The 202,649-nt window shown below is 41.7% G+C and overlaps 8 protein-coding genes across 16 annotated transcripts; 3 read left to right on the top strand and 5 right to left on the bottom strand.

Annotated features, from left to right (window-relative positions):
- Positions 1-14,419: 14,419 nt before the first annotated feature.
- On the bottom strand, positions 14,420-19,438 carry yy1b (YY1 transcription factor b). Of its 2 annotated transcripts, none has more exons than XM_087851912.1 (5): positions 18,731-19,438; positions 17,389-17,551; positions 16,206-16,266; positions 15,612-15,770; positions 14,420-15,279 (listed from the first exon to the last, which is right to left on the bottom strand). In XM_087851912.1, exons 1-5 carry the CDS (start codon positions 19,266-19,268, stop codon positions 15,097-15,099), a joined length of 1,104 nt encoding a protein of 367 aa, XP_087708038.1. In that variant the 5' UTR covers positions 19,269-19,438; the 3' UTR covers positions 14,420-15,096. The 2 variants fall into 2 exon arrangements, with proteins under 2 accessions (XP_087708038.1, XP_087708039.1); XM_087851913.1 differs by having other exon boundaries at positions 17,389-17,539.
- A 1,359-nt stretch (positions 19,439-20,797) lies between these two features.
- On the bottom strand, positions 20,798-77,592 carry evlb (Enah/Vasp-like b). 3 transcript variants are annotated; one of them, XM_087851911.1, is made up of 13 exons: positions 77,166-77,592; positions 40,311-40,479; positions 37,395-37,572; positions 29,714-29,780; positions 26,258-26,328; positions 25,847-26,079; positions 25,586-25,683; positions 25,393-25,432; positions 24,978-25,029; positions 23,832-23,889; positions 23,686-23,746; positions 23,518-23,575; positions 20,798-21,885 (listed from the first exon to the last, which is right to left on the bottom strand). In XM_087851911.1, exons 1-13 carry the CDS (start codon positions 77,168-77,170, stop codon positions 21,848-21,850), a joined length of 1,128 nt encoding a protein of 375 aa, XP_087708037.1. In that variant the 5' UTR covers positions 77,171-77,592; the 3' UTR covers positions 20,798-21,847. The 3 variants fall into 3 exon arrangements, with proteins under 3 accessions (XP_087708037.1, XP_087708035.1, XP_087708036.1); XM_087851909.1 differs by lacking the exon at positions 77,166-77,592 and adding an exon at positions 61,302-62,057; XM_087851910.1 differs by lacking the exon at positions 77,166-77,592 and adding an exon at positions 61,302-62,057 and having other exon boundaries at positions 25,393-25,429.
- Positions 77,593-82,014: 4,422 nt separating this feature from the next.
- Positions 82,015-91,388, bottom strand: LOC102791707 (uncharacterized). 2 transcript variants are annotated; one of them, XM_087852062.1, is made up of 7 exons: positions 91,066-91,388; positions 85,178-85,372; positions 84,490-84,619; positions 83,642-83,743; positions 83,177-83,208; positions 83,050-83,076; positions 82,015-82,750 (listed from the first exon to the last, which is right to left on the bottom strand). In XM_087852062.1, exons 1-7 carry the CDS (start codon positions 91,223-91,225, stop codon positions 82,476-82,478), a joined length of 921 nt encoding a protein of 306 aa, XP_087708188.1. In that variant the 5' UTR covers positions 91,226-91,388; the 3' UTR covers positions 82,015-82,475. The 2 variants fall into 2 exon arrangements, with proteins under 2 accessions (XP_087708188.1, XP_035764613.2); XM_035908720.2 differs by lacking the exon at positions 91,066-91,388 and adding an exon at positions 85,748-86,139.
- Positions 91,389-95,870: 4,482 nt separating this feature from the next.
- LOC102799417 (bromo adjacent homology domain-containing 1 protein) lies at positions 95,871-125,242 on the bottom strand. 2 transcript variants are annotated; one of them, XM_087852380.1, is made up of 7 exons: positions 124,577-125,242; positions 104,001-105,794; positions 102,594-102,952; positions 102,161-102,320; positions 101,946-102,025; positions 99,788-99,879; positions 95,871-99,539 (listed from the first exon to the last, which is right to left on the bottom strand). In XM_087852380.1, exons 2-7 carry the CDS (start codon positions 105,772-105,774, stop codon positions 99,350-99,352), a joined length of 2,655 nt encoding a protein of 884 aa, XP_087708506.1. In that variant the 5' UTR covers positions 105,775-105,794; positions 124,577-125,242; the 3' UTR covers positions 95,871-99,349. The 2 variants fall into 2 exon arrangements, with proteins under 2 accessions (XP_087708506.1, XP_087708507.1); XM_087852381.1 differs by lacking the exon at positions 124,577-125,242 and adding an exon at positions 114,302-114,546.
- Positions 125,243-128,451: 3,209 nt separating this feature from the next.
- On the top strand, positions 128,452-129,378 carry ora6 (olfactory receptor class A related 6). Its single transcript, XM_006793019.2, has one exon. The coding sequence runs from the start codon at positions 128,452-128,454 to the stop codon at positions 129,376-129,378; it is 927 nt and encodes a 308-aa protein (XP_006793082.2).
- A 4,093-nt stretch (positions 129,379-133,471) lies between these two features.
- On the top strand, positions 133,472-162,450 carry mgab (MAX dimerization protein MGA b). 3 transcript variants are annotated; one of them, XM_087852090.1, is made up of 22 exons: positions 133,472-133,708; positions 135,597-136,798; positions 138,554-139,007; positions 139,162-139,267; positions 140,685-140,798; positions 140,912-141,028; positions 144,283-144,396; positions 144,573-144,978; positions 146,692-146,869; positions 147,061-147,289; positions 147,430-147,602; positions 147,797-147,992; positions 148,078-148,307; positions 150,033-150,275; positions 150,540-150,801; positions 153,864-154,483; positions 155,686-155,783; positions 155,872-155,917; positions 156,050-156,208; positions 159,123-159,234; positions 159,441-160,124; positions 160,220-162,450. In XM_087852090.1, exons 2-22 carry the CDS (start codon positions 135,633-135,635, stop codon positions 161,086-161,088), a joined length of 6,576 nt encoding a protein of 2,191 aa, XP_087708216.1. In that variant the 5' UTR covers positions 133,472-133,708; positions 135,597-135,632; the 3' UTR covers positions 161,089-162,450. The 3 variants fall into 3 exon arrangements, with proteins under 3 accessions (XP_087708216.1, XP_087708217.1, XP_087708218.1); XM_087852091.1 differs by having other exon boundaries at positions 133,472-133,745; XM_087852092.1 differs by lacking the exon at positions 140,912-141,028.
- Positions 162,451-165,327: 2,877 nt separating this feature from the next.
- LOC102798538 (mitogen-activated protein kinase-binding protein 1-like) lies at positions 165,328-189,993 on the top strand. Its single transcript, XM_087852147.1, has 33 exons — positions 165,328-165,447; positions 166,710-166,801; positions 169,078-169,140; positions 169,228-169,285; positions 170,558-170,728; positions 171,004-171,141; positions 171,377-171,577; positions 172,964-173,124; positions 173,312-173,501; positions 173,849-173,986; positions 174,079-174,269; positions 174,347-174,438; positions 174,550-174,675; positions 178,474-178,544; positions 179,608-179,729; positions 179,824-179,899; positions 180,033-180,144; positions 180,236-180,299; positions 180,450-180,560; positions 180,720-180,877; positions 181,109-181,146; positions 181,380-181,580; positions 181,667-181,800; positions 181,961-182,082; positions 183,234-183,428; positions 183,734-183,800; positions 184,290-184,445; positions 184,703-184,866; positions 185,195-185,797; positions 185,901-185,976; positions 186,179-186,261; positions 187,195-187,280; positions 188,776-189,993. The coding sequence occupies exons 1-33, from the start codon at positions 165,352-165,354 to the stop codon at positions 189,007-189,009; spliced, it is 4,590 nt and encodes a 1,529-aa protein (XP_087708273.1). The 5' UTR covers positions 165,328-165,351; the 3' UTR covers positions 189,010-189,993.
- On the bottom strand, positions 189,990-194,824 carry LOC102796561 (galectin-9). Of its 2 annotated transcripts, none has more exons than XM_087852145.1 (5): positions 194,782-194,824; positions 194,029-194,514; positions 193,861-193,949; positions 193,575-193,746; positions 189,990-190,650 (listed from the first exon to the last, which is right to left on the bottom strand). In XM_087852145.1, exons 1-5 carry the CDS (start codon positions 194,821-194,823, stop codon positions 190,492-190,494), a joined length of 948 nt encoding a protein of 315 aa, XP_087708271.1. In that variant the 5' UTR covers position 194,824; the 3' UTR covers positions 189,990-190,491. The 2 variants fall into 2 exon arrangements, with proteins under 2 accessions (XP_087708271.1, XP_087708270.1); XM_087852144.1 differs by having other exon boundaries at positions 194,029-194,565; positions 194,782-194,823.
- Between the last annotated feature and the right edge of the window lie 7,825 nt (positions 194,825-202,649).

Raw genomic sequence — 202,649 nt, 5'->3', positions numbered from 1 at the left:
TCTATTGTGGACTGCAAACTATTTGCCAATATAAGCAAATATATTAGACATAACAACACACAGAAACATCTGAAATTAGTGCTGTTAACTGCTAAATGGGCTTTTCATTCCTCTGCATGAGCACTTAAACCTCTGATGCCACAGTTGCGCGCGTTTAATGAAGATCATGTGGTGGGCAAGAAGGGAAAAAATGACACTGGGACACTGGTGTGTGCAGCTCGAGGTCAAATGTCTCATTTAAAGAGATTGTCGTGTGTGTTTTAACAAAATGAAGAGCCTGTTGGCGTCGCAGTTCGAGTAATAAGGAAAACTGAGGTCTTTGAACAGGTGTGTTGGCGTCCTTCGCTCTCCGGGCTGCAGCCCGGCGTTTCATTATCTCCGCTCTGCAGGCAGTGTTTTAGTCAAAGTCGCACATCAGACAATTTCTCCCGATGAGCGAGCATCATTCATGGTTGAGCATGTAAAGAGGAGCCCCGGGGGTCAGACAGCGCGCGCAACCAGGACACCGCAGGTATCCGTCTGATGTGGCAAGGTGTAAAATGTGCACACGCAGTTCCGGAGAGTATGCATTACTGAGAGGAGTGGATGGGTCCAGAATGAACATCATGGCTCATTAATAGTGAATGTGATTACTGTTTCTGGGAAAACAGCAGTCTGGGTGGCTGGTGGCGGTGGTGTTGGGTGGTGGGGGGTAATTGAAGTGGTCGAATCTAAAGACTTATTTGTTTACTCAGCACCAACTGCTACTGTCAAGTCAGAACTCGTGAAATAAAAAGTTTAGAGCTAATGCTGCCGAGCTTGTCGCCCTGGAAAGGCTCTCCTCTCCTCTCGCTCTCTGTGGGAATTGGGGGGGGGGGGGGGGGGGGGGGGTGTAGAGAAGGGTCGGAGTCATTCATTTTTAATTATCTCAGCTTTGACTCAACTATACCTCAATTACCAACAGGATTTTAACAAAGCCAGGAGAGAGAATGAGAGTTTTTTCTTCTGTTTTTTTTTTTTTTTTTGAAAGCCTATTAGAAAGCAAGGTGGAGCCCGAGTGAAGGTCACACACCGCGGGGGGGTGTACGGTGCACATTCAATGACTTTCAGCTGCTTGACACACAGACTTAGCCACTGACACGGCATCATCCGCACAGGCGCCAGATTCGGTTTGACGTGAACCCGGATTACCGTGTCACCCCCTGAGGGGTTCCCACGCTGAACGAGCAGATGCTTCCCTCTTCTCCTCTTCCTGCCTCCTCCCTACTTTCGGTTACATATGCTCCGGGGTGATGGACGACAAAGAGTCTGGCTGCAGTTTACACCAGACATACCAGGCACCATTAGGAACCATTTTCTGCCCATTTGCCTGATAGCTGCTATCACTTATAGAAGTGATTTGCTCTCCTTCCCTGCACCCTGCGTCCCTTCAAGTGATGGATCTCCCATTGATTTGCCAGCGCTGAAGATCTCTAAGAGAACAGACCAAGCAGATGTGCCAGTCAGCTCTCAACTATCTATCAACCGCTGGTGAAAGGGGACAGTTAAAGCCTTCTTAAGCATCCTATTCACAGTGACTTACAAAAAGTGCTTATGCTAATCTCGTTATCGCTCCTGGCCTCGTGGTAACAGATGATGGGAAGCTGCTGGGAGGTCAGGGGTAACATTATTTTTTACCAAACAGGTCCCAAATATTTACACGTTCCTCCATCTGCTTCTTTCTTTTCACTTTGGGTATTGTTGAGTCATTTCTCCATCCTACACGGAGATCTGCGTGGCTCTAGGGCTCTCCTAACCAGCTCACACCAGGATTATGAATTGACTGTGTTTCTGCGCGCTAATCTTATTTATTGCCCAGAGCGCGCTTGTTAAGTTGAGATATCAAAAGCGGGGTGTCGCATTAGGCAGGATTTTCACGCTAACTGGCCTCGTAAAGTATAAATGCAGGCATAGGTGGCGATGGACAGTGCAATGGCCTCCACAGCTGTTGTTTGATCAGCCGTCATCCAGTGCAGCTGACAGGCCAGAGCCACAGCTGGTGAAATTGAATATGTCAGGTAGCGCTTCATAAACAAGTCTTTAAAGGGCTTTTGATCTGCTCTGCAAGGACTTTGCAGGCTGATCAGATCTGCAGGGCAGATACAGTCAGTGATCTGAAATGTAGATGCGACGGCTACGCTCTTTTTGAATGAGTCACCCTCAGTGACCCGGCGATGGGAGGACGTGATGAGGGTGCTGAAATGAATGACGTAGATACATAAAGGTCGATTTGTAATTGACGTGATGGGAGAGACTGGGGGCAAAAACCACAGTGTGTAATGATTTTCTTTTTCTGCAGGTCTGCAGCACAACATTTCAAGTGAAAGCTGATCGTACCAAGAACCCACCACCCCCTAAAAAGTGTGTGCGTGCATCTCGTTATGATGCTGCAAACAACACAGGGGAACAAGAGGCAGAGAGACAGCAACACTTCCTTTTTGATCCTTCTAGCTGAGCTTAGCTGGATCAAGCCCATCACTGGTGGGGAAACCCACAAAGGTTTAGACAGTTTTAAAAATGTCAAAACAAAAATATTACTGATGCACCACTGCACCGCCAGAATTTTACTATTAACAGATTGAAGTGGACTTGTTTTAAAAAAGACTTAAAGACTTTAGTCCAGTGTTTCTAGCCATAAGGGGTTGCAGAGATGATTAATGAGGTTCTGCTACACAGATTTATTGTGGTTTTGTGTCTCTTTTTTAAATTTGCTGTGAAATATTGATGCATGTACATCTTTGGGCTTCAATCGGTTATTTAAATTAAACCACTGGAGACTTTCAGTGAGGAAATGTTTGGTTTGTGGCTCTGGCAACAACTCAGAAACATCAGAAATTTCACCTCAATTAGACAGTCTTTCTGCTGTAATACTGGTTTTTAAATAATAATCGTGCGTCTTTGAAAGCCTCAGTCTGAAAACTAAGCAGTAACTTAATTACTTATTTAATTTAATTACTTATTTAATAAAGACTCTACAATAATAGAGAATAAAAACAATCCGACCATTCCCTATGGTGACAGAAGAAGAACTCCCTTCAGTAGGAAGAAAGACTTCAATTAGAGACTTGGAGCTGGACCAGGCTCAAGAAGGAACAGCCAGTTGGTTGGGGGTGGGGGGGAACCAATGCACTCCGCCACACTGCTAAAACTGCTCTGGAATTGTTTAAATGAGACAAAAGGTCAAAGGCATCACGATGATCTCAAAACTCCCCAGAGCCTGACGCGATCAAGCATGGATTGCACACCTCACAACAAACCAGATCCATGGATCCTCCACCCAGGATTTGCTGCCAGTCCAGCTGCCTGACAGTACAGCACACAAACAGGTGTTGGGTCCATACCCAGTCATTTTTTAAATGTTTTGAATGTGGCTCTAATGTAGCGGCTGATAGTTGCGTTTGATTTTAGGCTATTTGTTTTATCTGTTAGGTGTGAGGGAATAGCCACCATCTGTTTAATTAGATCGTTTCGTTCATTCAGATGAAACCCCACAGATGCTAACATTACTAATACAGAACTGTGCAAAAGTCTTGTGCTGCACCTCATTCCTTTATATGTTGCAAGGAAAATGTTATTCAAGCATACATGGCAGCTTTTTGTCATTTCTTTAAGTAGTCTTTAGGAATAGTTCTGAAGGGTGCGTGGAGGACATTCAAAGCTCTTCTCTTGGCTGTTGGATGCCTTTTGTTCTGTTTTGTCAAAATGATTCCACACTGCTTCAATAATGTTTAAATGTCAACTTTGATTCATCACTTCATCAGACCTGCTGTCCAGTTATTCATATGTCAGCTTCTTTTGCCCGTTTCCCTTCCTTATCTCTGTGGAGCCTGAACCATGAAGTAATTGTCAGAAAATTCAATTATTTTTAAACTGGAGTGTTTATTAAATCTTCTGACAATTAAAAAAGAGAAGGAAAAATTGAATATCAATTTGCATATATGAGTTTTAGTTTGTATCGTCTTTATCCCTCACAGCAGCACTACATGTTTCTGATAATATGCATCAGTAAGAATAAAAATTCTTACTAATAATGTAGCGTAGGTCTCAAAAACTCAAAGTTCAAAAAATCTGGTTTTACTGGTATAAGAAAAGCTTCTTGAAGACACCCTTCCAGTTAGACCATCTCTGTGGAGGCTTCAGTGACCAGTACATGGATCAGCTGGTTTAAGGTCTCTTGCGTCCTGTGTCAGGTCGCTGCTGTGTTTTTCCTCTTTCTCAAGGGAATAACTTTCAGATACTGTTCATCAGCTGTACGTACTACACATCCTAACTTTATTTGTCCTCCACTTGTCCATCTCTTCAGTTAGGTGCCTTTTTACAGTGGCTTGAAAAAGTATTCGGCCCCCTTGAACTTTTCCACATTTTGTCACTTCCAATTTTATTGGAATTCCATGTGAAAGACCAACACAAAGTGGTGTACACGTGAGAAGTGGAATGAAATCATACATGATTCCAAACATTTTTTACAAATAAATAACTACAAAGTGGGGTGTGCGTAATTATTCAGCCCCCTGCGTCAATACTTTGTAGAACCACCTTTTGCTGCAATTACAGCTGCCAGTCTTTTAGGGTTTGTCTCTACCAGCTTTGCACATCTAGAGACTGAAATCTTTGCCCATTCTTCTTTGCAAAACAGCTCCAGCTCAGTCAGATTAGATGGACAGCATTTGTGAACAGCAGTTTTCAGATCTTGCCACAGATTCTTGATTGGATTTAGATCTGGACTTTGACTGGGCCATTCTAACACATGGGTATGTTTTGGTTTAAACCACTCCATTGTTGCTCTGGCTTTATGTTCAGGGTCGTTGTCCTGCTGGAAGGTGAACCTCCGCCCCAGTCTCAAGTCTTTTGCAGACTCCAAGAGGTTTTCTTCCAAGATTGCCCTGTATTTGGCTCCATCCATCTTCCCATCAACTCTGACCAGCTTCCCTGTCCCTGCTGAAGAGAAGCACCCCCAGAGCATGATGCTGCCACCACCATATTTGACAGTGGGGATGGTGTGTTCAGAGTGATGTGCAGTGCTAGTTTTCCGCCACACACAGCGTTTTGCATTTTGGTCTCATCTGACCAGAGCACCTTCTTCCACATGTTTGCTGTGTCCCCCACATGGCTTGTGGCAAACTGCAAACAGGACTTCTTATGGTTTTCTGTTTACAATGGCTTTCTTCTTGCCACTCTTCCATAAAGGCCAACTTTGTGAAGTGCACGACTAATAGATTCCCCCACCTGTAGATCTCTGCAGCTCGTCCAGAGTCACCATGGGCCTCTTGGCTGCATTTCTGATCAGCGCTCTCCTTGTTCTGCCTGTGAGTTTAGGTGGACGGCCTTGTCTTGGTAGGTTTACAGTTGTGCCATACTCTTCCATTTCTGAATGATCGCTTGAACAGCGCTCCGTGGGATGTTCAAGGCTTGGGAAATCTTTTTGTAGCCTAAGCCTGCTTTAAATTTCTCAATAACTTTATCCCTGACCTGTCTGGTGTGTTCTTTGGACTTCATGGTGTTGTTGCTTCCAATATTCTCTTAGACAACCTCTGAGGCCGTCACAAAGCAGCTGTATCTGTACTAGAGATGGACCGATCCGATATTACGTATCGGTATCGGTCCGATACTGACGTAAATTACTGGATCGGATATCGGAGAGAAATAAAAAATGTAATCCGATCCATTAAATTTCAAAAAAGCACCTCACAAAACTTGCAACACGGCGTAACTCGGCTCATAACCGTAGCATGTTGTGGCAGTGTGGTCACGTAATAGAGCGACTGTGTGTATTTGTAGCCTCGCTACCAAACCAGCATGTCATCTCCGAGGAAGTTTTCCCAGAGAGAAGTAAAGCAAGTGTGTGAGTTCATCTCTGAATGTTTGTAAAGCATTCCCACCTTAAGCTTAACAACCGATATAAGGAGCGACTGCCTCTCTCTTTCCCTCTCCTGCTGCTACTTCAATGTGAAACTGATCAATGATCAGCTGATCGGCTTTTCTGTCGCGAGTCCGTCTCTCTTCTTTGTTTTTGGCCCACTTCTCACCAGAAAGAGGAAACCAGCGGCTGAACAACAGCAGCACGTTTAACCTTGATAAGCTGTTGTTAGAATTTATTTAATATTACTTTCTACACCAGGATCTTTTTCTACGCAGCTGACGGCTGGTAACTGTGCAGGGGCGGATCTAGCAAAGTTTAGCCAGGGGGGCCGATAGGGCATGAACAGGGAAAAGGGGGCACAAAGACAAAATTTAAAATGTCTAGCTTTTAATAAATAATTATCTGAATCTTACACCCAAAGTTTTAATCTGATGTAAAATGTATAGAAGTACATTACTGTATATAGTAACTATTAAGTCTAATATACCCTAGTAAGCTAGTACTTTTTCCATCTGTGCAGTCTGCAATTCTGTTGAAGAAAGATGTTGAATCTATTTAAATATTGTAGAAAAATAATTTGATGCTGTGGATTTTTTTTTTCACACTGCATCAAATTAAAGTTGATTATGTCGATTAAGCATTATGAGGTGGAGGTTGGGGGGTGGTTTATTAGATTGATCAGTGTTGCTGAACTATGAAATATTTTGGGTGTAGTGTATTTTTTACATACAGGTATAACAGAATAGCTTTAGTGTTGTTGTTTATTTATACTTGAGTATAAACTTATACAAAATGCAGCAAGATATTAAAACATTTATTGATTAAAAAACACACTATATCGGATTCATATCGGTATCGGCAGATATCCAAATTTATGATATCGGTATCGGACATAAAAAAGTGGTATCGTGCCATCTCTAATCTGTACTGACATTAGATTACACACAGGTGCACTCTGTTTAGTCATTAGCACTCATCAGGCAATGTCTATGGGCAACTGACTGCACTCAGACCAAAGGGGGCTGAATAATTACGCACACCCCACTTTGCAGTTATTTATTTGTAAAAAATGTTTGGAATCATGTATGATTTTCGTTCCACTTCTCATGTGTACACCACCTTGTGTTGGTCTTTCACGTGGAATTCCAATAAAATTGATTCATGTTTGTGGCTGTAATGTGACAAAATGTGCGAAAGTTCAAGGGGGCCGAATACTTTTGCAAGCCACTGTATGTGTGAATGATTCATAGGTCACCGTTAACAAAGAAAGCATTTCTTTGAAAACGACTGGACTGAAAGTAAGTGAAAAAGCAGCCAATGTCCAAATAAAAGCCTGGAATTATGGACCACTTAAAAAAACAAAACAAAAAAACTAAAGCTAAATATAAAAAGCCACCCTGCATATAAAAAAATGCAGGGTGGCTCAAGATTTTTGCACAACACTATATATAAAGAATAAAAAAATAGAAATAAATATTCTTGCTCGAGAACTAGAAACCAGCATATTTTAGTAAAACCTGCTTTTTATTAGTATTTTATCATTTTACTGTAGATGTTTTATATATAGAGAGTGCAGTGAAGTGCTGGGTTGCTGTCTCTCTCTTAAATTGGGACAGATTGCACTCCACATTATAAATTATAAACCTTGTACAGCCTGCTTTGGCAACAGTGTAGTGCAGTTAATTATGGTATCTGTGAAGTAAATTTGAGCTTGAAGGACACAGCGAGACGAGGGAGAGGAGACAGGTGTAAACAGACTGAGAGAGAGAGGTGGTGGGGAGCGAGGGAGGGAGCGAGCAGAGAAAAGATAGAAAGGCTGTCTATATATAGAGACAGACTTGGAAAGGAAGAGAAGTGACGAGAGATGAAGTGCCGAGGAAAACTGAAGGGTGAAATACAGCCAATGCGATTCTGTTACTTTGCGAGACTTCGGCAAATGAAGTGGGAAGTGAAAAGCGAGCTGTCTCGACATTTGAAAGCATTCAAAAACAGCCTTCATGTGCGTGCTGTATGCTGGGTTGTGAAGCTGCTGCACTGATGCTGGCAGGGGTGGGATGCTGTGCTCTACGTCTGCAGCAGCAGCAGCAGTCCTGGTATTCAGGGGCTACATCTCAGCCTTTTTCTCTCTCTCTCTCATGCACGCACACATACATGCTCCCTCTCCCTCTCCTCTGTTACCTTGGTAACATATTTTCTGCATGGAAATAGCATCTCTTGCTGTGCTCACCGCGAAAAAGAAAGAAGAAGAAAAAAATGCCACTTGAAGTGATTGAAACGTGTGCGTGTGTGTAACTGTGGATTTAAGTTGGGAGATTTGACCTACAGTTCAGATGAGATTGAGTTATTACTGTTCTGCATGTCTTACCACCAAATTGACTGTGTGATCGAGCAGTGGACCAGTTAAGCATAATAGTCGCTGACAGGCTTTCATTATAAGGATGTAGTGGAGGTGAAAGTGGAGCCCACATGAGAGCCCATTTGGATAGATTTGCAGTCACCTTTAATAGGTGGAAACACGCAAACGATGCATAAATATATCAAGCAAATCGCTAAATCGATGTTTGCTTATCTGAGCGTCTCTGCATGTTTGCGTCCAGCACATGACTGTGAAATTCTGCTCTTCGGTATGCAAGAGCAAGTGTTATTAAGAAATTGAAAATAAATAATAAACCACATGGGGCTGAGGGTTGATCTGCTCGGATTTCCTGATTTAGTCTCTGTTCACAGATGAAAGAGGGGGGGCTTCAGTGGTGCAGCAACTGGGGTGTGAGGGGTGTGTGGACCGTACAGCTGAGGCTGCCTGGTGTGCTTCAGTGTTGTAAGCCGTTTGCTTGCTTGCCTGTCAGAGGAGCACACGCACAGAGGGAGAGAGAGAGGAGAGGAACGGGTGAACTAATGGAAGAAAGATCGAGATACTAGGTGAGACCAGCTCAGCTGCAAATAAGCCGAGACTTGTCTGAGGCAGTGAGGGAGAGGGAGAGAGAAAGAGGATAAGATCCAGGTAAACATCCAGCACAGGATTAACAAAAAACAGAGAGAGAAAGAAAGAAAAAGAACACACAAACACACAAGTGTCTTGACTCCTGGGAGAGAGGAGCCATAATGAAATAAGCATCTGAAAGAGAGCAGGTGTTGGAGGCTTGACAGACTTCGGCTGCATAACAAGTAGTGCATTTACTCTCCCCTGCCTTTGTCAATCAAAACAACCAATCCAGTAAATAAATGCTCCTTTGAAAAAAGAGAAGAAGAAGAAGAGGAGGAGGACAGAGACACCTGAGTGCAGTCATGCTTGAATCGGCCTTTACATGCTGTGGCCGTCTCTTTAGCACATGTAGACACACAAAGATGGGCTTGCACATCAGTCAAAGCTGGTCTCAGGTAGAGATGGGGAAAAATGAGCCTGGTACTGAATTTAAAGCAGGTGTGTACGGAGGAATGAAACACCAGGAATGCACTCAAGTTAAATCAATGTATTTCCTCAACATTGAGAGAGCAGCTCGGGTTCCTTTTTGTTTTCCTTCTTTTGAATGATTTTACGTGACAGAGAGAGGACGGGAGTTTTTCACTGTAGGAAACTCAGAGAATTTCTTCCTCCTCGGAGGCTGCCGGGTGATGGAGCCTCTGCCTGGGGATCAGCACCACGGATAGCACTGCTGCCTGGGTGAGATCACTGAAGTGTGTTGCCTGCAGAGGGCGGCGGGAGCCGGTTTGGAGTCTGCAGCAGGATGACTAGGATCAGGGCAAAGAGCAGGATCTTAGCAGGATGCTGAGGTAGACAGTTGCGCTAATCCTGCTGGCTGAGCGGAAAGCGGAATTGGACTTATGTGTAAACTTGAAAATTGCAAGTGGATAGCCGACAAGGCAGGAAGGAAATCCCACTGAGCTTATGCAGCTTTTAGAAGGCCTGTTATCCTTGAATTTAATATGAATGGAGGTGGACACATGTTGCCTTTGTGGAGGATTAAATATTGTTTTCTTTGTATCTTTTAGGGGGAAAATGCACATATGCTTTGGAAATCCTGTAGTGTGTTTGCTAGCTGCAAGAAATGAGACTCAAGGGGTGATTTTTGAAAGGCTGAACGGGCCTTCAGGCATAAACCCTGCAGTCTTGGGTGGTGTGAGTCATATGACTACTAGCACTTGTTGATAACAAGAAATCAAAAGGACCTCTGCATAAAGTTTCAAGTAAAACTAGTCATGTTTAATGTAGTGGTCTCCGATACTGTAAATGGTGGTATTTTTTAAATACCAAATAAATACAGGGGCAGTATTGCTGCTACCAGTACTGATACTTTTAACCCATAAAGGCAGCTCGTGTAGGGCGATGTGTCACAACTTAATCATTAATAATCATTCATTTGCAACCACTAAATCACTGTAGTGATTTTGTCACGGCTGGGGACGGCAGTCGTGTGGAGGTGAGGATCCAAAAGGAGACAGTAGCGGAGGTGCAAGTGGGTTTTATTTACAGAACACAATAACCAAGGTGTGGGCAGAACTGAACATAAACCTAAACTGGAAAAGCGAATACAAAAGGAGGACATGGAGCGAGGAGCAGAGAGACGCGGAGAAACATGGAATAACATTAAATACACGGCAGATACCTAGAGAAACACAGATGACGCGACCAGGAGCACAGGCAGACACGCAGTATAAATACACACCAGGTAATTAGGAGATGAGCGACAGGAGGGCAACACACCTGGGAGAAATCAGAGCCGACGGGACGGGGGAAACGTAAACTGAACACACTCACATGAGAGGGCACCTTCAGAATAAGACAGGAAACTCAGACACAGAGAACTAGACGAGACACTGAACTTAGATTCACACGCAGACAGTGTGACGCCATAGACAGACAGAACACAGAAGTGGGACCAGGGCAGGCACAGAACAGAACCCTAACAAATGGCAAATAATAACAGAATACATACTCAGAATAACAAAAGCACAAAGAAACACAAAACACTGAGTCGGCAGACTTAGGACCATGACAGATTTTGACCTTCCACAATAATAAGTTAACACAATAAAACACAACTTTCAGCTTTTCATGTATTTTGAAACTTGAAGCTTACTCTGTTTAAATCTGTTGTTGGCTATAAATCAAATAGACGTGACAGCCAACAAGAAAAGGTTAAATACAGAGTATTGATCGATACTATCGTTATTTGAATCGATCTGCCCACCTCTAGTTTAATAACCACAGAATTATTATTAATAGACAGGTATCTGGTAGACTAGGTGGAGTCTGCAGTTATTTAAAAAACACAGCCACACTTTTTTTTATTTGAACAGAATTATTCTTCAAATGTCGGTGCTCCGTTTCACACAATATAAACGATCTTTTTAGGCTGAGCAGGCTGCTTGACAGCTCCTTTGGATCATTGTCTTATTGCAGAAGTCAGACTCGTTTCACGTTCCATTGTCATGACTGAATGCGTGACATTTTCCTCACCATTTGTGTTGAATCCATTCATCCCTCTATTTGTGCAATCTTTCCCATGCCACTGACTCCACTGCAGGATATTTCCACCTCCATGCTTAACTCAAAAATTTATTTTTTCCCCATCAAATGCTGCTCCATTTTTTTTCCTTCCAACGAATCTTTGATGATTGAGGCCACAAAAACCAGTATAAACTTCATGTGTCCATGGCGTGTTGCTTTAAGAATGACTCGAACCAGTGAGGTTGTATAACACTTCTACATGAAGCCTGCTTGTGCAAGTAAAACCACTTTCTGCATCGGCTAATCCTACCTGCAGCTCCTTAATGACATTTTGTGTTGATATCTTTTTATAGGTTTACCTACTTTGGAACTATCTGTTACACACCTTTCAGATTTTGAGTCATCTGCATAGATGATCATGTGGTTGCTAAATATTAAGAGTCACAAATCACTTAAAGCCCAGTAAGTCAAAGAGGTGCTTCAAGATTTTATTGATTTTTTCCCCCATATACTAATATTTTCCATCATTTTTCTTTCACTTATCCATGTCAGGGTCGTGGGAGGCTGGAACCTAACCCAGCTGTCATAGAGCGAGAGGTGGGGTGCACCTCTCGCTCTATGACAGTATGACAGCTCGCAATATGAGCATGACACACAGTCATGCTCATATTCGCAGGCCCACGCCCTCCATAACTGTGGCAGGAAACCAGAGTACCAGGAGAGGATCCACACAAATATGGGAAGGACCTTCTTGTGGTTCTATCCACCCCACTAATGTTTTATCCTATGTTTATATTAGTATTTATTCATTTTTTATGGTAGAATAAAAATGACATGTAGAGGCATGAAGCCAAACCACTGGTTTAACGGAGAGAAGTGGGGAAAGGTGGGTCATAAGACACTTTATTTTGTGCATTTTGGCAAGTGTATACATATGTGTCTGTTATGTTATCCTGAGTCAACACACAATCTTTAGACCTTGTCACGTGTTCTCTTTTTCTAAGATAAAGAGAGCTTCGGTCCAGTTCAAGTTAAACAGATTTATTGCCTCAACCAGTTCAAAGAATAATGTGGTTAGAAAACCACAATCTGCAACAGTTTTCTGTAGCCAACTCCCGGAAGAGACAACTTAGCCATACACATATTTATAAAAGAGAATGTGCATCTATCTGATTTGTCAAAAACCGTTGAGAAGGGCCGTGGTTTAGACCTTTAGCCCCCCTTATTGGTGGACAGGTTGTGCTCTTCTTCTCCTCCCTCGGTTGCAGCTTCACCTAGTGATGGACACACACACACACGCATGCAGCCTGACCTCTTACCTAGTTCCCTGCATCTGAGGCATCATCTATCTGTGAGGGCTATTGTTTCTTGACCTTGTTCTGGTTCAATCCTGCATTTCTGCACACAGCCTTCCACCAAGTCTGCACAAAGAACCCTGCATCATGTGACTCTAAAACTTTTCTACTTAATTTATTTTGAGTGCTCAGTAGTGCAATTAACTTTTTTTTTTGACTAGGGGAAAATAGAGGGGAGAAGAGATGTGAGAAAGGGGGGAAGAAAAAAAAGAAAAACAAACAAAACACCTGGATCACCTGTATGGAGATAATAAAAAAAAACAGAAGAGAAAACAAACAAAAAAGAGCAACATAATAAATACAACGCCATCACAATAAACTAGCTAACAGTAGATAACAGTAGATACTAAATATTACATGTTATTGTGCAGCACGCAAGATCAACAGCGCACAATGTGCTTTGAGGTAGCAGCTAAGAAAGGTGTAGTTTGTGTCTGTGAACACTCGTGTGCACACCTGTGTGGATCAGCACGCTTGTATTCAAAAAGTTTCTCCATGTAACGATCTGCTAGGGAATGTGGGGAGCCATAGCCCCGTCCCCCAGAGCATAAAGCAGGTACGGAGGAGATCCAGGCCCCAGACATCCAGAGGCCCCAGAGTACGAGGACCCAAGGAGGACCACCAAAGGGGCAACCGTGCCACCCTCCTGGGAAGAGCTGAGGAGAGCCCCAAAAGAGAGGTCACTCAGGCAATTAACTGTTAAAGAGATCTAAAATGATATTACAGTGCCCACACCATTTGCCAGCACAGGTCTTGTAAACCAATAAGACTGAATGTGAACCTCCCGTCCTGGTCGACTGGAACCTTTCTTTGTGCTTGATGCCTACACCTGTCCATCACCTGTCCCGGGCGTAACACACCTTCCACCTTTGAGAAAATTGATGATGGACAGTTTAAGACATAAGAATCAGAGCTGACATCAGGCTACTTTGTGGTCTTTTGTTTGGGGGAGTAAACTACATAAATTTCACTTAGAGCACTTTATACTACGCGTCTCATTCACCCATTAACTTTTTTCTATGCTTAAGTGCTTTCTGTCAAACATTTATGCACATTCATACTACTAGTACTGGGTTGGGCTCCCTTTTGCCTTCAGCACTGCCTTAACTTTCATTGCACAGACTAAACAAGGCCACCATGTCTATATACCTAAATGCAATGAGTGATGTGATTGGCTGATTAGGTAGTCACACAAAGGAGCAGTTGGAACCGTTTCAGATGAGCGTATCAGTATTTTAGGATTTAATCACAACTTGTTTTCCACACTTTTGGAGAAAAATCATTTATAACACCGTCTCCTTTTTCCTTCTGGCTCCCTCTTGGTTATTAACATGTCGCACGGTGCCAGAGGAGATGCTGTGCAGCAGCAGACTGACAGAAGACTGTCTTCAGTCTTCTGTCAGTCTGAAGGCTTCAGAAGACTACAGAAGACCCACTTCAGTAAAAACTAACTGTGAAGTTCAGAGTTGGAATGACCCATTTTATTGGTGGGCAGGTGAGATACATGTGTGTAAATATGAACAAAGGAAGTTCATGGTTGACGTCTGTACATTACATTCTAACAAAGAAGGTGATGGTCTCGCAGTCAATTCAAAGCACGCTTCAGGTAATTTGACTGTGACAGGCTCTGAGTGAGATCATATTACTTGTTCATCTGTGTAAAGACGGTTCTTAGAAAATATAAAGCAACTCATGACTAAAGTTTAATCGGTTAACACTTTAAATCACACCTCTATCTATGTCTACTGAATTTTAATACAGCCATACAATACAAGTATACAAGGTTATTCTGTGGTTAGAGAAAAATACAACCGAAGAAGGTGTGAAAATGCAAAGATACAGCTGTTTTGTTTTTTAAACTTTGTATACATGTGAAACAGGTCAAACAAGTCTTGAGGCCTCTTCTTTTGTATCATAGGTACGATCTCTTAATGCAGGAGAAAAAAACCCAAAACAAAACACAATTATACTAAACACAGCCTGAGTCAAGTGTACAATATGCACACTTGAGGGAAATAAAAGCAATGCGACGAAATAAAAATACTAATAGCCCGCTGCTTCTCTGATCACTCTGGTAAAAATAAGTCTCTGATGTTTGTCCATGGGTTCCATCTTCTGGCAGCTGAGTGCCACTGGAGAGACGAAGGGACTGTGCTGGCTGGGGCTTTAGGGAATAGTCACTGCGTTCCTCATCCAATATGACAGCAGAAGAAGAAGAAAGGGGGCTCAGGAAAAACCAGCTGAATTTCAGTGTTCTAAGTCTTTTAATCTGTCAGATTTTTAATATAAATCAATAAGTCTCAAGCTTCTCATTCCATCTTCAAACGAGGTCTCACGTGTGTCGCTAGAATGCTCTTTTTTTTTTCTCTGTCTTCTTTTTTCGTCTTCGTGACTCGACGCTGACGGATACGTTCTCATTGGTTATTTTTGGCTTTGGCGTGTGTGAGAATGTGAGACTTTAGGTTGGTTGACTGGGCGAATTTCTTATTGCAGCCGTCGAAAGGGCAGACGTAGGGCCGGTCTCCAGTGTGGATCCGCACGTGCGTGCGCAGATTGAAGTCCAGAGAAAACCTTTTCCCGCAGCCTTCGAAGGTGCACTGAGGGCAGATGAGAGGAGCAGAGGAATGATTGAACAGTGCGTCTTTAAAACCTTCCACAGCAATGGTCTCATTTCGATGAAAATTTGTCAGTGTTTATTCAGAATCACTTGTTAAAATCGCTCGAGCAGAAATTGTCTGAAAAGATTTTATCCAATTCCAGCCGGTGTCATTTACCCACCAAAGATAAACTTTTACTGACATTTGGTGGGTGAATCTCATCAGGGAGAAATTACTTAGCCCATTTTCCTTCACTTGAATTAAGCACCCTGCAGTGCTGAGTTTATAAGCTTTATATGGAAAGTCTGTGCGTGTGTGTGTGTGTGGACAACCTGGAAGGGTTTCTCCCCTGTGTGAACGAGTTGATGGCGCTTGAGCTTGGAGCTCTCAACAAAGGCCTTGCCGCACTCTGCGCAAACGTGCACACGGGGTCCGTGGGTGTGGAGATGCTTCCTCATGGCCGAGTTATCCCTGAACATCTTTGTGCAGCCCTGAAGGAGCGAAGAAGCAGTTAGTAAGGCGCTTTGCAGCAAGGTTCAGGTTTTCTCTGCAAATGCATGCTTAAAGGGAGCTCAGCATTTTCTGCAGTTTCTCTGACACATCTTTAAATTGTGAAAAACAGAGGGATAGAGTAAGAGTGCCCTTATTCTCTCCTGAAGTGATTATGTACTCTTAAAAGCCTCACACTGAAGTAGCAAGCAGCTCACGGAGCGAACAAAACCCATTTACATTAGCTAATTCAGATAAGGCCTGATTGTTCTAGTGCACACATAAAAATCAATACACTCAAGTGCTTTTAAATAACCTTCAGTGAAATTTCCAATTACACGGAAAGCAACAAAGTGCAAGACTTTTAAACCCATCAGGAGCTATGAGCTCCGTTCTGCCAGAACAGTGACAAGGAGGGACACCATCAATGAACTCACTTTGTGAGGGCAAGCTATCGTGCGGGGGGCATCGTCTTCTTTGACTTTCCTGGGTTTCATTCTGCAAATAAAAAAAATAAAGAAATAAGCTCCTGTGTTATCTTCACGTCCAGGTTACACCAGATTATACCAGATTATAGATTAACTTGACTCCTAAAGGACATTTAAACGCATTTAAAAGACCCACATAATAAAAACAGCAAGACCAATTACAGGTATACATCTATTTACAAATAAACACTGGTACGCTTAAAGTAAAATCCAACTAATGTAATATTTACAGGCCTTTTAAACACCTTGTCATGTTTTTTGAGACACAGAGTCAAAAAAACAACATCAAAAAACTCAACTAAAAGGGGCAACTGAAACATCAACAGAGATTAAAACAGACTGAGATCAACAGTTAAGTAAACGTCAGATCAACCGCGCACTGATTTCACAGCAACTAGTCTCACCATTATAAACTTCTTAGACCTGGTAAATAATATACCACAGCATTATTATTGTTCTTTGCAAATAAGTAACTAAACTAAACACAAAAAAGAAACAACTCCTTCATTGTTAACTGTCGCACTGTTTTGATAGAATAAGAAAATCAACTAGACATTGTTAGGCAATAACAAACAATTAATTTAAAAAAAGAAAAACCTCACAAAATGACCCACTGGACACTGAATGGTGCACCACGGGCTTTTGTGATCAACTAATCATCATTTTATAATAAAACATAATATAATAAGGGTAAACAAAGCCTCTCTTTGGTCTGATTTAGTAACAACATCCTAGCTTCTCCAGTAAACACTCAGTAAATACACATGGTCTAATCCACTTGTGCACAAACATTAAACAGAGAAAATCACAAGGCATGTTTGTGTAATACCTGACACAGTTTTTAAATCCGAATTACATTTTGTAACCAAACATTGACATTTTAATTCTTGGGAGGAAAACTAAGGGAAAAAAACCTCCAGAGTTTAGCAGAGTGCAGCTAAAATTTACCCTGTGTGTTTTTGACCTTTCAGACTCATGGCATTCGTGAGCAGCAGCGGTATTGTTGTGCATATTCATCAGAACTGTGTGGACAGTGTAAACAGGTCTGTTTACAGCTGGGAATGACTGACACAGGGGTCCTGGCACACACACACACACACACACACACACACACACACACACACACACTCACCTGGCAAACTCAGCCAGCTGTTTTGGGTCTGAAAGGTCGATCCCCGGGATACCACCAGGGGGCAGCTTCTTCCCCGTCATGTACTCGGAGTAATCCGGAGGAGAGTTCTCCCCAACAATCTGCTCCTCCACCACCGATTCATGGTCAATGTCTTTATTATCATCTAGAAACACATTACAGAGACTGAACCGATAACATATTGGTGTTACCCTGGCTACAAGCCTCAGGAGGCTGGAAACATGTGCCCCCTGGGTTTTTTTTAAATATATAATTACCCAGGAGAAATGAATATAAAAGCACATATTCGCATTAGGGTGTTTACCTGTTATTCACAATACGGCTACCTTTACTTTGCAAACTTTAACTTGTTAATTTTTTCTTAATTCAAATAAGTATCTTGTTTGCAATGGTTTTGTTTTCAAGAGATTGTGCAAACTGGAAATTAATTCCATGTTTGAAATATGTTAAACAAAAATAATTCAAATGAGATAAAACACACAAACACAAAGAGACACTAACACATAAACACATAACAAGATAAGCGTGCAAATAAGATGTGCATGTGTGTAAATGACTCCTACTCACTACCAACCAGCAGAGAGCACTAAAAATAGATGACTGCGGTGTCCACTCAGAAAACATATAGACAAGTATATTGCTAAAAGTTATTCTGATAAACAGTTCTTTATATAGTTTGTGTAATATAAATCACAGGCACAGATAATATGAGCTCTCGTTTGGCCCATAAAAGCCTTTTATGCGATTATAAATTCCCACCTGCTCAGTATCACTCTGCACCTAGCCTAATGGAGCTAGCCTTATGCAGGAGCAGAGCTGTCTGGTTAACTAGCAGCAACAGCAGCCAGAGCTAACTGCTAAACAGCTCCCGACTCATAATATAAGCGAATATCACACAGTAGACACCTAGGTACTGTATCAGTTGCTTTTGTGCATTTAAAGTGCCACAATTTCGCGCCCTAAAGAGAAGAAAAACCCCCGAAACCCAGCTGCTTCTCTCTCACTCCCCCGAGCACCGCCGCCATCTCTGCCTGGCCACGACTATCGCCATTTTTTCGGGGCCGCCGCCATACTTACTCGTCTCGGGGAATATGGCGGCGCCCAGCAACACCTAAAACATGGCCTCCCTTCAAAACAAAAACATTTCGATATACTACAGCGGGGGTTTGGATCGAAAAATTGTGTTACACGTCGCTTCTGACGGAGGTGCGACGGAGCACTCCAGGAACTAGTCTGGTGCAGCAGGACAACGCCCTGGTAATGAGGCCTCATGCAACGGCTAACAACGGAGCTGTTAAAACACAGCTAGGCTAAGGTTACTTACCCGATGCCCACATTGTAACAGAAAATTCCCCCTCCAGTGTCTTTATTTGCACCTGCTTCTGTTCCCATTTTCTTCCGCCGGCCTCAGCGCCGCTTAAATAGCTCTTTTTGCCCGCTTTCTTCCCACCAGTGCCGCCTCCTCGTTTCACCCGACCCACTGAGCTCTTCCCAGCCACAGTCACTAAAGTCTGCTCAATATACTCGTCCTCCACCCCAGGAGCCGGCACCGGGATGAGGATCTGGTCCTCGAACCCTCCACCGCCGTCTGTATGCAGGTCCGAGTCATCCCCACCGACCACCTCCTCCCGGGTCTGGACTAGGATAACCTCCTGGTGGTGGTGGATCGAGCTGGGGTCGTCCGTGACCAGTGGCTGGAGCGCGATCATGGGCTGCCCGTCGTCGTCGTCATCCCCGCCGACCACCGTGGTCTCGATAGTTTCCACCGGTATCGTCTCTACCTCTATCTCGTGGAGCTCCACAATCTCGGCCGGCATCTCCGAGCCGTCTGTCTCAATGTACAGCGTATCTCCGGATGCCATGTTGAAATTCGCCAGCTTGTCTCTCTCATTCACGCCGTGTTGTGCTCCTTTTAGGACCTCACAAACACACTCACACACCCCCTGCTCTGCTCCTGCCGCTGTCTCTTCTCCCTCTTCGATAACAACTCTCTTCACTCCGTCCCACGCCAGTTCTCGTCGCCACTATCCTCTGTCACAAGGAAACATCGCGAGACTTCACTGAACCCAGCGATAACAGTGCTACTAGCGATAGTGGGGGTTCCCAAAGTTCGTAAACATGAGGTTATACACAGTTTCTGGTTTAGTTGCACAAACAGGGTGACAATTTATTATCATTATTAATAATAATAATATTTTTTGTTGTTATTAATACTATGACAAATGCACAGTTTCACTTGTGCTAATATTACTGCAAATATCTCTGAACCTCACCTGATTTATGCAACATTAATCAAATGATAATTGCTTCTAAAATACAGCAAATCACTGGGTAGAGCGAGGACATCCCAAATGTACTTAAAAAGGGCAACAAACAAAATAGTCAACTTAAAAAAAACGTGTTTTTGATGGGCATAGGTGATATTTATATTTTTTCCTGGTTTAACTTTATCAACTATACATCACAAATGAATTTTGTTTGTTTGTTTTTTTAAGTATAAAAAATAACCCAACAAAATAAAATATAAAAATATAAGATATATTGAGATTTCTAGCTCTGTAACCTGTGACCTCAAGCATACATCCAGTCTTCTATTGAGCCTTTGCAAACTGTAGTCTAAGTTTCCTGTTTGTATCTGACTAGTGACACCAGGTGTAGTCTTATGCTACTCTGGCCCATCTTCTTCAAGGCTCGATGCATTGTGTGTTCAGAGATGCTCTTTTGTGCATCGTGGCTGTAACAAGCGGGTGAGTGTATATGTTTGAGCGATGAGAACAAAGTGGTCCTTCACACCTGCTGGCCTCACTAATCAGAACGTGTCGAGTACAGCGGCTTGGACAGCCGTGGTGTAGCAGCTGGTGCGGTGTTTGCACTCAGAAGTTATATGAAGTTAGTGAACAACAACCCTGCAGTTCATGTTGTGTCTTGATGGGCTTTTTATGTGGGTTGATTCATTCTTTTGAAAACAGCAATATAAACAAAGATGTGAAAATAACTACACAGCTCACTACGAAAGGTTTTAAAAAGCAATCTTCATATAATGATAGTAATAATATTTAGTGAATACTGTATTTTGTAAATGTGGTCTTTAAGGAACACGTCACACTCCAGTGGTTGAATTGTGAATGGTCTCATCACCAAATCATATGTAAAAGCTGTATCACATAACTGATCGTTGACTGAATATCTCTGCAGGGACATTCATTACACGAACAGGCTACACAAATGTGCACTTTAAAAACACACTGAGACTGCGCAAAAGCGCTCACGTGTGTTTCAGCAGCAGTAATTTATGGCACCTGTTTCAATGACAGCAGATTTCTGTGTTGCGGAGACAAAAACTGCAAAGAACCAAAACGAACACACAAAAGGAAAGAGACCACCTCATTTATCCAAGACGTGTTTTACAGTTTATTTCGATTCATTTTAAACTTCTGTTATATTTTTTTGCTTTTTGTCGTTGTTCTCAAACCAGGAAGCACTTTGTCGTAAAAGGAGAGAATAAAATGAACAATACTTCACCATATCCTTGCAGCCAATAAACATTTTATTAACAACATGGTCACAAATACTCGGGTGTATTTAATTATTTTTATTATTTTCTCTTTTTTTAGTGTTTATTTTTTTGGATTTCATAAGATTGCAATATCCAAAATTTGTGTTTACTCCAACATCGGTTTCAGTTCAAGGTCTGTTTTTTATGTTTTGTCTTGTTTTTTTTCTGCCATGGTTCCACACATAACTGTGAAAAGGATAAAAAATCTTTAAAAAATATTTTATATCAGGTGAAGAGAAAAAAGAGAGGATGATCTTGCAAATGCATCTAAAAAAAACAAAGAAAACAACAAAATGAAAACAACCGATATAAAATTTAAAACACTGACATAAAGTGATGTGCAATATTATATCCACATTATCATTACTATCATATTCTCATTATTATTTCCTCATTGTTACCATTGCCCCTACTACCCTACTACTATTACTCATCACTGACATCACGCTGACAATCATAAGAATGATAGTAATAATAATGAAAGTGACAGTAGCGACGATTTAAAAAACAAATCTGTGAAAAAGTAAAGCAATTCAAATCATAGCATCAAATATCCTTTGGACCAAAGACAGAGGGGAGAACTGGGCAAACAAACAGACAAAGAAATGAGAGCAACCGGTGCGAGAGTGCGCCCCATTCACGTATTCCTCTCAGAAACAAACAAATCAAATGTTACACAGACACGTCTGAGGTGTTACAGCAACGTTTGCACCAGTGCTTCAACACCGCAGCTGAACGGGATGAGTAGATGTCACAGTTTGGGCCTCCCTTCCTGACTCCGCCTCCTCCTCCTCTTCTTCTTTAGGGCCCCGGCAGCTGCTGCAGGAGCAATGGTTTGAAAAAAAGGTGGCTCACGTCTGGGAGGGGGGGGGTCGCTCTGAAAGATTATGTTGTGCTAACTCGACTGAGTTCATGTCTAATGGCTGTAAGGAGAGAGAAAAAAGTGTGTCATATTTGAGAGCTGTACATCATCAGTGTGGTTTATTTTTGCTTCCTGACAAAGCTGATGTACACTGTCAGACACATGCAGTGCTACTGTGAGCAATAACCTGCACAAAAATAGCAAAACTGATACAATTCAAAACTCATATGTGCATTAATTTAATTTCTACCTTTTTTAATTAGTTTTTTAATTTGTTAAGCTTAAAATATTAGTACAGGTTACATTTCACAACATATCTTCACCACTGGATACACATCTTTGAGTAAATCTGATCATTTTCTGCTCATCCTGTGTTGTTGCTCTTGCACAGCTACACTACAGACTTTAACACTTTAACATTGCCAAACAAAGTAAAACACATAAAAAGTTACTTAGTGATTTTACTTACATCAATATATTTGTTGAATGTAATTATTCTGTGGGATATTTCACCATTCTTATTATTGTGAATACTTTGGCCTATTTGTGTACTGAATGCCATATGTAGTGGATTTTTAGATAGTTAAACTAATAGAAGAAGCTGCTCTCAGCTGCTCTTTTATTCCTAAAAACACAGAAGCCAGTGTTTATTCAATTACCATTATTATGTTGTATTTTTGCTAGTTTTTATTACAATGCTTTATATGATATACAATGATATGGTACTTGTATAGAATTGTTTTTGGTATGTTTATTAATGTATTTATTGATAATCTGCTTATTAGTTTTAGTCTTATTTTTGTTTGTAATTCATGAGAAAAATGAAGAAGTTAATTAAGAAATTGCAGAATAGATTCTGCCATACAGACACAAGAAGTTTTTTTCTTTTTTGTTTACCACAGAAAAAAAATTGCCACAAAGTATCCTGATTTTGATTTTGGAGGATTTTATTTTTCCTCTGTATCTTATTTTATTTTGTAAGTACAGTAGTTCATAAGTAGTTTTGTAAGTACAGAATACAATTTCAGCTAATTTTTTCCCACTTAACTAAAATTAATTTTCTTTGCTTCCAGTTTAATTTTTCACTTAATCTTAGTATACTATAATAATCTTATAGCCAACATGCCTTCAATCTGTCATGCATATGTGTTCTTACATTGTACTTAGAAAACCTTTTAGTTAATCAACACTGTTATTTTCTACTGAGACTTTTATTATAACATTCTCTAGATATTATTTAATAAACGTGCTGATGTCACTAAATGTCAAATGTTAAATATTATGCATGTAGGCTATTTAAGAGTTGAACAATGTGCAATTTAGCAATGTATATCCTCTTGGTGAGCAATGGTAAACTTATTGGGATAATATTAAACAGATTAGCACATAACGACAACAAAAATAATATTAATAGTTATTATTATTATTATAATAATGTCTTAAAGGGATTCATCTTTTTCTTGTGCAAGTAACAAATTCAAATATTCAAGATACTGCTTTTGTAGAGTTTGATGTTTTAAATCCATTTGTACTTTTCTGTGAATCTAGTGCAACCTAGTGGTTATACATGTGTATAACTATCAAACTCCCACAATTCTGCTGGATAGGCTTCCTTTTAAATATTCATTAACATGAATTAGGAGAGAGAAAATGATCCTCCTCAGGTTTTCAAGAGAAGATTAAACCAACCTACCATCGATGATTTCGTCCTTCACTTTGTGCAATTCACGAAACACCTCTTCCAATATTTCCTGTTGAAGCACAAACGGGTAACTGTTTGCAATTGATTGCTTTACCGTGGACACGAGCTCATACTTTTAACGAAATAGCAAAACATTTTGCTGGGTAATGCTTTCTTTACCTGTTTCATTCTATCGAGGTCTAACGAGTCTGTGTCGCCACCACTCCCCGCAGGTCGTGCTCTGCGTAACACAAAATAATTCTCTGTCACACTAGCTGTTACTGTATTGCTTCACAGTGACAAGCAGTGGGGATTCCCTTTCTCACCTCGAAGCCATTGCCCTGTCTGCAGAGTTTGCTCGGTCCCAGGGCTTCTTTGCTCCGTCTAGACGACAAAGGAAAAAGATCAGATACAAAAAAACGAGAGAGAAAAAAAGTCATACATGCATTTCTGGATTTATCATTGCTCTGAAATCCCATTTGCTATCAGGATTTTTAAAAACTTGTAATAGTTCTACTATCATGAGAAATGGTGATACCACACCTAAATAAAACCAAAATAGCTCCGTGACAATAAAGTGATGTTAAACATGCTGTAATGATTTGTTAGTATCATGTCGATATCAGCACCTTCAGTTCTGAAGGCAAAAGGAGATCAAAGCCAGTACTGGTGTAACTAATGAAGTGGTGAGTGTCTATTTTTAAAAAAAAAAACTTAACTCCAAACTTCTGTACATGTTAAAAGTTATTTTTTTCTTTCTCTTAGAAATGTTTGTGGATCTGCTTCTAATATTTTTACTTTTCCGTCCCACACCTTTTTCATGTGTTTCAAACGTGGTTTGTAACTGCTTTTAGTCAAAGGAGCTTGCAAAGAAAAGCGTCTGGACTTCTTTAAGTTGCTTGAAGACGTTTCACCTCTCATCCGAGAAGCTTCTTCACCTAGGCTCAGGCGATTAGAGCAGCGGTCCACAACCCCCGGGCCTCGGACCGGTACCGGTCCGTGAGTCGTTTGGTACCGGGCCGCGAGAGTTGAGGCTCAGGTGTGAAATGTATAGTTTTCAAGGTTTTTATCGTTTTTTATCGTTTACTCGGTTTTCCTTGGTCTTTTCACGTGTGTTATGAATAAATTTTCTTTTTTTCGGTACCGGTACTAGTTTTATTTTGTGGTATACACCTTAAAGGCCGGTCCATAAAAATATTGTCGGGCCGTGGCGCAAAAAAGGTTGGGGACCGCTGGATTAGAGGATCATCAGGGGGTGCTTTTGTCCCTCTGTGGGGGGACACTCCCACTAGGTTTAAATCTGGGACTCTCCACCATTTGACCTTAGAACTGAAGAAGCTTCTCGGATGAGAGGTGGAACGTCTTCAAGCAACTTAAAGAAGTCCAGACGCTTTTCTTTGCAAGCTCCTTTGACTACGATGACCTGGATGACTGAGAACCTTCACAGACGTAACTGCGTTTAGTTTTCTCACCCGTTGCGTTCTGTCCACTCCGAGTGCTGGGCGACGGAGAATTTGGGTCATCCTAGAGAAGCACAATGAAATCGGTAAGCATCACTCCCAATACCACAAATGCTATTATCCTCGTTAGCGAGCCAGCAGTTTGATGCAGAATATTCTGCAAATATCAGTCTCACCTGTGTGAAACCAGGCTTCTTTAATCTGATTTCCTTGTGATTAATGATTAGCACTGAGCTTTTATCATCATTTCTCGATGTTTCCATCACAACACAAATGATAACAATAATCATTATCACGCTTATATAATCAGCATCAACATTATCCTGATCCCTGCCTAAACCGTTACCCTAATTATCACCGTAAATCACAGAGCGAGCAGTGATCAGCTTCATGAATTGCAAACCATCTCCGTTTCGCACGCACTTACATTTTGGCTGTCCTCGGGCTTCTCTGAAGCTGCTTTCCTTCTGGAGGAAAGAAGAAGCCTCAAGTGAGAAAAAGGAATTTCACTGAAATTCCAGAATGAACTAAACAAAAAACTAAAGATTTCTGTGACCAGTTGTATCTAATATAGCAACAGTATGTGAGTGAAAAAGACCTTTGGCCTGTATGGATCTGACCTTCGTGCCAACAGAGCATTCATCTCCTCCATCAGTCCTCCACTCCCCCCACTTGTTCGGTTAGCTTCATTTTTGGCACCTGAAGAGCTGTCATCAGGCTGAAGAAAGTAGAGGGAAAAAACGACAACTGTGCGTTACTCCCTGCTATGTGCAAATCATGAACATTTTGAAGTATGTCAGTCAAATCTGAAGGGGATAATCCAGCTATATCCCGCACGGTTTACAGAAATTTCATCCAAACATCATAAAGTGTCGCCTCACTCTTTGAACACGGCGTAGTTTGGCTCCAGCAATCATAGCCGCAAGACCTGTCGGCGCAGAGGTCTCATCCCCGTGGCTTCCTAAGGGCAGTGGAGGAGGGAGAGGAGGTTGCGGCGCCCCTGCTGATGGTGGCGGCGGGCCTGGCGGTGGTGGAGGAGGAGGTGGGCCGCCCATGTTCACCGGTGGAGGTGGGGCAACTGAGAGCACAGCAGGATGGCCTTGGAAAGGAGAACCTAGAAGAAAAGTGCAGCGAGTGATTGAAACGCAGTCGCGTTGTGCAATATTTATCCGCACTTACACCTGTGTGGGTTCAGATGCACTTAGGCGAAGACGCGGAGCATTTTTAGATTGAATGAAAGAACTATTTTTACCAGCTGAACTTTAGCTGACCCGTGCACTTCGTGTGAGTACCTGAGTTGGAGGACCGTCGCTCCCGCTCCATGTGCGCCTGCATCTGCTGCTGCTGTTGCTCCATCATTTGCCTGCAGAGACAGGAAGGATCACAGCTGCTCACTTAATATCAAAAATGTCAAATCTTGTCCTAAAATCTGACAGTTTACCCACCTACAGAAAAAGTTCAGAAAACCATCACACAGTAATAGACAGAGAAATGTCCACTTGCCTCAAAGATGCGCTAGGATCGCCATTAGGTTTTGATTTCAAATGTTCCAACTGCTTGATCCAATATTTATCAGATATTAAAGCTCTTTTGGGTTATTTCTTCTTAAGTCATAATCATCGTTTGTGTCAGGTAGTTTCTGTCACAGCCCCTGGGTTTGGAGTTTGGTATTCTTCTATAACATTTAGATTATGGGATGGATTCTACTATAGTTTCTTTTTTTAAATTTATTTATAGTTGAGTTTCATGTTTGTTTCATTATCATTCCAGGATTTTGAGTTCCTATTAAGTTTTGGATTCTCATCTACATAATACACGTTTTCTTGTTGGTTTCTATATGATGATGTTTAGTTTTTAAGGATACTTGGTGTTTAGCTATCGTTAAACTGGAAAGGTAGTTTCTGTTAGCGTTTAGAGTTTGTTGCTTATATCTGATTTCCTGTATTTTGGTTTATTTCTCCCGCCACCCCCAGTATTGCTGTGTGTGTGTGTATGAGTTAGTTAGTGGCTCAGTATTTAGTTAGTTTCTTCCTGGTTTACTTTGTTAGTTTGTGTCTCTTTTACTTCTTGTGTGCAATTACCTTGATTGGTTCCAGCCGTGTCTCATTAACCTGATGTGTCCGCTTCCTATGATTACATAATGTGTGTATAAATAGTCCTTCCCTGCCATTGAGTCTTTGCCAGTGTCTGTCTGTTTTCATTTGGTAACTCTGGGCGTAGGAAAACGGTGCGTGGCCCAGGTGAGCTCTTTGGAATCACATCGGAAATGAGGCAAAACAACACAAAAAACAGTATAATTATTTGAAACATGTTTTTCTTTGGAGTTTTAACTAAAAGTCACTACCTCAATTGCTGTTGTTTAGTATAAAGTCTAATGAGATCACTGTACAAACTGCACTCAAGCTCTAGCAGATGGTGAGTTTTTCTCACACGCTGTCACCGTGAGTCAGAGATTTGAAATCACATCCCAACATGGTAACACTTAACAAAGATGGACACAAAAACCTGCTTGCTTACTAAAAAAATCGACTCAGAAATACCTGATTTTACAAATAACTTAATTGCTCTGCACTTTCCAGAGGAACAAATGAATTACTACTAAGCTTTCACTTTACTTGAGGTAATGGCGAGGTAATGAGGAACCACTGAGATCTGCTTAATAAGACACATGAATGGCTTTGTATTAGTTATTAATTAACGACTCATAAAGAAAGTGAAGAGCTATATTATATTGACAGACAATTATTAAATAATTATTACCCAATGAGCCAGAATTATCTTCCAGCTGGGTCTTTAATAAATAATCATCTACTGTACAGCCCTTGATTAGGGCTAATTATGAAGGTGCTGATGATTCCTGATTTGTTCTTCACCTGTTCTTTAGTAAGTAAACAAGTTTTTGTGTCTTATATCATACAGTGTGCCCTTCTCCTGCTCCTCATTCATCCAAGCCAACATCCCTTTTCTCCTCGATCTTTATCCCTCCTATCTCATTACATCTCTGTCTTTGATTTGAGGAGATATGCGATGTGACATCTGAGGCAGCAACCTGTCTGATGTGACAGCAGCGTACGCACAGCAGGAGCAGAGGTGCTTAGTAAACAACGGTTCTCTGAAATTAATTTGCTTCCGCTGACCAGCACGCAAACGCACTCAATCTCCCCTCGCAATCGCAGACATAATCCTTTGTGGCAGAGGAACAGTTCATCCGACATGGGGATCAGACAGAGCCATAATTCCCTTCATATTTGTTCTCTTAAGTACTGGCATTCGGCATTTAGATGAATCAGCAGGCGGAGCTGAAATAAGTTTAAAAACAGCAACAAAGACCTCGTTGTGTCCGAGTCCGTCTCTGAAGTGGAGAGAGGAACAGCAGGCGCAGTGGAAGAAATGCAAGCCACAGTGTAAACCGTGGAAATGGCCTTAAGGGTCATTTTGAATACTGCTTATCCACTACTTTGTATATTTTAATCTGCCACTATGATTTAGAAAACGGGGACTACTTGTGTTTTAGCCATTACTGTAAAACTTTCAGTCTTTATCACTGGAAGGTAGGAAGGATACAGAGGACAGTAAGAGGAGGGGAGGGATGAGTTTTGCTTCAGTTCACAAGAGACTGTGATCCTTCACTAAAAATCTTCTTCTCATGGATGACAAGATACTAATTTTCTCCCACTTTTTTGGCACCACAGTTCATTCAGAACATTTTTCTGATTGCAAAAGCTGCCAGACAAGGTGGGCTTAAAAATAAACAAATAAATAATCTGCTAACAGGGGTTCATGTTACATAGACTGCCTTGCAAAGAAGGAGAAAACGTCTTTTTTAACCCTTTAAGACCTACCATAGAACCAAGTCCGCCAGAGCTGATATTATATTTTTACATGCTGTGGAGCCATTTTTGGGAGCATTTCAAGTTGCTATACATCAATACAACCATTACAGCCTAAATTTGAATAATATGTATGCATTAAGTGCATAGTAATTACATAAATCGCAAAACAATGCAATAAACTACAAAAAAATTGAAAATCGTTTTTGTTTTTTAACATATATTTCTAGTTAGAGAAATTTAAGAGGCTTATCCCTCAAAACTGTAAATACAAAAAAGTTGCACAAAATAGTTTCCCACCACAGGACATTTATTTTGAGTGTCTTCATATTTTTATTTTTGAAATACACCAATTTTTATATACTGCAGGAAAAACGAAAATAAATATTATAATGCAAATTTGCAAAAAAAACAGCATATGCATCAAAATAAATTATTTCCAGCAGTGCAATATGAGTCCTAAGCATCCCAGAAACGACACAGAAAGTCATAAAGTCAAACATAACTTTTAAAAACACCAGTATAGGCTCATGAGGCCCTGATGGTAAAAAACTACATTTCCGCAAAATGACGTCACTTCCAGTGTCGGGCAGGTCATGGCGGACATGCAAAAGTTCGCGCTGATGGACGTAGGAAGTGTTACGAACAGCTGATCGGATCGGCAAAGCGTGTTTCTGGAATATTATGTTTTTATTGCTGCAAGTGCTTTTTATGCAGTTTTTGCAAAGCTATATGTGGAAGGAAACTGTGACCGAGGACAAGCTGATGGCATAAGATGTAAGTACAACTCCTCCAGTTTCATATGCAAAAAAAAATTATTGCGCTAGCTCACGTGGTTGCAGAGCTACTGGGATTTAAAAATAGTTACGCAAAACAGAGCGTGCCCGCTCCGACTGGTTTTAAAGGGTTAAATGATACCTTGCTCTCTGAGCTTCTATCTCATCTGACGTCGGTCCATTCTGGACGTGGCGCTGGAGAGCTGGACCTAAAGATGCAAATGAAAACAGAAAGAAAGGAAAAGACACAGATAGAGTGAAGTTGACCTTAATGTTTCATTATCAGCACTATTATGTCAGTTAAAATTAGTGCCAGTCAAGATAATTAACTCTGAAATCACAAGGAACGTAACAGCGGCTGATCATTATGTTGTCTCATTTCCATAATAAGTAATGTGCAGTGAAAAGCATGATAATCCCCAACTTCATGCAAATGAGCTTAAACTCATTCATGCACTTTTACTGTTGGAGGGGAGCAGAAGATGTCCTGCTGCAACGCCGTCCTTCTGTTTACTCCTGCGCTCTTTTAAAGACAAGTCATTTGATTCGTAATGCTGCAGTGAGGCGACATCTGAGAGCGGCCTTCTCTTAAATTTTTAAATTCACACAAATGTCAATATGAGCACAAACACATGCGAGCGCACAAACAAATGTCAGCCAGAGCCCCGCGAGTACTTCTGGGGTGAAATACAACTTGCCGACGGGTTTATGCATCACCAAAACTAGAAACAGAGCGGCTGAGCTGCTCTTTCTAAACAGATGAACCTAATTGAGAACAGAGGAAATTCTGTCAGCTGTGGTTACAAACTCAGTATAACCATTGTGGCATCTCCTTTGGTGGATGAGGCTCAAAATCAAATATACTGTATGCGAGAGTCATTATTGTCTGAGCTACAAGGCTTTTGGTATCTAATCCTTTTACTACCATAAGTGAGATCTGCAGATAGAGCAAGAAAGGAAATGCAATTAATTGAACACACGATAAGACTTCAACTTGGGGTTTACAATTAAATCAGATGTCAATGTCAAGGATGTTCCCATGACTGAATTCCTCTGGATTAAGGATGTAAGTAAGGAGGAATCTTGTGGTGTTTTTTTGGTTACTTTTTGGTTGATTTATGATCACTTCCCTTTAAACCTAATCAAGAGTTGTAAAAGTGTTTGAAATAGGCATAAAACTCTATAGACCATGTTCCCTTTTGTCTACGTAAAGATGTCCCTTACATAACAGTTTTATGGCTCTACATAGTCAGCTTGTTTTCAGGGTCACTGCTCACTGACGATTCTCTCCACTGCTCACATCTCTAATGGAATAGACTCTGGCTGATGGTGCTAATGGCTGCTATTGATCAAGTAACAGAAACCCAAAAATACAACGATGGCAAAAGCCCTGAGTCATGCCTGCTATCAGACACCGTCCTACACACATGCATGGTGTTTGATCTTAGATCCAGGTTTTGTCCAAAACAGGTTTAGACCCAACAAAATTGAATTTACTAATAAATGCCCGTGCATGCTTGGCCTGTTTGTGGTGTTGCATGTGAAATTAAAATGCATTTTTATCACGTGTCATATAAACAAACAATGTAAACAATTTTAGCCCAATGCTAAGTGGCTGATGGGCAACCTGACGGCATCATAATATATACCTGAAGTTTTAAAGCTATAAGTGAGATGTTACTGTAATGATATAAAAATCATATGGTGCTTCTATAAGGTGTTACAGGTTCATAAATACTAAAAACAGGTTATTTTAGCCGACTGCTATGTAGTTGCTAGGCAACATGAAGACATCAAAATATCTGATGTAGATAAGAACCTTCAGGGAAGGAGCTGGCAGACAACCAAACCAACACACAGACAGAGCTTTTTGTGCATTATAGTGACCTGCTGAACTCCTTTCCCTGTCTCTAAAGGAGAGGCCAGCTGCCCTTCAGACACAGTTCATTTCCGCAATCTCGTTCTTTTGGTCACTACCCAGAGTTCATGACCATAGGTAAGGGTAGGGACGTAGATCAATATGTAAATCGAGAGCTTTGGACCTGTACAGCATTGAATTGAACTGAACTGAACCTCAAACCAGCAGTTTTTAGTTGACAAATTAATGACTTAAGCAACAAAACTGGTGTTGACTGCTGGTTAGACTCCAGCAAGAGACCCAAATCCGCTTTGGGGTTGCTTCAGGAAGGCGTACAACTCTGCCAAATCAAACACGAGGAGCTACCTCGTAGCTCCAGCTACGCTGTGGGGACCTTTTGTAAAAAGCAAGCGGCTGAAAGGAACTTCTTCATAAATTGGTGTATTACAGTACAAGTGCACAATAACGTGCACAATTTAACATCTTTTTGTTTTAACTTATGTGTCACGGCGGGGTGAATATTTTACAAAGGACCCAAGAGCAGATAGGAGACGGAACACAAACCAAAAGCGAGCCTTTAACGTTAAGGTAAAAACAGAAACGACTATTAAACTGATAACAGGATATGACAACTATGAAACTGTAACAAAACTGTGAACCCTATGACGAGACTAGGGTGTGGCATAATAGATGACCTGACAATAAGTGAACAGAAACACACAGACTAAATACACACAACGGGTAATCAGGGGGAGTGGAAACACACGAGGAAACAGCTGGCACAAATGAACCTAATGACGTCACAGGGAAAGCGAACCTAAACACAATGACAAAGACACACCAGACTCTTTCAAAATAAAGCAGGAAACACTGAGAACATACAATAATCCAAGAATAAAACTAAAATACATAAAAAACTGGGTCGCAGGCCCAGTGCCGTGACACTATCACTGCAAAAGTAAAATGTTGATTTCAGAATGTATTGAAGAGAAAAACGACCCCATCGACTGATAGAGGATAAAGGACTCAAAAGAGATGTTTAGTTGGATTTATTTCTACTAGATGAGTGAGTAACAGAGCCTGCCAAGTTCAATTCAATTCAATTTTATTTATATAGCAGCAAATCACAACAACAGTTGCCTTAATGTGCTTTATATTGTAACGCAAAGACCCTACATACAGAAAAAAACCAACAATCAGACAACACCCTATGAGCAAGCACTTGGTGACAGTGGGAAGGAAAACCCCCTTTTAACAGGAAGAAACCTCCAGCAGAACCAGGTTTAGGGAGGGGTTACTAACACAAAAGCTATTCTACATGTTTGAAAAAGGCCACTCACTACAACAGAGTATTGCACTGCTTTAACTGGTTTAAATATTCCAATATATGTTCCATTTGAGTTTGTTTACCTTATTCAGCTAATGATTCCTGACTGACTCTGCCATTTACTGGATTATAATAACACAATAAAAGCCATTAACACACAAAAACTACACACACAAACTCAAAATCAGAATTGTCACGCAGATGTTTGCACACACAGAGTTTTTTTTTACCTACACGACATGCTGAAGAAGAGAAACCGGCTGCAGCAAACACAGAGGCACTGACAGACCCACTCCCTCCTAACCATCTCTTGCCTTCAGCTCCTCTTCCTCTCCCTCCTTCTTTTCTTCTCCATTCATCATCTCCCTCACTATCTCTCTCTCTCACACACACCTCACCTGCCTGCCTCTCCCTCCTCCTCCCATCCTACCTCACCAACAGTATCATCTGTCATCTTCTTGAAACTAACACCAGGAGCGGCAGCAGCACAGCGAGAATATCCGCTTAATGTTTCAAAAGGTCGACTTTGTCTCTAGGCTACACGGCCTAGTGCTGCTTAGCCACGCAAATATTACAGCGAGATGATCCACGTGCACTCCAGGTTTACATCAAGGCTCAAACATGTGGGGGGCGGGGATAAAAAGTTACTAAGTAACAAAAGTGTTTTTTTGTCACATAAGTAACAAAAGCTTATTCTTTAGTTGGTGTTTGGGTGTCATGTGACAAGATAGCAAATGGCCGGTGCTCTAATAAGCTCCAGAACAACAACAGTGTCAAGCAGTTGTGTCCCCACATGCCACCAGAACATCGTCAGCACTTCCCAGCATTGATTTGCTAAGTCTCTGAAGGTCTAGTGGATGAGTGCAAAACCATCCTCCAGTGATTCCCTTTAATCAATAGTTGATCAATCAATAGTTTCATATCATACAAGGATTTCTCTGGTGGGCCTGAGTTCAGTTGGGTGGCTGGATGCTGACCACAGCATATGACTCGCATCCTTTTCTGTATGTCTTCCTGGAATAGACGACTCCGATCATAAATGGATCATACAGTGATCCATTTATGGTATAATAATTTATAGGGATTTGAGAGTTTAAATATTCCCTTTATCTTGGCACCTGTCAGGTCTTACATGTAGGTCTTAAAAATGCCTTATTTTGGCTAATACCATTTTATGAAATGTTAAACAATCATATTTTTGTTTTATTCCATTAATGACTTATCTTACTTCCAAAATATGAGTTCATTTGGCACTTTTGGTTATCACTTTTACACAGTGATCACTTTTTACAAGTGACTGGTTACATCTTTCTGTAAAACCCAGAGAAAATAGGCCTGGAAAGCAATAAGAATAAACAGTGCTCGGCTGTTTCATATGTTCCTTTTTGACCCCCTCCTCAGTTTTATATCCTACATCGTGTAATATTTCCTCTCGAAAAGTGAAAACAATTTTAAGGACAAAAGGTCAGGTTTTGACTTCCTTACCACTAGAGGGTGTTAGGCACAAGCAAGGAACACCCATGTTCTGGTTTCAGCTTTAAGTGTGAATGTGTCTTGTGTAATCAGCTGGAGAGCATGGATATGCAAAAATCAGGTCCTGTGCCATGCTGAGAAATAAAAATAGGAAACAACATACCCACACTCCCCCTTGATCACGCACTTGTGCGTAAATATAAAAGTTGATCTGTGCGTGTTATGATTTGACCTTTGTGAGCGCTGTATCATGGCAGGCTGGTAGCACTGAGATGCTATCAGTCTCTCTATCTGTCAGATGTGCGCATCCTTCCCCAGCGTGTTTGTGCACTTGTGTTTGGCTGCTGTCACTCGAGCCTCTTTGTTCCCCATCCCATGTTATTAGGCAGATGAAAAGATCTGCTCTCTAGAACGGGGCCCGAGGGAGATCTTCTCAATGACTCACTCTAATTAAGAGGCTGGAGGGGACTGCAGGGGGAAACACGCCGCCGCCGCTGCTGCTGCTGCTGCTGGAGTAATAACTGGCAAGCTGTGACAGTCACTCTGCCTCTCAGTCGCTCCTCAGTTTACATTTGTCTGTCTCTCTTTCTCACACACATATACACAGAACTCTGGAGGATTGAGGTTGCCTGTCTTGTATGTATACTCGCTGCTGAAGCCTTTAAATAGAACCTTTTGCAGACGTTTTGGCTTACAGCAGGAAAAACACAGATGGAACCAATAACACTGACGACAGCTCTGTTTCCACTGATGTGTCCCAGCAAGCCCTGGTGGGGATCACCATGAAATGCAGCTTATATTAATTAAATAATTACATTTGTGTCTGTCTGCATGTTAGATAGCTCTATCTTTGATCTATAATAGATTAAAGAATTAATCTTATTGCTAAGCCCCCAGTGAAGTGATGTCATGACAGATTGATGTGATGATGTCAGAGTCTCTATTGCCCCTTGAAAAACACTGAGAAAGTTTTCAGTGTGACAAATATTTTATCAATCCTCCAAGTGACTAATTTAGGCTCAGCCCCAACCTTATAAACAGTGCAGCTGCATTCCAACCAAAACTATCAATGAGCCACGGGGTCAGCTTCATGATCGCTAATATGCAAACTGTCGTTTCTCCTGCTGAAGACTCTGCATCCAGTTGAACAGAGTCAACCTTCTGTGATATCCAGACAACTTCAAGTATGGCTACTATTTTTAGATCACTTTCCGCAGGAAACCTTTCCTACCTCTTCTGTAATTTTAGTCTCAGACCTGCACATCTTTTATTTCAGCTTGACTGAACACTCCGTTGCTGAGTCTACGGTTGTTAGGTCTGTCCTATATCGCATCCTCTGCAATGATACAGGTGGAAATTTCTATGTGAAATCAAAATATACTGCAATATCCGAAGTGCCGAAGTGTATCTGAGAGCTCGGATGACAATTTATTACATAAAAGGGAGCTACTTCAACAACTTCCAATGAATCGCAGTGCTCTGCAAAATATTTCAGGGAAATCTGTTAAAGATGGAAATGGAACGAGTGTTTCAGCACATGAGGCAAAAACACCCTGAATGCAAGAAGGGTACAAAGGAGGAGATAACAGGAACAGCTGATGATATGTGACCAAGTGAATACAGGGTCAGTGTTGCCAATACCGATACCAATACTTTCAACCTATAAAGGCAGCTTATATAAGAGGAAAGCGGCTTCTCATTTAATGACCACTAAATCAGTGTGACTTTTAATTTCAAAAATAATTAGCTAACACAACAAAACAACCTTTGAACTTTTAATGTATTTTGAAACTGAGTCTGTAGGAGACCTGGAATCACTTCGGGCTAGTTTCTGTTGTTTAAATGTGCTTTAAATAAATAAAATAGATGTGACAGTGAATACAAAAAGGGGCATGTTTGAGGTATATTTCTTAAATTTCATGAAAAAACAAATTATTTAACACAGTTGAGTGGGCTACATACTGAACTTAGAGGATAGATACAAAGTATCAATCCTGCGATGCTGGTATCGATCTGATACCAGCATTAGTATCGATACTATCGATATTTGGATTGATCCGTCCACCTCTAGTGGGACCCAAATGTAAGCAAATGATCCCATCAAGCAAAGCTGAAGGCCTTACTAGCTGAACTCCAAACAACAGGAGGAGCAAACAATGGGTGGAATACGTGATAGAAAAGCAAGGCGTGGCAGTAAAGACCACACTTCAATTCTTTTCAGCATGCTTCTTTCTTTATTCTCAGTTGCTTGTTTATTACGGTTCCCGGCTGCAGCTTCTCAGTTTGCAGCCACATGTAATGGAAAAACATTCATTCAGGACCCATTTCACTCTTATATGCAGGGGAGGCGTGACGAGCTGATGCACCTCAGGTGTGTCAGCCTTCTCCACAGCCGCGCCACAAACCACACCCGCCAAACAAGGCTTTAAGCAGCTGATTAAAAAGCCCAACCCAATCATACAGGCTCCTGAAGAGTTACATGGTTAACTTTAGTTATTATTATTGTTAAAGTGTTAAGCAGTCATTTTACACTTTTACTTTGAAATTTCAAAGGTAAACACAACCTAGGCTACTTTTGTGTTCACATTTCAATAGATTCACACTTAAAATAAGGAAATGTGCAGCAACTTAGTGAAAAAGTTGCTCTTTTTAAAATTACTACAAACATCAATAAAGCATTCAGTATTTTTTTTCCTATATCTTCTGAAATGTCACACATTTTCTTGAAATATTGTGATATGATTTTGCCACTATATCGCCCACTCTTATGGGCTATGATCCAGCAGCTTTCAGCAGTTAAGCAGCCCACTGTTCAGAGCTATACTCTGAATTTTGCTCTACACTAATTTGCACCACACTATCACTCTACACGTGTACATCAACAATGTAAGGGGGTGGTTATCATCTCTGCGGGTTCATGGAAAGTTCAGGGAGAGCTAATCTCACATACCCATGATGACATGACATTTGAACCCATTTTAACCATTTTGCCCGCCGTGTTAAGTCACACATGTTCAGCCCAGTTTTGTGAATTAAAAGTGCCGAGTGTTTATCTGAGAGAAATAAAGTGGAGCTAACTCTCGAGTAATAAAATGAAATAAGAAGACATCCTCCATTTCTCAAGTGTGTGTGCATGTGTGCGTCTTGTACTGTGGGAAAACGCACCTCCATCCTGAGCACTGAGGACGTTGAGGGCAAAGAGCATAGCATTGGAGAAGGTGGTGGCCTCCTCCTTGCTGGCGAAGTTGAGGCCATAGACCTGCCTGGCGTCCCTCCACTGGTGGAAGGTTGGTGTGGCCTGGTTGTACTTGAGACCCTTCACTATTGAGTAGTTGATGACCACCTTTGAAGGACAAGAGGAGAATGCAGGAAAAGCAGTCGTCAGTTAGGAAAAAACTGGAAAGTATTTCGCTTTTATCTGAGAGTTTTTATTTTTCAAGGTTATTTCTCTTTTTCTTTTTTTTTATCTGAAAAATGATTTAAATCCACAGATGGCAGCGCGCCCATAGACATACAACACGGTCATAACTTGCATTGTTTGGAAGGATTTGTGGATTCTGAGTGAGCTGTGTTTTGTGCCACTATAAAGATAAAACATTTTTGTGTCTGAGAGCAGCACAGCTTGTAATTGTCATTGTGTTTCTCATTTTTATGTTGCTTACATCACGAGCTGTAACTTAGAAGAAACACAGCTGTGAAAAAATGCTGTTGTTTATATCTTGTTTTTCCACAGCTACCTACTTAACTCAATTCTTTTGAGTTTAATTCCAAAATTCACAATAACGTCTGAAGAGAAGACATCTGTATCGTGTTCTCTTTAATACTTAGTCCCTGCTGTGTGATTTTATATCCAACTGAGTGAGTTTATTCGATTAAGTTTTATTTCTATAGCGCCAAATCACAACGACAACTGCCTGAAGGCACTTTATATTGTAAGGTCTCGACCCTAAAAAAATACAAAGAAAATAAAGAAAACTCCAACTATCATATGACCCCCAATGAGCACGTGCTTTGGCAACAGTGGAAAAGAAAAACTCCCTTTTAACAGGAAGAAACCTCCAGCAGAACCAGGCTCAGGGAGGGGCAGCCGGTTGGGAGTATGGGGAAGAATACAGCACAAAGACGTGCTGTGGAAGAGAGCCAGAGATTAATAATAACTAATAATTAAATGCAGAGAGGTGTATAAACACACAGTGAGGGGAAAAGGTGTGTTGTTTGTCGTGTTATTTCCTGTTTTATTTTGTAGGTTATTTCCTCAGGTGTTTTTATTTCCTTCCTATCTTAATTTGCTTCATTCAGCTCAAAACAGTGACCACTCTGGTCTGACCTGCAGCATCAGCAACACATTTTCATCCAGAGAACCGCCATCTTTTTTTCCTCTTTCCTCTTCCTGATCATTCACTGTGAACTAGAGATAATTGTGTGGGAAAGTCAGAGTAAATCAGCCGTTTCTGAAATACACAAACCAGCCCATCTGGCACCAATCCGGTCGTTAAGTGATGACGGGACGAATGCTGCTTCCGGGCCTAAAGTAGTCTGCGTTTAATATGGCTTTTGTGTTGTTAACATGTTTAATGTTTTGTATTTTCTTCTATTTAATCTCAAAAAGCTCCTAAAACAGTCAGTGATCACTGTTGACCTCCCTCGGCTTTTATTACCGCTAATCATTTATTTAAGCTCAGTTTTTAAAACCTTAGGATGTAACTACAGCCCAGCCCATGCAGCAGTATATGAATGACTAACCTCCCATTGTGGATGGATTATCTCAGTTGTTCTCCTGGCTGAAGTTTGGCCCTTTTACAGCATCCTGCCATGCGATTACATTTGTTCCTGACCACCGAGAACACTCACGTTAACTTTTATCGAGTGGAAAAAAAAGTTAGCTTGTTTATATTATGCTAACATAGCTGTGTCGCTAGCGGTCACGTAGCACATCATTATATACCAGCTAGCCAAACTTCAGTAACCCTACAAACGTCACTGCTGTTTAGTTTTCTGTCTTCATTTATGTTGGAAGTGATAACAGAGCTGTACGTTTTAATTTGTTTCCAAAACCCCGCAGTCAGGACATGCTATATTGTATTTAAATAGAAGCTAGCGAGCTAACTTCCTGCTAACTTCTAACTCCGTTAAATGTCATAAATTCCGTTTTCATGGATGCCTGGATGTTAAACTCAATTGTTACACCTGGTAGAGCAGAATGCTGATCATTTTATTAAAGATGAAAGACAGTTTTTAACTCTCAGTAATGCCATAGTGATCGTTTGATATATGGACCTGCAGCTGAGTTTAGGCCCAGACACTGCTAGTGACGTCAGACTTAACGACCGGATAGCCATGTCATGTTCAGAATCACTTAAATCACCTTTCTTCACCATTATGTTGCACACTGATTCAGTTTGAACTTCAGCAGTCAAAGTCTTAGTGTCTTAATGCAATCAGCTGTCTGACGTAGGTTCTGTTAGTTAACCTTTTTTTTTTAATGAGTTGTTTAATATTTAACTTTTGAAATGATACTTGATAGCCCTGCAAAAGCCTGACAACCTGTCCAGGGTATTCCCCAGCCTCTCGTCCTATGGCAGCTGATTTAGGCTCCGATCCTCCAGATTCCCCCACCCCCAAAAAAAGAAAAAAAAGAAAAAGTTATCCCGTTGGCTATTTTATCTCCATTTTCATTTTCTGAATCTTTGTAGGTTTTCTGCCACTTTCAGACATCTTTGTAGTTGTCAGTTTTTGATTACTGCTGTGCTTGATAACCCCGCTGTTTACATGTGTTTCGCGTCTTATCGCCAAACACGTCTACGGCGGTGCAAAAGAGCTGAGTGCTAATGAGCTGTTGCCGTTGGAGAGGCTGACAGACGGTGAAGAAGATTTCACTCAAGTCACAGCGGAGGCGGGTGAGCTTTAAGATTTCACGAGGTTTTGAAGCACGCACACACACAGACGTTGACTGAAGAAATTTTTAAGACTTCATTGGTTCTCCGCTGTTCTCACTCTCCTTCAGTATAGTCAAGTCACAATCCAGACTATTTGCAATCCTCCCACAGCAACAAGTTTACCTCCAGCATCTGCACTTCTTACCTGCTGGTCCTGCAGTTTGACTCCCACCACTCTGAAGGTATTGTTGGCAGTGTTGTGGTAGATGTTGATGCGGCTGAATCCCTGCTGGCCAGGCTTGATGGGCACCCACTTCTTGCTGGTGTCATCGTAGACCATGACAGAGGCCCGCGCCTGGCAGATACTCTGCTCACTGGAGGAGACATTAAAACAAAGAAGAGAGAAACAGGGCGAGTTGGTCATATGTGGGGAACAGAGAGTTTATCAGTTCCAGAGTTAATCCCAAAGCAGCTTCGCCCCTCTTTCTCTTCTTTCTAGTTTGTGGATTCATTGCTTTACCTTGTGACTGGACGTAGACATTTCCCTTCTTAACCCCTCTAGTCTAGATATCAGAAACCACTAAAAATCAGAGCAAAAACATCTATCATAAACTGCCACCATCAACCAGAGACGTTATAAAACAATAACTAGAAGTATTTAATGTGTGCAACATCCTCAATCACATCCAAAAACCGGCAATAAATATTATGGATACACCCATAAAATAATTAATTCTGTAATAAACGTGTAATAAAAACACTCTTGCCTTTTTTCTGGACATATTTTTCACATTATGTGATTACTTGTTTAGATGTGCAACATAATAAGTTTCTCCAGTAAGAAACTCGATGATGACCCTGTAACAAGTAATGTGTCCACATCACATGTTTAGGCTTCAGCTCTATAGTCGACAAAGGAGCATTGCACACGAGCACATTGAAAAATATTTCCGCGTTAATGATATGAATGAAATCCATTATATGGATGGATTTGTCCTGAGGAAATAAATTCAAGAGGCTTTATGTTTCATTAGTCACAAGTAAAAAAAATGAACCACTGGTTTAGACAGCTGCTGAGTCTTTATCATGTAAAACACTCAGTGGGTCAGGAGGGTGAAAATATTGTCAGCGCAGGAAGAAGAAAGTCATTTTCAAGCAATTTGGACGTCTAATGTCAAATTTTCCTTTAACTGTAAAATCGGAGGATTTAAGTGAGATAATTATGGTGAACAACACAACAACTCTGACTTCTAATCCTGCATTTCACTAATGGTCTAATCCAAATGTAATTAAGCACTAGTCCGGCATCTGCCCATGTTCTTAATGAGGCAGGACTGTAATACGTGTGTGTGTGTGTGTGTGTGTGTGTGTTAGGTTGGGTTTGCCTGCTCTCCTATCTGATCGTGTTATCACAGCCCCCTAGGTCGTCCTTCTTTCCCTCTTTTCCTCAAACACACACACACACACACGCACACTGTAAATAGCACTGAGCGTGATGATGCACTGTTTACGATCATTTCCACGTCACGTGCTCTGTATCTGCACAATATCAATCAAGGTGCCGGTAAAAGGCGATAAATGGAAAAACACAGGAGAGAAACAGAAACAATTTAGACTTGCAAATGAGATTAACAAGAAGAGTCCCATCTGTGTCTTTGCCTCCTCGCCAAGCTAAAATTAGTGGATCAGGCCTTGAGGCCTTGTGAAAGAGCTGCGTCAGAAAAGAGGAGCAGTGGAGAAAAGAGGGAAAAGTCTTGGCTTTTAGAGTGTGTGAGTGGAGGCAGCATATGGTGCAGATAAGAGTGTATCATACATGATGGTGGGGGAAACGCTGATGGGATATTATATGAAGGAATAGGCTGACATGTGGCTTATTTGCCCTGTTGATAATAGATGAGACGATAGATTATCTCAAGTCTAAGTGCAGCGTTGCAGCCTGGAGGTTATTATAACAGCTTAGCATAAAGACAGATATTAAACAGTTTAGAAAAAAATTACAATTACATTATGGCTATAGCAAAAATTCAGTGGGAGTTTTCAGTGGGAGAAATGTTTTGTCACTCATTCAAATGGCTTTTTCAGACAATGACCAGATCTCATACCACAGGGGAAGCTACACCAAGTCTGTATGGTTTACCGAAGATACATAAACAGGGTGTACCTTTAAGACCATTTGTCTCTATGATCAACTCAGCTACCTATAACACCTCAAAGTTTCTGGCTTCGATCCTCAACCTGTTGGTAGGCAGCTCTGTACACCACATCCACAACACTTTGGATTTTGTTGAGAAGATGAGAGATGCAATGATGGAGGAAACAATGGTCTCATATTATGTTACATCTATCTTTACTTGTGTTCCAGTCACTGAAGCAGTGAAGGTCGTTCATAAGAGATTACAGGACGAACCCAACCTCAACAATAGACCAATCTCACTGACAACACTGACCAAGTGTGTTTGATCTTGAAGCTGTGTGTGTCTTTATTTGACTTATTTCACATAAAAGTGCGAGTACTACAGGTAGAAACATGTTTGCCATGTGTTTATAGGATTGGGGAAACCTACAGTCAGCTGAGACTGAAGTAGTCACTTGGATGAGCGACAAAACATTTCTCCCACTAAAAACGCTACATCCTCCCTTAGTTATGCTGCAATAGACGTAAGCTGCCGGGGTATTCCCATGATGCATTGAGTTTTTCCTTTCCAGTCACCTTTCTCACTCACTATGTATTAACAGTCCTCTCTGCATTGAATCATATCTGTTATTAACCTCTGTCTCTCTTCCACAGCATGTCTTTTATCCTGTCTTCCTTCTCTCACCCCAACCGGTCGCAGCAGATGGCCCCGCCCCTCCCTGAGCCTGGTTCTGCCGGAGGTTTCTTCCTGTTAAAAGGGAGTTTTTCCTTCCCACTGTCGCCAAAGTGCTTGCTCATAGGGGGTCATATGATTGTTGGGTTTTTCTCTGTATCTATGAAGCGACTTTTGTTGTGATTTGGTGCAATATAAATAAAATTGAATTGAATTGAATACATCCAGATGATCAGAATCAACTTTTGGGAATGTACTGCATAACTTTTAAGAAAAGTGTTCTGTGTAATACGTGCAATAATTGCTTTTTTGTGTAATGACCCCGTCACTAATCACAACAAAGAGAGGAAACCAACAAAATTCACAAACATTTGAACACTCAGCATGTAATTAATTTGCATGAATGTAACGTCTTTGATAAGCTGCTTAGAAATGGTGGTGACTCTTAAAGTGGAGCCAATGAGAATCGATAATGGAATCAGAATCGTTAAATCCTTATCAATTCCCACCCTAGTGGCCACGCTTTCAATGATCAGGATGTGCATATCCTGGAATGGGAGGAACGCTGGTTTGGAGTCAGGGAAAAATTTAAAAGGGAAAGACCATCTCTGAATCAAGGCTACATCTTTCACCATCTTACAATGCTGTGATTGCAGCCATTCCCCAACTCTCTGAATGGTACTCATCGCCATTGATCAATAATCATGAAAATTTGCATATTAATGATAAAGAAACTGAACTCACAGCCCGTTGTTAGTAGTGCTGGTTTCAGTCATTATGCAGATGTACTGTTTATAAGATTGGGGAAACCTGCAGTCAGCTATGACTGAAGAAGTCTCCTTGATGAGGGACAAACTGTTCCACTGAAAATACTGTGTCCAGAAGAAAGGAATCCGTTTTGGGGGATTTCCTTAACTGGATGATTGCGCGTGCATCAAGATATTACGGCTATAGCTTTAAATCTTATCTTAATGACCTTGTAGTACCATATCACCCTATTAGAGCACTTCGCTCTCGCTCTGCAGGCCTACTTGTTGTTCCTAGAGTATTTAAAAGTAGAATGGGAGGGAGAGCCTTCAGTTTTCAGGCCCCTCTTCTGTGGAACCAGCTTCCAGTTTGGATTCGGGAGACAGACACTATCTCTACTTTTAAGATTAGGCTTCAAACTTTCCTTTTTGCTAAAGCATATAGTTAGGGCTGGACCAGGTGACCCTGAATCCTCCCTTAGTTATGCTGCAATAGATGTAGGCTGCCGGGGGATTCCCATGATGCATTGAGCTTTTCCTTTCCAGTCACCTTTCTCACTCACTATGTATTAACAGACCTCTCTGTATTGAATCATATCTGTTATTAATCTCTGTCTCTCTTCCACAGCATGTCTTTTATCCTGTCTTCCTTCTCTCACCCCAACCGGTCGCAGCAGATGGCCCCGCCCCTCCCTGAGCCTGGTTCTGCCGGAGGTTTCTTCCTGTTAAAAGGGAGTTTTTCCTTCCCACTGTCGCCAAAGTGCTTACTCATAGGGGGTCATATGATTGTTGGGTTTTTCTCTGTATCTATGAAGCGCCTTGAGGTGACTTTTGTTGTGATTTGGCGCTATATAAATAAAATTGAATTGAATTGAATTGAATTGAATTGAAATAATGAACACAATATGTGCAAATAATTCCTGTTAGCCAAAGGTTTAGTCATAAGAGTGCTCCTGAACACTGTTTCAGACAGTTCTTTATCCCCAATATGGTCATCTCTGTCAGAAAACCTCTGGCTGGGAGTACAGCAACCTCCTACCACTTCCTTAAGCCTTCCTTTCAAGGGGGGCAGCCAATCAGAGAAGAAGATGGCTTAAAGTGGCTTGTTTCAAATATGAGTGTCGTAGGTGGTTTTTGAAGAATTTGTTGCCTGTGTTTCCTACATAAAGGTTACCTGGGCAGGGACTAACATGACCACAGTCTGATGGGCTAAACAGACAATTTTCCAAATAATCGATAATAACAGTAGCAGCATGTATGAACTGTAAATTGGCAATTCTTGATTTGTGTTGATATTTTACTGTCCAGGCTTTTTCTTAACAAATCCAATGAACACAGCCTGCTACTCCCCTTCCTTACTGAAGCTAACTGAAGACGATATCCCCACACGTAAATTACCAGATGCTGCATCACCTGTCTGTTGACTGACAGCCTGCCAGCAGCACACTCTGCAAACACGAGGTTCCCCGCCATCCACAGTCTTTAATTCTTTTTTGAGCAGAACAAAACATTGATAAGTCATCAAATAGTGTCAAACAGCAAGTTTTTTTTTTGTTGTTTTGGGGGTTTTGTGAGTCACCAGTCACCGCCGTAGCATCCCTCACTTAAACCCTCGGGATAAGGGATGCTCGTTGCGAGACAATGTGCCTGACTCGAACAAAAAACAGCATCAAAGAGCAAACACTTTGATCCAGTAAAGAGAAAAGTATCTGTGAAAATAAAAGCAGCAGGATAACACTGAAATAACGGAAACAATACCAACTCTTCTTCTTACTTCAAAGTGACAGAGCGAGGCAGTGGGAAGAAACTAAAAACTTGCAGGACTAGAATCTATTCAAACAAGATGACAAAGACCATTCACACCCTGCTCTGCTGCCCGTGTTTTAATGACGTTCTCTCAGGTTAAAACTTGTTATCCACACCAATGCTGTCTTGCGTTTTGGTGCACGCTTGAATTGCACCGGACCCAGCAGGACAATGACGTGTTTAATTTATTTCAGTTAACTCGACTGACTTCTGTTAATTTTTAAAAAGGCATGCTCGGCTGCCAGCTGAAAATGGCATCAAGGGCCCAGAAGCATGAATAAATGAGGCTCTTGAGCTAAAGGAGGCTTGAGCAGAAAAGCGGACGGGGAGAAGAGGATGGAGTGGGTGACATGAAAACAAGTTTTTCCTGACTGACACACACACACTTGCACACATTCCACCTGCGCATGCGCACAACTGCAGGAATGTCATGAATAAATAAGATGCTTCTGAATTTACCTTGACAGCACACGCTCACGCACACGCGTGCACTCGAAATGCCATCGTCCTCGGTCTGAATGCACCCAGCCAGAGCTACGGCAAATTCAAGCTGACAGGGACAGACAGAGAAATCTCGGAGAGCTGCTCGGGAATCCCGTCCTTCTGTCGCTTCCACAGAAATGGTGCAATTTGCAGAGCACAGTGATTGGTGTATGGGGATTATATACAAGTGCAAAGGGCGCTCACTCATTTCAGCCTTGCCTCTGCGTACAAAGATGATTTTCTTTAGCGTTATAACAGCTCTGAAGCTGAATCTGTAAACAGGCCAAGGTCAGAAATGCTTTCACCCCTCAGTGACTTTGAGTAATGTAACCTTGACAATGATGACTGCACCCATAGGCGACAGGATGCAACATAAACACTGACAGCGACCGGCTCTGGTGCATTATTGCTGCATCTTTTCTCCCAGAATCCTCTGATGCTGAACTCAAACGAGGCATGCAGCAGAAAGAGTCCCGATCTTTACGGACAGCAGAAAGCTGAATGATGTAACCCTCATAGTCTAAATGACTTTAACATAAAATTGCATCACAGAAACTATAAAGTTAGCTTTTTTGGGATCAAGTTAATAAGTCATCTTGAGTGTCTAAGGTCAGATTAATGAGTGTGTAATGATAAACACATGAATTATTCATTCATGCTGCTGAATGTTTGCAGGACTGAAGACTAATTATGCCCCAGAAACACCCATGTATGCCTCCTATTCATTTTCTTCTCTTAAAAGTACAGAGAATGTGCCCATTAGGCGCTTTTCCTCTGGGTCTCAGGTCAGCTAAGGGTTAATAAGATGCTTGTCCAACTCAAAGTCTTTCACTTTGGCCTTTGGCTTTTCTCACCTCGCCTCTCTCCCACACAGATTTCTCTGTTTCTTGAAGATCTGCTCAGCGTGTGAGCCAGTGATTGCTGTTCATAAGCGTTTCGCAGCGATCCTTCAATTAACTGGCACCTGGCTCCGTCACATTTGTGCACCCTAACCTGCAAAGTCAAAGCGTTACGTTCCAAGTGCCAAGCTTCCTGTGTGCTCGCGCTAGATTTACTCTTCTGGTGTGACTCGTCTGATCTGACATGAACAGCAGAACAGCAAAGCTGTCAGACGAGAGGAAACACGGGTATTTTAAAAAAACACACATGCAGAGGAGAGGGAAGTATTTTAGATGTGATACACATTGAAAATAAATAAATAAAGCTGAGGCATGAAACATAATTAGCACTTTGATCCTCTCTTTTGCTGATAAATTGGCAAACCAGAGGGAGGTGGAATTTAAATTTAGCACAATAACTGCTCGGTAATGGCATTTTGCATAAGAGCAGAGATTGAATCACTGCTGTGCGAGCTGGTTTTTCTTTCTGAGATGAATAAAATATGCATTTAGGATTTCATCAGACCTTTTTTACCACTGGAATGAATTTTCCATGCTATGAGTCAGCAACCCAAGAAGGGAAACAACATCTCTTATAGCTATAGCTAACAATATAGTATATCTGCAGTGTTACTGTCAGTCCACTCTGTCTTTAACCTTTGTGCCACTCTCCCTGTGTGAACTGCCGTCGACACGTTTAGCTCTGAGCATTTGCAGTGTGTCAGTTCAGGTTTTGTCCTCAGCAGTAATCTGTGCTGTTGGAAAGTCTTATACACACACACACACACACACACACACACATATGTGTCCCTGTCTCTCTCAGTATACAGGCTGCAGCTCTTACAGTACAACACCCTGCAGACATCACAACATCAAAGCTATTGTGCTGCTCCACTTTCTGGGGCCTTGCTGCTCAAGGCAGCGGTGCGCTAACAACAAAGAAGAATCTGCCTAAAATAGCTGTAGCTGTATGCAAATTTGTGTGTGCGCACAGTACAGATTCCTATCTAAACCCCTCTATGGCTGTATGAAGACTGCAGTGAAGTTAAATATTCAAAGTGGCTCAAACACTGGCCGCAGCCCTGCAACTTTTCAGTTCCTTTCATATTGTGCAAAGATGATTAGATCCACTTCCTCATTCAGGTCATAGGCCTTTGCACAGAGGACTGATGACACAGAACAAACAGTTAAAGTAATGTTTGATGTTTACTGTGAAAGCAATAATCATGTCGTACTTTGGGCAAATTTGAGTTGATAGTGATCAAATCTGACAAATAGTGAAAACTAATCTTCAACGTGATGACTCATTCACACTGGAGTAATAAACTAACTAATTCAATGGCTCTGATGTTTCCTTTTTTCTGTCTCATCACTGAGAAGTGTGCATGATCCAGATGTCAATACATCTGTGTTCGCAGTACTTGACTATCTATCTAGCCTTGGAGATGAAGAGGAAGCATAAACAGAAACTTTTTTTCTTTTTACAAGTGACAGTTAATTTGAAATTCAGCCTTTCAAATGGCTGGACAAATGTGACACGACCGTTTTTGTGCTAGCTTTCCCAGGGAAGAATAAATGTGATCAGGAAGATGTAAGAAAGAGAGGACAGGAGAGGAAGATGAGAGTTTCTTTTCCAAGTTTAGGACTGCCAGTGGAATCTGATGAACTTGAAATGTAAACTCTTGGATGCAACGATGAGAGATGAGATGAGAGAATTCTGCAACAGAGAGTTTAATGATGGAAGTATAACTTCCAGAGTAACAGGACCTGCTTGGAGAAGATGGCTCATGTTGGGGTACGTGTTGTAGAATGTAGTTTGGTGAATTCACAAAGAGAGGAAACCTCAGCTGACTGTACACAACAGAAAAATCGACAACAAAAAGTGTAGTTTGACTTTTTTCCAAGTCATTTCCCCACACTGCTCTGCTAGACAAGAACTTAGAGCTCCCCAAACCCACAATATCCCTCTTTAAACCTCGCTTTCAACGACTCCGAGTCATTGCAGACCTGTTCGCTGTCTTCCAAGCCAGCATTCAGAGGCAAAAAGATCACAAGTTTACTGCAATTACTTGCAATAATTTTGGTTGTGCCACAATCTCCAAGTACTGCATGCCCTAGTATGATTAAAGTTGTGCTCACTCGTCTAGCAAAATCTAAATTTTAACTTTGCATTGATTGTGAGAAATGAGAAATCGCACACTAACTGGACAAAACAGAACAGCTGTTTTGTAAACTGCATTAGAGATCTCAATGTTGGAAAAATTATTGACTGACTTTTAATTATTGGCATATTCACCCATAAACTTCTAATTTAAACGAGTTTCATATACAGATTATAAGGAGATAAATTAGATTCGATGAAACTTTATTAATCCCTCGGGTGGGTTCCTCTGAGAAATTCAGTTTCCAGTAGCACAGCACCGACAGAAGTTGCATGTTACAGATACAATAAAGGGGAATGAGAGTAAGGATATAAGCATAAATATACCATATATACACATATATAAATACAGAATATATAATATGGATAAATAGGAATACCAGGATGGTATAAGGAGATAAATGGAGGCAAACAAGGGGAAAATGCTACTTAATTATGATATATTGTAATAAAATAAAGTATTTCTTCAGCTTCAAACAAACCGTATAATAGCTAAGACAACAGCATTTTCCAAACTTTGAAATTCATAATATATAAGTAAAATATCTGACTTTACGTGGAAGATAGAATTAAAAATTGGTCACTTTCATGGCTTAGGCGCCTATGTGAAGACGGTCAAAAGATCCAAAGATATTTAAAGTTTTTTGAGTGTCTATGTATGATACAAAAAAATTGTAATAACACATTTGTCTAATTTTCTTCTGTGCATTCAAACTTTTGATGAATGCGCTCTCTCTTTGTCTTCTGCACGTAACAGCAGTTAATCCCATCAAAACCGTAAATTCTTTTCACTCCTCTTGCTCGCTGAGGATTTTCTGCACTCTTTTCCTTGCAATTCACCGAGTTTTGAAAACGATAGCTACAGAACACAATCAAACAAACTGGACGACACTATAGTCCATGAATGGAAACGTGCTGTCCGGCAGCAGTGACTGTCATTCGGGGATCAAAATGTTCTAAACTGATTTGATGGATTAGCTTGTCCAGTGATGCTGCTGAAACGGACCAAGAGGTCAATACACGCATAATAAACATCCTGATAACACGCCACCGCTGACACAGACTCAGTGCTGTTTTCCAGTAAACAGGCCACTCAAAACACTGCACAACATACACTATTGATGCAATCTTTTTTAAGTGCAGTAAAAAGGTACATACACATACTGTAATTGACTGTGCTTAGTCATCACAGAGGATGGCTTTAGTATCAAATATCAGTGTGTATCTGTGTGTTCAGGTGAGGTGAGGGTTGCAGTACATCACGGTGTAGAAATTGGCTCAAACACACAATCTTAGGCGTTTAAAAGCAAATATTGCTTCTCCAATTTGCTGTGCTGCTCCTTATATCCAAAAACAGCAGTCGTGTTCACGTAGCCCCCGAACACGCTGCAGATGCAACCTTGAGGAAAACACAGCCAGGCAAGCAGCTCCATTATTTCCAGACTAAGGTTTAAATCCCTCCAACATTCCTGGCTAATATTACTGTCTGCTGCTCTGGTGACTCTTCCCCATTTCTCCCACTGCCTTACTGGTTTTTAAGATTTATTATACTCGATTACTGGATAAATTAAGGTACTAAAGTTTTTGTTTTCTTTCTATTTGTGGTTAAGTAGAAGAGGAGAAAGGCAGCTTTCAGAAAGCGTCTTTTTGTCCCGCAGGCAGCTGCTTAGGGGGAACAGCCAAATCCCGAGAGTTAGCTGGCAGAACAATCGCCACCACAAATTGTTTGTCTTTTTTTTTTTGGTCTAACTCCTTTACAAAATGCTCTCTGTTCTCCTAGACAGGAGAATGATGCAGAATCCTCTGCCTGCGAAGTGGCCAAAAATGGTGCACAATGGAAGTTCTTGTAGAGCGCAAACAAGTATGCGCGTGTATTTCTGCACATGTGAGCGCCCGCTGCATGAAACATCAAAGCTGCATAAGGCAGAGAGAAGAACAGCTGACAGCTTAAAGATTTATAAGCGTGTCAGAGCAAAGCGAGCCTGAACTAAAGCTCAGCTTTCATAGAAAATAGGATAAACTGTGTTCTACTGCAATCCAACCACTGGGGCCAGTTGGCACGATGAGGAGCCACTTTGGTTAAGTGTTCTGCACCTATCCCAGCGTCTCGGCAAGCACCCATTTACACGGCGAATATGCACAGTCAGTGGCTCGAGGAGTTTCTCCCAGTTGCTTCTGCAGTTTTAGTGAAGCTAGAGTCTGCTGTGGATGCCAGAACATGTCTGCACTTCTCCTAAAACGTTTTTCTTTTAATAAAAAAGCTTTGACATGCATTATTCTCTGTGTTTGAAAACAAATCTGCTAAAGGACCTCAACACTCAAGGGCAACTTTTTAATAGGAGTAAGCCATATTCTAAAATGCTGAACTAGAAAAAATGAAATGTCATTTAGATTATATTAAAGTTACAATAACAAAACGATTCCCTTTTCTTTGGCTGTTTTTCTGATAGCAATCAGCTAATAAGCCAACTAATATAGAGTACAGTGCAAAACTCGCTGCCTTTTGTTCAGTTCTCTGTCAAGGTGATCTCGCACTGCTTCAATACAATTCAGTTTTGAATTAAAATCTAATTTGGCATACCTTTTCTACCCATTTCACTTCCATCTATTGATATCATTTCTGATAAAGCTTCAGTGAATCACAAATGGATCTCTCAGGTCCTGTTTTAGATGATTTTTTCCCTATTTTTAAAGGAACAGGACAGATAGTGTTCATGAAATGTAGATAGTTTTTTAGGTCTGACATGCCTTCTTTACTCTATTAAGAGCAATTCTCAAAAATGACAAAAGTAAGCAAAATTTCAAGAAATGAGAGGTAACTCAAGACTTTTGCATGGTACTGTGAAAGAAATCAGTAAGACAGAGTTAGCTTGCCATTGTTTTTTTTAAATAAAAACCATTATATGATTAGTAAAGTTACGTTTATGTGATTGTGTGTTGAAGGATTAGTCGTATCACGTTTGGCAGGTTTGAAAACACATCTGAAATAAAAATGAATTGTTATTTATGCCTGTGCGTACTTGATATGACGTCAGGAAATGAAATGGTGAAGATCTGCGATACACGTCCTTTAGCTTCAAGGTATCGGAGAATTCAATTTTATTCTGGCTCTTTTCTAAATTCTAAAAGAATACCTCTCTTGTTTTCTGTGAGCGTGTGTGTGCATGTGAGTGTGTCTACCGCCCCATGGTATAAATCACTTCATGTTTATCCATTGAAGCGTGCTTTTGTATATATCTGTCAAAAATGGGCTCGAGAAAAGTAAACTCTCAGCCCGGTATGCAGGCCGCTTACATAAGCAGCTCGCTTGCCTGCGTATTTGAGGTTTTGGTGGTGCTGTGGTGGTGGGGGCTGGCCGAAAAGTGAAGCAGTGAGAGTAAAACAGAAGACTCAGAAGAGAGAAACATGGGCCTGAGCAGACAGCAGACTGTCAAACAGCCTGCCGCTCTAATACAAACAGCAATAAAACAAACCAAAGTGCTCAACTTGCAAAGGAAAAGCCTAAAAATAACCCCTGACTGACGTGGGTTACAAGTTTCATGTGTAAAATTCAGGCTTTGTAAATGTCATGGTTAACATCTTATGACTCTTTACAAACAGACTGGCTATTAAGCTGGGTTTCAAGAAAAAAACTGCTGTATGTGACTCAGTAATAGCTATTATTGTTGGATATGACACGGCATATTAGAACCAAAATAGAGCAGCGGATTGTAAAGTTCATCTCTGAGGAGACAGAGTTTTAAATTATCTCTCTTTCTGGCCCGATTTCTGCAGGCGACTGTGAATCGTAGTCTAGCAAACCCTTCCCTGTTTAGACCACTGACACACATACAAGGAGATTTCCATTAAGCAACATTTAAAGAAAAATAGTCATGAGAAAGAACATGGCAGTGTGTGCCACATGTGTTCCAAAAATTATATCCATGTTTAAAATGCCCAAAATCACATCAGATTTTAAAAAGTTTGTAGTTTGGTACCCAGAAAGTCTTGATCTGGATATTGTTTTGATTGTAATAAACTTTAAACCTTTTCCTTATGTTTTGGGTGAGGTGCGTATCGATGCACTGTGGTATAAAGGTGGATTATATAGCGTCATAATATTTTAAGCAAACTTGTAATAATATTTATGACTATATAGAGAAAATATTTTACTGTAGCTTGCAGACAGCAGTCACCAATAGTACAAACAAAACGAAGGGTATTTTCCATCCTTCTTTTCTAATGAGCTGTTGAGGCTACCTAATTCAAAGTGTGAATCTACTGCCACAAAGTGCCAGCAGCATCATATTGCAACAGTAGTAACAAAGCATAAGACAAACATAAGGACAAAAAAGTTCAAGTATAACATAACTGCTTAACAAATAAGGTCTCCCTGGGATGTTGTATCTTGGCAAGAGCTTGCTTAAAGACCTCCTTTTCCACTTGTTTGTGTTGTGTTTTCATCATATTTTTGGCCATAAAACACATAACTGCATAACTAATTTCCATCCACTGTTTTCTCCAGTGATGTATAATCATTGTTTGTTTCTTTTTTAACTTTTGGGTCACATATAACCAGCTGCTAGTATCTCCTCCTCACGTGCCTGCATACCCAGGTTGTCTCAATAGTGTGTTTTTGTCTCAAATGGTGAAACCAGTTTGTTGTTTCCACGTTTAGTGGGAACAGTTTTCTTGCAAGTACTTTTAAAGATCTGACTACTTGTAGCCAGACCACTTCCATACTATTGAAGTAGCATGTTAGTAAATCCTTTCTTAAAGAAGGTGACATGTTGCTCTTGCCCTCAGACATGTCTGGGCTACTATCATTGTTGTCTGTGCTAGGGAATATAAATATGTGGCATTGTTATGTTATATCATTGATCATTAGTATTATCATGAATGGTAGAATAATTCAATTCAATATTATTTATATACCACCAAATCACAACGCCAGTCACATCAAGGCGCTTTATATTGTAAGGCAGAGACCCAACAATAACACCAAGAAAAACCCCAACAATCAAACGACCCCCTATGAGTAAGCATTTGGCAAAAGTGGGGAGAAAAAACTCCCTTATAACAAGAAGAAACCTCCAGCAGAACCAGGCCTAAGGAGCTTGGAAAGAAAAGCGTCTGGACTTCTTTAAGTTGCTTGAAGACATTTCACCTCTCATGAGAGAAGCTTCTTCCGTTCTAAGGTCAAATGGTGGGGAGTCCCAGATTTAAGCCCTATGGGAGTGTCCCCCCAAGAGGGACAATGGACCCACTAAGGATCCTCTACCTAATCACACGAGCCAAGGTGTGAAAACCGAAACCTTTTTCACACCTTGGCTCATCTGGGACTCTCCACCATTTGACCTTAGAAGTGAAGAAGCTATTCGGATAAGAGGTGAAACGTCTTCAAGCAACTTAAAGAAGTCCAGACGCTTTTCTTTCCAAGTTTCTTAAACTACAATGACCTGGATGACTGAGAACCTTCAAAGACATAACTAAGGGAGGTTTCAGGGTGACCTGAGCCAACCACAACTATGCTTCTTCAAAAAGGAAAGTTTTAAGACTAGTCTTAAAAGTCAAAGGAGCTTGCAAAGAAAAGCATCTGGACTTCTTTAAGTTACTTGAAGATGTTTCACCTCTCATCCGAGAAGCTTCTTCAGTTCTAAGGTCAAATGGTGGAGAGTCCCAGATTTAAACCTAGTGGAGCAAAAGGACCCCCTGATGATCCTCTAATCGCCTGAGCCAAGGTGTGAAACTGGGTGTGGGTCCCAATCAGCCAGGGTTTCGGGTGAGTTCATTGTGAAACCTGGCCCCACCTTATCATGCGAATTCCTGAGGTCAGATGGCCCAGGATGTGAGTGGGCGTTAAGGCGTCTGGGAAGGGATCTCAAAACTGGATTATAGATGGCAGACAGTTGGTGTCGTAAACCACCGCCTCTGTTCAAAGATGGTCGCTCACAGTGGACATAGATGGCTTCTTTCACTCCTCTTTCAAACCATCTGTCCACCATTTGACCTTAGAACTGAAGAAGCTTCTCGGATGAGAGGTGAAACGTCTTCAAGTAACTTAAAGAAGTCCAGACGCTTTTCTTTGCAAGCTCCTTTGACTACGATGACCTGGATGACTGAGAACCTTCACAGACACTAGTCTTAAAAGTAAGAGGGTGTCTGTGTCCCAAATCCAAACTGGGAGCTGGTTCCACAGAAAAGCCTGAAAGCTAACATGGCATAGCCTAGCAGGCTAGGACTTCAGCTCTGCTAATTCAAATTAGTGATCTGTTTTATAGAGTTAGTCCAGGCTTACAAATGTGCGTTGCTGTGTGCTTAACTGTACTAACAGAACATATTTGGTCCTCGTTTTATTTGTATTTTACTTTGCATTAATTAACAGATATTTGTTATGAATTCACAATGCTCGCCAAGCTAATTAGATAGAGTAGTACTTTTAAAAACTGTGCCGTGCAAAAAAATAAACAAAAATTTTTTTAGATGGCAACAGGCACAATATTTAATAGAGGTCCACAAACCACAAGGTAACATTGTGGTGCTTTGTGTCTATATAGTCTGTGCTTTTAGCCCAAATATTAACTGTTCCATTTCTCCAAGACAAGAGGTGACGCTGGTATGCTCAGGAAAATGAGTTTAAATAACTACATGACGTGTGATAGACTAGATAATGAAAAGCTTTTTATTCAAACACTGTGTGAACACACAGTTGATTATATTCAGCTCGTGTGTATCTGAATGCATGTCAGAGCCGGCAACCCCACAAAGAAGATGCATACAAACACACACACACACTCAGAAGATCACGTGCACACACATGCACTCCTAGAGTCTACTGCTGAGACCACGCAAGAGCACGCTAATCTGTTGGCATGACAACTGGAGTGGAATCTTCGCTTGGCCTAGAAAATATGGCTGGGAAGAAAAGATGAATGAGCAGTGAGAGATGAATTAAAAAACAGCAACATAAGCCCACAGACAGCGTACTCTGTAATTACAGTGCGCACAATGCCCCGTCTCATCAAATGACTGTCTCTCAGTGCTGCAACTGTGCATCTGAGGGTGCATCCATTTGAGTAAGTGGAACTTTGTGTATGTGCCGCTGTGAAATATTGTACAAGTTCTAATCTCTGTCCCTAAAAGACAGTAAATGCAGACCTATAAACTATAACTACATCCAACTACGTGTTGTGCCTAGTGTTCATGATTCATTGCTGTGAAGGTTTTGTTGTTCGCTTTCCCGACACCAAATAATGCCTTGAACGCCTCCGGCAGTCCGCAGAGGTCAGCTGGGACAGCCGAAAGAAATAACACGACGATGTGGTGCCAAGAAAGAGGTCTGAATTTATGGTTTAATACCAGCTGAAAGCCTGCGAAGAGAGCACAAGGTTTCTTTTACGGCTGTGCCGCATGATTGCATAAAGCATTTAAGAGTTTCCTTACCCCTGAGAGCTAATGCTGAGTCTCTGAAAAGGCAGTGGGAAATCATGCTGGGCAGGGCAGGAGGTTTAATTTAAGATTAGGTGCTCTCAACTTTCATGTTTGGCCAACACCTGCATGCATTTTTCAGCATAGCGGATGAGAAACTCTTGCCTTGATATTAACAGTGGTTTTCACTCCCGTCTGTAGCTGGAAGGACTTCTAGTCAGCAAAACCGCTGCCTTTACACCATCCTGCACACTTCTGACTTAGCTTCCCATCAGAGAGACGAGACACCAGGTGGAACAACGGAATTAAACTGAGGATTGTCTCCGTCTGACCCTGCTTGGATTACATTATAGTGACAGAAGAAAGTTGAAAAATAATCTCAGCGACAGAGGATTTAAGACTTCGGATGGTCCTTTATGTCTCTGCAAGGCACAAATGGTAAATGGTCTGTATTTGTATAGCGCTTTACTAGTCCCTAAGGACCCCAAAGCGCTTTACACATTCAGTCATCCACCCATTCATACACTGGTGATGGCAGCTACATTGTAGCCACAGCCACACTGGGGCGCACTGACAGAAGTGAGGCTGCCGGACACTGGTGCCACCGGGCCCTCTGACCACCACCAGTAGGCAACGGGTGAAGTGTCTTGCCCAAGGACACAACGGCCGAGACTGTCCAAGCCGGGGATCAAACCGGCAACCGTTCGATTGCTAAATCCTCTGACATAACAGCACTGACAGAGACAACACACAGTCAGCAGATCCCGAATGAGTGGATGGCAGCCCGAAACAAACAATGGGATTTGAGATTAGATACATTAAGATGAAATGTGAGACCTGCAGGGACACTTTAGGGAAACATATTTGCTTGTATGGAGAACTTTATAGCTATGACATGTCAGTACCTTTAAAGCTAAAGATATGACATTTCCCATGCTATGCAGAGTGCTGGCTGTGGATCTATTTATTCTTTATTCGTGCAAGAGTGCTATCAATTTTCAATTAAGCAAATAAGCATATTTCCCAAATGCTAAAGCCCATCTTTGAAAAGCATTTCATCTTTATTGCAGGTGTGGATTTAAAGGCTGCAGGAAGAAGCCAGACTTTCCTGTCTAGCTAGTTGTTCGTGGGAACCTTGATTTCACTCTAATGAGCATTTGCTGGAATCTTTAATACTCAGCAAAGAGCCCGAGGCTGCCCTTGTCTCTATCCAAGTGAAGCTGTGCACTGCTGTAAACATATTGGAGGAGCAAAACTTGGTCGTCTGCCACTGGTAAGCGCGTGCATGCATTTAGGGAGGTCAGTCAAGCTGCAGATCAGCCCAGGGGCTCAAATGGATGGACAGAGGCAATATGACCTCATGCTGAGAGGAGGAAGAGGAGGACAAAGGCAAGAATATGAAGAAAAAATGAAGGGAAGAGAAAAGAGGAGGACCGCAGAAGAGAATCAGAAATTAAGATGGAAACAAAAAAGATAAATCGAGGAGGCAGAGAGATACGGAAGACAGGAAATAGAGCGAGAAGTGGGAGCAGCTTTAAAAAATGCATGCGTCTCCATTTGACGTAGGCAAAAAAATTTCCCAACAGGGAGGAGGTTGAAGGTGAGAGCATAGCTGGAGCATAAAGACTGGCAACGTCTAAAATATGTACCTTCCCATCCCTCAAAGGAAAAAAAGGAAGCTGTAGCTGTGCCCAGAGGCTGTGCTCCTTCTCACCCATGATGCCATTTAACTGCCTACTGTGCACCCACCCACCCCCACCCCCGACACAGAAAGACTACACCCAGCGCAGACATGTTTACATATGATCCCTTTTATAGTTGAGCATTAGCTAAAGGCCATTAGGTTAAGTGCTCTCCATGGAAAATCCTAACAGTCTGCATAAAACATACTCGCAAGTGTCTGTAATTGGGCGACTCAATCCTGCGAACAAGCCGTAGCATCCTTCATGTTTGCGTCAAAGATCATCAGTCACCAGAGTCACTGACCTAGAATATTTCACAGATTTCCACTGGAGCTTTCTTATGTTTGACATGCATGTGTGGTAGACTCCATCACTAATCTGTCAGGCCACGGTGCGGAACAACGCAGACATTTAGTCTCCTCGGAGAATCCTGAAAAACAGAAAGCCTCTTCCCTCATCCCATGACTTAATCCTCAAGCAATAACTTACATTACAGCAGCTCTTGGATTTAAGTCTGAGGCTTTCAAGGTGAACGAAGGGAGAGAGCTGAAGGGGAGAGTTGGCCATCAAGGCCCATTTCTATCAAGAGCGAGGCCAAAACAGGAAAAATCACAGTTTTATCAGACGTTTTAAACTGAAGGGAAAGTCAGCCAAGTTTATCCTTTAATGTGTATTTAATATATATTTTACTCAAACCTTGATTTTTCTTTTAAACATAGCCAAAAAGCTTTTAATGATTTTAATGACTTTTGTTGGTTTTTGTCTTCCTCACATTGAAAATTAGCGCTAAAGGGCATCAACACTAACATTAGAAACATTACATTATAAAAAGACAAGAAGGAGCTTCTGGGGTCAGCCCGGGGTCAGCTGAGAGTCAGAACTGGTTGCAGTGGAAGACAGACAAACAATTTACATGTGGACGTTGCTTAAAATATACAGATTTGGCATACTGACTATACTAAGAGGGCGATCCAAAACTGAAACTATGATTTATTATTCTTTAATAAATATCAGTGCACTGGGTCTGCACAATAAATAAGAAGGGTTTTTGTAGTTGCAGGAGGCACAGAAACCGAAGCTCTCTTGCTCTTCGTATGCATAGCCTGTGTGCATTGCTATGTATACATGCACTGTATACGTATCTGTGCTCTCATGAATTGGTTGTCATGGTTATCTGGCTATACTCTAGTTACCCAGCTTGGCCACTATGAAGCTGGTGCTAATATCCCAGCATCCATTGCACATGTTTTTCTTTCAGGGTGTATGCCACATCAAAGTCTATGTTCAAACAGCCACATATTTACTCCTTCACACTGGTTTCTCCTTTCTCCTCTAATTTCACCTCCATCCATCTGCCTCACGCTTCCACTCTCTCTTCCTTCTGCTTACCAGTGCTCCCCCCTTCCACCCCCCGCTGGTCTAATATTTTCTCTCCCTCTCTTTTCTCTCTGCTCCTCTTGGTTTCATTATCGCTTAAGCCCACCCTTTTAGGAATATAGTTAGAGATGCTGCTTTGTAAAGCTGCCCATTACTGATTTTATTGTTTGCGGGGTTCAACGTGGAGACTACCAGAAAATGAGTGAAAGTGATTAGTGTTCACAGGAACAGATACGGCAGTGTCTTAGTATGAATGTGCATCAAATCCACGCTCAGCTTTTCTAAGCGAGTATTCATTGCATAAAATCTGATTTGTGAAACATTAATATTGCTTATGGGCTTGAATTGGTTTTGTGAAAACACATTACACTTTTAAACCTCGTTAATCTCTGCAAATGCACACAGGGTGTGTGTGCGTGTGCGCGCGTCCCTCGTGTAATAGAGATGTGAGGCACAGCCAGAAATGTGTGAGACTACTTTTTTTTTCATTAAGGCTACAGTCTGCATAAAAACGCTGATATTTACTGACATTTCCTGGGGTTTGCTGATGTGGACATTTCACAGGGGCGGGAACGCTGTCGATGAAATCTCTTTAACTGTCTGTTGGGCTTAAAATAACATTAATAATAACAATCAAACTACAAACACTAACCTGGGTAAATGCAGCAGATATGAAATGTGAGCCAATATGTTAGAGTCGAAAATCTAATAATGACATCATGCCCAACGACAGCTCGAGTAAAGTGGATGAAGCAGAGCTATTCCTTTTCTGTCTTTCAGAAACAGATGCTCTCACTTTGCACTTTTCTGTCCTCTCCCTCCTCGCGCTGATGCTACCGAGCTGCGAATGACCTCAGACTCCCGTGGCGCCATCAGGGAGCACGGCCAGGCTGTGACAGTGACACGCTCCAGCCCAATAAAGCTGCTGGTCCACCAGCCTGGACCAGGCCAAGGTCAAAGCTGCTTAGTGGGTCAAAACTCTGGCTCTGAGTCCCATAAAGCTGCACTGATCAGAGCTGTTAGCAGAGGAATTGTCAAATGTATCACACGCGAGATTACAGCGACATCTCAAGCTGTGCATGCAAAGATTGATGATGGATGAGAGAGGCAAAGATCACAAGGCGAGCTTGAAGATTATTTTCTATTTCTTTTCATGTATGTCACAAAGCATCGGGTCTCAGATCTCGCACGCCCGAGTGCAATAGCTCCGTCCGAGCACGATTACATCTCAACAAGACAAAGAGGAGGAAAGCTGTTGCACGTCTGAGCATGCGTCTGTGAGCGCGGCGGCAGGCGTCGACTGTGGATGTGCAACAAGCCACCCTGAGCACTTTCAGCTGCGATTGGAGAGGAGAGAGTAGCAAAAAAGAAAAAGAGAGCAGCGCAAAGGAAGAGAACAAAAGAAGCCACAGAGGCGCCCGATAAGAAGGCGATAGATTCCTGGACGGCAAATGCAGCACAACTGTGGCACTGTCGGTCCCTCTGTCCAAACTTGGCAAGCTCCTTCATAGGCTGTCAATGCCCTCTGCTTCTCCAAGGTGCCTGACACTTTTCTGCACAGCTAGCAAACACATTAGCATGCAGCCCCATCCCCCTGCAAGGGCAATGAGCCACTTGCAGCAGCACTCATCATACACAGAAAGCGTTTCATATGCAGCAGCAGCAGCAGCAGCAGCTGGGGGTCTGGTGAAAGATGCAATCATGATGCTGTAAGTAAAATTTGCGTGGAAAAAGCAATTAGAGGCATCAGCCTCGGATGACTCCACCGTTTACCAGTGAGTGATGGATCTGATCTACTGATGGATGCCATCCTAAACACCGCCCGCACCACCGTGCATTGGATGCCTACCTGACTTTGAACTCAGTGAGCTGTGGCTGTGCCCCCGGTTCAGCACAGTAGATCTGAGGGAAGTAAAATCGGTGAGACTGAAGGTTGATATCCATGGCGTCCGCGGACAGCAGGTGCACACAGGTCAACCCTGTTCAGTGACTCCAGAAACTGAAAACAAATGTCTGTCTGTTGCCTCAGTTGCTTTTTTCCCCTCCTTTGTCTCTGAAATCCCGTCGCTGATACTTCCGCTAGAGGTTGGAGTTCAACGGGAGCATTCTAGTCACCTTCTCCCCGAATGGTCGCAGAGCTACAGAAGGCTACCACCAGGAAGGCATCTCCCTCCTCTTTACCTCCTCTGGCGGACTGAACGTTCAATCAGCTCTCCTGCCCAGCACCAGATAGGCACACTAACCTATTTCCCCACTGCCAGTGTACAGTCAGCAACTGTGAGCTCTAGAACAAAGATGACTCCTGTAAAAGATGCAGGCTCCCGGCAGGTCAACAGAAAAAAATGTCACTTTTGGTCATCAAATCATCCTTTGGCAGCAGGTAAAGAAGTAAAAATCGGTCAAAATAAAGGTGAAATTGAAGCATTTGGTGGGAAAAAAAGGTGTTTTCAATATGAGGGCACTCCTCAGCGTACAGAGAAGACTGAATGGGAGATGAGAGTCCTTTGGTTTTTTACGCTTCAGACACAGAGGAAAGGCGGGGTGGGGGGGTGAGCAAGATGGAGATAGAGAGAGATTCCCGGTGCTGTGAGGCGTCGCCCTCACACTGCCTCTCCTCTCTGTGTCTCATTGGATTACCTCCTCCCTCTCCATACTCCCTCCCCACACCCCACCTTCCCTCCTCCTCTTCTCTCCATCACTCCCCTTCTCCCCTCCCAGCTGTGAGAAGAGCAGCGGGCTGCCAGCCCCGGAGGCTGCTGGTCCTGCCCCTCCTCCTCCTCCTCCTCACCATGCAGCTCTCCTCCGCCAGCCGCCGGATTGGCCGAGACGAGGATGCGTAAGTCCGCATGGAGGGAGAGAACGAGAACCAGGGGGGAAAAAGAGGAGGAGCAACAGATTTTAATTCATCTGATGGCTCCCATCTTTTCTCGCAGATGATCTGAGGTGGAGTGCCAGGCTTGGGTGGGGCTTCGGATACAACAACATACGAAGTGTGCACACACAAATTCGAGCATGCGAGGCCCAATGTTTGCCTCTTTAATGTCCCGTGCTCCATTTATCTCAGCACATATAGATTACAAGCAAAGTACAGTAAGCGGCGTGCAGCCACAAACTAATCTCCTGGCTGGGTGGGTGAGTTCAACATCAATAAATCCCTGCCACATTTACTGTGCATCCTCTGACATGCCACAAAAATAGACACACCCGTGGTCTCTTTCTAGTACAGTTCAACCTGCACACACCGCCCACATCTGTCCTGCTGTGTTTTGCCAGCAGGCAATTTCATTGATTGAACTGGCTGTAGAACTGCTGGATGACACGGTTTACTCTGTAATTGGTGCAGACGGCACCGGAAATCACAGTTTAGGGCCTGCTGAAAGAGCCATTTGGCTAGAAATCGTCATGCCAATGAAATTTCAGCCATGTCCTTTTATCAGTTGTTTGATAATAATTTCATATTTGTTAGTTTATGAGAAAAAAATATTACCTTAAGTTAGATGCAAATGTCTGCTTGCAGTGAGTTGCATCAGACAGCCTTATTCAAACTTCTATTGCCTCTATGAAATCATGAGTTTTGGTGTTTGTAATACATTATCATTTGGTTAAAATGTACAGGAATTTGTTTCTTTTACTGTTGCACCGGTGTGAAAGGTGGGGGTAAGGTGTATTTTGAGTGGAGTGGTCGTCAAAGGAAGCGGGCAGGCAACAAAAAGGCAAAAAAACCTGAAAGGGGTGATTTTTTTCTATTATAACTCAATAAATTAAATGACATTGACCCTTTAAGTTATGCACTACTTTAGCGTGGATTTAGAGGAAGGTGATGTTCACTCTTGTTCAACGCTGGCATTTATTTAAAGATTTCTTTTTTAAGTTGCTCAGTTTCTCTGTTAGTAACCTTTTCTTTAAGCTGCATTTTTGCTAATAAACATCAGCATACCATTTAATCTTGCAACAAGTAATAAATGCAACTTGTTAACCAAGCTAGCTGTCTGAGTCTTGGGTTAGCTGACAGCTACCTAAACCTAGTTCAGATATGGTCACTAAATTTGAGGCTTTAAAATTATGTTCCAATACGTTCGTTACCTGTGTCTTTTATATTTAGTCTGTATTTGGCTTTGAAGCCTTTGTAAGGAGGAGGGTGGGGTGTATTAATGGGTCATGAAATTAACTGACTTTTACGTGTTAGTTTCTCCTTTCAAACCAAAAGTCAATCTTTTTAATCATGACTATTACACAAACCCATAAGACTGTTTTTACACATTTTTAATTTTAACCCTTTATTTCTAACCCAAGCTTACCCCGAAGTCTTTCTCATGCAGAAACTGAATGGAAGAGTTGAATATGTACATGAACCTCTTAACTTTCAATAGATCCCTATATGGAATAATCAGTGTTGGGAAGGTTACTTTTAAAATGTATTCCATTACAGAATACAGAATACATGCCTCAAAATGTATTCTGTAACATATTCCATTACGTTACTCAATGAGAGTAACGTATTCTGAATACTTTGGATTACTTAATATATTATCATGCTGTTTACAACTACATGAATGTACTATTGCTGTGATTTATTACTGTTACTGAAGGTCCGCGGCTCCGAACCGTAGTAAAGGGACCTCTGGCTAATACGGTGGGTTCTGTGTCGGCTCGTAGCTGAAAACTAGCTTTACTTTGTTGTCTGGGTCAACTTTGCTAGCGAGAGACAGAGAGAGGCGTTGAAAGGCTGCTCCAACTGAACTTATTGTTTTTGGAGGAAAACACGAACACGGTGTACAGTCGAGTCTTAATAGCTTACTTACAACTGGGCTCGTCAGGCACTCTTCTTGGCTGCAGTGGTTATTATTATATTTACATGCTTCCAGCTCCTGTTTGTGCTCGATGACAGCTCGTACTTTTCCTTTTTCTCCCTCCCTCGCTCACAGACACATAACGGGTATGGCAGTCCATTCTCCCTGCAGCACGGACTACTCTGCCTATGATGCTACATTCTTTAGAGCTATACCGGTAGCATTCTGCCTTTTAGCTTAGCACAACAACAACAAAAAGGCCTCTCTCACCCAGGAAACACGCAGAGAGAGAGCGTCATCCTGTAACCATGGCAACCGTAACGCTGCAGCCTGGAACAACAGAACGTAGCTGTCAAACAAAACCCAAACAGTCCTGACCCGCCACGATATGAAACAGGGAAGTACTGCCGTGTAATCCATTTATTTCAACAAAGTAACTGTATTCTAAATACCACCTTTTTAAACGGTAACTGTAACGGAATACAGTTACTCATATTTTGTATTTTAAATACGTAACGGCGGTACATGTATTCCGTTACTCCCCAACACTGGGAATAATGCACCACAGTACTGGGTCCAGAAATTGTGTTTCTGTTTAAAGTTGTTAGAAGCTAAAATAAAAGTGGATTCGTGTTTTTTCATTTAAATTCGCTTTTTACACAATTTCCTCAAGTGCATCTGCTTTTCATTGTCGCTTGCATTATACCACACGTAAAATCTCTGTCTCGTTCCCGTTTCTTTCATTTAAGGAATATTTCTAAACTGCGACATATGGTCTCCTTAGCTGAACTGGGAAAAATTGTCCATGCATTTGTGTCATCGCGTTTAGATTATTGTCATTCCCTGTTTACCAGCTTGGATAAATCATCTCTTTCTCGCCTCCAAGCTATACAAAACGCAGCAGCCAGGCTACTAACTCGCTCTAGCAAGCGAGCTCACATCACTCCTATTTTATGTTCTTTACATTGGCTCCCAATAGATTTTAGAATTCGTTTAAAAATTATTGTTTTAACATACAGAGCACTAAATGGCCAAGCCCCATTTATCCAAGCTTCTCACAAAATACACTACTGCTCGCCGTCTCCGCTCACAGACTCAGAGTTTGTCGGTTGCTGACAGAACACTCTGAAGACGAAAGGGGGCGGAGCTTTTCAGTCTGTGGCACCAAGGCTGTGGAAAGTCTAACTCTACAACTACGTTTGGTTGACTCTGTGGAATCCTTTAAAAAACAGTTAAAAACTTTACTGTTTAAACAAGCTTTCTGTTGACCAACGCTTTTTACATTTTTATATTTTTAACTTACATTTAAACTCTATATTGTGTATACTATGCATTTTGCTATTTATCGTACTGTTTATTTTAATCTCTGTGTGCAGCGCTTTGTGACTACCTGTCTATGAAAAGCGCTTAATAAATAAACTTTACTTACTTACTTACTACTACTACTACTTACCAGCAATAATCCCCAAAAACGAATTAAAACAAGAGAAAAGCCCATCCTGGGTTTTTTCTTTTCAACACAATGGCAGCATTATTTTCTGAAAGAGACTCCCAGTAGCTGAATATGAGACTAACTCACTACAGTGGCTAGTGTCAAATCAATAAAGGACATTATATCGCAATTGAGTCGCAGCACGCCATCTGCACCATCATTTTTATCTTAAAATCTTACTGTGACTCACTGAGAGCACAGGCAGAGGAAGAGACTGAAGCAAACAGACTCTCTCTTGTTGGCATTTGTGTGAATCTTTTTCTTTTCTTTGAAATGGCAGCAGTAGATGGCTGAATAGTGACTCCAGTTGAAGTCATTCATTGTTTTCTTTTCTTTGTAAAGCAATCATAGTCTGCTTATCAAACATACAGGAGGAGGTTGGGTAAAAAAAACAAACAATTTGGTGGAGAGCAAAGAGGAGGAGACAGACGGAGAGAGGGAGCGAGAGAGTCAAATGCCTGGGTGAAAGGGAGGGAGGGAGAGCCAGGATAGCAAGGGTGAAAGGACAACCAGTCAGCACTTACACTGTACAGTCTTGTCATACACCCCCCACCAAACCCCACCCTCATCCTGTTAGGTGGGTGAATGAGTGAGTGAGTGTGTGAGCAAGTGAGTGAGACAGCGAACGATAGAGTGCGATAAAGCCAAGTGTAAGTCCTGGCAACCTGATTTTTAGCATCCAGCAGGAGGGTTGGCCTTCAGTGTGACACATAGCATGACTGTGTGTGTGTGTGTGGCACAGTGAGAGAGGGGGAGGGAGGGAGGATGGAGAGAGTGTAATTGAGCTTTGCGGTAAAACTGATGACCTAAAGCAAAGCAATGCTGGAGAAAGAACAAAAGGATAAAGAACATACTTTGTTCCACTGTAAATGATCAGTAACCCAAGTGGAATGATAATGATGACGTATAAACATGTTTCAAATCAAACACTGCAATATGTTTGTTATTAAACTATTCAAGCTTAATAATATCTTTGCTGTGGCACTCCAACTTGTGGTCAGTTGAAATTGTGCTATATCCTGTTTCCTGTTTTACTTTGTTGGTGCTTGAAACACGTCCGCAACATTATCGTGTCCACCTGGCAAAATGACTCACTGGGCATAATTTAAAAAAAGCAGAAACCTTTGTACTCAGCTCACAGGTTACACTTTAGATCAGGACATCAACAGAAATAAAATAAAAAGAGAGAGAAACCATGAAATCTCATTAGACCTTTACAAATGGGTTTTTAAAGCATAGATCAATGCAAAAGATTAGAGTATTCCCAGACTGTATGTAAGAGATATCCAACTATTATGGCGGTTCGATATAATACTCCTTGTAGCATGATGGTGCATTGTCTTGCATGAAGATGGTTTTGTTGCAGAAGGCACAGTTCTGTTCTTTCTACCATGGATGAAAGTGGTCAGTCAGAAACTCCACATACTTTGCAGAGGTCACTGTCACACCTTCAGGGACCCTAAAGGGGCCGATCAGCTGTCTCCCCGTGATTCCTGCTCAAAACATGACTCCACCACCTCCTTGCTGACGTTGCAGCCCTGTTGAGACATGGTGGCCGACCACCAACCATCCACCACTGCATCCATCTGGACCATCCAGGGTTGCAATGCACTCATCAGCAAACAGGACTGCTTGAAAATTAGTCCTCTTGTAGTTCTGGGCTTGTGAGCATTGGTTAGGGGTGGCCAAATATAAGGTTTATGCACAACTGCACGTCTCTAGAGAATCCTACACCTTGAGGTTCGCAGGGCTCCAGAGGCAGCAGCTTCCAATATCTGTTTGCTGCTTTGTAATGGCCTTTTAGCAGCTGCTCTCTTAATCTGATGTATTTGTCTGGCAGAAACCTTCCTCATTGTGCCTTTACCTGCACGAACCCATGTGTGCTCCGACTCAGCCATAAATCTCTTACATTATGGTGATCACGCTTAAGTTTTCATGAAATATCTAAGGTTTTCATTACGTGTCCAATGCACTCAACTATTTCATGCTTTTCAGCAACAGAGATCATTTTTCCTTCCTATATTGCTTGAAAGTGGTGGTCAGCTTAATAATGTGGAACATCCTTCTTCAGTAGTTTTTCCTTTAATTGGGCTCATCTGGCAAACTAATGATCACAGGTGTCCGAGATTGATTTCAATCATCCAAAAAGCCCTGAGACACAATTCCATCCATGGGTTTAATTGAAAAACAACTTATTTAATCTTTATGACACTTAAACACAATTTGCATAATAATTTGGAGCACGGTGTAAGTGTAAATCAAATGTAAATGAATGATGCAATGTGACTTTGAATGCAAATTTAAAGTATTTTTGTATTTTATTCTCATATCATGTAATGTAAAATGGAAAGATTCAGCAAACATGCACACTTTTTTACAGCGTGCATGTTTTTTTCCCCATCCAGTCACATTATATCCTGTATAATCCAATCTAATTTCTTGCTTCCGTCATCCCATCAGCACCCACCTGTGTGCAGTCACGCTACTCGCCCCGCAGCAAGGTGGAGAAAGAAAAGGGATTAAACGAGTGTGAGCGGTGTGACAGAGACGACGTTAAACGGCTCTTTGACGTTTCCTGTGCTCTCAGCCGATCTCATCCTCTCAGGCCTGGAGATTGAATCTTTTTTTTTAAGCTGCAAACAAATACTCACACGTGCACCAGCAGCGTGCTGACTCACATGAGCTGCACATTTTAATTTCAATTACACCGCACTCCAATGGGAGATGGCAGAGGAGACACGGAGGGCGGGCGGGGAGTGATTTCCCTCTCATTCACAAAGATCCCACTCTCAAACACACACGCCCGTCTGTGCAGATCAGCCTTCCCACTCTGCCTCTTGACGCCTCCGTGTGCATCATTGTGACTCATAAACAGCACTACTGTCACCTAAAATTAAAATGTTATTATTCACACTCAGACACATGACCACACACCTGACTCTGGAGGCATCGTAATGTGCAACATCATTCTGCATTTTCAGCTGCGCGTGTCAGACTGCATTTAGACAAACGTGGTTATTACAGCAGCATTCAGCACAGACATCATTACACAACCTGTTAGCACCAGCATCTCCAACATATGAAGATATACAAGCCACTAAGAGTTCATCCATTTACCCTAACCAAGGAGGCAAAGAAAGCACAACAGCAGCTGAGCTGTGACTAAATGGTGCACTGATAGCAAGCAATAAAAGCATCGTCGCTCGCAGCTTTTAGTAGGAAGTTAACTCTTAATTTACATGCTACCAAATTACATTGCCTTTGTTAGTTTAAAATAACTGATGCCTGAATTGTGGTCTGTGGCCTTTTTCCAGTCCTTAAAGTAAAACATTCTTGTATTGCAGAGAGGTGCGTGACACAAAGAACAGAACAAAACTAAATGTGGGTCCCACAGTTTGCATACCAAGACTTGCACCAACATTAAACCAAAGCTACAATCTTTTCCTGTGCCATGCAATCATTAAAAAGTGGATCATGTTGCATGCAAACATTGCACAGTGAAAAGAAAGTACAAGACACATCCCCCTCAGCCTCCTAGTACAGGGACCTATGGTATAAACTTTGACCTTGAGGTCAAGGTCACTGAGATTCGAAATTGTCGAAGATTTTCAGTCGATGCTCCCATGCTGTGAATTCCAAAATCCTACGTCGCTTTGTTCTCGAGTTATCGCACTCACAAACTTGAGTGTCCACACCGCCTGCCCACCCTGCTGCGTAACAGCAATACCCCATCAGCCTTTTACAGCTCTGCAGATATGCATCCAAGGATTGCGTAACCCTTAAAATGCTATAATATTAAGTATTAAACTTTATATTAGTATTGGAAAAAAAATCAATCCACTGACACAATCCAAAAGCAGTTGATTATATGATTTTTCCCAACCAGCTTTAGGTTTTGCAATGACTTGTGCAAAAATAATGCAGGATTGAATTCAATTCCGTTTTATTTATATAGCAACAATTCACAGTAAAAGTTACATCAAGACTAAAAGTATGTATGTATGTAGGCTCCAAATAAGACTAACGCACAACCATGCACAATGCAGTGTGGAAAACCTTGAGTCCTCACATGGATCTCCCCCACTGCAGATCAAAAACTGCTCAGCAGTGCCTCAAGGAACACAGTAAAGAACTGAACATATCGAGTTGGTCTCCAAACTCCAATCTGCTTGATTCCATTCAAATCAATTCAATTTTATTTGCACAGCGCCAAATCGCAACAACAGTCACCTCAGGGGGCTTTATATTGCAAGGTAGACCCTACAATTTTAATGCATCCAATAGCACACAGAGTCCAAAAGATCCATTGCTAATGTCTCAGTGCCACTATATTCAAATTTATATATATATGATGATGGTTTTTAGACATTATTTTTAGCCATTTTCCACCATGAACTGCAGCCTTGAACTTTTGTCGACATTACCCGACAGAGGTGCGCATGAGAAGGCAAATGTCCAGTACAGGCTTGGACAGTCATCGAAGCTGACAGGACCCTAGTACGAAGCCCACGTGATGCTCCAGTGTGAGAACAGCACAGGTAACAAGGGAATTCACAACCAGCAGTTTGCACATCACGTGTTCTGCCTCCAGCACGCAGCTAGACCAAACGGAGCATTTCAGGCTGTGAGGGTGCAAATGATGGGAACTGTCTGCTGCTGTATGCTACATGTGACAACACCTCTGGACAAACTGATTCTTCTGATGTTCTGCTGAGCTCATGCACGAAGAAGGCTTTTACCTTTCTGCTGTTTGGAGTTCAGCACAGCAGCAGCAGTGCTTTCTGCTCATGAGTTTGATGCGAGCTGTGCAACTGAACCAAATGACATCATTTCCAAATGCTGAGGGAAACTGGTTGATAATTATCTATGACCGCTCCAAAGAGTGACCCCTCACATACGCACTGCTTCTTGACCCATGGCTCATATGAAAATATTATTTAAGCAGCTTTAACTAATCAGCGCTTTGTCTTTAATGATTCACACAAGATTATTTTTAAGGGAGCACATGTGTGTTCCTACCGAAGTGTGGGAACATAAGATGACTAAACTTTCAACATGTCTGGAACAAAAGGGGAAAATGCCGCAGTTTTAACACTGGACCAACAATAAATGTGTCATCAAGAACGCACACCTGTAACAGCTTCAAAGCACACAGCTGTGAGATCTGGGAACAATGGACCGAGGGGGAAATTTGACCTCCACTGGTGTGTATCACTGCCTGGAACAGCGGGGCATAAACCATGACATTTCCATGATTTATTTTAGCTCAGACACTCGCTGCACCGACTGTGGGTGTAGAATGGAAATGTGCTTTGTTTTCTCCCAAAAGTAGCTTCTCATTAGGGGTGGGGGGAAAAATTGATACTGTGTAGTATCGTAATATTTTGTTTGCTAATAATGTATCGATACAGGGACAGCAGAAATCGATATTTTGTTACAAAAAAGGTTTTTGTGCTCTGACTTCAGAGCATGTTGATCCTTTTTCTGAGCAAGAATCCTGACATTCCTTCACTGTCCAAATGTGTTTAACTTTTTTTTGGCAGCAATAAACATGACAGTTTACTTATTTTAATTTAAGACATGTTTTATTTTAATTAAGTTTAAAACTTTTTTATTTAATGTAAAATTATATTTTGTTTTAATTTACTTTCAAATTCTTCCGTTGCTGAAGGGGCTGCATAGTTTTCATAAACTGCATAGTTCAGAATAGCTATAATTGTACCAGATGGTTGCGTTCAGTTAAGTTGGACTAGACTGTAATACAAACCGTTCAGTTTGTCAACAATAAAACTGAAATGAGAGAAAGACTGAGTGTGAGACTTTGATATTAGATAAAATGAATATTGATAAAGTTTACCTCGCAATAATATCGTATCGTGCGTTAAGTATTGTGATAATATCGTATCGTGGGATATATGGTGATTCCCACCTCTACCTCTCATATGTTACATTTGCATTACCTTGACATAGGGTTATACTGAGTTCCTCTCTCTGTTTGCCCTTGTCATGCATCAATTCTGCTCACTATTAATGCAAGTATTCATATGGGTCACACGCATACCACCAACTGATCCTGTCAATACACATCAGGCCACGAATCAGATTGATAGGGTCTACACTTCACTTTCAGACCATCATGAAAAACCATCCACTCAAACGGAGGCAGTGGTGATGACGACAGGCTGCGATGGGCAGGCTCAGGTCACAGGCTAGACCGCGCATCAACAGTTTAGTTACCGTATGTGCTCTTTAACGTAGTTAACGGGCACACAAAGCTTACTGGAGACCTTTTTAAAAGGTAATAATAGCTCTGAGTAATGTGCAGTAACATGAAGTGAAGCAAAACAAAAACAGGTCCTTAAAGCTTCTCAGTTACTGAGGCTCGAATGATTAAGACTAGAAAAATAACGGTGATCAGTATAGTCAAATGACCGATTATTGGACTTTTCTTTTCTTACAGTATCTCTGAGGCGCCAGCAGAGGGCTTCACATACCTTATCTTTGAAAGAATAACAGTGAAAATCCTAAACTATTCATAGCATTCAGCTGCAGAAAACAAAGCGAAGCAGCAAATCATGCTGAAAAACCTCTGAGCAACGCAGTCAAGCGTAGTCCCGTTTTAAAGGTTCACAATACGAGTGTTCAGAAAGGAAAGGAAGTGATTTAATACAAGAAAAAACAGGTTGCTGCATTTGTGAGGGATAGCAAATGAATCAAAAAGATGGATGGGAGGGTGAAGAAGAAAAAAGAAGAGAAATAACCGACTTCCAGAAGGGGAAACAAGCCAGGAATCAACACTTTAGCCCATAATTCCAGAAAACAAGTGCCAAGCAAGGCTTTACTGTCTCCTCCAGAGATCAACACCTTCCACCTTTCTCCAGCTGGAGACAACTAAAACTAGTGTGGCTAATCATAACAAATGAAGAGCAAATACAGTGGTAAAAGCATTGGATTCCTTCAGTAATCTCTTGTGTTCATAGCCAGGGTTCTCGATGTGCAGGCCGAATTGTGCCAATAGAGCACAGAGGGAGACCAGGGGACCTTTGCCATTTGGTTGTATCTCTTGTGTTCTCACCATCATGCCTTACAGCCAGTGTCGAGAAATCTCACCATTAAAAATGACAGTTACCAACAAAAATATTCTAAACATAACTACTACAACCACTATTAAAATATGCCTGATGTGTGCATGGGCCAGCTCCTTAAAACCTGGCTTAAAAAATAGGCGGATGCGGGGACTATAATACAAATTCTCCAAAATACTGCAACTATAGAAAAATACTGGATGAAAAACTGCAGCCCACAGCAGCTCACTGAGATCAATGCTCATTAGATCACAGCACAAAACAACTGTGGGTGTCCTACTGACATTTGCAGCGCAGCAGCACAGAGAAGACACAAACGCGAGCGACTCGGACCTCTCGGTCATGATGAGCAGAAACAACATGCCCGCTCCATCGCGCTTGCAGATTTAAAGCCACGCAGGCATTTAAAGAGAAAGATAAATGAAGTCCACGCAGTGATCAGGCGGGACGCAGGAACCACAGCAAACTCTGCTGAAGCAGAGGCTTGTGAACCATAGTCTGTGTTGCCACCTACAGAGCACCTCCACAAAGCACACAATCTGTCCTCCTAAATCACAGCTGTATGTTTAAGTGACAGCAGAGTGTTGGGTAAAGCAACATTAAGTTTGGATAATGTGATCACAGTGTGCACAGCTTTTTTTTGTGTGAAAAATGATAAAAAAGTAAGTTTGCCTAGTGTACAATGCAAACTTTCACAGGAAGCGGTTGATACGTATGTGTTAACAAAATAAAAGCTGTTTTATTGTCACGACAGAACAGGAATAATTTATTTACAGCCTCACATTGACCTTGGATCACATGCACACACAGACACACACAGCAATACCTTTATCAGGACACTACACTGAGTTACATTTCATTTCATTGCCTGGAGAGTTACTGACAGCTACTACTGCTTAACACTAATCCTACCCCCTAAACCTGGGTTTAAGTGTGCCATTTCTGCCATATATACACTGGTCCCCAGACTGTGGAACTCTCTCCCTTTGAGCTTGAGATCTGTGGACTCGGTGGTCTCTTTTAAAAAAACAGCTAAAAACTTATCTTTTTAAACTTGCTTTTGGTTCATTTTTGTTTTTATGTTTTAGCTTCTGTGAAGCACTTTGTGATTTTTATCTTGAAAGGCGCTATACACATAAATGTTACTTACTTACAACGGTGGATGTTCACATGACACAAGCACGCAGTTTCAAAAAGGAAGGTCAGAGTATGTGCAAGTGATTCCTGAGCTAATCAGAGGAAAGCTGGTTCAAAGCAGGGATGTTATACTCATTTTACATCATAGGACACATGATGTTGGAGTCTTAGCCAGGCTCCTTCTGTTCCCCATTCCTTATATTTGACATTCCTGGCTTAAAGGGAGGTTGCCCTAAATGCTCCCTGTATCTCTCATGAAATGGACTGAGGGGCCTCACTAGAGTGAAATAAGTATGGATTATTTTAAACCGGAATCAAGAAAAGCCAGACTAGTAGAGCCCAAGAATATGAATGTCGAGCTGTAAATGAGCAACAACAGGACCCCTTTATTGGTTTATACTATGGGGAGGTTTGCAGGGAATAGGTTCCATGCGAGAAGTGCTAGCATCCCTCTACATATCAGTTATTTTTCATCCTCTGATTGTCTCACAAGACATACCCTGAAAAAGCCGCTTGCTGTGCTGGAATTAGAGCCTGGGACTAACTACGAGGAACACATGAGTGTATAATTTGGGAGTAGGTCTGGAAGTTGAGGCATCCCAGAGCTCATATTTCGCTTCACAACGAAATACCCCATATATACAGTGGGGCAAAAAAGTATTTAGTCAGCCACCGATTGTGCAAGTTCCCCCACTTAAAATGATGACAGAGGTCAGTAATTTGCACCAGAGGTACACTTCAACTGTGAGAGACAGAATGTGGAAAAAAAATCCATGAATTCACATGGTAGGATTTGTAAAGAATTTATTCGTAAATCAGGGTGGAAAATAAGTATTTGGTCACCTCAAACAAGGAAAATCCCTGGCTCTCACAGACCTGTAACGTCTTCTGTAAGAAGCTTTTCTGTCCCCCACTCGTTACCTGTATGAATGGCACCTGTTTGACCTCATCATCTGTATAAAAGACACCTGTCCACAGCCTCAACCAGTCAGACTCCAAACTCCGCCATGGCCAAGACCAAAGAGCTTTCGAAGGACACCAGGAAAAGAATTGTAGACCTGCACCAGACTGGGAAGAGTGAATCTACAATAGGCAAGCAGCTTGGTGTGAAAAAATCAACTGTGGGAGCAATCATCAGAAAATGGAAGACATACAAGACCACTGATAATCTCCCTCGATCTGGGGCTCCACGCAAGATCTCATCCCATGGGGTCAAAATGATCATGAGAACGGTGAGCAAAGATCCCAGAACCACACGGGGGGACCTGGTGAATGACCTGCAGAGAGCTGGGACCAAAGTAACAAAGGTCACCATCAGTAACACACTACAACGGCAGGGAATCAAATCCCGCAGTGCCAGACGTGTTCCGCTGCTGAAGCCAGTGCATGTCCAGGCCCGTCTGAAGTTTGCCAGAGAGCACATGGATGATACAGCAGAGGATTGGGAGAATGTCATGTGGTCAGATGAAACCAAAGTAGAACTTTTTGGTATAAACTCAACTCGTCGTGTTTGGAGGAAGAAGAATACTGAGTTGCATCCCAAGAACACCATACCTACTGTGAAGCATGGGGGTGGAAACATCATGCTATGGGGCTGTTTTTCTGCCAAGGGGACAGGACGACTGATCCGTGTTAAGGACAGAATGAATGGGGCCAAGTATCGTGAGATTTTGAGCCAAAACCTCCTTCCATCAGTGAGAACTTTGAAGATGAAACGAGGCTGGGTCTTCCAACATGACAATGATCCAAAACACACCGCCCGGGCAACAAAGGAGTGGCTCCGTAAGAAGCATTTGAAAGTCCTGGAGTGGCCTAGCCAGTCTCCAGACCTCAACCCCATAGAAAATCTGTGGCGGGAGTTGAAAGTCCGTGTTGCTCGGTGACAGCCCCAAAACATCACTGCTCTTGAGAAGATCTGCATGGAGGAATGGGCCAAAATACCAGCTACTGTGTGTGCAAACCTGGTAAAGACCTATAGTAAACGTTTGACCTCTGTTATTGCCAACAAAGGTTATGTTACAAAGTATTGAGTTGTATTTTTGTTATTGACCCAATACTTATTTTCCACCCTGATTTACGAATAAATTCTTTACAAATCCTACCATGTGAATTCATGGATTTTTTTTTTTTTTTTTTTTTTTCCACATTCTGTCTCTCACAGTTGAAGTGTACCTCTGGTGCAAATTACTGACCTCTGTCATCATTTTAAGTGGGGGAACTTGCACAATCGGTGGCTGACTAAATACTTTTTTGCCCCACTGTATATTCATGCAGTGTAACCTCTGGACGTCTTGCATTTATCAAAGCACACAGGATCAAAAACCAACAACAAGCCACATTTTTTGTGTCCCTAGCAGCGAGGCAGACCGTCACACACCATGAGTAACACCACACTAGCACGCACACTCCGTCACCCACTCTACTTTCGAAGCCAACAGCAATTAGACTCAGCTGATTTTTCCTCCTGTTCATGGTGAACCTGTGCCAAACGCTGCTGCTTCTGCTGCCTCACCCACTTCTGTGAAGCGGCAGCCTCGCAGCTGATTGGAGGGAGGCTGTGACGACAAACCCGGGCCTGCCAGTAACGTTTTACCTGATAGGCACTCACACCGGACCAGTCAACCCAGCGCCCTCATCTCCGAGCCGCGTCTGGATCGCTGTATCGAATGCTCACAGCTGATTGGTTCGCGTGCGGAGAGGTGTGTGCGAGCGTGCACGCTGCGCAGGTTTCACCTTTTTTTCAGGTGATGTTTAAAAACTGAAACCGCAGCAAGTGTTGTTAATTAAGTGCACCGTAACGCCACACTACTGCACGTGTAGTCTGGTTCCCATGACAAGACCTTTTTCCCGCCTGTGCAGAGTACCTCCACGTGAAACATCACCGAGCGAACTGGAGTCGGCTATTTTTGTTTTTATTCTTATTATTTTAAATCAAAGGCTGGCCTCAGTGTGCTTCTCTTAAAGGTTCATATTCTGTCGGCCAACAGGTGACCTACCGGTCAATAAAAGCGCGTGCTGCCGTGAATCCCGGGCTGTGATACACCTACTGTGGCCTCTAAATTCAGCTGCATCCCATAAATTGTCCAGATTCCCTGTGAATCAGCCCCACATCCCCTTAATGTCCCTAAAAAGGAAAACCCACCACCACAACCAGTGCAGAAGTCTGCGCTTTTATGTGCAGGGAAAGACCAACGCATGCTTCTCCTTACCTCATCGTCCTTCTGAATGAAATCAGTGATGCTCCCTGTGAGCTCAGTCCTTCGTCCTCAAGTTCGGCTCTAATAGAAACGATCCAGGTCCAGCAATAGCAGCAGATCTGTATGGTTTTGATAGGAAGAAGAAGAAAACAACTGCGAAGCCTGCAGCGGGTTGGACGTGCAGATGCTGAGGGTGGAAAAGGCGAGAGGGTGTGGAAAAATGCTACACGGATGCCCACAGTTTTCGGGTCTGTCTTAAAAAAAATAATATTAATAGAAAATGATAATAATTAAAAAAAGATCCTCCTCCGTTGTGTTTCAGGCGGCTGCTGGTTCGGTCGGGGCCACTTCAGAGGGCAGCACGCCGCTTTCCTAAGGACGAGAAGCCGGGCGGAGTGGCTGACAGCGGCTTTTGAGGTGCCATCTTTTCCTGCCTCCAACCACTGGGAGGCTGGATGGATGGAGAGGCAAAGAGGAGGGGGTACAGGGAGAGAGAGAGAGAGCAGGCTGCTGGAATATTCAAGTGTGGCTGGTTTTGCTGCACGGCAGCGCCCTCATCCCGGCGAGGTTGCAACTGTGCAGCTGATGAGGACAGGTAGGTAAACTAAACTGTGTTTTTCTGAGCACATAAAGTTGGACCACATGAATTGTGCGCAATCCTTTTAGAGAGAAATATATTATCAGAGTCGTTTTATTACGCAGTAGACCTGGAAATAGTTTTTACAGTGATTGGAGAGAAACCCACGATTACCACAAATACTTTAAGCCTTTAAGACCCTGGAGAAATAGGCTAGTATTATATTACTGTATGATGTCGATGACTGTGTGTGTGTGTGTGTGTGTGTGTGTGTGTGTGTGTGTGTGTGTGTGTGTGTGTGTGTGTGTGTGTGTGTGTGTGTGCATCTTATTTCAAATTTGTAACATCTGTCTCCTCACACGGAGGACAGTCAGACTCGATCAAGGCTCCAGAACTGTGGCTCTGCTTTTCAGGAAAATGGGATCGTTGGGTTGTATGGTGCGATTTATGTTCACACTGGTATGCTGTTGATTGTACATGAAAGTCAATAAAGGTCTGATCTGGGTTTTTTTTGTTTTTGTTTTTTTCCTGGATACTTTGCTCATAAATCTAATGGCTCTGATGAAAGCTAGTATGAGACAAAACCACTGCCAATTTCTATAATGAATAAAATTCACATTTTATCATATATGTGGGTTTTGTTACAAAGTTATTATTATCAATTAAAACTAGAGTAAAATCTTGGTGTCCAGAAATAACAGTTAAATGTACTTTATCAAACTGTAACTAAAACGATCAACACCTGGGGGCGCTGTTTTACTGAAGGTGTGCTAAAACCAGTGACTGTTGGGCAAAGGAGCTTGCAAAGAAAAGCGTCTGGACTTCTTTAAGTTACTTGAAGACAGTGACTGTTGAGTTTTTTTCTGGGGGGGTTGTTTGTTTGTTTGTTTTGTTTTTTTTACTTTATTTTAAGTCCTACCAACTTCCTGCAGAGGCTTTGGATACTTGCCGTTTTTGTTATTTAGTTTTTTTTAGTGACTGAATAAAGGTCACATTGACTCCTTGCACCATCTTGTGGTACAAATTGGTATTACATGAAAAATACAGACGTTTTAACTTCAACTGAATCTTGGATCTCTTCAACACAACGCGAGCAATATTTTGGACAACTGCTTGACATAAAGTCACTGCAGCCTTTTTCTTCACATTCTCTTGGTAACCTTAATTAACTTTGGAGGGCGCGAATAGCTTTGATTGGTCCGACCGTCCACAACAGTCCCAGTTTCTTATGTGGCCCTCTGAGAAATTTTTCACCTCTGCTCTAAACCATTTTTAAGCACGTGAATTTTTTTAAAGTGCCCTGAAATGAATTAAAAATAAAAACTACATCCTAGAAAAATTAAACAATCTGAAACTTTTTTTGGGAACTTAAAAGTTAATAAAAAAATAAGGAAAAAGCCAAAAAAAATATTTTATTGTAAAACTTTTCAGCACAGAAAAAATGAGGAGCCTTTGGGGTCATGTGTGTATGTTATGACTGGGACGCCCTGTGAAAATTACAGCCATTCTATATTTTAAAATCTTGTCAATAATAAATACCCCCACACTGAAATAAAAAACAGGGGTGTGTGTGTGTGTGGGGGGGGGGGGGGGGGGGGTAGTGCTGTAAGCAGCATAAATTGAACTAAAACATTTTAAAGAATCGAAATAAAACCTGACAAATGTTTCCATCATTTTAAAATCCCAATCAAACCTTTAGTAGTTCTCCTTTTCAACAGCAGAGGTCCTATTAACTCCCAAAGAGCACGTGGAGGATGCACTTTGAGGTCACACATTTCCTGCACTGCTTTTTCTGTGTTAAATCTTTTTTGGATGCAGATTTTTCTGTTGAAACACTGAAACTATGTGTGTCAGATGCTGCACACATTCTAAATGTGCTGTAACTTACGACGTTAGAATATGTGATATTTGAAACATTTGAGGCAGTGTCCCCAGAACATGAAGGAGGTCCAGCTAGCATGCTGGGAAATATATTACTTATACATCCTTTCCTTGCTCTCTGTGATTTGTGGATAATGTGTGCAAACCTGTCGATGTCAGCTAATGCAAGAGCTAGGCTGTTTTTGGCAAGTGTTTTATTAATAAAAGAGAAAAGACTTCCATGTCTTTGGAGTTAGGCAGTGACTTTGCAAAGCGCAAGCCCCAAATGAAGATCTGATGGGTGATTTACCAAGGTTATTATAGTCAGCTAAAATATTAATATAAGATATTAAAAAACACATTTGTTGACTAAAATTAAATATATATATATAAATATATTAAAAAAAATTTTTTAAAAGATACTCGCAGCCCTTCATTCTCTTCATTTTTATATCCCAGGTGATTATTAAAGAAGTTGACCTCTGACCTTAAGCTCAAGGTCACCAGCATTCAACCTTTGCTTGTTTTCGTCTTGTTTTTTGTTGTTGTTGTTTGTAATTAACTTGCTCGATGAGGTTTTTCGATGCATGAGACTTTTCTTCTCTACATCACTGTGAGTTAGCTGATTTCAAAAAGTTCAGTGTTTTAACACCTATAACACCTGTACTGATTTCCCTAAATTGTGCCTCTAACATATGCCCTCCATTCAATATATATATATATATATATATATATATATATATATATATATATATATATATATATATATATATATATATATATATATATATATATATATATATATATATAAAATACTAAAACTGACACAGAAATGAGTGAAAACTAAACTAAAACGAAAGATTTTCAAACCAAAAAACTAACCTAAAAAAAAGCAACTGACTTTTGAAACTCTGGAATTAATTGAAACTAAACTGAATTACAAAAAAAAATTCAAAATGAAAGAAGAACATTAAAAAAGAACTAAATAAAAAAATAAATGGTGAGTAGCCACAGGATAACAACTACCACAGCTAGCTGCAATCTAATGCTTCCAATACAGACATGTACATTTTGCTTTTGATTTAACCATCAGTCTAGTTATCATTTGGGAAGTGAGTGCCATCGAGGGAGGGTGTCCTATCACAAACATAATCTGACAAAATGCAAAATATTTATGTCCAAAAACCACCTTTTGCTTCCATTTCAAGTCCAACACATTTGATTTCTAAATACTAGAAGAAAAATGTGCTCACTCTCTGTATCGAAGGCCTCAAATGCCAAAATGAATTAATTAAATACATCATTAAATAATTAATTAAATGTGTCATTAATACATTAAAACTGGAAGTAACTGATTTAATATATAAGTTACTTCAAATTAAAATTCAGTTTATTTATTTAAATATACAAGAAATGCATTGATTGATTGATTTCCAATTTTAACTGATTAATGACACATTTATTTATTTATTTTTTTAATTGTACATGTATTTAATTCATTTTGGCACCCTGGCCATCCAAAGTTCATGACCTCTGATCTTGCTAACACCACGGTGGGCAGCATTTCAGCAGAAAGCTTTAGTTTGACTGATCTCGAGGTTAGACTGAAACATTTTGGTTTGTCACTTACTCTAAAAGTTCAATGTGATAAAGTCGTGGGAACATTGCAGACGAATCACAGGACACCTGAACAATTGTGACGCACCTGCTCATAGACACATTCACTGCACACCTAGACTTTTCAAGGCTTTGCCAAAGGGAAATGCGTGTGAGTTAAAGAGCCTGTAACCTTCCAGCTCTCTATTACAAAGTCTATTTGCTGTCCAGTTACACAGCTTTGGGCCAGTGTGAGTAATAGCTGAAGTTAACAGGCCAGCTAATGTTTGGCTGTGTGTGCTTACTCCATGAGGCTCCTCATCCTCAGCTTTCTTCTGAGAAAGGATAATTCCAAGATCTTTCACAGTTCATATGCGTGGAACAATCAAATCTGTGAAAGCTAATACTGGAGCGTTCAGAGCTCCAGTATTACAGGCTGTGGAAACTGTAGAACCGGAAACTGTTGCTCTTGTAATTCTCTTAAATCTCCACTTGAATGCAAAAAAAAAAAAATGTCACAGTATGTGATTTTCAACAATTTCCTGCTCATCAAAGTGTTCAGCAGCCATTAGTTCCTTTTAGCTACCTCATAAAAGCCTGTTGCTGTCATCATATTAAAGTGGCCCCATATTTGTTGCTATGTGAGCAGCTGATAGCTGGAGCACAGCTGTAAACCACCTCTTTCTTTTATTATGGTACCAGCCACCACCACATGCGCACACTCACACACATTAAACTGAACCACAACAAGTGTTTTCACAGTGTTTGTTTTTATTGTTTCTCCTGATTTAAAATGAGACTTTCTGGGTACACACTGTAAATAATCTAAGGTGGGACATCAGCTACGAAACCGAAAACATCACAGCAAACAGACTCGCTGGCACACATTGAGTTACAACAACAACAACAAACAAAAAAAAAAACCCAGCCTCTCTCTTACATCGCACATTCGGTGCCCACGCACTCACGCAGCGTGATGGAGACAAACATTAGCGGTGAACACAGGCCTTCGGTGAAGCGCTGTGCAGGTACCAGCGTGCGACAAATGGAGCTATTGCTATGCTGTGCGGTGTGGCTACGAATGCATCAAAGCTTTCACTCTATCCTCAGAAATAAGTCCCAATTGCTGAATTGCAACAAAACCTGTATTTGTAGGTTTAAAGTGGTTCGTTGAGGCTTTCATTTGTTTTGGGGTTTTAGTACGCTCAGTAGCAGGGATTGAAAAATAAATTGTCCACACTTTTCCCTATTTGTGCATTAAAAGTGAAGAAGAAGAGTGCAGCGCTTTGTCAGTAACAAATCTGAAAGTACTGGCTGGGTGATTTGATGGGGCTCTTGTAGCTCGACGTGTCATGCGGTGCGCTCTGGCCGCTTGAGGTCTTCTGGAAGTTTAAGGTGAAGGATGGGGTTGCTTTCCTCGCCTCTGGCTTGCCGCCCCCCTTCGCCTGAGGGCGATTAGGAGCGGGCGCGGGCCCGCTGTGGGCGGGCACAGCAGAAGCGGACTCGGCAGCTTCAGAAGACCCAGTCTTTCTTGTGAGGGGGCTCAGATAGATCTGCATAGTCACTAAGTGAAGCGGTGAAGTGAGGTGAGGACGGAGAGAGAAGGAGGCAAGAGTGGAGGAGTGACAGGAAAGGAGAGCGATGAAGAGAGCGTGAAGGGCGGGTTGTGGGCGTGGATGGGATGAAAGAAAGACAAAAAAAATAAGGGTGGAAGGGGCGAGGGAAGGCACACAAGTCATGGTGAGATGTGGAAATATGAAAAGGTGAAGATAAAACAGGAGCTCAAGCACGATTCGCTTCATTATAAATGTAAACAGTGGCTGTTTTGCGTTACTGGGGGTGTCAGACAGGGACGAAGCCTACCTTTGCAGTGTGTCACACGCCTGATTCCTGCAGCAAAGCAACACACATGCAATTCAGAGTTAAACAACGCCGGGTTTCTTTAACAGTCCTGTTCTGAATGCTGCCGGCGGGGAACCAGTCAACTCACCTACATTCACTGCAGCCTCTCTGGGTTTGCCGCTGTTATGTTGACGGAGAGAGAGAAACATGATACAGAGATGCCAGAGGACACGAGTGGGAGAGAGAAACAAAGAGATGCAGGGACAGAAAGAGAGAGTTAGCAGATCTGAAGGGAGATTTCATCCGACTATAAAAGGCTGAAATCTTGACACATCAGTTTCCGGTTGAGTAGGCCTAATTAAAGGTTTCCTGTGCTCGTGCCCCGCGTTTGCTCTTGAAACAGGATGTCTGGGGCTGAGATCACTTTGATTTAAATTTAGAAACAAAATCACCTCGAAATCAGCAGAGATCCACACATGATCTGGTTTGTGAGAAGTGTGTACGTGGGCAAAGAAATCTGAAACACTGTTACACAACTGTGCTGTGAATTTGACAGACGCCTAAGTTTGTTGTGTGTGTGTGTAAATTTAGAAATTCAATAACAGCTTCTCACCTGTCCTGAACTTTCTTGCTGCTCGAGGCTGCAGAGGCGGGTCGTGTTCTAGCGGTCTTACACGGGCTGTCTTTCACGCTACCAGGTGGGCTCTTCACACCGCTGGAAAGACGAAAAGAGCGAGTGGGGTCAGGAAAAAAAAACGAAGAAGAAGAAATGGACCGCACAGAAGAGAAAGAGGAAATAGCCAGAAGGTAAGGAGAGATTAATTAGAAAGGTGAAATAAGAGTGGAAAGAAATGAACCCGCTTTAATAAAGATGAGCGCGATGATGAGGGTGATTCTCCGTCTTGCTTTTTCCTCATACTGAGCGGCCGGTTTTAAGTGAATGGAGATTTACCACTCTCTGTGCAATTATATCAGAGTAGCCCAGATGTAGCACCAGCACATTAAGGTGCCACAGACATAGCTTATCGCGCTCTCTAACTAATGCTATCTAATAGCTGTATCATTTGAAATGTAATTGAGAGGAAGAGATGTGCAGAAAATGGAGCGGCGCTTTATTGCTTTGAAAAGAAGAGGCTGGTGTTGGGGATCGTTACGCAGCATCCGTGTGCAGTTTCTTAGATACCGGAGGCTGTCTTTCTGATTGCCTTTGCATGTTAAATAATGAGAAGCGAAGCTCGCTAATGAAGACTGAAGCTGCTTGATTAGCACACGCTTCTCTTCTGGGTGAGGTGGGGTGAGAAGGTCTGCTGTGTGAGATCATTCCACAGTGAGCAGTAAAGAAATTTAATGCCTCGTTTAACGGCAGACGTTTAAGTCGGCTCGGAAAATACACAACGTGATCTCCTGCACATATTCAAAAAGTGAAAATAATCTCCAGCTCCCTCCCAGAGGACTGGGTACCTTCGGGGTGGTGTTGGGCTGTAGTTCCTGGTTGTGGTGGTGGAGGGCAGCGTGGTGCTCTTCTTCAGAGAAGCTGTGCTGGGGGTCACCATGGGGGCTCTGGAGGGCAGAGCCAGAGACACTGGCCTGGCTGTGGGAGCAAACACACACACACGCACATTCTGTGAACTGTGTTTGTTGTGAATGCTCTTTTTGTTGCCTGCACAAACAAAGTCCCTTTTGAGAAAAAGCCATGACTGAATTTTTATTGGCATTTCTGTCGTTAAACACTGAGCACATAACTGGGTTTGCACCACTCTGGGATTAAGCGAAACAAAAATGATTTGATTCAGCTTCTCAAAGTGATACTTTACTCTGCTTTGTGAGATTTATCTCTAAAATTTGAGCACACATGCTTTGATAAACTGTGATATTCGATTTACTCTGTGACTACATATAGACCTAATCAACAAAACAAAACCCGTCTCTTTAAATCATCTTTTATTTTCTCCACTATGCGCATTTTTAATAATATAGTCCCATTCTAGCAAATGCACCTGAGGAAGATGACTGAGCACATCATGTACAATCTATAAAAAAGTCGATGTCTTCTCGTGTACAGCAGGCTGAGGGATTAAAGCGCTTTATGTATCGACACACCTGAAATCCTTCCTCTGGCTTGTAGATATGTCAGTAGATCTTTGCTCACCTTTGGCCCCCGGTGCTCTCCTGCCAGCAGCAGCAGAAGCAGCTGCTTGGTGCTCCTCAGAAATGTTGAGTCTCTTCAGGACGTCAGCCAGAGCCATCTTCAGAAGCTGGATTTCATCTTCTTGCATCTGCATCCTCTGCTCGAGATATGTCAGCCGATCGGCCACATCCAGGCCGCTGGCCGAGCTGCGGTCGTCTGCAGATATGAGGACAGATAGCATGACATGTTTTGCATTATCATTAGAAAACTTCCTTTAAACAACAGCCAGCCTGAAATAGATGCAAGCAGCTGACTTGACATCAAGATCTATAGAAGGTGTAATCAGAGAGGGGGCGAGCTCTTTAGCGTTCCCTTTTTCATGGCTGCACTGTAGAAATCTAATGAGGTCATCACACAGCTGGACATAGATCATCCTCGCAGACACCATGCAGCAGCGTGTAAACAATGGCGTTAAAGCGCACATCCAAAACACTTCTGTCACCATCATTTCTCTTCAAGTGATTTCTGCTTCATCTTTAACTGCAGGCAATCTGTAATCCAACACAGTCACAATGGGTCAAAGGTGGCTACCATGAGAGATGCTGGAAGCTGAGGAGCAGTCACGGTGCTTCAGCAGGCCAGCAGGGCCTTCCTCCACCCCTCCAGACTTCTTCCTCCTCTTCCTCTCCTCTCGCGAGCATACTTTTTCAGTGCTCGTTCCTCCTCTTGCTCCCATCAGACGGGCCTGCTCTCCCTCCATCTAATTTTGATCCGCTGGCGTTGACGTCCACTAAGATTTCATCTCTTTTGCTCCACTTATGTCGCACACAGACACACACACACAAGATCAGCCTTTCTGGTATTTTAGCCGCCTTTTGTTTGTTTTTTTAGAGCATCCAAATGGTGTTACAGCATCTGCAGCAGGAGATGAGGGTCTTGGTGTTTAGATCCTCTCACGTTTCCTTGGTGGTCGCCGGGTACAATCTGTGATGTGCAGTTGTGTATGACAGAGCTTAAAGCCCTTTGCTCAGGATGAGAGTGTATGAAGGTGGGGGCGGGGCTGATAATGCTTAAAAACTCTGCAGTCGTCCAATCCAGCCTAAATTGTGTGTACGTGTAAGTGTACTTGCATGTGTGTCTCTGTGTGTATATGTGTGTGTGCAGACTATAATGTTAATCCCACAGCCTGAGCCTCTTTGACCCCGCCCCCACACGTAAGCCCCCTGTCACTAACAGCGCTGGAGACACAGAGAGGAAGCAGCAGAGATAAACCTGAGACACTGCTTGTTCTTGTGCCGTGAAGCTGTAAACATCTTGCACATCCACAGAGTTACAGTTTACAGTGGATGTCACTCTGAGCAACGGGGAGGATGAGGCAGAGACAAATAAAAACGAATGCATCCTTGTGGTTGCACAGGATTTAAGAAAAAAAACCCAGTGAAACAGGAGTCGGCTGAACGGCATCATTTCCCAGTCGTGCTCAGCCAGAATATACAAGAAGGAGCAGGGATCAGTTGCATAATCTGCTTCCTTAAGTCAACAAAAACTCTGATTCCCAACCAGGGGTGCTTTTACCCGAGGGGGTACTTATCCAGTTTGCCAGGGGCTGGGAGGATAAATCGCGAAGAAGCTCAACTAATTTGATTAAGTAAGCATTTTGGTTTGATTAAAAAGTACATCAGCATAATGAGTTAGCTGCCCAAACCATAATACCACTGTTGCATGAAAACGTGTTAGCCTCAGTAGATTTATTTTGTAACAATTGTTGCACCTTGTACTTTATTGTGATAAAAGAGTGGAGAGAAGAAAGCTGAGATAGCTCAGCTAAGGGGAAAATACACAGTAAACCACAGCCTCGGCTTTAAACTTACAGCATATGGGTTGCTTGCTAGATCCATTTAGCTAAACAGGCTCTCGGGCTTAATTAATTAAACTGAATATACAAATAATGGTAATAGGTAAGAGTAATCGATACAGATATAAATATAAATAGTAATAGAAATAGAAAAGTAACAAAAAATGGTTAAGTGACTAAAAGTGCAAAAAATGCATAAATATCTGGAATTTTAACCGAACTACAGTATAAAATAGCTAAAGAGTAGCTACGAATAGCTTAAAAAAAGGGTTAAAAGTATAAAATGACTAAAGAATAGCTTAAAAGGGGGCAAGAATATAACAAACAGTAGTTAAGAATACCTCAAACGGACAAAAGGCAGAAAAACTAAAGTTGCTACAACGTTTTAAAAAGTTAGCGATAAGAACTGGTGAATGAAAAGGTGACAAGTAACACATAAACAAATAGCTTAGGGCTAAATGTTGTACTCATGAATGTAAAAGCTGCCATTTGTATATAAAATATGAATAATAACCACTGTGATGTCTCCTACTTTTTTCTTGATGACTCAAGTTGGACTTTTTGACCATAATCTTAATCTTTTAAAACCACGTGTAAAGAGCCAAAAGGGAATGTAAACAGTAACCCGAGAACACTGATATCATTGTGACTTGTCAGTCATGAGCAGCGGCGTTCAAGACAAGCAAGGCAACATTGCTCAGCTTGTGAAATATAAAAATAACCATAAATTAAAGTATAATGATCTCTCTCCTTTAGTCTCAGACTGAGTTGTCATAAGGCTTCATATAGGAACACAGCTTGGATTAGCAAGTAAATGAGCTTCAGTGATTTAGCATCATACCAGATGAGTTCCCTCTTGCCAACCACCCACGGTCAACATGTGTGACGTAGAGAAGATTGAGTTTGAAAAAGCTGTTAATAACTCATTCAGTGCACTCAAGAAAAGCGCTGACAATGATGGAGAGAGGACAGCAGCTGTGACCATGTCCGATCGAATAAAACAGCCAAGTTAAGCAGGTGCAGACTCACAGCACTTTCAGATTAGCATTTATGAGAATATCTCAGTGTACCACGTTTAATCAGCTGTTTTGCCAACACTTCACCTTGATTTTTCATTTGAATCCCTCCCTGTGGGTATTGACAGTTAACCATTAACCAACACACCGCTCAAGCCTTTTAATTCAGCTGATTTTTCTTCATTATTTTATTTTTAAATACTTTCTGAAAAATCAAGATGTAGATTCTGAGCTCATGAACAATTGATTTTTTTTTTCATAGATATGTGGCACTCACAGGACAGCGATTTATAGAATACGATGCTGAACATAAAGTTTTAAAATGAGCCCAGTCTTAAAGCAGCAGTAATATTACACTATTTCATACTGATGGGGGATTTTTACTTTGAACATTTTACAATTTTCCAGATTCAGTAAGAGGACTAAATGTTACAATCCCTGATAATGCATTGCTTTAAATGAATACACTCGTCACCTTAGCCACATGTTTTTTCTGTGTCCTGAGCTACAAAGTTTCTGGACAGGGTATTTTGCTATTATGTCAACTGTTCTTGGGGTAACTCTTCATCCTTGTCCTCTGATTGCTGTATTTGGGATTCCTGTTCGCTCACTTACACTTGATTCCACACAAAAGGATATTATAGCCTTCACATCCCTATTAGCGAGACGTCTAATATTGTTGCATTGGAAGTCTGTTAAGTATCCTACTATTTCCAGGTGGCTTAAAGATGTCATGTATTTTTTTAAAACTTGAAAAAATTAAATATACGTTGAGAGGTTGCACAGCCAAATTTTTTCACAAGTGGCAACCCTTTATCTCTTATTTTGCTAGTCTAGAGGTATTGCCTGTTTAAATGTACCTCTGTTACTGTTATATTCCTCTAATGTGTTTGATGGTTGTGTTGATCTGTGTGGGACTGGGGGTGGGGGTGGGGGGTGTCTTTGTTTTAGAATGCATTGGGGTTTTTTTTTTCATATATGTATATATAAGTTTATTTACTTAGGAAAATGAAGAAAAGTTGATTGTATTTCGGTAACTGCAAGTACTGTTGTTTTCTTTTTTCAATAAAAATATTTTCCAAAAAAAAAAAAAAATGAATACACTCATACCAAACGATGAATCAGATGGAAATAATAACAATAATAATAATAATCTCAACTGCATTGACCACTATTATATAATATGCAGTTTAAACTCAAACAAGTGGACAGGTTTGGAACTTACACTGTTGTTTGAATGCTTTCAATGTTTTCAGAATGTAGTACGTCTGTGAAGTGCATAAAGTGCACGTTCAAACTATTTTTGACTCTCACTTGTTGTTGTAGTTCCTTTGAGAATCGAGTCTAAGCGCTGACCTGTCCAGGATGACGATTTCCAGTGTAATTATTCAGGCAGTAATCCGCCTCTCATGGAGAGTTGTGATTTTTGTGTAGGCATGTGATCTTCTGTTTCTCCTCCTGTCCTGACCATGACATCATCCTCGTGCTACCTCCACGCAGCCCATATGGGACTGAGATTAGAATAGCACATAATCCCAGTGCTGTAAAATGGAATTAGCAGCCCAGAGCTCAGTCTCTGCACTAACTCGGCCCCACAAAGAACAGGCAGGCCCCACAAATGTAAACACACATGCAGCCCTGTGCATTAAGTATATCTGCTGTTTCTCAAACACAGTCACACGCACGCACTGCCAAGTTATCGCAGCGAAGGCTTCCAGACTTCACAAACTTATATACATTTAAGCAAAATGCAAATACGTTGAGCTATAACTGCAGCACGGAGAGCCAATGGAGCGTTTTAATCTCGGTTTGCAGCTGGCGCCTCTTGAATGGAGGAACGGCATCTGTCTGCTCGTATCAGCAGTCAGCAGCCTGACACACACACAGGCCACGTGTGCGCACGCAGTCCTTCACATGTTAGTCCACTGATGCTAATATCCCAGCAGGGACAGGGCATTTCCCCAAATCTTCTCAGATAAGACACATCCCACAACACCACAGCTTGACTATGACTATGTCACATGTGAGAAGTAAGAGAGATGTTTAGGATTAGTGTTTGGCTTTATCTTGTTTGACAACCAATAGGGTCCAGCAACAGCAATCTAGCAGCCTGGGAAGATCTTTTTTTATTGGTTTTGTTGTTTTTTTAAGCCAGTGTATTTATGAGAATGTGAAAGAAACAGAACAAAAACAAAATGTGTCATTAAAAGCAATCGTAACAACAATAATTTATGCCTGAAAAGAGAGCGATCAGGTTCTTAAAAGGTTCTGTCAGACACACCTGTTGAGTCACATTCTTCTTCAAACAAAGTTTCCAGCTCAGATTTGTTTTCGTTTTGTTTTCTGGACACGAATCGCAAACTGATTTGAATAAATCTGTCATACTGGAAATCATAAATGCATGAGTTTTCTTTTTCTTCATTGTAAGATTTATTCATACGCCACACAGACCCTTTACCTTAGAACCACCTGCGAAATTCTGTGCAATGCAAAACAACAGTTGTGCATGAGCTCTGCATCAAAAAGCTAACTGTTCTTTTATCTTTAATGTTGATTTAGCTTTGAGTTTTTAAGGAGTAAAATGTTTAAAAAGTCAAACTTGTCAAAAGATTTCACAGCTGTAAGTAGTAAAGTGGCCTGTGTAGTGAGAACTGTGTGTATTGCATTACGTGTTGCATCCAACACACATCTCTGCCACTGTATATGAGGAATGCACATACTTTTATACATCTAGGGTTACAAGCTATCATCACCTCCACGCTCTTAGTTATAGAACACTATAGATACATAGTATCTACAATTGTTTCTATTTTCAATCTTTTAATTTTCTGTAGCTATCACATAAAAATCTTTATGATGACTTTTTACGATCATGACCGCTGTGACGAGAAAGACCAATCACGCTACATGCTTAAAGGCTCCAGCTCATCTACTTTGGGCTTAGCGTCCTCCTCCATGCATCTGTGTGCAAGCAGATGTCAGACCAAAACTACATGGAAGTGATGTACGTGAGAGAACGAGCTGCTGTGGCCGTATACCTGTCATGAAGTCAGTGTCTGGTGCCAGCAGGGAGTCGCTGTGGTAGCTCTCCTTCAATGAGGGCCTCCTCAGGAGGCCGTGGGCTGTCTCCTCCATGCCTAGACCGTGATCCAGCAGCTCCTCCATGTGACTGTCTCCCTCCGCTGTGCTTTCTGCCATAGCCCAGACAAAGTGTGCAGGATCCCACCTTACTCTTACTTACTCTCCAAAGCTTTGCTGCTGAGCTAATACACCTTTCCTAACAGACCAGTGGACACCACCTAATGCTTTCCCTCCCTCCCTCTCGCCTGCTGTCCTGTAAGAAATAAGTGGAGCGTGCTGGCAGAGGGTGATGTCACTCATAGGACAGATTAAGGACCTGGTAAGCCAGCTGAAGCTCAAGAGAGGACAAGGCTGTGACAGTAGGAGTCTCTCTCTCTCTCTCTCTCTCTCTCTCTCTAGACAGGAGCCAAGGAGGCCTCGGTTAGGGAGAACACTTTGATGCTAAATAAACCTTGTTGGAAGATAAATAGCTCAACTCCTGTCTGCAAACATCCACCTTCTGCTCTAAGGAGGAGGAGAAGATGAGTAACAATTACTGACCTGTATGCAGAGGATAAACACTGCCAACAGAAAAAGAACGAAAAGAAAACAAACAGCAGGGTGGGACCATGCAATTTGCTGTTGCATGCAAAGTTGCAGACACGCACACAATTGCACTCCCCAAAACAGCTTACATCAGGATACCATCCGGAGTGGCCGGCTCTGGTGTACTGTAAGGATGATGAGATTCAGAGATTAGGCAGCAGAACTTGATTAATTACAGTCATCAGGAGGACAATAAGCCGGACGTGGTAATTAGACCAACAGAGAAAGAAAGAAGAGCAGATGAAAAGCTAGTTAGGCAATTGTGTCGGGGTCTCCCCCGGTGTAAGCTGGCTTTTTGTCTATTTTGCATTTGCTGGATTGATTCTTTCTCTAGCAGATGCTTCCATTTGCTGATCTGTCAAAGCAGCTTTCTGGCTTCATACATAAAGGACAACCTTGAGTCTGCAGAATGTTTTATTTTTAATATTTGGTTATCTAATGTCTTGAGTTAATTCTTAAAGCCATTTTTTGTGCCCTATGCTTGCTGCTGCTGAAATAATTGAAATGAAAATCATGAAACAGTTTGACTGTGATCAAGCGTAAATGGGGAATGCAGTATGTGAATGTTAATACATGGAAAAATATTTTGCTTCTTGCCCATCAGACTTGCTGCCATGGCGAGGTGCATCTCTGGTGGATCGATGCTGTTGTAGCCGAACTACATACTTACATAGGAAATCAAAAAATATTTGTTTTTCTCTACACATTCTATCACATCACATTATTGTCTTATTTTTACCCATGTATTATGTGATTCACCCGTATTTTAATATTGTACCTGCTTGATTAATCATTAAGCACATAATGTTTTGTACTTCAGTACAGTATTCGAGAGGCTGGTTTTAGTATAAATGTATTAAACAAAGAAATATAGAGGACAACAGGCTGTGACTTCATGTTTCTGTATGAATTAACTTGCGCGTCAATTATCAGAACTCTGAGACTGTTATGAAGGATGGGAGCTTTCTAATGATGACAAAACCATTACAGAAAACAAGGGGGAAAAGTAAATAAAACATAAGAGACAAAGAAACTCATATTTGAAGTATTATTCAAAAGTATAAATAAAGTTTGGTTACTTTTGGTTATAATTACTATTATCAATTAAATGGATTTCTGTAGTTTATCTGTATATAAAACCTATAAATATATTTCGGTATGTGACATACCCATCTGAATATTGTAAATTCATTTCAATTGACCAGTGATCACCTGCTACATTATCAGTAGAGTTCTGGTGAAGATTTACACGCCTGACTTCTTTGCAATAATGCTATAATTTCCCATTGGGATAAAAACAATATTTAGTACAGACCAGTGATGCAAAACTGTATATATTCTAATTAACTAATATATACTAACCTCTGGCTCTCTTCCACAGCATGTCTTTATCCTGTCTTCCTTCACCCACCCCAATCGGTCGCAGCAGATGGCCCCGCCCCTCCCTGAGCCTGGTTCTGTTGGAGGTTTCTTCCTGTTAAAAGGGAGTTTTTCCTTCCCACTGTCGCCAAAGTGCTTGCTCATAGGGGGTCATATGATTGTTGGGTTTTTCTCTGTATGTATTATTGTAGGGTCTACCTTACAATATAAAGCGCCTTGAGGCGACTGTTGTTGTCATTTGGTGCTGTATAAATAAAATGAATTGAAATTAATTATATAATAGTATGGAATGTGTATTTTTTTAACTAAAAAAATGCAAAAGGTAGCCTTTAAAAGATGGATACATTTGATAAATAGTGCATCCTGTAAAAAAAAAAAAAAAGTTTCATTACTTAAAATGTTGTAAGCTAATTTTTGATTTGGAAAAGGCAGACAGCACCATTTCCTTTTAAACTTGGAACTGGCCTATCTGACTGCAGATGTGTTTTAGAAATAAAAATAAATAAGATTAGCCTACAAGAATTTATTGTTTTACATTCTTTTGTTTTGTTATTTTTCCAAGAAGAAATATAAACAATGAAATGACCTCGATCCCTCACATTTTTCTTTGTTTGTTTAAGGCATCACAATTTCAATACGCTGACATCAGTTCCATTTATTCCACCCTAAACTGCTTTCCGCTGCTCCCTTATTCACAAGAGGTCACCATTTATTCCACCCACAGTGAGTTTTTAATATACTCTCTCGGCTCCATTACCACGCAGCCACTAGTCTTTAAGCAGGCTGGTGCACTTGAGAGGCCTCTCAGGTCAAAGTGTGCTGCTAGTTATGTTATTATGACACACTAATCGTCCTGTGGTCTGGCTGCTGTTATCCCCGCGTAACAGACACTAAGGCCCTGCAGTGTGGTGTGTGTGTGCTGAACGCTCCTAATGCCCTGAGGCCTGAACGGGGATGAAGGCCAAAGGCAGATAATGACTTTGTTGACAGAGGACATGAAGGGAGGGAAATCGGAGACGTGGAAAACGGGCAGGGGAAGTTTGAAACCTTTCGCCTGTTGTTTTCAAACTAACAGATGACCACGTATTGTCTAATCAGTGCCCTTATTAATACTTAAATGTAGAGGTCAGAGTAGGATTCGACCCAGTCTGACCTGAACACTGGTGTCACACCACTGACCTCCTGTGGACACTGTTCATCACTACGGCTCATTGGTGGAGGAATTTTGATCAACTCGGTATTGATCGCATACAGTGAACTAATCTCTAACGTCCTCTAAGGTTTGCACACAGGCAAAATTAGATAACCTTGAAGAGAAACACATAATCCTGTAATGGTAGGCATCTAACCCAAATAAACTTTCAACATGACCTCTACACCTGTCAGGTGACCGCAATTAACCTGCTTTACAAATTAAAAGCTCTGAAATAAAAACACAAACACAGGATTTTCACAAAGGACTTAAAATTTATAAATATTCTCTGAATCGAACATTAAATCAGTCGGGATGTTATAGAATTCTTCAGAAAAACAAACAAACAAAAAAAAATTCCAAGAGATTTTTCAGAGAGCAAGACAAAGTGACAATAATCTGATACACACATTGCTTCTCTACTCCAAAAATATCTAGACCTTTCACTATAATTTGTAACCCCCCCCCCACCCAAAATATACGCCAACAATAAGCATCAATACAGACCACACAGAAAGCAGAATCTCAGGGGTCGCTCTGGGTACTTTTCTTTCTGTGGACGCGCTTCCTGTGAGGCATCAGCACAGGTTACTCAGTGTGTGACCCCGCCACTGTGGACGCCACGTACAAACTTCCTGCCCTGTCTTGTTGCCATGTTAAAGAAGGATGCGACTGTGCCTGTGGGATGCTTGGAGGAAATTCACTTGAGTAGATGGCTACACACAATCTGGCTGGAAAACGTGGGGCAGCCTCCTTGCTGAGCTTTCTTGATCTAATTTTCCAGGAAGTCTCTGCATCGCTTCTAGTACTCAAAAAAAAAAATGGGGGCAGGAAAAGAAGGAAAAGCTGCTGAAAGGGTTTAGGATGTGGCCTTGTGACTCCTCTACATGCTTCTCCAACACCTGATCCATGCCCTCTAGGGGCCAAATATGTAACAGCACATCTGGGAGAAGGGCAAGAGTGGTCATCTGATCAACAGTTCTCACTCCCAAACCGTAACATTTTAGGCTAGGTGACAAATCATCAACATATTACGTTTTCGGCTACCCACCACGTTCTTAAATGACGACCTCGGAAAAATGAGGAAATATGAGAACCGTATGGACTCAATCTACACATGTTCGCTCTTTTTCTTCAAATGCTTAGAAACACGCTATTTAACATCATTAAAGTCCTGGTTAAGATCAGGAAAAAGGTTATGGTTAGGGCTAGGGATAAGGTTAGGTTTAGGGCTGGAATACAGGGCTGGAACGTCTATTACCGCTGGAGCGTCATTGCACTGGATTTCCGCCATAACCCGCCGCGTACCATAAGAACGCCGAAGGTCTCCTTTTGCGTTCCTCAGGAACGCCGCGGGACGTGACAACACGTCGGCATGTTACGCCTCGGGAGTGAGAACGGCAACTGATGCAGGAGGGAGAAACTTCATTTAATCTACTCATTGATTATAATAAACCCCTGGCTGCCATCTGTGCCCATCACAAACCCTGATAGCTTACTTAAGTAAGGAACTGTGTGAAAATGATTAGTGTTAGCAGATGCTAAGACTCACTTTTAACATATATTTTATTAAAAATAATATCCTCTAAAGGCAATGGCAATAGGATCCCCTCACTACATCTAAACAGTAAACTGAGAGAACACAGACACCTTTTTAAGTAAAAAAGTTTGAGGGTTTGATCATGATTGTAAACATCTGTCCTGCCAAATACATGACTACTAATGCTAATGCTTCCCCTACCTAATAATTTTCACACAGTGCCTAATTCCTGATCCTCAGTGACTTTTGTTTCAGAGGATGAAAACTGTTCCCACTTCAGCATCCGAGGGGGATCTTCTCCTTGAAACCCAGGGGGCATTCTGTCCTGTCTCGGGTGTCCCATCAGTCTCTCCCCTAATAGGACCAATCAATAAAAGCTCAGGTGACCACGTTGCCACATTCTCCCACACGGCATGTGACCTGGAAGAGTTGCCCCCCCCCCACAATTCTTGAGGTCAGGTTGGACTTTTTTCTTTCCAGCATGTAAAGACGGGAATTCTGATAAAACACGAGCCCGTGTTTTCACGCGAGCGCTTTCTCTCCTGTCTGCTCGCGTGAGCTTCACTGTGGTCTCCACCCAATTAAAAATGATATAATTTAAAGAAAAAAGAAATCTAAATAATATTTATATTGTTACAAATGAAACAGAAATCTTTTCTATCCTGGAGCACAAAGAAAACAGGATATAGTTCATCAATTAGACACAGTATTTCCAAATAAGTTAAAATTAAATCTTAATATGTTTTACTAGATTTAAATATTTGTTTCTTACTTTAAATATAATCATTACAGATCTTGCAAAAAATACTACACTGTGCATTGGCTGTCTGTTTAAAGAGTGCCCGGTGCTTCCTGGATTCTAATATCTACACTTCATTAGAAGTTGGCTGGATGGGAGATTTCCATTGGCCTATTATCTCCAACCTCAGGTCATACATCAGTCCCCATTATTATTATTTTTTTCCCCATTTGGTCAAATTTCAATTAACATTTCATTGTTTTTGAAACTCACCTGAAAGAAACAGAAAAATAATGCATATCCTCTTGATTAGTTACGTTCATTTTCCAAAAATAGCAAGTCTAAAAATATACTGCATACACCATCTTAGGAAACTGACATAATAAAATATCCCTAATAAGGAGAAATCGTAAAGTAGGAGAATATATCTATTTATATTACCTCTTTGAAGAATCTGGGGATTAATAGAAATAATAACAACTTAAAAGCAAAAACCTCCCAATAATCAGGATTGGATTTTTGTCTTGGGTCACGACTCGTGTGGCTCAAATAGAGAAAAAAAGTTCAGGATGGCTTTAGCGTGTCAAAACTTTCGCAGGCTTTACCCAACGTTGAAGGACCGGGCGTCTGCTGCGTGGGAAAGCAGCTGGTTACTCTTGATGCCGTTAAAGGTACACGATCGCGCACTCCGCCACCACTCACAAGCCAAAAAAAAAAATGCTTGCGAGGTTAAGGCGATAGAAGAGTCTGGTCAGAAACCCGCCACAACAAAGTATCAAAATAGCCCACCTGCCCCTCCGAACCTCCACCCGAACGCCCTCCAGCTTGGTGCTACGTCTGCCCGCACAGTGGGTCGGGCCTCCATCCAGATGCCTATTTGAACTCTAATCACATTGACAGTGTGGATACATACATGTATATATATATACTGTATAATTATATAGGTACGTTAGAGCTGACTGACAAATCGGATGGAATGACTCGAGCGATATCCCATGATTCAACATGTCGAGCATCGGGTTATATGACAAACACGCTGGCTGGCTGACTGACTCCTCTACTGGTTAAGTAATAGAAATACACAGTTTGCACTGACAAAAGCAGCCACGACATCCTCACGGTTTCCTTCTACAAAGGTACAAAAAAGACACACACACACACACACACACACACACACAAAGAAATGATATACAGTGAGCCCCACCCCACCCGGCGTCAATATTAAGTAGCTGGAAGTTGAACGCATGTGTAGTAATTAAGGAATGGATTAGTGCAATAGAACAAGGAAGTGAGGACTAGAAGCGCTGACGGAGAGAAGTGAGGGTGGAGACGGGAATTCTGGCTTGCGTGAGACATCCTTTGGTTTATCTTGGCAGAGAGGGGGTATTGAGCTGTATCGGCGATCAGAAAAACAATCGGGAGCGAATGTCATCCGCCTTTCTTTAGGAGAGAGGGTGCACGAACGCTAAGCGCGTCACATCTAAGCTGACAAATTCATGCTTTTCTCTTTGCCGAGCGAACAGCCAACGTAACCTTTTGCTGTAAAAATGTACAAAAGATGTTTTCCACCATTTTCAGACCTTTTACTGTTTGTAAGAGAGCCGCGTAGACTGAACCGAACCCTACTTCCAAGGACTGCAGGTGCACCCTGTTCTACCGCTTCAGTGTTTGATGTGGCGAGACGTAGCTGCCTGAAGCTCTCCCTGCAAGTCATAAGGCAAGTCACAGGAGTGAATGTGAGAGTATACACGACACCACCAAAAAACCCCATAAGGGAGCCTCTTCTTCAAGTAGCTGAGATTACAGTTTTCTTCGACATCTTTCACCCACGTGTGTTTCTTTTTTTTTACTGGTTCGAATCGATCGCGAGACATTTTAGTGTCACTGGTCCGTACTAAACGAAGTTAAAAGAGCCCCGCTCTAGTTCGCTCGAGTCTAGTAGGGAAAGGACTGTCTCACGAACCCCGTTCAGGTGCAATCGTTTTAGTTTTAGCTCGTCACTTGAGATGAAAAGGTTTCGGTCAGTGTCAGGAGAAGAGAAGGAAGCTCCGCTTTCTCTAAAGCTGCTTGTTTTGGTTTTGATTGCCTGAAAGCTTCCTTAAAAAACAAAACAAAACAAAAACATCACACATGGCGACAGTTATCCATTCACCCCGGAGTCACACTCGCTCTCCATTCTCTCTGACACGCACGCGCAGACTCGCGCGGGTTCGAAATCGGGAGAAATGACACGACACTCTCTATTAGCTGCGCCTTCGCTCTCGCTGCTTGAGCACCGTTAACGCCGAGCGGACAGCGCGGGCCTGTGTTCCCCGGCAGCGCCTCTGTGCCGGACCATCCCTGAGCCACTGGCTTACAAATGGAACAAACATGATTGTTGTGCTAAGACGCTTGAGGGGAAACACAGTCCTGACAGCAGCCCGGCTCGGCCTGGCGTTCAGCAATTCTGGCAGGGAAGCGATTGGAGGCTGAAACCTCAGAGTGTGGTGGAAGCTTTTAAAAATTAAAAAATCTGATCTGAAGAATGAATTATCACTCCTTTCTCTTCCAAAACCAAAACTGGAAAACATTGGTGCTCTGTCTACCACATTCCAGCTAAAGGGATCTGTGCTTCTTATTGGCCCAATAGACGACCTCACCCCATCGCCACCCCCTTCCCTCTGATTGTGAGGTGCTCACTGGATAAAAACAAAACAAAACAAAACAAAAAAAGTCCCTCAGCCCCCTTCACTCCCTCTTCTTTGTGCGGGACGGGGCGGTGCTTCATTGACGATTAATTCAAAAGGTGCAACAGCCCTCCACCCTCTACTGCAGATTCTTCAAGATGCGACCGTAACGGAAATCGTAGACGTGCCGGCAGAGATACACCAACTCGGGGTCGACGTCTGTGGGCACACAGCGGTGGGAAGGAGGGGCAAAGTCGGGGCGGCAGGGCACCATGCTGGCACTGCCAGGCGGGGCACCTTCAGCACGCCGCTTCACCAAGGCACAAAATCTAGGAAGGGAGAGGAAAATTAATTAAAAGGCAACTTTCCTGCTTCTCCGCCTTCATTTCCTTCTTTTCGCAAAGGTTTTCACGGTAAGTGTTCATGTTCCTGCAAATTCATTAACAGTTGTAGTGTCACCAGTGTGTGATTTAAAAAAAAAAAGAACGTGTCGTCAAAGCTGAGCTGTTCCTTTCAAACTTCAAACCTTGTGAAAAGACTTTTTCTGCTAGCAACAATTACCGTGTTCGTTACTTACCTACAGTACTGGGCTAGTGGGAGAACGTAGCATCTGTCTTCTATGCAGGCCACGCTATTTTCATCCTGATGCCGAGAGGCGAAAATCTCATTCTGAAATCAACAGCAGGTGTGAAGAATCACATCTCTGTTAAGCGTTTCCTATTGTGCTCGGCGAATAATGACGAAATGACACTTTTGTACAAAGAGCACAGCGGGAACTATAATTGTTCACGAGCAACAGGATTTTGCCTTTTTGCTTCTTATGTACTGCCAAAGACACACACACAAAATCCTGCTCTGTTCGACACGCGCTATTGTAAAAAGAACATTTCTAGAAGTAAAATCGTTTATCTTTCCTGTTCTTGGCTTGTGCACGTCTGAGGTCGGAGAGATATCATTTTTGGGCTTTGTGGTCAGACTGAAGAGCAAACCGACTATCCACAGTTTCAGGGCAGAGCAGCGACAGGCCGTTTTGTTCGCCTCCTCGTTGCACATAGTTTTCTTACACATGTTGCACGAGGATACCTCATAATATCTCTGATGTAGCACAAACTGTTCCATCGATAACAACTGCATTATCTTTAAACAAAGTGATAACAACTAAATAAAGAATAAATTTCACAGCTGCAGTGGTGTGCAAAAGTCTTGGGTCACCCTTCAAGAAGAGACAGACTTTCTTATCATTTTTTTAAAGTGGTCTTGAGCAACAGTTCGAGGCTTTCTAAGGCTCTTTCAAAGTTTTTCTTTGCTTTTTCACTCACTTTCAGTCCAGTCCTTGTACCTGAACATTTTCAGTAAATGATTAAGGTTTTTTTGTTTGTTCACACTGACCTGTGAATGATTCAAGCATAAAAAAGACACATAACTCAAGGGATGAGCCTGTCTCGAGTCTGCACATAGCAGACAACTTAGACAAGCACCAATTTTACCATCAGACACCCTTTTACTAACAGCCTGCTGCAAAAACACATCATTTGTTTCGATTTCTTTAGCCGAATCAAAAGACGCCAAAGATAAGACAGCTGTAAAACTGTATTTTTGCACCAACAAGATTATTCCCAAAGAGCTATTAGCTGAACATGTGACACATGTCAGCATGGTGTGTAGTATGCCTTTAAAAGATTTGAGGAAACTGGAAATGAGGCGGACAAAAGTGGCAGACCTAAAACTATCTAAAGCAGATGAACAGTATCTGAAAGCCATGTCCTTAAAAACTGGAAAAAGACCAGACTCAGGACCCGAGAGATACATCTGGCCCTTCGGTTTTGGGGATCTTGTCATAAATGATGGAATTATGAACAGAAATCTACCATACAATACTATCTGGATTGGTAACTGTTTCTTTTTTCCATGAAATGATCCCAAACACGCTGCTAATGCAGTAAAACCATACACACTGGAACACTGTGAGTCATGGATTGGCCTCCCAACATTACTGAAGCAGTGTGGGATCACTGTGACAGAGTACAGAAAATAAAATCAGCCAACATCCAAAGAAGAGCTTTGAATGTCCTTCAAGAAACCTGAACTATTATCCCTGCAAATATTTCAATAAACTGCTGCACCAATTTCCCATTTTCTTAGCTTAATATATAGAAACGAATTGTGGCTCAAGACTTTTGCACAGTGCTATACTTTATATATTTTGACTTATAATAATAATAATAATGGATTGCATTTATATAGCGCTTTTCGGGACCCTCAAAGCACTTTACAATACCACTATTCATTCACTCTCACATTCATACACTGGTGAAGGCAAGCTACAGACTGACAGAGGCGAGGCTGCCATATCGCGGCATCAGCCCCTCTGGCCAACACCAGTAGGCGGTAGGTGAAGTGTCTTGCCCAAGGACACAACGACCGAGACTGTCCGAGCCGGGGCTCGAACCGGCAACCTTCCGATTACAAGACGAACACCCAACTCTTGAGCCACGATCGCCCCATAGACTTCATCTATTCTTACACACAACACATAAGCGCACACACACACTTCATGGTGTCATTTTTTTCCTTAGAGGATACTGATTACGTAATCCTTCGCTAATGGAGTAAATCAAATAAAGTGTTTTTATTGGATGAACGTTGATTGTACCTTCTCTTGTCTAACATACACACAGATCTGTGCTGTTACTGTTTGTCTGCACAAACATCTTGGCTCCAAATCTCTGCCTCACCTCACAGTGTGTGCTGGGATCTCTGCCTCCCTGTGTGTGCTCAGGTCGGTAGTACCAGAAAAGACTCATCATCAGCTCTCCTGAGGGATCACATTAAGACACACACACACACAGAGGTAAACAATCTTGGCCATATGTTCCTCCGGTCATCCATCAATACACATGCACTACTGTATCGCATCACAATCTCCCCCCTTCTCCTGGTCTTTTTTTACCTGTTTTGGGGTCCTCCCACAGCGCTGATATCTTGGCAACATATGGGAGGGATTTCTTCCTGGGGCCTGATCGTAGCAGCACAGAGTCTCTCACACGTATCACTTCGCCGTCCCTCTCGACTCCTTCGTAACATTGCCGCAGGGCCGTCTCATCCTCTCCCTGAGACACACACGAGCACGCAAACACAATAAGGAAAGATATAATTCTCATTATAAAGACAAAAGGAATCTGTCACACAAAGCTGTATGGTCAAAACACAATTATCCTTTCCCTCAAGAGACAATTTCTTTGTCCTTGTGGAAGGCAGTGGTGTTGATGCTAAGGTTTCCACTGGTCGGGTATTTGGAATAGAGAAGGTTTTCCTTCGTTCAACAAGCTCTCTAATATGCTGATCATCTTCATCGTACAGAGATGGACTCTCCAAAAACCTACCGCGATGAAGACCTCCCTCTCTGTGGGCATCCCAACAGGTAGCCAGCCATTAGTGGCGCGTCTGCGGCTGACCCTCTTTTGTTTGGTGCTGCTGAGGCTTGGCACAGATGGCGACTCCTTTGTCGATAGCTGTGCGCGGCCCACAGACAGAGAGTCACCGGAGGGCTTGGTGCTCTTTGGGCACTCCTTGGCTAGCCTTAGCCTAGCCTGGGGCTGGTCTCGTCCAGACAGGTGGTTCAGTAGGTGGGGTTTAGTCTGCGTGGAAGTGGGCACGCTGGACAGAGGGCAGCTGGACATGGGCATGGCGGGGGGAACCAGAAGGGAAGGGTTGTGATCACCCTGAGGGGAGGGGTAACCCTCTGAAACAAAAAGGTGACAGTAACAATAAGCAAAGGAACTTCTGAACCCCATCAAATAGTAGCTGACACAGCTGGCTACTTATCTTTAGCATAAGCCACATGAACCTTAAATTATATATACACACATATAATTTAAGGTTCATGTGGCTCATGCTAGATAGATAGATATATACAGTGGAACCCCGACTTACGAATACCCCGTTTCACGAAAGATTCAAGTTGCGAAGGCACTGAACGGCAATATTTCTGCCCGTGTTACGGCAAAATGCCCGAGTAACGAAATCCGCTGGCTCTGATTGGCTGAGCCTACAATGCCCACAATGCCTTCCGAATCATGTGACAACCCCTCGGCTTCGCTGTTTCACTTGAACGACGTATTGTTGTTCTAGTTAGCATTAGCCTATAGCCTATCGTTCAGCATCGCCACACTCAAAACGCGCAATGGGTGCTTCGACTTACGAAAATTTTCGACTTACGAAAGATCCTCAGGAACGAATTAATTTTGTAAGTCGGGGTTCCACTGTATATAGATATATATATATATAGATAGATTTTTTCTGCTTAAAAGTAACCTGCTTCTTTTATCAGTCTAGCTACGTACATGACACATTGTAACCGAAAACTTTACAATAAGCCTAAAGCTCCTTAGCCACACACGTCTAAAGCAGTTACCTCATTCTGCAGGCAATTTTAAACCTCATGGCAAAAGACAAAAAAGGACTACATAAAACAGAAAGGCTCCACTTGCTTGATTTCACAATTGGCTTGAGGCATATCATTTATCAACAAAGGACTCTTCAGAGTCTTTAAGTAACAGCTTTATGTCTAACTATTGGAATAAAGGTTTCTTTTATAATACTGGCAAAGAAGGCTAAAAAACAGCTAAATCAAAGAAGTGTTATCTCAAAAGAACTTGCCATCATTGTGAGCAAATCCTCAAGTGGCCTCAGAAAACCACTTAAGACGGTGATAATTAATAATCAGCAATTAATACTGAACATTTATGAAACAAGACCAAATCTTGGGGCATGGGGGTCAATCCACTCACCTGTTTTGATATTGTGCGTGCATCCACTGCATCCTGTGCTAAAAGAGCAACCCCTGCTGGTGACAGGAGCCATCGCTCTGTAGGTATACCCACTAATCCCGCAGGCGTCACCGTAACAGGGCGAAGCCACAGAATTGCAGTAGGCGGGGTGGGCTAGTCCCGATGGACGTGACACCTGCTGCCCCAGCAGCTTGGAGCCACTCATTCGGCTAGGGCACAAACTAGATGGGGGCAAGTTCAGAGGTCGCGGGGCCATGGTGGCTGAAGTTGTTCCAGTGTGTGTGGGGTGGGCGATGTGGACGTAATAGCTGGAGAAGCAATGGTCGGCGGTGCAGAGGCAGGGGTGAGGGCTCAGGGTGAGCGCCGTGTGTGGTAGGGAATGTGTCAGCGATGGTGAGGTTACTAGGCACTCGCGCTTCACAGGGCTCATGGCTGAGTTAAGTGGCTGATCGTCTGATTCTCCGTAGGGTTGCTGGCCTAAAAAGAAGGCCAAGCCGTGACAGTAGTCCATTGAGCGCTCTGCAGGAAAGCAGTAGTACGGGCTCAGCTCAGTCTCCAGCTGTTCCTCTTTCACTTTCTTCAGTGGGTATGCTAGCATACTGCGTGACTGGTAGCCCGGTTTTGTCAGTCGATGGGTGCAGCCACCCGTTTCCCACTCCACCTTTGGCTCAAAGCCTGCCTTCTTGCAAGCTGTGCAGCCACTGTGCAGGGGGGGGATCTTTTTCCCCTTCTGCTTTTGTGTGAGTCCCTTGTGCTGAAGTTTGGCCCTCGAGTGCGACTTTTGGGTCGGGCCCACGACGGGAGCCTTGCAGTCTGAAGTAACAGTAGCAGTGGGTGCAGCCTTTGCTCTTTGTTTACTGGTAGCAGAGGAGCTGGTTAGCTTCAGCAGGGCTGCGGCATTAAGTCCAGCCAACCGTCTGGGTGCAGGAGCGTCAAGGCACTCCTGACTCATCCCCAAACTTTCATCCCCTCGGCTAACTTTGGCCCTCTTGGCAGGCTTAGAGCTTTGGTGCGCTTCAAGTTCATGAGATGTGGAGCCTTTAGTGTTGGTCCCTCGCAAAGCCTTAAGACCTCCGCAGACACCACCTCTCGCTGGATCTGCATCCAGGAAAGCCCCTGCATTTATGGGTTCCTCCTGTCTCTTGGCCTGTTTGGCTGCTGGTTGGGGATCAGTGGCTCTTTCTAGTAGCAGGCTGTTTACCGCCTCAGCATTGAGAGAAGCCAGTCTCCGCTTGCGTGGCTGAAAGACTCCCAACCGAATACCTTTGCTATAACTTCCACTGCATGATTTTAATTTGTTTTTTGGTGACGACTTCTCCTCTTTTCCGTCACTGCTTTTCCTTTTTTTGGACTTGGATTTGTGAGATAATCGTCCGCGGCCATCCTTTCCTTTACTTTCCTTAGACCTCTGCTTTTCACGAATGTTTTCCTCCAGTCGGGTCAGGAGGACATGGCAGCTGAGTCCTTCACTTTCTGAATTCCCAGCCCTCCCTCGCAAAGGGTACATTTTCCTGTCCCGTTTCTTGACGTGCCTCCGGTCCACCTTTCTTTTCTGCTCTGATCTTTCTGTTCTTTCCCTCTTGTCATTCATCTTCTTGGCCATGTTTCTGTCTTTTTTGGTGACCTCGCTTATCTTCTTTGTCCTGCCAAATCGCAGTGTGCGCTCAGGCCAGGCGCCGCCCATGGCACCACCATGTGGCCAAAGGCAGCTGTTGTCCCACCACTCTGGACTTTGGTTGTGCCCAAGGGAACCCTTCTGCCTTGCGTGAGTCATCACATGCTTGTCTATGTGGCCTAGAGAGAAGAGATGAACAAGTGGTCAAAACTCCACTTTTGTGCTGATTTTCTACTCTTACACAACAGGTCTCAACCAATCCCTGGCCTTGACTCAGTAAGGGTTAGTCGTAGGGTGTCGTAGTATTTTAACCACTTTTTAAACAAGATTTAAAGTATTGTGCAAGTCTTAAGCCTTTCCTCTGTTATATTATGCAGGAGAATTGGAAATAGGTGAAACAATTTATACGAACATGAACAAATCTGGTACAAACACCTTTATTCTTCAACATAACCTAAACTCTCTTAGTCAAGCTTTCTTATGTTTTCTTCAGACTTCTTCTTGAAGGACATTCAAAACTCTCCTTTGGCATTTTGCATGTGCTTTTCAATCCAGGTATGCTTTAACTTCATTGGCATTGTCATGCTGAAAAAAAGCCATTTCCAATCAGATGCTTTCCAGATGGTGGCTTCAAATCTGATGATACTTCTTCTACATTCATAATTCCTTTTGAAAATTTTGACAAAATTCCCCAAACCACTGGCTGAAATTCAGCCCCAAACCATGACAGAGACTCCACTGTGTACTGATGGCTGTAGACACCAGAGTTATTATAGTTTGTATTTTCTAATTAGGTTTGATTTTTATTTAGTTTTGATTTTTGCTTTTAATTCAGTTTAGTTTCAGCTAGTTCCCAGAGTGAGTTTCCTCATTTGAGTTTAATTTCCGTTGTGTTACAATGTTTCGTTTTAGCTTAGTTTCTATTAGTTACAGAGTTAATTTGAGTGTTATTATTATTGTATTGAGGGTATATGGTAAAGGCAAGATTTAGGAAACTCAGAAACAGTATTATATTAAAAACATATTAAAAACAGAAATCCAAAGTTGCAATAAATACATCCATCAAAGCCTAATAAGGCAAGTTTTGATTAAAGCTTTACCAACCTAACAAATACCAAAACTAGGGATATTTCCTTTTTATTTTCCTTTTTTTTTAGTTACTTTTCACTAAATAAATTCAGTTTGTTTTAATTATTTTGAAATGTCTAGCTTTTATTTTTATTTTAGTTAGCAAATGTTTTTCACATCTGGTTTTAGTTAACTCACTGCTGTACCTCTCTCCTGAACTCCTCTGTACATATTGATTTGGGCCAAAAATTTTACATTTGGATTCCTCACTCTATAAGACCTGTTACCACTTGGATAACATGACACAAGAACTTTAGTCTTCTCTGTTTCCCTCCTTTAACCCTTTAAGACCTAGCATAGAACCAAGTCTGCCAGAGCTTATATTATATTTTTACATGTTGTGGAGCCATTTTTGGGAGCATTTCAAGTTGCTATACATCAATACAACCATTACAGCCTAAATTTTAATAATATGTATGCATTAAGTGCATAGTAATTACATACATTGCAAAAAAGTGCAATAAACTACATAAAAATTTAAAATCGTTTTTGTTTTTTTTAACATATATTTCTAGTTAGAGAAATTTAAGAGGCTTATCCCTCAAAACTGTAAATACAAAAAAGTTGCACAAAATAGTTTCCCACCACAGGAAATTTATTTTAAGTATCTTCGTAGTTTTATTTTTGAAATACACCAATTTTTATATACTGCAGGAAAAACGAAAATAAATATTATAGTGCAAATTTGCAAAAAAAAACAGCATATGCATCAAAATAAACTATTCCCAGCAGTGCAATATGAGTCCTAAGCATCCCAGAAACGACACAGAAAGTCATAAAGTCAAACATAACTTTTAAAAACACCAGTATAGGCTCATAAGGCCCTGATGGTAAAAAGCTACATTTCTGCAAAATGACGTCACTTCTGGTTTCGGGCAGGACATGGAGGACATGCGATAGTTCGAGCTGATGGACTAGGAAGTGTTACGAACAGCTGATCGGATCGGCAAAGCGTGTTTCTGGAATATTATGTTTTTGTTCCTGCAAGTGTTTTTTATGCAGCTTTTGCAAAGCTATATGTGGAAGAAAACTGTGACTTAGGACAAGCTGATGGCATAAGATGTAAGTACAACTCCTCTGGTTTCATATGCAAAAAAAATTATTGCGCTAGCTTACGTGGTTGCAGAGCTACCGGGATTTAAAAATAGTTAGGCAAAACAGAGCGTGCCCGCTCCGACCAGCTTTAAAGGGTTAAGAACAGCATCTTGACAGCCACCCTTGCACTGACATCATTTCTGATGAGACTTCAGTGAACGGTAGATGGAATAAACTGAAGGGCCACTGAAGCACCTCTCAGGTCCTGTGTCAGCTCTTTCTTTCCTGTTTCTTAAGGCCACGACCTCCATCTACTGTAGACACATTTGCCACTTTTTATTTTGCCCACCACTTGTCCAGTTTCCTCAAACACACTGCACTTTTTAGCCAATAGCTCTTTGGGAATCACCTTGTTGATTTGAAAATAAAATGTTATGCCTGTCAAACTGTGTTATCTTTGGCACTTCAGCTACTGGGAACAAATGATGCATTTCTGCAATAGGCGGCTAGTAACAAAGTGCCTAAAAGTACAATTTAAAATTGGCTCTTTGCCAAGTTGTTATGTGTAGACACAACACGGGTTAGGGTGTCTTTTTTAAGCTTGAATGATTCATAGGTCAGTGTTAAGAGGCTAACAAAACTTGTCTGAAAATGGTCAAGACTGGACTGAAAATGAGTGGTGAAACAGTCAATGTCCAAAAAAAAAAACTTGCGAAAGGCCAGGTTTAAAAAAAAATGACAAGGAAGTGTGGCTCTTCTTTAAGGGCCAGACTTCTCTACTTTTCCACAGTACTTTACATGCTTTTCCATTTCGGCAAAAAATCCATACAAAAGGGCGAGTGCTACCGTAACGCTACCTTTGCCCAACAATATATAGGTTACTAGTGACATGGTGGATATTGGGAGGTAGCTCACAATATAAAAATGACTTCCCTGTCAACAGTAATTCAAATCATTTACCAAAAAAAACTTTAACTGGATCCATAGAGATCTATTTCATCCCCTGAGTTCTGCCACATTGCGTGGTCAGACCAGGCAGTGTTATGCTGTGTAGCAGGGATGACACTGAGACCAAAGATTACTTCAAATGTTTTCAACAGTCATAACTTAAGACGAGACAAAGCTACAAAGGACATAAAAAAAAGAACCAAAAAACCCAGCAGAAGTCAACAAGCCACACACAAAACAAAGATACCGACCATCTCGCATAAGCCCTCAGCTTAGATTTAAATCCAACATCTGATTCAATACTTAAAGAAACTTAATGATGAATACATTCAGCTGAACGGTTTTGTAATCAGATCATATGGCGAGCTGCAGCTTTTGTGCGTGCGCCTGGGATCTTCTCATTATGACGGGTTTGTGTCGCACTGGAGAAACCGATGCACTGTGCCATTCATCCACTGTGCTCATTGCCTTATCGCCACATGTACACACAGCAGGCAAGCAGCAGCTTGTTAAGGCCAATTGTTTAGTCTGCAGTGTTTAGTCTGGCAGGAAAATGTCAAAAAAAATAATCTTTGACCACAATAAGTGCAAGTGAGAGAAAAATAAGGCGAATAAACTGAAGCCCATTTAAATGTGACACTTTTAGCTGTTTTAAATTGGATGGTTTCCGGATTCCCGTTACTTTTCTAAGCGCCCGTGTTATGTAAAGAAAGAGAATCTTTCCATCTGCAATACAACACAATATGTGATGATTCCCAAAGCCCACCATTTAGCAATTAAACCTAATTAGCATCAGCCAGAAAGTGTTTGCGCAAAACGCTCCCTGCGCTCAGCGTAAAACTACAACACAAACAAGCAGAGAGTGACTCACACACTGTATATGTTGGCGTTTTAAAATAATGCCCGTGCAGAGATCATTACTTTTCCTTTTTAGTGTTCGGGGAAAAGGTAAAGATGCGTGATCGTGTACCACCTAATGAGCCGGGTTAAACTTTTAAAGACCAATATCTCCATTTAATAACCCCGCAGACATTCTGCACCGCGAGGAAAAGAAACCAAGACACAATCAGACGTTTTCCATCATTGGGCGTTCTTTTTCGTTAATCAAATAAAGGTTTTCTTTTTCCCGACCCACAGGAGCTTCTTGTCCTACACCATATTTTCCATAATTAGTTATAATCGGATAATGAAATCCTCCTTAATGACGATTGATACGCATATTTACAGCTGCTGCTCGTCTCTCCGTTCTCCTCGCTTTAAAAGGTGCGAGGATACTGGCTTTAAAGTTTAAACATTTCCCCAAATGAGCTTTAGATCAGAATGATTCTATTGGTTACCCGCAGTATTATCGGAGTTAAGCTTTTTAATGTTTTCCCCAGTTTATTCTACATGGAGCCAAACAGGCATCTGTTCAGATGAGTGTGCGGCGAGAGGCCTGATGGTTGATGCAGATTTCTCTGCGGTGCGAAAACGTTCGAGGCCAGAAACTTCTATCCCAATAGATGACTCGCTAACAGTAGAAACCCGACAAGATTCTTCTAACATGTTGGATTTTGTCGGCCACAATATGACTGGGCTTGCGCAGCCTCAAGGCGGTCCAACGCTCCAGTGTGCAAGAGATCCTGGCAGTATCAAATCCGATTTTAGCTCAAGGGCTAATGGAAACTGAAGACAACTTTCTGACTCAGTGATTAACGTGACATTAGAGGAGTTTAAAACATTTCCATGTTACACTCCTCACAAAGAGCTTTTATGTCTTGATAAAATTTAAAAACCATGGGCGCGATAAGCTCAGATATGGCTTGTGTTTGCGCGTCTTCCCAGTCTTTGCTGTGCCAAAGGTTGCTTTACTTCAGGCTGAGCTTATCAGACAAGATGTAATCGGTTTAATGTTGTTACCTTGCTTCAAATCTAAAATTTGGAGGTGCTATTACTTCATACTTACTTCATATATTTGATTTGCTTTCAAGATTTTAAAAAAATTGTTAAGTGTCACTAAACCTGTTAGAATGAACGATCTGTCGGAGTCCAGATTAAAAGCAAAGCATTTATCCTGATTCTGCAATTTTTCCATCGGATGTGGGGTCACTGCTGAGAGTTGTAGGTGTGGAGACGCTGCAAGGAATAACCTGCTTCATATTATCTTGTGCAGCAGCCTTCTGGCAGAGCGGCAATTTGGTTCTTTAAACACAGTTAGGTCCGGTGATCCGCAGGAAGTAATTTCACATCTGCTGGGAGATCAATGACCCGGCACTCCATCTCTAATTGGTTAGAAACAGATCATAAGATCCTCTCAGCAATTATACAGAGAACACACCAGGATCTCTTTTTTTCTTCGTTTAATGATGAGACATGCATGATTTCTCAGGACTCTCGTGACTCTGGGTGTAAAAGAGCAAACCAGATGGCTTTTTTTTTTTTAATGATGATTAAACAGCATCAGGCTACACAACTGATATCGAGTCGACCGTTATTAATAAACGCAAAGCAGACAAAAGCCTAAACGACAAACAGCGAAGCGCGTTAACGCTGAGCATTAAAGTTCACTTCTCAATTTCCTGGTGCAACAAATGCGAAGCAGTGCAACTGACTTTGTTAATCCGAACACAAACCCAATCACAGGTGAAAAGCTGAGAGCAGCTTTCAGAATACGACGTGAAATCTGATAACTCGCCACAAGATCACACCAACCTGACTCAAGGTTAAAATCAAAGTGGATCTCAGTGTGATGAAAGACCAGAAAAAGGAGCTCATCTGTGGGAGCAACACATCTTTACCCTCAACGTAAACATAAACTATCAATGACTAAATAGTTAAATACTACTAAAACAATATGATGCAATTGTAAACAGATACAAGTGTCTGTTAGAATAAGCTCCTGTGATACATACAGCTGGGCATAAACAGTTAATAAATGTTTCAAGAGCAATAACAGTATAAGATCATTAATAAATAACTATTATAGGATATTTATATGTTGGATTATTGCTGCTTCACAGTTTGCTATAAAGTATTCATGAGCATGTTGAGCAGATTTCTGAGGAGTCTGATTGGCTGGGAACATTAACTTTTAGCAACCAGTTTAACTAAACACCTTCTTTTCTCTGTGTATATTATTTGACCTGTCAAATTCCTTAATAATGACTTAAATAATAATTACAGCTGTGAGGCCGGTAGCTCGAGTCTAAGGATCTGAGCTGTGGAGGGGTAAAAAAAGAGAGAGAGATAAGACCGCAGGCAGAGGAACTACAACCAAAGTTGAGAGTGTAAAAGTGAGGAAGTGAGAGAAGAAGAGAGAGACATCTCTTCTGTGAGGAGGGGGGCAGTCTGTATAAGTGTAAAAGGGACAGCAGAAAGCCTCGCTGTTCTGTTCTACAGACTGACAGCAATCTAAGAAAATCTCTTCATGAAAATCTTTAAACTTGTCAGGATTATAACAACTAGTCCAGCCTTACAAACCCCAGCCTGCGCGGCTTGATGTTGCCAAGCAACTCAGACAGGAATTCAGCAGCGCTGGGAGTAATTACAGTGTTTAAAATAGAAAATCCAAATTAGCTATACGTGTAAATAAATGAATAATATTTATAGCTGGATTACATGGCATTTTATGTGTTAGTGGCAATGCTAAAAGCCTCTGAAGTGTGCCTTTCAAGTGTACACTTGAGAGTAACTGTCATGCGCTATGAAAGCTAGCCAAAGCATCACTTTTTTTATCCCTAAGGGCCTGAGACAGAGGTGGGCAATTAATTTTCCCCAAGGGGCCACATGACAAACTGGGACTGTTGTGGAGGTCCACACCAAAAAGCTTGCAAAGGCATAAAATTAATATTGAGCTGAGCTCAGTTCGGCTTATTATTGGTGTGTGTGGAGGAAATGTATCCGTTACCTTGGCAAAAGCAAAAACAAAAAAACTAATGAAACCTTGAGTGACCATCTATTTAACTATTCTGCAATATCTTGAAAAATCTTTGTTTTTTCTGGCCGAGAAAAAGTGTGACTGACTCTTTTGCACTAAAGGCAGTTCACGCTGTGTTACACAAATCTATTTCCAGCCACTTGAAAATCTGCCCATTGCTAAAACTGTTAAAAAGTCATTTTATTTCAGTTCGACAATTTTTTCCCACCCTTAGCTGTAGCTAAACCTTCTTTGGGGGATGCCCTGAAATTTCTGCTGGAAAAAACACACCACAAACGTAACAGAGGAAATACAGCACTAAATAAAAAAGAAAGCTAAATAATCAAGCTTTTAAGACCAGTTAGTGATTAACTTTAGCACAATAATATTTTTGCAGCACAATAAATGAAAGAACCGGACTCTGGAAAGGAGAAAAGTTCAAGCACTCTTCCTTTCTTTCCCTGAAACTAAGTCTTGGATAAATTAAATTAAAAAAAATTACACTCCTCTTAAAACTCACACTCCAAACATTTCCAACAGTCCCCCTGTTTGCCACCTTTGCAATGAAATACTTAAAAATTCTCGCCTCTTCAAATTCAGGGGAAAGAAATCACCGTTTTGGTTGAGCAACTCGAAGCTCATGTCAAAACAAGGACACTAAAAAGGTCAAAGAAACATTGCACAGCCGCCCAATAAGGCAACACCAGATAGGACACACCTTGCAGATCACTTGGTTACCACAGTTGTGCTGGGCACCTTCATAAAGGGCTCATCAGCCTGCATCAAAACCTGTAATTACACCTCTCTCTTTTATTAAAAAAAAATGCTCTTGCCTTGAACTTTTAGGCAGAGCCACAAAACCCCACAGAGCACCCATCAAAAATAAATAACCAGCTGGGTAAGGTGGCTGCTCGGATCAGACTGAGAGCTTCTTATTTTACATTTTCCGCGTCGGGGCCGGTGGTGACGGGCAGGTTCAACACGAGGCGCTGACATGATGGGGTTTTTTTTTTTACGGGGGAGGGGGGGTTTGTTTCAAGAAGAGATAAAAGCCTGAGAGAATCTGAAACATTGCGTTACTATTTTGGCTTTCTTCCGAGACAGTCGGAGCTTTAACACCATTGGCAGGGATGTCGAGGGCGGATTGCTAGATATGCATGCCTGGATAGATTTGTAATAAGTGCGTTAATATATATATATATATATATATATAAATTTATATACAGTGGCCGTGGAATACAGTATGATGGGATACAGTACAGTCTGACGTAGCTGCCCATCTGAAGTAGCCAGCCAGGCTCTAAATACGGGTTGAGGAAGGGAGGGGAGTGGAGGGGGGGTTGCTACCAGAACACACAAACACACACACCAAGCAAAAATAAAGGGCAGTCACCCCTCCTGATCACATTTTCTGACCGGATTCCCGATCAGCGACGCGGTGGCTGTTCCCGATCCCAGTCCTAGCTGAGAGCTGTGAGGTTATGGCACGTAGCAGCAGCCCCGTGTGTCGCTTCTGGTGCACGAAGCGAAAAAAAAATAATTAAAAAAAAAAGGTTCTGCGCTCCTTCTCTGGACGGCTGGGCAGTCGGAACACAACTTCAAACATCCACAGCCAGATAGCACCCCCTCCCCAAAAAATACATGTGTGTTTGAAAAAAAAAGATCGAGGTGGTAACTTACGGCTCGCCGCCACGCTTCCTCCAGCAGAGCCGGGAACCGTCGAACAAATCTGCGGGGAAGGACGGACAAACGGACGGATAGTCGGGGAAGAGCGAGCGGGTGGGGGTGTGGGAGGGCTGGGGAGGGGAGGAGAGACGGAGTCGGACTGGTGCGATGGCAGAGCTCCGTAACTGGGAGAGCTGGGTAGGAGTGAAGCGGGGAGAAGAGAGAGGGGACGTTCGGTGGCGCTGCCTGTGCGATGTGTGCGTGCTCTTCCTGGTTGGGTTTCCACCGATTGGCAGAAAGTTAATCTGAACCAGTTCCCATACGGACCAGCCTCGCTCGCCGCCACCCCCCCTCTCTCCTCCTTCTTCTTCTCCCATGACGGACAAACATGCAGAAAACTAAATAACTGCAGTACGTGAGGTAACTTGGGTCCATTACATAAAACACACAATGAAAAGCGATGGACGTTAGGCTACTGCCGCCCCCCTCCTTCCTCCCCACTATACCACCGCGCGGAGCCTCACCCCTGTCATCTTATCGTGACCAAAACACGCCAGACTGTTAAAATACGTCCAGAGACATTTCTCATGAAGACTGAACAAGGACATGGCCATGAGTCAACAGTCTTCCATGTGGTGGATGTGAGATATGAGGTTTAACTGAGGTTCTTTAAGTTATGGAGATGTAAAGGGGATTAAACCCATCTAAAGCTCACTTTAAGTCCTGACTTTTTTGTATTAAAGCAGTTTTTATTAACATGCAGGCTTATAAGGTTAAAAGTTAACCTCTGCTTCGTCTACACAAAAATACATCTTTAAATTAAGCTCATGCAGGACCTTCATTTTTCTTTTAATTGTCCATAAAGAGCTGAGACCAGAGAAGCACCTTCTCCATAAGTTTGAAAACTTCAGAAAGTGAGGGGTGCCCTCTCTGCTTTTTTGCCCCATCTCTGTCCCTGCTGTCATGGGGGAAAAGGCAAAAACAGAGAAACAAACAACCAAGGCACCAAACACACACCTGAATCCTAACAACACAAATCTGGGTGATTGAGGATGTTTTTTAATCTGTTTTTCCACCTTTTTCAGCTACTTTTCTCCCTGGTTATCAAATTTGTTTTTTTAGTAGCAAACACATCTCTTCTGCGGTCCTTTGTGAAACTCAGCAGATGAAATGGTGGCACAAGGGTTAAATAATATAAAAGTACAACACCTGATCAGTCTGCATCTGGTGCACCGATATAGCCTCTTTACACTCACCCTGATGTGTATGTCTTTAAAACTGCAGAGGGAAAATCAGGCATGCTCCAAACGGGAGGTCCGAAGCTCAAACGGTGCTAACTGTTCCACCCACATGTTTCTTCACTTCTAGGAAAATTTAAGCAAACTCCACCATGCACACTTACGGATCCAACTATAAGCACAGATACTGTCATTTGCAGACAGATTATTGGAATACTCTAAAATCTATCTCACTAGACTCCTGCATTCAAAACTGAGACATTTATATTTTAACTGACTGATATGTTTATGTGTTACCAGTGTAAGCTAAACTGTTAGATCAAACCAAGGTCATCACACGAACACGTTAGCTAGTGCGTTTTTAAAAAGTGCAGCAGCAGGTTTTCACATAAAGCTAATCTCTAGTAGTGTAAATACTTATTTCATTATTATTTATGGAACCACTGCCCTTCCCCCCAAAAATAAAAATAAAAATAAATAAATTAATTAATTAATTAATTAGTTGCTATATTTAAAGTAAGCTTGTCTGCTGATGAGCTCATACTTTATGTGTAAATTTAAACTATAGCTGGGAATTAAACTACACAATTAAAAAGTTTTTTATTATTTTTCCTTTCATCACAGCCTCAAAAATTATATCTGCTGCTCCCTAGCCCCTTTCAGATATTTCAATTTTCACGACACACTTTTATTAAAAAAAAAAAACCAGACTCTTTATTTTTCTATTAATTTAACAGACGTTTGACTGCTTAAAAACATAGCTCATCTATTGTTATTTTATCTGTCTGTACAGAGTGTCTGCTGGTGTGTTTTTCTTTTTCCACTGAGGCTCCAGAAAGGTTAAAAAAAATGTGTTGAATTATTATTTTTTATTTTTTATTTTTGGTTATGCAATCTGAAAGAATCAGAACCTGACATAAGAGCACCTGTTTTGCTACTTATTACAAACAACATACTTATTTAATGGCGAGAAATGGTAATGAAAGGTTGAACGAGGCTGAATCACACACGCACACACACAGCAAGAGCTTAATACAAAGTTATTACTGCAATTGAAACCCTCTACAGGAAGCCTGTCACAGGCCAGGATTTCCATTGCTGTAGAAAAGTCGAGTCAAGTGGCCGTCACATTGTGCAACATCAGATAATCGATACCTCAACTTTTCAAGAGAGGCTTATCCAATCAGATGCATTGTTCTTTAAAAAACTAATCAGGTATCATTTGTCAGGAAGACAATTTGCATTTTCTAAAAGCCACTTGTGGAGAGTGAAGATTTGATTTGGAAATACCGCTCGGACACAGAAGTAAAACCTAAGAAGGTTGGTATTGATTGGTTCACTGGAGGGAAAAAACAGCACGATCATCCACTGGAGACTGTACTCAAACACTTTCTGTTTAAAAGTAAGTAAAGTAACTTTGAGTTATTTTTAAAGCACTTTTAGAGACAAGAAACAGTCACAAAGTGCTTTACAGGGGTAAATCGATTAAAGAAAGTAAACACAAAGAAGCAGAAAAGGTTAGTTATTGGTCTCCTTTTGGAAAATGGAAGCTGTGATCACCTCAGGTTTACTAAAAATCAACTAAATTCTAACTGGGTGGTTTTTTCAGCAAACAATAAAGCAGGAAAATGCCAAGAGAAACCTGCGGCTCCTTTACTGCATAATCATATCCACGGGAATTGGAAGCAGCGGATGGATTCAATACCCAAGGCCGGCATTCTGCAAGAACAGCGTGCAGGTATGTGTTCTAGTTGGGTGCCATTTAATTTCACCATTTTTATAGCAGTGAATCAAATGCATCCTCCAGAGCAGCAAATGAGAACGCACCATGAAGGATTTAACCACTAGCTAGAGCAATTGATAATATTAGCTGGACATGTCTTTAAGGGACTGTGGGAGAGCAGAGCTAAAAAGAAAAGTCAATACTGGACATCCAACAGGTGGCCAGATACATCTTACATTATGAATTAACCAAGTTGAAAAACTTTTTAAATCAGGCACCCAATTGAATCATAGAGGCAGACAGTTGCACACACTGATCCTTGTACCCATTATTACTTCAAAAAGAAAAGCTCACTCCAAATACATGACCCCAATTTGAGGATGCAGTTAAGAAAATTAATAGATGGACACAATATATTCAAAGAAGCCATTTAGGACTATTTATTAACAATGATGAACAAATGGACCAAATAACGATCGGATGCCGCTTTTACCACGGCGACAGCACTTCTCCAGATCAAATGTTAAAAATGTCTTAGATTTTAAGGATCAAATCAAGCAGAGTTCAAAGATGAAGAAGCTGAAAAGGCAGAATTTGTGAAGAGTGTCACTTCAAAGTTACAGTTTTGGTTTGCTCGCTCTCTCGTTCCTTTGAACATATAATATCTACCAGTCAGAGTGGCTTATGAAGACATAGCAAGCTGCACTACCGGCAGCTATTACAAATGTACCTGAAACTGTAAACAGACACATCCTTTTGTCAAAACACTTTGTGAAAAAAATAAAAATTCTAGTTTAAAACCATCAGACTTAATGTTTTATTATGCACACTGGTTCAACGTCAGTTACCCTTACAGCAGAGCGCAGAAAGCAGATTTAGTCGGTGCTCGGTGGTTCAGTAAACAGAATCAAAAGAGCTCGTTTGAGTCTGTTTCACTGCGATTCTTTTCATTGTATTGGTGAGCCTAAAGCACAGAGATGGAGGCCAATTATTGAGCCAACCCAGCAAACTACTTCATCTTTTTACTCTGACTGTAAGAACAGTGGGTGGCGATTTTTGTTCTGTTGGTTTTTTTTGTTTTGTTTTTTTCTCATGAAGAAAAGCAAAGCTGGTCAGACGCACGAGGAAACAAACCCCAGTCCTTACGGTCCAACGTGGATTTAAGTGTTAGCTACTCCAAAGGCCTGCACACAATTCAATTCAATTTGTTTTATGTAGCGCCAAATCACAACAGCAGTCCCCTCAAGGTGTTTTAGATCGTAAAAACACACAATGATACAGCGAAAACCCCAACAATCAGACAACCCTCTATGAGCAAGCACTTGGTGACAGTGGGAAGAAAAAACTCCCTTTAAACAGAAAGAAACTCCCAGGAAAACCAGGCACAGTGAGGGGCAGTGTTGCTGGTTTGGGGGTGAGGAATGGGAGACAGGAAAGACACAGATATTAGTAATACCTAATGATTAAATGCAGGCTGGTGTATAAACACCAAACATAAACAAACAAACAAACAAAGCAAAACAAAACACATGTACACGGGTATTTTTGAAAACGGAGATTTCCCGTTTTCGTTTTAAAAAATAATCCCGTCCACACGTAAAGGCAGAAATGAAGGAAAACGCTGCTAGGAACATGCCAAAGCAGCAGGTGGCGCTATATTCCTAACCGTGTAGAAATGTTGGCCAATCAGAAGTCTAGAAGCCTCGGTGGGAAAAAGTAAAGGCTGTTTCCCAATTCAGGGTCTGCAGCCTTAAAGTACGCAGCCTCAACGATCCTCAAGGGCCGCGTACTTAAAGAGGCCGGAAGTGCGAGGCTTGTGAAATGGGACGGTCTAGCCTCCGTCGCGCTGCCCAGGTTGCCTAGCAACCATGATACTAACAGCTGGAAACGTTTCATACAGCTTTGTTTGACAGAAATGAAGGAGAAACTCTTTTTGTTCATTTGTTTGTTTGTTTCTACATGAGCTTTGATCATTCTCTGTAAGATTAAGCTCAGCTATTGAACGGCGTATATTTTAAAGTAAAGGCTGTAAAACCAAGTTAGTACAAACGTCACTAATGTCATAACTTTGCTGACATGTGGCCAACAGTAATGTTTTAATGTTCTTTGTACATTTGCACATAAATAAGTGACATAATATTCAGTACTTACTTAAAGTTTACTCTTCGGGTGCCACTCATCCGCCGTTTTTTTTCGGCAAAATTATCCACACCCACTGCTGCGCTATGCATTCTGGGATATGTTGGGCCACGAAGTCTACACCGCCACGTCCTTAAAATTCAGGGAAATTAAGGACACATTTGGGGGCCGCATTTCGAGCAGCCTTCGAATTGGGACAGCCTTCGTCGCGTCGCGGTGACGTAATCGGCCTTAAAATGCGGCCTTTAAGGCTGCAGACCCTGAATTGGGATACAGCCAAACAAAGCTGGGGCATAGCAGCAGAACCGAGTGGTATGTGTGGAGGGACAGTAACTGTGTGTGTATATGTAAGCATTTAAACACTGCAGAGAGTACAATTAACAGTAACAGTATTGTAGAAATTCATTTCACCGAAACAATAACGTGGCGCACACTGTGACGTCAAACAAAGGCGCACATCTTTTACGCTGCGTTTTCTGCGTTTTCTCCGTTTTTCTCGTCCACATGTAAATGCAAAAACGGAGTTTTAGAAAATATCCACCCTGGCCGGAGGTTTTAGAAATCTCCGTTTTGAGTGACCGAAAACGCCGTTTACGTGTGGTCGAAAGGTGCAAACGCATAAAAAAATCTGCGTTTTCAAAAATACCCGGGTACGTGTGGACATAGTGCAGTGCATCATGGGAAGCCCCCAGCAGCCTAGGACTACTCCTTATAACCGAGGGAGGGTTCAGGGTCACCTGATCCCGTCCTAACTATAAAGTTTATAAAAGAGAAACAGTTTAAGCCTAATGATAAACACACACATACACAATTCACCTTGTTGGGTCATTAAAATTTCATACAGATAGCAGGCATAAAAGTGTCAGAATGACTGGACACAGAGAGTGGCGGGGCACTAAAAATTAATTCAACGATTAGGGCAGGGCTTCTGTCGTAAAAACGCCAACATGGGTTAATTATTAAATTAAGCACTAACCGTAAAAGGGTGGCGCCACGCATATTAACGCTTGCAATAATGGGCATTAATGGGGTAGAAAAGAGTCCAGCAGATGCGATTAATCTAACGCAGCATATAGGTAAAAGGGTTCCTTCAGGACAACGACAGCAAACGAGCATAAACAAGCCTCTCCCAATGAAACCGAGCAACCGTGACAGTAATCTGGCTTGTCATTGGAAGGCGCTCCTGTGTATAACTACTCAGATGGCAGCCAGTGTAAACACATATGGGCACACAAAGTATTTGACTGTCACACTCAAATGAAATTCAATTTACAGACATTAACAAAGGTCAGGACCAAAAAAACAAAAGAAAAGAGAAAAGATACACACAGGGATTTTTCAGAGACTGTTTGAGCCTTCTGTTTTTGCAGTATTACAGTTTACACTTTCTCAGTCGAGTCCAATCACACTTCAGTGCAAGTAAGAACTGGATATTGTAAACATATGACATAAAAAGCCTCTATAGAAAAAGTAAAAGGCACATAAGTAGCACATGCAAAGTAAAAGTACTCTGTCCCTGTGGCTATTATCACAGTTCTAGTTTTTCCAGTTATAGCCGGTCAAGGTGGAGCTACTGTTTTGCAGTTCTATACACAGGCAGGTATTTTTTATTATTATTAGTATTATTTATTTATTTTTACAGAATATCCTCCTTTGAAAGGGTTATAAGTGAAAAGAGTGATGAGTCATGACATGATTCATGGGAGAAGGTGTGTGTTCTGTGACGCAAATTTGATTTTGTTTCCCCCCCATAACCTTTGTTTACGTCTAAAATGTTTGATCGTTTTTCTTCTCTGGCCTCAAACAGTCATTTAAATAAAACCACCCGAGAGACTTTTGTTACCCACAGTCATCAGTTGTCAGACACTTTTCACAGGATGCGAGCGTTTGTGTTAAAGATGTTAAGATTACAAAATTGTTTTTCTTTTTACATAAACCTTTTTTAATTGTTTTAAACTGTATTTAGTTACTTTCTACCACAGTGTAATGTAACTAACTGGAACTATGCAAAGATTTGTGGATTCATGCTTTTTGATGTTGAACCAGTGCCACGTCTATGTGCACACATGCATAAATGCCCGAGGAGCACCATAACAGGCACATGATCATCAGTAACCATACTCACAATGGTCACTTGTTTTATTGCAGATAATGTCCAAATCACACTATTAGAAGCAATGGAGGATACATGCTTTGGCTCAAAATATAGACATAAATCAGCAGAAATGAATGTAGTGTAGTGATTAACACGCTTGCCTAACATCCAAAAGATCCCAGATTTGAGACTAGGTGGACACACAAATCCATGGGGGGGTTGTGTCAGACCTGCCTTTCGACCTCTTGTGAAAAAGGGAGCCGCTGAAAGAAGTTTTAAACTTCCTTATGTTTTGTGACTGCTCTGCTGCTACGATACACACACAGGCTTGTCTATAGGAGGTTATTACTGAGGCACACCGTTAATCCAATCCAGATTTCACTTCAGCTCCTTTAACTGGACCTGAAGTTGTTGCTTACAGGTGTTTGTAGGGTTCTGAGTTCATTAAATACCTGCAGCTCCACAGCAACAGGGTCGGTAAGTGCATCCACAGAGTGCGAGTTTCAACAGAGGAGACTTCACTGCAGTTATTAATTATTCCAGACGCAGAGATGGGATCGCTCAGGAACTAACACTAAGTCACAGCCTGTTCTTTTCACCACCTCACACAGCTGAGCCCTCACACCGGGGTCACAGTTTCACAGTTCAATCAGCTGTTACACACCGGCTGGCCTTCGAGCCTGAGCTCCATCACAGCTGTCTGAACATTTCTTATTCTACGTGTAAAGTCTGGTCGTTTCAGTAAAAACAGAAAGAAAATAATATTATTCTTGTCAAGCTTGATTTGATTTCTTTAACATTTTTATGCCTTTTTATCTGATAAAACGTATCAACAGGTAGCCTAGAAACAATGAAGCTTTTAGAGTATCACGAGTTGCAGTAATTGGATAAATTGTCATTACACATGGACAGAATCTTTAGTCTTTCTGAAATCAATAAATAAATAAATACACAACGGCTTGAGACAACTCTGTTGAACGGCGCAGGAAAATAAAAATAATGCCCAAAGTATTTGAAACGATTAGAACGACTGATTGATGACACACAGGGCTGGAATAAAAATCAATAGAAACAAGCACAGATGGTTTAATTATCCAAAAAATATAATATATAGTGCTACTCCAAAACGATTCCAACAGTGAGTATTTTATTGATAATTTAAGCAATAGATTTGTATGCTGGCAGAAATCCATTGCTAATTCACAGCGGATTGCCTTTATGGCTCAGTTATTAGTCCTGCATGGCTATTTAATGACAGGTCTAGGTGCGAGTCATTAAAAAGACTTCCTTATTAAATTTCATGACATTTATGATTGCTAAGTGAAGCGTGGGGCACTGTCAGCTGGATCAAAGGGAAAGAGTGGTAAAGTGATCCGGCAGGCTGAAGAGTGAGTGCTGAGGAAACTCCAATAGATTAATGATCAACTACAATAAACCAGTGTGGTCTGGCAGCACAGCACACTGCAGGACAGGCTCACAGACGAACCTGAAAAAAATTAGACCCGGCAGAAAACAGGATGCATTTATGATGGTGTGAACAAGAGAAAGAAACACTGAGGCTAAAGGTCACTCGTGGTGCACACCAAGCCCAAACGAGCAAGCAGTGGAGAAACTTCTCCATCGACTGATTCAATAAAACCTGCACTTCCTCTGACAAGCTAACGCGGTATTATTTAGATTAGTAAGTGACCAACACAGATAAAAAGTGATTACCTCAGCTAAACTTAGCTACACTCTTACTCCATAACGAGCTTGTAAAATATACTCACTTACTTGGTTTTGTGACTTATTTTGCTTATTTGTCTCAGCAGCTGCAGCAAAAGGCAATTCACCTTTAAACTTTTCAGATGATTTCATTTACACAGCTTTATTTTTTTTATTTCTTTTAAATAAGTTTAATTGCATTCATCTCAGTGGAGCCTTTGGTTGGTGAATGCACAAGCTGAATTTTTAAAGTAGCTCCACCTCACACAGCCACAGTATTAACTTGCAAACAGTAAACACTTCTGTATGTTTTTAATAGAAGTGGAAGCTTGAAAGCAATAAAGTTGTCTTTTTACATGTAGTTCTGGTGCTCACACCCCTCCTGCTCAGGTGACTCAAATGTGCTTAGTGAGCTGTATAATCAATACTGAGGAGGATTTGGAGTTCTAGTACATCATCATTACACACAGCAGTTTCTAGATTGTTTGGTTAAATACTAGAATTTGCTTAAACACAGTCATTCCGTGTTCTTTCTTATTCTTCTAATCCCAAACGGTCCCCAACACTGCTGGAGATCAATCACCGACAGCATGAGCCTCCGGAGGGTTTTTTTTTGTCTGTGACATAATTTATTATGAGCCCATTGCCCTAACTGGCAAACTGTGATGTGGGTTAATTGCCGGAGCAATTACGACCCCTCGTCATTAAAAAACGAAATTATTACTATTTTTTTATTTTTATTTTTCTCTTGATTTTGATTGCAGCTGATGAACTGTTTACTTCGAGAAGCTCGTTAAAAACAGGTCCAGCGTGAATCACGCGCACGCGAGAGCACGTCGCAATAAGAGAGAGCGAGATGGAAAAAAAAAAAAAAGCCTCGAGACTTAAAGTTTGCAAGCAGTCGTGCGCGCGCAGCCACACCGAGTGACGGCCAGGTGTGTCCGTCTGCGCATCCTTCCACATGATCACAATATTAGCGAGCTCGCGGGCCGCCGTGTCCCTCTCCCTGACCTTGTTTCAACGTGTTCACAACAGCACTATTACCAGTCGGTGTTACACTTTTGATGGGTGCTCCCCTTCCACCTCCGGCTACAGAGCTGGAGGTGGAAGGGGAGAAAAGGGGGAGAAAATTGGGAGTTGTGGGGGTTGGGGGGGGGCTACGCTAACACACATTATACACGGCCAGTACCGACCGAGTACCACTCCCTGTGAATATCTCCTCCATCATCATGGCCATTATCTACCTCTGCAACGTCCTCCAGACATGACTTTAAAAAACGGGGGACTCACAAAAAGAGCAAAGCTGTCCATGTAACCTCTACTCTGCCTGAATAAAAACACACACACACACAGAGAAAGAGAAACGATAGTATGGAGCAGCCGTCACTTACCGTAACCTAGGTCCTCTGTAGCAGGGACTACCTCGTCTAAAAACAAAATTTTAAAAAGATTCGCTGGTGTGAGGACCACTTCTTCTTCCTCTTTTTCTTTTTTCCCCCTAATCGCTAGGTAAGACAAGTCAGCCTCATCCGAGTGGCGAACCGATGCAGATCAAGTGGAGGAAATGAGCACGAATATCGCCGATGTTTCTCCACTCGAGGGAACTCCTTAAAAAAATACGGCGAGAAGAGAGAAAATAAGAGGGGAGAAACGAGGCAAACAACTCTCTTCTCGCAAGAAGAGACTGCACTCTTTTCCGAGAGACTAGCTGGCTTTGCTCTGGCTGTTTTTCTTATCCCATTCACTCTCCCGACGGCAGCACGGCAGCAAACCTCGAGAATTGGCGTTTCAACAGCCCGCACACACGTCGTCTGTGTCCGTCCCTTTGGCGTTAACAACGCGCACAGCCCGGACAACAACTAGCAGCACAAAACACAACACAACACCACACCACACGACTGACTGACTGACTGCAGCGCTGACAGACTGGGTGGGCTGCACCCCCCCTTCTCCGTCCTCTCCCCTCCCTCCGCGCAAATTGAAGAAATCCTCAGCAACAAAAAAAAAGTCTCCCCGCGTTCGTTTAAATCGTAAGTGACAAATATGGTTTACATAACGACCACAAGAACATCCTCATCCTACTTTCCGTGCCGAAGCATGTGATAGCAACATGCCTTTTAAAGGGGTATCCACGCGGCTGTCTCGCTGGATCCGCCCCTTAACTTTCTTGGAAGGATGCGCTGTGGGGTTAATTGGACGCGATGATGGGCGTCACAGTGAGCATGAAAGCACCTGCACACGAGCTACTGTGCTACAGAGTGGGGTTCAGGGCAGAAAACAGAGGCAAAAACGAAAAAAACAAAAGAAAAAACTTCCTGTTGCTTGCATTGGCTCCACGTGAACGGTTGCAAACATTCGGTCTAAGTGAAACTCCTGATGAACCTCAGCAAGTTTACTGTGAGCCAAACCGTTCAAACCGTGGACAGGTGAAGTGTTGATGCACTGTTCTTCTTGTTATGTGGTCTTGCACTAACATGCTCCTCCCACATAAACATTATTGGAGGGCAGACCCAAGCACACAGCCCTCATGGCAATGGGGACTCCCCACTTGCAGCCAGCAGTCTTCCCCACTCAGCAGGACAGTGTGCCACACACACACACACCAGACAACAAGAACTGTTCAGGAGTAGTTCATAGAACCTTGTCTTTGAACTCCCAGGATCCCAGTCCAATTGTGAACATGCACTTAAACAAGCCTTATCCAGGCCCACCCGCACCCCACTGAACCCAGATGATCTGCTGCCAATTCCCTGGTGGCACGGGCACCACAGGACAACTCCAGAGGGTGCCCATGAGGAGATGGTTAAACGAGTGAAGGCAGGTGGAGTACTTGCTGTACATTTGACAAGAAGAGCATTGATTCCTTAACAATTAAAAAAAAAGGCAAATAACTTCAAATTATTGTTGCATATTGACTGAACTACATGATAATAATCCAGTAGTAACCATTTATTTAAAAAATATGTTTTGTAACAATTACCCAATCTCCCATTCTACTTGAGGACCCCGAAGAAAGCCTGCAATCTGAGAGCAAAGTGCTCTGTTAGTATAAAATGATACTGTGGAGGTCTTTGAGTTATGATGGGGCCTGGTCATTCAAGACTTTTTATGGAAAATTACATTTTGGATTTAACAGGGATCCAATGAAAAGAAGCTAATTTAATTCCATTAACGGAACAGGGGCATATGCAGCATAAAAAAAAATAAATGTATTAATAAATAACAGAAGAGGCTGTTTGATTATTCCCCTGTAATTTTGCCTTTGGCCTGCGGAGGCACTGTGTACAAATCTTGCTTTGTTAAAAACTTTATATATCACCTATGTAAGCAAGTGAAAACGCAAAATGGAAGACTCCATGCTTTACCTCTTTGTTTTAATGTTCGTCTCTTCTATAAAGCTATTCCAAAACCTTAATTAACTTCACAGATAAGTGGGGCGGGAGGGGGGGTGTTTTTTGGCAGCTAAGAGTTCACCACAAGTGTCAAACACATCTTTTATTTTCACTAACTGGTAATTAGATGCGATTCCTCCAATGAACAGTTGCGTTTTGTACAGCACCTTAAAAAATGATTGGCAAGTAATGCATTTTGACCGCCACAGCCACTGCATATTAAGATTTGAATATATATAGTATGTTTTGTTTCTTTGATTAATTTCTAATTTGTTTTAAATGTACTTACCTAAGCAAATGTGGAAATTATGAAAAATGGTACGATGTCAAACATGTTAACTGCTCTCACTGTATGCTCTCATTATATGTCAGTGTGTGTGTGTGTGTGTGTGTGTGTGTGTGTGTGTGTGCCGGCATTGGTATTATGCAAAAATAATTGTTCTGCCTATGGGTACAGTTGTACAAGGACAAACTTTGTTCATGTGCTTAAGAGATTTTTGTTATATTAATGTCAAGTTTTCAAGAAAAAGTTTTTTTTATTAACATTGGGATCAATGCAAAAAAATGCTCAAGGCTTTACCTGCTTTCTGCTGTCATTGTATGTCAGTATATGTGTACCGGCACTGGTATTGCATTGCACTTACATTTTAAACAAAATACACAATTCAGTAAAGTACATTTTAATTTACATTCAACAAGTTCAAAGGCAGTCAAATGTCTGGTTTATTAGGATGAAATGATTCATGTAATTCCGTTTGATCAGGTCTCTAGTTGATAATTGCTCGATTGTGATAAAAGACTGCAGCTTCCTAAGCTGTCCAAGCTCATTACGGTACACTTAAGTTTACCAATTTACTTCCAGCGTAGGCCTTATCCTTAATTACACACACATACACACACTGTGGGATTCACAATTAAGCTGAATCAGGATGCAGGGCACGGTTAAATACAACGACTAACTAGAGAGAGAGTGAGAGCACTAAAGACAAAAAGAGACAAGCTGGAACATGAACCGATCCTGTGAAAACAGCAGGGTCCAGTAGCCCCTGCCCCATTATAGCTTAAAGTCAAGTGTCTTACTTATGAGAAACAAATTAGTTGGTAAAACATGTAGGGTTTTTATCCAAAATTCATCATATTGTTATGTCTGACTGACCACATTTGCAAGAATCTGCAGTTCTTCTCTCAAACCGTGTTCATGCACCGATTCTTTAACTCTGAAACAGGAAGTGTGCAGAAGTGCGTGTGTTTAGAGACTCAAATGTGAGATGACTGTTACACCCAGACATATAATCAGTAAGGTGCATATTATTAGCTATGAGGCAGTTGCTGTGTCGATCAGAGTAAAACTATTTATACTTCAACCTGTGGTCTGATATTATATCTACTGGTTTTCTTTAAGTGAAGAGCCCACTGAGATTATTTCTATGAAATGGTTATATCCTTCAGCATTTTCTAAATAATCCTCTTATTAAGATGTGATTAAGTTGGTGTACAGCGCGCCAGTTAAACAGCAGAATAAAACAACAAATGCAAAGTGGGAAAATGTGTTGTCAAAAGCTGTAAATGAACTCTTGTATCCGCAGTGGATGATGTCAGCCAGTGGAAACAAATAAAACGTCACATGCACACAGTATGCGGTCTCAAGATGAAGCTTTGAAAGGCTCAGAGGTAAAACTTTAATGACTCCCAGCCTTCATTGTTATCCAGGACCCCACCTTATTTTTTTCCCCGTACTGTGTAATGAGCGCAGCCAATCACCTTTCTAGATTCATACCATCTCTGAGAATGTAATGACACCTGGGTTTGGTCAGCGATGCAGCAAAGCAGAGACACTTTTACAACCATTCTGGAAAGTCTGATTTTTACCCACAATGGCTGAGCTTTCCATCAACCTCCTGGGCTTGAGACTGGTGTTTTCTTCCATCGGTCTTATGGGTAACACAATTCTCATCGCTTCCATCATTAAGATCAATTTCTTCCACATTAAATCTTTTGAGATATTTCTCTTCGGACTCGCTGCAGCCAACTTGTGGGAGATTGTCATCATAAATATCTATGACATAATCATCCTTCAGACTCCCTCCACCGCCACGGGCACTTGGTCGTGTTATTTACTGGAGTTTCTAACTGTTATTGGTGAAATTAACAGCATCTTCTTCACTGTCCTCATCTGTATCTTTCGCTACCAGAAGCTGAGAGATGTAAAGGCGAGGGTCAACTTCCCACTCTTCCTGGATAATATCAGATCAGCCTGGATGGTGAGCGGCATTTCTGTGATGCTCTCCGTGCTGCTCAGTGTTCCGATGTTTGTCATCAACCAGGAAAGCAAAGCGGAAAACGTCACAAGAAACAGCAGCATGTGCCCTCCAGACTTCTTTCACTGCACTCAAAATCATTGTCCAGTGTTCAACCGCACATACAAATACCTGTTCATCGTCTCGTGTCACCTGCTGCCTCTGATTATCGTCACAGTCACCAGCTGCCTCATCCTCACAGTGCTGCTGAGCCAAAGGAAGACAGTGACACCAGCGGTTAACGAGGCTGGGTCAAGTCAGTTCAGCAGGAAGAGTAAAGATACAAAGATCCAGCGGAGCACGATAGCTGTGCTGGGAGCCATGGGATTGTTCCAGGTGGACTGGACTACCTACCTGATTTTTCAGTTGGCTTTTAACCCGTATGAATTCCTTTTCTGGTCTGAAGCTCAGTTCTTTATCACAATATCTTATACATCCATCTCTCCATACATGTACATGATAGGGCATAACATGATCCCTCCCCACAGCTGTAAAAAAGGATAATTTAAAGATACAGTAAGTGATTTTGTTGAATTTATTTAATAGAAGAAAAAAATGTTGTACTCTTGAATATAGTACATTGATCCTGTGTAATTACTTCTTGTAAAAGTTTAAAGCCTTCTCATAAACGTAGAATTATGATGGACATCAGTATGTTTTATATATGTGGCTAGAGACTGGCCACATATATAGTATGCCATAGATACTTTTAGTTTATAGATTAAACTATATATGGACATTTAACATTTGTGTACATATATTTTTCATAATCTCTTCGTCATTATGTCTTTCTCCTTTTCCGCCACTGCTCTCTCTCTCCTCCTCCTTCCTCCTCACCTGAAGCCTTGTCTCCTAAACTGAAGTCAGGGCTCTAACAAAATGAAAATCCTTATTTATTCCTGATATTGTCACTTATTACTTATTGTCAGCAGATCAGACATGTGACCCTCCCATATCCACACGAGCCAGCTAAACAACAACAAAAGCTAACACTGTGCCAGCTAATGTTAGGCTCGAGTGTGCTAAAAATCACACTTTCCCTCTGATAAACAGTTTGAATCTAACAATATATGTATATTTGAATATTTGTCCTACTTTGGCCACCATAGTTAGGATTATGCACTTGAATTGGAAGGGGTAAGAAAACAGTACCCAACTGACTGCAATCTGCAGTCTACTGACATCTAGTGGTGGGATTTTACACGATTTACCTTTAAAGCTTTTCTTTACACTACACTTGTTTCTGACTTGTTGAAATTGAGGTCTTCTTTTTCTGTAAGAATGTTATAAGTGTAAGAATGTTATAAGTGTAAGAATGTTATAAATGTGACAATGTGACAATATTAGGCTAACAAACTTTGCAAGTTCACAGGAAGAAGAGGGTGATAATTTAGAAACTTGTATCACTGAATCCATAGAGCATTGTCTTAGAGTCTGCATTTACATCTAATATAAAAATGAAAGCATTCCTTTGTTATGTTTTGTCATTTCAGTGTGATGTAGATTAAAATAGTACTTATCTTTCTCAGTGATGCATACTTTGAATTGTCTTCACAGCAAATTTTTTTATGGTAAAAGTACAAAAGGACCATCATTCCTTGGAAAAATGCTAGCTGATAAACTGTCTTATTTTTCAGTGCAATTGAGCACATGGCAGCTGTGTTTGTATATAGCCATTAGTCTTGTGCTCAAAGCAGCATGGCCTGTATTTACAGTACAATAGGTTGAGTGAAAAAGCAATTCTGTGCCTCATACCAACTCGCACAAAGACAGCTGCAGTCAGCGCAACCTGTCATTTCATGTTTATAAACCGTAAATACTACACTATGAGCATAGCTTGATTTGTGATATCAGTTTTAAAAAAATAAAAATCAGTCTCCCAGTGAAAGTGAAAGTTGTTATAGGTCACATATTACTCATAGTGACCAATTTAACCTAGTTGTGAAATGACACTAATACTGTACTCTAATTTTATTATTATATAATAGGACTATACAACATATGTGACCTTTTACATTTTCCAACCCCCCACTTCAACCCCGTGACTTAATTTGGATCTTTAACGTAATCCTGACAAACTATGGATCACCAGGTCTGCAATTTTGATTTAGACGTAAATATTTTGCCGTTTCAAATTGAATTTAATGTGGGTTTGATAGTCGTGAAGGAACTGACAAAAGCCGTACGAATCTGTGCTCTGGTAATTGTCTGTGCTGCCACTGCTGATTACACGTCAGTGACATACATTGAAATTTGGAGGCTAACGGTGCTGATTTACTATTTTTTTTAAAAAGACCCACTTGATACTTGTTTTTCAGGTGTCACGAGGTTAGAGCAGCGTGGGCATTTTTATGCACAATGTGGAAAATACTTAACCGATAATTAAAATAAAAATATGAATGTCGCCCCCTTTAAACGTGCCCGATACGGAGGCATCTTTACACGTGCACTTATTATGAACCTTTGATTTGATTTCCCCCCGCTGATCAACCCCCTGCCTTACGTTTAACGTGTAATAAACTGTATATTTGCAGGGCACTTGTGGTTGGTGGCGAAGCACTTTGCAATGTTAAAGTCATTTCACGTGTCCGTGCACGACCTCGCGTGGGAGATTTCGCTCTAAGTTGTGTCTCCGTGTGGACTATTAGTGAATACAGTCTCATTTTTGCAAGTACCTGAAGTATCCATTTGTCGCACACAAAATAAGTGCACGTGATTTCGATTTGACGGGACACGCGGAACATCACCACGAGAGTTCCACGTGGAACACAAAAGATGGGTCGTCGCCTGTGAGCCGTTTTTCACCCACTTCCTTGTTTGACCGCCCCGTTCGCTCTATACTTCTCATACCATAAATCGTTGATTCTTCTCTTCTTCTTCTTTTAACCCACACGGGGTTTTAAATCACAAGATTGCGTGGCCGATGATCTGAATGAGAGTCGTTCTTTTGTTTTGTGTTGTTGTGCTATTAGGTTGTTGTGAAAAGCAGAGATCCTGCAGAGCCCGACTGAAAATGTGATTTAGTACTAATTTTATACTTAGCTATCCGCAGTGTCAACATCTGTAGAGCAGAGGTAAGTTTTGTATGGTTCATGTTTAATGAAACTTATGTAATATCAATTTAGAAAAATATCAGAATGAGGAAAAATGAACGGCTTTTTCCCCTCATTGTTATGTGCTATTATCTATTATATGTTTATACAAGTGTTATTACCGCAACGATAAGGCATAACAACGCAGAAATATACTGAACACTTTTATTTATTTATTCAGTCACATACATCACTAGATTTACTGGCTCTCACACCTTCTGCTGATAAAAAACTGTGGCAGGTATCAAATCACCTTTGCATATGTTTTTGTTTTCCCCTTTTGGTACTAAACAGAAGTACACAACTCACATATGCATTGTGTGCAAAATCAGTTGTCTTCATGTTGATTTTGTTGGGCTAAAGGGTTGCCTTTGGTTTCCCATGTCTACGTCTTTCTAAGGTAAGCTGGCTTAACAGCACTTAATTTAGGGCGTGCAATTTACACAAAATGCGCATATAGACAACATATGCAGAGCACAGTAGGCTAGGGTGTAGCCTATATAGCCCAGCTGCCTGAAGATAAAGTGGAGGAACTGTGGAGGTTTTTGAGATTTTCACGTGGCTAAAATTCAAACATTGAATGCCATCTCCCTATTATTATGGAGCTTTTTATTACATTTTTATTACTGGGGTTTCCGGATAAGCTAGGACTACACTTCCGGTATGGTAACATAGGCCTAATCTGTAAATTAGATTACTTTATGCTTAGATCAAGAGCGCTTGTTAAAAATATTAGCGACCCAATAGGGTCCAACGGTATTCTTCCAGCTTTTTTTTAATTATTTTTTACAATTCAATATGTGCAAATTCAATATGCTATTTTTTGTCCAAATATTTATTCTTAACTTCAACTCTTGGCCACCATCTTGTCCCGTAAACAAAGCCAATCAGCCTTGCTCTTTTTTGTAGACAAGGTCAATCAGTTAATAGTTTATGAGCCACTGATTTCAGTCGCACGTATTAATGTTGATACATAATACTACAAAGATACAAAATTACTTTCAGTGTTCATTTGTTTTTTTCGTACGTTTGCCACCGTGATGAAACAACTGGCCGGTCGTCCATTGGGAGCTTGCGCATTGGCTACTGGATCTCTACCACCATGGTGAACGTGTTACGTCACAGCTCGAGAGCACGGATGTGTGTGTGTGTGTGTGTGTGAGAGAGAGAGAGAGGGGGGGCAGAGAGGACAGTGTGTGTGTATGTGTAGCTGAGAGAGGGTGAGAATGGAAGTGTGATCGAAAAAGGTAGAAGAAGTCAAGGAAACAGACAGGAAGAGAGAGAAAGTGTCACGCCTTTGCTCTCAGTGCGCGAATCACACATCCTAAACATTTTCGCGCAAACTTGCAGAGAGTTGTCCCTACCGGCGCGCGGACCGCGCTCGAGGTGAGAACGAGCGAGAGAGAAAAGAAATATTTATGTATATCTCCTGGATGGCGGACTCCCGCTTCCCTCGAGCTGGCGGGCCGGGAATCACGCGCCATTGAAGAGGGGGGTGGTGGGTGGAGGTGGGGGTGATAGTGTGCATGCGCTTTGGCTCCGCTGCGTGCACACTCGGGTCGGTCGATGTGAGCACAGTGGCGTGGCTCTCGGCCTCCATTTGCCAGTTTGTGTTTATGTTCGAGGGATTCTCCGAGGCCCTTTTAACGGCGACGGCGACGTGCAACAGTTGGAGCTTCGCCGCTGAACGATACTGTTGCCTCGCTGCGGTCGGCCACGAGGTACCGAAGCGACGCTGAAAGGTGAGGCTTTAGTGAAACCTGCAACTTTTCCAACTTGGTGAGTGGTGGAGCGGGCGGCCTTCCTTCTCCGCGGTGTGTGAGGAAGAAAGAGCTGCTGGTTTAACAACTTAAATTCTTAACGCCGCTTCTTATTGCAGGGAGTGAAATAGTTATACGGGAGTGACGCTGGGAGTTTATATTGTAAACATGGAGGTGATAAGCCGTTTTAGGCTCTCGTTGTGGTGTTTAACACCTTTAGACTTGAAGCATCCGTGTGCCGGCGTGACAATGTGATTAGGAAATTAGAGGAGGGGGGTTAGGACAACAACAAGGGGTTACCTTTATAGTTTCTGGTGTGCCGTTGACCAAGATCATTTCTCTTGGCTTTCAAGGTACAAAACGGTGTTAGTGGTTCATCCTTGTTTAAAATGTATGGCTGTTTTTCCGTCCGCGTCCTGAGCTGGAAGCCCATTGGTCAGTCATACCGAAGTGGTCTCCAGCAAGGCAAAGTCCACTTTTCCCCACAGGGCCACGAGAAATTGTTCAAATGATCTGAGAGCGCCTTTTGATTGTTTATATTTGTAGTAGTCGTCTTGAATGGTGTGATGGTGGCTTCAGGAGTTCTTGCGTAAGAGCATTTAACATGTAGTTTAAAATAATCTTATTAGTCTGTTAAAAAATTTAGAAATATACGAGTTTTACTTCAGTTTTAGAGACAGAGCAGGTCTTTTAAATGTAGTTTTAAATTTTTAACCTAAATAAATAAATAAAAAAATACATAGAGATCATCAGACGAGCACACATAGCCCAAGGTTGTAAATAAATTATGTTCTCCCCCCCCCCATTAAGTTTCTAATTTATTTTTCAGGGTATTTGGGGACAGGATGTGCCTCTCTGAAAAACAAAAAAAAAACATCCCTTGATCAGTGATTTTGTTATTTTTACAGTACGGTCCTGCTTAACACAAAGGGACGTTTTTATGATTCGTCCAGATCAGATGTCTTGAAATTTGGTCTGGTTTGCTTACAAAACATTCAAACAGCCGGCAGTCACAGAAACTAGTGGCCGGAGATCATTTAATTTTGACACAATATCAAGTCTTTACACTTAAGATGAGCTACATTCATCTCGAGTCTTCATTTGATTTCACAGTACTTGTGTCAGTGCCTTGAATAATGCCTGTGTCTTTAAGCAGCCCAGTATATGCTGGACTTGTCATTTGTAACACTTACTGTTGCAACACCTTATAGCGATTAGCCAATTCTCAGTAGTGCTGAACAGAGATCTGCTGAGGTGAACATCAGTATATTTTGTTGTTGTTATTATTGTTTACTTCACCATCTTGTGCATGGTAAACAAACACATCTTCACAATAATAAAGTAGCTGAACAGTTTACGAGTCTTTTATCTCTCCATCAGGCCATCTTTGAACATTTGTAGGGACAAACTGATGAGGTGCAGCAGATAAACATCGGCAACCGCCATTGGTTAATGTCTTCTTTTTTCAAGTATCAGTAAGATATCAGTCAGCAAGAGCAAAAACCACTGCTCTTTAGATGCATCGGTGCATCCCTGTTTGCTTTCTTTAAGTAAACACACATTTTCAGCGGTCTCTGAGTTGATCGGCACATTTTGGTTGTAATCATTTCTGAATGCAAAGTCTTTACATTTCTGCGTGCAGCTTTCCAGGCTCCTGTTTCCTTCCTGCCACTGTTTGTTCTGCTTGGATGAGTTGTAATTGCATCCTCTCTGATCATTGTTTATATTATATTATATTTGTTCTTCATTTTGTCTTTCTGTCTTTAAAATTAAATTCTGCTGGTTAGATTGTATCAATGTAATGCATGTTGTACCTCTGAATGCTGTTATAGCGTACAAATAACGCTGTCTTTTTTTGTTTGTGTGTCAGGTGTCTCATGCAGTGTGATGATCAGAGCCACCGGTGATGTCCGCCTTAGACTCTGAGCTCCCACCCATGGAGGAAAATCAGGCAGTGGAAGGTGAGAAGGGCACCTTGCTTAATGCGCCCTTCTCCGCTCCTCCTGCTTCCATTGCTTCTTCAGCTCCTCCGTTCCCAACCTTGACAAGACCTAATTTCGCTAGTGATACAGTGATTGAGAGCAAAGCTGTCTCCATGGCGAGTAATGATTCCAGCGCTGCTGTTTCTTCACCTGCTGAAGCTAGCCCGGCTAAATCTGCAGTAACATCAGCTTCTACCTTAGAAGGAACTGTTGAAAAAAGCCCAGAAGCCTTGCATATAACATCCGCATCAGACTCCCTAACGTGCACGAAAACGAGCATCGTCAATATGCCTGAATCAACACCGTGGTCATCTGCGTTGCCCGCGACCACATTTGGCAACACGGACATGGAAAAAGACTTTCCTGCGGTGCTGACCTTCAAAGGTGTCAGTGTCGTTTTGGAAAACAACAGCGTGTGGAAGCAGTTCTACAAGTGTGGGACCGAGATGATTCTCACTAAGCAGGGCCGACGCATGTTCCCGTACTGCCGATACCGCTTGACTGGGCTGGATCCCAATCAGCAGTACAGTCTGGTCCTGTCCATAGTCCCATCGGGTCAGTACAGGTACCGCTGGAGTGCATCCAGATGGGAAGTCACCGGGCGGGCAGAACATCAAAACCAAGGTCTGATCCGAGCATTTTCACACCATTACTCACCCTGTCGCGGCTCAGATTGGATGAACAGCTTGGTGTCCTTCTACAAGCTCAAACTGACCAATAACTCCCAAGACCAGGATGGTCATATAATCTTACACTCCATGCATCGCTACATTCCTAGGCTGCACATAATACCTGTTCCAGATGGAGGCATGCCCACAGCTGACAAGCCTGTAGTTATGGGACATGAAAGCATGACCTTTACTTTTCCACAAACTGAATTTATGGCTGTGACAACGTATCAGAACTTTCGGATTACCCAGCTGAAAATTAATCACAACCCGTTCGCAAAGGGATTCAGGGAGGACGGGAACAACCCCCGTCTGAACAGAATCGCAAGAGAGGCTCAAGCTATTGTGAAGACGGAATACCAGCCCACAGTGATCGAACCTGCCGAACCCAGTGAAAACCAGGAGGAGGTACTGGATCTGAGGTGGGTTTTGTGTTGTTTCTTCCTTTGTTTTAACATTGGCAAATTGCTGCGTTGTCACAGCAAAAAAATCGAGAAATGCGTTTTGTGTATTGACACGCTGTTACTAACTATTATACTTTTATGTGAGTGCTATACTTTTGTGTTGTTGTGATGGAGTCTAGGTAATTATAAGTGCACGAGTAACTGAACATTTATATTCTATGCATTTAATTGACCTAAAAATCCTACATGATCAAACGGATCACTTAAAGACAACTAAACTGACCAACCACTTTGTTAGTTACACTTCGTCAGTACTGGGTTGGACTCCCTTTATCCTTCAGAACTGCTTTAATTCTTCATGGCAGCAAGGTGCTGGAAACATTCCTCAGAAATTTTGGTCTATATTGGCGTGATGGTATCACGTATAGCCCCTTTCTACTAGTACCTACTCTGGTCGGTTCGGCTTGGCACACCTCAACTTGTTTTTGGGGGTTTTTCATTAGGTGCTAGCATCTAGTACCAGGTATATTTTTTTTTTAGTACCTACTCTGCCGGGGATCCGAGCAGTCTTGGGTGATTAAAAATATGACGTCAACAGACTGCATGCAACCAACTGGCCCTTCTGTGACATCGTTCAGTGAGTCAAACCACAATTTTTTAAAACTTGACAATGAGGGAAATGGCTACACAAAAAACACCTTGTTTCCTAAGTCTGCCAAAAAGACATACACCAAACAGCGAGTATGCCATTGCTTCAACGTCCTCCTTTGTAGTGGCATTCGTGTCAAAAGTCCAATGACATTGTGGGACTTTTGGCCGCATTGCTGTAACGACCACATGCGCATTAGATGGTACTCAAATGTAATGGAAAACAACCAAAACAGAGTCGAGTCGAGCCTTGCGAAGCCTAGTAGGTGCTAGTGGAAAAGGGTTAATAGTTGCTGCAGATGTGTCTGCTGCACCTCCACCCAAATTTGCTCTGCTGGATTGTGATCTGGTCATTGCCATGTTCAAGAAACTAGTCTGAGATGATTTGTGAAATACGGCGGCCCTGGTCTGCTCAGAAAAAAAATCACCACCATCAGGAGCAGTGACAATTATCAGACCAGGTCATGTTTTTCCAGGCTTCTAGTGTCCAATTGGCAGTCAGTGTGTTGTGCTTCAAGGTTTGACATGTCGTGCATTCAGAGATGCTCTTCTGCATGTGGTTGGCTTCCTGTCAGCAGGAAATGCATTGAGTAGCTATCATGCGATTGGCTGTTTAGATGTTTGTTTCACTGAGCAAGTGAACAGGTTTCCCCAATGAAGTGGCCAATGAGTCTATAAACTCATAGTGTGTGTGTGTGTTACATAGAATACACCACAGTGGAACAGCACGCGGCGATTCGCTGCAAAAAACGTCTGCAGCGTATAAACTCAGAATATTTGCAAGTTCTGATTCATTTATTTTGCAAGTCTTCAAATTTAATTGAGGAAATACTTCATATAATAATACAAATATTGCAGTTGTCTGAATGCAATATAAAAGTATAATAATCAGAACATTTTTGCAAGCTGTTTGTATTGGATTGCATGCATTATTAATTTCTTACTTGACTGCCTCATTAGGTGTAGGAATTTGTGAAATTGCCAGTTAAACAGCTGGAAATAGCTTATTAAAATGCCACTGCCACATGCTGCTCCACCTCAAATGAAAGGATTTTGCACTGAGATCATGATTAAATCCACTTGTTTGGTATCAATAACCAATATTAACTTTTATGTGTCTTACAGTGCAAACAGTCAAAATGACTCTGCTTCTCTATCAAATGTGCAAGAGACCCGATTGGTACTGAAGCCCATAATGTCTAAACCTGCTAGAAAAGATGAACCATATGTGCCCTGCATAAGAGGCAAACATGCGCTTGGTGATCTTGTGCTTGTTGCGCCCAAGCAAGAAAGCGCTGCCACCAGCGTAGCCCCTGAGGTGCAGCAGGGCTTAAAAGTATGGATGTCGCCTAAAGCGAGATCTGTGACTGCTAATTCCTCAACGTCTACCCCTGGATCATCACCTCGATTCTGTAAGAGGAGGAAGAAGATGAACAGACGTTGGTCAAATTTCCGGGGAAGAGAGTGTAAAACTGCAGCAGCCTCCTCCACAGTCGTCCTCAGCCCATCACTGACAGGCGCTATGCAACCGGAGATGGATGATATAGAAGGCCTGCTGTTTGTGTCGTTCACCTCAAAGGTAAAACACTGAAAGTGATTGCATTGGATGCTCAGAGCACATCGGCATGTTTCCAGAGGGTGTAGTTTCATTTAATAAAGGAAGGGGTGGTTCCTTCAACATTCCACCTGATATCAAATAAATCTTTAAGCTTTAATGCTCTTTTATGTCACAGCAAGCGCTTGAGGTTCATGTCAGGAACAAGATGGTCAGTACCTCATCGTCAGCATCTCCGGCTTCCCTAACAACCCCAGCACCACCGACACAAACAAGCGACAAACGTGAGGATTTTCTTTCTTTCTTTCTTTCTTTCTTTCTTTCTTTCTTTCAGGGGTGGGCGATATAAACGATATACGATAGAAACGATATAAATTGGGCCAACGATAGAGATTTTGACTATACCGCTCTATCGCGATAGCGCATGTTGATGATGTCATCAAGCTGCGCCTGTTTTGGTCAAAAGCGGCTAAAATCATTATCATCTGCAAATTATGCCAGGCGACAGTCATAGCAAAGAGATGAAGCACTTTTGAAATAAGGGGAAAGCCAAAAACTGCGCTTCACTTCCGTAACGTTGATTCATTAATGTTGAATTCTCTCGCAGCTGTTCTGTTCCCATATTGTTGCAGTACATTAATAACTACCTTGGATATTGGATGAATAATCTCAGTTGTTATCCTGACTGAAGTTTTGCCCGTGTATAGCATCCTGCTATGCGATTGCATTTGTCCCTGACCACCCTCACGTTAACTTTTATCGAGTGGAAAAAGGTTAGCGTTCATCCTCCAGCTTCACTGTGCTAATGTTATGCTAACATAGCTGTGTCGCTAGCAATCACGTAGCACAACATTATATACCAGGTAGTCCAACTTCAGTAACCCTGCAAATGCCACTGCTGTTTAGTTTTCTGTCTTCATTTATGTCGGAAGTGGTGGCAAAGATGTACGTTTGAATTAGTTTCAAAACTCTCTCAGTCAGAACATGGTATTAAATGTTTAGGTGGAAAGCGAGCTAACTTCCTGTTAACTTCTAACTCCGTTAAATTTAATAACTTCTGTTTTCATGGATGCCTGGTTGTTAAACTTAATTGTTACACCTGGTAAAGCAACAACGCTGATGATTTAATTAAAGATGAAAGAATTTAGACTGTTTTTAACTCTCAGTGTTCGTTTGACTTTGGGACCTGAAGCTGACGGAGTTTTGGACCCAATTACTCCGTAAAGCTCCTCACTACGGTAGCCGTAATGCTCTGTCAATCCATCAAGCAGTGCGACTTACCAAAGTTGTACTAAAACATTTTTTAACAGATTTCTGCAGCCAAAATCGGTTCGAGGTCAGTAAGCACAACCAGAATTCATACATAAGGCACACTCTCGATTTTTTAAAAAATTAAAGGATTTTAAGTGTGCCTTATAGTGTGGAAAATACGTTATACAGAAGAAAATAATATATCGCGATATATATCGTTACCGCACATGCTTCAAATTATATCACGATATGGATTTCAGGCCATATCGCCCAGCCCTACTTTCTTTCTTTCTTTCTTTCTTTTTCTTCAGTCGATTAAACTATGGAATAAATATTTTTGTGCCTTTTTTATTAAAACCCTGTTTTTCTTTAAATATTATTGTGGAATCTTTGATATACATTTTTAATGTTGTTTGCCCGAATCTAAAATTGTATCTGTGGTGTTGACAGTGACCGTGAATCCAGAGACCGATGAGGAGAAGATGGCTCGTTTCGAGACTGCGCTGCTGAATGAGCTCAGAGTCCACAAACACAGACACGTTATCCATCCCGTCTTGCAGGAGGGTGAGCATACAACGGGCATAGTCTTTCAAGTTGTTACCTAAGTTTTATAAAATAAACTAAAGCACAAAAAAAACAACCCAAAACACTCTCACTGTTTTTACCGTTTCTCTCAGTGGGCTTGAAGTTGAGTTCCTTAGACCTCACTATGTCCATTGACCTGCAGTATTTGGGTGTTTCCCTCCCACTACCACCTCCAGAACACAGCAAGACCACCACTGTGTCTCCTGGTGGTAAGTTGGGCTGAATCTTTGACAGTTTGTGCATGTTTGATCGAGGTCCTTCGATTGCTTCTTTTGCACAATATCTTATGAGTAATTTGTCGTATGCTGTTGTCATAGTAAGAAAATAGGTGGACATACAATAGGTAAACTTTTGTTGAGTTTGACTTGTAGTCTAAGTATTGCAGAAAACTAATCAACGTGAGACTTGTCGGAAAAGTCCTTTAAATGGTACAGTGACCTATGCAGTAGGTGGAGATGTCAGTGGCAAATTAGAGCGAGTCACATTAGACTTCTTGAATATGGTAAATGGCCTGTATTTGTATAGCGCTTTACTAGTCCCGCTTTACAAGCGCATCCACACATTCACACACTGGTGATGGCAGCTACATTGTAGCCACAGCCACTGACAGAGGCGAGGCTGCCGGACACTGGCGCCACCGGGCCCTCTGACCACCACCAGTAGGCAACAGGTGAAGTGTCTTGCCCAAGGACACAACGACCGAGACTGTCCAAGCCAGGGCTCGAACCGGCAACCTTCCGATTACAAGGCGAACTCCCATCTCTTGAGCCACGATCGCCATAGTGATTGATAATACCTAAACAAGGAGGCACCTTTTGTAAAAGCTGTGATTTTGTGTGATTTATATAAAACAAGTTTTTCTGCGTTTTTTAACTACTGCTTGGTGCAGTCACAAAGCTACACAGCAAGTGGTCATATCTACATTTGACGCAGTTATAAGCCCACTAATAATATTTCATCTAAACTTCATGCTCAGCAGGTTTGTGCATGTTTGGTAAGGTGTCTCTGATAGTAATGTGACAAGTGCAGTTTCCTCCAGACACATTTTTTTTCCGTCCTCTGATATTGTAAAAGTTATACATTCCTTTGTTTCATCTTAACTGAACTACTGTAATTCACTGTATGCCGGACTTAGTCAATCATCTCTTGCCCATTTATAATTAGCCCAAAATGCTGCAGCCAGATTCTTGACTGGAAAAAGAGAGATGTTATTACTCCGGTGTTAGCAGTTTTGCACTGGCTCCCTCTGCAAGACAGAATCCAATCTTAGAAAGTCATAGAAATATTTAAAAGGTCTTTGAGGCCCGCCTCTCGATCACTCCTGCTCATCCCACAGTTGAAGCTTATTTCAAAGGGAGCTCATGGCTTTGCTGTTGTTGCACCAAAACTCTGGAATGACATCCCAGATGACCTCATCCGCTGTGACTGTTTTTAAGTCTTCTGTCAAAGTTTGGAAACTGCTGATTTCTGGAACTGTGATTGGACGATTAGTTGCTGTTGGGTTATTTCATGTAAAAACTCTGAATGTGTTTAGCAGGATGTTTTCAGGAACCCATTTATTGTATGTTATTTTAGTGTAAAGCAGGCTTTTAAAGGGGTTTTAAATTTCTAAATGTGCCGTCCCCCTCTCCTCACCCCTGATCTGGTTACGGCAGACAGCTGTCCCTCTCTGAGCCTAGTTCTGGGCGAGTTTCTTCCTGTTTAAAGGGAGTTTTTCCTTCCCACTCTCGCCAAGTGCTTGCTCATAAGACAACACCTAATTGTTCCAGGTTTCTCTCTTTTATTATAGAGTCTTTAGCTTCTAATATAAAGTATCTCGAGGTGACTGTTGTTGTGATTTGTGATTTGGCACGATAACTGCTATGAGCAGTGAATTAGTTATCACAAATTTTTAATTATTATTATTTTTTTTATATTTTTTTTTTATAAATTTTATTTTCAGTCACAGCAGCATGTTGATAACAAAACATTGAACATAAAGTAGTTTGTTGTTCAGTATTTACAATACCCCAAAAGATAACAGAAATAGAAAAGGAAAACAAACAAACCAAAGAAACCCCTACAAAACAACAAAAAACAAACAAACAACAACAAACAAATCTAAAAATAAAATGTATAAGGGACATTCAGTGTACAGTTAACTATGATAGTGATATAGAGATATGGCATCTGCTCATGATAAGGTGGTCATTTTAAACGTTTCCATGTACATCAGGAATGGCTGCCATGCCTTAAGAAATTTGGTGGTTGAACCTGCCAGTGTATATCTCAACAAATTTTTAATTTTTAAGGAAAGCTTGCACTAGCTTCAAAGCAGACTAACTCAGTTCATATTGACTAACTTGGGGAATTGGTGTGCCATGGATGGTTTATCCTTCGATTTAAAGCAAGTTTGATTCATGTGTCTGATTGCAATACACTGGTGAAGCGCTTAGTGCTGCTGGTCACTTATTAGGAGAATTTAGCAAAGTATTGAAAACCGAAGCATGGAAAGTCTCCCAGTCTTAACTAGAGATCTATTTTTAACCTCCTAGGTCCTGGCGTCCACATATGTGGACATCACATTTTGGGTTATTTAGACCAAAATACTCAATTTTGCTCTACGAGGGCCTGATATCCACTTACGAGGACATTATACTGCTACTGTTCTATCGAAATTTTAAACAAATATCCTCAAAAGTGGCTCTCATTTTTAACAAATGAGAACAACAAAAATTAGGTAAAAAAAAAAAAAATGTAATTCTTTGTTTTTACATTCATCAGGTCCCAATATCAAAGAGAAATTAAAAATGCATGCCGTGGAAGAGTTCAGGTCTTAGGAGGTTAAAGTACTGAGTGTGGCCCTAAGATTCGGTATGTTGAATTTAGCTGCTTTTAAGTAGTAAAGAACTTCAGACATGATCACATGCCGCGGCTTTGTAAGAAGATGTTTTAACAGCTTTATTGGGATGAATTAAACTCACAAAAGTACAAAAAGCACCATTTCCCTGGGTGCTTATCGGTACTCCTGTAATAAGGAGTCGGGTACTGACTGGAATTTTAAACATCCTCTGTACCCTTCACCAGCTTCAAACATTCAAGCCAAAGGGATGACAGCCATCACTGCTGACGTCGGCTGCTATGACGCAGAGACCGAAAAGCTAGTTGGAAATCTCAGAGTTGAGATTTGTTGTGTGGGTTTTCAAAGGGTGTGTGTCATATGAGGTTGCAGATCTTTCTTGTTTGTCAGTCATGCCACATTAAACCTTCGCATAGTGTCAAGACAGAAGTGATTAGGTGATGGCTCTTGGGCGATCAGATAAGAAAAGAACAGGAGTACAATTTTTCTCTTCAGCAAAGAGAATAAAATTGGCATCAAATTCTGATTAAAATTTGTGTTTCTGCTGCAGAACTCAGGCTGGCATTGTTAAAACATAATAGTGTGCTGTGACCTGTAACTAAAGGCATTATGTTTGCTGCACAGATGAGGCACTACCCTTCATCTCCAGAACGGGAAAGACAAGTGACATGACGAAAATAAAGGGGTGGAAAAACAAGTTCGTAAAAGCCAAGGAAACATCGTCTTCCAACGGTGAAGGTAAGGGCTGCTCGTCATGTTGTTGCTGCAATGTTCCTTTTATCGTGCCGTGGGATTAGTGTAGTCATTCTAATTACCAAAAGATTAACTGAGCTGAAACCAGCTGAACGTACTTGTGTCTGATTCATTATTCTTCCTCAATAAATTAAAGTCTCTTTCTTCTTTCTCTCAAAAAGGATTACAAAAGAACCTCTCTGCCTTCTGCAGCAACATGTTGGATGAGTACTTGGAAAGCGAAGCTCAGCAAATCAGCGAGCGCGCCGCTGCTTTCTCTACAAACCCAGAAGGCTCGGTGTCCTATCAGCTGCCCGCTAAAAGCTCCAGCTATGTAAAGACCCTGGACAGCGTTCTCAAGCATCGAAAGGCTCCTTCGAAATTCCCGGTGGGGGCCAACAGGCCTTGTCCCCTATCCCACAAACCACTGCTCTATTCTGCTCTGACGTCACCTGCTCCTCCGCTGGCCACGCCAGCAGCCCCCCATCAAGCAGGAGCTAAATTCACCTTCCAGGCTGCGTCCTCGCTGAGGCATCCAAGTGATGCTTGTGGTTCTAGTAATACCCAGAATCAGGGAGTTTCACAGAGGTAAGGATATATTTTAAATTTAGTCACATTTGATCACATGTTTTGTGTTCTGAATTTGATTGGCTACGGATGTGGCTACAGGTTATTTGAGTTGAGAATCGATACTTTGTTGCAATAGTAAGAATTTATAATTCCTCTAAGGTGACATTTCTCGTAAAATAGATACAACAAAACTAAAGATTTTTCATTTCAAAATGGAAAAAATGCCACAATGATCACTGATACTGACTTTTTGTATTTGTATTCATGAAAGCCCTCTAAATATACTGAATTATTGTAGTTACCTACATTGTTTTGTACGTAACTACAGTACAGGTTTAGTATTAGTTGATGCTTTTCAAAACCCAGCTGCAAGTTTTATGCAAGTTTTATCATATTTGTCTTGGTACCAGCTTAAAGTGAATTTCAACTCTCCACCTGCACTCTCAGGACTTTCTTTCTTTTGTGACTTTAATGCACTTTAAATTATTCTTCAATTTATCCACCAAAAGCTTTTTACCCCTCAGCTATAAAAGGCCGATGGGATATTGTCGTCACCCTGACGGCTGGGTGGGTGGTGTGGACACCCAAGTTTGAGATGAGATGAGATGAGATGAGATGAGATGAGATGAGATGAGATGAGATAGCCTTTATTTGTCAGTTGCAGTTTGTGAAAGGGATAACTCAAGAACTAGTCTACCTAGGATTTTAAAACCATACCATAGGTGAATCTACTAAAAGTCCCAGAGGAGTTTGAACCTCAGTTTGACCTTGGTCTGAAGGTCAAAGTTAGAGGTCATTTTTTCTATTTAAAAAAAAAAGAAGGAAGTCACGTAGGATTGGGACTTTTCCATTAGTACCTACTAAGATCGACTCGTCACAACTCGACTCGACAATCAAATACCACCTAATTTGTATGGTCAACACTCTCATGACTCATCGAGCGATGCCACTGACCAGGCAATCGGTGGCATGCAGTCTGACGATGTCACATTTTAGTACCTGCTTGGATCACTTGGAACTCCGGCCGAGCAGGTACTATTTTAGTACTTGGTACCAGGTGCTATGACCTAATGGAAAACCCTGAAAACCGTGGCGAACCGTGGTGAGTCGATCTGAGTAGGAACTAATGGAAAGGGGCTTATTAGGAGGGGTAGCAACAACAACAGAGAGGTAACACTGACAGCCATCAGTATTTTTTCCACTAGTTGTTTATGAGTTGTTTGAGTGTCATAAAACTACTGTGTTATAGTAGACTGTTTATGAACAATTTAGAATCCATATTATCTATTAAATTCATATTAAGATTGTATTTATAGAAATATAATTAATAAAATTAATAGAAAAGGGGGAAAAAACTAAATGTTACATTGTGAGTCATGAAATTATTTTTCACAATTTATCTTTTTCAGTCCATTCAAAATTAGTTTGTTTGGGTGGTTATACATCTTTATTTACTTTTTTACTCAAAGGTTATAATTCTCATCCATTTCCTTCTCACCCATGCTGTAGTTTTTGGTTATCCATATCCAGCCACATCCAGTGAAAATGACTGCAGTTATTGATCGTGTAATCCCCCTTTTCCCTGCTACATTGGCGGACATATACATAGGTTTCCTTGCTTTGTAAATAGTCCTGTAGCTGTTTTCCTACAGCTGTTTATAATGTAGTTTTGCTTCACATCGGTACATCTTTTCAACGAACATTTCTTCTCATTTCATGTTTCTTCCCCAGGTTGTCAGAGATGAGCTTTGGTCAGAACCAGGGGCCGATGTACAAACCTTCGGGGCTCACCAAATTCCAGCACAAGCTGCTGGAAATGGAGACGGCAGCTTTGAACCAGGGCCTCAGCAGAACACAGCTGACTACAGAGAGGCTGTCAGCTGCTCTGACTGTGTTACTGACAAAACAGGTATGTAGCATGTTTGTCCTCTGCAGGAAGTGTAGGAATGTCAGTGATGACTTCATTGTTTCATTCTGTAGTGATGTTTTTCAAAGTCACCCTGGCTTTTATAATATCAAATGTAAAGGAGGTACATTAAAGAAAAGCACACAAAGTGATTTTTTAACATTTTGATGACTCTCACTTCTCATTTTAATCAGACGCAGCCCAGCCAGATCTTGAAAGTACCCCCTTCTCCAAATAAAGTTGCTGGACCTGAATGTGGTCAAGAGTTCTGCAGACTCGGCTGTGTGTGTTCCAGTCTGCAGCACCTGAACAGAGGCCATCTCCACTGCAGGCGGCCTGAATGCATGTTTGGCTGTGCCTGCTTCAAACGCAAGATCACTAAGCAGACGTCCACAGGGGAGAGCCAAGAACATCCTGTTTACTGTAAGATCGAGTTCAAGTTATTTCAGTATCATTTGTGTGTTGTTAAAGATTTTTTTTCCCTGATTCTGACCGCAGTCTTTCAGTCTTTCTTTGCTCAGTTTGGTCACAAGTGTTAATGAGATACTTTTTGCCCTCCCCAGCGATGACTAATATGGAACACGTGGTCCAGCCTCGCCAAGGCTCACATACTAATAAACTGTGGAAGCGTAACGGCAGTGATGAGGATCCAGAAGCAGTTTTTATTCCAAAAATTGCGCCCCTCTTTGTGGTTACACCAAAGGTCCAAAAACGAATCAGTGTATTTCCACAACCGGTAAAATAAAATTGCTTTTCAACAGCTTTTTTTTTTTTTTAAATTAAATGCTGATGCTGAAAATTATTATTTTGCCATATTAATAATTGCTAAGTTTGTCAATTGCAAAAAACAAAACAAAGAAGTTTTTCTTTGTATTTGTTTACAATTTGTCCTGTAATCTCATTAAAAAGAGACTAAAATCTTCATTGCAGATACGTGAAGAAGATAAGGATCCAGTGTATAAATATTTGGAGAGCATGATGACATGTGCTCGTGTAAGAGAGTTCAATAGCAAGCCGCCTCCTCAAGTCACCATAGAGGCTAAGATCTTTGCACCAAACACCCCAACAAAACCACAAAAAACCACTGACAAGTACTACAGCACTTTACCAACTGTTAACAAAGCAGGTAAGAAAAATAGCTGCACTGTAGTGAAGTGGGATATTCAAGGTGTTTGTAGTTGTTTAAAAACATATTTCCCTGTAACCTCCAGGTGAAAACGCATCTCAGGACTCTGCATGTAGTGAAGTAGGAGCAAGGAAGCAAATACAGATCCAGTCAGTGTGTCGGTGGCAGAACGACCAGAGGATGATCCTGGAGGCTTTATGTCAGCGGATGAATCGTGATCAGCTTTCCCAACGTTTCTACATTGGTCCTTACCGCATCTGGCCAATCAGCAAGATCATTATGCGGAAGCCCAGCGGCTCCATCGTCACCTACCAGGTACTGAAGATTTGGGTATAGACTATATTAGAAAGAGTCGCCCACTGGATTGTGAAATCATGTTTTGATGCCTAAAGTCAGGAGCAGTTGTCTTTAGTTGTATTAGGCAGTACAAACAATATGTGCACCTACTGGTTACAGCAGGCTATGTGTGCTCACGCCTTACCATGCCTATAATAATTCTAATTTGAACCCTTAATGTTTTTACATGACCCAGAACAAAAATGTATTTATTTTTTGGGCCTTTTTACAGTTTTATTTGAAAGGGTACTAGGGCTGGGCAATATGGCCTAAAATTCATATTGTGATATAATTAGAAGCATGTGCTGTAACGATATATATCAAGATATATTCTTTTCTTCTGTATAACATATTTTCCACACTGTAAGGCACACTTAAAATCCTTTAATTTTCTCAAAAGTCGAGAGTGTGCCTTATGTATGAATTCTGGTTGTGCTTACTGACCTCGAACCGATTTTGGCTGCAGAAATCTGTTAAAAAATGTTTTAGTACAACTTTGGTAAGTCGCACTGCTTAATGGATTGACAGAGCATTACGGCTGCCGTAGTCAGGAGCTTCGCGGAGGGATCTGGGTCCAAAACTCCGTACGCTTCAGCTACCAAAGTCAAACGAATACTGAGAGTTAAAAACGGTCTAAATTCTTTCATCTTTAATTAAATCATCAGCGTTGTTGCTTTACCAGGTGTAACAATTAAGTTTAACGCCCATGCATCCATGAAAACAGAATTTATTACATTTAACGGAGTTAGAAGTTAACAGGAAGTTAGCTCGTTAGCTCGCTAGAGTCCACCTAAACATGTTGTGCTACGTGATTGCTAGCGACACAGCTATGTTAGCATAACATTAGCACAGTGAAGCTGGAGGATGAACGCCAACTTTTTTTCCACTCATTAAAAGTTAACATGAGGGATTCTGGTGGTCAGGGACAAATGCAATCACATAGCAGGATGCTATACACGGGCCAAACTTCAGTCAGGAGAACAACTGAGATTATTCATCCACAATACGAGGTTAGTTATTAATATACTGCAACAACATGGGAACAGAACAGCCGCGAGAGAATTCAACATTAATGAATCAATGTTACGGAAGTGGAGGAAGCGCAGTTTTTGGCTTTCCCCATATTTCAAAAGTGCTTCATCTCTTTGCTATGACTGTGGCCCGGCATGCAGATGATATTGGTTTTAGCCGCTGCGATGCTTTCGACCAAAACAGGCGCAGCTTGATGACATCATCAACATGCGCTATCGCGATAGAGCGAAATAGTCAAAATCTATCGTCGGCCAAATTTATATCGTTTCTATCGTATATCGTTTATATCGCCCACCCCTAAAGGGTACAGTGAAGAGTGACAGGAAAGCAGAAGGCGAGAGAGACGGGAAAACATGCAAAGGGCTGCATGTCGGATTCGAACCGGGTCGGTCGCTCTCAGCCATGCGGTATATTTTAACATCGGCATCTATGGAGTTTGACCAGCTTTGGAAGATAGCCTCAGATGGCCCTTGTGGGTACTACTATTTGGGCGCTTCCATGTTGCAGTGGCTTCCTCAGTGGCTGCTATCTGTTGGGTGTCTAATAATCCTTTGACTGTTGGAACATTTGTCCTCACTTTCTTTGCTTTGTTGCTTTTTCGTGTGATGACGTGATGTACGGCGTTCTCTACAGTTTCCAATATGACAAAGTTCTCTACTTTTTTTTCTGTAGGTGCAAATTAGCAAACCATCAAAAGCCAGTGATTGTGATGATGATGAAGAATGTGACAGTGATGAGGAAATGCATACCAGTAAAGGCCTTGATGAGAACACTGATGCAGAGGAGGAAGATGGCCAAATCGAAGAGCCGCAGATGTGGTTTGGAGTGACACCCTTTCTGAGTGGAGTGATGCCTGCTGGCACGCTGAGAGCCGAGAGAAAACCTGCTGGTTACCAAGCACCTGGACTTATACAGGTAAGGGCTTTGTAAAGTTGGATCAAATACATCCATGTGCCTGGGAATTTTTAAATTCTCCTTTACAGATTGTCACTGGAAAAAAATTGCACTGAGGTTTGGATGTTGAAGGGGGAAAAATTGAGATTTGCATTCAGTAATTGGATTTATTCTTTGGAAAAGATAACAGTGTGTGGCTATTTAAGGACTAACAAACACACAGCTACACCAGCTGAAATATACAGATACTTTCTAAAATATACATATGCATTCCTTCCACTGCAGGTAAATGGCAAATCCTACAATCAGGCCAGACTGCAGCTTGGAAAGATGGGATCTTTGCATCCAGCTAACCGCCTTGCTGCCTACGTCACAGGACGACTAAATACTTCAGTTGATGTTCCTCAGAAAAATTCTCAGAAATCAGACTCTACACTTAAAACCAGCACTCCAAAAACTGGCACCGTAAATGTTGCAAGCTCATTAGTCAGTCCAAGTATTGCTGCAAGGAAAACTACTGATCTGAAGACACTAACGCCGTCACCAGGTAAGGTTGTCTCTCTGTTGCTAGACCACAGCAGAGGCACTTTGTTTTACTTACCTGATCTGCTTTATTCAAAACTGCCACCTCCTAAATGTGCTGCCTGTTCTTCCTTTTTTCTGGCTTTCTAGTGAAAATCAAAATTCATTTAAAAATCACATGCAAAGCCTTAAATGGTTCAGGTCCTTTTTCTGCAGCAGTGCTAGAGCTGACTGTGCTTTTGAGGTTGTAGCGGCTAAATTTTGAAACTCACTTCCTCAGCCCATCACGTCGGTTAAATCAGTGGTTTGCCTTTTGACTGCTGAAAACTCATTTGAGCTTTTCCTTGGTTCATCACCCATTCCTGTAATTCACACCGAATACTTGCATGTAAGTGTGTGTGCATATAAACCAGTAGAGATACTATGCCCGATGTTTGTTTTTATTCAAACTGTGAAGCAATTTGTAACTGCGTGCTTAAGATATTCACTGTCTTTATCATCGTCTTAAAGGACATGATGCTGAAAAACAGGACAGTCTGTTTGGAAAGGCTCTTAGTAAATGTGGTTTTTCACGTGTTCTAGCTGAGCAGAACCTAAAACTGATTTTAGTATAGTCATGAGAAAAAAGTCCACCACTTTTATTTCTGAGATTTAGTGCATAATAAAACATTTGATTCTTACCAGGCTATAAAATTCTGAAATACCGCCTCACATGAATATAGGGCTGCACGATTTTGCATAAAATGAGAATCACGATTTTTTTGCTTAGAATTGAGATCACAATTCTCTCACGATTTTCTTTTCCAATATAAATATTTATTGCACTTATTAACTGCACATCAACTTCGTAACAGTTGAGACTGAAAATAAAAACAATAAATAAACATAAAAACAACAAATATCTCACATTTTGTCGTTGCAAAATGTTGTACTGCTTGAAATTGCGTCTCCACCGTTGCTCGACACTGCGTGTATAGAGCAGGTAGTGCAACGATAGAAAAATAGTTGCGGGACGGCACTGTGTAGCGTTTGTCTAGGGTGTTGATCATTTTCCTAAATCCCTCGTTTTGCACAGTGTTGATGGAGCCATATCTTTGGTCAGGTGATAAGTAATAGCCTCCGTAATTTCTTTGTGCCTGCGGGAGTTCGACGGGTATAGGGAAGCGCTGTATAAGGTTCCCGTTATTGATGTTTGGGTGGTTGACCAAAAACATGCAGCTCAATAGCGTGGAATCAACAGATTCAGCTTGCACCAACACGTTACCACTTATGACAGCGACAATACTCCGACACCAGACGTCCGTGACTCAGCTCCATAAAAGCACTCACTGATGACGTCCGATGCGCCGCAGGTGTGCCGGAATGCCATCAAGCCCCACCCCGCCTACCTATGCCAAAAAGGGAAACAAAACCCAAGAACAACAATACACCTACCCCACCACCTCCTAACAGGTATACAGAGAAGTTCAGGGTTGACTTAGTGACTCCAAAGCACTCAGGTCCTGTGTAGAGATGGGAATTGATAAGAAATCCAATTCCTTATTGATTCCCATTGGCTCCACTTTGAGTCACCACCATCTCTAAGCAGCGTATCAAAGACATTACATTTATGCAAATTAATCACATGCTGAGTGTTCAAATCTTGTGAATCTTGGAGATTTTTGTTGTGATCAGTGTTGGGGTCATTTATTTTTTTTAAAAAAAAGTAACTATTGCATATATGCAGAACACTTTTCTTAAAACTAATGCAGTACGTTAGTTAATTACACCCACAATAAAAACAGTCGTTATACTACTCGTAACGTTGCTTTCATGTTACTCTGTAAAGTGATCTGAAACACACTGTCTCTTAATTGGCATTTAAAAATATAAACATACAGGCGACAACCCCACACACCAACACAAATGCCGACGAGGACAAGTGTGATCTTTCTCTTAGTGTTTAGGTATGTACACAAAGCCGACAGCACAAGTCAAAGATGAAAACCAGTGCAGATTTTAAAGCGGTTGTCATGGTGATTCTATTGTAGAAACATGAGCCGGTGGAAACTCAGGTCATCAGTTTATTACCTGTTGAAGTTCAGCAGTGGCTTGTTTCTGTCCTAGAGCAGTCTCCACTTTACAGTCGCATTCTCAGCCTTTTGTGCAATAAAAATAAAATAATGTTCCACTATTTTCCAGTTCTCTACAAGAACCGATTCTCAATTCCAATTCCTGCAAAACAATACCAAATTACCACCCCTACACCACCATGCTTGACAGTTGGTATTTGGTTTAGGCTAAACATGGTGCTGTGATTTATGACAATCAGCATCTCCACTTTGATCTTTCCATTCCCATTGTTCCTTGTGGTTTGTTCAGATGCAACAGAAAATCCTTTTTCACCGCAACCCTCCCAAACAAGCCATGACAGTATTTATTGTACTGTCATGAACTACTTGGGTTATTTGCAGTTTCTCCAATCATTGCACAGCCTGAGCTTAGGGTGAATTTTCTGAGATATCTACTCCTGGAAAGATTGACAGCTGTCTTCTTTCTACTTGTAAATAATCATTCTTACTGTAGAATCATGGTCTTCTAAGCCATCAGAGACTGATGGGGAACAGTTGGTTCTCTAAGGTGATTGCTGATGTCTCTCCTCCTGGGAATTGTGAATGCGCTAGACCTGCAAACTACTAAACCTTCTGCTTTTATAGAGGTGCTCAACCTTACTGATGATCAGTTAATAAAGTGCTTTTGGTTATCAGCAAATGGCTTCTTCTCTCAGTTTCGATTGAAGCAGTAAAAGAGTACTTAGGCTTTTTTAGACTTAGTTGCTTTTCCTTCTTAGCTTAATTTTTGTTGAATAAATAATAGGACAGTGTAAGATGTCATCTGGGGTTGTATTTATATAACATTCAGTTGTGGTAAGGACCAGATGATTTGTTAAAGCGTTAGAATTGATAGAGGGTAGATGAACCTCAAGAAGTGACATCAACTTAATCAAATAGAATAGAAGTAAACATGTATCACTAAAAACACAGTTTTGTTAAAATAATGCAGATATTATCATCTCATCATGCTGAACTACTTTTTTCTTTTTTTCAGTTTCCTTATTCCATCCATGCCTTCAGAGCAAGGGACGCATCTCATTGGGGCAACAGTCACAGAAATCATCCAACATCAGCTCTGTCCAATCCCTTTCCTCAGGCCAGCACAACTCAGACTCTTCCTTCCAGAGCAGCTCCTCCTCCTCGCCTGTCTCGCTCACCGTCTCACAATCACTGAAAAGCCCCAGCTTTTTAGGACAGAGTGGAACCTATTCTTTCAGGATCTGCCCTCCGTCCAACCAGGGCACCGGAGGACAGAAGCTACCTGGTGTTTCCCTGCCCGGGGGCTTTACTCTCATTCAGCTCCCAGCGCCCGGAGCTGATGGAGCAGCACAACAGTCAGGACATCTAAAAGCATCAAACATGGCGAACAATGATGTCCTGTTACAAAAAGACGGTGCAGCTGGGTGTCCCGCTGTGGACACAGTGAACGCAGTCAAGAGCTCTTTAAGCAGCAAATTAGCAGAGCCCGGCTCCTCCCCTGAGCTGGTTTGTGATGGGAAGATCCCGTCAGACGAGGGCGATGAGGCCAATGGCAAGCAGGCGGAATCAAACCTAGACATCGCTTCAGACACAAGCTCCTACTCATCAGACAGCGAAGGAGAGGGAGACGAAGATGTAAGTTTGAGAATTATTTTTTATTTTCTTTGAGTGCTTAGTGATTTATTTTAATGGAAGGCCCTCTAAACTGTAAGTGGACAATGGTTTATTATAAATGTAAAGATAAAAAAAAATCAACTGTCAGCTCATAGAAACAAATCAGTCCAACTTTAACCCTTTAAAGCCGGTCGGAGCGTGCACGCTCTGTTTTGCGTAACTATTTTTAAATCCCGGTAGCTCTGCAACCACATAAGCTAGCGCAATAATTTTTTTTGCATATGAAACCGGAGGAGTTGTACTTACATCTTATGCCATCAGCTTGTCCTCGGTCACAGTTTCCTTCCACATATAGCTCTGCAAAAACTGCATAAAAAGCACTTGCAGCAACAAAAACATAATATTCCAGAAACACGCTTTGCCGATCCGATCAGCTGTTCATAACGCATCCTACGTTGGAATAGACATCAGCGTGACTTTCCCATGTCCGCCATTACCTGCCCGAAACCGGAAGTGACGTCATTTTCGCGGACATGTAGTTTTTTAACCATCAGGGCCTCATGAGCCTATACTGGTGTTTTTAAAAGTTATGTTTGACTTTATGACTTTCTGTGTCGTTTCTGGGATGCTTAGGACTCAAATTGCACTGCTGGAAATAGTTTATTTTGATGCAGATGCTGTTTTTTTGCAAATTTGCATTATAATATTTATTTTTGTTTTTCCTGCAGTATATAAAAATTGGTGTATTTCACAAATAAAACTAGGAAGACACTCAAAATAAATTTCCTGTGGTGGGAAACTATTTTGTGCAACTTTTTTGTATTTACAGTTTTGAGGGATAAGCCTCTTAAATTTCTCTAACTAGAAATATATGTTAAAAAAACAAAAACGATTTTCAATTTTTTTGTAGTTTATTGCACTTTTTTGCAATTTATGTAATCACTATGCACTTAATGCATATATATTATTAAAATTTAGGCTGTAATGGTTGTATTGATGTATAGCAACTTGAAATGCTCCCAAAAATGGCTCTACAGCATGTAAAAAATATAATATAAGCTCTGGCGTACTTGGTTCTATGGTAGGTCTTAAAGGGTTAAACACATGTAAAATTTAAACTGGGTGCAAAAATTCAAATTAGTTCATCTTTAGTTAGTACATCTTTAGTCGGCCTAATCCTGACCTTGTTTTAAAAAGCTCATCATGAATGATGTTGTCTTCAGGATGAGACGGTGGATGTTGAGACTGTAGAAGAAGTGAAACAACAGATGGCCATCGCTAAACTGAAGAAAGCTCTTCCCAAGGGAGTACTGCAATCACGGTAATAAAAAATGAACATCTGGATGTTGAAATTAAAGCATAAAATTGTTATTTACCGTCAAAGCTGACATTTGTTTATCATCATTTAGAGATTCCAGAGAAGATTTGGGATCATTTCTGGAACTCGACTCCCAGGTAAGACAAGCGCCAGCTTAGACTGCCATATTTAATTGCCCTCACTTTATATAGATATAGTAGGAACACAGTTCTTTGTATTATAAGGCAGTATGTATAGTGTGTTTTGAGTTTTCACTGCGTCTCCTCCAGGATCTCAATGATTGTGGTGAGACAAAAACCAAAAAGAGGCGCGAGAACCACACAGTGCTAGAACGGCTGAGAAGATCGGAACAGCGAAACCTCTTCGATAAACTCCAGGCTGTCCTACGGAGTGACCCAAGAGCTCCCAGGCTCCGCCTCCTGTCATTGGTTAGTTCTGCATGCTGCATTTTTCCTTCTGTTTAGCTAAAGTGGAAACTGCAAGACAACTAATGGGAAAATGTAATTCCACTAAAGGTTGTGTGGACTTTCTACTACTTTTTAATACTTTTTATCACAATAACAAGGTCATGTTCTCATTAAGGCTACGTCCACATGTACCCGGGTATTTTTGAAAACGCAGATTTTTCTATGCGTTTGCACCTTTCATCCACACGTAAACGGCGTTTTTGGTCACTGAAAACGGAGATTTTTAAAAACTCCGGCCAGGGTGGATATTTTTGAAAACTCAGTTTTTGCATTTACGTGTGGACGAGAAATACGGAGAAAACGCAGCGTCAAAGATGTGCACGTTATTGTTTCGGTGAAATGAATTTCTACAATACTGTTACTGTTAATTGTCTCTGCAGTGTTTAAATGCTTACATATACACACACAGTTACTGTCCCTCCACACATACCACTCGGTTCTGCTTCTATGCCCCAGCTTTGTTTACTTTTTCCCACCAAGGCTTCTAGACTTCTGATTGGCCAACATTTCTGCACGGTTAGGAATATAGCGCCACCTGTTGCTTTGGCATGTTCCTAGCAGCGTTTTCCTTCATTTCTGCCTTTACGTGTGGACGGGATTATTTTTCAAAACGAAAACGGAAAATCTCCGTTTTCAAAAATACCCGTGTACGTGTGGACGTAGCCTAAGTTGTCCAGAAAGTTGGCACAGATACTACCACAGTATTTGCATCAGACTACATACTTGAAAACTTTTAAAGATACATTTAAATTTGAGTTCCTGTCAATGGAAAAACATGTGGGTGTTTTCACACCTATAGTTTGTTTCCTCTAGTCCGAATCAGTTTGAGTTTGTAAACTGTTGCTAGCACGTACAGACATTTGCATATATATGTAGCACCTTCCTGCATCGAGACTACATCGAGAACCCCCCCCCCCCCCCGTTCCGTACACCTGGGTAGTTGGTTCAGAACGCGGTTGGATCCCGTTCACACCATAAACTGACTCCTCTGGGTTTAATTTTCAACAGTACTGTGATTACTGTCTTCACACCTGCACAGTCCAACCACAACAAGGAGGAAAACAAACCAGAGTTTGATTTAAACAGACTAAACACCATAGGTGTGAAAACACCATAAGATCAGATCTCAGGTTGTCCCCTTCATCTTATGCCACCAACAGGAGAAAACGAATCCCACAACTGTCACATTTAGATTCAGACACCACTGCACTGAAAGGAATACATGGGCCGCACATGTGGTCACAGAGCACAAATAAAAATAAGAGGAAAGGAAGCTTGCAGAGGAAAGATTATATGGTGATAGTTAATTAATTTTACTGGGTCAAATTCTCCTTAAATATGACACACTTGCGGTTTAGTTTTTACATTATTTAAACATTTTTAAAAAATCAGTTTTACAGTGAAGTCTTTTTAGTTTAGGGGAGGTTTTTTTGTTTTTTTGTTTGTTTTTTAGTGGCCCATATTCAGCAAAAAGAAAGTTCTCTTTTTTAATCTTTACTCAAACTTGTTTAAAAGGTCAAACATTTGTTTGGTCGCCCCCTTCCGGATTTTCTATGTTTTTGTATGTTTTTCACACTTAAATGTTTTAGATCACAAAAGAAATTTCAATATTAGACAAAGATAACACAAATAAACACAGGATGCCATTTCTAAATAAAGGTGTTTATTATTAAGGAGGGAAAAAATGTAAACCTACATGGCCCAAGAAATAACTGTGGTAATCACATCTTTGGAAGGCTGCGTTCAGTTTCTCTCGCTACACCGAGGCCTGATAACTGCCACAACTGTTCTTAATCAAGAAATGACTTAAATAGAGCCTGTGTGACAAAGCGGAGAAGATCAAAAGATCCTCAAAAGCCAGACATCATGTCATGATCCAAGGAAATTCAGGAACAAATGAGAAATGAGATCTCGCAGTCTGGAAAAGGTTAGAAAGCCATTTCTAAAGCTGCGGGACTCCAGCGAAGCACACAAATGGTAAACCTTCCCTGGAATTACCAATCAACCAAGATTACACAAGAGTCCAGGGACGACTCATCCAAGCTCTTGCTGAGCAAAAAGAACATAAAGGATCATCTTAGTTTTGCCTCTTTTGGAAAAAAAACAAACAAACTCTGGACTGATGAGACAACAGGTGAACTTTTTTGGAAGGTGTGTATCCAATTATATCTGGTGTCAAACTAACATGAAGGTGTTTTAAGAAAAGGAACATGCAAACAGTAAAATATGGTGGTGGTTGTGTAATGGTCTGGGGGTGTTTAGCTGCCTCGGCACCTGAAGACTTGCTGAAAGAGAATGTCCGAGCAGCTGTTTGTGACCTCAGGCTGAAGCACACATGGGTTCTGCAGTAGGACAATGATCCAAAACACAGCAGCAATACCACCTCTGATTGGCTTAAGAAAAACAAAATGAAGACTGTGGAGTGGCCGGGCTAAAGTCCTGAATCCGACTGAGATGCTGTGGCATGACCCTAAAAAGGCAACTCATGCTCAAAAACCCTCCAATGTGCTTGAATTACAACAATTCTGCAAAGATTAGTGGGCCAAAATTCCCCCACAGCGCTGTAAAAGACTCATTGCCAATTACTGCAAACGCTTGATTGTAGTTGTTGTGCTAAGGCTGGGCCAACCAGTTATCAGGTCTAGGGGGCAATCACTTTTTCACACCAGGTCATGCAGGTTTTGATTTTTTCCCCTTAATAATAAACACCTTCATTTAGAAAACTGCATTTTGTGTTTACTTGTGTTGTCTTTGTCAACTATTTAAGTTTGTTTGATGAAAACATAGGAAATCAGGGAGGGGGCAAACACTTTTTCACAGATCTGTAGGTGTGAGTTTTTGGCCTCACCGTCAACACTCGTTTTGTGTTTTTTAGGCCCTGAAAGAAATTCAGAGCCTGGTTAGGACCTCCAAACATCTAGAACAGACAAAGAAGATGCTGACGCAGATACAGTCGGGCTATGTAGAGACATTCTCCCGGTTGTCTGGTACGTACACTCTGTATTAATGCACCTTTTCTTGCCCTGTATTGGTTTTTGTACTGTTTGAATGCACTGAGTTTGCATGGAGAATAACTCGAAGCTTGCTATCCAGCACTTGTGTACGACATCCTGCTCTCGTGTCAACATAGAGACTTGATCGGCAGCAGATCTGCTCGTCACTAACTTTGTTTTTTCAAATATAACATTTTTAGGGAAGTCTCAAAATGTGATCAAGCACAAACTAAAGGAGGTGTGCGAAAAACAGAAAAGGAAAGAGAAGACTGTGAAGTGGACGCCTTTCTTTTCCCACCTGCTACAGTCCAGAGCCGCTTTACTACAAGCCACTGCTCCCAAGTCAAACCCCACGCCCTCATCTTCAGTACAGCCTGACGTCGGGGCTCCTTCTCAAGCCAACACAGCCTCAACGCCACACAATTTAAAAACGATGATAACCCTGCTCCAGCCTCTCATGCGAAAAGCTCCAACTGAATCCTGTCCAAAGACACCTGTATCTAAACTTCTGCCTCTGCTGGTACCCTCTCCAGCTCAGGTTGCGAACGCTGCACCCCGGTCCCAGGTGAAAATTGAGCAAGGTGACCATGTGGCCTCAGTCCAAGAGAAAAAGTCTCCATCAAACTTAGAAGTCAAACAGAAAGCTTCTGGAGAGCCAGACCAGGCTGCTGGTTCCCACATTTCCAGTTCCCAAACAGATCAGCAGTCTCAAGACCCGCCCGGTAAAGCTTCACCTCAGGCCCCCACAGCCAAAGAAGGAGCCTCACCTGTATCCCCAACAGCTAACTGCACCAGCACCAAAGTTCACACTCCAAAGCCTCTGGCTCTTCCTCTTATTCGCTCCAAGACTGGCAGGCTCATACTTCCCTCATGTCTGAAACCAAGTAAGCACTTTAATACACCAAATTTAAATTATCTTCCATTTAAATGTGTTACTATAATATTATTGCATATGTTTGTGTACTTTTTTATCTTACAGTTGGCCAAGGCTTCTATACACTCATGGTCATGAAACCCAGGAAGAATGAAGAGGAAGGTGATGCTAGCTCTTCAGCTAAGATGAAGCTGTTTGAGCCATTAGACGCTACCATATCTGCATCAGACCTGCCTTTGGATTCGGAAACTGGGCATAACCTGGAGAGCAAAATGGCATCTTCAGATTCCGATTCGAAGGTTTCGGTTGTAATTTCCCCCCAGGCTGAGCTTGCCACCCTTAACAAATCAATGTTTGTGCCTTCAGTGGATCTTAAAGCTACAGAAAACAACAGTGAGGGCAGCACAGGTGCAGGCATGAGCACAACTCTTCCAGCTGCACACTTGAGGTTTAATCGCGTGTGTTCTGTCAAGTCCGAGGCCAATCCAAGCCTTCCAGAAGCCCGTCGAGGCAGGGGCAGGCCTCGAAGGAACCCCGCAAGTACTGCTGTGGGTGAAAAGGAAACGTGTAGTGTGATAGAGGAGACCAATAAATGTGTCAGCAAAGGTGAAATATCTGTGCTGCTCGAAGAGAAACAAAGTAAAAAATTTACTTTGGAAGAGACCAAGAAGGAAGTTGAGGACCTCGCAGGCAATGTCGGTAAAGTAGCAGATAATCCTGTGCCAGTCAAACGACCCAGAGGAAGGCCTCCGAAAAGAAGGTCGGCACCAGTTAAGCGTCCTGCAAGTAGTCCCCTCAGATCCAGCTCTAAGAAACTTAAATGCAATCCCTCCGCTAAGGCAACTGAAAGCCCTACCACCAAGACGTCGAGGCCTTTAACACGCGGTGCTTTAGGAAAAGACTTCCCCAGCGCAAAGAAACGGTCCTGGATAGACGTAGAAAAAGAACTGGAACCTGACCTAGAATTTGCATAGTTGTAACAACAGCTTTCACTACAAAAACGAATCTACGCTCTGAGAGTCTCACACTGAAATCTCACTCATGACTAAAGATGTCTTCACATGTGAACTCTGGACTCCGAATCACATCGGAGCCTTTGTGAAAGTCGTCTCTTCTCACATGTGCAACACGGCAGGAGGCGGTTTGTTTCACACACCTTCTCATTGTTAGGTTTAAGTGAAGGCGCTGCCTGGGACCATGCAGGTAAGGGTGCATCCACCTGCCCTCTATGCTATTCTCACATGGGCACAGCTGATTAAAGCAGGAGTTTTTGTTCTGGGAAGCTGGATGTAAAAGACTAATTTGTGTGTAAATGAACTAAGGATGCAGCATCTTTTTCTAACATCATCTTCACAGTCTTACTTGAAGTTTCTCTGCTTTCTGCTGATATCGGAAGCTCGAGTCACGTGTGTCAAGGAAAGTGTCACCAAATGTGCCTGTCTGAAAAAGCCAAAGGATCAGGGCCACGGATAATAACTGCTGCTCTCTTCTGAACTCAGTGGACTTCTTTCATAATGTAGAGAAAGGCTGATTTTGTTTGTATAAATGATAAAACGGCATTAAGAGACCTGCTGAATGTATTCATGAAATGAATCAGTTTTGATATCAATATTTTCCAGCAATGAACGATCTTTAAATATGACCAACTTTTAGGTGGAGTATCGAGATGTATTTGAATTATGTTTAACTTGGAGCGATTCCTCACTGAACTCTCTTATGCAAAATAAAACTATACAGATATGTTCTGCGATCCAGCATTTTAAGCCTTACAATGTCAGCTGAGTGTCTGTTCCCAGCTGGGTGATGCACAGCTTTAACTCTATCACGTCTTAAAAGGTGTCATTTTTCAATGGGTGCTAGATAATGTGTAATAATCTGTTACTAATGCAGTAAAGCTCATCAGTAGTTGCACTTTAAATGTCTTTTTGGTAGAAATCACCCGTGTCGTCTCCTGTTTGCATTAACCTGTAACGTAACACATTAAATCAGCATTATAAAGTCATCTTTGAATAAGTCAGTACACATAAACCTGATGTTTTGGAAGCGATGCAAGACGTGTAGCTGTGGTAGACGTGTACCTAATGTAAATAGATTCTGTGAATATTGTCGTTTTTTTAATTGCATAACAGTTTGTCTTTGGATGATTTCGAAACACTGGTTATCTTGTCTCAGTCTGAGTGAATTCAATGCATTTATTGTCCCATCCTTCACTTAAAATACCACCATTTTTGCTTTGTTTGATGTCTTCAAGCCAAAATGTGGCTGATTTCATGTGAATGGCGATGTAACGGCGTCTCTTCTTGGTAATAAAACCATTTGTGCTCCTTGTTTTCAAACATCTGTCACAAATAACTTTTGTTGTTTTGGTGTTTTTTGGGGGGGGGGGCTGTATTTCATCTTGTCTTTACATATTATGAACTAATCCTGTCTGTACACCAACACCTTGGATTTCAATCAAATCAGATGTGATTGAAGTGCAGACTTTAAGCTTAAATTCAAGAGGATTAAAAAGTATTTTTTGAGCTCTTTATGAATAAACTTTCAAACAGTCAACAACCACCTGAGGTACAATCTGGAGATCACCAGGTACTGTTGTGGAGATGCCCTGTCAGCCCTTTATCGTAGCCACCTTCACTTATTGCTCATTTGTGGGTCTCTGCATTCAGTTTTTGTATCTAAGAACTGCAAACCTGCTCTGTTAGGTTGAGATCAGGTGACTGACTTGGCCATTGAAGAATATCTCATTTCTTTGCCTTGTGAAAGTCTGTCTGATCAGTTTTGCAGCATTTGTCTAAATCCGAAGAGAAATTGTTGCCCTGTACATCCTGCTGTTTCTATCAGCAGTCACATCCTCAATGAACACTGACTGAACTGCTCCACAGGCAGCCAAACAGGCCCATAACATCACCTCCACTGTGTTAGTGTGGTTTGTTTTTGCTCATGAGCTGTCCCTCTCCTCCGCGCTTTAATTAATTATTCCTGGTTCTGTCCAGGATCTTTCCTGTTTTCTGGCAAACTAATCGGGTATTCTTTTTCATGAGTGTGACCAATTTACATCTCAGTCATCCAGGTTATGGTAATCTAAGGAGCTTGGAAGGAAAAGCAACTGGACTTATATAAGTTTCTTGAAGACATTTCACTTCTCATCCAAGAAGCTTTTTCATTTCTAAGAGCAATCGGTGGATAGTCCCAGATTTGAGAGTGTCCCTAAGACTGTTTCGGGTGAACCCATTGTGAGACCTTGCCCCACCCCATCATGTGACTTATTCAGTTGATTTTACTCTGACTGTTGTGCACCAACCTGGGAGTATTCTTGACTTTGTGAGATGTCGTGAAATTGGTTTTTGTAACCATGGAAATAATTCTGTCATCATGCACTTCGGTCATCTTCTGTGGTCTTTGTGGCCTCTTGGTGCAGCCGAGCTGGCCGGTGCGTTCCTCTTTTTTAAGAACGTACCAGGCTGTTCATGTAGCCACTCCTAAAGTTTATATCGATGATTCAGTGTAAGAATAGTCTTCACTTGACTTAAAATCTCTTTGAACCTTGTGTTCAGAGTTAAACCACCTCCAGATATTTTACCTGCCTAATTTGCCATGAAGTAATAAGATACAGACCTCACCTGGACATGAAAGTGATTTATCAGCCAATTGTCCAATTACTTTTGACCTACAAACCATTTCAGTTACATCATCAGGATGGCATATTCAAGCAAACATTACATCTGTTGTCATAGATAACATTTAGGTCAATTGATGCATGTACTTTAAAACTGAGGTGGACTGAAGATTGATGATTTCATGATGATCCAATGTTGCGTTGAGTCTTGGCCTTCACTTGGGAGCTACTTTGATATGTATCACCCACCTAAGCATTGCTGCAGACTTTGCACACTCACTATGGCAACAGCACTCACCCAAAAGAACAATGCACCCTCCCACAAACCAGAAACAGTGCTTAAGCAGTTGTTGTCTTCAGACTTAACCAGAACTCTACAAATCTGCGCTGGTACAAACCACAAGACCCAGAGAATTCACTGCCACTGTCACAGTGCTGGACACCACAGCAAAGGGCCCAGGTACTCCTGCACAATATAATACAGGCAACATAAGGGGGGCTTTTCCACCAGCTTTGTATTTAAATTAAGCAATAACTAAGGTACACATTTCTGGTAACTATTATAAATATGGTATTTTACAATACTGTACGGTGCAGTTGGCTGTGTTTTATTGCCAGGTGAGTTTGTTGATATCAACCTTCAAGATATAATTTTAAACTAAGGTGAATTAGAACACTTAAATGGCCGATCATCCAATCATCAGTTGGAACAGCACATTTGTGGTGGTAGTTTGGTAGTAATCACAAAAGTTTGTTTGTTTTTGTTTGTGAAGCACTATTTTATACCAAAAGTCTTCAGATTCACTTAAGCTGTAACAGAATATAGCTCACTGTTAGTATTACTAGCTATTTGTTACCAAAAATAATAATTGACTATAAAGGTCTGCTGAGAAGACCTATAAATAAACCCAGTAGGTTGGCAAAAATAAGTGCAGTGTGCTCTGAAATTCATTTCAGAATTGAAATCTCATTCAAATGGAGGAGTTCCCTAACACGCACTAATTATCGCCTTCGTGCAAGACAACGTGAGTCAAAGTGTTCAAAAAAAAGACAATCAAAACCTAAATTGCTTTAACTTAAGCAAACAGTCCCGTTTACTACGAGTGAACTTCCAGATAAGTGAACCTCTGTCTGCTAATCAGCAGCCTAATAAATTCTTTGGTGGCTCCCCAAAACGTCCCCTGCACCGGTCTCTCTAATCCCATTAAATCAACAAAAGCTGATGTAATCACTGAATGGGACCAGTTCAGGTTCGGATTAAACCAGTGATGTCACACTGGCACAAGGGAACAAGCGAACAGCTGAGCGGCGACTCCGTCTCCTCCTGTCATTGCAAACGCAGCGCTCAGACGAGAACCTGCAGCGACAGAAGAAGAGAACAGCGAACTTACTTGAGAGATTAGCCTCCACATGTCCCACCGGCTGCTGCAGGAGCTCTGTCATACTTTGTAAAGCTCTGCAGCCGGAAGGTTTTAGTCCTGGGAGCAGGATCATTACGCGCTCCCCTTCGCTTCTTCTTCTCCAGCCCGTGTGCGCGCCACACTCCGTCAGTCCGTGGATTGCCACAGTGGATGTTCAGCAGCCCCCAGAGCCGTGCCTCCGGGCTGCCAAGCTAAGAAAAATGCCGGGCGATGGATTCACCATTAAAAGTCGCATTAGGAAGTTTCTGCGTTCTCCGTCCACCGGAAAGAACTGCAAAGAAAATCTCACCAGCAAGGTACGAAAACTTCTGATGTGTGAGTAGAACAGAAGAAGCGTCCCGCTGCAGACCTGTTAGTGCTGCAGGCTTACCTGGAGCTAGAAATCTGATCTGAGATACTTTACTGTAATTATTGGAAATCTAAGGTACAAACGTTTCACCTGCTTAACCCTGTAAAGCCTGAACCATGAAACAACTCCCATAAAATTCATGTTTATTGTATTCACCAAAAAAGAAATTAAACATCAGCCTCCATATATGAGCTGTTTTTACCGAATCCTGTATTTTTGTGCAATTTATTGATGCACAGGTCGTAACAAGTCAAGCGTTACAGGGTGGAAAACTGTGAGATAGGCGTTCATTTATTATTATTACAACAGTTATTGCGACCTGTTGGCAGAGTAGTGATAAATCATTATGAGAACAGCTGGCGTTGTTTATTAAAATGAAGTTATTGCAGTGGCTGGACTGGGAACACCTATGTTAAGCAAGCATTCACGATTTAATAGCTGATTTACTGCCAAATGTGATGTTTAAACAGTGGCAAAATTGACATTTTGATAACCTGGCAACCCAAAAGGTTTTCTTATTAATTGCTTATAAATGATCTAATAAGACTGGTCAGTTAAAAAAACCAAAAAACAAACTTAGAGTCTATTTACAGTTCTTAGAAAGCATTTGTTATGATTCTTTTTATTGTTTGCTGATGTTATTATTGCACTTTTCTTAGTAGGACACTGAGGCTCGGCTACATTCATATGTTCACTCAGACTAATCAATGATGCCAGCAGTTGGTTTCTAATTCCCAAGGCAGACACAGACAGACAGGCAGCCAAGCCAGCTGTCACATCCTCACTTTGTCTTTGAGATCTTTTTCTTTTTTCTTTTTTTTTTCACGCCTCAAACACCCAAAAGATAAAACGACGACAGTTTTCTGTCTCGAGCCAGTTGTTGGACACGTATCAATCAAAGACACGCTTGGTGCTGCACATCAGCAGCTCAGAGTCTGCTCGTTTATCACAGAGTTTGTGCAGGTGTGCAATAAAGACAATAACGGTGATCAATACTTTTCAGATTTGACAGCCTGAATCTTGAAACTGCCAGGAAAGGCTGCTTTTTAATACATAAGATGCCAGAATGTTGTACACAAACAGCACATTTACTTGTGTCTTTACTGACGTCTCTCTCTATTCTTCTGTCTGCCTCCACTATTTTATTTTTCTTTTCTAATTACGATGAATTCCTGAAAACCAAACCCGCCCTGTGTTGTCTCTCCACAGGTGACTCTAGAGAAAGTGTTGGGCATCACCTCTTCAGGAAACAGCGCTCTGGCCTGCGACCCTCGATCCGGACTTGTGGCCTATCCTGCAGGGTGAGACGAGAGAGACTGTTTATGTGCTGTTATCTTCCTAATCTGACCTTTGACTTATCGGCGCTCTGCTCGCTCCCAGCTGCCTTATCATATCTACCTCATGCGGATGTTTAGTGTGCAAATTTCTGCATGTGTGTGTGTTATCTCTGCATCATCTCTGGAGCTCTGTGTTTGTTTGTTTTTCTTTATCCCATCCTTGGGGAGGCTGTCTCTGGCACAGTGATAGCTTGTTGTGCAGTATTATTAATTCTCGCTGCTATAGCTTTAATCAGCATAGAATATAAAAATGAGAATGGTTATACTGGATGGTTTAGATCTGCAGTGGTGATAGTGGGGGGGTTGGCCTCAGAGTGGGTGAAAGCAGTGTTTAAAAACAAGCAGGGTCCTGCCAGGTCGCAACAAAATCTGTGCACTTGAGCTGATTTTGTTCTCAAACCTTCCAACAAAGCTGTATTAAAATTAAGAAGGCCAGCGGTCAAAGGGGGAAACGAGGAGAATTAGAGCAGTATTGCAACAACATGTCAAAGGAGTGTAAGGGTGTGTGTGTGTGTGTCAGTGTGAGGTATGCATGGGCACGTCTTTGCACAAATGGTACTGCTCATCGTTGTACTAAATGGTGCACAATCTGGCAACCCACCTGCTGTCTCAGTTTAAATCTGTGCAAGCTGCTCTGTACCAGGAATGCAGTTTCCTGGCACGGTGCAGTTCACCAGCAGGTCCAATGCTGATCTAAGTTCTGCTCACGAGCTAGGATGCAAAAAGGATTTTGAATTAATAGGTAGCAATATTATGCGTCCGTTATTTCAATATGGAAAAGTATATGATGAAATATATAGTATAGACCAGGGGTAGGCAACTCCAGGCCTCGAGTGCCGTTGTCCTGCAGGTTTTAGATGTCCTTGATCCAACACAGCTGATTTAAATGGCTAAATTACCTCCTCAACATGTCTCGAAGTTCTCCAGAGGCCTGGTAATGAACTTATCATTTGATTCAGGTGTGTTGACCCAGGGTGAGATCTAAAACCTGCAGGATACCGGCACTCAAGGCCTGGAGTTGCCTACCCCTGGTATAGACTAAAAATGACTCACGCTATGTCTAGTCGTGCTTTCATTTTTCATGTAACGTAGTGTAATCTTCTTTCTGAATGTTCCCTCTAAGGAAGTTATTCTGTATTTTGTAAACTAGACTAAGGACGGAAAATCTTGTGCACTTTCCCAACCCGAGGTTTAAAATGTGTGTGCGCGCTTGTGTTCCTATTCATTTCGTTTTTGCAGGAACACCCAGTCATCTCCAAGTTTCAGCCGTCTAGCTTTTGATTTATGGTGAAGTTGAAAATTTTGGAGGTAGTTCTCCTTCTTCATTAATATATCCAACTGGTGCAAAGTACAACTACAAAACGACCCCAGAGCATGATGCTACCACCGCCCTGCTTCACAGGAGGTGCATTGTGCTTAGGTTTGACCTTTACTCCTGAAAGGCATACCCCTTGTCATTGTTGCCAAATGGCTCAATTTCTGTCTCTTCTGACTGTAAAATATTACTCCAAGGCTTTTTGGCCTTGCATGTCGGCAGCTGCAAACTTCAGCCGAGCTTGAAGGTGTCGATTTTGCAGTAATGTAAAACTCGCTTCACTCTGCAAAGTGGTGACACATCGAAACAACAAAGAAATCATTAAAAGCCTAAAACCATCATTCGTTCACGCCCACGATGAGGGTGCGCAAGCTCCTGACTTCATCTGTATGTTTCGCACAAAAAGAAAATGATAAATCATGAATGTAGAGTTTTGACCGCAACACACACAGCTGATTTAAACCAGGAAATATTGATGATTTATTGGGGTTATTATTGTGTTGTGGTGTAAAATTAAATAAAAATAAAGAGGAATTAGAAACGAAAAGTGGTTGGAAGTTATCCAGCTGATCTTTTGGTCATTTGTAAGTTTCATAAATTCATTTCTGCACACGATTAGTTGTTTTTTCGCAATCACTACACATGTCAATTATTTAATGCTTTCCTAGAACATTAACAGCACCAATGTTTACAGTGTGTTTCTACTTCTCGCTGTTACAACCAAGGAAAAACTTCCAGATAAAATTCAGCCATTAGCATCAGGCTTTCTTTGGAGTTGCACAGTTTGAACATTTGCACCTATAAGCTCCGTCATCAATTTATTAACATAAAATGGCCATTTTCCTTAAGTGTGTGCATCGTTTCTCGACCTGTTCCATATCAGATATTAATATGCATTACTGCATTTCTTGGTTTCCTTTTGCAGGTGTGTGGTAGTCTTACTGAACCCCAAAAAGAACAGGCAGCACCACATTATCAACACTTCAAGGTGAGTCACCCACAAGTACAGTCTTCACTGAAGCAGAGCAGCACTGAACTAATCATGCTGTGATGTTATCCTCTGTCCCTCTCACAGGAAAACCATCACAGCTCTGTCTTTTTCCCCTGACGGCAAACACTTGGTGACAGGAGAGGTGAGTTTCATCACCCTCACTTTTCTCACTTTGTCTCTGCAGCTAAACTCAAACTTGCGTCTGTCCTCTCGTCGTCTGTTTAGCTTTCTTTGGTTTTTGCTGCGTCAAGCGAACATCACAGTAGGACTGGTGTTTGCAGAATTCAGAGAATTAGCTCGTTCCCGTCTTCAGTTATCCACAGTATAAGAAGGAGTTAGCGCGCTGTGCTGCGAACACCCCGGCAGGATGGATGCTTGCTGCGGAGCTCTGTGTTTGCAGCCTCTCCTCTTTAGAGGGCCTTGTTCTGTCGCGTCACAGCGTAATGTGTCTTTTCAGTCAAGCATCTTGAATCGGTTTTGTTGTAGTTACAACGCGGGCCTCGACACAACACGCTATCTTAATCCTCCCCGGCCAATCAAAGCCGATTAAAGACTTCTCTGCATAAGTGGATGGGCAGGCAGCAGTTGCTATGACGACAAAGACCAAAGTTCAAAAGACCAAATAGACTTGAGGATATTCTGTTCTCCTGGATTCTCCTGGAATTCAAAGGGAAGCATGTGCTAAATTCCCAACGTTAGAATACTTTGAGTAATTAAAACTGGTTAGAGATCGCAGTAGATGTGGTGGAGAAATATTAGAGCTGAGTGTTAGCATTTTGGTCAGCTAGCAGAGGTATTAAAGCCCTTTTTAACCCGCTGCGCTCGGTGATCAAAGCTGAGCGCATCACAGCTGTATTAGATGTTTTCCCACAGGCCCTTTAAAAGGAGGAGTAAAAGATATGCCCGAGTGAGTGATCTGATAAGAAATGTCCCTCACACACACACACACTCATTCATCAAACAGCAGCTCGTTTACATACAGGGGCAGGCTGACAGCGGATGCGCGGGCTGTTTCGTCCTCCTCTTCTTGTGTGTCTTTTGTATGCAGCTCTGTCTTCGGTTGAATGTCACACTATTTCTTTTGGACCTAATAACTCTGACCTTTGAAAGGTCCTTTTACCATATTATAATAGGAGACTACACAAATAGTCTGCTGAACTTTCGATCCCCAGGAGGGAATAATGCGAGCAGGTCAAGGGACAAGTAGACAATCAGAGGACAGAGAGAGGATGATCTTCTAGAGAGATGGACAGACAGGAAGGACAGGTGACTCCTGAGCGGAGCCTGTTTCAGTCGACGAAAACATTAAGACGCTTTGGTGTATGAATGGAGGAGTGTTCGCCATCTTACTAACAACCTAACATTGTTTTTAAACGTTGACTCCTTCCCCCCTTACCATTTTTGTTTTCATCAGAGCGGTCACCTACCGGCGGTGAGAGTATGGGACGTGGCAGAACGGAAGCAAGTGGCTGAGCTCCAGAAGCACAAGTACAGCGTCTCCTGCGTGGCTTTCTCCCCCAATGGCAAACACATAGTCAGTGTAGGAAATCAACATGACATGATGGTCAACGTCTGGGCGTGGAAGGTTTGTCTCCCTTGAAAGTTTCCAAAGGTCAAATCCTACCTGTGCTTTTACACCTTCTTCCGTTCTCCTGACTGCTTTAATCGGGACAATGATGGTTTAATGTCTGATGACTGGCAATTTTTAAGCTCAATTTTTTTCAAACTCTAAATAAAAAATAACTTTAAAGTAGTGAAAATGTCTAAAACCACGTAGTGAATGGGATGTAATACTGTTGAGCAGCGAGTCCTATTGTGTTGCAGTTGTGTGATCTCTTTCCAATGTGTTGTTCTTTGCAGAAAGATGTAATAGTGGCCGCTAACAAGGTGTCCAGTAAGGTGAAAGGTGTGTCTTTCTCCGAGGACAGCTCCTACTTTGTCACAGTGGGGAACAGGCATGTCAAGTTCTGGTATCTGGATCACTGCAAGGCCAACAAGGTATGAGAGGCTTTCCTATCTTTTATTACTGCCTGGAGTTATTTCCCTACCTTTTACTTCGGCTTTATTTTTGCATAATTGAATAACTTTAGTGCACTCTTACATTATGCAAATACATTTGTGAAACCCAGGGATTATTAATTTTCAGCAGCACACATGCAACATTTCAGGGAAGCACTTTAACTCCTTCAGTTGGAGCTTTATCGGCTAACCATCACCCCTCTGTGCTATGTAGGCCAGCGCTCCTGTGCCTCTGCTGGGCCGCTCCGGGCTGCTGGGACAGCTGAGGAACAATTTCTTCTGTGATGTTGCTTGTGGACGTGGCTCTAAATCGGACTCCACTTTCTGCATTACTTCCTCTGGTCTGCTGTGTGAGTTTAACAGCAAGAGGATGCTGGACAAGTGGGTGGACCTTCGGGTGAGTGAGAGGGGAGGGGCTGTCTGCAGGTGAAAGGTAGAGGCGGGACTAACCTGACACCCCACTATATGATCAATGTGATTTTTTTTTTTGTGACATATAAGAAAACAAAACAAAATGAATAAGATATTTATAAATCTCCAATTAAAATGTTGTCAGTATTTGTTTTATCTAATAAGATAAAGTAATCATACTTAAATTATTTGGATTTGTGTCATTTTTTGCTGCAAAATTATATTGTCAAGCAGCAACAACAAGCAAGTACCAACACTGTGACTAAAACCTGCCACAAGATGAATTGAACGGGGTCAAGTTGACAATTACACGCAATCAGCTTCTGATTAGCTGTGATAAATCACCGAATTCAAATCTGTTGAGTCGACTTCCCTCATGTTGTGTTTATTAGCAAAGACTCGTTCAGACTGATGCCAGCATGTTGGCAATCTGCAACCTGCATTTATAGATTAGACAGCAGTTACTCGCAAACCTCCGACAGCCTCTCTGAGAGTGGTTGCAGTCAGTCAGTGGTGTAGGACAGCGGTCCCCAACCCCCGGGCCTCCGTGAGTCGTTTGGTACCGGGCCGCGAGAGTTGAGGCTCAGGTGTGAAATGTATAGTTTTCAGGGTTTTTATCGGTTTTCAGCGTTATTTTGTTATCGTTTTTATCGTTTACTCGGTTTTCCTGGGTCTTTTCACGTGTGTTATGAATAAATCTTCTATTTTCGGTACCGGTACTAGTTTTATTTTGTTGTATTTATCCGCGACACCTTAAAGGCCGGTCCGTGAAAATATTGTCGGGCATAAACCGGTCCGTGGCGCAAAAAAGGTTGGGGACCGCTGGTGTAGGACATGAGCCCTCTTGTTCGAGTATTTTAACTTACTTAATAAAAATAATGATATTTGCGCTCCCTGAATCTTTACAGTATCGCCAAGCAAAAATACTGTGATACGATGCTCTACTCTTAACTGCCACTACTGTTCATTTTTATTAAATGGTAGCTGAATGTAACATATTTGTTCTTTATTCACTAGGTGTCACTTTTCTTTATGTGGTATTGGCCTCAGTCAGCACTAACATGTATGTTCATTTAGTTATTATTTGAGTAGAGTACAGGCACAAATGCCTTAGGTCAGTAACCATACGCGTTTATTGAATGGGTGAAGAGGATTTAGAAGCAAGGACAGGTACAGGATGTGTTTGGAAAAGCTCCAGCGGGCCCGCTTTTCTACTCCTCCGTAACCTTTGCAGAGGACTCAGCCAAAGCAATGATGTAATATTATCTGCAGGAGCAAAATCAGCTTAATTTTTCAGACTTGAATGAATATAAATGTTTACCATTTTCTCAGAAAGATTATGAAGCTATGACTTGTGAGCTGATTATCTGGCGCGTGTCCTTCCGTGCAGACCAGGCTGGCTCAGTCGCTCTCTCTGTCTGAAGATATGATCTTCTGCGGCTGTGCCGATGGAACGGTGCGAGCCTTCAGACCCGCTGACTTGCACTTCGTGTGCACGCTGCCGCGGCCGCACCCCCTCGGCTCTGACGTCTCCTCCATGACTGAGGCCAGGTGAGGAAGAGCTCAGGAGTGACTCGGCCTTTCTTTAGCACTGATCCGCTGCAGGATCAAGCGAGCTCTATTAATAGAGCTTTCTGTCTCAAGCCCGAGTCTCGTCTAAATGTTTCTTATTCTCGAGGGTGTCGGATTTTTACAAAGAAAACATCTATTCCTATTGTCCCAACCTTCATTCCCACAGTCATCTGTTCAACGCCGCAGCGGATGCCCGTTACCCAGACACCGTTGCCGTAACCTATGACCCCGTCAGCTGGCGGCTCAGCTGTGTATATAATGACCACAGCCTGTACGTGTGGGACGTGAGAGATGTGCAGCGGGTGGGGAAGGTGCACTCTGCCCTCTTTCATCCCGCCTGTGTCTGGGACCTGGAGGTAAATGCATGCAGGAGGAGGTGAATTTATATAACCTCTTTAAAAGCTGTGAGATGTTCAGTGTGTTTTCTCAAGCCTCCTGGCTCAATAGGATTACAGCAGTACAACAGATTGGATTCTACCTATTGATTCGGTTAGTAATTTGCGGCACATTGGGGATCATTACGCGAACAAAACTGGGAAACTTGGAGCTGTTGTGCTGAACATTGTGCATCAGAATTTGGCAGCTTGAAATTGGTGATAACAGCTGATATAAGACAATTCACAGCATAGTGAAACTGCATTTCTAGAAATCTAACTTACAGCATTAATTGTTTTTTAAAATCATGCTTGTCACTACTCCCCAGGTGTTTCCAGATGTTCCAGAAGAAGTGGCTTCTGGTTTGTCATCAGGCGCGTTCCTCACTAGTTCAGCTGATAACACCGTGAGAGTGTGGCGCATGGACGACTGGACACAAACTCATCCTCCAAACATCCTGAGCCAAGTGAGTTTGACTTCCAAGCTCCGTATTCTCTTCAGCTGTGTTTCGAGTACAGCTGTGAAGAGTTACTGTCTGTCTCCCTCGTTTCTATAAAGGATCTTTTGAATATAATCTACATCGACGGGAACGCCAGCACCTTGCTGGATTCAGAGTGTGTAACAAGTGCGAATTCAGAGGTCAAGTCGGGGGATGGACAGACAGCGGAAACCAGGACGGGCATCAGGACCATCTGTGTCAGCCCGGACGGCAAACACCTGGCATCTGGAGATCGCAACGGCATGCTGAGGTAGGACGGGAAGACTAAGGCTGAGGCTGATGACGGACTGACGTGACCTTTTGTCCTAAAACTGTGATATTCTGCAGGGTTCATGACCTCAGCAGCATGAAGGAGATTCTTAAGGTGGAAGCCCATGATGCTGAGATCCTCAGCCTCGAATACAGTAAACCAGAAACAGGTCAGTGTGTGTGTGAGACTGTGTTAGTTACTATAATGATGACACGCTTGGAGAATGTTTGCACATTGGCTGTGAATACAATAGGTGATTATGTGGTCTGATTTCTCTCAGGTCTGAAGCTGCTGGCCACAGCCAGCAGGGATCGTCTGATCCACGTCTTGGATGCAGAAGACGACTACAGTCTGGTGCAAACACTCGACGAACACTCTTCATCCATAACAGCCGTCCGCTTCGCCGGTGAGACACTTGAGAAGCTGTCAACATCTAACGGCTAATCTTTCCTTAATCCGACGCTTTCATCTCCCACACAAAGTCCCTCTTTTATTTCACACGCCGCACAACTTGTTTCAATAATAAATGACGGTTACGTGTGTATTCAGGTGGCGTTTCGGTTGCCCGAGCAAAGCCTTTCAGTTGCACTTTGCTTTCTCTTCTTCAGCTGGTATGAAATGTTTGCACCACTTACTGTCACGGTTTCAAATTTCGATTTTTGAAGAGGCACTAATCTACTGTCTCTGGACTTTTTCATGAACTGTAAAACTCTTTTACTGATAATAGTGGGTTAATATAAAATAGGCAGTTTGGGGCAAACTACTTTGAAAGCTTAGCTTTTAGGCTACCAATTACTTCATGCTGGAAGAAGCTGAACTGCAGAAATGCTGCCCTAGGGATGAGTCTAGCTGGGTTTGAGTTCCTCTGGTGTATTTCTGCACGGTGGTCATGTCTGCAAATGATGAGTCGGTGGGCAGAAAAAGGATAAGTATTTGGCCTACAGCTGTTTTCCATGTAGAGAAAGAAATGACGAGTTATGCACCGTATGGACAAAAAGTACTGGGCCACACCTCTTAATCTTTGAAATTCAAAGATTTTTTTTCAGTCCCATTAACCTGCTTTCAAAAACATTTATGAAAGAGCGGGTCATTTTAAACAGTTTTTATTCATTATCAAGAAAAGCATAAAACATAACAAGCAAACGAAAAAGAAAGAAAAGAAAAAAAACCCAAAGGGAATATATTAAAGTAGGGATGCAATGATACCAATTTTTTCAAACCGATACAATACCGATACTTGGATCTGAGTACTTGCCGATACCGATACTTCTACCACACACACACACACTGCCCGTGGATTTTCTCTTGACATTTTTCATCGCTTTTCCAAAACCTGAGTTAAAGTTGGCTGTTCCGGTCCACAGTGCTGACATTTTGTTTAGCCTAGCTACAGCAGCCTCCAGTTTCTCTTTTTTATCTGGAGCTGCCAGTCTCACTCGCCTAACCCTGTGCCTGTTTAGCGCGGGATGTCCCCCTAGTGGCCAATCTAAAAAACTTCAACAGAAATGACAAGCCACCCTCTGATTAATGAAATTAGTATCGGTTCGTGGTATCGGTTAACTTTTACGAGTATGAGTACACACACATTTTACAGTATCGGCCCCGATACCCGATACCAGTATCGGTATCGGTGCGTCCCTATATTAAAGTCAGTATACACCTGTACAAATACACATATGGGGTGAAGAGGAGAGAGGGGAAAAAACAAAAAACAAAACCACACAAAAAAACATATTTTCACTCAATTACCCACAGATTTAGAAAGAGAAAAAGATAAACTCCAAGAATGAATTGTTGTCCTTTACGCTTACTTCCTATTTAATTGCAACCACCCCCCCTCAACAGTTGGGACAAATCATTTGGCAAATAAAAAAGCAAAGGGGACCAAACATTGAGAAAGAGACCCTCATTTCCTCCTAAAATAGCAGCAGTTCTTTCGTGAGGAATAACTTTAAATAATTCTCTGTACCACAAAGTCACAGAGGGGGGGTTATCCTTAACCCAATTAACGAGAATACATTTCCTAGCTACCAGCAATAGTTTGTCACATAGAGCGGTCATTTTAAAGAGTCACTGGTGCTTTAATGGGATGCCACCACTGCAGCAAGTCAATAAATGTGTGTATTAGTGGCATTACTGCAAAGTGGTTTAGAAACCACAGCGGCTCTCACCCCTAAACACCACTTAAAGATACAGAGCGTTACCCAGCGTTCTGAAATCATGGAAAGTTAGGTAAGTTATGGGCATTTTCAACAGGCCATTATTTTGGAAGGCAAAATCAGAATGACTTGAAATTGATATGGTAACATCGGGAGGTTGCATACTGTTGATCTAAGGTGAAATTATCCTGTGGAAACAAGAATTTTTCTTTTTAGAGCATTTTGAAATCGTTAGCAGGTTAAGTCAAATATAGGCAATTTCAAATTTCTGTGGTTGGATAGTGCTGATATAAAATGCAACTAGTCTTTGTAAATATGACTTTTGCTTTTAAGAGCATTCTGAAGTCATTGAAAGAGTAGTTCAAAAATGAAAATTAACCGGGCTTTTACTTTGAAATCCAAAAGGAGATGGCTTTAATATTGACATGTTGCTACTAGAATACGGGTATTCTAGGGTATGTCATTTGTATCCAACATTAGAGTTTGCAAACAAGACTAATTGATATTTGTGAATGTGCTCTTAATTTACTGGGAGTTGGCTTTTATTTAGAAGTCATGCTTCAGGAGCTTTTATTTTGAAATCAGGTTTCCACATCTTTTGCCATAATACTTCGAATACACAGGGAACGTAAAACAAAGTGGAGGCTGGCTTGACTGCAATGCTGGAATTGGAGGCTGGCTTAACACCAGTCACATGTTACATAGAAGATGCCAGAACACGAAGCTAACTCAATAACTGCAGAGCTCCAAACCTCTTGTGGCATTAACATCAGCACAAGAACTGTGTGCTCCGAGCTTTATGACATGGGTCTCCATGGTGGAGCAGCTCCTGTGGGTGTAATGTTTAGGTGATTTTGTCCATATAGCTTAAATTTCCATCTCTAGTTCTGCACTATTTACGTGGAAGTGCAGGGATGTCAGCTTTAGCTTTGTATCCATTTTGCAACAGACAAGATTGCTCAGCTAACCAGCTAACTTCTTAAACAACATGCAAAACCTTATCTTGGTAACATAAAAGTAAGTTTCATACTAAAAAGGTCAAAGTGCAATTGTATAATAAGCTGCTGTATAATATTAGGGTGTCTCTGTGGTCAGGTTTCAGTTTTTTGAATGAAAAGATGACTAAATCCTGGAACGTTCATCTGGATGTCGCATTTTCAGTGGCAGAAACGTTGCATCGCTCGTGTGGCTTCTCAGTCTCAGCTGTCTGCAGGTTTCTCCAACCTCATAAACACTACATTTGCATAATGACTGACACCAGCACCACTGACTAACAATGGGCTGCGAGGTCAGTTTCATGATCATTAACATGCAAATTGTCACGACCATTGATCGATCTCCATGAGTGCTATTCACAGAGAGTTGGGGTATAGCTGTAATCACAGCACTGTAAAATAGTGGATGTACCCTTAGGCCCCCTCAGTTCACAGATGGTCGTTCCTTTTTCACGTAAATAGCCTCCTTGACTCCCCACTACTGTTCCTCCCTGTCCACTGACAGAGCGGCCACTGGCCTGTAGATGTAAATAGACTGTGGAGTCCTGGCCTGTGTTCTGCCAGAGGTTGTTTCCATTGACTTTCAAATGTTGTCCATTCCTGATAGGAATTTCACAGTCTAGGAAAGCTAACCTGTCATTTTTCACACCCTCCCTGGTGAACTCGATGTGTCTGTTCACTGAGTTAATGTGATCACTGAATTGTGGGACATCCTGAGATTTGATTTTCACCCAGGTGTTATCCACATATGTGAACCGATGACTCGGTGGTGTCCCAGGGTAGGATGATAGAGTCCTCTTTTCTACTTCCTCCATATACAAATTAGCCCCAGTGGGGAACCCACGGCGCCACCATGTTTCTGCCCTCAACACTGACACACTTGTGTTGAGGGCAGGGTAATCCTCTCACACTTTTCACACACAAATAATTTCTCCTACTGAAAACGTCCCGTCTAGATGAACAGAATCAACTTTCTGGGATTTCCTTGCCTGGATGATCGAACGTGCACGAAGACACGATGACTAAATGCTTTTGTTTTTTGTTCTTTAGCCAATGACAACAAGGTGAGAATGATCAGCTGTGGGGCAGACAAGAGCATCTATTTCCACACAGCGCACAAGGTAACGTCAGATGTTGGATATTACCCAACAAACACACGCAAAAGCACGAGCACTCAGAACGTCCTGCCAAACGCCAATGTTAAAGCTAATGTATATGCAGGCTGCTAAATGCTAACAAGGTAGGAAACAGCCACCTTATTGTAGACTGGAAACAGTGAACCAGCTATTCTGACTTCGTCAAAGTACAGCCTGCGATATTCTTCTGAATAACTAATTCTGGCCACAAAGAGCTTCATTGCATTTGCAATTTTTTTTCATTAATTCCTCTCATTTAGGTCACACTTATTGGCACAATGGTAACACAATCTGTTTAGCAATTCTAGAGCACAGACCACAAAAGGAGCTTTTGTGCTACAAGTTGTATAACTATGAAATGCAAAAAAAGAGAGAAAGAAAAGGAGGAATTGCTTCTGGGTTAGCAGGCCACTTACAACATTTTTCATAAACTTGAGACGGGATTTAGGCCACTGCAGTGACTCAGAACATGAAGTTGTTTTTTTTATTTTTGTTTTTTCCGGAGCGCAGTAAACAAGAGCTTGTTAGTCTAAAGTGAACCTTCTCTTTGGCGTACAGACATTTATGGAGTGCTCATTTTAGAAAGTTGTTGTGACAGGTTTGTGCTCCGGCAGAGCAGAAATGAGCTTCTTCTGTGCCGTTTTCAAGGATGAGCTGAGTCCCCTTTTCTGACTATGTCTATATGATGATGATGATGATGATGATGGTAGTGATGCACAAAAGCCGATTCTCTGTGGTCTAAACTTTGACCTTATTCTAACTGCCAAACATGTTCAGTCTATTTTCCCCCACTCCATTATTGTATGCAACAGCTAGCTGTATACCCACCTTTTAATATGCAGATATTGATCCCGAGTCAAGCTGATCTCTGCAGCGTTTGGAGACTTGGCTCAATGACTGTAAAGCTGCACATATTTCTCTTTGCAGGTTATATTGAGTTCAGCACGCTCAGAATAAAAGTCACATCATGCATTCTGCTAAAATACCCCTGATATTTTCTCCGCCCTCCTCCAGCGCAGGCCTGACGCTGTCTCGTTCTGTTTCACAGACCGACAGAGGAACAGAGTTCAGGCGTTCCCACCACATGGTGAGGAAGACCACGCTTTACGACATGGACGTAGACGCCACCTGCAAGTACGCCGCTGTTGGCTGTCAGGACCGCTGCATCCGGTAAGCGAGGGCACGCGGCTTCAAAGATACGCGAGCTTCGCTAGGAACGTGTTCTTTAAAGGCGCCGGGGCTTATCTCTTCCTTCTCTCTGCAGGATTTTCAACATCAGCAGCGGCAAACAGAAAAAACTCTACAAAGGATCTTTGAGTGAAGATGGAAGTCTGCTCAGGGTAACATTTTTCTCCACAGTTGAAACACCTTTTTTCTCTCTGTCTGTATATATATATATATATATATATATATATATATACACACATATATAGAGAGAGATACTAAAAGGCTCTTTTGCGTTGGGTGTGGCAGGTTCAGATCGATCCCTCTGGTCAATACGTGGCCACCAGCTGCTCCGATAAAACCATCAGCATCTTTGACTTCTACACCGGGGAGTGTGTGGCCACTATGTTTGGACATTCTGGTAACGCAGCTATCACAGAATAAATCTAACAACAATGACAGAGAACATAATGAGAGCTAACAAGCCTTTTTTTCTTGTTTATGTTTGGCAGAAATCGTCACTGGGATTAAGTTTACCAGCGATTGCCGGCATTTGATTTCTGTATCGGGAGATAGGTGAGAAACCGCCTCTCAGTGATGTCCTCGCACCCAGGCCGAAGCAATCTTCTGCCGCTGCAGCTGCAGGAAACGGCTGTGGAAATGTGTTTGCAGATGCTTCCGAGCTGAAATGAAATCTTGAATATTTAATGCTTTTATCTCCCCCAGCTGCATCTTTGTGTGGAGGCTGTCCCCGGAGCTGACGATCACCATGAGAGAGAGGCTGCACCAGCTCAGAGAAAACCCAAACACGCCACCCAGCAAAACCTCCAGTCTCAGGTGACGACACCAGCACACCTCCACCTGTTAATTGAGTACATTCTTTCCACGAACCCAGCGCCGATGATAAAGAGCCCACCTCGAGCCCCTTCGCGTATAATCACATGGCAACACAGATAGAATATTCATCTTGTTGACTCTTTCGCTGTGTTACCCCAGGCGTGAGGTGTACAGCGCTCCCGCTCTGGGGGGTCTGTCCTCTGACAGCGACCGTGAACACGAGGAGGACGACAGCGCGGCGAACGACGATGCCAATGACCCCGAAGACAACGGGACCCATTCTTCTTCCGCCAGCAGCCACGAAGAGGAGGACACAGGTACTGTGTGATAATTGATGACATGAATAAACATAGCGGTAACTGCTTTTGGGTTTTTTTACATCAATGAGGTCAAAAGGGTTTAGTAATAGGTCGACAATCCTCCATTGGTGCACTGCCCTGACATTCGGCTTCTTTGCAGAGTTCAGCAAATTCTGGAAAACAACCAAAATTGTTTTAAACTGACTTCCTCTATTAACTTTGTAATCATTGTGCTCCTTCCTGCAACAGGAGGCTCAGATGAAGGACAGGACTGGGAGCTGACAAAGGTAGATGTTTGTTATGACTTTAAATAAAAGAAATCATTTTGGACTATTCTAAGAAAGCACAACTTAAAGCATCCTAACATGCAGTATTTGCTTTTTGTTCCATTAAAGAAAACAAAAATGGATAAAAAACACATCCCTGTGTGTTAATGATGCCATACAGTTTCTTCCATAGCAACAAATGTGATGGAAAGGGTGAATAATTGTACTGTGCTGTGTATAATGTATATTCCCAGCATGGAGTCGTCAGCCAAGTCATCCCCGAGTCCTCAAAGCGTCCCCGGAGGCGTTGGTCTCATCGTATGGGCTCATTGGAAGTGATGGTTAAATCCATGCTGGACCTGAGGCAACTGGAAACCTTTGCTCCGAAGAAAAACCCCAGCTTCCCCCCACATGACAGAGAGAGGCAGAGCTCGCTCGGCCTCCGAGAGCCTGTGGTACGTTCTGTTTGTCTATAAGGGAGATATAGGAAGCCGCTCGTGCGGATCCGTGAGTGTATAATCGCACTGCTCGTTTTCTGCAGATGGGAGAGAGACCCAGGAGACATCGACCCTGGCCGGACGCCGACTGGCTGTCCTCGCACACTTCCAGGGACACCGAGGGGACAGATGTGCTCTATCCTGAGGAAAAGGAGGACGACACAAGTCCTCTGGGCAGGTAAACCCCTGCCTGCTACGCACCGTTTTGCCCGACTGATTGCAATGCCACTGCAAGACAACAAAAGTCCTTTTCTATTCTCAGTTTGCTGTTTCTCTCTTTCTGCACCCCCCCCTCCCCATTCCTCGTTGCTCCCACGTCGGTGATTCCGTTACATCAGCGATTACTGCAGGATGCAAGGACGAGGGATCCGTAGCGAGAGCCAGGACAGCCGCAGCCCAGATAGCGCTTGCTCTTTGGATTATGACAGCAGAGAGTCCAGCCCAGATCATATTTTGGATGGTGAGTTCTCACTCTGAATGCATGCAGCATTAAAAAAAAGAGTCTTTTGTGCAAAAGCTCGTGTAAAGCACAGTGTCCAAAGTTGCACTTTTTCAGCAAGTAGCACACGACAGGAGACTGTCTGCTTTAGATGCATTCATGCTTATGCCCTGGTGAGAACATACATACATTATTTACATACTTTCATCAGGATTTTGCAGTTTTTCAACACAAAAACTAACACAAAAAGTCTAAACACCTTAAAAATATGTTACAACCCCCAGTATGTCTATCTCCACGCTGTAAGAGATTCTACAGAACTGAAATAAGCCACACAGTTCCCACAAATTTTAATAAATAATTGGGAACAAGAAGCAAAAGAAAACTAGGAAAAGTCTAACCATAAACCATCAGCAACATTAAACTGCTGCCACTCTGACCAGCCTGGTGTACATCCCTGTTACAGCCCTCAAAAACAGTCCCAGCTTCTCATATTGCCCCCTCGGGGAGATTAATTCCCCACATCTGATCTAAGCTAATCCAACATCAAAACTAAATGTAACAAAACTAAAAAAGAGAAATGCATAACATGAGCGTAAGCCACTCAAACTGCTGCTGCAGTCACAGGAATGTGAAGGGAGAGAGAGAACGGGCTTCCTGACCGCCCTCATAATCGGCTTTCCGTCCTTTTCAGTCCATAAGGCCGGACCAGATACTGCAGCATAACTGAGAGGTCTTTGTATATTTATAATGCTAAAAAAATGTGAGCTTTCTTCACGTTGTGAGGTTTTTTCATGTTGCAGTACTCTCTCCCTGCCTGTGCTCAGTCTCAGGTTTTCTTTCTGAAGTGTGCCAAACGCAGGATTTCAAATCACGAGTTAAAATGTCCAGGAGAGCTTTAAAATATCTCTTCGATGTAGAGTGATGCTCATACCTGCAGAGAGGGATTTGGGCGTGCAGAGATGTGGATTTTATTTATTTATTTCATTTTATTTCGAGGCTCGATAAGAGAAATGTCAGATAAAACTACCAGGCTGGTTATTTCTTAAGGATTACAGAGTACCTGCTGCCCCCTCTCCCTGCGTGTAAGGGCTGTATCAAGGCCACTGAAAACTCTGTCTTCTCTGTCATACTTGTGTCTCTGCTGCGTCTAATTTTGCTTTCGCTTTCAGATCCTGCAGAGGCAGAGTATCTGAGTCAGGACAGCTCGGATGAGGAGAACGACGAGAAGGAGGAGGACGAGGAGCGAAGGGAAGGGGTGACGAGCATGGACGAGGCTCTCAGGACAATAACGGACGGCGGCGGATGCGATCGAGCGGATTTCCTCAAGCGGAACTTTGAGACGCTGTCGGATGGCTGCACTACAGGTAACACAGAACACACAGACAGGCGTGCTTTGAGCTTTAGGGAAATAACCTTGTTCTCTTTGTTGTTGGGAGCCAGAAGTTGATATCCTTTTGATGTCTAGTTATGACTAATGTATAGCCTGTTTGTGGCTAACACCTCCAGACACGGAGAAAAGAATTATTGCTTTATTTCCCAGACGTCTTTAAATGACCTCACGTGCAAATTCAGACACAGTCGACACTGATTATCCTCTCAGTCTCACTTCTACTTCCTGCCTCCATCTCAATTTTCTTCCTTTCTGTTTTTTCTTGATGTCCATCCACAGCTGAGCAGAGCAGCGTCCCGAGGCTCAGTATGTCTTCACGCTTCCTGGCCGGAGGACATAATAACCGGTACTGCCTGACCACTTCAGACCAATGTGGATTCAACAGCTATAATTACAAACCCATGCGGACTCTCACACGCCGCTGTGTACTTTCCCTGTCTAGTCAAGCTGTCAGTTTAACTCTACGGGTGATTTTGTGCAGGAAATTGTTTTCTTTTTTTATTCTCGGAGGTGGAGATGTTTAAGTGTAAACAGCTTCACATTTTGGGGGCTAAACGATTCCACCCTCATGTCTAAGCTACTGTTAAAGAGGCGGCTCTCTGTAGAAGTCTCCAGATCCACCTACCAGCACATCTAAAGCTCGCTAATTCACATGGTGTATCTTGTTTAAGCAGTGCAACCGCCTCCTGTTTAAAGTTTACGCTAACTGACTGCTGGATGAGGCTTCATGTTGACTTTACAAACCTGAGAGTAATAGCAATCTGCACATACGTTAGGGGAATAATGTGTGTCTCACTTATCTGCTTCTCTTACCCGGTATTACCTTTCTGCGCAGAGACGTGCTTCTGTTTGCCAAAGCGAACGGGAAGGAACAAGGCGGCCGCTCCATTAAGCCCCCGGTGTCAAAAGTGCGGCCCTTGATGGAAGATGGCGTAGGCGGGAACGCAGAAAATCAGAGTCCCATGTCCCCTGGAAAAGCTCAAGGGCCAAAGTAAGAAGAAAACACACACGTTAAGAGGAGTCATGGGGGTTTCATTTTTGAGGCAAAACCGGATCTGCGAAAAGCATTAAAGTCACTAAATGATTCTAAAAGATCAGTATGAACAACACGGGGGGATAGATGCTGTGTCACAAGGCTATGTCAGCACAACAGCAGACATTTCACTGTGCTTTATTCCTGCCAGTCATGTGACTAAAATACTCACGCGCGCCGTGAACAGATGGTAAAGTTGCTGTATCGCGTCTCAGCAGGGCTCAGGAGAGAAGCAGTCCTCCTGCGCTTAGACCTCAGAAGAAGACGACCGCAGGGTCCCACCTCTGGAGGTTTTCTAATCCTTCCCCCAAAGCTTCGCTGCTGCTGGACAGGACGTGCATCCAAAAATCGCACTCTGCCCAGGACTTGGCCACGCGCTGTACGTTTGATCCCGTTTCAGTTCACTCATTTATTTGTCTGTGGTTCCTGTAATGTTTGTGTCTGATTTTTCAGTGAACTACAGTAATTCCATCCGCTGGCAACTGTGAGGAAGTTAATCTGCCTCAAGAGTGTATTTAAACATAATTTGCATTGCCGACTTACAGTTTCTTTGAAATTTGCCAAATTAATCAGTGTATTTTCCCACATGAGTTGAAAGTAACTGCTTTGTAGTCTTCTGAATCAGTTCATAACACTTTAGCACGTGTAATTGAATTCTACTTTCTTAGAATTAGTCATATTAATCTTCTCACTGTCTTTTTCTGCAGCTCTTTCCTCCCCTCTGCCCTCTAGTGACCAGAGGGAGTTGCACAAGAGACCTCAGCAGCTTTTCCTCAACGAACCCTCTCCCAGACCTTCCTCGTGCTTTTCTTCACACTCCTCTGGGTCCCCACAGTCATCCCAGTCCCCACTTCCGTGGGAGAGCCCTAAACTCAAGCCCCAGCACTCTTACATGAACCCCACTGCTAGCTCTGTGGCAAAAAACCGGTCCTCCTCTTTTGGAGATGCCGTCCAAATAATGACCCCGCCAGGCTCCCCCTTCTTCTCCAAGAGGAGGAGGTCGTCTGTGGAGGTAGAAACTGAGCCTCCCGTGCTCGCCTCATCTCCTGTCCTGATTTTCCCACCCTCTGCGCCGTCAAAATCGTCCCTTCCACTATCAAACAGTCCCTCCTTGACTCCACCTCATCCTACAGTCAGCCAGAACGTCCCTCCTTCTCGCATCCCACTTCCTAAGCAGCCGCTCAGCCCTCGACGCAGCCTGTGCCTGGAGGTGAAGCCAAGCTCAAGTTGGTCTGGAAGTATCAGCAGGGCTTCTACTCCTACAACAGACCCCGGATGTCACCATAGAGCTACTCCCCTAAACAAACAAGGTCAGAACGCCGGCCAGTCGTGTACTTTTTAATGTCTCCACAGAGCTAAGGAGCCGATCGGCTAACTGTGTGCTTGAACGTGATTTTATCTTGTTATTTTCAGCATTAGGCAGGCACCTGTCTCTAAGTTTGGATTCCTCTTTGCCTGTGAAGCAGAAAAGGGACTCGGTTTCTGAGAGGTGAAGTTTTATATCACTTGTGAAGACTTTGCTAGATGTTTTTTAACAGTCGCACATCAAATTGCTAGTTATTTGCTTCATACACACTATGAGTTGGCTGCAGTAGTATTTGTTCATTGTATCTGTTCAGTTCTGGGTATCTTATATACAAGAATTAGTACTGCCACTGCAACTGACTTACATTTCTGGCTTTTATTCCCAGTGCCAAGGAGCCAGGTCAGGTGGCTGTAGCTAAAGAGTGCCCTCTGGTGCCTGAACAGGCCCACACATCAAGCCCACAGCCAGGTTTGTCCTCCCACGACTTCTTTAACCAACCCTCCTCTTATTTGTTGCTCCGTCCCCTGATGTTTTTCAGTACTGCCTGTCAGTCTTATCTGTGTCATATTATCTGCCTGCTTCCAGTTAGACCTTTACAAGGACGACACATGACAGAACAACAAGTTTTAAATATCTGCTATTTGTTACATTTATATTTGTTACATTTTGTTACATTCATTCCTTTAGCTTCTTTGTCTTTAGCCCTCTTCTCGCTTCCCGCTAATATCAAAATATGGATGACTTTCATAATATTTGCACATTTGTACTTCCTGAAAAGGATGAACGTTTGTTTGCACACCAGATACTGTTTTCCATTATCTGTGGAAATTTGCAGGTGAATTTGAATATTACTTAGACTCTGCTGTGACGTCAAATACAAAGCCTCAGTTAATGGGCAGTGCAGAGTTTTCCTCACATTGCTCACTCGCTCAGTAAATAAAAGGTATCTAATAGTTTTAAAGTGCTCTGGTGAATCTTACAATAACTCCATCTCCTTCGTCATACTTCCCTCCCGGCTGTTCCCTGAATGATAAGCGCCTTTCAAAGGCCAGGAATTTCTTTTCGCTTCATTTCAATTTGAAAAACACAGAAACCTTAAATGGCATTAAGTGATAGCAGCTCTGTACCTGAAACTGTGTTTTGCTGGATGATATAAACTGGGAAATCAGTTTTCTTAGTTTACACTGTTACAGCTCTGCAGCTTTTTGCAGCAACCTCCTCACCTGTTTGTTTCTTTTCTGATACCAACTTTTCCCTCTTTTTTCCTTATATGCTCTTCAACCTTTTGCACAACGTTTACCGCTCTCCTACCTCGCTCGATAACGGCTCACGCTTGTGTTTGTGCTATTTGTGCTCCTGGGTGTGCGTGCTGATTTTCATTCTCTCTATCTCTCTCTGCAGATCGCTCAGTCACCTTGGAAACTTGTAGGCAGGTTGTTACCGACCTTCACAGCAGTCTGCGGAAAACTGTCATGTTATACACTACGGTCAGTGTGTGCGTCTGAGTATATGAATGTGTGAAAATGGTGGGTGGGTGGAGAACTTGATAGAAAGCAGGAAACAGAGAGAGAATAAGACAAAGCGGAAAAGCAAACATCTATAATCTGATGAAGCGAATGAAGAGATAAAGGCACTGCCCATCTGTGTGTACCTCTGGCTGCCTGTTGACTGCATAAACTGCATAAAAGACATAAGTGTCTGGGCATTTTAAACCCACCCATTTTAAAATTCTCAACATGGCTTTCACCTTGTTGTTTTTGCTTTGTTTTTGTTTTTTTAAATATAGTCAGAAGTGACCACATTTAAACAAGAGGGTGAACTGTTATCAGCTAATGCTAGCTAGCTTGGTTAGCATGCTAGCTTGGTTAGCATGCTAGCTTGGTTAGCATGCTAGCTTGGTTAGCCTACTACCCAATCTATTATCCAACCAAGGGTTAGGGTATCAATAAAGTATCAATAAAGTGTATGTGTGCACACATGGATCCAGATACCTGCTGATTAGGGTTGAGTAATGAACACAGGAAATTGTAGAATTTAACTCACCAAAATCTTAGCAGGGACTTTTTGGATGGGATGCTAGTACAGTAAACTACATAGCAAGCCACACTGGAAGGTACACTATATAGATAACATTGGTCACAATCCTTAATTTTGGAATTCACGTGTTTCCAATCCCACTGCCACATGTGTATATAATCAAACACCTAGCCATGCAGTCTGCTTTTACAAACATTTGTGAGAAAAAAATTTGTTTTCAAGAGTTTACTAAATTTAAATGAGATGCTGTAATAGGATGCCACTATGCAAAAAGTTAGCTTGTGAAATTTCTTCCCTCCCAGATACTACATGATGTGATATTACTGTAAAGTGGAAGCGTTATAGAGCGGGGTTGCTGAGTACTGAGGCACATATTTTGTTAAAGTCACCACAAGCACTTTGCTGACTCAGTAACTCCTGTGTCATTAACATCAGCACAAAAACTGTGTGCCGGGAGCTTCATGGCTCATGGGTTTCCAGGGTGGAGCAGCTCCTGTTGGTGTAATGTGTAGGTTGCCTCGTGCAAAAAAAAAGATTAAAAATATATATACTTACCAAATAAAGTGTATGTTTTAGTACATTAAATGGTGAATAAGATGGGTGTAGCTACTTTTGCCATTCAAAGTAGCTACAAAGTAGCCCATATTAAATGCTTAACATATTTTAAATGGGTGAATTATAAAAACATTCACACTTTGTTATGAAAGGGAAAGTGTTCTATAAGAACTACAATCATTTTCTATCGGGTGGAAAACATGTTAATTTCTTCTGTGAAGTTGAGTATTTTAACATGAAACGGCATGGAGACTTGACTCTGCTTTTAGGGAAGCCTCAAGTGGTCGTTCAGGGTACTACCAATTTCACTCCATCATTGGCTTTCTTTTTCATTTCTGGAAGTTTGGATGGCTGACTTACTTTATATATGCATGTGTTCATTAACAACAGGTACTACAGCATAGCCAACAGACCAGTGAAGATCAACATGAGATGAGGAGCATCCTGTCCAAGGCGCTGCTTACGGTTAAGGATGAGTTGGACTCTCTGCCTCATCCTTCCTCACCCCAATCTGAAGCACCCCCAGGGGTAAACGGTGACGGAGAGAAAGCCCTGGCTCTGCTGGAGCAGTACGCTGAGCTGCTGGTGAAGTCTGTAGAAAAGAGACTAGACACCAAGACCTGAAGAGATAGACTAATGTTTGCAGGGCCCATAAACCAGGAGGAGAAAGAGAGACGAAGACTCTATAGCACTCTTAAATGCACAATTGTTTGTTTTTTGCACAGAGACCATTTGGAAAATGGATGTTGAGTATTATTGTCTAGAATATATGTATATATTTTTTTATTACCTTACTTTCACATTGCTGTTGCTCTCCTTTGTCTGTGGAGCATTTTTTAAACGATCTAATTGAATTTTTTGAAAGTGAATGTTACAAAGGGAAACACTGGAGGTGATGAAGTCACGTGAAGAGCAGAGGTATTCCAAAACTAGAAGACCACATGGGTTTAAAAATATGCCACAGTTTTTGTTAATTATACACACAACTTTTGTTTATTTGTTTTTTTCTGCTATTAAACTGTTAGTAATCGGATGAGAGTAATATTTTTTTAAGCAAAGTAAATATATGTGGATAGAAACGTACTGAGATGTTTTTAGTTTTTACTGAATTTAAAAAAAAATGATGTCCATAAGATGAAGCTAATCATTATTTGTTCCCAGTATAAATATCCAGGCTCAAAATTCCGCCTCGTCGTCTGTGTAGCTGTTCTGTTTTGTGGAAGTTGAAGCCTTGACCCAAATGTGATGTTAGCTTAAGGGTTTGGTACGATATCTATAATTTAACGATATGCTGCTCTTGAGGTAAAAATGCTAACGTTTGGGCTTAAAGGAGTGAGGACAGAAATGGTTTCACTGAGTTTTTACTGTAGGAAAGAGCTTTTCAGGCTGACAGAGGTAGCTGATGGTGTTTTCCTTGTAAAACTCACTGTAACTTTATGAAACGATTGCTTGTCGACATGTATCACACAGTCAATCATCCAGTTAGTTCCTTTTATACGTTTGTGCTGATTTTTTATTTCTCTGAAAGAGATTTTCTCTTATTTTACTGTTATACAGTTTCATAGTGTTGATCTGTTAAAACAAAACACAATAAAAACATGGACTTGATTACACTAGGACCCTTGTACATTTATTATTAAAGGATTTCTACAGTTAATACTAATCGAGAGGTAATAATCATGAACCAGTGTTGCCATTTTTTTCCAACATCGGTGCATACATAGTTCTCAGTTATCTATTAGTTAGTAGAACTTTCATATTATAGATTATGTTATTGTCTACAATAAAAATAGTAGCAGTAGCATCTATACAGAAAATCAAATGCCTCTGTGCATGAAGTGATTAGTGCTGTGGCACAGGACGTATTCCTTATTGTTAAACAATGAGCTCAGCTCATTACCTTACACATCACAGGACCAACTAACATGCTTATTTATCCCATTTTAGAGCGTAATGCTAAACATTAACTGAAACGTTGCCCCCAAGATGTAGCCTGTAAATACCGTAAGAGTATGTGTCACACCATTTATCTACGTATATGTATCTCTGCTGCATAAACACACAGTCGTATATATGCGTTCATCTGTGTGGCTAAAGCTGAATTTCTTAAGGAAGTGTCTCCACATTGACGTATGTGAGGACGACGTCGTGCAAGATGTTGATTCTGTCGATCTGGTTGAGCTCTCTGATGCGGTGACGGAACTCAAACAGGGGGATGTTGTTCACTGCCACCCTAAACGTCTCAGGCGTGCACAGGATCTTCATCTGCAAGAGAACACACCACCAGTGACATCCTTACATTGAGACTATGACATCTGATGTGTACAGCTAAGAAAGTTCTTCACCAGGTATTACTATATATTTTAAAAAAAAATTATTCTCACTGATTATAATTTCCAAGAAATAACTTTGACTGATATGACAGTAAGTTCAACATCTTTTATCCCTACTATACTATTGCAATGATTAAACCCTTATTTAATATCACTAAAATGTCAAGAAATAAATACACTACACTCACCGGACACTTCATTAGGCACACTTCAACAAATATATTTAGCCAGCCAGATCACATGGCAGTGTCTCAGTGCATTTAGGCGTGTAGACATGGTCAAGACGACCTGCTTAAGTTAATCCAAGCATCAGAGTGAGAAAGAAAGGTGGTTTGAGTGACTTTGAATGCGTATGGTTGTTGGTGCCAGAAGAGCTAGTCTGAGTATTTACAAACTGCTGATCTATTAGGATTTTCCCCACACAAGCTTGAGCTGCATTTTTCTCAGTGAAAATGTCTTGCTGATGCCAGACGTCAGAGGAGAATGGCCAGACTGCTTCGAGCTGATAGGAAGGCAATAAGCACTCATTACAACTAAAGTATGGAGAAGAGCTTCTCTGACTGCACAACACATTGAAGCTTGATGCAGATGGGCTACAGCAGCAGAAGACCACACTGGATAACACTCCGGTCAGCTAAGACCAGGATAACGAGGCTACAATTTGCACAAGGTCATCAATATTACACAATAGCTGTATCCCAATTCAGGGTCTGCAGCCTTAAAGGCCGCATTTTAAGGCCGATTACATCACAGCGACGCGACGAAGGCTGTCCCAATTTGAAGGCTGCTCGAAATGCGGCCCTCAAATGCGTCCTTCATTTCCCTGGATTTCAAGGACGTGGCGGTGTAGACTTCGTGGCCCAACATATCCCAGACTGCATAGCGCGGCGGTGGGTGTGGATAATTTTGCCGAAAAAAAACAGCAGATGAGGGGCGCCCGAAGAGTAAACTTTAAGTACTGAATATTATGTCACTTCTTTATGTGCAAATGTTTAATAATGAAGATCATGAAAACATTACTGTTGGCCACATGTCGGCAAAGTTATCAAACATCTTCAGCAGCAGTTTGATGCTGTTGTGTCAACATGGACCAACATCTCTGAGGAATGTTTCCAGCACCTTCTTGTATTAGTTGCCACAAAGACCCTAAACCTAGCCAAAAGGAGTCCAACAAGATACTAGCAAGGTGTAACTAATGAAGTGTCCAGTTAGAATATGTCACCTCTCATTAATTAAATTAATGTCAAGTTGAAAAGTGCAGTGTTATTTCCACTTATGCTCATTGTAAAACAAATACTTTATAGAAAACTCATTGAAAATGCAGGCCCAGGAGTTGGAGCAGCAACTGATCACTGATTTCAAGTTAAAAAAAAAATCTGCGATCACTGAAAATTTATTGAACACACAATTATTAATTAGCCTAATTGCAAAAACATGGTTATTGAATGACCCGTGAGTGCCACAGATTTCACAGCTTTTGACCTCCTGGCTCCTTTTATCTGCATCTGTCTCATGGCTGTGATACCCGTGATAACTGTTTTTAATTTTACAAGAACAAAAAATGAGACTTTTTTGTGTACTATACAGTACATACTAGGGACGCACCGATACCGATACTGGTATCGGGTATCGGGGCCGATACTGTAAAATGTGTGTGTACTCATACTCGTAAAAGTTAACCGATACCAACTTATTTCATTAATCAGAGGGTGGCTTGTCATTTCTGTTGTAGTTTTTTAGATTGGCCACTAGGGGGCCAATTATTATTTTATTTATTTTATAATTTTTTATATTTTATTATTTATTTAATAATAATTATTTTGTTTGTTTGTTTACAATATGGACACTCTGCAATAATTTAAAAAGTTTATTTTATTCTCAAACCTAATTTGTATTTATTTTATTCCAAACAGAAGTGTTTATTTATTATTCTGAAAGCTCGAGACAGTGCCAATAGTTCAGTGATATTTTGTAAAATTACAATGTGGAGACTCTGCAATAATTTAACAGAAATGCTTATTTTTCACTTGAAATTTTTTTGTGGTCATTTTTATTAAGATTTTATTTTTTATCGGCAGGGACTATAATAAAACCTGTCTTCCAATTAATTGTATTTGTGTGTGTGTGTGGTAGAAGTATCGTTTTTTGTACTCTGTATCGGCAAGTACTCAGATCCAAGTATCGGTATCGTATCGGTTTGAAAAAATTGGTATCGTTGCATCCCTAGTACATACTGCTGTATGTACTGTATAGTACACATTATAATGTCACCAAATCAGTTATTAGAAGAAGTAGCAGTAACGAGTGCCTGTTAACACATTGTGTTATTGATGTGAGTGAACACAAACCCAGGACTGCTGGACACAAAGACAGAATCAGCTCCACAGATTAGTCTCCTCTTTACGATGCCTGTTAAACATAAGTGTTATTGATGTTAGTGAGCAACATGAGACCCCCACTGACCTCCAGGAGCCTCCCTGCAGCATAGCAGCTCCCTTATCTAGGACCCGCCTGCACAAACGACTTTCCAACCCTTTCCATTTTTTCGAGGCCTAACGTTTCCCATGAGAAAGTGACCTAGAGTCAGTTAAACGCACAAGGATCAGCAGTAAAACTCATTTTATTGCACGTTAGTAGTTTTAGTTTAGTTTCATCTAATTAGTTATTAGTTTTTAAAAGTATTAATAATGTAAGAATTGTTTTAAACTTCTGAGAATTGAGATTAATGATTTAAAAAGTGATCTTCAGTTTGTTTTGTGCTCTGAAGCGATCCAATGATTAATACAACAACACAATATAGCCTCTCGTGGTGCTTCAGCCCACTGCCCTGATCTAATTTCGGTCTCTGTCACTCACCTCAAAAGGGCTCCCAAGCGCAAAAGGGAAGGGACCCTTCAGGTCTCTCTCTTCGGCACCCCAGCGTTCACCCAGCTTGTGGTTGCGGACAAGCACCTGCTTGGCCGCCTCGTTGAAGCGGGGGTTGATGTGAAAGGCGATGTCGTTGCCTCTCAGGAAGTTCACTGTGAACCTGCGGGAGACCAGACGGATTCAGACTAAAGAAAACATGCTCTCAAGAACCTAATGCAACATGAAATCCACCTCGTTTTTCAAAGACACTGAGGGCACACAGATGCAGGCTTACATTTTAGCGTTAGGTTTCACATAGCCCAAGATCGTCATCATCATTTTGTCATACACCCCTCGGGCCAGGTTCAAGTTGTATGGCACGCTCTAAACAGCAAAGAGAGAGGAGCACGGTAAAACAGCCTGGCAGCAAACGAACACACCCGGTTCCTTGCATTTGACTCACTAGAGGTCCAGATGTGGGTGGGAGCCAGTGTGGAGGCATGATGGACGGATTCTGCCCAGGCCACCCTGATTGTCCCGGGTTATAGGGCCAGCCGGGATTTGCAGGCCAGCCTGGTACATTTGGATGGATGCTGGGAGCAGGTGCAGGCACTGGAACTGGAGTTGGAGTTGGATTTGGGACTTGAACTTGAATTGGAGCTGGTGGCTGAGGAGGCTGGTACTGGGTGCCTGGCCAGCAAGGCTGACAGGGCTGCACTGCAGTTGGAGCTGGAACTACAGTTGTGGTTGGCGCAGGAGGTGGTGTTACGACTTGAGTGGGAGCTTGGAGTGGAATTGGAGTGGGGACAGAGACTGGAGCTGGTTGCATCCCAGGCCAGCAGGGTGTGTTTGGCTGGCCTGTCCAGCACGGTGCGGGTTGAGTGGCCTGTCCTGGCCAAGTGGGGAATCCAGCTCCAGAAGGTGACAGGCTGGGCCAAAGGCTGTTAGCCTGTGGGGCAGAACCAGAGGACGGGCAGCTGCCACACAGAGGATCAGAATGCTGAGACAGAGGAGGAGGCGGAGGAGGAGGAGGAGGAGGAGGAGAGGAGGAGGAGGATGGAGAAAGAGAAGGGTCAGGAGCCAAGATGGAAATACGTGGGAGGGAGAAGGTGGACACGATGGAGGACACCAACTTGCAGTTGCAAACATAAGCAAAAAGTTATACATTTATATTAAGGTTGGATAACAGAGGAGAATGCAATGCACTCATTCTTACCAGAGTAGAGATCTGAGAATTTGATGAAGTACTTACATCCATGCTGCCTGTCAGAAAAAAAATTAATGGAGCTTTTATTGATTTTAGCCTTTTAAACCACAATTTAAAAAAAAACAAACAACCTAACAGGACTTTATAGAGATAGAAAGAAGCTAAATCTTAGTGTGCAGTTGCAAACACTGATATCAAATAAGAGAGACATGAAAAGAAAGCTTTTTTAAATATTATCATTATTATTTTACAAGCTGGGAACATGCTCTGTAGTCACACAGCAGAGTTCACAAGGTGACCACCAGAGGACTCTACAGCTTTTCAAGATGTCAGCAGACGGTAGAACAGGAAGATTGTCCAACTTCCTATATGCAGATAATTAAGGCTTACCCATTACCACGAGACATAGTAATTGGCTGATGACCACAGTAAACGTCTTGAGTCATGGAGAAACATAGTGGCACATTGATTTGGGTCAACACCGTGACTTATATGCACTTAAGAAGGAATGCACAGTAACAATAATTCTCCGTTGTTAACCTTACAGCTTTTTTCAATGCAGATTGAAACTAACTAGACTTTCTATTTGCTTCTTAATGTTTCCTGTTGCTATGAAATAATAATAACATTTCATTTAATCTACAGTCAATAAGTCAGATATGGATAATAGTGCACAAGTTGTCATAAAATGTAAAATTTCAGACAGGAAGTTAAAAATTTCCTTGATTTGGACTTCCTTCCTGTCCACTCCTGCCACCTTTATCATAACCAATCAACATTAATCAGTCTGATGAGTTACAGTTAAATATCTTTATTATTAAAATTTGTTGTGTTCCTAAATTTAGAGCACATTTTATGGCCTAGTTTTCTTAGAGAAGAAGATTTTGAGCAGCATTTGCAAAACTCTCCCAGGACCCAGACCAGGAAAGAATTTTTCACTTCACCTTTGTGCCATTTCTGATCCATTACATAAAAAGACACTGCAGCAGATAAAAAAAATAAGAATGGAAGTTACCTCAACTTTGCTCTAGTCCTCAGGTGCACACAGGAGCAGGATGTGTTGTGGTTTAAGGCAGAACGTTGACTTGGAGCACACAGAAACAGTCTTTTATAGCCTTAAATCCTCTCTTCGTTTGGCCCCTCCTCGTTCTATCACTCCACTTTCAGAATAAAGCCCCTCCCTGCGTGTCAAAACTATGTGCGGAAAAAATATATTGCAGCTCAATTACCATTTTACGAGTTTTAATCAATGCCATTTCATCAAACTAAGTGTCAACTAAACTTTAGGGTTAAAAAGTCACAAGCTGTTAAAAGGAAAGGTGTGGTGATCTTAAGATGATGTTAAAACTGCAATTTAACATAAAGCAAAGGGGAATCAGACAAAACTGAATCGTGTCTTAAAGTGTCAGGCATTACAAAACAGTGAAATGTACAGCCTATGACAAATGTTGTGTCCACTTTATTTACTCAAACTAGGTCCAATGGCAGCACAATGGCCTGTTTTTTGCAGTCATGGGACTGTGTAACACACTCATGCCATACCACTGTAGGCAACACAGAACACAATTACAGGGCAAAGAGAAATGAGTCAAAACTTAGTGCTGTTTTTTTGTTCGTCTAGTTGATTCGGACATTTACGACTAAAGTCACAAAGTGCTGCTTCGGTTCGGCCCTCGCATAGTTTGCTGGTTTCAGTTCGGCTTTAACTGAGTGATCCCTTCTTCCAATTTCACATTTTTTTCACATTTACAGTGGACAAACCAACGGTTTGACATCTTTCAGCATTTAAAAATATTAAGAGATTTCAGGTTCACACCCAGCTAAATAAATCTCCACTTAATCATCAGCAGCATGACAAATAACAATTGAACATGTGGCTTCACACAATCGCCATAGCTGTCCCCGCAACCTTATTAGATTACCAATCATCTGAGCTGAAAAATGTCAGAAATTGCAGAAACTCTTAGAATGCAGACACGTAAACCTCTGAGATTCTGTGGTCGGGTGTGCCATTTCAAACTCTATCTAGCAATACGCAGTGAAAATGTTTACGTTTCTTTAACTTTGACTGTCAAAAGGTTACGTTTTTGTTTCAGGTAAGTAGCCGAGGTACTTGTGAAATATTAGCAAGTAAAAGGTATTGTTGAAACACGGGCAGTCGGTAACATTAAGTATTATCACAAAGTGTTTCCTTTATGCAGGGAAAGGTTGACCCTCATGCAAATGAGTGCACTCACCACCGCAACGAACTACGTTCAGCTACAGTCCATGTCTTTCACACAGTGCATTATTTGTCTACTGCATTTCTCAGGGCTCGCAGCAGTACTTAAGTGTTTCCTGTGTGCAGGTTATTGCATATTCAACCTGTGTGTGGACTCCAAGGTTAAAAGTTATAATCATAGTTCTTATACTTACTCATTAAACACCAACACCAGGGGTGTCAAACATAAGCTGACCCACCTAAGATTCAATCTGGCCAACTGGATGGCTTACTATGTATAATAATGCTCAACAATTGCTCTGATTTTTCCATGCAGTGCTTTCTGCTGTGAGGGTTACAAAGTGAGACAGTCATGGAATTTGAAAGTATTTTAAATTGTGCTTATGCAGATCCAATCAGTCTAATTAATATTTGCATGCACATGAATGCAAACTCAACTTAGAAAAAAAGACTTAATGGTACAAAGACATTGCTGTTAATCATCTGTTCTGCAAACGAATGGTTCATTAAAAGGGAACATGTGCATACTTGTAATAAAGTAAATTAAAGGAATACATTTGAAGGCGTCATTTTTACCTCCACCAAAGGAGGTTATGTTTTTGGTAGTGTTTGCGTGTCAATTTGCCCAACATCCACCAAAAGCCTTATAACTTAGAAACGATGATACTTACGCTAATACACTAATGGTGTGTATTGTTGACATAAGGATTTTAAATACCTTGTCACATTTGACCTTTGATCTCTCCTTCAAGATCAACAGAATGATGTGAAGGTCAAAGTGATAATAAAAGTATGTAGAGCTATTTAATACTATGCCTCTTGCTTGACCATGTATAGGCATATAGGGAATCATATATGGGGATTTTAAATATAATGTTACTTAATTATATTATAATTTTTTTCCAGAAAACTTGCAATCAAACACATTTTTTACTTGATATTTCCTACCCAACATTTACACCAGTTTACTAAACAATGAAACAAATAATACACATGTACTATATCAACATAAATAAAAAAGTAATAAAAAATAATAATTGTGCTCCAAACTACGTCAAGAATATTAATAACAAATAAAAAAAGCCTGCACTTTGTGCTGGTTTTAACCGGACTCCAAACTTCAAAGAGTTTAACACTTTTGACCTACACACTTTAATGCTTTATCTCATGCTTATGCTATATGCTGTTAAAGTGACATGCTAATCTCTGAAATGTTTATGATGTTGTTTGACGAGTTCACATCATAAATTGCATAGAAACAACACTAACTGGCTGATTCTGCATCATTTTGTGTTCTGCCTTCATGCACATGGGCACACGTGTTAACTCGCATTTACAATCATTAATTCTTCATGAGTGTTTGAGAGCAGCCAACCCCGGGAGCCCAGCGGCTCTACAGTGTCACGTTGGACAGTCTGGGGAAGTTGCAGCCTCTGGCAGTGTATGTGTGTGTGGCAGCACTAGAATTTGTTAAATTGAGCATCTGGGCTGATTAAATCCTAATGTCTCGTCATCTCATTTAAGCTGTTACAAGGCAAATTGTGTAGCTCTTTTTTTAAAAATTGATTTTTAATAGTTTCCACAATTAGATAACAAATAGATGAATGTTTGCCATTTGCCCAACGGGATTGTTGCTCAGCTCATTACAACAAACAGTGAACAAGGCAAAACATACTGAATAGTAATTTTATAGTTATTAGCATCTTGATTAAATTATATATTTATCACAATTAAATCAAATGCTGACATTTAAAGCAGAAGATGATTTTTGTTAGTAAAATTTAAAGTTCTAGTTTTTACTGGCTGATATTCTTTTCGATGATTCGCTTTTCCTCTGTCAAGCATGACTACCAAACAATGAAAAAAAAGCTCTATATAATTCACACTGTCTGTCTTATGAGTTGGTGGAGACCAAAACAGAAACAATAGTGAACACAAAAGTAGATTTTCTTTTTTTTTTAAATTATCTCTTTTATTGGGACAGCTGTTGAACATAACAATAGTTTGCCTTTTTACACTTTCTTTGCTGTCACATTTTAACTTATAATTGAAAAATAAGGAAGACAGAAAAAGAAGAGAAAAGAAAAGAAGAAGAAACCAAAAACAACAACAACAAAAAAAACCAAACTAGGGTTAGGAGGCAGCAGGGCAGGTAGGTTTACGTATTACTCAGGGTTGTAACATCATATACAAAATCACACCTCATATGCTTAACATAGTCTGTCCATTTAGACCATATTTCGTAGAAGGTATCCCTCTGAAGACACTTTTTCCATCATATAGATCTCTTGTACAGAATGTATCCAGTCTTCTATCGTTGGTGGTTCAGGCTTAAGCCATCTTCTCGTAAGAGGCTTTTTACTTGCGGCCAGAAGGATATACAGGAGTCTTCTGTCGTTGGAATTCAGTTTATCCACTGGTACATTGCACAAAAATATGGTCTCAAAAGTAAAAGTAGATTTTCATTCATCAGATGGCCAGACCTTGTTTGTCTGCCGTAATTAGATTTTTAATTTTTATATTTTTAAGATTTAGGCCTAGTTTTGTTGCTCCCAGGTGGGAAAACTGGTTTAAAAATGACACCTTACAGTTTGAGATGCCTTCTGAAGGTCAAATGTTAACTAATGCTAAGCTAAAGCAATGTTCTAAATGTACTAACTGGCTAAAGCGAAGCGCCGTTGTGCTTGAATAAGCCACGATAACCTTTGAGGGGTGAACACTTGCTGTTAAAAGTGAAGCTCAAACTAGAAGCAGCTGGGCAAAAGGAGAAGTTTCATATACTTACTACCACCTTATAGCTATATAAAAAGGGTATTCCTGTAAGGATCAGAAGACTTCTTCTTTTTTGTTGTTGGTTGGGCTGCATAGTGAGAGGATAGGATACTTCCAAAGAAACAATCAATAACACTTAGTTTATGTCTCCTCTCCTGGTTGGCCTCTCCAGGGCATGAACTGACGTTTTCTTCCTCAATCAAGTCTGAAAACAAAAACTGCAGCTTACATATAATCAGTGTTGGGGAGTAACGGAATACATGTACCGCCGTTACGTATTTAAAATACAAAATATGAGTAACTGTATTCCGTTACAGTTACCGTTTAAAAAGGTGGTATTTAGAATACAGTTACTTTTTGAAATAAATGGATTACACGGCGGTATTTTCCTGTTTCATATTGTGGCGGGTCAGGCCTGTTTGGGTTTTGTTTGACAGCTACGTTCTGTTGTTCCAGGCGGCAGCGTTACGGTTGCCATGGTTACAGGGTGACGCTCTCTCTCTGCGTGTTTCCTGGGTGAGAGAGCGCCTGTTGTTATTGTGCTAAGCTAATAGGCAGAATGCTACCGGTATAGCTCTAAAGAATGTAGCATCATAGGCAGTGTAGTCCGTGCTGCAGGGAGAATGGACTGCCATACACGTTATGTGTCTGTGAGCGAGGGAGGGAGAAAAAGGAAAAGTACGAGCTGTCATCGAGCAAAAACGGGAGCTGGAAGCATGTAAATATAATAATAACCACTGCAGCCAAGAAGAGTGCCTGACGAGCCCAGTTGTAAGTAAGCTATTAAGACTCGACTGTACACCGTGTTCGTGTTTTCCTCCAAAAACAATAAGTTCTGTTGGAGCAGCCTTTCAACGCCTCTCTCTGTCTCTCGCAAGCAAAGTGACCCAGACAACAAAGTAAAGCTAGTTTTCGGCTTCGAGCCCGACACGGAACCGTAGTCAGAGGTCCCTTTACTACGGTTCGGAGCCGCGGACCTTCAGTAACAGTAATAAATCACAGAAATAGTACATTCATGTAGTTGTAAACAGCATGATAATATATTAAGTAATCCAAAGTATTCAGAATACGTTACTCTCATTGAGTAACGTAACGGAATACGTTACAGAATACATTTTGGGGCATGTATTCTGTAATGGAATACATTTTAAAAGTAACCTTCCCAACACTGCATATAATGCAACTGTAACAGATATTATATATCTATATATCTATATATTATATATATAGATATTTGAATAAGAAAGCAAACTACATCTCTTCATTTAAGTTTACCATGTGGTCACGACATATGCTGCTCAATGGGAGAGGGAGTAATGATGTCACTTGCAGAAGATCTCTTGTTGTAGTTTCAGCCAATGGGGTAGCTGAGGGAAAAAGGAGGAACCCGTGAGGCGTGCTGCTGTTAGGCAGAAGAGAGCATACTGGCAGGAGCAGGGTTTTCCAGAGCAACAACAGTGGCATTAGTCTCTGATAAGCTCTGGGCTTTGTTCCAAGTGTTTGTTCAACACTTGTCAAATGAGTACTGCCCTCAACTTTATACTTTTGTCTCTTTACCCCTTCTTTCCAACTACATGTGCAAGAAAAAAAACTGAATGTGTGGAATGAGACAGCTCTTCGTGGTAATCCTACAACAGGTAATGGTTTGGAGTGTTTAGTCAGAGGAGTAGTTTTCCATCCGATAGCAATAACCTGTGGCTCCCACCAAGAGCTAAAGATGGTGTTGTGCCTTCAAACACGGAGTGAAGAAGAGAGAGTAAATCAAAGAGTGTGTAAGAGTGGAGTAAGAGTGAGGGAGACAGTTTCAAATACACGGTTATTGCTTCAGTTGCCATGGGGACAGTAGCATGTTTGTGTGTGTGTGTAAACCTGAGTATGTTTATGTATGTGCATTGAAATTCCAATCATCATATCTGGGCCACTGTGAAATGAGTTTAGTATCAGAAAAGATCACATTATTCAAACAGAGATGCCTGGGCTGATGTTCCAAGAATAACAAAAAACCACATTAAAACTCCTGCAGCTGCACTGTCGTGACCTGCGTACTCCCACAATCCACCACTAGATGGAGGTGTCAAATATTCACAGGGGAGGTTGCAGTCATGTGGTGGGCAAACCCCTGATCTCAAAAAGGTCATTGGATCGGCTCATTTTTTCAGGTCAGCTGATTCCTTTGTGGAAATCACAGTAAACATAGTAGTTCTGGAGTTTTCTTCCAGAACTACTATAATAAAATATCAGTACAATTTATTAAACTCCTCAGCAGTGTAATCCAGTTCATCAGCCTCACCATCCAAGTATGGCATAGTTCCCAAATCTTGCTATCACCCTCAAATTTTAACCAGACTTCAAAGCTGTAGTGTGTCTCTGTGTGTGTGTGTGTGTTTTGATTTTTTTTCAGAGATGGTAAATCAGCTGTTTCATCCTGGATGCAGCTCTGTCCACAATTCAATTTTATTATGATTGAAAGCTCAATTACCATCCAAAAACACCACTGCCCCTCCTTTGACAGATGTGGCTGTCTGTAAACCCCATAATAAGTGTCGCATATCCTGGAATAGTCTTCTGAAAGGGTGTTTCCCTGAGCTCGCATGTCTCCAAAGAGCTTTATGGGTGGTGGCAATCTCCGTGGGAGACAGAGCAGACAAGCGCAGTATGATCTGATCACAAAAGGCCAAATCAGTGGGACAGGAAATCAGTTAATACTGAGGAACTGTTTTTGAAGGGTTTCCTTTCTTTTGTAAGCATGGCTTTGACATATGTTGCACATGTGTGTAGTGAGGACAGGAATGCACCTCCAATACCATATATTTGAAAGATGGACAGTTTTAAAGTCTTCATCTGTACAGTAGACGGAGAAGAAGAAGAAAGATGGTGATAAAAC

Source organism: Neolamprologus brichardi, chromosome 15 (assembly GCF_056152115.1).
Source record: "Neolamprologus brichardi isolate AB-2024 chromosome 15, ASM5615211v1, whole genome shotgun sequence".
Taxonomy (NCBI): Eukaryota; Metazoa; Chordata; class Actinopteri; order Cichliformes; family Cichlidae; genus Neolamprologus; species Neolamprologus brichardi.
Note: the sequence above shows the minus strand (reverse complement) of the source record. Positions and strands in the feature narration are given on the sequence as shown.

Coding starts and splice junctions, on each gene's coding strand:
- yy1b (XM_087851912.1), bottom strand. CDS start 19,268: ATGGCATCCGGAGATACGCTGTACATTGAGACAGACGGCTCGGAGATG. Junction 17,552..18,730: donor TGTTACAATGTGGGCATCGG/GTAAGTAACCTT, acceptor ATGTGTTTCTAG/ATGATAATAAAGACATTGAC. Junction 16,267..17,388: donor CAGCTGGCTGAGTTTGCCAG/GTGAGTGTGTGT, acceptor TTTTATTTGCAG/AATGAAACCCAGGAAAGTCA.
- evlb (XM_087851909.1), bottom strand. CDS start 61,396: ATGGATATCAACCTTCAGTCTCACCGATTTTACTTCCCTCAGATCTAC. Junction 37,573..40,310: donor TCAAACTGCAGGACCAGCAG/GTAAGAAGTGCA, acceptor TGTCCTTCAAAG/GTGGTCATCAACTACTCAAT. Junction 26,329..29,713: donor ATAGAAGCTCAGAGAGCAAG/GTATCATTTAAC, acceptor CTGTCTCTGCAG/GCAAATGATGGAGCAACAGC.
- LOC102791707 (XM_035908720.2), bottom strand. CDS start 85,916: ATGGAGGGAGAGCAGGCCCGTCTGATGGGAGCAAGAGGAGGAACGAGC. Junction 85,373..85,747: donor AGCTTCCAGCATCTCTCATG/GTAGCCACCTTT, acceptor TCATATCTGCAG/ACGACCGCAGCTCGGCCAGC. Junction 83,077..83,176: donor AGAGGCTGCAGTGAATGTAG/GTGAGTTGACTG, acceptor GCTTTGCTGCAG/GAATCAGGCGTGTGACACAC.
- LOC102799417 (XM_087852380.1), bottom strand. CDS start 105,774: ATGACTCACGCAAGGCAGAAGGGTTCCCTTGGGCACAACCAAAGTCCA. Junction 102,321..102,593: donor AGAGGGAGGTCTTCATCGCG/GTAGGTTTTTGG, acceptor TGTGTGTCTCAG/GGAGAGGATGAGACGGCCCT. Junction 99,540..99,787: donor CCACTAGCCCAGTACTGTAG/GTAAGTAACGAA, acceptor CTCCCTTCCTAG/ATTTTGTGCCTTGGTGAAGC.
- ora6 (XM_006793019.2), top strand. CDS start 128,452: ATGGCTGAGCTTTCCATCAACCTCCTGGGCTTGAGACTGGTGTTTTCT.
- mgab (XM_087852090.1), top strand. CDS start 135,633: ATGTCCGCCTTAGACTCTGAGCTCCCACCCATGGAGGAAAATCAGGCA. Junction 139,268..140,684: donor GACACAAACAAGCGACAAAC/GTGAGGATTTTC, acceptor TGGTGTTGACAG/TGACCGTGAATCCAGAGACC. Junction 160,125..160,219: donor TCCCTCATGTCTGAAACCAA/GTAAGCACTTTA, acceptor TTTATCTTACAG/TTGGCCAAGGCTTCTATACA.
- LOC102798538 (XM_087852147.1), top strand. CDS start 165,352: ATGCCGGGCGATGGATTCACCATTAAAAGTCGCATTAGGAAGTTTCTG. Junction 174,439..174,549: donor ATACAGTAAACCAGAAACAG/GTCAGTGTGTGT, acceptor GATTTCTCTCAG/GTCTGAAGCTGCTGGCCACA. Junction 180,300..180,449: donor ATTTCTGTATCGGGAGATAG/GTGAGAAACCGC, acceptor TATCTCCCCCAG/CTGCATCTTTGTGTGGAGGC.
- LOC102796561 (XM_087852144.1), bottom strand. CDS start 194,823: ATGGATGTAAGTACTTCATCAAATTCTCAGATCTCTACTCTG. Junction 194,566..194,781: donor ATTCTCAGATCTCTACTCTG/GTAAGAATGAGT, acceptor CCTCTGTCTCAG/CATTCTGATCCTCTGTGTGG. Junction 190,651..193,574: donor CGCTTGGGAGCCCTTTTGAG/GTGAGTGACAGA, acceptor GTTCTCTTGCAG/ATGAAGATCCTGTGCACGCC.